The sequence below is a fragment of the Desmodus rotundus genome, chromosome 8 (genome assembly GCF_022682495.2).
Source record: "Desmodus rotundus isolate HL8 chromosome 8, HLdesRot8A.1, whole genome shotgun sequence".
In the NCBI taxonomy this organism is placed as follows: Eukaryota; Metazoa; Chordata; class Mammalia; order Chiroptera; family Phyllostomidae; genus Desmodus; species Desmodus rotundus.
In genome coordinates, this window is record NC_071394.1 from 33,728,900 (window position 1) to 34,017,257 (window position 288,358).

General features: G+C 39.2%; 4 protein-coding genes and 1 pseudogene across 10 annotated transcripts; 1 reads left to right on the top strand and 4 right to left on the bottom strand.

Annotated features, from left to right (window-relative positions):
* Positions 1–55,611: 55,611 nt before the first annotated feature.
* SLC26A7 (solute carrier family 26 member 7) lies at positions 55,612–143,021 on the bottom strand. Of its 5 annotated transcripts, none has more exons than XM_071222231.1 (19): positions 142,951–143,021; positions 124,732–125,017; positions 120,286–120,396; positions 117,434–117,606; positions 104,560–104,724; positions 101,328–101,480; positions 99,488–99,570; positions 96,920–97,067; positions 94,124–94,237; positions 91,631–91,708; positions 90,221–90,316; positions 84,106–84,212; positions 80,615–80,681; positions 76,936–77,073; positions 75,210–75,261; positions 65,933–66,030; positions 59,839–59,893; positions 59,627–59,739; positions 55,612–58,695 (listed from the first exon to the last, which is right to left on the bottom strand). In XM_071222231.1, exons 2-19 carry the CDS (start codon positions 124,922–124,924, stop codon positions 58,660–58,662), a joined length of 1,980 nt encoding a protein of 659 aa, XP_071078332.1. In that variant the 5' UTR covers positions 124,925–125,017; positions 142,951–143,021; the 3' UTR covers positions 55,612–58,659. The 5 variants fall into 5 exon arrangements, with proteins under 5 accessions (XP_071078332.1, XP_045037680.2, XP_053786323.1 ...); XM_045181745.3 differs by having other exon boundaries at positions 55,613–58,695; positions 65,933–66,033; XM_053930348.2 differs by lacking the exon at positions 142,951–143,021 and adding an exon at positions 142,816–142,916 and having other exon boundaries at positions 55,613–58,695; positions 65,933–66,033.
* Positions 143,022–147,202: 4,181 nt separating this feature from the next.
* LRRC69 (leucine rich repeat containing 69) lies at positions 147,203–175,727 on the bottom strand. Of its 2 annotated transcripts, XM_024572500.3 has the most exons (8): positions 175,545–175,727; positions 165,253–165,379; positions 162,852–162,924; positions 160,484–160,679; positions 158,153–158,224; positions 156,309–156,410; positions 150,628–150,807; positions 147,203–147,543 (listed from the first exon to the last, which is right to left on the bottom strand). In XM_024572500.3, the coding sequence occupies exons 1-8, from the start codon at positions 175,725–175,727 to the stop codon at positions 147,424–147,426; spliced, it is 1,053 nt and encodes a 350-aa protein (XP_024428268.2). In that variant the 3' UTR covers positions 147,203–147,423. The 2 variants fall into 2 exon arrangements, with proteins under 2 accessions (XP_024428268.2, XP_024428269.2); XM_024572501.3 differs by lacking the exons at positions 158,153–158,224; positions 160,484–160,679; positions 162,852–162,924; positions 165,253–165,379.
* On the bottom strand, positions 163,556–164,128 carry LOC139441107 (MOB kinase activator 2 pseudogene; annotated as a pseudogene).
* Positions 175,728–182,682: 6,955 nt separating the features above from the next.
* On the bottom strand, positions 182,683–193,111 carry OTUD6B (OTU deubiquitinase 6B). 2 transcript variants are annotated; one of them, XM_024572298.4, is made up of 7 exons: positions 192,943–193,111; positions 192,183–192,334; positions 189,665–189,745; positions 187,273–187,585; positions 186,413–186,474; positions 183,669–183,775; positions 182,683–182,901 (listed from the first exon to the last, which is right to left on the bottom strand). In XM_024572298.4, exons 1-7 carry the CDS (start codon positions 193,022–193,024, stop codon positions 182,817–182,819), a joined length of 882 nt encoding a protein of 293 aa, XP_024428066.1. In that variant the 5' UTR covers positions 193,025–193,111; the 3' UTR covers positions 182,683–182,816. The 2 variants fall into 2 exon arrangements, with proteins under 2 accessions (XP_024428066.1, XP_071078333.1); XM_071222232.1 differs by lacking the exon at positions 183,669–183,775.
* Positions 193,112–226,037: 32,926 nt separating this feature from the next.
* TRPA1 (transient receptor potential cation channel subfamily A member 1) lies at positions 226,038–273,825 on the top strand. Its single transcript, XM_024572316.4, has 28 exons — positions 226,038–226,112; positions 229,376–229,536; positions 232,993–233,152; positions 235,573–235,748; positions 239,703–239,810; positions 242,608–242,716; positions 242,914–243,059; positions 243,518–243,654; positions 246,322–246,370; positions 247,626–247,725; positions 248,421–248,521; positions 249,501–249,670; positions 249,756–249,920; positions 251,459–251,576; positions 252,660–252,826; positions 254,427–254,520; positions 258,043–258,102; positions 258,642–258,734; positions 261,265–261,335; positions 261,847–262,009; positions 262,953–263,042; positions 264,488–264,657; positions 266,618–266,747; positions 267,160–267,342; positions 270,054–270,122; positions 270,601–270,714; positions 272,311–272,408; positions 272,960–273,825. The coding sequence occupies exons 1-28, from the start codon at positions 226,103–226,105 to the stop codon at positions 273,156–273,158; spliced, it is 3,411 nt and encodes a 1,136-aa protein (XP_024428084.2). The 5' UTR covers positions 226,038–226,102; the 3' UTR covers positions 273,159–273,825.
* The last annotated feature ends 14,533 nt before the right edge of the window (positions 273,826–288,358 follow it).

The window sequence follows — 288,358 nt, forward strand, 5'->3', positions numbered from 1 at the left end:
AAAGCTAAACATCACTAATCATCAGAGAGATGCATATTAATGCCACAAAGAGATCACACTTCATTCCTGTCAGAATGGCTATCATCAGTAAAATTACAAAGAACAAAAGCTGGCACTGATGAGGAGAAAGAGGTGGACTTGTTGGTGGGAATGCTGACTTGTGCACTGTTGGTGGGAATGCTGACTGGTGCAGCAACTGTGGATAATATTACAGAGTTTCCTCAAAAAAATAAAAATGGGACTGCCTTTAGATGCAATGATCCCACTTCTGGAATATGAGATATGTCGGGAAAAATTCCAGGCATTGATAATATAATGAGAAAAATTTGTGTGACATCAATGTAACCTGGTAGCCAAGGAGAGTGAACTGGAACCATAAGGCATGAACAATGACAATTTCACTGTACTAGTCAATGGGCGTGGGAGATGCTGTTGAGTGAGCTTGTGTACTCTGTGGCCGTCACATTCAAAATGACTGAACGAGTAGAACAATGAATCAGTATCAAATTTTGAGTTAAGTTTGAACATTCCTCTACAGAAACTATTCAGTTGATTCAGAAGGCTGCAGCTATGAGCAACTGGTGATTGGCAGCTTCATCATGACAATGTGCCCACTCATGCATCATGTCTCCTGCAGAATTTTTTTGGTGAAACATCAAATTACTCAGGTTACTCAACCCCCTACAGCCTAGATTTGACACCCTGCTACTTCTGGCTTTATCCAAAACTAAAATCACCTTTGAAAGGAAAGAGATTTCAGACCATTGATGAGATTCAGGAAAATACAATGGGGCAGCTGATGACAATTGGGAGAACTATGTGAGGTCCCAAGGTGCCTACTTTGAAGGGGACTGAAGTGTCATTGTCCTATGTACAATGTTTCTTGTATCTTGTGTCTTCTTCAGTAAATGTCTTAATTTTTCATATTACATGCCTGGGTACTGTCTGAACAAGCCCCGTATATCTAAACAAACCTTAAACACTAATTCATTGCAGTTTTCATTTGCATTTCCCTAATAGCTAGTGAAGTTGAGAATCTTTTCATATGTTTGTTAGCCTTTTGATTGGCACTTCTTCTGAGAAGTGTCTGTTCATGTCTTCTGTCCATTTTATAATTGGATTGTTTGTTTGCCTGATGTTGAGTTGCTTGAGTTCTCTACATTCAGGTGGTTTCTTTTGCTGTGCAGAAGCTTTTTAATTTGATATAGTCCCATTTATTTATTTTTGCTTTTACTTCCCTTGTCTAATCAATATTACTACTACTACTAATGCTCTTAACAAACAAACAGTGAGAGGTCAGCAAAATCTTACAGGAGATTGAAATTCAAGACATTTTCTTAAATCATCTCTAAACAATTTAGTTTAAAGCATTCAATACTATATTTGCACAAACAAAATGAAAATGTACACCTTGCTTACTTACACCCTTAGGATTTCTTTCACACTGCCTGTCTCATTGTTAATGTCTTTCTTTTCCACCTCTATCACCTCGTTTGACCTTTGCTTTAAGGCCCAGCTGGAACAGTACCCTTCTAATAGAGCCTTCGTCAGTCTTTTATTTCTGGCATGATTTAAAGCAATTATAGAATGTATACTTTAGCACATGTATTTTGTTATTTATTTTTCCAGCCTTGTGCAATACATAATTTTCTTTAACCAAAGAGAGAAGGGTATCCTTTACAGCCACAACTATGCTAAAGTATTTTCCCAGTAATTCATCTTTGATTGTGTTTACATATGCTCTTGGCTCCTAAAGAAATATCTAACTACATTGCTTTTCTTGTTATTTAAATCCATTTCTTATTTTACCTATAGATAACAATAGTCTAAGCAAAAATTCTACTATTAACTCAATATATGATCATATATGTATATAGTTTATGTGCATAATTTGTCTATTATCTTAATAATTTTTATTTAATTCATTATGATCAATGCAACATAATTTTGTAGAGAATTGTTCATTTTAACTCAAAGTTTTGTTAACTCACAGTCTTGCTTTTAGAGTAGTTGCCTAAACAGATAAATAGGCTCAATAATTCTCACTACTTTAAATATCAAGAAAAATATCCCTAATTTTTCATTCACCAGAAATTTCGTAAAAAATTCTAAGGCATGATACAATTTTTCTGCTTCAAAACAATTACAGGAAAATTAAGTTTTGGTAAAAACATCATACATACAATACTTCATTAGCATTTTTCTTTTAACAAGCTGTTGGCATTGTGCATACAATGCTAATATCTTCTTGATGCTAAAATATTTACCATAACAGTAATCTGATGTATGGGGCCAATTAACTTGCTTTCTTTTATATACTTAATGCTAAACAACTGATCTGACTTATTTTTTTAAATGGAAACAGCCATATTAATGAATATTTTGGAAATTTATAATCTAGTCCCTCAAGTTTAGACTAACAAATGATGGAGAACACCACGAAGAGATTTTTTCTTATGCCAGGAGGCCCCTTGCCACTATAAAACCTACACTGAACTCTTGGCTTTAGAAAAAACAGATTTTATCACTCTCAGGGCTAGTGGCAGTCTACTGAGGAGAAAGGCGAAATGCTCTGCTTTATTGATCATGAACAGAAATTGTTTCAACAAGCTTCCAACTTTATAAATAGAAGCTCAGCCAAAAATTGTTGTGGTATTGAAAGCATGGTGAATTGATTCAGAGCAGGAAACAGACAACTTTTTGACAAGAAAAAGCCACCATTTAGCATTTTCTCTTTACCTAATGGCACAAAAAAATAGTACTAAACTAAGCAATCATTAATTATGTCCTGCCATATTCTAATTACACCATAATTTTTCCTAGAGTTTTTAAAGAACTTAGATTCTGGCAGTTTCTACTGAGGAGTAAAAATGTTAAATTATAAACTCTAAGACATATTTTCCAAAAAGGCATTACCATAGACAGCCAGTCAGAACGTGGGCAGTTGGTGGCGGAGTGAACATGAACCCAGCTGGCCCCTTAGGAAGGACAGACTGCACAAAGGCTGAGTAGGGACACATACGTGACAGGAACCAGAGGTGCCCCATAGACTCCAAACCCTCCTCTGGATGTGTGGGCATGTGCCCAGCATCAGGAGCTGGGCTGAGGGCTGTGGCATCTCCAGGCTGCTTGACAGCAGGTCCTGGAACTCCCCTCCTCATTGACTCTGATACCTTAGCCAGTCAGGGAGCACTAGGAGTCTCCCCCATTGGCCAAGATGACACAGGGGGAGTTTCTTACACTGAATGTGCCCAAAGCTAGAAAGATGAATGGACAGAACCAGAGTACGCTAAAAGCTAGCAAGATAATTGGGTAGGAAAAAAGCTCTTCCCTCCCTATACCTATAAGAACTTCTGGCTTGAGCAGAAAGGGGGGATGGCCTTTGAGAGGAAAGTTCCCCAGTTTTTCAGTTCATAGCACCTGAATAAACCTCTTTCCTTTCGCACCAGCGTCTGTCTCACAAGTTTGGCTTTTTTGGGGCAGGCATCCAAACTTGCGTTATCAGCTACAGTTTGGGGTTACTCTGCTGGGGCCGGGTGGACCACATTAAGTTCTAGAGGGCTTGGGCTGGGGTCCCAGCTGCCTGTGGCAGGCTAACTCCAGGAGTGGGATTGAGGGGACTTCCCAGCAGCTGCCAAAAGGTTATCTTGGCAAATTTCATTGCACTACTTACCAAAACATCAGCCACCTATAATATTTCATGATGAAAGAAAATGAGTTTCTGAAGAGCAGATGAACTCCAAGACTGAGTTCATTGAACCAGTATGCACACCAGGGTCCCCTATCATTGCCTCTTGGTTTTTGTGCCACATGGTTTTCAAGCCACTTGGACTTAAAGCCACTTGGGCATTGTGCCAATTGGGTTACATGCCATTTGGGCTTTGTGGCCTTTGGGTTCGGTTAGGAAAACTTGTAGTATTGGTTGGCAGGAGATAAAACACTAGGACCTGCTTATGAATACTCATTTGGAATAATGGAATTATGGATCCAAGTTTTGTTTATATGTTCCCATTTTTGCTGGGGTCTTTCTATGGCTGTGATTTGGGGTTTGTACTTTCATGTCATCAAGGGTTGTTCTGGTTTGACTCTTAAAGGAAGCCCCCTCAGCCAAATTTTAGCTGACCGATTCATGTGTAACTATGATTCAGTGACTACGAAGGAATTGGTTTTCTATGGTAACACTGGTTGGCTTATGTATACTTTAGATTACGGGGGGAAATGGTCTCTAAATGGTTCCTAAATTACTACACCATCATACAGTTGGAATTGTTTTGCCAATGGTCAGGGATATAGTATGAAATCCCTTATGTTAAGGCATTTATGTGTTTACAAAATAAGGATTTGGCAAAAGAAGGAAACAACCTACTGATGCAGAGAAGGGAGTTGGCTTCAAAACCCCTCCCTGATAGTAAGACGTGCAAATAAAAGGAAAATGGGGAGATGAATCTCTTTAACGCCTTCAACCTGGGGAACCAAGGATTAGCAGCAAGATTTTCCCTTCCACCACCACTGCTGCTGCCAGATACCCTGGAAATAGAGCCCAAAGGGGCAACAGCTGACCCCGTGTGATAAAGGAATGGTCCCCACTCAAACACCTGGAAGGTACCCAATTTGGCCAGGCAGCATCCTTCCTTATCTAGAGCAGGACAATTCCCTTATAGGTGGAATGAACCAGGAAGGCCAGCCTTCTGGCCACTACTGGGCTTATATTCCATTTTCCACTTCAGATTTACTGAATTGGAAGGATTTCAACCATCATATAAGGAAGATCCTCGGAAAAAGGAAGATCTTATCATCTCCATCCATCATCTGAACTGGGAGTATAAAACATCCTGCTAATGGCAGATGAAAGCTGACTAGTTTTAGAAAAGGCTAATAAAGGGGGTCAAGGGAATCACCACTGAAGCCAGTGTGATTCCCTCGATCGAACATAATTGGGACCCAAATGGCAGAGACCTAGCCTTCCTAGAACATTACAAATGTTGCATATTGGAAGGGCTTAGAAAAGGGGTGCCTAAACTAAACAGCCTGAATATGATATAGGCCATTCAACAGAAACCAAACGAAGACCCTTCTAAATTTTTGGAAAGGATCTATCAAGCCTATTGAAAGCACACTGATGGTGACTCACAGGCACCAGAAAATGTCTGAATGCTAAACATGACTTTCATTGGGCAAAGTGTTCCAGATATCAGAAGGAAGCTGCAACATTTAGACGGGGCATTGGAAATGAATCCCTTCATGCTGGTGGACATAGCTTTTAAAGTTTACCATGATCAGACACTGGCCAGGTGGCTCACTTGGTTAGAGCATCATCCCATACACCAAAGAGTTGAAGGTTTGATCCATGGTCAGGCCACAAACATTGGTTGTGGGTTTGATCCCCGGTCAGGGTATGTATGGGGAGTAACGGACTGATGTTTCTCTCTCACACTGATGTTTCTCTGTCTCTGTTGCACTTTCTCTCTCTCTCTCTCTCTCTCTCCCTGTCTTCTTTTCTCTCTCTCTAAAAATCAGTAAACATATCATCGAGTGAGGATTTTTAAAATTTTTACCATGCCCACGAAACAAGGAGATTAAAGCATCCCACCATTTTTTTAGAAACAGTGTGGGGAAACCAGAAGAATATGTGGGACCTGAAAGAAAAAGAGGGAGACCTACCAGGCACCAATCAAAGCACCTATTGCAAAAAGAAAAGCCACTGGAGAAAAGACTGCACAGAATTTTTTAAAAAAGAAAGAAAAGAAATGATAGAGAGCCTTGTTGAGAAATGTTAGAAAGCAATGACAAATGGAAGGCCCAGGGGATCCCTTAGACACCTCCTAACTGATTGCTATTTTCCCACAGGGCCCTGAGTACAACTGAGAGTGGGGAACAAGCTAATGGACTTTCTTATAGATACAGGGGCTACAAACTCAGCAGTAAATGCATAACTAACCAAGAAAAATTCCACTGTAGTGTCAGTTAACTAGAGTGACCCAACAATTACAAAAACAGATGTTCCTTCAACCTCTAGAATGCCAGCTTGGGGATCAAAAACTTACACATAGTTTTCTCTACATGTCAAAGTGTCCTGTTCCATTGTTGGGCCAAGAATTACTTTCTCAATTGCATGCACAAATAACTTTTTCCCCTGAGAAGCAGTAATTATATTTAGGAGTCTGGCTGGAACATGCTCTCCAGCCCCAGCAGCTCCTGCCTTCCCCAGATGTACCTGGAGGTAAACTCTTCTCATCTAAGATCTATAAGCAGGTCAATCAAGCCGTTTGGGCTGATGGAACCCCAGGTAGTGCGGTTAACATTCAACCCATACAAATTAATCTAAAAGAAAGAACACGAATTCCATGGAAGAAACAATACCCCCTTAAAAAGAAAGCTTTAGATTCTGAACTCTAAATTTTAAAGGGAATTCTTCTACAATCTATATATGACTTACTAACACCATCATAGTCCTGAATCATTTGGTAAAAAGAGTATATAAGTATCACCTCAAAAGGCCAGATTTGTAAACAGGAGGTGGCATACCTGGGATTCCAATTGAAACAGGGCACTAGGAGCTTGATGGTTGATTGAAAACAAGCCATTGCTACAGTAAAAATCCAAGAGGCAGCTTAGTGGATTCTTAGGGATTATAGGGTTTTGCCAAAGTTGGATTCCAAACTTTGGTCTTATAGCAAAACCACTGTATATATTTTGGAAAGGACTAGATGCTGAAACACTTGAACGAACGAGAGACTGTCAGGCAGCATTTGACACCTTGAAGGAAAAACTAGTTGGGGCCCCTGCACTGGGTTTGCCCAATTTGCATAAACCTTTCAAACACTCCTGACAGGAACTACAGATTCAAGGGAAATTATATGTATCTTAGAGTCCCCAGTCTACAGGGAAGACTGAGAAAATGAACCACACTATCTAGAAGATCTTTGAAATGGACCAAACCCTTCCTTCCCTATCACCTTGCTCTAGATTAGTGTAGCAACCTGAACTGGGCTTAAATTAAGCTCTTATGAACTAGTTTATGGAAGAACTTTCCAGGTTGCTGTTGCAGGAATATCCCCTTTAGATTTAGAACATGAATCAAAGATCAAACAACACGTACAACATTTAGAGCAAACACTAACAACTTTGCACAAGTTTGCTCTCTGCAGATCTATCTACCCATCTGATGAGTACTTACACCTGTTCTGTCTGGGAGATCGAATCTCACTAAACACCTGGCAGACTCAAGGTCCTGAACAGCAGTTAGCCAAGCAATGGTCCAGTCCCTATGATGTCCTGTTGACAACACGCTCTTCCCTAAAGCTCAAGGGAATGAAGCCTTGGATCCACCACACACGGACAGATAAAGTGGCCACTGTCTGAGGAGGACTCAGATCTTGCTGCTGCTGTTAAAAGTGTAATGGAAGGCTGGGCCTGCACTCCTGAAAAAGATTTAAAATTCTTTTTTTGGAAAGGAACAGCACCTTCCAAAGACCTCACTTTGGAAGCCAATCTGCAACACCACCTCTTGAAATAAGAAGCAGCCTACCAGCTTTGCTTGTTCAGCAGGGCTATCTTCTAGACACCGCAGATGCCACCTTCCAAAGACAGCAATCCTTTTGCCTCCTGTAAAAGCTTCCCTCCATTCTTGAACCCCTTCTCCCTTTAGTAGAGAGCAAGAATCTCTTGACACAGAGATAGGTAAGATTATAGCTCTTGACAGCATGAAGCAACTACAAAAGATGAGACCTCTATCCATTTACCCTTATAACATTATAAGGGTCCTGAGTTTTGAAAGAGGGAATTTTTACTATAGACAGACACTTAGAACACAAGCAGCCAGCGACAGGGTGTGTGGGCCCAGCTGGCCACTTTGGAGGGGTGAGCCACACAGGGGCTGCACAGGACATTGTGGGTATGCTGGGAATCAGGGGTGCCCCGCAGACTCCAGCTGGCTCCCCTACCATGTGTATATGCCGTTTTCAGGGTTAGGAGGTGGCCCGAGGGCTTTGGCATCTCCAGGATTCCTGATAACAAGTTCTGCAGGCCTCCATCCTCTCTACTAATCCTGATACTATTGCAGGGGTGTCCAACCTTTTGGCATCTCTGGGCCACACTGGAAGAAGAAGAGTCATCTTGACCCATACATTAAATACACAAACACCAATGAAAACTGATGAGTAAACAAAAATGTTCTAAGTAAATTTACGATTTCGTGTTGGGCTTTATTCATAGCCATTCTGGGCCCTATGAAGCCCACGAGCCATGGGTTGGACACCCTGCCAGGGAGCACTGGGGAGTCTCCCCTTGGCCATGGATGCATAGAGGGAAGTTGAGGGCAACAAAAGCTAGAAATATGAATGGACAGAACCTGAGCATGCCAAAAAGTGAAAAGATTATTGGATAGAAAAAAATGCCTCCCCTTCTTATTTTTATAAAAACTGGAGGCTTGAGCAGAAAGGGGGGACGGTCTTTGAGGCAGGAGTCCACCATTCTCCCAGGTTGCTGTGACAGAATAAATCTCTTTCCTTTTGCACCAACAGCTGTCTCACAAGCTCGGCTTTTGTCACAGCAGTCCGCTGAACTTGCACTTTTGGTTACAAAAGTACTGGGATAAAACCAGTATCTAACACTGGAGGGAAAGTAAATTTTTGAGCCCGAACACTTGGATTCAAGTCTCTGCTTCGTCATTAGCCGTCATTAACTAGTTATGCCACCTTGCGCTGGCTGCTTTAACTGCTTATAGATTCTTCCATCTATAAATATGATTATTAATACCTGCTTTACCTCTCTGTGGTAATACTAAATAAAGTAAGAGATAGACATAATATTTATGAACCATTAAAAGCCAAAAATAAAATATCGGCAGCCCAGATCACTAATTTTTTTGTTATTATCAGTAACATTATCAGGCAGCAATTGGGCCGTGGGGCTTTCAGACCCTTTGACATTCCGGGCATGGCTGCAACAACTCAATCACTGTCCCCTAAAAATATGGGTGGTTAAAGTCCTATTCTCTTGTGACATTTTAGTGTCAAGTTGGATAAAGCACCTGCATCGTTGATTTCATTATTTACTTTCTTTTGAAAGTTATGTCAGAGTAGAAGGTACACAAATGTATTTGCATTTGGTCAATAAAAATAAAACTTTAAAGACTGCACAAGATATAACAACTAAAAAATAAACTTAGTCTGGTGTACTGTAACAAAAGTGTCAAATTTATAAAAGCATAAGAGCTAGAAGAGAGTTTAGAAATCTAATCCTCCACCTCCAGCTCATGAGAGAATCCCTGCTACAATTTTTATGACCAGCCAGATCCTTTTTATTACTTCCCTGCATTCAAACACCTCCTTCTTCACTCTCTACTGTGTATGTCAGCTTGTCTCACAGTGATTCCTTAAGTGGTATGACAGTTCCTAGATTCCTTTTGACTTCTTTCTGTTACAATGGCAGTTTCTGGGAGATCAGAGAATCTTTTAGGGATGGAAGAAGGGGATGGCATGAAAATAAGCTCTTTTGTCTGCTCTTTAGATTACTTTTAAAATAAGAAACATTTTCAAAATATATTTCCCTCTAATGTACATGTACACAGTCCTAAGTAAAATACGTTTCATTTCTGTTTGTAACTATTTTATACAATTTCTTAAAGTGTATTTTTAGAAGACATTCTTATAGTTCTTATATACTAGATGTTTTCAAACCTTATTTGTTTATTAGTGTCCTGATTGGTATTTGTAAGTAGAGTTGAGTTTGTTTTACAGATAAAATTAATGCGTATATAATATTAACTCCTGTTCAGATATTAATTTATAATTTTTTTTTCAATTTTAAGTCATTATATTTCAAGTGCTCTAACATCACTGTTTTTCTTCTTGTCCTAAATCCTTTTTCTTAAATGTAATGAAGGACTTTACTAGAAAGATAAAACTGTATTTCGACTTACATGTGGAAATTTTTAGACATTTGTTTTGTCAGAAACTGGATTTAAAAAAACAAGAAAAACTGGAAAGTAAGAAAGAGAAAAATATTTAAATATGTTTTAACTCATGTTCTCTAGCCTTAGAAAACTTTGACTTCAAAATGAAGTTGTGCTTCCTTTTTTAACTGATTTATTTTGATACAAGCACTCATTCTGTTTGACTTAGGGGTGCTAGTCTTTTATTAGGTTTCCTTCTTCCATGTGCCTCTGAGAATCCTGAAGGCGTATGTTATATGCTCTCGGAATCTTTTCTGGTACTCACCAGTCTCTTGGAATAACCAGCATCTGACTCTGGACTCTATTCTGTTCCCAGTTCTGATTCAAGGTTCATTTCATGTTGTGTCTAAGGGTGTGGGATGCTTTCCCCTCTTCTTAGCTTCATCGCACATAGTGACAAGATAATGCCTCAAGTCTCTGAAGCACAACTGGACTATGTGATGTTTAACAAGACTATTCCTAAAAGAAATAAGAATGGAACTATAATGTAGGAAACTTAGAATTGGTGTGGCTTTCAGAATCACAGTCCTAAACCACAAATCAGGGTCTTTTGCCACCATTTTTTTTTTACCTTAAATCTTGGCCTGCTTCACTGTGGTCAAAATCAACCTCCTTGCCATCTCTTGTCTTTTCCATGTTATAGAGTCCAGCTTAATCCTGATAAATAGGCAAGGGGACTTCCTAAGTATCCTCTTCTCTTATAGTTTAGATGCCAATTCCCTGAGCCCAGAAAAAGAAATGAAAAGAAATAACTTTCTCTTCCTCTTGATTCCACAGGAGAATTCAATTTCTGTTCTTGATTGGCCTCTCTCCAAACAGATTCATAGAGAATATCATTCTCTTTAAAGAGAATTCTGTTCCCTACCCACAAATTCAGACTCCCCAGCTTCTCTTCAGGACAATTCTACAACACAAAATTCTTTGTGTATTTCCCAAGTTGTACAATGCTAAGCTTTGAAAAATGTCAATGGACTCAAGGAGGTTGGGATTAATCAGTAAAGCTTTAGCTTCTGTATCTAGCATTTTGTGAGCGAATGCTTGCATAGGAAAACTCATAAATACATACATCCCCTAAGAACAAATGAAGAACCAATAATGCTAATAAAGGACAATTTAAATCAGAATCATATTATCAGAGAAAATATTTGCTATCTTAGTCTAAAGTGTCTGCATATGGATTACTTTTCTGATTTCAAGATTTTCTCAGGAAGAAAGGGTAGGATTTTTGTATCTATATTCATCAGAGATATTGATCTGTAGTGTTCTTTTTTGTGTTCTCCTTACCAGGTTTTGGTATCACAGGGGTTAATTCCAAAATACATAAATAATTCATACAACAACACCAAACAAAAAATCCAATTAAAAAAGTAAGCAGAGGGACTTCGGGCTAAGATGGAGACGTATGTAGATAGACTGTGCCTCCTTGCACAGCCAAAAGGACAACGACAAATTTAAAAACAAAAACCAACCAGAACTGCCAGAAAATTGAACTGTATAGTAGTCCGACAACCAAGGGACTTCTCTAACCAAGTTAAAGAAGAAACATTCACCCAGACCGGTAGGAGGGGTGGAGATGGCCAGCCAGGGCAGAGAGGACTCATGGCAAGACAGCGGCTGGAGGACCTGGGTGGGTAAGATTTGCCTTAAATCTTGGCCTGAATGGTGGTTGGCAGAGCCTGTGTTCCAACATTTGCGTGTGGGTAAACCAGGAGAAACAACTGGGGACTGAGGCAGATAACGCAACCTGGGGTTCCGGCATGGGGAAATAAAGTCTCAAAACCACTGACTGAAAAATCCTGTGGGAGTTGAGGCAGTGGGAGGAACTCCCAGCCTCATAGGAGAGTTTGCTGGAGAGACCACAGGGTCCTAGAATGTACACAAACCCACTCACCTGGGAATCAGCACCAGAAGGGCCCAATTTGCTTATGGGTAATGGGGGAAGGCACTGAAAGCTGGCTGAGAGCCAAGCAAGAGGCATTGTGTCCCCTTGGACCCCTCCCCCATATACAGCACCACCCCAGCAATGTGGGTTGCCCCGCCCTGATGAATACCGAAGGCTCTGTTCCTTACTACATAACAGGGACATCAAGACAAAAGACATGGCCCAAACAAAAGAACAGATCAAAGCTCCAGAAACAATACAACTAAGTGATGAGGAGATAGTCAACCGATCAGATGCAGAGTTCAAAACACTGGTAATCAGGATGCTCACAGAAATGGTTGAGTATGGTCACAAAATAGAGGAAAGAGTGAAATCTATGCAAAGTGAAATAAAGGAAAATGCACAGGGAACCAACAGTGACAGGAACGAAATCAGGACTCAAAACAACAGTTTGGACAAGAAGGAAGAAGTAAACATTCAACCAGAACAGAATGAAGAAACAACTCAAAAAGTGAGGAGAGGCTTAGGAACCTCTGGGACAACTTTAAACATTCCAACATTCAAATCATAGGGGTACCAGAAGGAGAGGAAGAAGAGAAAGAAATTAAAAACTTATTTGAAAAATTAATGAAGGAGAACTTCCCTAGCCTGACAAAGGAAATAGACTTCCAGGAAGACCTGGAAGCTCAGAGTCCCAAAGAAGTTAGACCCAAGGAAGCACAAACCAAGGCACAACATAATTACATTACCCAAGATTAAAGATAAGGAGATAATCTTAAAAGCAGCAAAAGAAAAGGAGACAGTCACCTACAAAGGAGTTCCCATAAGACTATCAGCTGATTTCTCAAAAGAGACCTTACAGGCAAGAAGGGGCTGGAAAGAAGTATTCCAAGTCATGAAAGGCAAGGACCTATTTCCAAGATTACTCTATCCAGCAAAGCTATCATTTAGAATGGAAGGGCAGATAAATTGCTCCCCAGATAAGGTCAAGTTAAAGGAGTTCATCATCACCAAGCCCTTATTATACGAAATGTTAAAGGGATTTATCTAAGAAAAAGAAGATCAAAACTATGAACAGTAAAATGACAACAAACTCACAACTATCAGCAACCAAACCTAAAAAAAGAAAAACAGAAACAAACTAAGCAAACAACTAGAACAGGAACAGATTCACAGAAATACAGATCATATGGAGGGTTATCATTGAGGAGTGGGAGGGGAGAGAATGGGGGAAAAGGTACAGGGAATAAGCATAAATGGTAGATACAAAATAGACAGGGGGAGGTTAAGAATAGAATAGTAAAGGGAAAATCCAGAGAACTTACATGTATGACCCATGGACGTGAACTAAAGTGGAGGAATGATGGTGGGAGGGGAATACAGGGTGGAGGGGAATAAAGGGGAGAAAAAGTGGGCAGCAAGGAGAGAAAGAAGCTGATTAACACTGAAGACAAGTGTATGAAAAGTGGAGGAAGGCATGCGCAGAACACACTGAGCTGGCTGGACAGCAAGGTAGGCAGAGGCTTAAAGGCAGACAGAGCTGCTTGGTAATGTGTGGCCACATCAGAAAATGTCCTTAAAGCTTGAAAAGTTAGTATGGGCTTTCTACTGTAGGCAGTAAATGGATATTAAGATTTTTGATGAAAGTAGTAATATGGAATCATAAAAGTTAAATAGTAATCTATAAAGCTTCAGCGTTGAAAGGACATACAGATGATTTTATCAAACACCTTTATTCTCTATATAATTAAGTTCATATTTAGAGATGAAAATTGGGTAATTGGAAGATAAATCTGGCACCTTGTGGAAAAAATTAAAAGTGGTATGATGCAGGGTGATGTCACGGTGAGCTTGGGCTGCTAGGAAAGTGGCCCTGAAGAAGATGGCATGATTCTTAAAACATTCCATGCAGAATTTCAGAGTGAGAAAAATCACATGCACTGAGAGTTCAGGTGAGGAAATGAAGAGAGTTGATACCACTGAAACAGGAAGACTGAGCTAAACTGTCAGTTCTATGGGAATATCATAAATTTTATTTTAAATGTGTACATTTAGAATATGTTGAGTTTCTGAATGTAGTGTATCACCAGGAAATCTTTCCAATAGAACTAGTTATAGAGCCTATATTACGGGATAAGAACTATGATGCATGATTTACAGATATCATCAAATTTGATCCTCCACACACACAAAGGAAACACAGAAAACTAGACTTAGAAATGGCACATTTTAAAGTACATAGCATCTTAGAAACTGAGGAAGAAAACTTTCAAAAAGATAGATTCAATTAGTCAGGTCGAACACAACATAAAGATCAAGCCAGAATTGTGAAGAAAGAGATTTGGGCATTACAGGACCACCGTGACTTTAGAGGATGTGCTTCCATTAGTAAAATGGAGACAGTGTGTGGTGGTTAAGTAGAAAGTTATAGGTATGTAAATAAGAACAGTGGTTCTAATCCTGCTGGGTCTAACTCCTGCCCTTCTTGTGGATTTTTTTCATCTGCTTCTGTATCATATCATCAAAGCTGCATATAATCAATATTTCTACATTTGAGACTCTCATCAGTATATTAATTTCATTTAGACTTTGAGCCTTTGATGTCTGGCTCCCTCAGCTCTTTCTGGTCACCCACTTGATTCACAGGCATCTACATGCTCTAAAAAGAACAGACAATGCTGTCTATATTCTAAATCACATTGACTTAGGACGGACAGAAATCCATTACAAGGGAAAATAGTGGGAAAGAGTTGTGTAGTGATAAAGGAAAGAGGACAGACTTGATAGAGCTTTCTAAAGAATTCCTTCCTTTCCCCATTGTACCTGTCTGGCCACAAATCACTCCCAGCCAGATGGAGCTACGCTTGCATGAGCTGACTTTCTGGCAGAGGCCAGGCTTGTGTCACTCCTCAGAGGACAGGCAGCCAGCCCTGCTGCAGGAGCAGCCCTCCTAGATTTCAACATGGGATTTTTACACAGCCATGCTCGCTTCTCTTCAATGTTATAAAACCGTCAAGAAGATAAATATGACTGGTCATTTATACTAAAATCTTTCACTGAATTGTACTTGGGTGACTTATTAAATGAAGGATATTATCAATATTACATTTGTCATAAATGAAAAACTTCAGATTTGAATGGATCTAATCCATTCATTGTTTTATGAGTATACTGGCCTCCAGAGAGAGTCACAAATCCAAATGATACCCCAAGTGATGGATTTTATGTTCTCTTCACAAAAATGGCTAAAAAAAATTATAAAATTTTTATGCATAATGACAGTTCCTCTCTGGCCAAACATCAAGAGTCTTTTACAGAAAAATTCCATGAAACTATTTGGAAATGCTTCTATCCAGCTGCAAATATTATAATAGGCAAGGTGGCAAATTCCAGCTCAGTAAATATCACTTAGATAAGTAGAACTACATGAAGCCTTTTATTCCCTTGTGAGGTCTAATCGAATTGTTTGATAAAAGTGCCTGGATAGGGGAGTCTAGGCTTCCCCCACTCAGTGAATATTGGTTAACTCGTCCACTGTGCCTTGCACCAAAGCACAGGAAATTAAAAATTGCAAAAGTTTATTCATTTCCTTAACCAAATTCCCTATTATATATGATATTTTTTCTTAATTTGCCATGTTTAATTTTTCTTTAGCGAACTAGGATATCTTCCACACAAGACACAACCCATTTTTGTGTAAACCCAAGTATAAAATTGTGGTGGGGGCTCCACCCACAGGGCCCCCCCTGCCACCACGGATGAGAATAAGTCTATGAAGACTTGATCTGTGTGGGGAGGAAAGGTGGCCGATCTCTCAAAGGAGAAGGGCCAAGAGCCTTTTCCTCAATGGGCTTTTATTGGGTTCGATTTGCACAGGAATACAGGTAAAGCTCATCAATCACTGTCAGGCAGTAAGGATCAAACAATAGATAACAAACAAAGAACTCTGAGGGCTTATTCTGAGTCAGAGTCAGTTAGCTAAAGGTCTATAAAACTTTGGGAAACAAACTCATTTCAGGCTTGGACCCTTATCATTTAAATTGAGGGTGTTAGCAAAGCAGGTTTCACAGGGTTTTATGCATTCTTTCTTAGGCCTGATCGCCCCGGGGAACCTGCCCTTTCCAGCACAGGGCTGCACCACCCTCTGTCATTGTTTCAGGCTTAGGTTGAGCAGGGGAAGTAAAGCAGTCAAGAGATTAGGAGACTTCTTGCAGACAGAATGAGGACTCAGGCTATGTCAAAGCCGAGGGGAGAGGGTCCATCACCCCCTTTTTCCTATAGCCCCCCGAGTCCTTCCCTGAGGGCCTCTTCATGACCATGCCTGTCTTAGGTCGTCCCTCCCTTGAGGAATCTTACCCATCATTGGCTAACTGGTCAGGCTCAGGGCCAAGCAGGGTGAAGTAAAGTGGGCAGAGGTGGCACCCCTGCCAGGGAGATAAGCTTTGTCTCCTAAGTGTCTTATGGTCCCAAGGTCTCTGACTCAGCCTTTGCCATGGGGGGTTATAGCTTCTGAAACCAGGCAGGGTGGTTCCCAACATAAAATAAAACTAGGTGGCTGGCATTGTCCTAGAGACTTTACACATCCTCTCTTACTTAATCCCATCAGATCTATCTGAGGTAGATTTTTATCACCTCAATTTTTAGGTAAGAGAACTGAGAAACAGAGAAACATTTAAACATCACTTAATGTCAAACAGCATGCTGCCGTACTCCAGAACTCTCACTCTTAACATTAAATATACAAGAACATTTCCCAGAGCGAATGTACTTTATTCTATTGGTTCAAGTGACTCATCCAGTTCCCAGTGCAACAGATGAAAACAGGGTCTCACCAAGGCATATCTTTTTTAATTTTCATTAAAGGAGTAAGTAAAAGCTTCAGAAAGAATAAACATCACCTGTGAAGGAATATCAAGTCATTCGACATGAGTTTAACAGCAAGTTTTAATGCTGGAAGATGGTAGAGGATATTCTCAAATTCTGGAGATGTAAATTTTAGCCTAGAAACTTCATAACCAATAAGACTACTAACCAGGGAACAATAGAATGAAAACATTTACAGATGTGTGTGGTCTCATAAAATTTTCCTGTTATATATTCTTTCTCAGGAGTTCCTGAAGCATGTGCAGCAGCAGAAACACATGAGTAAACAGAGAGAGAGGAGGACTCAGGGTTCAGGAAACCATGCCTGTGAGCCAAGCCCTGAGAGAACCAAGCCGGAATTGGGACCAGGATAATGAAGAGCTTCAGGGGAACTATAGCTAAGGGAAAAAAAGTGACATTATTTTATAAGAAATGATGGCAAGCTTGCAAAAAATAAAATAAAGAAGACTATTTTAAGTCATTGAGTTGAAGAATGGGAGAGAAGGGATATTTCAGAAAGAGGAATTAATGGTTTGATGTTGAATACATTGGAGAAAGAATAAGCAGAAGCAAGGAAAAAGTTATTTTGAAACAGAATTACCACTTGACAGAAATTTATCTTGTATTTCTAGGATAACCGGGTTAGAAATTTACTTTATTGTTCTGATTAGGCCACCTCCAAAGTGTCTTTTGCTAATTACATTTTTTTTCTGGCTTGGAAGAGACTTTCTTGTAGGTGGAGGGGAGATGCTAAATAGGGTTTCCTGCTCTTTCCCCCATCTTCACCCTTGGGATTCATCTCTGGCCCCATCAGCTAGAGGAGAAAGAGTTTATATTCCTTTAAAGAATCAGCCAAAGTAGCCCAGATCTAGGAACACTTTCTGTTTCCACGTCTCCGTCTATGCTGGTATTGTGTGAGAGAATTGGAGAGGGAAGGATGAGGCAGTACCCATCACAGAGGAATTGGCATTTAAACTTGGAAGAGGAGTTAGTCAAGCTAAAGTGAGCAGTCAGAAACACCTCCAGGCTGAGAGAACAGCTTGGTAAGAAATTAGGAGACCATCACAACCCAGAAATTGCTGAAAAGTTTTGTGTTCCTGGATTTGTGACAGATCTCCATTCATGTTTGAAAACACACCAAAAAGAAGGAGAATAGTTCAAAATATTCTTACTGAAGGGATGAACCTTCCAAACCTGAGCTCTTCGATATGAACTAATTCTGAATCCATGTCCAAATATAGGGAATGTAGATGTTTCAATATAAAAAAAAATAAGAGAAGAGGACAAACACATGCAAGTGGAGAAATAAAATTTTGCATACAAATCCACAAAGAAAAATGTTGGAAAGCGAATGCAATCACACTATGAGTAAAGACAATTTCCATAGTATGCAAGCATGAGGATGAATTATCTATAAATCTGGAAGACTGAAAGCACATCAAGAGCATTAATTCATTTTCTTTTTACAAAAGTCATAGATGTTATATGTCCATATTTAAAACCACTTGTAATATTTTGGCTGCCTTTGTACTTTGCTACCATTCCATAACCATGAGCTGAGAGATTAGAGAGTATTATTCAGGAAGTCAGATATTTTTGACAGAGTACACTCAAAGTCTTTTGGAAGCTACTCCACTCTCCAAAAGGATTCACAATATCAAGGTCACAGCTGTGGGGAGTATAGCTTTTGGTAAGAGAAAACAGGTGAGGCCTAGAGAAAGGGCCAGGAAGAAGCAATGTGGGGTTTAAGGAGAACTGGAAGGTTTTGAGAAGCACAGGAGAGCAATCGATTTCACTGGATTGGATATAGACAGTATTTAAAAAATCTGCATTTAGCTTTAATGTAGTCTAATTTTACAATAGAATCCCTGAAAATCTAAGGGATTGAGGATTTTGTGACTTGAGGCCTTAGTTATTTCCCTCTCCTTGTTTTAGTAGGAACATTATTAACTATTATCACTATAATAAAAAAACTGATAAATTATTTTTAAGTACTCACTAGACATCTATAACCACAGGCTTTAAGCTAGAATGTCTTCCTTTGAAATAATAGACTTTTTAAAAAGCAGACTAAAGGTTAGTTATTTCTTTAAAATAATAAAGATATACACACAAACTTTACTATATTTTTATTACCAATATATTATACAATCCTTTTACAAATTAAGGGAGTAGAGATTAGAGGGTTTTTTTTACAAAAAAAAACAAATTGGAATCACATTGTACCTAGCTTTATAATCTGCTTTTTCATTTAAGGTGTAACATGAATATAGATGTGCTTACCATTAATTAGTCTTCTACAAAATCATTTCTAATGATATCATGCTACTCCAGTCTATGAATATTCTATAATTTATATTATCAATAATGAGTAGGTAGATATTTGGCTTCCTCTTGCTCTCTTTTCTCTTCACTGATCACTTTTAATACCAATAAAGCAGGTTCTGGTGTTTTCTATCAGTTTTGGAATTTACCAAAGTTTCAAGGAGTAGCAGTAGCAAACACTAAAATAAAAAACTATCCCTACGTTAGCCAAAGATTAAAAACTTCATACTATTACAGGAAGAAGGATAGCCATTTCTTTTGGCTAAAACGCTAATCAGTCTATACAACTGTCTGGTGGGAATAAAAACTGAGTGAGATGACCCATAGTCCCGCTCTACTTTGTATTAAGACTCAACATACCCTCTTTTCCCACTTGCAGGTTTACGTTAGGGTGAAAAACAAAGTGTAATTTGTTTTCAACTCAGTCTCACAGGGAGACGTTAAGGCTAAAAGCCTAGTGGAAATCCTTTAAAAAATATTATGTTCTCATAGCTGCTTGAATTAAACATTATTTTGAAATAAGTCTCTGAGGTGAGCAATTGTGTAATGCACACGCCTTCAACTATTTATTTATTTATTTATAAGTATATCTTGAACTGGGAGGTTTCTTCATGGTATAATGTTAGTTAACCTGCCATAAGTAAAAAGGCTGACTCAAGGGGCAACGGAAGCTTCTGGAACGTGAACTCAGACCTTCTCACTTCAGTCCGTGGGCTTACCGTGGTTACATATGAGTACATGTGCTACCACCCTCGGAGCACACACTACACCTCCGTGTGAGTCTTCCTTCCTCAGTAGACTGCGTGCTTCCTGAGGACCGGGACCTTATCTTCCACGTCTTCCTGGTTTTACTTCCTATCAAAATAATGGAAATGTAGCAAAGATGGACAAATATTCGCAAAAGGAATTCATCTATGTAATCCGTTTATTCCTGGTCATCTTTTTGGTTGGCTTAGCAGGTCCACATCTTCAAACATGTCTGGTAGAAAGAATACTGGCTTTTGAAAGAATGCAAAGTTACTCTAAATGTTCTATGTTATGCTTTATCACCACCCTGTTATCTGCTCCCAAGGACGCACGGCCATGGAATTTCAGGCAGGAAAATATAAAACGCAGCGTGAGAATGCAAAGAGTTTAAGATAAGACGGAGTCTTACACTGGTGCCATGGTGTTCGACATGGTTATTGAAACGGACGGCATGTCCCACAGAAAGATGATGCTAATAAATAAACTTTAGGATCCGGATGACAAGGTCGGGGAACTTGGTATATTTCTCAGTCTTTTTCTGTGTTCTTTAGAGCCTAATCTTCTACATGTGGGTCAATAAAGTTGAAAAATTTCAAAGAATAAAGGAGCAAGTAATAAAATGGTTGTGAGGTTTTGTAGACTACCTGAAATCCTTACTTTTAACAGGAAAATTACTTTTACCCACATTTTTTAGGTGAATAGACCACTGAACTGCACTTGAATTCCTCTCTTTTAAATATGTAGCAACACTGAATACAGCAGGCCCCTTGCTGAGACACCGGCTGTACTGTGTCAGTGTCAAGGTTAACAGGCAGGGTAGGCTGGATACCGAAAGGCATCTCTTTGTAGACGCATTTCGTTGTGGTGTTTGGCTCATCCATAAAAATTACTTACTTCATTTCTATTTAAATATCTTAGAAACGACTGAGGCAAACCATTTTCACTAAAAGGGAAATAGTGACATCTGCTGGAATAATCTGGTGTTATCCCAAACTCTAGTTATTAACATTTCTACTTTCAAAATAAGTTTTTAAGATACACATTCTCTTCCTGGAGAAAAAAAAAAATTGTGCTTTAATGATGGAAATGGCACCTGTTATATTTTATGATGTTACTTTATGGCGCTAACATCAGTAACTAATTCCCTTCTTTAAATAAAAGCCGATGGGAATTCTTTAGTGATTTCCTAGAACAAAAAAATCTAAAAGAAAAAAGACAAAACTGATTACGGGGATTTGAGTCTTCCATCATTTTAGCCATTTGAACAATGCAACCTGAGTGTAGCAAGCACTATGCTCTGTACAGAGGTATGAAAACATATTCACATGTGTACATGTATCTGTGTGTATATATTTATCTAAATAATATATTCATGTAGTATATAGTTAATATAATCATATATAATATGTAAACATAATTTGTGTGGTCATACAACATGCTTTTATAATGTTCAAGAATGTTTAACCATCATTAATTTATAAATATTCAAATGCATGTTTAACATACAGTTTTAATTAAATTATAGACAAAGAAGAATAATGAGCCACAAAATAGCTGTAACTTGCAGTACTGACTGGTAGTGGCCCGGGACCCACACAGCACCCCCAAATGGTTGACGTTTTCATGATCGCTGTTTGGACTACGTAGGGCAAACAGTGCTTTTCCATCACAGATATGGTTATTCTGTTGCTCCCTTTGTGTGCTGTACATTGCCGTGTAATATGTGTGACACAATACGTTGTTTCCCTTATTTATTGTTGTATAAAATCTTTGGAGGGTATGTTTTACACTAATAAAGAAAGGTCAGATCTACACAACACCTGAGAGCTTGGTGTCTACAGCAGATGAGAATGTATTTCAAGTCTGGGCCGGTCACCTACTGTGTAATCTCGGGCAAGTTACCTCATTTCGCTGAACTCAGTTTCATCAGTTATAAACTGGGGATGGAACTTCATTTTACTCCACACAATTTTATTATAAGGACTTACTATGAGTTTTATTATGAATAAAAGTGTTGATTCCTATAAAAGCTTTGGAGGACTGTCTGGCTCCAGGTAAGAGCTCTATGAATGTTAGCTCTGGGTATGGTATTATCTAAAACGCAGTGACATAAAAAACAAAGAGAACATTTGACCTACTCTTCCAATAATTTCAGGGGTAGGGGGCAGATTTATCTAAGTCTGAATAACCCAACAGAGATATTTCAAAGGCCACTGATCACTTTGTCTTGCTTATACAATTATACATACATATGTTCAACTGAAATATGTAACCTATTTTTCTTTCTCATACGGGTACAGTCTCAGCTTGAGCCTAAATTATGTTCACTGCTGGGATTCAGACATGGTTGGTTATCTCTGCCTGACTGAAAGTGCAGGTCCTGCTTGAGTTTATTTGTGTAAGAAATTGAAATTTCTTAGGAAATAACCTATCTTAACAGAAAAAGAAATTTGCACAGATAAACGTGCCCCATGAAAGAGCCTGAGGTCTCAGAAGGGGCAGGTAAGTCACTGGTACTTGAGTTTGCCCCAGACTTACATAACTTATGTTTGAATAATGGGAAGAAGGGTGGTGGTTACTAATATTTTAAAACTCCATAAAAATATGAGCTCAATTGGCTTCAGAACCAATATAAAAAGGTGTAACACAAAGCAAGGAGAAACATCAAAAAACAACTTTCTCACGTAGATCAGAATTCTCATGCTAACTCGTACCATCGGAAAAAAGTGTGATGAAATGCCTATAAAAATGGAGGCCCAAGAAAGACGTTGCCCCGAAAAAAAAAGCAGAGTTGAGAAGATAAAAATGAGAAATAAATTATAAGAATTGAAAGGACATAATCTTGAGTTAATTTGAGACAACTTACAGATTTCTAGAAATAATCAGTGAAGGTTTGAGAAATACTGAAGATCTGTAACAGAAAAGTAGACTTAGGGTCAGAGAAATGGTATTCATATTTGCATTTTCTAAAATTACCAAAAATAGTTTACTTAATAATTGTTGAATGAAATAGACAAAGAAAGAGGAAAACAGGTGGAAAGAGAGACTGGTCATCCCACACCTGAATATGACGATAGAAAAATCATAAACTTGTGTGGTTAAAAGAACATTTTAATGGACCCTTCTTGTATTTCCAGTTTAATGTTGCTGATTATCCATGTGTCTATGGTCAAGTCACTTGAACTTGCTCAAATTCAGTTTCCTTATTCATTCAGCATTCATGCATTCATTCAACAAAGATTTATCAAGCTATTACTATTTGCTAAACACTATGCTAGCCACAAAAGCGCACGTGACATATTTCCTATGTCCAAAGTAATTACAGACTGTTGAGAAATCACAGAAGAGAAGCAACTAAATAGACTAAGGATAGGCACTGAAGGAAAGTTTCGGTTAGGAGGACACTCTTGGGTTAAGTTTTAAAATAATTATTAGGAAATAATTTTGACAAAAGAAGGTGAAGTTCACTCTAGGTCTGAAGACATGGAGGCATGAAATAGCATGAGAAATACATTTGAGGAACTGCCAGAAATTCTGCATTACTGAATCCAAGGATATTTGGGGGGAATATTAGGAGTTGAAACTAGAATGTTAAATAGAAATCGAATCAAAAAGGGCCTAGAGTATTAAGCCTAGCTACCAAATGGGGAACTCGTACTACATAGACTCCTGTTCTCTGACAGTCATGTAGCATTTCCTCTCATGGACACCAAGCCCTCTTTCCTACATCATATGGAGCCATAGAAACTCAGGATTTGGTGAATCTAGCTCCTAGTTCCAAAACGAAGGAGAAACCCTCTCAATATTCCTCTTGATGATTGTTTGTTCTCTGCTTGTACACCTCCAGTGATTGAGAATTCATCACCTCTTGAAACAGCATACTCTGCCTTTTAGAAAGTACTTTCTGGGACTTCAAGTCAAACATGGAAGACCAAACAACCCAATTGATCTTCCCTCTTCATCTCCAAAATACAAGCAAAATAAGTAAAGAACTTCTAAATATTTCACAAAAACGAAGAAGCAGGGACATCAGTGAAAGTTTAGGAGCTTATTTAGCAGAAGAGAGAAATTTGAAACTTAAGCCTGCAATGGAGAGACAAACCATGGAAGGGCACAGGTGTATCTGAGATGTGGTATAGGGCTGGCAATGGGATAATTTATTGATAGGCTTTTTAAGAAGAGTCAGACACCTCATAATACCAAGAAACCATGCTTCCCATCAAGGCATGATGGCTTACTTTCTGGAGATCTTAAACAACAAAACTGTTGACATGAGGCACAGTGGATGGTGGAGGTAAAGCATCTTTTGAAATACGGGGATTAAGTGTAAGTCTGCCATTGAACACTGAGCCCCTCAACTGACCTTAGAGCCGACTAGCCACCACCCAACCCCTTCCCCAAATTCACCAGTGGAAATTTACTAGCCCATGAGCCACATCCCCGATACTGATATTTGAGATTCTCCCTAAATGATATCTCAAAAAGATCACCTGTAGTGAGGTCTACAATTGTTGGAAGTGTTAGTATTTTATGGATCATAGCCAAATGCCATCATTTAGAGAGCTGCTTTTTCCAAAGTTATACTCCTTCCCAGGGGACAGCACGAATCCAATGACTTGTAGATGTAAGCGACCCAATTTGGTATATATCTGAGGAAGCACCTTAACTCCAGAGCTTTCCATGGGATTGCCTGATAACTGATTGAAATCATATTCCCATCCAATTTTTCCTTCTCTCCCTCGGGTGTTAATCTCAGGAGAATTCCCAGTAAACTGCCTACCCAGAGTCCATTTTCCAGGGATCCCAATCTAACACTTTCACTCTAGAATATGAAAAGATATCCCAGCATTTATTTTTTGGAAAAGCTCTCATATGAAAGACTGCGTCTAAATCAATGCACAGGTTAGGGGGCGAAGGAGCTGGAAGAAGAGATAATGCAAAAAATATTAATACTAAATTACTCTCAAAGAGATAAAATGCTTCCTGCATAAAATAAAAAGCAGAATTCTGTAAGAACAGAGCTTTCAGGAAACAAGGAAGAGCTCTGGGGAATTCAAAGAATATTAATGAAAAATTTTAAAAATTGGACAGAAGAATTGAAAAGGAAAAGTGTGAAACTCTCCAGAATATGAAACAAAATATGAGATACAGAGAAGAAAAAAGACAACATAAGAACATTTGACAATCTGGGAGGTATAATATTTGACTGATAGGAGTTCTAGAAAGGAAACTAAAATATGGAGGTGCAAAATTAATTTTCAGAAAAGCTAATAAAGACCATTGGAAAACTTCTCAGAACTGAGTTGCCAGAGTTTCTAAGGTGTCTCACACACTGAATAAAGAAGTCCCACGTTAATGCATAGCAGTGAGAACTTTAAGACTAACAAGAATAAAGGGAATGTACGGAAAACTTCCCAGTAGGAAAACAAACAAATAAATGCAGCATATATGCAAAGGACAACCTCAGGCTTCTTAAAAACAACTCCGTAAAGTTAGAAAACAATAGCATAATCCATGCCTTCAAAATTTAGAGGGAGTATAATTTCTAACCTAGAATTCTAGGCCCAGGAATACTCTCAACCAAATTTAGGGGAGAATGTGGACATACTCAGATGGTCAAGTTTCAAAAATTGTATTTCTCGTACATCTTTTCTGAGGTAGTCACTGAGGAAGATGTGCTGTCAAAACGGGGCACCAGAACAAGAAAGAAGATGCTGTACGATTCAGGAGAGAGGTAAAGGGAATCACAAGAACCACAGCTGCAGCAAGAGAGGAGCTGGTGAGCTAAGGACTCCAGAGAGAATTTTGCTAAAAGAAAAATGGTGCTGAGTGATGGACTGACATGCTATTAACTGTGTTGACTGAAGCCTTGCAGTTCTGATGGAAAGTTTGGGGATGAATTAACAAAGAAACAAACAAAAATAGGATGATCATTCATTCTAAAGAAGATATTATATTATAGAAGACAGAAAATGTAATCTTAATAATTCATGTGACTCAATCATGAGCTATTTATTAAAGTACTTCCTGAATATTGATTTTATTAGAAATGTTTATTAATAACTACATTGGAAGAATGGAAGAATGGTAGGATTGGGTGACAGAAAACCAAATTCCCATTTTCTATAATATACGTCATTAGATTTAATTATTTTTGAAAAAGAAGGTGCATGATATTTAGAAAATGGAAGGAAGTACCAGAAGAATAAGTAAAAAGAGCCCCTAGAAGTTGCCTGTGGGGAGCAGAGATTGGAGTGGAGAAAGGGAAATAACTGGTGTTTAATTACGTGCTCTGCAGTATTAGTTGTCTTTGTAGCCTTTTTGTGTTTGTGTGTGTATAAATCTGATAAACATTTTTAAAAGAAAAAATATTTCTAGTTTGATGTAGTCCCATTTGTTTATTTTTTCCTTTATTTCCCTTTCCCTAGGAGAAATATTAGCAAAAATATTGCTATCTGGGATATCTGAAGTTTTCCCGGCTATGTTTTCCTCTAGGACTTTTATGGTGTCGCGACTTAAGTCTTTTATCCATTTTGAGTTTATTCTGGTGTATGGTGTAAGTTGGTGATCTAGTTTCTTTCTTCTCTTTTCTTTTTTTTTTTATGTACTAGTCCAGTTCTCCCAGCACTACTTATTGAAGAGGCTATCTTTACTCAATTGTATGCTCATGCCCTTTTTGCCAAATATTAATTGACCATGGAGACTTGGGACTGCATGGGAGAACATATTTTCCAGTGATATGCTGGACAAGAGTTTGATCTCCAAAATATATAAAAAATTCATTATGACTCAACACCAGGATGACAAACAATCCAATTAAAATATGGGCAAAGGATCTGAATAGATACTTTTACAAGGAGGACATACAGATGGCCCATAGACATTGGAAAAGATGCTGAACATCACTAACCATCAGAGAGATGCAAATTAAAACCACAATGAGGTATCATCTCACACCTATCAGAATGGCCATCATTAGTAGATTGTTCTTAACTTCAATGTCTCTGGTTATATTTTGTTTGCTTTTTTCTTCTGTTGATTATGTTCCAGTTAAAGGTGAGATCATATGGTATTTGTCCCTCACTGCCTGGCTTATTTCACTTAGCATAATGCTCTCCAGTTCCATCCATGCCATTGCAAAGGATATAAGCGCCTTCTTTCTCTCTGCTGGGTAGAATTCCATTGTGTAAATGTACCATAGTTTTTGGATCCAGGGATAGTGGGGAGAGGGGTCTATAGGAGCTACTATAAAGGACACATTGACCAAATCAAGGGGGAGGGTGGAGGTGGGGGAGGGAGGTGGGACTGGCTTGGGTGGGGTGGAGGGATGGGGAGAAAATGCAGACAATTGTAACTGAATAAAAATAAAAATTAAAAAACATAAAAAAAAGAATGGCCATCGTTAATAAATCAACCAGCATGTGCTGGAGAACATGGGAGAAAAGGGAACGCTAGCACAGTGTTGGTGGAAATGCAAACTGGTGCAGCCACTGTGGAAAACAGTATGGAGTTTCCTTAAAAAACTAAAAATAGAAGTGCCTTTTGACCCAGTGATTCCACTACTGGCAGTTTACCCTAAAAATCCTTAGTCACCAATTCAGATGAACTTATGCACCCCTTTGTTTGTAGTGGCATATTTACAATAGCCAAATTCTGGAAACAACCCAAGTCCCCATAAGTAAATGAGTGGATAAAAAAACTGGCACATTTACACATTAGAATACTCAGCAGCAGAAAGAAAGAAGGAACTCCTACCTTTGGGGATGGCGTGGATGGAACTGGAGAACATTATGCTAAGTGAAATAAGCCAGGCAGTAAAAGACAAATACCATATGATCTCACCTGTGAGAGGAATCTAATGAACAAAATAAACTAATGAATAAAGTAGAACCCCAGGCATGGAAACATGGAACAGGCTACAAGTGACCAGAGGGGAGCAGGGAGGGGGATAATGGTGGAAAGAAGGGGAAGGGACTAGACAAAGAACATGTGTGAAAGACCCACGGACATGGACAACAGTGTGGGAATTGACTGTGGGAGTGGGGGATGGGATGGGCACAGAAGAGGGCAAAGGGGGAAAATTGAGACAACTGTAATAGAATAACAATAAAAAAGATCTAATAAAACATAATGTTTCTAAAATGTTCTAGGGGAAAAAAAGTATTTATTTCTTATATTGACCTAAAACTTGCATCTCTGCCTTCTGATCCTAATTAAACAGTTCAACATACTAAAACTGTAATAGTTTCTCTTCACAATGACTATCCTTGAAGTACTTTAAACCACAGCTCATGTTCTTCCTTCAGTTTCCATTTATAAGGGCTAAAATCTCCCAGTTCATTCAACCATACCTCATACGAAACCACGTCTTTCTCTCACCACATTGTTTTCCTCAGCACTCGTTAGTGTCCAGAAGTGAGGATGATACTCTGGATATAGCCTGGCTAATTTACAGCAATACTATTTCCTCTCTCATTCTGTATATTACTTGCATAATCCATTAAAGGCAACAAAGATTACATTAACCATTAGAAGCCAATTAGGCTTCATATTAAAACTTTAAAGTATTTTCACACATATGATTTTTAAGTCACCCATTCTATTGGTGGGATTTATTTTTGGGGTCTTTTTTGGCACCTTGATGGAGAACCTTACATTCATCCCTATTAAGATGTAACTTATTATAGTCAACTTATTGTCAAACTGAAAAAAAGTATATGGGACTTTTACTCTTTTAACAGCTATCTCTTAGCTATCATTAGCTATCTCTTTCAAATTTTGCCAAATCACAAATTTGATAACTTTACTTTCATTCAATTTGGATTAAAGTAGTGAATGCCACCACACCCAGCAAGGCCAAGCCCTTCAGCCACCAGAACGTGTTTTTCAGGGTAACAACCAACCTGCCTGAAGTTGCAAGTCGTTCACCCATTAGACGTCCATTGAGCCTGACCAAGAGCCTGCGGCACCAAGATGCTGACAGTCCTCTATATTAGCATTAATAACCCAGTCATTTAAAAAGAGATGAATTATCTAATTAAAACTACTACTCTTTTTCAGATAACTATTATTATAAAACAAACAAAAACAGCTACTATTTTACTCCTACTTCACTAGCCATTCCGAAAAAGAGATATCATTTGTTTTATCTAGGACATCACAGTAACAGACCTGGAATTTAGGTTTTGATTTTGGCTCCTGACTTCTACCCATATTCTCCAGAAGTAGGGCCAGTGCCTTGGAATATGTTGTTTTCAACATCGTTGTTGTTACTCTTATCTCAACATGGCATTGCAAACCAAAGATTTTAGCTCTATTTTCATACTCTGAAATCCTGCCCACGTATGGACTAGCTCATTCCTGGAGATTGTGTCACAGGCATTTCAACTGTAATGGGCAAACCCTGCCCTTCCCAGGCCCAGCTATTCCACTGCTTTCTGACAGCTGACTCAAGGTGCAGCTTTAAGCCTTTAGATCTTCCTAGGCAGAGTTTCTGCTTCCACATCTGCATTTATTATGTTGGATTCGCATATTGAGATCATAAGTTTGTGGTTAATATGTTGCCAAGGATTCTCAGTTAAGCTGGTTATACAAAAAAGGCATACAAATCTCCCAGGAAATGTATAATCTTTGCCAGTCATTCACTCTAAATTCGCTTTGCTGCCCTGGTGGTGGCATAGCAGTAGCACCACGGGAGGCTTGGAGGCTTGACATACCAACCAAAGCCTTCTCTAACCTGGGACTGCCATTTGAGTTGGGAGGGAAAGTTGACTGTTTCAATACACAGTGGAGACACACAGAATATCTGAGGTCTGATTCCCTGTAGACAAATGAAACGGAAGAACTAAATCTATGACAGGCAAAGCTGCCAGGTGTCATGTCCCAAGGAATTAATAAATATTAACATGTTTACTTCCTACTCACTTTTCCTACTAGGCTTTTCATGAAATTGATGGTTTGGGGGGCTGAGGCAAAAAAAAAAAAAAATCCTACTCAATCAAAGCCACCTACAAACACTTCCAGGCCCCTGTGTGTTGTGAGGCAGTGTGTCTCCAAGTGTGTCGTCTGGACCAGCAACATCCATATTATATCATCAGGTAACTTAGAAATGCAAATTCTCAAGTCCCACCCCAGACCTATTTAATAAGAAATTTTAGGTGAAGGGCTCCGAGATGTGTGTTTTAACAAGTCATCTAAGTCATTCAATTACACTTCAGTTTGAGAACCACTGTTGAAAAGGAATAGCTCAGATTTTCCAAGATGAGAACCTCACAATGGAGAGGATTGAATGATTCCAACAAAGCAGAGGCAACTCGTGGAGAACTTCCTGCTGAACATACTTGCTGGCTCATTTTTACCTGTCATGCCAGCTTGGCTGTCATTACATTAGCATCCCCTGTGTGGCAAATGCCACAGGGAGCCTAGTGTTCATCAGATGTACTCAGGAGTTCCCTTCAGGGAGCAGCGCCTCTATCGAAGAGGCATTAGGCTTTTACCCCCATGACTCATATTTGCCAAGGTAACATCCACTTTTTCCTTCAGCCTCCTTCACTCCATCCCCTATGAACCTTAGGAAAAAATTATTTTTGTTGGCTCCAGACATTATGCCTTCATCTCTTTCCCACATCCTTCCCCCCATTCAGGGTTCCTCCAGGTATTCCCTTTATGGCCTGATTTCCTCCAGGTGCTGCAGTTTAAATGTGGACCATTCAATGACTCGTGTGCCCCTGGGTGGTAGGCTGTTTGGCTTTCCTCATGCCCTGCTGATTTCAAATAATCTTACTCTGGATTTTGTTCTCAACCACAAGATGGTGTTTCCCTGGCTCACAGTGGCTGAGACATCTCAACCTTGCTGTGCCCTAGGAATCTTTTCAATACAGAGAACGGACATTGGGCTTTAGTTCAAGAATGGTTTGATGACATTTCCCTTATTTGTCCTATACACAAAATATCCTTATGTCATGCACCCCTGCACAGATACTACTCCACCAGGAGACATTCGGGGGTATGTGCTGTAAGAAACGCACTTAAATCTTTTTGATCTATGAATTCCTAGGCTGTTTTCTTCTGCTATTCACTCAGTGTGCCTCACCTTTGTCAAACTACTGTGGAGCTAAGTCCTGGCCACTGGTTTTATTTGCTGCCTTCAGTCACTTGCAAATTCTTAGCAGAAGCAAATACAACAGTAGAAGTCAATGGAAAGCAAGCAGGTTTAGGTAAATTCCATTCCATCCATACACATTGCCAAAAATTCTAGCATGTACTTAAGGTCAGGAAGGAGTTTCTGTTCTGATTTGAAACACCATAAATAAAATAACTATGGTTCAGCGTCCCCGAAGACTGCTGGCGCGGCCCCTTCCCAGTATTTCTCACCAAAAGTAAGAACTTTCAAATGCCAGCATAAATATGAAGACTGTACCCGACAAGTTATTTCTGGTTTGTCAGAAAATCCAGTGGCTGCTTTTGCTTGATGTTAGTGCCATTCAGTTATTGTTCCATATCATTTGCATGACAATTTTTTCACCTATCAGAGATGGTGGGAATCACCTAGCAAATCTCGGATCTCATACTGCGTAATTCTTTTCTCCATCAACACCAGCTGACAAGCCTCTCTTCAAATGTGCCAACACCTAAGCATTTCAAAGGTAGAGGTGGTGAGCAAAATGTTTTCATAGTTACTAGGTATAGTTTGTTGAATTACTGTCAATGGGTGATTAAACAATGTGTCTGATAACCGTTCGTGAGCATTGGGCGAGTGCCAGCCACTGGGCTGGGGATGGTGAACACTGATCCTTCCCTCGGGAAGCCACATGCTCTCGCACCATTTAGAAATATTAAGGGGAGATTCCCCCTCCACTATTTCATTCCAGGTGTCTAAGTGGAGTTCTCTCTGCTTGTTTACAAACACACCATTGTACTCTGAGATGTCCGAGCCCTTCGTGGCTGCTCTCTTTTGCATGCACTGAGCTCTGTGGGAAGGGGTTAAGTATATGCATTCTTGCACAGCTATGCACAAGGCAGATGGAAACTCTTAAAGATAATGTCTAATAGCATTACTAAAGTTAACCAGGATATACCTTACAGGAGACAGAAGGTCTTTCTAAAAATCTTATGGTAACAATAGATTATATATTTAGAATAAAAATATGAATGTTAATGTAGAACCACATGAAGAAGCTGTTGACATTTTGATGTAATTGTAAAAATATGCCTATTGAAAATATGAAATATGAATTATAATGGATATATAGTTTTGAGTATTTCTTATCTGAGTACTGTTCAAGTCATTGAAGTTATGGCTGCATATCTCATTATTTTACACACCGTGATTTTTAACTGTTCTTCCATTGCACTGCTATTCTTCTATTTTTCTAATTGTGTAAGTTTTAGTGTCCCCATACCTGACGTTCTTACACATGACCTTTGTCTTCGTCTCTAATCTGTAACGTATATATCTAGAAGCAGATAAATACCTAGGATAAGTATTATGAATTCTTTTAAGTCCCTTGTTTGCAGAATGGCAAAATGTTTTTCCAGCAATGTTATACCAATTCCAATTTCCATCAGAAGAGTTTAAGAGCACCCAAAACCAAAATTCTTTCCAAAATCTTGTATAAAACATTAAAACATTTTTCAAGTCCAAAAGTGTATATAGTTTTTCTAAGCAATCTCCCTACCAACTCAATGTGTTAACTTCATTTTTTGTACATTTATTTGCATGATAGATGGGGTGCATTATGATAAGGCAAGTGTTGTCAATTACAGAAGTTTTGACCTCGTAATAGACTGTAAGAGTCGTGATTCCCCGTCTTTACACCCTGCTTTTTCCCTTGCAGAATGACCTCTTCCTCATGTTGTGGTCCCAGTGAACTTTCATTCAAACTACCATTCCTTCCCCTGGACACTGGAGGAAGAGAATATGACCCAAGACTGACCATTTCAATACGGTCACAGGATTCTACTAGAGAAAATTAAGTTATTTCCTAAGGCTTGTCACTTGAGCTAACAGGGACTCCAGGAGGATGCTCGGAATGCCACCCTGACTGCCACATGGAGAGAGTCTGCCTGCAGAAGAAAGTCAAGTCAAAGTCAGCAGAAGAGTGAGAAAGAATCCTAATGGTAATCTCTGATTTCCAGGAGGCAGCTATTCCTGAAGTTGGATTTATTCCTATAGTTCTAAGGTCCATGAGACAAACATTAACCTTTAGCTAAAATAGGCTGTAGATATTTTTTCTTTGCAAAAAGAACCTATTCAAATATACAGCTTGATACCCTGTTAAAAATACCCTGTTAAGACGTACAACTCCAAACTATCCCACAGAGCTAAAGGAGATGTAAAATCTTTGGCCAAGTCAGAACCACATTGAGTAGAATATGTTCAGGGGGTCAGTGGAAGAATACATTAGTTGGAACAGAACAAAACATCTAAAGGATTGAACCAATGCTCAGGTTAAAGGGAATGAAAGGACGTATAGAAATAAGTTCATTAGGTTTGACAAACTACATGCCTGATTTTCTATAAATATGAAGTAAGAAATTTCCTCCTTGTATCTCATCTTATGATAGTCACTGAAGAAGAAAGAATATGAGTAGAAAATATATGGCTCTCACTTGAAAGTCTTACTAATTTAGTCTGATAGAATTTATATATGCATATTTCTTTTTAAATAATTTGTATTGTATTTTTCATGACTATTTAGTCCTCTTATATCCCCACCCCCTGCAATCACCACACTGCTGTCCATGTCCATGAGTCCCTTTTCCTTTTTGCTCAATCCCTCCATCCCTACCCCCTCCCTTGCGTATGCATCTCTCTTGTTGCTTGACTAAAACATAAAAGAAAAGTGATCCAATTAGCCTGCACCTCTGTAGTGTGTTCAACGAGGACCTTTTTAGAATACACCTTATGTGTAGGACCACAAAGGATCAACACTTTTTCCCCTTTGTGACTCTATCCAATGCTGTAATGTATTCTTTGAAGGTATTTAATACATAAAATAGCATTGGGTAATAGAAAGAGCCCTGAACTGTGGGACCAACTGCAGTTTTCGTTAGTCCAAGTGTTAGCCCCAAGTTGCCACGTGATCTTGAGTTGTTCATTTACTTGTCTGAGTCCAGTTCGCTCATCTATACAAGATATTTAAGCGTCATGGTCTCTATCACTGTGAGTCAGAGATTCACTATTCCAAATACAGCAGCTCAGAGTAAGGAATTAGGGTTGTTCCCAGAAACTGTTTCTTCAGCCCGCAGTTTATGTAACCACCTTGGTTAACCCCCTGAGCTCGCCAGAGATGTAACACATCTAAGTATGCAAGATGGTTGAAAATAAAGAATGAAAAAGGTATAATATGAAAGCACTGACAGCTAGTGTGACTATATTGATAGCATCATCAAACACAGCAATATAACTTAACAAATTGCTATAAAGTATACACCTTATACCCACCATCCTGCATGACCAGCCTTCACCTGAAGTCACTGTCTTTCACTGATGACAATGGTTTCCTTCCCTTTTCGAGGTATGACAATGACTTTAAGTAATTTTGTTCTTGCTATACTTTACATATTTACCACCATTGTTTTTCAACTTTGTATAAAAGAGAATCATAGTGTATACATTTTTGTGATTTGCTTCTTTAAGGTAACATTACATTTGAATGGTATTGCAGCCAGCTGCCGTTTGTTTACTTTTACTACCATCTAATATTGCATGTGTGGCCATTATTTATTGCTTCTGTTACCCTCCCTTACCCCAGCTTTGTGATACTGGAGCTGGACTTACACTTATCTCTGCTTTGTCGGCTGGCAAAATAGTAAACTTTGTGAGTAGAAAGCACTGGAGGAGCACAGCAGGAAGAGGGGACTTTCTTCCTGACTCTAGTGATTTCTTCTTCTTGCTCCTGTGCCTTACAGCTGCCCACAGGTCAGTGAATGGTTTCCTGTTTACCAGCCCCAGCCCCAGCCCCAGTCACAGCCACAGAAATTTCTCCGACAAGCATTGGACCAAAGCCACACCCTCTCTCTGAGGTCTGAACTTCATCCCTGTAGGGGTCCTTCTTTCAAGTTTCTTCCTTCCTCGGGTACCTTCTCTCAGCTCCAGGCTGTCCCTATACCTGCTCTTTCTATTGTTACAGTTCTCTTCACCTCTCTCAGTACTTCATTCCCTGCTGCCAGATAATCTTTTATATTGAATTTTCAAATTAGTGATACGGTTTCTGTTCACAACTGGATACTGAATGATATATTTTATACATGCCAAGTACTTGTTGATTTCGTTCACTTTTTCAGAGTCAACTCTTGGTATTGCTGATCTTCACCATTGTATGTTCTTGTACTGTATCTCTAATTTCTGAGCTTTATTGCGTCCTTTCTTCTACTTTACTTGGGCTTCTTTTGTTGTTCCTTTCCCAACTTCTGAAATGGATAATTATTTTGTTTTGACCTTTCTTATTTTCAGCATAGGTATTTAAGGCTTTAAACTGTTCCTTTAGTATGACTATAGCTCCAGCACACATGTTTCTACGTGAAATATTTTTATCATTCAGTACAAAGTATGTTATTTTTATTCTGATTTCTTTTTAATTCATGAAAGATTTAATTTCCAGATATTTGGGATTTGTCTAGTTCTTTTTTTGATACATTACTTTTAACTTTTATTTGCCTATTGATCAGATAAAAGTCCTTACATGGTGCCAGTTCCTTGAATCGTTGAACCTTTTGTGCCTAGCAAGTGGAAAGTTTTGTTTTATCTATCCTGAGCCTACATAGGTACATACAGATTTTAAATTGGTATGTTTTCCTGGTAAGTTCTGTCCTTTCATCCACATAAAGTGATTCTTTTTATCTCACTTGATGTTTTCTTACAATCTAATTTGTCTGTCATTAATGTAGCTATAAAAACTTTCTGCTAATATTTGCTTAGTATTTTTTCCTATCCCAATTTTAAACATTCCCATATACTAGTATTTTAGATGTTTCTCCTTTAAGTAGTGTAATTTTTTAATTTATTCAAAAATCTTTATCCTCTAACTTTTATTCTAGTCGTGTTTTTAAAATACTGATATAGTTGGGTTTAAATCTATCATCTATTTTTTCTGCTTTATAAATATTCTTCTTTCTCTTCTTTAGTGTTTACTTTTGTATTGCTGAATATGTTTTTCTTTTTTTCTTCCTGATTTCATTCTGTTAGAGGTTATCCTAAAATGTGCATACTTAACAAACTAATCAAAATAGTTACTGTTTTCTCAGATAACACAAGGGCTGAGAATGTTTTACCTCCACTTTACCCTTCTTCTTGACTGATATTTTATAGTTTCCAGGTATTTTGACTCAATAATTTAAACTCTTCTAGGCATTATTCTGTTTTCTGTAATTAATTTTTATTTACATTTTTTACATCTTTACTTTTTCCCTGTTAGTCCACTTTTGCATCTCCTACCTTTCATCTGGGATCACTTTTCATTCTTTCCCGAGCATCTTTGGAATATCCTCTTTAAAGAATGTTATTAATATTTTTTTTCAGATTTATCTCTTTGAAAATATCTTTATTTAGATTAAGTATTTTCAAAAATAATATCCTTTAAAAATATTTTTGATGGATTTATAATTTTAAGTGAAGAATTTTCCCCAGGAAATTGAAAATATTATACTTACTTCCAACTATCAGTTTTATGATTGAAAAGTCAGATAGTAGTAGTTTAAATAAAATTGGGGTTTAGTTTAAACTCTTCAAATTTTCAAATATTTTTTGTTTCTTTTTGGTTTTATGTAACATTATTATAATGTGGTTGTGTGTAGATTTTTAATTTACTATAGTTGGAATCTTGTGGGTTCCTTCATTCAGTAAATGGAAGAATTTCTCATTTCTGGAAAATTTTCAGCCATTATATCATCAAATGCTACATCTGCTCCTCCTTCTGATCAAATGCTGTTAATTTTTTGGAGTTTGCCCTATAGATCTTACCTTCTATTTTCATCTTTGTCTCCCTCTGTGCACATCAGGTAAATTCTGATCAATTTGTCAGTTTGCACATTCTCTCATTCATTATATCATCTGCTGCTAAATCTTCCCATTGAGTTTTCTTTGTGTGTTTTAACCATTTATACAGAAGTAGGTACAGGAATACAACAAACAATATTCCCACAGCTTCCGTGATGACTAGCGCACTGACAGTCTTGCTTCACTTATGGTCCCTCACACTTCTTCCACGCTCACGGCATGTTGAAGTAATTCCCACATGGCATTTCACATCATCTGAAAATATTTCAATGTTTTTCTTAAAATTTTTTTCAAAAATAATCACAATAATGTTACCACATATCAAATTTTAAGTCTTTTCTGCCATCCAATGTCCAGAGTTAAATTTCTCATTGTTTATAAATACCCTTTGCTTTGGTAGTTTTTTATTGTTTTTTTCAATGCTCGAGGTTACTTATAAGAGGTCTTTCAAAATCTTTGTCTATTAATTTTATCATTTCTGTCTTTTCTAGATCTGTTTTATATTGACTGCTTTTTCTCCTAGTTATGGTTTATTTCCTACTTCTTTATATGTCTAGTATCTTTTATTAGATGCTAGACATCATAAATCTTATTTTTGAATATTGGATTTTGTGTCCTTTAGAATTATGGGCTTTGTTTTCCCAAGGAGTCAAGGTACTTATGTACCAGCTTGATTTTTTTAATACTCACCTGAGGATATGTTTTACTGATTTTTAGAAAGAGAGGAAAGGAGAGAGAGAAATATTGATGTGAGAGAAAAAACCAAACAATTGCCTCCCACACACACCCGGACCAGTGATCAAACCTGCAATCCAGGTAAGTGCCCCAACCAGGAATTGAACCCACAGTCTTTTTGGTATACAGGACAACGCTCCAACCAACTGGACCACCAGCCAGGGCATCTTGGTCAATTTTGATGAAATGAAATATATAGATCAGACTATTTAAATTTCTCTGGTTCATGCAAAGTTGGTTGATGCAGCTGAATTAATGACAAGATCAAGCTAATTCTATGTGCATCCTTATTAATCAGTTTAGGGTTTCTGGTCTATGAATATAAACACAGAAAGGTCACAATTTTACTAGAGATATGGTCCAGGGCAAAGGAATTAAGTAAAAAGTCATCCTCCATTCCTTGTTGGACTAAAAACAGCTTCAGTCCTCAATATTCAGTTTTAGATAATGTGGAATATGCTGTATGCAGAGAACACAGTTTCGGAGCAACATGAGCGATATTTATTGTAGGATTGCCAGCCAAGCCTGCAGTGGTTCTTTAATTAGCGAAAAGTGTTTTTGCATGTTACGCCGTGGGACATTTCCTCACTTCTTTTCCTCTAAGAGGATTTTGTGTGTTGGTACTAATGCTCCACATGCTGACTTTTAGTAAGAGATTTGCTATATTATGTGCCAAAGATGATAGGCAATGAAGCAGACAGCTTACTTTAATTTAGAAAGTTTGTTTTTTCTCTAAGGGAGAAAATATTACATTACTTTAGAAGCTTGCATAAAAGACAGCAGAGAAGAAGTTGCTTAAAGCAAATCTTTTCTTTACTCTTAAAGTTTTATAATGTAACCATTTTTGAAAAAATGGCAAGATAATGGGTAAGATTTTGCATCTTAAACTTCGGCTACCCCAAACCTATCTTGCTCTTTTAGGTACATCAAAACACCAGCTATTACTTCTCTGTTGGTTGTGGGGGGACACAAGACTTTATAGGATCAGCCAAAAGGATTTTGAGTGAAAACACTCCTTTAGACAACCTATTTAATTGAGTCAAATAATTAAATGTAACAACTGAGAAATAGTCTGTCTTTTGCACTTGGATGTGAGCCCCTTCTAATTTCTGTTACTTTATGGTTTTGTACAATTTTCTAATATTCTGGGTATTTAGCACATCCATGGATGGGGAACCTGCACCTAAGGTCACCTGGGGCATTTGAAAGCCACCGTACTCATTTTTTAAATTAATTTTCATTTGTTGAACCATTGCACAAATGTCAGTCTAGGCACCTTAGTAGATATTTGAAGAAGAGCTATGGATTCAGACAACAAGCCAAGTGTCATACCTATTCTCTTGATGCTTATAACTTAGCAGGTTCACTAGGGAACATATTTTTCCCCCAAAGGTCTTAGGGATGTTTTCCCCTGGGAGGTCTCTAACACAAGGGATTCCCTCAGTTTTGCCAAAAGCATGCTTCTCTGACATTCTCAACACCAGGAGCCACATCACGATATGGGCAATTGCTGTTCTCCAGTGAAAATGGGCTGTCTTTTCACTATTGATATATTGCTCAATTGATTACCCTTTCAGATCCAGAACAGCTCCCATAACTGAACCAAAGGACAGCCCATTATCTAAACATATCTGTAGAGTCCCTTTGTGTATATTGTCCCCAATTATCCCATGAAGCCAACAAACTGTCCAACAAAAGATGTATCTTCTCCCTTCCCCAGCTGCTAAAAGACATTTGCTAACCTTCCAGCTTATACCTGCAGCAATACAGCAAACAATTATTGCCCTCTTGGGATGAAACTGCCCCTGGAGGAGCTTATAGCTTAGCTCATCACTGCTGTGTTACCTACAACTTTCCCTTCATTACGCCTTCTTGCATATCTAGGTCTAGAGCTTCCTGATGCTCTCATTGGCAAGTCAGCTCAGGTCTTACAGCTCAACTGATTAGTGGAATTAGAATACTTTTTCCCAAGATTATGTCTTGGGAGCAGATTTGATCTCAGACACTGGTACTAATATTGATGGACTTCTTAGGTAGAAGCTAGGAATGGGCAGTTGGAGGGAAAATAAAGGCCAGACCATTGCCACTACAATCTAGCAAAGAACTTAAAACAGGAGGCTAGAAGCAAAAGGAAAACATGTCTCACCAATTGACTCAGCAGTCCTGAGCTTGGTTTGATAAGGTTGCCGGTGCCCGGACCATTACAAGCACAATAGAAGGGGAGAGTCCTTGAGACTGTGCTGAGAAAAGGGGCTTCTGTAATAATCTTACTAAGATTGCTGGGTGTTCTGAACATCACAAACAGGAATTGCACAGGAGGAAGAGAGGGCCTATGCTGGGAAAGGGGGACTCGGTAACAATTTCACGAAGACAAAGAGCCTTAACTAACTGAGAAAGAAAGCCTTTGTAGCTCTACATTATTCCCAAGATTTAGAAGGGGGAGAAGGAGGAGAACCTAGAAGCTGACTAAGGTACTTAAACCCTGAACCCCAATAGTCAGGTATACTTAGATTAGCTAAGTCCCCATGTGTAGCCTCAACTCAAGTGTGTAAAACAAACTTACTAATGAATTTACTAACAAACTTACTAACTACTTTATTTCCTCTACACATGGGGAATTTAGCTGAGTGCCTGCTTAGAGCTCTGTGCCGGTGCATTTCATAAATAAACTTGCTATCTCATTTCCTCTATATGTGTTTGTGTCTTGCCAGAATTTGTGTCACGAGCAAGACAAGAACTGCAGCAGAGGAGAGAGCCTCTTGACTCAGTCTCTCCCCCTCAACCGTAACAGACTTACGTGCAATTGGCCAAGGAAGATCTCTGTAGGACTGATACTAAAGGGTCTGGGCACCCAGCTCACTCGTCACAAACTCTAGAAGTGGCATGTGACCCTTAAGCCTTACTAGAGCGAGGATGGTTCATCTGTATCGCCCTTCTACTTGTAGCAAGTCTGGAATACCTACTTATTCAGTGCCTTCCAAGAGTCAGGCTCAATGCTAGGAATTCAGTATCCATTACTACTCACCTACACTAACGACATCTTCTACAGGGTAAGCACAAAGAAGTATTTGTTGCCCAAAGACATAAAGCCAAGACTTTAACCTTCTTCAGCTTTCTTGTTGTGATTCTCCGATGGATATGATGTGCTACCCTAAAATCAGCCCAATTGGCTGATATTTGCTTCATCAACCTGGTTTTGCCAGTTCCTTTTCCCAAAACTAACACTGCTTTCCCACTACTCCAAAGACATTCTCAAAAAATCATGCTTTTATTTGGACAAACCCAGGGCATCCTGTTGTTACAATTTACACCTGGCTGAAATTGTCACCATCACCTGGAAACTGCCGCTGACTCCACTCACCAGGTTTAAGTCCTTAAATAATGATGACGAGGGATATTTGTGAGTCACCAGTTTTGAAAGTTTTAGGCTCTATCCCAGCATTGTTACATTAGTAAGTACGTACCACATTCTTCACAAAAGTTCTATAAACATCATCATCTCTAATTTACAAGTGGGGCCCCAAAAAGTAGTCATTTGCCCAAGATCTACAACTAGAAACTGGATTAAAACTAAGTTTAATTTACTCCAAAATCCATTCAGGGGCATCCAACCTTTTGGCGTCTCTGGGCCACACTGGAAGAAGAATCATCTTGGGCCACACATTAAATACACTGTGACATGTAATCACAAAAAAAATCTCATGTTTTAAGTCAACTTACAATTTTGTGATGGGCCACATTCATAGCCATCCTGGGCTTCATGTGGCCTGATGGGCCACAGGTTGGACACTCCTGTAAGAAATGTTATTGTACAGAACTCCATGCTGTCTTTTCCATGCCTACTACTTGTCCATCATCCTGCACATTTAGTGGTTGGCTTTAGCATGGCTGTGACTATCTTTTGGGATCTAGCTAAAGAGAAATTAAGCTGGGAATATGCCATATTAAATAAAATTTAGAAGGATGTTTTGGAAAGTTTTAAAAAAAACAAACAAAAATTACAGATAATTGATTTGGCTTTCTATTTTGTCTGTTTTAAAAATCTGCATATTAAATAAGTTTAAAATTATAAATAAATTAAAAATAAATGGAGTGGAAAACAAAATTTAAAATATATGAAATAAAATCAAGAAAATGATTCCATAATGGGAAATGAACTGCAGCACAACAAGAAATTACATAATACCAAAATCAGTAATTCTTTATATGAGGGGATCATTTCTAAATAGAAATAATGAATGGGACCTTGGTGTGTTTGAAAATCTAATTAATAAAAAGAAGTATATCATATGAACACATTTGAAATAAGGTTTAAATTACTTGCTGATTTAACCAGTATGAACAGTGACAGATAATAAAGTACTCAGGAAACTACATTATAGCAAGAATACTAATGACCAGTGATGGAAGCAACCTAAGTGCCCATCAACAAATGAGTGAATCAAAAAAAGTGGTACAAAAAAAATGGTACATTTACACAAAGGAATACTACACAGCAGAGAGAAAGAAGGAGCTCCTACCCTTCATGACAGCTTGGATGGTACTGGAAAGCATTATGCTAAGTGAAATAAGCCAGGTGGTGAAAGACAAGTACTATATGATCTCACCTGTAAGTGGAACCTAATCAACAAAACAAACAAGCAAACAAAATACAACCAGAGACATGGAAATAAAGAACAAACTGACAGTGACCAGAGGTGAGGAGGGGGATAATGGGGGAAAGACAGAGAAGGGTCAAGTCAAGGAACATGTATAGAGGTGGGGGGGGGCGGGGAATTGAATAAGGGAGGTGAGGGTGGGTAGGGCAGGGGAGAGTAATGGGGGAAAATGGGGACAATTGTAATTGAACAACAATAAAAAGAAAGAATACCAGTGACAAAGCGGTTAATGCCAGCTGTCAATACAAAGATCATTTGAGAGTCCTCGTTGCAGAAGAAAACTTGGAATGCCCTAAAGTTGTAAAGCAAATACATGAAATAAATTTTAATAGAGGATTTCACAACATTGACAAGTATCCTCAATGTTGACATGACATTACTAATACCAACTTACAAATTTAAAATATTTTCAAAATTACCAGTACAAAAATACAAATTTAACTCAAACATGCTAAAGGAATGTTTTTTCTTTTTCTGTTTAAAAATATTACATAATTGATGTTAGATGAAGTGGTAATCAAAGAGTATGCAGGGAGAAATGTTTTTTAAAAGATTATGGAAGTGAGTCTGAAAGTTAATTAAATAATATCATTTTCTGGATTTGGAGGTGTTTGTGGTATTCATCAGGTTTGTCATATTTTAAATTTTTAATTTTTTCAATTTTTCCTCACTCTAAATAAATATTTCACACATATTTTGTAACCTTTCCTGAATTAAAGAGAGCACATCCCACAGAGTAAGCCCCAGATGCCACCCGTCCAGCCCTGCTGCAGGGCACCTGCGTGCCTGAGGACAGCAGTCAGTCACCCAGGCCACCCTACAACCCACGGCATTTCTTATGCAGAGTCAGAAACTTTCCAATTTTAAGCTTAGAAGTCAGTGATTCTATTAAGCAACGTTTTAGAAGTATCCTTATTTGTTCAGAGGAGTCTGCCACTGCTGTTTGCCACAATCCAGTTTAGAGTCTGGTTTTATTTTATAAAGTGTTGGTTTAAATACAACAGAGCCCCAATAGATGTTCAATTATGTGTTAATTATTTGCATGCAGTTAGGAGATTTGACAATAAGTAAAGTTTTATAAAGTTAATCATACTGACTTAGGGAAGCAACTGGTTTTGTGTTATTTACCAAACTATGTTAATGTAGTAGATCCAGCCAACAACACTAGAACAGCGACAAAGAAAGCCCGAAACACACAATATCAAATATGCCCACAGGACGGCTCCACCCCATCCAGTTCAGGCCGTCTGGTCCTCTGATGAGCCTGGATTTTACTCACTTATCCACGGTGTCAACGAGTTTGGCTAAACTAGATTCTGTTGTACAAATAAGTGAAGCAAATGAAATACACCATGAATTAGTTTATTTACAATAATTTCAACCTTTTGGGGCTATCTAGTTAATTACTCTGATAAACAATCATGTTTATTTGAAACATGGTACCTTATTTATTAGCAACAGCCCAGATTCCATGAGGGTCAAGAAAGGCTCAAATTGGAATTTAAAGTCCTGATTTCATTCCAAATATATGAGTTATGATTTCAGAACAACAGTGCAAGAGATTGAAAAGTGTAGAAGAGCCGCACCTGGAGGTAGAGGACTGTGCCTCTGAGAAAAAATGTTTTAGCACCTAAAATTTATACCAGGAAATAAAACTGACTATAAAATATGCAAAGCAATAATTAGTTTTAAGGCAGCTGAGTTAGGCATTGGAAGCACTGGGTACCGGGTCAGATAGGCCTGATTTCAAAAGCCATCCGACACGGGCAAGTTATCGAACTAGCTACACCAAACTTCCCTGACGTGTAAAAACAACGTAATAACACTGATCTTATGAAGATATTGAGGTGGTAAATGAGGAAAATGTACATAACAGGCTTCAGTAAATGGAAGAATTTTTTAATGCTGTTCTAACAAGGTACACAATGGTTTCCTTAAATAAGGGTAGAGTCTATATTCTCTATATAATATACTGTCCATTGTTTATTATATTTTGTTTGCCAATATACAATTTTTTAATAATTAGAGTCAAAATATTTTTGGTGGATCTTTCAAAGTATATTTCTCAGGGAAAAATCCCATTTTTATAAAGGAAGGGAAGAAAAAAACCTGCAACCTTTCCATAGCTGCTAAAAGTAGATAAGACCACTTATTATATATAGCGCAGCACACAGCCAGAGCGTCAGCTAGGATGTTTTGGAAAGATCCCGGGTCCCCAAGTCCCACAGGTCACACTATGGGCCAGATGGATGCTCTGCATGCTGTGGCTTGAGCTGCTGCTGAGGAAGCAGAACCAAGGGACCAGCAATTCCTGAGCAAGCAACAAACAAGTCAGTCCCTCTCCACTAGGGAGTGAGCTGTTACATGGAGGTCATCCTGTGGTCATCCGGATCTGCCCGGTGGTCCACGTGGCTAACTATGAAGGCTGCTCATTATCTGGAGACAGACATACCTTGCATTTTAAATGTGTGGCAAGACCATTGCAGGGATTCTCTGGGCACATGACAAACTGCTTCCCCTATCAATGCTCTTTTTAAGAAACAACCATTTTCCTTTGAAGTTAAACACTAACTGGAAGTGCTATTTTTACATAATTGAATTCTGATTCAATGACCTTAACTGTTTCCAAAGTCTAGAACATTTCATCTTTTTACAAATTAAAGTTTAAAATGATAAGAGTATACTTCTTTCATTCCACCTATCCAGAACTTACCTGGCTTCTAGCCTTTACAATTTGGTTCAATATTTTAAACTGGTATAGAAATATATCAAATGCTTTTTCAATACAAACCAACCCTTTCACTTTGGCTATTGTGTTCCCTCTCACATCTACAAATGCTTTCCTCCAGGTCAGTTTCTGCCTCCATCTTCCACCTAGCCACAGGAGGACATGATCACATCACACAAAAGTCCAAAAACCCAGTAGCAATCTACAAAGCACTAACAGTTCAAAAACAAGTAGGCTGGTTTTCGGTTCTCTCATTACCCTCCCCCATACCTTAGTATAAGACTGGCAATCAGAAAATACATTTTTCCCCCCGCAAAGTTATTGTAAGAGTCAGCACCATTTTTAGCTTCTACACAAAGCAAAAGATAAAAAGAAGTATGTAAGATTATGCTAAACATCATTTAACTCCATAGATTTTCAAACGATCAAGCACCTGATAGGATGTTAAACATAGTTGAATATGATCCCACATATCAATACCACTTTGCCAAGTTTCTGTCGGATGCAATTTGCAAGAAGCAACATATTAAACCCCCATAAATAGTCTTTAGAATGTAAACACTGAACACTTTTACTGCAGTAATAGCAGCCTGTCCAAAATACATAAACAGAAAACAAACCCTTACATTTCATCTCAGGGCAGGAGGTGGATTTGAATTTGAAGACATGCCAAATGGTAATTTGGGGCACAAGTATTTCAAACAAAGTTAATCTATTATGAATAATAGCAGCATATGTTCGTGTATACTTCAGTTTGCATATGTCACAAGAAGAACACTCAGTTATTATGTGTGGCCACTTATAACTCAGCAAAGTTATTAACAGTAAATCATAACGAAGGAGGCATGATTAAATTATATGTTCTATTTTAATATACATAAAAATCTGACACAAATGCAGCAAAATAGAGAAAAATGGATTCTTAAGTGAATTAAATCAGCAAGTCAGCTTCTTTTTCTCTTTTCTCTATGAGTAGTAGTATTCTTTTCACATAGCCAGTTTCTATGGCTCTTGATGGTTTCTTTTTAGCTAGCTAAGCTTCAGAGGATTAAAGAAGACATTTGGCCTTTACAGTTTTCTGTGCCTGAATGTGCATGTCCTGAGGAGAAGAAGAGCTGTGTAAGAAGCTATTAAGCACCAAGAAGCAAGCACGGATGTGGAATGTCTGAGTTATGTTCACTGAAACAGATGTCAGCTCCCAGAATTTCCTGAGCTACCATAGACTCTTGCTGGTGTCAACCCCGCGGTAAATGGGTTTCCGTAATGAATTTACTATTAATTCTCTCTCACACACAAACCACTAAAACTGCAATAATGCCATCAGGACTCCGAGCATGCCTGTCTTTTGTTCATTTGGTAGAAGCTCTGAAGAATCCAGAATCTCAAATCGATCATTTATGATCATTTGATGAGAGGAACAGGCCTCCGTCCCGGTGACTGGAGAAAGCAGTTCCTGAACCCTCCTCACTAGGTAGGGCAGGACTCCAATTTTTTCCCAGATATCACAGTGATGACCATTTTTTGCAATGCCAAACATGGGGTATGCTATCAAACTAACTTGACTTTTACATTTTTTTGTCATTTCTCTTTTTAAAATATTTTAGTAAATTAAAAAACCCAAAAATCTTTGACTAGAGTAAATGATGTAAATGTATTTGAGAAGCAAATATTCCAAAGGAACTAACAACTATATGTGGAATATCTAGAATGTATTCTTACTATTGATACTCCACAGGTAAGAATAAAATACCCCAGAAAGAGTCGCGGAGACTGTGGCAGGAACAAAGATAAACAAGAGCAGTATCAAAGGAGGCACTCAGAATGCAATTTGTTTCTCAGAAAATAGCAAAGCTACTTACTAGTAATGCTAAAAAGAATAAGCGTAGCAATCAATCCTGTTGGTTGAGCACCTATTATATTTAAGGCATTATACTAAAAGGTTTTTTATACGATATCTTATTTCTTTCTCATAAAAACATCAAGAACAAAAACTAAAAGCATTTGTAAATCCTTCCTTCACGCCAGGCTCTGTCCTCACCCCACACCATCATTCCCAAGCCATGTTGGTGTCCAATCAGCTTTTTAACACTTAAGCTCTTTCATGCCTGAGTTTTTCTATTTTGGAGTCCTCTCACGTCTGCTTCCCCCACGAGAATGTTGTTTTGGGGGTGTCTCCCCCCTCTTTACAACTTCTCACTTAAAAACTATCTCTTCCACAAAACCTTCCCGGAGTGCCGTTACCAGAACAGGCCCCTGAATGTCTCACCTAGTCCCTCCTCTGCCCTCCCTCTTACTGCTGTGTTACTCTCTATGATGATGGCTATTTCCTTAGTTCTTCAGGGCACTTGCTCAATTTGTAAATAGTTATTTGTGTGTTTATTTGCATTGTTTTTTTTTCTCTCCCTTAACAGAGGACAGCATCACAAGATCAGGTTCCAGCTCCTTTTTATTCACTAATCAATGTCCAGCACATTGCAAAGAACCTGGGAAATGGTAGGGATTCAATAAACATCCATTACATCAAAGAATGGGCTAAATGCCTTATATTAATTTTCTCATGTAATAAATGATCTTCCAGTGAGCTTACAGGAGACAGAGTCCTTGGCCACGCAGCTAGAACATGGCTGTGGTAAAATCCAAAACCAGTTCTGTAGAACGTCAGACCATGATTTTAACCATTACACAGTGTGTGGCAAAAGTAGGTCTACAGTTGTGGGTTTATGAAACAGAGTTTATCTTTGTATTATTATTTATTAATCATTGGATTATTTTCTAGATGAGCAACTGTAAACCTACTTTTGCCCAAGCCTGTGCACCCAACTGACAATTTCACAGCTTCATAATATCAGGTTGATATAGACTTTTAAGATTATTTTGTATTTTTTAAAGAATTTTCACGATTTTTACCACAAAGGCAAAGGAAGTAAAGGCAAAAATAAGTGAATGGGATTATATCAAATGAAAAAGTCTCTGCACAGCAAACAAAACCACCAATAAAACAAAGGCAACCAACCAAATGGGAGAAGATATTTGCAAACAACAGCTCTGATAAGAATTAATATTCAAAATATATCAGAACTCATACAACTCAACACCAAATAATCCAATGAAAAAATGGGCAGAGGACCTAAACACACACTTCTTTGAAGAAGACATACAAATGGCCAACAGATATATGAAAAGATGCTCAATTTCAGTAACTATTAGTGAAATACAAATCGAAACTACAATAAGATACCACCCCACACCTGTGAGAATGGCTATTATCAACAAGACAAGTGACAACAAGTTGGGTGGGGAGGCTGTGGAGAAATATGATCCCTCATTCACTGCTGCTAGGAATGTAAACTGGTACAGCCACTATGGGAAACAGTATGGAGCCTCCTCAAAAAATTAAGAATAGAGTTACCATAATACCCAGCAATCTCTCTTCTATCCACTTGAAAAATTTGGAAACATTTCTTTGCAAAGATGTATGCACCCCTGTGTTTATTGCAGCATTACTTATTCAATTGGCCAAAACATGGAAACAGCCAAAGTGCCCTTTGATAGATGACTGGATAAAGAAGATTGGTACACATACACAAGGGAATACTACTCAGCCATAAGAAAACAAAGGAAATGCTGCCATTTGTGACAACATGGATGGACCTTGAGAATATGCAAAGTGAAATAATTCAGAAAAAATTAAGAACCATATGATTTCACTGATACGTAGTATATAAAAGTGAAAGCAACAAATGACAAACAAGAAAAACAATGATTTACACAATGGAAGACTATGCAGCAGAGAGAGAGAAGGAGCTCCTACCCTTCGTGACAACATGGATGGAACTGGAGAACATTAGTCTAAGTGAAATAAGCCAGGTGGTGAAAGACAAATACCATATGATCTCACTTATAAGTGGAACCTAATCAACAAAACAAACAAGCAAAATATAATCAGAGGCATGAAAATAAAGAACAAACTGACAGTAATCAGAGGGGTGGGGGGAGGGGAATAATGGGGGAAAATAGGAGAAGGGCCATCAAGAGACATGTATAAAGGGCACATGGACAAAACCAAAGGGGGGTAGGGTCCAGGGTGGGAGGTGGGGCAGGGAGGCATGGTGGGGTGAAAATGGAGAGAACTATATTTGAACAACAAACAGTAAACAAATAAAGAAAGAAAAACAAATGAAAACTCATAGACACATACGAAAAAATGGTGGTTGTCAGAAGGAAGGGTGGTGTGAGGTTAGTAAAGGGTAAAGAGACCTAAATATATGGTGACAAAACCTGATTTGATTTTGGGTGGTGAGCATACAATGTAATATACAGATGGTGTATCATAGAAATGTACACTTGAAACCTATATAATCTTATTAACCAATGTCATCACAATAAATTTAAAAAGGATATAAATGAACAATTATAAAATACTGTCAGTGTAACAGAAGAAGGAGCAAGTGTACATCTAACTGGATAAGTTGTAATACAGAATCTAATTCCATTTTTTATGTTGGAGTACTATTGATAGCTTTTAACCTTACACCCCACTCATTCCCTTTTGCCCCACATCTGGGCAAGCTGATAAGAATGCCTGGGTCTTTCCTCCTTTGGTGTGAACTTGAAATCACTTCAGGGACCCTTTCACGAGCCACATTCCCTACCTAACATAGAGATCTCAAGGACTATCCTTCCCTTGATCTTTCAAGTCACTTTTGATTAGCTTAGGAGACCTGGCCTGCTCTCCCCAGAAAGCTGATTACTAAGTGATAAATCTTTTCTCAAAAATTGTGTCTTTGTGGCACTATTAGTCTCAAACCAAATTTTGAGGGTAGCCATCTCATTTTTAAAAACTGACCACAAAAACAGACAATCATAAAAGGTAGCCTGGATGACATTTTAATGGCATCTTAAACTGTATTTAGCATGTAGAATTATAAGTCTCCTTTTACTTAAATCTGTTTCTCTCAGAAGTACCTAATGTTCTTGAGGGCAAGAAATTACTCATTCTTATATTCACATAAACCAGCATGATACCTGGAATGTAAGAGATATTGAAATATTTTTTGAACACATGATTGGTTTGCAGAAGCCAAGAGAGAACATGATTTTAAGAAAGACAAAGTGGCTGAGAATCTGAAAAGCAAAGAGTTTCAGTAAGAAGACTGAAAAGTAGCCACTGAGTCTGGGAACTTGGAAGTGAGTGATCATTTTTCCGGAACCTTTTAAAACTGTAATGAGAGCAAAGCCCAACTGCAGAGACCAGAGATGAGCAACTTGAGAGAGCAAATGTTGACTACCACTTTAACAAATTGGAATGAAATTTATCCAGGTAGGACTGAACATGAGCAGAGAGAAGGGGAAAAAAAAAAAGAAGAAGAAGAAGCATGGCTATATAAGGACTTTTTTTTTTAGTTAGGTGAATAAGATAAAAAAAATTGTATAGACTATGGTTATATCTTCTCAAGTAAAAGAGGTTGAAGACACTAGGAAGAGGAATTCATTAATAAAGCAGTGCCTGGAAAAGCAAGATGGAAGTTTTTATTTTAAAAAAGATAAAATTAAAGTAACAAAGCAAAGTAGAGAGAAGAAAAACTTCACATGGCAGATTTGATCTTGTTTAGAAGAAAGGTCAACTAAACCAATGATACTCAAACAACAAAGTACTTAGAGAATTTGATGTGTATATCTTTAGGTGGCCAAAGTCGGTAGGAAATTGAGGGGCAAAAATGCGTAATGTCTTCCAGAGGGTGGAGGAAAGGTCATCTGGAGAAGACCCTTAGAATAGGGACTTAGAAGAGGGTTAGAATATTGGGAGGGGGGGCAAAAAAAAGGAATGGCAAAATCACTGAGCAGAGAAGTGAAAGCACTAAAGGCCCCCCCTCAACCTCGAGACTAGGAATTCGAGAGGACACCCAGCTGCAGAAACGTGGCCATCTTCCAGCCACCTCATTTGTTTACTGAACAATCCGGTGGTTTGAATATACCACACCATTTGGAATCCAGGATCGCAAGACCAACATACTAGATATCGCTCTATTTTAACTCAGACTGCAAGTAGCTTTTCTAACAATTACAGTCTGTTTTACTCCACTTTGCCCTGCCCTCTCTCCCTCACACCGGCATTAACCTGGATGGTCTGTGCTGGGCAAGCAAAGAGTGGGAAGACACACAGTGACGTTCCCCTCACAGGTCCTCTGGGACTTGGGGTCGCAGAACGTGGCTGCACAGATTCTGTTCAGCACAATTTCTGATTTCCTTTTTTGGGTTGTGAGATGGAGTCCAAGTACATATTTTCTTTTTTTAATTTGTATTGAATTTATTGTGCTGACCATAGTTAATAAAATTACATAGGTTTCAGGTGTACATTTCCATAATACATCATTTGTATATTGTATTGTGTGTTTACCACCCTGAGTCATGTCTCTTTCCATCACCATTTATCCCCGTTTACCCTCTTCTACCTCCCCACACCCCCTTTCCCTCTGGTAATCACCATACTGTTGTCTGTCTCTATGAGTTGGAGGGCTGGGTGAAAAGGTGAAGGGAATAGGCAGAAAACCTCAAGTTCTCTTAATTTTTGTATCTTCTGAACACTTAATGCAATTAAATTTATTACCCATAGAAAGAAAATCACTTAAAAAGTAGATAAGGAATATGCTACAGTAAGCATATTTCAGAAAAATGAAACCCGAAGACATAAATTCCCACATCTGGCAGTGGTTCATAATTGAATATTATTTTCCCTCTAGTTATGATGGTTTACATCAGCCTCAATCCTCACACTGAAAGTAGCTGAGCGATACTGCTGGCACCTTCTCTTTATTCCAACTCCATCTGTGCAGAATAAAAGGTTTAACTATAATTCACTCTGGTAGCATTACATAAGAAATTTCAATGAAGGTATTGAAAGAAAAATAATTACCCAAGGAGCCTTGGGCTGGAAGAGGAATATCTCCTCTTTATGATGTGTTTCTAATGGATATGTGTGGGAAATAACCTGGGGGATGAGACCATTTTCTTATGTGACTGCATTAGTATCTATCAGAAACAGTATAAATGTGTCAAACAAGGAGAGTGAAATTTTCCATGATGAAAGACATTAAATACAAACCTCCAGTCTTAGGAAATTCACCCAGGAATATATGAATAAGGATAGTATGTTTCAGATACTTTCTGACAAACTCATATTAAGTAAAAGCAATAGTGAATTTGACATGGTCCTTTGCCACCGTGATATAATCATACACCCAGTTCTGGTTCCTTAAGAATAGCACCACAGATCCACTATGCACCCACAATATTTGCGACTGATGCGCAAGCCCAAATAAAGCCAGTGACGCACACATACACGCCTAAGAATCAGAGTGCAGGGGATTCTTTCATATTCCTGTCTAAAAAAAAGCCCTTGTGACTGGTTTCCAAACTTTAGGGTGTAAAACCAAATTGGATGGTCATTTAAAAATCCTTATTCCCAAAACCGACCCAGTAAAATTCTGACCCACTAGCTCTTGGGTATTGTGTTTGAATCTGCGTATTTAGCAAATAACCCATAGTGATTCTGGTACCAATATTATAAGGATAACATTTTCACTAAGATTTGAGAGAAAGCTGGTATCATGTCTTAATGGATTAACCCTCTACTCTGTTAAGTGAGTCCCTCACTACTTCAGTATTTTCATTGGCAGTGTGGAGAAGAGCAAGTGAAGAAAGAAAAAAAGGTTTACACAGGACAAAAATTACACATCAATTCTGTTTTGTGGCAGTCACATCGCTACTCTCAAATTTTAATTCCAGATCCACAGCAAAAGTCATGGGCCTAAGCCTCAGAAAAAGGAAAAACTGCTATGTGGGAAGAATTGTGTTCAGCTTCACGAGCCCCACTTCCACCATGTCTGTGTCTTCAGGGCAGGGGACAAGGAGGACACCGGTCACCAAGAATGTCTGAGACTTATCTCGCAGCCTACATCCCCAACATCACCTCCCTGCCCCCTCCCACCATGCCAGTCTGCCTCCCAATACTACACCACCACTCTCATCCTCACCTGCAGCAACGCCCCGAGCTCCAGAACCACTTCTAACCTGCCTTCTTCATTAACATATATCCTGTGCTTTGTTTCCTTGAGTCCTTGATGGCAGTTTTGAAGCTGATGGGATGAACTAGTGCTTCCTAAGGCTAACACAATGCATGGTAACGACTTACACGTGTTTTTTCCTTTCCTATAATATCTACTCCAGCCTGTGTGACTAATGGTGAGCACTGCAACCCCTTGAAAGACTGGTGAAGTAAATATCTGGACTCAAGACACATCTAGATATTCCAATAATCACACCATGATAGGGTTAATCATGCCTCATGTGCTCCGTAGCCTCCATAATGCTTCCTTTATCCTCATCTTTCTTTCTTTCTTCCCCCAGACTGAGTGCCCACGCATTGTGCTCACTGGCCTCCCTTCCCCGCATTCTCTCAGGCTTTATTAGCCTCAGGAAAGTATCTTTACTTAAAAATAGCCCTGGCTGGGGTGGCTCAGTGGCTGAGTGCCTGCCTGCGAATCCAAGGGTCGCTGGTTTGATTCCCAGTCTAGGGCACATACGTGGGTTTTGGCCAGGTCCCCAGTAGGGGGCGAGCGAGAGACAACCACGCATTGATGTTTCTTTCACTCTATTTCTCTCTCCCTTCCCCTCTCTAAAAAATAAAATAAATAAAATCTAAAAAAAAATGTAGGGAACTTCCTGAAATTTTAAGGAAATAGGGAGCATGGGCACTTGGGGGCCCTGTAAGATGTAAACCAAGGTGCGAGGCAGTATAAAAACAGGTGTTAAATATGGAAGTTGGTTAGGAAAACGCATTACAGTCTAACAGAGGCTCTGACTTTCCTAATTTTTCTAAAAAGGCAGCTCTAGAAGCAAAGGAAATGAAGATGGAATGCTAGTTTATTTTTACTTATTTTATTATGGAAGTATTTTTTCAAAGTAACAATTGTTCTTGTTAAGTTTAGATTCTTACTGGAATTATTAAGTAGCCAATTTCTAAATGTGGCCATAAAAAGAGAGGCCACAAATAGGAAAAATACTAAAAAAACTTTCTACACTTAGTAGGGAGATTTTTCTTTATTATTTACGACAGAAAGGAAGTACGTTTGACCAAAATAACCTTCCTTCCTGTTGCTGAATCAATAGACAATGAGGACTTTTATATAATAAGTACTGTGGGAGAGATCATAAATTACAGAGCAGTTAGCTCATGTGGAGTAAGCTAGTATTCTTTCCTTCTTAAAAAAAACAAACAAACAAGAAAACAAAACAAATCAAAACAAAAAACACCACCACCAAACAAAGTGGGAAACGTTCACTGTGGTTAGTGTCAGGACCCTCTTCTGCACCTGAGTCTGTGACGACTTGTAGAATGAAGCACGTCTCTGTTGTTACATTTAAAAAAATAGTTTAAAAAAACTAACTCAATTCTATCTTCTTTAAGCAGATGGATGATCAGTAGGAACCACCACCAGAATGTAATATGTCTCAGCTTCTGAACAGCCATTGGTGTACTGCAAAACCATTCTGGACCGCTTCACTGTTTCGTGGCCAGACTCTCACCTGAGCAGCCAGGTGTGGCTGGGAACGTCTATGCTGAAAACCGTATCTAGCATCAGAATGGCTCAACCATAGAGTTCATGACTATCATGTTTTTCATGCAAAAGCAATCACATTATATTAACCATAAACGACATTCTGGTAATCTTGTTTTTCAGACAGAAAACAGAAACATTTTTAAATGTATAGGAAATTTATAACTCCCTGCTGTGGACTGAATTAGGCTCCCCAAAATTCATATTTTGAAGTCCTGGCCCCCTAATGTGACTGCATTTGGAGATAGGACATATAGGGAGATAAGTAATTAAGGTTAACTAAGGTCATAAGAGTGAGGTCCTCAGTGACAGGATTAGTGGCGCCCGAGAGCATTCTGTCTGTCTCCACCACACAGGGACACAGCGAGAAGCTGGCGGTCTGCAAGCCAGGAAGAGAGTTCTCACCATAAACTGAACGTTTGGCTGGCATCTTGATAGTTGACTTGCCAGCATAAAGAACTTTGAGACATACAAGTCCATTGTCTAAGCCACCCAGTCTGTGATGTTCTGTCACAGCAGCCCGAGCTGACTAAACCATTCCCATCGTCACGGCTCCCGCACCTCTACCTGGGGACGCGGCAAACTTTCCGCCATAGTTCCTATCCCTGTACCTTGGTCTCTTCTTATTCTTAGCACATACTATCATTTAACTTATATTAAATGTATTTTAAATTTCTCTCATTTATTTTCTGTCTTCCCTTGTTAGAATGTAAGCTCCGTGAGGGCAGGATTTTTTTTTTTCTATTTTATTGACTGCTGTATCGTCCAAACCCAGAAGAGTAACTTACCTGCTTGTCTTTGAAGCAGTAACCTTTAAAATGTTGAAAAATAATAAAATCAGCCTAGAAACTCAGGAAACACAAATGAAGGATCCAAACACATAATTAAAATACACACATGCATTAAAATTAGAACAAAGGGATGTAAACCCAGTGAAAAAGAATTATGGAAATGCAGTGATGCAGTCAAAAGTGCCCTCATCAGTCTTCCATAAGTGAAGGCACAATACCCCACGCTCCTAGGATGACATTCTGTAAGAACAGATTAAAAGAATAATGAATACCTCCAGCAATTTTCAACGCATAAGACTTTGTGGCCAGTCTAAGAAGAATCAATATATATTATTTGCTTTATTGTAACTACCTTGAAATGATGGACACAAATTTACTTCAGCACAATAGTTATTAAATTGCAATTTAGTTCCATGTGAATTGGTTGTTACATGCTGAGTTACTACAAAGAATTTTAAGAACAATAGTTAAATGCATTTAAAAATATAAAATAATAAGTATGGCATATTAGACTACATGACTTTTACTAAAAATCTTTGGGTTGTAAAAGCACCATTTAACTCATTATTTGAAATCTGGCAACAAACTCATTGCGAAAAAAGCATATTCCACGTTGAATTAGATCCTCATGCCACAGAACGCAGAACGTGCATCTCTAAGGCATATGTATGTTCCACAACACACTAAATATTTTAGAAACCACTAAATGTCAAATATATGAGGGCATTAACACATTAATGCTTTCATTAAAAAAGATCTCTTTCTTCATTATATTATGCATTATAGAATAGAGATCTGTCAAATGAAGTTACTAAATGTGATTCAAGCTAAGGCCTCACAACACTTGCATCATAATTGAGGGCAAATGACCTTTAAAATGAAAGACAAATGATAAAACTAAAAAGGCATTTATTTTGCATAAGTGTAAAGTTAACAGTCCTTTCCTGGTTACATATTTTATTGTTAATTTATATATGTCAGTATATTAGGTCCTTAACATTCTTATAGGTCAGTTTTAATTTTGCAATTTATTTTGCCATAATAAATATTATGAAAGTATTTAATCATGTAAAAAAAAAAGGTGATCTCATAAAAATCATTCGGTGTGAATGGAAACATTCTGGCATCTAGACTATATTGTGTTGTTAATGCCTACTCTGAAGTATAAACATTTATGGTTTAGAATTTTGTGTGTCTGAAACACATATTCAGCTATTGGGCTCTCAGAACTCATTTCCAAGGGGTTTCTCAAGGTCAACACTCATTGTTACCTTCGTTCATATGCAGAACAAGTCTTAGAACACATGCTCTATACATGGCACATGTTTTGGTCTTTCTTCGCTTTGAAGATAATATTAACATTTGGACACCAAAGCTTTTGGCTTTTAAGTTTTATCTATTAAACTTCTATAAACACGGAAATGCTTTCAAATACATCTGTTCCAGTCCGATGTTAGCATTAACAATAAAATAGAACAATCCATCTGTTGATTAAATATAATGATTTTAATGCCATTACCTGTAACAAATAAGAAAATGCCTGCAGAGCATGAATTTAATTGTAAACCAAAGTCACATAGAAAAATATCAGTTTATAGATAGAAAAATGTATTTTATTTAACTTTCCTTGACTCATGTTTACGTACCAATGACCCATGGATTAGGGATAGTGAAAGTTACCACCACCCACCACTGGAACAATTTAATTGGACAGAGCAGAATTTCTTTCTCTGAGGTAATTTCACCTTCAATTATTACCTCCACCTTTTGTTGGTACATTATTTGACGGGAGTGAAAGCTGGCCTCACTCATTCCAATGCAGATCCCTGATGAAGGGACTGGGGATTCTCCGGGACAGAGTGTTCTTCACAGTTCATGTCAACCCAAGTTGAAATGGCTGATGAACTACAAGAATTTGAAATGCTTATTATTTCCCTTTCATTTTATTACCTTGCCCTACTTAGGACTTAATGTTAAAATTAAGGGCCATATGAATGTTAACCACACACTTGCAGGCACTAGAATTTACTCTTACAGATGTCCACAAAAACAACTATGTTACTAGTCTTTCAACTTTGTTTACAACCCATTTCTCAAACTCACTTTAAACTATTTGGCTTTTTGTTATACTGGTAATTTCTAAAACAGTTAAAATGCCTTATGACTTAAGCATCATTATGTAGTTACACCTATCTTTGAAAGTGAGATTTCTTAATAGGTAGATTAAATTAATAGATAAAAATGTGAGCAAGTGTAATTGCCATGTAAATAAAAATATATGTACAAGAATGAAAATGATAACTTACATAGATCAGTCTGGTCTATGGCATTTGTCAATTACCCTGTTGGTTTGGTGGGTTTACAAATAATCACACACCTATGCTCTCCAACAAGAGACAAAGAAAAACATATATAAATGAATATATAGAGATGTATTGTATTATATTGACTATCTCTCTAAAATTGGAAAGTCTCAAACAACTGTAATCTTATATCAGAATAGCAGAAAGCCATCCTATTTAATGTTTTCTCATCTAAAACTCATATTTGTGAAAAAATATAAAATGTGCAATTTCCACATTCTTGGGTTCCAACAAAATTAAACTGAAAACAGAGACTCTTATGAGGTGGGGATGCGGATATCAGGGGTATCAGGTCTTAAGACTTCCTAAGCGTTTCCAATATTCACGGCAAAAGAGACTAATGTGCAGAACTTGGTTTCTTTGGGATACAGTCATCTTACAAATATTTCTGACGACTGCCGTGCATGGAACAGTATGGAGAACAATGGGTTCTAGTTTGTTATTTGTTTTTGTTTGACTTATTTTCTGTGAATTCCATATCATAGCACATAAAATAATATTTAACCTTATTAATATTTAATTTTTAAAGGGAAAATGGCAATTTGCTAAGTTGTTTCTATATATTAGTTATAGATGATCCCGGATTTTTATAAATGGTTTGCAAATGTTCTAAAGCTCTTGTGACAAAGTATTTCTCAGTTTTACAAATTAACTTACAACAAAAAAAAGAAATAAAACAGCACAAACTACTGTGGAAAAATAAATAAGCTCATGTTTACCTTTCAGCACACTACAACTAAATGCATACCAATTTTTATAAAATAACTATAAATAATCTGCTCAGTGAATCTTCTTACTAGCAGAAATTAAAAAAAAGTTGCTGGCCAATCTCGAACAAGGACTACGTGGTTATGAAGTCGTATCGAACCTGTAGTAGAGCTCATCTGTAGGTTCTAAACAACTACAGAACAGTGTTGTGCAAAACACAGTGTGGCCTCTTCAGAGCAACTCTTCAGAGCAGCTCAGGGCAAGAGCTGTGCTGCAGCAGAAATGGTCTCAGACTTCACTCTGGTCGTTGAGTTTGCTCAAATTCTGAAATAGAAGAGGAAGAAAAAAGCACGTGCTATTGGGCCGTTAAAGAATAGTAGTGCTCGAAGCGAGCCATCCAGCCAAGCTAAGAGAACAGTCTACGAGGCACCTGAGTAGAGCAGTTTGAAGCTCCCAGTCCAAGACTAGAGTGCTGACTTTGAAATCAGCTCTACCACTTTAAAATGGTGTCACTTCCCTGGGCCTCAGTTTCCCCATTTCTAACACTGGGTTAAATAATAGGATCTACCACATAAGGTTGCAGCAATTTAGTGAATTCATACGGGCAAAGCTCTTAGTAAATTCCTAGAACGTAACAAGCACTCAATAAATGTTAGGATATAATAATAATAGTAATAGTATCAATATTAATATTTTGTAAATACATATAGTTCTGATTGAACATAATAGGACAACACTGAGAGGCCCTACTGCTGTTCCAGGGTATGAGGAAAGGCAACATAATTTAAAGTAAAAAAAGCAGCAGGACATCAAAGCTCTAGGATCAGCTCTAAAACTAACTCATGGTAACGCCCTGTGTTTGGAAGGCAACTGACACTTCAGATCATGCTGGGCTCTGTGAATACTGTTTCCAAAGACGGCGACATAAGTCAAAGGCATTAGAGTAGGAAAAACGCTATAATGCTATAATATTCAGGGGTTTTGTATTTGACAAAGGTGGTTTCAAATTCCTAGAACAGTGGATACTGGAAGAAGCATTTATTTTATAAGTAAGCAGTTTATACTCAACAAGTAATCTCCAAATCCTCTATGCCGTGACGCTGTTGGAAGATCCAAATTATTAAACAATGTGGTAGAGGACTCTACATGGGGTTGAATATATTTTTAGATACCAGTTGGGTAATAGGCTAATGTTTTTAAAAAGCCCTCGATTTTACATCCTAATTTTTCTTATAATTGTCACATGCCAACTTACTTGTCTCACTTTATTTGAATGGATGTTACTTAATGCAGCAGATACCGATTTAAAAAGAAATGGTTTCTCTGAGTCTAGATTTCCACAGTACTTCATTGCTTTTACCAAGGAAGCTACAAGAAAGCACAAGTGATATAAGGACTACATTACAGCAGAAAAATCACGGTCAGTTGTTCAAGGATTAATGTTAGCCAAGGACATTCCTTTCTTACCTGTACAATGGGCTAAGGATACATCCACATTCTTGCTCTTACAGTCCACGTAAATCTGGAAGAATTAAAATAGTACACCCACAATCAATGCAGGATAACCAACACGACGAGATACAACCGGCTTCAGAATCAAGATTTTCTAGTAAAAAGTGTCAATGTCTATGATGTCAGACCACCAGAGGGCGGCATTGCTTCACAGTCGGGCGTATCCTGGAATACTGAGCGTCTTAGCAAAGATGAATGCAGCAGGGCATTTCATCTTTTTATACAAATAACAGTTTTCCTTTTTATTAAATTTATTGTGGATACACTGGTTAACAAATTTATACAGGTTGCACAATTCTAAAATACATCTCTGTACACTGTACTAGTATTGTGTGTTCACCACCCCAAGTCAAGCCTCCATCCATCACCGTTTATCCCCATACTCTCCTCCACCTCCCCTGCCCCACCTTCCCCCAGCAATCAGAAGTACACTGCTGTCTGTGTCCACTTTTTTTTTCGTTTATATTCAATCTCTCCCGCCCCGCCCCTCCACCGCGCACACACTGCCAGCAGCTGTCAGCTTACTCTCTATGAGTCTGTCACTATTTTGCTTGTTAGTTCATTTTGTTTATTCGGCTGCTTACACTTTCCATTTCATTTAATAAAAATAAAAGAATTACCTCTCCTTTCCTGTAAGAAATATATAAAATTGTTCTCAATTTTATCTTATTTGAAGGATTGATTTGTGAAAGTGATGAAAACAATTGACTTTAATATTTTTACAATTTGTGCATATTCATGGACTTTTAAAATCCCATCCATGAATGGTAAGTTGAGAACTTCACTATACTTGAAGTTTGATTGCCCAATTTTCATTTTTTAAAGTCCATCCAGAGATCTGAAATAATTTGCTTGCCATACTGTAAGGTCTTGCCTTATTTAAGCCCAAGAAAATCTCAAATAAGAACAACTTATCGAAGGTTCTGACCTTAAATTAACCCAGACCAAAGTCACCTCATAAAGCACAGTGCAAGTAAATGTAGAGGTTTTAGTGACTGTGAGATAGGTTTTGTTATATAACACTGATGTATTTTACCATTAAAATGCCGAAACTTGCATTTAAACACATTCTAAGATTATGCATGAAACATGTAAAATTTTCCCGTATATTCTTCTAGCAGTAAGCAATTCTATGTTAGAAGAATTGTAGAAAAGGAGATGTTTCTCTCTGAGAATGAATAAACAAGCCAACAATAAATAACACATGAACTGACACCTGGCCTTTGCAGAAACGGCTCCTGTTTGTATAAGTGAAAATGATCAGTTCAAGGTGGCCTGCCAGTGTTTGACTTTTCCTTAAGCTCAGTAAAGCACACGCAGGTTGCTACGGGCAGTTTGTGGATGCCGATAAGCACAATCTCCAGTTCACTGACCTCTCCAGTGTCCTAAGTACAAAAATAAACAGAAGTCACTCCATTTCCTTCGACCTCTCACCGCTAGGAGAGCGTTCCTTACACGAAAGTGACTCAGGAAACAATCCAGGCGGCGTTATTAAAGAGGAAGGCGAGCACGGCTGAGGAGGCTCTGTGGCTCTTTGCTCGGAACCTCTTTCAGGATGGTTGCAGCTAAGACATGATGTCAGTTGCAATGATATTATTTGCATCTTAAGAAATGACTTTTGCACAATAAGAACAAAGATTAGAAGCTAACATTATTGAGTACTTACTAACTTCTCCAAATTTATGTTCTTTTTTATGGAACACACCATTTCTAAGTTAAGCTTCACAACAGCTTAACAAAGTGGATGTCTCTACTTTCAGTTTATAGAAAAATGAATACTTAAGTCCACAGCATATAACTAGTTATATAGTTAACATCTGGACCCAGGGTTTGACTGTCTTTAAAAACCTATGTTTTTAATATCCATCATAATTTCCTATAACCATGATGAAATACATCAAACAGTAATAAGGAAATTAAAAAGGGCAAACTGATACAAAACTGCTGGTTTTGTAAATACAGACAAAAACACTAGACCAAGGGCAAATGCAGTTTTCTTCCAATTTAAAGATAAATTCATCTATTAATTTATTCCATCATTTTATCAGGTAGTATTTTAACCATTAGGGGGATTTTTTTAAAAAGCCTTCTTTCAACACACCCAATACATAGATTATTTGAATTCCTTAAAATTTTCCACCTTAGATTATAAACTCAGTGGGAATAGGTGACCATTTCCTCCTCTTTAATAATTCTGTTGTGATTTGCAATATCTAGAGAGGACAGCTAGTAAATATTAGAGCACATTCAGAAACAAATTAATATGAGAAAAAATATACATACTTGCTTTTTTCTAGTAAAAGAACACTCCTAGCCCTGGCCAGGTGGCTCAGCTGGTTGGAGCATGGTCCCAATCATCAAAAGGTTGTGGGTTCAATTTCCAGTCAGGGCACATACCTAGTTTGCAGGTTCAATCCCCAGTCGGGAGTATATGGGAGGGAACTGATTGATGTTTCTCTCTCATATTGATGTTTCTCTCTCTCTCTCTCCCTTCCTTTCTCTCTAAAATCAATAAATATGTCCTCGGGTGAGGATTAAAAAAAACAATCATAGTCTAGTATTTCTCAAAATATGATCTTTGGACCACATGCCTCAGAATTACCTATGATTGCTTAAAATGCAGATTCCTGGGCCAGAACTAGGACCCAGAAAACTGCATTTTAAATGGGCACTTCATAGGATCCTTATGCACAGAAATTTAACAACACTCATCTAACCTTGACAACAGAGAGAAAATAAAAATGCTGAGCACAAGAAGCCCTCCAATAAAGAGGGATTACCTATGTACAGTCCAAATTTAGATGCAAGAAAAATATTCCTGTGAAACCCTCTGCCAGATTGTATAAAGATTTTATAGTGGACAAAATAATGAAGGCTGATTACATGGGGAAAGGGTAGCTTACCAAAAATGGTTACTAGATTTAAGGCCTAGGACATTTAAAACTAAATCACATTACATAATTTATTTTCTGAATATCTGCTAATGCCGACCCAAAATCAGCCCTCAGTCTTACAGAATGAATAAACTGAGATGCAGGCAGGTTAGCTGATCTCCCGGCATCTCACAGTAATGAGAGACTACACTCTCAGACTGTCACGTACTGAGCAGCTTCCCCTCCCCATAGTCCACCTTGTCTTCACAGAAAAGCCACACTGAAGGTGACCTTGGTACTATCTTGAGCTGGAAAGGTTGGACATTTTAAATTTAAAGTACAAATAATAGACACATGGTTATGAAATACCACAAGAAAGTCAAAATCTACAACCTGAGAACTTTTAAAGACTGCTGATCTTCACTGTTTAAAAGCCCAGGTCCAATTTCAACCCTGGCCATGATGCGGAAATAATACACGACCACCCTATCCTCCACAAACAGAGAAACAGCAGGACAAAAACACACAAACAACTGTTTTCAAACAATGGCAACAGACAGCACAGGACTGAAGAACAAGAAAACAACTGAGGTGAGCTCGCCGATCAGCTCAGCTTTCTGTGCGAACAAGACCCTGGGCCACTGCAGCAGAATGAGGAGGACCTGCGGAAAACCGAGTGCTTCACGAAGCCGAGCGGACAGAATGGGAGTCCAGGAAGACTCGGTGAGTGTCACTTGTGAGAGCAATGGAAAGGAAGAAGATATGCAGAGAGCGCTCCAGAAATGCTCGTAGGTCTTAACTAAGTTTCTCGCTTGAGGCAAATCCACACTTAGCGCAAACTGCAAGAGGTCAGGGGAAGAGACTAAGGGTAAACGCCAGAAGACGAGGTGAGCTGAGCTTGATGCAGCAGAAGCTGGTGGGGGACTGAGAACAGCTGAGAGACAGATGTTGCCTCATCCTCAAGACCCTGCCCCCAAATTTAGGTATTAAAGTAGACAATAAATGGAAACAAGAAGGAGGGTACATTTCTTGTTGATTCGGTACTTACCCAAAAGAGAAAAATATTCCAGAAGTGTCTGGAGTTTTCCTTGAATTGGCAAAATTATGTGTTCCTTCCTCTGTCGAAATGGGGGCTTGTGAAGTTTGGCAGTTTGAGTGAAATAAAACTTATTTTTTGCATACCGGGATGTGTGGAGACTCTGCAGTGATGGGGTAGAGAAGTAAGCACCACCGTCCCAGAGAAGAGAGAAAAAACCCTGCAGTGGGCACTGTTTCAGGGACCACAAATGACATTGGCTCAAACTCTATCAGGGAATGATGTGAGCGAGAACATCCTGTCACCACCAAGGCTACTTGCTTATCATGGAGGGACTTTTCTCCTTTCTAGAAGCCTGAAGCTGACTGATAGGACCCACGCCGAGATGGGGCGAGTGATAGCAGGACTAGAGTCAAGGCTTTCAGAATCCTCACTCAGTGCTTTGAGTAACAACTGCAATTTAAAATGTAAAAGAGAAAAAAATAGATTACATCAGAAATGTTCTAGCAGAAAGCAAATTGTATTAAAGATGAAGATGGTGACTCTTAAACAGGACAATGAGAAAAATGAGGTGGTGAATCAATAACTTGCCTTAGGCATTAGAGTGAATAATTATTTCATGACTATCCTTGAACAATTTACTACTTTCACATAAAGAACAGTTTCAATAGCTTTAAATTATAACAGAAGATACTTTACTTAGACACATCAAGAGCAAATCTTGGCTGTAAAGCTGATTGTAGGCTCAACGTACAGCATCCTCATCATTCAACAAAGTCCTTGAAATAGCCACAGTTCTCAGACACTGGGTAAAATGCTGGAGGGAACGTGATAGGCAAGATGCAGTCCCTGCCATCTGAAGCTCTTGGCTAGTTTGCACAGGAGTGACGTGATCAGACATCTAGTTACAGAACAGCGAGGAGAGGCGGCTCTTCCTGCTACGAGGGTGTGCTGACTGAGAGCCGTCCTGGGTCTGCCTAGCTGTGTACCTGTCTGTGATAGAGGCTGGACCAGCTGTTCTCTGAGGTTCTTTCCAGTTCTTTTCTTTTACTGAATTGCAAAACCTGTTTTCCCAAGGCTGCTGTTTCTATCGCTATGGAGATGATGGTCATGCATATCACAAACTCAAATACAGGACTAAGAGGAGGAAAAGGGGAGCAGTAAAGGGGCTCCATTCTCCTCCAAGCCAAGTATCTTTGCTCATGAGCAAGTAGGTTAAAAAAAAAAAAGAAAAAGAAAGAAAAGCAAACGAGAAGACAATCGGCTAGGATAATGGGACGTGTGAGTGAGGTTCTTCAACAGATGTGCCTGTGGTGAGCTCAACAGATAAATCTTAGCACCTTTCACTGGAACATTTCTCAAGCCAAGTGCTGCTCCCCGGACAATCCAACAGCTGCAGTCTCCCTTTTTGATGAAGAAGGAGGCCAGTGGGTCTCTCCCCGGGTAAAGCAGGACATTTGTTGTCCTTTGCCCCTGGGCCATCTCCTCCCCAGGTGGCAGGTGACGCCCAGCTTCGGCAGCTGCTGAGGTGGCATCAGGACAAACGCTGGTGAGATGAGAAACCCCCCCTTTCTGCAGTGTTTTCAGATGGACCCTCCTTGGCCTGGGCCTGGGGGGGGGGAATTGTCTAAGCACCACTGTGACCTGCTTGTCCCGTGTGAGAGTGTTTCAGTGCCACTCCCGAAACACCCCCGAACCATCGCTGCCCTGCATTTGCAGGGAAATCCCATGTGGCTTAACTTTCTATCTGAAATAGGGTTTCAGATGGGCCCTGCGAATGAAACTCCAGGGTCAGCAGCAGCGTTCTCGCAGCGAAGCCGCAACCTCCCGTTTGGGCAGAGTTGGCTGACATGTGCAACGTCCACTACATCTTAAGTCTGTGTTCTCTTTCTCTCTATCTCATGTGACCATTCCCACCTAAGGTCGCCCCTCACACACATGCCTAGAAGCTTGATGGGATCTCCTGAAAAGAAATACACAGTGGTGGAAGGCATAAAGTCCTATGTCCCTTGGAGAGAAGGGGTGAGGTGAGTATTGGAACAAGCTGGGCCCAGATGCCGGAGCTGAGAGAGGAGATGGTGAAAACCCTGTTACTGAAGAGAAGGGAAGGCACCAGTCCAAACACAAGCTGTGTAAATACCTCGACAAGCGTGGAGACTCCAGAAGAGTCGAAAAAGGTCAGTCCACTGCAATCCAGGATCAAAGAACACTTCTCATGTGGGCAGGGCTCTGCCGCCTCTTCTGTAGGAGGAACACAGGCTTGAGTTAAGGAGGGTTCTCAGAGCGTTCTGCTGCTGATTTTGTTGAAAAGTGGAACGGTAACAGTGGCCTTATGTTTGACAAGACTAATGCCATACACTTTGGAATCTTCACATTTTCAATTAGTTACCAATTATGTCTAAAGTCTTTGATTTTTGATTATTCAAATGTTATGTCAGGTCGTTATTACCTAACTCAGAGAAGAAGATGGGCTAGGGTAAGCACCGGTGTCATTTCAAACCCGCACCAGCAGAACCCCAGCAAGGTTATGTAATTTTGAAAGAAATATCCGGCAGTCGGCGCTAAACCGACTAGAACCAAGACCTCAGGTTGCCCTGCATCTTACTCTTTCCACAGTTATATGACAAGTTTCCTTCACAGGTATGTCCAGAGGTAGGGCCCTGTCTTGTGGCACCGGGAGCTCATACAGTTTTGGAGCCATACTTTTAAGGAAGTTCATTGCTGAAGCTTGTCTCTGGGCCTCAGAAGGGGCCTGAGGGAGGGGCCCCGAAAATTGCGTCATTTGGTTCACGGCAAATCTGTCTCTGAAAGCACCTATTGGGAAAAATAAATTTCACTTAGGAGTTCAGGACCTCTTTTCCACTGATGTCCTAAGGGCCACACTTCCTTGAGTGAAATGACATGTGTCTGAGGCAATGACAGGCCATGTCTGAGGTCCTTCTAAGGAGAGATGAGGCTCTCAGGACAGCCCTAGTAGGCTCAGCTTTTCTCACTGCCAGAAGATACAGTCCATCAAATAAATTCCAATTGCTTAATTCCTATGACGTTATCTAAAAAATAAATTCTTAATAGGAATAATTTTGCCACTTAAAACATCCATGGGTTTCTCCTATGGTATTATTACAAAGTGGGAATATGGTAGTTTCTCAGTTAGCATTGAGAGACAGTATAGGGAAATTGTGTATTCTTAAAAACTTAGAGGAAAAAACAGGTGAGTAGAAAATATAGAAAAAATAGTAACATTTAAGAAAAGGAGAAATGCTACAAAGTAATTTTAATGCATTTGAAATTTGCTATCCACACACAGGTTGTGTCTAAGTTTCACCTTCAGGTCTGTATGAATAGTTATTAATTGAAAAATAAATACAGCATATACTGTGTTCAAAAATTTTTTCCAAATGTAGTGAATGGAACAAATGTCAGGAAGGTCCTATTTCTTCTAGGAGCTTATCCATGAGTGGCAAAGATAGGATTTGTAAATAAATAATATGATTTAAAATGAAAAAAAGGAATGGGAATTTACAAGAAGGAGGAGTCTCTTCAAAGTGACTAAGAAAGCTACATGCCAAAGTAGCCTTGAGGATATACATACGTTCCAAAGTAGACGTGATAGGGAGGCGTAAGGACTCCAGTCTTAGGGGCAGCTTTAACTGAACACTGATGAGAGCCAAGGATCTGAAACTCCTCCTGCTCCCTCCATTCAACCAGCATTTATTGAGGACCTACTGCACGCCAGGCTCTTAGGTGTGCTTTCTGCTTCGCTATTTCTCCCCATGGGAAGGAGGGTTAAGAAATAAGTATAGATTCAAGTTATGCTACCGCATGCTTAAAATAGCAAATTAGAACCTCAGTCCAAATGGGAAGTAACCACAATTTAGCTCATTTACTGACCACTCAGTAGTAATCATTATCATGCACTGTTTGCCTAATTAAACATAGGACCTACCTCTACTATGCAAGGGCTCTTTAAATCCTCAGATACAATGTGCCCCTGCTCATTATCAGAGATATTAGGGGATTCAGATCACAGTGAAAAAAGTACATATCCCAAGTGAAGAATAAACAGTGGATTGTTGACTGGTATTTATTCATTTTATCTCCTAGCCTCATAACACAAACACACACACACACACACACACACAAGTTGGTACTACACTAATTAGCTTATAGATACTTTATTGCACTCTGTTTAGAGTTACAGAAAAAGAATGACTAGATTAATACTAAATAAACTGCACATTATTCAATTTATGACATGCATTTTCTTACATATATTTTATTTATAAGCACATTTTTATCTAATTTGGAAATATATTTTATTAAATTTTCAGAGCATAAAAATCTCTAAAAATTAAACATTAAATAAGCTTTCTTAGAGAAGTTTGATGTTCACACAATATACACATATAAAAATATATAATGGATTAGATATTTTCATACCACATTAGATATAAAAATAGTTTCAGTAATCATATTGACAATGTCCCATGGAATTCAATATTTGAAGAGTTCCTACACACATACTAGTTGACATATCTGTTTTAGAAAATAAAATGTATATGATTCCTTGAAAGGCAGTAGTGGATTAAAGTCAATTTATACCAGCTTTTTGGACATCTTTTCATTATGTCACTTGTGTCCATATCTCTCAATTCCATGTTTAATTATAGCATGTTGGTAATTAGTCACAATGGAATATTTACACCATGGAAATTGGCAAACGCTACAAATCAGGGCTTCTCTACTACTCCACACCATATCCTCCACTCTAAGAGCTATTTGTTAAAGATTCAACAGCACATTACTGGTATAATGTGGATATGCTAGTTAAATATAAAGAAAACAATCAGTAATTTTAAACAATCAAATGGCTTTGATTAAATAAATGACTTAAACTACTACAATCTTTAGCAATAGTTCTTAAAATGAAGTGATGACATAATTTATCAAAATTAGTCAATTCCTTTTTTAATATGCTTATTTAGTTCCATCCTTAGCAAAAGATGTCTTTTATAACATAGTCCACATTATAAAATAAGCTAAAATCTAAAACCCATACTCCAAAAATTTATATAGGAAAGTTATTAACATTTAATCCTCAGAAATTAAAAATTAAAGGAATTATAAATTTTTCTGATTTTTTTAATTTTAGAAAACAGGGAAGGGAAAGAGAAAGAGAGGGAGAGAAACATTGATGTGAGAGAGAAACATCGATTGGTTGCCCTTTGTATGTGCCCTGACTGGGGGCTGAACCTGCAACATGCCCCAAACGGGAACTGAACTACAATCCTGACTTGTGCCCTGACCAGGAATCGAACTGGTGACCTTTTCAGTTTGTAGGATGATGCCCAACCAACTGACCCACGCCAGTCAGGGCAATTTTTCTAAGATCTTTAAACCTTATTCTTTATATATTAGAAAACATAACTGTTATTGGTATTAGCTAAAAGAGAGGCTTAGTAAAAAGGAACTATAATCTGAAAAAGTTTTGGCAGCTAGTTTGTTTAGAAAATGTCAATGCATTACTTTCCTGAAAGAAGCTACATAAATTGTTATCCATAACTATAACTATATGGCATGAGCTCTATCATTCCCATTTCTTAGCCAGTCATGGCTAATCAATCATGGTACTGTTACCATTGAAGTCAAAGAAGGCCTGAGAATTTTTATCAACTCAGTGCTTGAGGAAGCCGCTGCTAGTTCATTAAGAAAGTTATTTGTCAATCTGAACTTAATACTACAGTGAAAAATTAATCTATGTATACATTGCGGAGAGAGATTGATCATTGGACCTAAATGACTAGAAAATGGTGGTAAGAAAAGTATAGAAAATTCTTTGAAACACAAGTTTTCTTTTCTATCCTATCATATTTATTTCACTTGTAATTTATACTTGTCATTCTCTATATTTTCTGGTAGTCATTTCATAGCTAAAGTGGTAATAAACTGTTATTAGAATGTTTGGGGGTTTTTTCAATACTGATACAAAAATTTCCCTTCCATTTTCTTACTGTGTACTTACTTTGGCTTTCATTTTTACATCTGAATTTCTTTCCTGTTCCTTTAATTAAAATATGTGCATATTTTTAGACCACTCAATACAAAACAAATGAAGCAAAAGAACTGTGCATGTAGTTATGGGTAATAATTTAAGTAAGTTATTTTAACAAAAGCAATTCATGATGTTTTTAGTAAATAAAAAAAGACATTTGATGGGAAAGTTACTATTTTGCTCAAATGAAACTTTAAATACAATGGAGATTTCTGAAATCTTTCCAAAAATAAGTGACATTTTCTTCTATACAGTATCCTCTCAGTTCTGCCATTGTACTGATTTTATGGCTATAACCATGTGTTCTAAGCTTCTAAGTAAATCAAACAGTGCAATAAAAATCACATCGTCCTGGAAAAGAGTAAAGTGAATTCACAGCTAGTATCCAGCAGTAAGCAAAATGAGGTAAGCTCAGAGCATGCGTACAGGAGACAACGAATCTATATTCATGTAGAATGTGGTAAATGATGGGCTTTATCTACCAAAAACAACGGTTCAGAAAAAAATAAACCATCAGTTGTAGGTGGGCAACTAATTCCAGTCTGGAAGCTAGCTCTTTCCTGTTGAATATTCATTAACACCTTTAATTAAAAAGTATTCATGGTTGCATAATTTAGGACTGATTTTCATAAACTTCAATAAGTTCTTGACAGTCTGTGAGTCACTCATAATTTTTTTTAAAAAGGCATTCTCTGTTAATATCAATTAACTATTGAGAAGCAGATTTACATCTTTAATCTGCCAAGAAAACAAAAAGATAAGAAATATTTAGGACAAACCAGAACACCATCTTTTGAAAACCTATGCATGTATTATTGAGTACTTCATTCAATCATTCATTCATTCACTCAAGCACTTAATCATTATAGGTGTATTGGGTGCTTACAATAGGCACTGTCCTGAGAGATGCAAGTAGAGCAGCAAACAAGAGAGATGATGGCTCCTGCCTCAATAAACTCACAACCAAGCCAGAAACCCAGTCAGCTGAATTAGTAATTTGAAGTATAAGAAGTCTGGAAAAATCAGGCAGAAAGTGTTAAGGTGTACAGGAGTGACTTGGTGTGGTAGACAAAAGTCCATACCTTAATCCCCAGAAACTGTGAATACGTTGCCTTATATGGTAAAGAGACTTGCAATTTCATGAAAGTAAGGCCTTGATTTGGCCTTAAAATGGGGAAGTGACCCTGGATTATTTGCGAGAGCTCAGTGTAATCACAAGGTCCTCAGGGGAGGGAGGCAGGTGGGTCAGGGTCAGAGGAGGCGCTGGGGTGGAAGGACAGGTTGGAGAGATTTAAAAATACTTCACTACAGGTTTTAAGAGAAAGTGCTTTACAAATTTTCATTTACTGGCCAAATGTTTGTTGGACAATAAAAGATAATGCAATGGAAGTGAAAAAAGCATCCTTTGCCTCAAAAATCCAGTTAAAATATGCACAAATAAAACAACTCTTTAACCATATAAGACTAGGTATTTGAGTGAAGTGTATGGAAGTCTCTCTGGTTCCCTACTATTATGATCTCCATTTTACAGCTGAAGACACTGAATTCCAGGCTGCACTTGACTGCATGGGTCTTGTTAACTTATTTTTGTATTTAATGGGATTGCCAAGGATTCTGTCCTTTCAATTTATTTTACTTCTCTATTACATCTTGAAAAAAGTATGAGATTTAGATTGGCAGAGAAGGGAGATGGTTATATTGGAGAGAATCCAAATAAAGACTCAGAGCCAGGAATAATTAAATTCAAGGTCATTAACTGATTTGTCTAACTTGATGAAGGACTCGTGTACTCTGTAGTAAAAGGAAAAACAGTTTGTGAAGATAAAGAAGAGTTTTAGGTGCCATGCGCGAGTGGGCATTTGATTCTCAGAAGGGAACTTTTATCATTTTTTTAAGCATAAGAGAGATTTTAAGTAAAGATGACTTAAAATCAATCTGTCATTACATCACAAAACAGAATAAAGCTGAAATGGCAGTTACATCTCAGTGCGTGCGTCAGTGTCAGCCATTGGCAGTAGCTTGTTGCAGCCCATTGTTTGGAAGATTCTTGGGCTACTTTGCCTCATAGGAGGAAGTGCCTTGATCTATTATTTATGTCTAATGTAAGTGCAGGAAACTGGGTATTTTCTATTCATGGAATAAAGCCAAGAATGTCTCATAGCAGAAAAAACAACAGTATGAAAATCATACAGATTCATTTTGAAAATGGTTAAACACAGCATCAGAATGATGGAAGTGAAAAAGTGAAGGTAATAAAACCAAGAATTATAGGTAACTGAATTGTAATTGAATTGAATTGGAGTTAAATTGAGAAAGGAAAGCAAGAACAGGAAATGTAACCTTAGCATTTAATGCACAGGGAGATGAAAGCAGGGCCGTGTTCCTGAACAAGGATAAGTGAGAGAACCTGGAATACCTTGGAGGCAGGGGAGGAGGATGCCAGAAAAATATTCTGGCCAACCAGTTCTGACTACCATAAAAGGGCACCTGGGGGCCAAAGGTCTCACAAGAATACAACAAAAGTAACAGTGCCCATCAGCTACTCTTCTTGCGCAAAGTGGGTCCAGTCTATAATGGTCTCATTATAATTTTCATTTACTGGCCAAGTATAAAAGATAATGCAATGGAAATGAAAAGGGACGCAGAGGTAAACATGCTCTAAAAAAGTTTAACACTCAAGAACTGGTCATTAAATAAGTACTATATTACATATAGTATATATATATATATATATATATATATATATATATATATATATAATGTATAATACATATATAATAGTCTGTCCTGAAAAAGTCTAACCATTGTCAATATAATGAGAACAGTTTGTGCGATATCAGTGTAACCTGGCAGCCAAGGAGGGTGGACTGGAATGCGCATGCGTGAACAATGACAACTTTACTGTACTAGTCAGTGGGGTGGGGGTGGGGGTTAGACACCTTTGGGTGAGCATGTGTACTGTGTGGCCATTGCATTCAAAATGACTGAGCAAGTAAAGCAATGAATCTGCATCCAATTTTGAGTTAAGCTGTAATATTCCTCCAAGGAAACTATTCTGATGATTCCGAAGGCTGCAGCTATGGCCAACTGGTGATTGGCAACTTCATGGACAATATGCCCACTCATGCATCATGTCTCATGCAGAGTTTTTTTGTGGAACATCAAATCTCCTGGGTGACTCAGCCCCTCTACAGCACAGATTTGGCACCCTGTGACTTGTTGATTTTAACAAAACTAAAATCACCTTTGAAAGGGAAGAGATTTCAGACCATCAATGAGATTCAGGAAAATATGATGGGGCAGCTGATGGGGATTGGGAGAACTGTGTGAGGTCCCAAAGTGCCTACTTTGAAGGGGACTGAAGCGTCACTGTCCTATGTACAATGTTTCTTGTATCTTGTATCTTCTTCAATAAATGTCTCTATTTTTCATATTACATGGCTGGATTCCTTCTGGACAGACTCTCTCTCTATATATATACTAAATACTAATATACATACTAAACATATATAATATAATATATATACTATATATACTAAATATATATACTAAATACATTATTACATAATGCTTACAGTATCACATAAACATTCACTTACAGTGCAAGGCAAGAAACAGAAAACCTGCTGTAGGAAGTCAGGAAAGACCAGAGCAGTCACCGTCTGAGCCACACGTGTGTTGATATGGGTCATGCAAATGGCTCACGTGCTTACACAGTATTTATTTTATTGTTTTATTCCCTGTGTCATATACTTATTTAAAATGTATTACATACAGTAATAAATATTGTAGTATGTATTTTATCCTCATATAAACATTTCACATATTCTTGTACTGTTAATAGATATTTTAGTTGTTTCCCGATTTAGAGAAATTATTTTAAAAAGTTACTTTTGGAGAAATTATTTTTAAAAGTTACTATTAACAATCTTTATATGTTTCTAGGTACAAATAATAAAAGATTCCTACCTCATTGTCTTTACAAGTGCAAAAATTAATAGAGCTTAGCATTTTAACTTTTTTAATTTGTATAAATGAAATTGGACTTTTAAACTATTTTCCTTTGTCTTATTTTTTTTCCAATTATGTTAATAAGATTTATCCAATTTTCATTTTTTATAAGTCTACCATGTAATAAATATGTCAAACAAAAACTCAAGTGTATAAATATATGCAGCTTACATAGACCTGCTACTTTTTTGTGAACTGTGAGCTGTTTTCAGACTTGGAGTTACAAACAATACCGTGTGAACACTCTTACTCATGTGACTGGCTGCCCATAAGCTCTCATTTCTGTAGGATGCATAACTGGAAGCCGGCCATATGGCGTGTGCATCTTCAGCTTTACATGAAACTGCCCAATAGTTTAGATGAAACTACTCCCCAAGGTGGCTGTCACAGTTGACACTCCCACCAGCATTGTGAGAGTCTTCCTGCTCCCCACATCTTCACCATCCCTTAGTGTTGTCAGATTTTACCAGTTATATACCTAGTTATTTATTGTGAACTTAATTTACATGCCCCCAATAATTATTATGAGTAATAACAGTGAAGTTAGGCATATTCTCATATATTTATTGGAAAAGTTGGAAATGTCTCCATTTGAGAAATGCCAGCTCATGTCTTTCTCCTGCTTTTCTATTGGGCCATCTACCTTTTACCTACTGATTTGTTGGAGAGTGCCATTCTTTTTGTTACATCTATCTTATTTCACTCCGGCTCACTTTTCATGCTTTATTTGATGCTCTTGATAAATAATCTAGTGAAGTGTAATAACCACTGTCTTTATGTTTACAGCTTTACAGTTTTTGTATATATTCTCTTCTAAATTTATATTGTTTGTACCACTCTTAGGTTTTTTATTCACTTGGTATTAATTTGGGCATACAGTATGGGAGACAGGTGTAATTTCACTTATACTCAGTATAGTAAACAATGGGTACTGTATTTCCCTTCATTTACTTATAAATACCATATATTTAAGTGTTTTGAGTATTTTACTGCCTTGAAATAAAGTTTTACATCTTCAACCTGTGTAGGTTTATACATCTTTACATAAATTTACTTCTAAAAGAAAGCAGGAGGCAAATGGAGGATAAAGACCATGAATAAAAAGAGAAGGAGAGAGAGGACGAGAGGAAGAAAAAAGGGGGGAGGGGAGAAAAGAAGGACCAAGCAGGGAAGGGAGGAGAAGGACATGAGAAAGTGTGAGGAAGGAGAGGGAGGAGGTAGAGGGAGGAGAAAAGTAAGGAGGGGGAAAAAGGATAGAGGAGGGAGGCAGAGAGAGAAGAAGGGGAAGAATGTACCATTCTCTGCTGATGTTGAAATCATAACACTTCATTTTGTTTAAAAAAAACTGACTCACCATTGCAACGACTGCCATTGGATAGAGAAATGAGCAATGTGTTTCGTTCACACTGAAATAAAAATAAATATAAAGAAAATAGCATTATAAAAATTCATTTCATCTCTGAAAAGAAGTGCATTCTTTTATCCTTAAATAACAAAAATAACTAGTCTCCAATAATTATTTTCCATAGCCTATTTTTTCAGAACAGTAAATATAACAAACTGAAATAATAAAATGGTCATTAGCTCTGAGTATGAATTTACTCAGTAGATAATTTATCAAGTCAGACTATCTCCTTTGAAATATGTCATGTAAGACTGTTTGCTTTGATTTTTCATCAGGAATTGAAAATTTCAATGTGTTTCCATGTAGTATATCCAACAGAAAGTGACATCATTAACACAACATTCCTTAGAGGGAATCACTAACCATATATTTCATATCATACAGAAGTCAACTGTTCATCTGGAGATCTGTGAAAATGCCCAAGAAACATTCCTAATTTATGGAAATGCTGAAGAGTAAAAATGATTCCATATCCTATAAAGTTCTTAAAATTGAACACTGCTACCCTAAAGAGATAGCATGCTACCCATATCTCAAAATGTATTATTGTTAAATATTGCCATTGTTAATTATGACAATTGATACCATATTCTGGGGACTTTACATTAGTTGTTAATCCTCAGAACAATCCTATGAATTTACTGATCTCATTTTTGATAGAAAATTTAAAAATTTCTAAATTTTGGAAAGGTTAAGTAACTTGACCAAAGGCACAAAGCTAGTCAGACCTGGGTTAACACCTGAGCTCATGCCTTTATATTCCAAACCTCATGCTCCAAGCTGCCCAATTACACTCTCTCTCCCTTGAAATCAGTTTTCATCTCGGAGGCTGACTACAGAGCATCAATTTTCCTTTCTAGATACCCAATGGTGCAGATTATACATTTTAAGTCTGGTTCTGACAGTTACCAAACAATCCGCACTAGGTCACCTTCCATCGTGGGGCTGGTGATGATTCGGATAGCTCAAAAAGGGGACTAGCTCCTGAAAGACATTCGGCGGATGTGAGTTTCCTTTCACTGATCTTTAAAGTACCTCTCTGAAGTCTTCCATGCTCAAGAATTTTGAAGAATTTATGTAAATACTCCAACCACAAGGAGCTACAAAATGACCACACACTCCTGTAGTATTGACTAGACTTAGAGACTTGCTTCCAGAGGGTTCAGTACGGAAATCAGGACGGAAAGGGGGAAAGGAAAGCAGACTTTACAGTGGAGAAGCCTGACAATCTTCCTCATCCAGGTGACAAGGTCAATCAGCAACAGTGATGAATCCTGTTGGCATTCTGTGCCCTTGGTACACTGTGATGAAAATGACACTTTACATCCATAATTTTCCTTCTACAAGTTATATCCCCAGCCTTACAGTGAGAAGAACACCAGATAAATCCAATAGAGGGAAATTTTACAACTACCTAGCCAGACCTACTCAAAACTGTCAAAGTCATCAAAAAGGAGAGTCTGAGCAACTGTCACAGCAAAGAGGAACCTGAGAAGAGAAGACAACTCAGTGTGATGTGATATTCTAGGTGGAATCCTGGAACTGAAAAAGGACATTAGGTAAAACTACGGAAATCTGAATGAAGCATGGACTTTAATTAATGGATACGTTTTTTAGTATCATGATATAGGCTTACCTGTATCACAACACGTAATCATGAAACAGTTGGCCCTACCTTGCTGGTATCGTCAAGGGGCTGGTTGCTGGCATTTTCTTTTTGGATTATATTCATCAGATCAGTATGAAACTTCTTTGCATTCAGAAAAACAAGTGGTTGGTTTATTGAGATAATTTTCACCTGTTGCAGGGTTTCCTTTTGGAAGAGAAGAATATTGGATTCAGAGACCTGAATAAAATAATACAGGATAACTCCATCCAATAAATCTCAATCTTACAAGTCCAAACGTCACTCAGTCATGGAAGCAATCTCTTAGCTAACATTTTTAATATAAAAATATATTTGGAGAACTTAATATACTATCATGTTGCTTAGGAAAATATGTACATTCTCTTCACTAAGAAACATTGATAACCATGAAATAAATCTGAAGCTTTTCAGAAAATGGCTCTTATCCTTACTTACTGGGATTTGGGGTGGCAATGGCCTAGAATATCCACAGTACAAAGAAGGTTTATTCTTCCCAAAGTGTCTCTCCTACTCAATATAAAATTTAAAAATGTATTTACTTAATCATGAATATTTTAAAAAGCAAAAACATGTCCTAAAAGTTCATACTGGTAGTCATTAGCCTCGTAGTGACACAGCTTTCCTTTGGCTGGTGCGTTACCTCACGAGTGGCTGAGAGAAAGCCCTAATGAGAGAAAGAAACCTAGAGGCTGCATCAGGAGTTTAATCTCACTTTGGGCAGGCCCAGGCGCTGCATTGCCAGCATGTCAGTGAGGCACCCAGAAAAAGAGAAGGAAACGTTTCAGTATGAAAGGTATCTGCTTTGGCCATTTGCCCAGGTCTCCCCGGCAGCAATTGATGGTATGCACCTGAATCTGTCTTCTCCATGACCTTTGGGACAGGAGTCAGACCTAGAAACTGAGAGGGTAGTATGTTCTATGAAACGATAACTCCGTACCAACTATATAAAGCATTACTCTTTCAGGCTTTACTATTTATGTAGAAGAGACACAGAGAAAAGTGAAGCATCCAAACAGAGAAAGAAAGAGAAAAGAAACATTAAATATGTGAATCTGGACAATTGACTTAACTCTTATCAGTTTTCTCACATTTAAAATTAGGTAAATATTTAAACTAGATTTTCACAAAGAGTTCCTATAGCTATCCAATTGATTACACTCTAGAGAAAGTAAAGAGATTTGCTACAAGTAATTTAAGAACACAAAAAGGCTTGTTATCAAACCAACTTCTAATCAAGAGTAAATCTCTTACAAACCAAAAATAAACCTATTCTCAGGCCTGTCCTATTTAGTTATCACAAAATTCCCCATCTGAGATCCACCCACTAATCACACCACATGATTGTGCCAGTAGATTGTTTTCAGTTAAGATAACATTTTTTTACAATAGCCATGGGCATATAAAGTACAGTACAGGAAATGGACTAGTCAAAGAACTTGTATGCATGTCTGGCGGACATGAACAATGTGTGGGGATTGCCTGAGGGAGTGGGGGTTGCTGGATGGAGTGGGGCAAAGGGGAAAACATTGGGACAACTCTAATAGCATAATCAATAAACTATAATTTCTTTTTTGATATATTTATTGATTATGCTATTACAGTTGTCCCATTTCCCCCCCTTCACTGAACTCCATCCTGCCCACCCTCTCCCTCCCACATTCCCCACCTATAGTTCATGTCCATGGGTCATACTTATAAGTTCTTTGGCTTCTACATTTCCTACAGTATTCTTACCCTCCCCCTGTCTATTTTCCACCTATCATTTATGCTATAAATAAATAAATAAATAAATAAATAAATAAACTATAATTAAAAGATATATATAGGTATTCATTAAAGAATAAAGATTCAAATTGTACCAGAAAATAAATGCTTAATAGAGTTGAATTCATCGAGTGGGAAGAGCTGCCTCAAATTGAGAATGACTGTTTCACATGAAAAAGCTGTGTGAGAATGCATGAATGGAAGAGAGGAATGACACATCGCCACCAAGCTAACTTTGTTAGCTTAAAGTTCCACCCAACTGTTCATATTCAAATCACACTCTCTTAGGTTAGTTCCTCTGATACAAACATTAAATAGTTATTAAGGTGTCATATTCTAATCAAATTAAGATTTTATGTGACATAGTTGTTATTCAGGTATGTGACTGGATTGTAACCAATTGAAATTTAAAGACATGAAAAAATGTTCATCTTCCTACAAATCCTTCATTCACTTCCCCATGTGTTTAGCCTGAGAAGGTAAAGACTTGATAGTATTTATTAACCAGTGATCTCTAAGCTGAAAAATATTCAAACTCCAATTCTGTTTCACAGGTAAGAATGCCAGGCTAATGTATTGCTATACTACTGTATGTGTGGGGGAGATACATAGAGGACTTTAGGTTCCCCAGGGTCAGTCTGGGACTTTGTAAAAGCACTAGATTCCCACGTGAAGTGTAAAGAAAGAAAACAAAGAGACAGGAAAGAAAAGAAAGGCAGCACTGGTGGGAAACTTGACACCGGGACACTCTCTAAGGCTCTGAGCTTGAGCAGCTCTCTGCGAAGCGAATCTCCTCTTGCTTCTTAAAAACAAGCTGCTGGTGACCTAGAAGGACTCCTGGTGCTACTTGTCCACTCTGGGTCCACTCAGAAGTACCCTGACATTGGTCCTGCTCCTGGAAGGCCAGTTGTCTCTGTTCTGAGGGCAATCATGAGGTACTAGAACAGGTAAACATAAAAAATAAAGAAAAAAAAAGGCTGGCCAAACATTTACAAAATGGGCTCAAGTAAGGCCAATCGGCAAAAAAATAAGGCAATGTATATATTTTTTATTTTAAACTTGTTTTTGCCATCCATCCCTCTGAATAAAAAACTAGAACACAAACACAATTGGCCTGCTAGTAGTGAACAGGGCAAGACAAATAAGTTGTTTTCTTAAAAAGGAAAGGTGTGCAGGATGCAAGAACCTGATTCCAGTGGCGTTCCGTAACCAGTAGAACTGAATCTGCTTATAATACAGTCTCATTGTGTGTGTTAAAAAAATGATCTGACTTCCCCTCACTCCTTTTTCTCTTCCCTATCTTCCTTCATTTCTTCGTCATATAATTTGGAATGGCCTTTGGTTTAGTTTGGCTCTTTTATGAAACTTAGTAATGAAAAATAGGTTTCTAAATGCCTGCATTAATCTGGACTATGATTCTAATGTGGACTGTAGTTCTATGAACTATGCTATTGTCTTATCTGAATGCTAATACAAAGTTTGTTGTAGGTTTTCTACTGATTTGTGTGTCAACTGCCGTGTGTGTGCGCACATGTGTGTACATACATACACACAGACACACAGGGTCTGGCACAAACGCCCCTTTTTATTACAAAATCTTCTATTACAAAATCATAAGCATGCAATTCTGTGCCATAACAATATCACACTCAAGCACACCATATGACACTTTAGGAGATATGTTCAAGTTAAAACTATAAATTATTACACCTGAATTATTACTCTACCAACCACACTTAAGCAGGCCTTATTTCTGCTGGCCCCTGTGTATATGTGTGTGTGTGTGTGAGTGTATCACAAATATAAAACTTAAAGTTCAAACTAATTAAAATACATTGATACTGTTTAAAATGTCATAATTTATCTGTTTCTAATATCTCAAAACTATGAAAATCACAAAAGTTGTTAATAATGGCACCAAGGAGAAGGGAACTAAACTTACGCCATCCATTTCTGTCTTCACTTTAAATTCCATTTCTTTCATGTTTTTTATACTCAGAGTCTTTGCTCTAGAATTAAGACAAATGGAAAATAAAGTATCATTTTGTAATTGCTGCATTAACCAGGAAGAAGTAATAATGACGTATTAATAATAGGAACATATCTAAAATGGTTTAGATCCCATATCACATTTGTTAATAAAACAATGATAAGTCTGTATTTCTCTGGAATCCTCAGGAATAAAAGGTAACAACAGAGGCATCTAGGTAAATGCAATTTACCTAATCTGGGCTCCCAGCAACCATGTATCAAAGCTACAAAAGGGGAATTGACAAAAATTGTAAGAAAGAAGGCTAAATAGTATATAGAATTTGAGGAAAATCTTATTTTAAGAGGAAGAAAGTAAAGAGGGAATCAATAGCAAGATAGGACCAAACAATGATAACTCTACATAGATTCAGTCTATTAAGATAAAATTGATAGAGATAAAACCTAAAAATTTTCAAGAATATACTATTTCAGCCCTGACTGGTGTTGTTCAGTGGGTTGGACATTGTACTGTAAACCTAAAGGTCACTGGTTTTGTTCCCAGTCAGGGTACATGCCTGGGTTGCAGGCCAGTTCCCTGGTTGGGGATGTGTAAGGGGTAACCAATTGATCAGTGTTTCTCCCACACATTGATGTTTCTCTCCTTCTCTTTCTCCCCCCCTTCCCCTCTCTCTAAAAGTAAATAAAGACAATTAAAAAAAGAATATATTATTTCAGGGTTCCAAGATGAACCTAGGTTCACAGCTTGGCTTCTCCTGGGAATCTCCAAGCACAATACAAGTAGCAGCCATCTGCATATTGTTTTGTAGCTCATGCAGGGTGGCTGCAGGCAGAACACAGGCGGGGGCTGACCTTGGCCTTCACCACCTGGGAAACACCAGAACCTGTGCACCCAGTGAACAGCTACAGACCCTCTCAGAGACCACCACCCCTATCCTGACCCTGCACAGCTGATCCTCCATAGAGGAAAGAGGTTGGTTGTCAGTGGTCATAGTCAGTCCTTGCAGCTGACTGACCTCAGAAAATCTCTCCCATTGACATGCCAACAGCAATCAAGGCTCAACTATAAGAGGGGTTAGTACTGAGGGTGCACCCCAAGTATGCAGCTTGAGTGACAGGGGAAGCTGTGCCACTGGACCGTACAGGACATCTACTACATTAGGCCATGCTACTAAGACACAAAGTCATAGCAGCTCTGCCTTATACATAGAGACAAACACAGGGAGGCTGCCAAAAGAAGGAGACAAAGAAACATGGCCCAAATGAAAGAACAGATCAAAGTCCAGAAAAAGAACTAAACAAAATGAGATAAGCAATCTATCAGATGCAGAGTTCAAATCACTGGTTAAAAGGATGCTCAAGGAACCTAGTGAGGACCTCAGCATAAATAAGATCCAGTCAGAAATGAAGGATACACTAGTTGAAATAAAGAACCATTTACAGTGAAACAACAATAGAGTGGATGAATCTGAGAATCAAATCAATTATATGGAACATAAAGAAGCAAACAGCAACCAATCAGAACAAAAAGAAGAAAAAAAATGAGGATAGTATAAGGAGCCTCTGGGACAACGTCAACCGTTCCAACATTCACATCATAGGGGTGCCAGGGGGAGAAGAGAAAGAGCAAGAAACTGGAAATCTATTTGAAAAAATAATAAAAGAAAACTTCCTTAATTTGGTGAAGGAAATAGTCATGCAAGTCCAGGAAGCACAGAGAGTCAGAAACAAGATGGATGCAAAGAAGCCCACTCCCAGAGACATCATAATTAAAATGCCAAAGGTTAAAGATAAAGAGAGAATCTTAAAAGCAGCAAGAGAAAAGCAGATATTTACCTACAGGGGAGTTCCCATTAGACTGTCAGCTGGTTTCTCAAAAGAAGCTTTGCAGGCTAGAAGAGACTGGCAAGGAATATTAAAAGTCATGAAAAGCAGAAACCTACAGTCAAGACTGTTCCACCCAGCAAAGCTATCATTTAGAATCAAAGGGCAGATAAGGAGCTTTTCAGACCCCCCCAAAAAAAAATGTTAAAGGAGTTCTTCATCACCAAGCCATTATTAGATAAAGTGTTAAAGGGACTTATTTAAGAAAAAGAAGATCAAAACTATGAATGCATAACCATAAATACATAACAATTGAATATAAAAAAACAAACTAAGCAAACAAGATCAGAGATGACAGAACCATGGATATGGAGAGTTCTGATGATTGTGAGATGGCAGGATGGTTTCGGGGATGGGTGAAGAAGTGAGGAGATGGGTGAGAAGTACAAATTGGTTCTGACAGAATAGCAATGGGGATGTACAGTACAGCGTAGGAATTGAAGTAGCCAAAGAACTTATACACAGGACCAATGGACATGAACAAAGGTGTGGGGATTGCCTGCGGGAGTGTGGGGAGCTAGGTGCAGAAGGGAAAAGGGGGAAAAATTGGGACAACTGTAATAGCATAACCAATAAAATATAAGTTAAAAATCATGGAAATATAAAGTACAGCATAGGGAATATAGTTAATAATATTATTATAACTATGTATGGTGTCAGGTGGGTGCTGAAAATATTGGGAGAGAGCGCTTCATAAAGTATATAATTGTCTAACCACTCTTCTGGACACCTGAAACTAATACAATATTATTAAATATAAGATGTAATCAAAAAAGAAAATTATAAAAATAGAATATATTATTGCACAAAGAATTTCAAGGGAAGAAAAAGAAAGTGAGTAAAACCATTATCAGATTGGAAACAGAGATAGAACTGCTCACCGATGTTCAGTAAGAAGTTAAAAAGAGAGAATGTTTTCTTCAGTAAATTGGACAAAAGTATATAGATATGGCTTCCGAAAAAATAAATCTGTTGATTTCAATTTTCTAAGTGATTAAATTGTTACACGGTTTGTGTCTCATTGTATACTGCCTCTCTTTACTTAATTAAAAATACTTCTGCAGTACAGTGTATGGCAAAGGAGTTACTTTTTCCACTTTAATAGATTTTATATATTCTATTTTATAGTGCCAACAAAATATTTCTCTTAATTAAGAACAACATTATTATTATTAGCCCTGTGGATTATTAGCCCTGTGGCTCAGTGGATGGAGTGCCAGCTCGTGAACCAAAGGGTCACCAGTTCAATTCCCGGTCAGGGTACATGCCTAGGTTGTGAACCAGGTCCCCAGTTGGGGGCCTACAAGAGGCAACCACACGCTGATGTTTCTCTCCCTCTCTTTCTCCCTCCTTCCCTCTCTCCGAAATAAAATAAATAAAATCTTTTTAAAAAGAATATTATTACATATCATATGTATATAAAACCTTTATTTTCTCCAATTCTCTGATACCAAATAAAACAAGAGAGTACCATAGAATCCACAGAAATAAAAGGAACTGGTAACACCATCTACTTCGCTGCTATGTCATAGTAAACAGAATATTTAAATAAGATCTTACCTTGACAAGCGACCAATCACAATAGCTACGGTACAGACAACACCAAACAGCAGTCCCACGTTGGCGGCAAAACATACTGTAAATACATAGGTACTGACCCATATGCCCTGAAAGAGAAACAGAGAAAAAAGATATGGGTCTTTTGGTATGTTCTCTTCTTTCTCATAAGTGCTAAATTCCTCACAACTCTATTCTACAACATTCCTGTGACCAAATCCCTCAGTAAAAAAATATTATTTAAGATGTGATAAAGCAGAAGCCCAGGCAAATCCTGGCCCCAGCAGACTCTCAGAAGCAGAGGTAAGAAAAAGTCACGTTCTTTTATTACTAGACACTGCCAATACTTAGTTCAAACTCCAACAAACACTTTATTTAAGATGTGTAAATAGCTGGTTGATGTGTAGGATTTAAAAGCATGCCATAATTTCCCATTGTTTTCTCATTGAATGTTATAATCTTGTAAGTAATTGTGTGCAGATTTTTGGTCATTCCCAACAATAATCTGTTTTCTATAAAAAGAACTAACGTAGTTTATTGCTCCACAAGACTGAAATCTAACAATGTGACCAAAGCCACTTTTAGATCAACCACTCCAAAGATCATCATTACTTTATCTGCAAGGGGCCACTTTTTTTTGAAATGGTGAAAGCTAAAACATCCGGGCCAACTTAGTTCTTGAGAATATTTCAAAAGATTGCAATAAAATTCTATTTCTCTTTTAGTTTGAATTCTAAAATTATTGCAGTTTTGTCCAAATCTAAAATTAAAACTTGCAAAAAGATATTGTTCTATAGTTGGCATTTCTATGTTTACTCCTGGTAAATATTTTTTAAAAGCAAAACAATCTGTGGAATCCACAAAGTTATACTTTCTACACACAAAATCCAGGATTTATCAAATAGCAAATCAACAAAATCTCTAAAATCTCTCTTTTCCCCAAAATTAGCTGCTTCACTTTACCTATGCATACAATTCTGGGTTGATATCCTTCTATCCCAATAGTTGTATTATCTATCACTTTAAAATGTCTCCCACAACATAGTTCAATTGCATATGCAAATGAAAAGATTTTTTTTTCAGGGAGGGGGTTGGGTCCCCCCCCACCCCCCCCCCCACAAATTTGAAACAAATGTTTCTAATGGGCATTCTGTTTTTTACTTAAAATACCTTTCCTTTGTGTTATTTATCCACATTGAGCTTGGAAGTTTTCTTAATGATTGCCTATTTCAAAGGGCTAAGCCCTGAGAAGCAGAGAGATTTTTATCTGTAAAATTCCTTTTGAGATAAAAGAAACAAACATCCTGGAGTAAAAGAAAATATGTATTTTAAGTGTTCTCAGGTTAAGATCCCTCACCTGAAATACAACGCTAAATTAGCACTTATTATCACATCATCCTCAGCTGGTCACCTAGCAGGTTACATGCTGAGATGTTTTCCCTCTGTTCAGGTAAACAGACAGTCATTTGAATCTTTTGTGTGTGCACAGTACGTTTTTACAGGTTTTCTTCCCCTAATGTATTACGCTATCTCTTTGTATTCAAAGTAAGGTCGCAAGGTTTTGATCATTTCTTCAACTTGCCACAACTGTTGTTTCTCACTCATCCCCTAATGCTGAGTTAATCTCGTGGGTGTGGCAAAAGCCTTATAAATCCAATTTCTCCTGGCCAACCTGCAAAACTTAACAGAGCACAGGAACCTGAGGACCTTGGACGCTGCCATTCTAGAAACCACAGAGCCTGGAGGCCAGGATGCTCCAGAGCACCAACAATTTTGATACCATCTGGTTCCATTTTTAAAGCATATTTACTCTCCCACAACATCATCTGTTGTTAGCCAGGCTTATAATGCTTAGTTATTTCCCAGGGCTACATTTATAGCTTTGAAAAAATATCAAATGGAAATTAATAACATAGGCCAGTAATTTGGTTAGAACAAGTGCCAGCACTATTCCATAACAATTCCTATTAGAGACCCAAATGCTGGTTGTCATAGTCATAAGGGATTGGTTAGCTCCTGGGCACTTATTTTTTTAATTACGTGTTCTTACTTGATGCTTTTCCTATTTTGTACTCCCAGGACCTAAACACAAACTAGCCCCAAAGCTGACCTCAAACTGGGAACACATAAACCCTTGCTCCCTAGAGAAAATGCATCAGTGCAAAGCACGATACAGCAACTGCTCAGTCACTCCACCTCTCCCTGAGCCATCCGTTGGCCTGCTTCATATTATTGAATTTCTGAAGGTCTGGCTTCTGTCCCCGCTGTTCAGTTACTCAAATTCAGTTCTGTGCCTGGGGTCAGGCCTCTGTTTTGGGTCCTTATTTTCTCATTACCTCAAAAGAGTTTTTTATCTATAACTGAAGTAGAATCATTATTAAGCTGTAAAAAATTTAAAGATATAAATATTCTGATTTTTCATGTGATAACTGCTTACCTGATTTTTAAACATTTAACTTTCAATTTTCGCACAAACACACAAATCTTTGGTAATTTTACTTCCATACTTTAGGTTTATTCTATTTATTGAGTAATCTAGATACATTCTTACTAGTGAATAATGTCCTATATCCACAATAAAGTCTGTGAAATATTTTCACTACAAATGCTACATCCAAATCACATGCCAGTAACATATAGTTTCTCACTGTTGACTTCCTTATCAGCTAGAAGATATCTGTCCACTCTACCTATTGGAGGCTCTCGCCAAGCTAAACTCAATGTCACGTTTAATCACAATGTATCTGTGCCTCTGCTATATATTCATGTCATCTTTTCAACCTTACTTTTTGCCCAAACTGCACTGCCTACTTCAAATTTTCAACTATTGACCTCTATATAGGAGACTACCAATTCTAAGCTGTTAAACCATTTTTTTCAAACTGTCTACCAAATACCTTCAAACTTAGTATGTCCAAGTGCAAACTCATTATCTCGAGCGCCAACTCTGCCCTTTCTCCGATGTTAGCTCGTTCAGTTATAACACAAATATTCTTCAAGACACTGCAATCAGATCTAGGAATCATAGGTTACTATTTCCCCCTTTTCATCTATTTGTCTAATCATTCCCCAAGTTCTATCAATTATTAATTTAAAAAATATCTAACCATAGCCTCTCCTCAATGCACTGATAACACTCTAGTTTACACTTTGCTTTCCTAGTGGATTCTGAGAGCCTCCTACTTAACTATCTTCTGTTATTATCAGCATTGTAAACCATTTGCCAGACTGCTGCCAAAATTACCTTTGTAAAGTGAAGCAAGGTGAAGAACTGAGAGGAGACAGCAAACGTCAGATCACCGCAGAGCCTGTGATTGTGAGGCTTTGTTGTAACTAGGGACCAACTTCAGATCAACACCTAAATCAGAGCTGAGGGCTGCTCCACCTCACTTCCTGTCTAGTCCTCCCCACATTACCTTTCAGCAATTAGCTAAGTCCACTAAAAATACATTATAATCATAAAGGAATCAGCAAAGGACTTATTCATAAAAATGAGGAAAATAAAGAAAAAACAATAAAACAGAGACAGGTTTAGACATAATAGGCAATATAATTTTGAGGGGGAAAACCCTCAAAAATAGATGTGAAGAGTCAAAGAAAGAAAACTATAATTAAAAATATAGACAGGAGATAAAAAGGAGACTGGAAGAATTTTGGAAAGAAATTAAACAGAAATAAAACCATCACAGAGATAAAAGTCATATTTGAAGCCAAAAAAAAAATGAAATAGTCACAATCAGAAATACATAATCAGAGATACAATGACTAGTCCAAAGAAACTGCCCCCACACACACCCAAAATATTCATGAAAAAATGTACATATATGATGAAAGGCAAAATAAAATTGAAAAATATATAATTTCTTAAGAGGAAAGAGCACCTTAGATTTGAAAAAAATATTGGAAGATATATTAGAAAAAATGTGTATATAATCTTGATTCTGAGATCAATAGGATATGTCACTCTGATAGAAATTTAAGAATGGGTACTCAACTAAAAGAAATTTTCTGATAATATGACCAAACTTCCTGGGCAAGAAAGAACTTCATTGAGTACCCCTTTGGAAAAACAAACACAAAATACAAAAAAATCATATCGATATGTGATTTATCTGCCTTATCTTTTAAGGTCTGAAGATAGTTTTAAGTCTGAAAAGTCCTGAGGGAAAGCATTTTAGACTCAGCAAAAACCTTTCTTCTAGTAAAAAAAAAAACTGGTAGATGTTTTCACCGTGCAATAGCTCAGGGAATGAAAACCACATGAGTTTCTTGGAAAGCTACTGAGCGATGACATGCAGAAAACAAAGAGATGAATGGAAATAAGTAAATCAGGACTGACAACCCACATTTAAAAACTAAAAGACTAAAGGTAACCACTAAATGCATTAAACAATATTCTATGTTCTATAACTCAAGAAACAACACCATCTTTCTCCAGTGATGCTACTCTCTGGAAACTTGAAGTCATTCTAGAACACTGCACTTTGTATGACGAATTGGTGGTGAGAACTAACTAATGTAATATTTTAAATATTTTTCCAATCTCTTTCCTCCTCTGGAACCTCATAGTCTCAGTTTGGGTCCAAGCCATCCTCGTGTGTTTGCCTGAATCACTCCAATGCTCCAATTGCTGCCTACCTCAATGGTTTGACCCACCTTCCTCAAGTTGCCTTTCTAATACATAAATCTTATCCCTATTTCCCTTTTCAGTGATGCCTCACTGATGTCTTTAAGGTGAAGTCCAGTCTTCTTTGTAGGACACGAGCAGCCTTCCCCAGTCCAACCCATTCTTAAATTTTCCACCTCCATCTGTTTCTACTCCCACCCTCACACTATATATTCCACCCATAATTCTTAAAAGAAACCTCTTCTGACATCCGTCTCCTTCAAATATGGTAATATGCTCCCTCTTACACGATTAATGTGTTCCTTAGAAATACCTTTATAATAGGACTGTCAAATAGCTTGAAAATTAAGTTTGCATCTTCTAATTTCTCTATTTCCTTATGCCACTTCATGTAGATCACCTTTAAAAAGTCACAATCCTCCATTAACCCAGCTAATTTGGGCCTAATTGTTTGCCTACAAAATACTGTTCATTCAAGTCTCAGTTCACATTTCAGCTCTGCTGTGACTGTCTATCATCTTAACCTAGTCCGAATCAAATGCCCCAGCCTCTATTTCTCCCCCGCACTAAGCCTGTGTGTTTTTGCTTCTAGGACATGTTTAGTATGCCTTGTGTAAGTTCATGTTTCTGCATCTGCTTCCTACACAGTAACTCTTTGCATTACCAATGGCCCTCAACATTATACTTTGGTAGGAGCTCAGTAATGTTGAGCCCTAGGAGGAGATTTATGAAAGTAGACACCAGCATAGAGAATCCCCAAACTCTCTCAAAGAATCTGAAGGAGCGGAATACATAGATAATTGCATTTCAATAGGTGAATGCCATAATAGAGCTAAACAAGGGTACTCATGAAATACTCCACCCATGTTGCAGAGGAAAAGAATTCTGGATGCTCTTGCATAGGCATATTTCTCTGGAATAAGTATGTCAGACATTTCTGTTAGTAGAAGCCACACTTTACCATTGTTTAGTATAACTTAATCTGTTCCTGGCAATATCCTATTAACAATGATCCTCTCAATGTAACCCATTTAGAATACAACTCATGAGACTTTTTGTATTTAGAATGAATATGGCCACTCTTAAGATTTTCACCTTAGAATACTGTGGCATACATGTCTTAGCAATTAATGCTGATTTTTCACACGTTACAAATGGTAATACTTCTATTAGCGTGCACTTCCTTGGTGAGCTTTACTGCCAAAATTAATTCCTAGCAGAAATTAGGAACCCACTCAAGTTAGTTAGTGTTTCTTTAAATATTCTCAAACAATACATCAATCAAAATTTGACAAAATTCCATGTTTGTTTCTTATAAAGACATTTTACATTTTAATGCATTTATTAAGATTTTGAAAAAATTAATGGTAGTTTATAAAGTATACAAGTGTTAAATGACTAAAACTACTTTCTGCAAATGAAAGTGCTAAATTTATTTTGTTACATGTGGTTAAGCCAAAGAAGAAAAATTTGGGTAAAATTTCTACTTACCCAATCGATTTTATCCACATTCCAATATTTTTTTAAATCTCGGAACTGTATGAGCATTCCCTTCAGTCCTACAACAATAATACTCGCAAGAACGCACTGCAAATAAGAAACAGGTTGATGAAAAAGCAAGATAATATTTTAATCACAATTTAAAAGAACCAAGGTGTTTTTACTTCTTTGTTTGTTTTTAAAGTACTTATGAGAAAAAATCATCACCATTTAGAAGAATAATGCAATATTTCTTTTGTTTAGAACTACTCTATTATTGCACTTCAGGAATATAATATCAATTCTAGAAAATCACAAAGTAAATTTATGTCACTCTAAAAAATTAGAAAGAAGGAAAAAGAGAAGTAATGAATGATAAGTGTGGATGTTATAATGCTGATTGTCCTCTTAACTCTATAATTATTCACCACCATTTGTTTGAAATCTGTTACAAAATAAATATTTATATTTATATCATGTATTTCTTTATAACAGACTTAATCAATTATTTGGTTTTGCCTAAAAGATAAAACTTTCTTGAAATGTGAATTTGATTGTTGAAAAATCCTCCAGTAGGAATGATATAATCTTATCATATGAATGAAGAATTAGAACAAGAAAAGACTGAGACTCTCTCTGGTTCTGTGAAAACCAGAATCTGACTTATGTAACTTTGGTGCCTTGGGCTTATGAAATACAAGGTAAATCACTGGTACCAGCGTTCTGAGTCACTTTTCATAAGAATGTGTCAAAGGTGGCAAGATGCATTGTGTTCCCTACTTTTTTCCCCAAGTGGAACCTAATCAAGAAAACAAACAAGCAAGCAAAATATAACCAGAGACATTGAAATTAAGAATAAACTGACAGTAACTAGAGGGGAGGTGGGAGGGTATAATGAAGGGGAAAGGGGGAAGGATTTTCAGGAACATGTTATAAAGGACAAAATCAAAGAGCAGGTAGGATCAAGGGTGGGAAGTGGGGATGGCTGGGGTGGGGTGGGGAGTCGTGGAGGGAAATGGAGACAACTGTTCTTGAACAACAATAAAAAATGTGGGAAAAAAAGCAGAGAAAAAAATTGAAAAAAAATAAAGGCAATGAATATCCAATCTAAAAAAAATAAAATTCTTCCAAAGTCTATTTCTTGTAAAAGATGTTGTCTAGTTCCACCCTCCAAATGAACACAGAATAAATCTAATTCCCCTATGCCATTTTTATACAAGAGCCTAAGAATTAGAAAACTCCTATTCCTCCCCCACCAAACGTGGCCTTTTTCTGCCTCTCCTCCATTCAACCATTATGTTGCATCAATGACATATGTATCATTAATGATTATTGAAGTTACTCTTGTAAGAAATTTTAATATACAGTTATTCTCATCGAAAGTAAACTTAAGTAGTAGATCATGAAAAAGCACTACTATACCATTGGCAGCCAGTAAAGCAAAGGTCCTAGGGCATAAATGACTATCAGGACAAAAATGCAAGATATTAGACACGCCACCTGTAAAATACAAGACAGATAAAAAAGCAAACTTTGAACATCCTTATTATTCCAAAGTTATGGGGGGGATATAATTCATAGGTCATCTTGAGTAGAAAAAAACAATATGTTGGCATATCATTATTAAATTACATAAACCATCATTATCTGGACTTTGCAGCTGAAAAGAAATCAAATGCGACACCTGACAAGTTGGTGTGATACAATTAAGTAAGTGATGACAGAAAAACAATTTCATGCAAAAAATTTAAAAAACAGGACACTCTCAACTTTTATGACGTACCACAGCAATGGCTTTTTTGTTGTTGTTTAATAGTGAAAGTGACATTTCAATTAAAAGTCCTTTAGCCCATTGTTGTTCAGCTTGACTCCCCTCCTCAATTCCCAGGGAGTGATGTGGGTAATAATTGTATATGCTGCTTAAGGTTTTTCTGTGTTGATGATAAATTTTCACTGAAATATTTCCTCTCTGGAGTTGTTGGAAAGGTGTCTAGCATGAAGCAGTTATATAGGATTATGGGAGAAATCTCTGCAGTGAAGCAGACTAATTATTAATCCTGAAAAGTGAATAGTATCATCTTCTAACCGGCTCAACCTGCTAACAAAAGAAAATCCAAATAACCTGACTCTTGGCTATGCTGCACTTAATGGAGAACCTGATTTCACATAAACAAATGTTCATGACTTAACAGAAACATGTGGCAAAACCATCAGCCTAACAGGAGAAAAGAGGGCTTTCACTGGATCACAGGATGACTAGAATATCATTATGGAGAAATCAAAGGGAATCAGGTTCTATTGGAATGGCTAACATTAAATATAAACATAGAAATAAGCAAGTAATTAATCAATATTAAGGGCTGGCAAGGATTCAGAACAACTAATGTTCTCAGACATTCCTGAAAAAACACTTCCACAGTTTCTTATGAAGCTGTACGTACACTCACCACAGATCCCAGGGCTATTTCAGACAGATATTGCATGCTCACGACACACTATGAAGATGACGTATTACAGAAGTGTACACCTAAAACCCATAATTTAATTAATCTATGTTACCCCAATAAATTCATTAAAATTGAGTAAATAAATGCATCACATATTCAACATTCAAATTTAGATAATAAACATCTGAGAAGATAGTTTTCAAAAAAATGTTTATGCCAATACACATGCTGAACCTCTGCTTGAAATCACTAACTGCACAAAAGATCAGTCAAATTACCCTGTAAAATCAGTGTGAATAAGAATTTCACATCTTAGCTGATGAGTTGCGACAGTTATTTTTCAAATTCTTATACATTCAGATTTTTTGCTGCTTCCCCTGTGCTCCATTAATTAGTATTCATCAATAATTTTATTAGTTTTAGGCTATATTTTAATATCTATTCATCATTTTCTCCAAGCCACTTGCTCTCCAAGGTCAAGAACAATATCATTTCCAAATTTATTCTTTTAACCCTCCCCCCAAAAATAATTATAAGGCAGACTCCTAAAATTGTTTGAAGTATCACATAAAATATTTCATAAATTCTTATGCGATTCCAATTTTAAATAAATGTGAATTGTTTTAATAAAGGTTAGCAGATAACTTTAATTTCTATTTTAACATATATGTGAATTCTGTATAGAACAGTGGTTAACAGTGTGAGATTTGTAGTAAATCTAGCTGGGTTAAAATCCCAGCTCTGCCAGTCACTAACTCTGTGACCTGGGCAATTTACTGGAACCTTCTTTTCTTCAACTTCATTATTTGCAAACTGAGAATAATAATTATACTTTCTTCAGAGTTGTCTACAGGGTTAAAAGAGTTTATTTGCATAGGAAGTGTGACACGCAGTGCCTGGCCCATAAGTCAAAATATGCGTATGCTCCCACCAACGCTCCCACCGTGATCGTCATCACATATAATCTTCACTGTCATCACTGTCCTCTTTCCAGCACCCAGCCTAACACTCGGCATATGGGAGACACTCAAATGTCAAGCTGACTTGAGTTCCTAAGAATATATAATAATTGTTTCTTTAACCTCAAATATGCACAAACATCTTTTTACCTGTTTATTTACTTATACATCTATTCATACAGAAATTCCAACGTCAGTGACTAATTTTGCATATAATTGATCTCATTTTATTTAAAGGAGGTGAACAAAAGTGGAAAAATTTCAAATTGATTAGCTGAGCAAAACAACAAAGTCAGAGGCTCCACTAGAGAGAGCTCTGGTTCCAAGGCTGCCAGCAGTAAAGCTTGGTACAAGAGAGAGAAGGGAGACAGAAGCCCTTGAAACTAGTTAGAAAAAAATCAAAGAAGTAAAATATTTTCTGGACTTTAGGTAGAAGATCACTCTTACCACTGCCTCCAGGGAGAGGAATGGCCGGGTGCTCCGTTCTCCCTGCTAGACAGAAAAGTTACCTGTGTCTTTGCTCCTGTGCTGTAGAGGCCAGCGGTCCTTCCCATGGCGGCAGCACTTGGGATGCAGAAGAAAAATGAAGAAATCACATTGCTGAGGCCATGAGCCAGAAGTTCCTATAAGATTGATAACATGAGAACATATCATTTCTTAATACCAATCAACTTTTATAGACCACAGGTGCAACCTGTCAAACAATGAAATTTGTTTATACTCTATTTCTGTTCTCTCTGCTGGCTGTGACTTAACTGTTGTAAGGAAAAATATAGAAAACACTTACTGAGTGATTAGATGAGAAACCGTTCTAAGCACCTTACTCTAATCCCCATAACCACCTTATAGGAAAGAACAAGATAGTTATTGTCTCTGTGGCCAATTTCTTTCCTATCTTTTAACAAGGCTTTTGTTCCCACCACTTCATGTCCTTCACAATGCTACATCCAATGGGTAATTTCTACCTTACTTGGCCTAAAAGCAGCATTTAACACAATTGCTTACTTTCTCCTCCTTAAAAGCTCATGGTAGGTCCTTCTAGGACCTCACACCTTCCTGGTTTCCTCCTACCTCCCCGGCCACCACTTCTCATTTTCCTTTGTGGTTCCTTCTCTTCCGGCCAATCACAAATATTTGACCACTCTCTATCTATATCTTAGCTACCTGAATACACATTACTAATTCCCAAATTTGTATCTCTAGCCTGGACCACACTTCTAAACTTCAGACTCATACAGCCAGCCTACTACTCAGTCATCTCCACTTGGATGGCTAACAGGTATCCCAAACTTAATCGGGCTATTGCTCTTGTACCCCCAACCTGGTCCCCCAAGTTCTTCTCCAGCTCAAGTAGCAAATGCTTGGGCCAAAACCTTGGGTCAAAAGCTATGGTCATATGCTTCATAAAGATGTTTCGGTCAATGACAAACCACATATAAATAGTAATCCCATAAGACTGTAATAGAGATGAAAAATTCCTATCACCTAGTGACATCTGGAGCCATTACAATGTCATAGAGCAACATACTACTCACATGTTTGCGGTGATGCTGGTATAAAGAAACCTAAGGCACTGCCAGCTGTATAAAGTACACACATATAATTGTGTATGGTACCTAATACCTGGTAATAATACATGACTGTGTTCCTGGTTTATGTATTTACTATATTACACCTTTTGTTGTTATTTTAAACTATACTTTTTTCACTTTAAAAAAACAGGTTTTGCTGGAAAACAGCATGCCCTGTTAGACTGGCAGCAGCCTCATACACCTTGTGCTTACTGCGTCTCTTGATTATATCATTTTTTCTCGTGCATGATTTAATCTCATGTTGTTTTGTACAATAACGTGCTAGGGTTTGTAGCGTAGGAGCATTAGGCTCCACCATATGGTGGAGGTGTGTAGTAGGTTATACCATCTAGGTTTGTGTAATAGAACTCTGTGATGTTTAAAAATGACAAAATAGCCTAACACTGCCTTTCTCAACAGGCATCTCCACCATCAAGTGGCCCACAACACTATTTTTGACTCCTTTCCCTTTTCCCAGATGGCATCTACATCCAATGCAGAATCTCTCCACCTCCCTTCTCCTCCATTGCTACGTCCTGGTACAAGTCATCACATTTCACCCAGATTTTTGTAAAAATCTCCTAATGTTCTTCTTCTTTTCCTGTTGCCAGTGAACAGCCCAGAAAAATACCCCTGCCCTTACAGAACTGACATTCTAGGGAGGAAATGCCGACAGTAAACAAGATGAATGTGTCAAGTAAAGCAGAGGAGGGGGTGGAAAATCTGGAGTTTAGGATTTTAGCTTCCCAACGAAGGCTTCCCTGAGAAGGGAACACTTAAATAAGGGCAGCGTGTAGATACCTGGGAGAACAGCTTCTGGAAAAGGGAAGAGCGAGTGCAAATGTCCTGAGCCAGAATTGTGACTAGTGGGTTGAAGGAAAAGCAAGGAGAACGTGTGGCTAGAACAGAGTAGAAAGGGATAGGAGATCAGATAAAAAGAGGGATGGTGGCAGGTCATGAACAGCCTTGCAAACCCTGGTGAAGAGATTTTTAATCTGAGTACGAGGGTGTGGCACTGGGAGGGTCTGAGGTGAGAAAACCTGTGGTCAGTGCTGTGCGCTGGGGTATCCCTCGTTCCTACACCGGTGCCTGGCACATCAGTAGGATTCAACTCACATCTGTTGAATGAATATATCTGCTTGTATACAGATGACAAAACTGGGACCCAGAAATAATTAAGGGTGTGTAATGTCAGAGCGAGGCGGAGACACAGGTGATTTGGCATTTGTAACCAGTACTCCACAGCTGTCTCTGCAGACCCTGTAGGAATGTGGGGCCACCGGCCATAAAACAAGACAGCAGGAGAAGTAGATCCACAAATACAAAAACTTGATCAACATTATCTTCATCCTTCCGCATTCTAAAAATACACGCTCACATCTTTTAGCATTTTACTAAGAATAATAATACTAGTATTATCTATACTTTAAAATCCATAATTTTTAAAGTACTCCATGATAATATATTTAGATTCTCTCCTAAAAGCAAATTTAAAAGAAAATCAAGATGTCCCTCTTTCTAAAAATGAAATAAAATTATAAACCAACCCACAAAGGACAGATTTCCAGCTTTGTATGAATGATTTAGAGATTTTTTTTTCTTTTGTTTTGTCCTATCTGTTCTTGTTATACACTTAGGAAACTTGTATTTTTCATACACTCCACATGTTCAGGGTCTGGGAGCACACGGCACAAGGATACAATAGCTGTGGAGAGGGGCCCGGGCATACTCCACCTGGTTGTCATCAACTGAATATTTGAATTTTTTGGCAGATCCTTGAGCAAGAGCCAGTGAGGCCGCATAGCCTACAAGTGCCACCCCGAACGCCTCGGTGATCACTGCAGAGAGGACACTCATTGGGGGAGCCTGAGGTGAAGGAATTCTGTGGAAAGAAACCCGACAGTGAAGTCGTCAACTTTCTTGCAATTTCTGTAACAACTTGCAATGAATTCAATCGTGATAATGACTCTGAAGTTGACACAGAATAAGTAAAATACCCATGAGAAAACCAAGCAGCCTTGCCCTTACAAGCCCTTTGTTTTCCACATTATTTAACAGAAAAGCAAAATCACAAGAAACAGCACAGGAGCAACTCCATGCACCTCGCTGGCATCTGCACCCAGGTTCACCGCAGGAACTGACTCGACGAGAATGGTCTGTATCATGACAGAAGCACATCTGGAGCATCCTTTCATGTGAGCCTTTCCCAATATTTCTTTGGCTGGCATTAGAGACCGTATTCCTTCCCTTCCTCGAACACGTAGTGCTGTATGAGAACACTAGCTTACTGTGAGCTGCAATTCTTGAGTCAATCCTTAAATTTGCCATTGATTCATAATATTAATTATATTTTTAAGTTGATCCCTTCACAGCACACTTAACTATGCATCGCCTATGCTAGGAAAAATATGTATAAAGGCCCCATCGACCCTCTAATGCAAAATACAGGACCACAGTTAACTTTTTCACAGGTTCTTTTTCAATAGTACTTATTTGAAAACCACTTGCACCAAATGAACTATCATCAGTTATTTATCCCCAGTTGTGGGGGACGGTGAAGGCTGGCGTCATACAGCCGGAACCCGCGGGGGTTGAACGGGAGGAGATAGATAACCGCAAGCTTCAGCGGAATGCAACTGTAACTATTGCAGGAGACGTATGTATCAGTTAGATAGCCTGGGAACGGAACAATCTGTGCCCGCAGTGTCTCCCTAAGTTTGCAAAACGTCCTTGAGCTTTTTCTAACCACCCCTACAAAATAAACACAGAGACCATGTTCAGGGCTCATTGTCTCTCCATCAGAGGAAATGTCCCACCTGGTCCCTGCTTTTCCTTAAACTGTCTGTGTTGTCTCTTTTCTAATCTCCTATTGCCCCCACTCAGGTACCCCCACTCCATGCTGGTTGCAGCACCCAAGTGATTCTTTGGAAGACTTATCTGCCCTCAAAAAAAATCCTCTGGGGCAAAAGAAGAAGAAAAAGGGAAGGGAATGCATGTTGATTAATGCCTACTATGTAAGCAGTATGCTCAGCCCTCCTGTGTTAACTGTGTGGAGAAGAAACCATCTGAGAAAGATTAAGGAATGTACCTAAATCACAGTGAATGGTACAGCTGAGATTCATCTCAGCTCCATGTAATTCCAATGCCACACTCTTTCATTGATTTCTTAAGAGATGAGGTCTGGAAAGTTCACTCATAATAAGGGGCAATTGGAGTGGATGAAGAAGAGGCATAATTGTTTTACTCACTCGCTACAGTTTACCCCCCAAACCAATGGACTCGTAGCATTGCAGGCCCTAAAATATACGCTACACAAAGTCCTACCATTTCAGAGGATGGGAATTATTTCATGAAAATTGAGCCTACCTAATTATTAATAACAATAAAATGTCCTAGAAAGATACAATAAACTGACTTTTCAAGGTGGGAAAGTAGATAACTTTTTAGAAAAAACAAACTGACTCAGATACTCTCCATTAACCTGTAACTGCATAAAAGTTAAGACAGGCTTTTTAAAAGGTATCTTTTTTAATCTCTGAAATTTTGCTTTTGTCCCTCCATATTAATGTATTCAGAAACTAAAATTTGGGACTGGAAGATAAGAATATAGAGGACTCAATAACTAACTTTGCCCCCAAATGATAAATATTGGTGTGTACACAGCCCATTAAAAAGAACCCGTAAGACACAGTCCTCTTCCTGAAGATGACTTTGTTCTCTTCCGCTGTGTATTTGGAACAACTGTGTGCCCTTTGGGGGTGAACACTTCTGCTGGTTAACCTTCCCCTTAGTTCAGAGGAAAGCTTTAAGACAGAAAGAATGCCATGCCCTCTTCTCCCCTGTACCCTTTCCCTTACCATTACACACCACCCAGGTCTAGGGGTTTGTATTTCAGGGAATGCTTGTGTACCTCTGCTGGGTTTTAAGTGAAATAAAAATAAGAATGTGTAATTGGAATGGGGAAGAATAAATCCCAGAGCATGACTCTAATTTGGAAATTCAATGCCCTTCATTTTTTAAAAATATCTTTGTAAATAATTTCCAAATCTTTTACCTGAAGCAATGCTATATAAAATATTTATCAATTTTCCTAGTTATATGTAAACAGTCTAAGAATTTAGTCTTTCTCTTTATGTACATTGTTTGTTTTAATCACTTAAAAATAGAAATTAATTAGAAATTTGTCTCTTACAGGTCCTTTGAAAGAAATAAAATCCATACTACCTACCTCCAGTCCTTTCCTCCAACAAAAACAAACTAATTAACATACAAACAAAAGAGTAAGAAAATAGACTACCTTACCCTTTCGGAATATGGCCAACAACTTCTAATCCATATGTGTGTTCCATATTGGTATAATAGCAAGCACATGATGCAGCGATAATCTGTGGGGTCCATTTGAAAAACAAGAAAAAAGAAATTATTAGTAGCCTTTCAAAGACCTTTTTGAAAACTATTTTGACATTTTTTACTTGTCCCATGATCATCAAGAGACATGCAGCTCAGGTTTTTTTAAATTAGGAAATTTTGAAATTCAAAACATCCTTTGGAGACTTGAGAGGACTTAATTTGCAGTCTCAAAAATTACCCCTTGTAGGTGGGATAGAGCTGGAGTAGCAGGGCAGGCCAAGAGGCTGGCTCTCCCCGTGGTGACGTACTCTGACAGAACTCAAAGGAGCAGTAGAATTTCCTACTGTAACCTGCTTTCAAGGTAACAATAGTGCATAAAGGTTTCCTTTTACTTTTTAATAGGGATAATCCCTACTCTCCTTGTTTTGAATAAGCAACTCTTTGACTACTAGCTCAAGAGCCTTCTTACATAAGGTTAACTTCCATTTTTGGATTCATAAAACTTAATAATGCTTCCCAAATTATAATAAGTATTTCTTAATACCCACATGACTTTGGAATAAAATAAAATGTTTCACAGTTACTGCTGTGAATACTACCAATAATCATAGCACTGCCCATTTTATGGCTTATTTGCTATAGACACACACACCTGATAAGAGAACATCTGTTACATGTATCTCCACAAACTATCAAGATACAGACTCATACAAGGGCGAGCTATGGAAAGAGGCCGTCCATCTCAGTCCCACAGATAGTGTCATATCCCTCTGGGACAGTTTTTAATGTGCTAACTTTAGTATCTATGTAAACCTAGGTCATTTTACTAGCATGAAGGGATATTTCAATAAGTGAAAATTTATAGACACTACTTGTCATATACATGTATAACCACCCCAAAGACCATTAAAAAAAAACTAAAACCAAAACTATGGTTGTGTTAATATTTCTTTTTCGACTTAATGCTGTTAGTTAAGGGTTCCCAGTACAGGCTCTTAAGCTTCTGAAATGTGTTTTTTCTACTGTCATAAACCTTAGAAGCGAAGAAGAATATTTTGTTTTGCCAGGTACATCGACAACAACTAATGTGTTAGAGAACAGCCCTGGCCAACAAAAATCACAAGTAGCTTTTCATTAAAGCAAAGTTAGGTTAGTTAAAAAAAGCTTTAATAAGCCCTGGCTGGTGTGGCTCTGTGGATTGAGCACCGCACTATGAAGCAAAGGGTTGCTGGTTCAATTCCCAACTGGGGCTCATTCCTGGGTTGTGGGCCAGGTTTCCCAGTGTGGGGCACATGAGAGGCAACCACACATTGATGTTTCTCTCCCTTTCTTTCTCCTACCCTTGCCCTCTGTCTAAAAATAAAAAAATAAAGTTTTAATAAATCTACCAATCATTAACAGACATATGTCAATCAATAATATTTCTACATATAATAGATGCCACATCAATAGAATGTGGTGTCACTTTTTGCTTTAGGAAGAATTATGACAGATCTTTTGTGTCTCACCCTTAGAAATGTCTCCTTATTTAAAATCTCATGTCATATGTCATTCTATTTACGTGAAAAATGACAAGAAACGCTGTATTAACTGAAAACATGTATTCTCAAATTATTGACTCAAAATTTTACCTGTTCTCACATTAATGCATAGCCATGCAAATTAGGCATATATTAGTGAAAGATGGGAGTAGCTGTGGGTTGCTGTAGACGATATAACGAACCTACACTGGTTACCCCAACAACTGGCAGACCTGGTAGGGCAGAATGCTACATGTTGATCTCGTACTTACCAAAACTAAATCAACAGGAAGAACAACTTTAATTTTCCTTTTAAACTGTTCATTCAACTCTTTGACCAGAACAAGCACCACGATGCTCAGCAAAGATAAGAGCAGTGCTTCCAGTCGAACAGACTTGATGTGTTCAAAGGCATATATGTATATCTACAATGATAAGAAACAATACAAAGAAAACTTAGGGTCACCCACAATATCACATCTGCCCCCAAATGAACTCAGCGAGGTTTTACAAAAACATCTCAATGGGTGTAGAATGGAAAGGCAGAGTATAGATGCATGGTCAGTGTGAAGCTGTAATTCATTTACTTGTACAGAATTGCTTTGCCCTTGATGCCTCCATCAAACATACTGCTCCCTGGGTCTGATTCAGATTGCTCACTAAAAACATTCCATTGAGGCAAGAACACCTGCCACTTCAGAGCAACCAAAGCAATGGAGATTTCAGCTATTTGAACTAGAGAATTAGATTATTTTGGTAACACAGAAGCAGGCATCTCCCAGAAAGAAGACACTGGAGAAGCCACCATAGTAACAGACGATAGAGAGCCCAACCCATAGTGACCTAAGAACAGAATAAAGGTAGAAGGCTGTGTTTTCTCTTCAAGCTGATAGCAAAGACTGCGTGTGCTGGAATTAATGAATGAACATTTTGATTGGACAAACCTGCATTATTTTAAGAAAAATGAGTGTTCCAGCTGAGACAATTAGGAGTGGTAAGTGGCTCATTGTGCAAGACTCTCAAATGTTCTTGATATTAATTTATGTTCCAAGAAATTTATGTAACATATTATTTTTTTCCTCATCTGTCTGAGTAGCTTTCAAAAAAGTATAACAGTTGTGAAAACTCAGAAGCAGGAGGCACAGAGAGTGGAACCCCAATGTATTAATTCACGCTCCTGTAGGTTCTCTGACTGCAGGACCACAGCCTCCGTCTTGCCCTGTGTTCCGTACCTCTGTGCTGAGCTCAGCTCTGCTGGTTCACATTCCACGTGAGTGACCCAAGAGCAAGTTCACATTTATTTGACCACCACCAGATTCTACGTCAAAACTCACTTTCCCAGGGTGCCAGTGTGGCCTACGCGTGATACAAAATTATTTCTTAATCTAAGAGTCAGATCATCACAATTCTTGACACTGAAATATCAGCTTTTATTCTGAAACCTTGTCAAAGAACTAAAGCATCCTCCCAACCTAACATTACATGGCTCTGTGACAGAGCAACTCTTCATTTCCATCAACACACAGCATAGTGACTTCCACTGGCTGAATAATGTGAATTGAAAGTCAGCCTTCTAAAATTATTTCTAAACCTAAAAGGCAGAAAACTGTACTTGAACAACAATAAAATTAAATGTTTATTAAATAAATAAATAAAATAAAAATATTTCTAAATCTGATTCCACTTCAGAGTAAAAAATTACAAAAGACACCCAAAAGCCACACAGTATTTGACCTACAAGGCAACGATAAAGTAGCTTGTGGTTTACCTGAGAAGAAAACCAAAATTTTTAAAAATCCTACACAAGACACTTTACTATAGCATTTTACGCAGCAGAAAAACAAACTGAAAGACTTCCGGGTCCCCCGTCAGGCTACCCTGCTTCTTTTAGCACAGCTAGTGATGGGAGGGATGGTTATCTGTGTGTGATCATCACACATGTGAATCTATGTGCAGAGACCAATGTGTAACCCGCTCACGTTTCCTTACAGAGCACATGCACAGGTGAGCACACCCTACCAGCAGAAGGTCAGGGCACAGTCTGGTGCTGATTTGGTTCTATTTGGTAGGCCTGGCATCACCAGAAGTCCTACTCTGGTCTGCTTTGGTTTGATCTAGAATTAGGAGTTATGTAGCTTCCAGTTCCAGTGCTCTTATTTTATTAGATAAGTATATTATTATACTTCCGTATTTAAGTGTATTATTATACTTCCATATACTTCTACTATTCAACCAGTGAAATAAAAAATTAAAAATAGGAGTATTCTTATTATAAAACATTAATGTTATGTATATACATTGTATGTACTGGCAAATATATATGTATGGAATGTAGTGTATAACATTACATTGTAGAAGATTAGAATATGTCACCCTTAAAATATGCCTCTTTGACATAAAGGATTATTTTAAGATTATGATGGTGAAAAACAGCAGACAGTAAGTTCTGAAAACAGAGCATAAATTACCCTTTTTAATGGATATTTAGATTTATAAAAGAAATCTCCACTTGTGGGGTGTTTCCCTCTCTGTACCAGGAAGAATAGGATGCCTCAAAATCACAAGGCACTCTGATGAACAGGGAAGGCGCCGACGTAAATCTGCACAACACCCTTGCCCTGGTTCACTGCACTTTTCCTGGTCACCTTCCGGTAACGTGCCCACCCCACACCTTTCTTCCTTTGCTTTAGGTGAAGACAGTATTTAAGCCGAAGTTCTAGCCACCTCTATTGAGTTACTCATCCCTGAGTTTCTCCCAAGTATATATCAGATATACATGTTAGTACACTTATGTTTTCTCCTGTTAATCTGTTTTCTGTTAGAGTGGCCATAGCTGAGAACCTAGAATAGTAAAAGGAAAATATTTTTTTCTCCTCTACAACATAAAATTAAATAATATGAACCTTGGTAGCCTGCAAGTTTATCAACAAGACATTAATTTTCATTTAAAGCTCCAATAGAATGACTTCCTGAGAAGTCATAGATTGTAGGCCAGCTTCCACTAGACGGAGAACAATAGACTGTTACGAGCATGATATGTTGGAGCTGGCCACACGTTCCTCTGTCAGGTTCCAGGGGCTTTTAATAACTGATTGTCTGCTATTGGGACTCCAGCCACCAATTTTGGCCAGGCTTGTGATTTGATCCATAGCAGGGTTCACAAAAATGAAAGAATGTGGTTGAGTATATTGTTGTTAAACTTGGCCACAGTCCCAGTAGATGGCTTCTATTAGAAGTTGGCAACATACCTGACTCACAAAAAGTTTTGTTATTTCTTTTCTAATCAAGCTCCCAAACTATATCATATTCAATTGTTTATTATAGAGTTGTTTCCAAAATTAATAAATATCATGCATTAAACAGCTAAGTATCCTAAATCACATTTAAAATATCCTGCAAGGTTATATTTCAACCCAAGAAATAATTCAGTATTATAATTAACCAAATTCAACTTTGTGAAACACACACCCAAAATGGATGAACAAAGACATATGGAAAACTTACATAAAAGAATCCAAGTGGCCCAGATATATAGGGCATTTTCATTCCCAAGAAATACTTTACTTGTGAAGTCACAACGTGTGTGGCGGCCCCGGTGGTCATTGCACTGATCACAGGCTCTGTCAGCAGGAATGTGGCCCTGCCCAGCTGTACCACGCACATGGCCACCTACGAGGACAAAGAAAAATAGAATTCCCCAGGTTGCTAGGCAGATTAGTACCCAACACATCTTCATTTCACGTAAACATAAAGAACTAATGTTAAAATGGGTTTCTACAACTTTAAATATTCAATATTTTGAGTTTTCTTGAGAACATTATCAAGGTCCAAGATGGTAAATGTTATAAGGAACAATGAAAGTGCTTCAATTAATGTTGACATGATTTTTTTGATTATTTACTTTTCTTTTTTTTATGTTTTTTAAATCATACGTGTTACCAAAAAAATACTAAAATCAGTTATTATATGGGGCTCTGTGGAGAAAAATCAAATTTGCATTACCATATCTGTAATAAAAAAACACAGCATTATTACTGGTGCTTTAGTATGGTTGAATCTGGACAGACAAGACAGAAGAAAAGAAAGAATTTTTTCTTAAATGAAATACCAGGAAGTTCCTTGGGAGCATGTGTTTTGAGTAGCCACAGGTGATGGATGCTATGAGTATAAATGAATTAATTACTTCAATCCTTACAGTACGTTGTAACCAAGGGCAGGGACTCATGCATAGGGTAGGAATCCCAGCCAGGAGGAGTGAGTTGAGACATATACCACAAAAACTTTGTCCTTGAGGAATAGGTAGGCTTGCCAGGATCCCCTGTTCATATCAGTTGGGTTGGGAGGGATGGCCATTAGTTCCCCCCTTTCTGCCTTTCTTGCCCTGGGGTCCCATGTTTCACCCCTTTCCCTCCAGCTGTCTGTCTCACCTGCTATATTTTTGTTGGACCAGAGGGTGAGGAGAGGAATTGCCTGCTTTTCTACCGGAGGGGGCTGGCTGGAGGTGCAACCTGGGGCTTGGTCTGGAGCCCATCACTGAGCCCGCAAACCAGGAGGCCTGGGGAAGTCAGGGCTAAGCCCTCTTCAACAGGGTTTCTTTGAGTTGCGCCACCTCCACTGTATCTCAGTTTCCATGGGGGCAGTTTGCTCTAGAAGGAGAAAAGGTGGAGCAGGATCCTTTGTCCTGAGAGCCTGAGGACCAGGTCCTCTGGCGACTCAGGCGTCTTTGTAACCTGGGGTTCCCCTGGACCATTGTCCCAGTCCCACCTTCTAACGGACCTACTCCGAAAAGCCCCATTTCACTTCTGTTTTATCTACCTCTTTGGAAGACAACAGAAATAAATGAGGTGGTGGCAACTCCGCCTGCTTGGAGGACAGGGGCCAGGGGCAGGGCGGGATTTCTCTTTCCAAAGGAAAAGAAAATATTACCTTAAAAATACTTTCCAAAAAAATGTTTTAAAAAGAAATTTAAAGAGGGACACATTTTTCAGTGACTACTGTATTATTTTAATTCCCCAGACTTTTGTCGTTTTCCCCTTAAATAAGTTTCACTCTTATTTTCTCTACTCATTTAAGATAATACACTACTCTTAACAAACACAGCTTTCACGGCCCTGACTTGCCCCTGCCCCTCTACCCCATTCCTGCCCCTGAGCCTGACCTTTGCTTCTCAGCTGTTACCATCCCCCTACCCCGGCCAGGTAACTTTCATCAACCCCACCAAGAGGCAAGGCCTTGGGTGTGTTGGGGTATTTAAGTCTTGACTCACTCTTTCTTCTGTGGGGGTTGGGGGGCAACCTGTAACACTTCTGTACAAATTTTAAGTAACCTACGGCAGCAGAAAAGTGTTCAAGATGAATTTCAGCAAATAATGAGGTAGCGTCACGAATAAACTTTTTCTACCACAGTTTGAATTCTCCTGTCTCTAGCATCTTGATCCTGGTTCCAGAACCAGAATAAGCCCAAAGAGGCCCTCCCCTGAGGCAGAGCGAGTGGGTATGAAAGAGATGCCTCTTACTCGGGACAGTGAGAAATACTCCATTATGAACTTGAATCACAGTGAGGGCGGAGGGGGAGGGGACACACGTTTGTGATTGCGAAGTGCGGCCACTTTGAAAATTGTGCTTTGCTGGAAATCTGCCAGCCATCAGCACCGGTTTGGTGTACCCTTTTTCCCACTCTTTAATCTGGCCTAGACTTTGTCTGCGGGAGGTGGGGCGGTGGGCTCGGACTTCTGCAGTTTGCTCTTTTGCTGGATGAGCACTCCAGGGTCAGCCACAAACCACTTACTCTCACTGTTTCAATTTCAAAATAAAAGGAAACTTACATTGAAAAAAATCAAAAGGACATGTTGACTACTTTATACCTAGTAGGCTTAAAACCTCAACATGAAGGAGAAAAAGGCATTTCTTGAGTTTCCCCCAAGTTTTAAGAAATGGAAAAATACTGTTTTTCCTTGGAGACTCTCTGTCAGGTAGCTCTAAGGGGCCAATATTAATGAGAAGATATTGGACTTATTCGTATATGGAGAAGAGCAAAAGACAAAGATGGGCTAAAGGGACATGTCTTAAAAAACCCAAGAATTAATAGAAAAATCATTTTCCTTAAATATTTCCTTGCTACTTATAGCATCATGCTTCACTGCAACACCCTTTTGTAACCAGACGAAATCATCGACTCTGAGTAGCAGCTGTGCATCGAGTCCCGCTAGGCACAAGATGACAGGAAGGATCGCCACTCCCCCTCTCACTATCACCAGGGCAATGACAAGCACTTCTTGGCAGAAAGAGGGCTTTGAGGAGATGGCCCCTCTTTGACTGAGTGCAACTGTGCAAACTCAGTTATAGAAACTGCAAAAAATGAAATTCACTGTTTTGGGATTAACAGTAAATTATATCCATGAGTATCCACACTGGAACTAGGACATGTTGATATACCCTCTCAGTGTGTTATTTATAATCTTTTAGGCAGGTCTTGAAATTCTTGTTAGAAAATAAGATTAATCCCTAAGGAAATCAGAGGAATGAAAAGCAATGAGATCGCCTTCTATCAAGAGGTCACATTGACGAAAGTGAAAATATGAAGTGCTGTCTGGTACCACGAAAGCCTACATTACAAAAATACCATTTCTATCATGTGCATTGTGCCTTGGCCCAAAGTAGTTATGCTCTGAACTCATATGAGCATGGAGTTTTCTGGGTTCAAACCTGAAACCTTAAGTTCCGATCCTGGCTCCGCTATGTGTTAGCCTCGTGGCTATGGAAAAATCCATGAACTTTGCTGAGCCGCATCACCACCTGTGTCGTTAGAGTGATGTCTACGCTATCTTGTAGAACCGTTGTAGGTTGGATGTGAAGTAACAAGTAATATGTGAAAGAGTTTTGAAATCTGTATGTGATGCACTAGTAACATCATGTGGGGTGAGAAATAAAATATGAACAGCAAAATGACAACAAACTCACAACTATCAACAAATGAACCTAAAAAAATAAAAGAAAGAAAAACAGTGAAAACAAAACTAAGCAAACTACTAGAACAGGAACACATTTGGAGAAATGGAGATCCCATGGAGGGTTTTCAGTGGGGAGGGGGAGGGGAGGAATAGGAGGGAAAAGGTACAGGGAAGAAGAAGCATAGTTGGTAGGCATTAAATAGATGGGGAGAAGTCAAAAATGGTATAGGAAACAGAGGACTCAAAGAACTTATATGTACAACCCATGGACATGAACTAAGGTGGGTAATGCTGGAGGGTTGGGGGGTACAGGGTGGAGGGGGTTTCAGGGGGAGAAATTGGGAAAACTGTAATAGCATAATCAATAAGATATACTTTAAAAAAATAAATATTTACATAGTAAGAAAGAAAAGAACAAAAACCGCTGCCATCTTCAAATGTTTAGAAAGGGTCATACCACATATTTCAACTCTGGAAAACTTGAAAGAATTTATTAGTGCAGAGAGAACTGTATTTGAATAGTTTGCAGTATAACAGCCCCCTTTTTATTCAATAGGTAATAAAGAAAATAATATGAATTGCCAAAGTAGAAATCAGGCAATTTGTTCTACCAACATAGGAAGCCAAAGCAGCCGCTTGTATTGCTAACATTTTTTTCTGAAACCATGTTTGTTTGTCAAAGTAGAAATTTCCTGAGGGAAATAGCCAATCAATAAATGGTAGAAGTACAGAAGGAAAACACTGATTTTTCTGTCAACTCTGGATTTATAGTCTGGTGATTTTCGCCCTGAAGACAAAACCAGTTAAGAAAAACACTGCACGATTTTTTTCCTAAGCATGTGTCCGCTAGTAAGTTACTTTCAGTTTAAGACATTAACTCTCACAGGCCATGAGAATTAAATCTGAAATTACTGGAGGAAGATGAACACCAGTGAGCTGGATTTTCGTTGCAGCTAAAGGAAAATCCAGCATACACCATACAGACAAGCCAAACGTTTGGAATTGTGAAACCTGTTCGCTTATATGGAATTTTATGTACACACGGACTTTTAGAAAGTTTTATCAATATACTAAGAAATTTTATCTTCATGTATTTTGAGAAGCAAACTTTTGGGAGTCCTTGTACAGACCATCGCCATTTGATTTTCTGTCCTTATTTGTTTCCTAAATTCAATCACTTACATGACGGGCTAATGGTCTGTCAGGTCTGAGAGACAAAGGTCTCCTAACCTAAAGTCAGTCACCAACCACTCCCAGCCAATCACTAACTTCTAGGAGCAGCTTCCTTTTCATTTCCACAACTGAAATGTTATGAAAGGAAGGATTCAGGAAAAGTACAGGATACAATAAAAATTCAACCATTTCAAATGTTGAAAATATGGGTGTCTACCTTTTAACAGAAGCCAGACAAGATAAAGTGCCCTCCTTCAAAACTTATCCAAGACTGAAATATTTTTGTAATATTCCATTTCTACATATTTTTGTGCTTAAAAAATATCTTCCCAGCAAGTGATAAACCCCTGAAATGGGGAATTCTTCATTCTGAAAGGTCAAGAAGCTTCCTAAGACCTCATTCCTGATACAAACTATGGGATACATGAAGGATGACTGTGAACATTGAGACGTAACTGAAGTGAAATTTCTCTCTTCGGGAGACAGCACTCTCCATAACCCAAGATGATGCAGATATTTTAAGAAAAAGAAAGAGGAGCAGGAGGAGAAATTAAAGAACCCAAAGCTATTGTATACCAATGTTAAGGACTTTTTTAAGTGGATGACTTCATGAACAACCACATCAGTTCCTTCCACTAATAATATGGACGATAATAATAATGATCTGGCTAGCTGACTCCCCAAGTTTGCCCATGCAACATTTATGAGAAAATAAATTTCATATAAGATATTCTAACTGTTGGCAGTAATGCTGATGTTCTGAGCTAATGCTGAAAACCTGAGTCACATTATCAAATTCATTAGCTCACTATTTGGTAATGCTTCTATAAATACCATGTGTTCTGTGTAAATTGAATATACCTCAGGTTTCAGTCCACTTTTTAGAAGTGGGCTTCAAATAGTGAATAAAGGAAAGTGTGTATAGCAAACAATTATACCACCCAAGTGGTGGAATGCAGTATTCCTTTCAGGTTTTGTCAGTTTGTCTCCAATTTATTCATTTAATGAATTTTTTAAAAATATAACACCTGTTAGGGGCTAACTATGGCATTGTTGAAGTATACAGAAATAAAGGTATAGTTTATGGTTTAAAAGATTGTATAAAGGTGAAATGATGATATTGAGAAGTGGGTATAATATTTGGTTGGGGATGTTTGCATGTGTGTTCATTAGGGATATTGGCCTGTAGTCTTCTTTAATGTAATGCGTTTGCCTGATTTTGCGATCAGGATAATAGTGGTGTTAGAAAATGTGTTGGGAGCCTTTTCTCCTCTTGAATTTTTTGAAATAGTTGGAAAAGAACGGTTCATTCTTTTTTATATATTATATTATTTTATTTTTTGTTAATTTTTCTTTGAATGTTTGGTAAAATTCACCTGTGAAGCCATCCAATCTAGGACTTTTGTTTGCTGTGCATCTTTTATTAATGATTTGGTTTTGTTGATAGTGATTGCTCAGATTATCTGTTTCCTCTTCATTCAGTCTTGGAAGATTGAGTGTTTCTAAGATTTTATTCATTTCTTCCTGATGTCCATTTTGATATAGTCATTTACACTATTTCCTTATAACCACTGGCATTTCTGTCTTGTCAGCTGGCTGTTGTTGCCCTCACTGAATTCTGGGTTTGTTTATTCGGGCCTACGTCTTTTCTTGATGAGTCTGGCTAACGGTTTATAAATGTGGTTTATCTCTTCAGAGAACCAGCTCTTGGTTTCATTGATCTTTTGCGCTGTTTTTTTTATACTATATTTCACTTATTTTCACTCCAATCTTTATTATTTCCTTTCTTCTACTCACTTTGAGCTTAGTTGGTTGTACTTTTTAAAGTTCCTTTAGGTGTAGGTTAAATAGTGTATTTGATATTTTTCTTATTTTTTGAGGTGGCATTGTAGTGCTATGAATTCCCTTCATAGGACTGCTTTCACTGTGTCCCATAGAGTTCGGGTGGCTATGTTTGCGTTTTCATTTGTCTCAAGGTATCTTGTAATTTCTTCCTTGATCTCACTGTTAACACATTCCTTGTTCCATTACATGTTATTTAGACCCCATGTGTTTTTCCATTTTTCTTTTGGTTTATAATTTCATCTTATTGTGGTCAAAGAAGATGCTTGATATAATTTCAATTTTCCCAAATTTATGGAGACTTGTTTTGTTGCCTGACATGTGTGCACTTGAGAAGAATGTGTATTCTGTTGCTTTGGGGTAAAATGCTCTAAAAATATTAATCAGAGCCATCTGGTCTTATGTGGTGTTCATGGCTGCTACTTCTTTGTTGACTGTATTGCTGTCGTTCTCTCCCTTTATGTCCATCAAGTTTGCTTTATATATAAAGTGCTCGTATGTTGTGTACCTCAGGCAGTCACAGGTTGGGGTAAGTTGTGTTAACCAATTTAATACAGATTCAGATCTGGCACCAGTGCTGGGCTTGAAGATACTCAGCAGAAGTTCCGGTGGACACACAGACCAGCCACTACCAGCGTGGGAACTGGGGACTTTGTAGTGGTGCTGGGGTCTAAGGGATGTATCACAGTGGAGCTACTGCGGTTCACCAAGCCAATGCAGATTCAGATTTCGTGGTTTGTGGGGAGTGCTCAATCTAGGGACAATGGTGGCTGTCTCTCCAGGCCTCACCCTGAAGCCACACAATTCAGTTTCTCCCTGTACGTCTCTGGAAACCCCCAAGCTTCACCAGAATTCCTTGAGGGTCTTTTAATAAAGACTGAAGGCAGGCTGAGGCTGGCTGACACTGAGACACTGAGACAGCCTTGGGATGTGGACAAGTTAGGGAGGGCAGGGTCTTGGGGAGTCCTCAGGGTATAGCTAGTGGAGTTCATCAGGTTAATGCAGATTCAGACTTGGTGGTGAGGGGGATGGGCTCAACACAGGAAAGATAGCACCCATCACTGTCACGCGCCTGAGGCCTGGGGAGCTTTGTGGATGGCTCAACACAGGGACAATGGCAGCCATCTCTCCAGCCCTCTCCCTAAAGCCACACAACTCAGTTTCTCCCTGTACATCTATGACACTTTCCAAGCTGCTGTCCCTCAGCTGAAGCCAAAGGTGAGGACCTGCGAGTGTGAGTTTGTGCACTGGCCCTTTAAGAGTATGCCTAGGTTTTCAGCAGCCTTCCACCTTGCCCTGACTGGCTGAATCCCCTCTGATTTTATCACCAGATGTCATGTGGGTCCTCTCTTCCGCACTGGTGTTCCAAGCTGGGAGCCTAGCATGGAGATGAGACCCCTCACTCCTAAGGGGAAGCCTTGTCAGTTGAGATATCCCTCCAGATTCTCAACCACCACACACAGGAGCAGGGCCAGCTTGCTTCACATTTCTGCTCCTGCTACCAGTCTCCATGGCTTTTTCTGTACATCATTAGTTATAAAACTTCTGTTTAGCTAGCCTTCAGATAGTTCTCCAGGTTCACTGTTCTATAATTCAGCTGTAATTTTGATGTGGTCCTGTGAGGAGGGGCATGCAGCATCCACCTGCTCCTCCACCTTGACCAGCACCTATACACGTTATTAGTATCTTAATGGAGACTCTAATGGCATTTTGAGTAAGTTCAAGAAAAGGCAAGAATGCTCACTGTTTCCACCACGATTTAACATTACAATGGTGTTATCACCTAATGTAACTGGATAAGAGAAATCATGGGTTACATCAATTTGTAAAGAAGTAAAAATATCTCTAGAAAATACTAGCAATTCAATAAACAATAAAACTAAATAGTGAAGTCAATAAGTTATAAGGTTGTATAGTTAACATACAAAAATCAATATTTTTTTGTAAATACAAACAATAGATAGCTAGAGGACAAAATGGTAAAAAAAAATCCCCTTTTATAATAGCAGTAATGATGATTAAATACTTAGGCATAAACTTGACAAAAATGTGTAAAATCTATAAAAGAAAACTCTCTTACAAGACATAGAATTAGATTTAAACAAAAGGAAAGGCATCCCTATTCCTAGACAAGTTGATGCTAAAGTTTATAAGAAAAATAAACAGACCTGCAGAGATAGGAACACACTAAGAACTAAAAAGTACAAAGACAGACTAGTCTTACCAGATATTAAAGCGTACTACAAGGCCCATAATTAAAGCAAGGTACTACTGCCAAGACAGGTCAATAGAATAGAAAAGAAAGTCCTGAGATAGATAAAAATAAGTATAGAAATAATAAAGCTGGCATCTTAAATCACAGAAGCAAAGATAGGCTTTTTGACAAATATTGCTGACCCAACTGGGCAGCCACTTAGAAAAAAAATAAAACTAGATTCATAGTTCACATCATATATAAGGATAAACTATACACTGATCTGAAAAATAAAGAGACAAATTATATAGATAATAATTCAATAAATTTAACCAGAACAATATGATAGATTCCCCTATAGATTCAGTGTAGGGAAATGTTTTTTAATGTTGGCTCAAAATCCAGGGAAATGAAAGAAACAATTTATAAATTTGAGTTCCTAACACTTTTAAATGCGTTGTAAAATAAAGCCAAAGAAAAACTGCCAAATAAGAAGAAAAGATTATTGCAGATAAAGAGCTAATATCCACAGCATATTAAGAACTCTTAAAATTTAAGGGAAAATCAACCCTCAACCAACTGATACAGAAATGAGAAAGATACATGAACAGACAGTTCACCAAATTGATACAAAATGGTCTTACGTGAAAATATGTTGACCCTCAGAATGATTTCCAGGATATATTGTTAAGTGAAGAAAGAAAGATACAAAAGAATACTATCTTTCATGTAAGAAAGAAAGCAAATAAGAAAATATACAGGTATCTTCTCATTTTGCAAAGTAAAACACAAGAAGCATACACCAGAAATGAATGAGACATTACCTCTAGGAGGTGAGTGAGAACAGAGTAGAAGCGGAAAGGAAGCAGACCTGGGGAGAAAAGGGTGGGAAGAGCGACTCTTCTCTGAGTGCACTTTTTTAATAGTTGCCTCCTGATATCGTAATAATTAAAATCAACAAAGGTTAGACTCACTTAATTTTTTAAAATAACAAAATTATTATTTGGCACGATGTCTGTTATTTCTTGGCTTTTAGGTTCCTGAATTAACAGTTTATTTTTTAATTCAACAACTTTTCTGAGAATCTGTCATGTGCAGAGTTCTATGCTAAGTTTAATGAAGACTTTAAAATGGATTAAGATATCTTAATTAACCTGAAGAACCGTGTGCTCTAAACAATGCCTTGTGTGGAAAAAAGACCAAAATATTTTGGATGTCCAGAAAGTTGGAAGAAATGAAAAAAAAAAAAAAAACCCTAATTCTCAAAGTAAAATCAGAAATTTTATGCTATGAAGATAATTTGCTGTAAGTATACATATTAATATAATTTTAATTTCTTTATTATTTTATGCCATATTTTCTTCTAAAAATAGCATAAGACAAGTTAAAATTAAAGAGATGGACATTTTAGAATCATTAAAATTTTTAAGGAATATATGCCATGTAAAGAATTGGAGAGATAAGTATGTGGGGGGAAAATAGGGAAATAAAAGCTAAAATTTAGGTGGGGGACAAAACCTTATTTGTGAACTACCAGAAAAAAAGGCAAAAAAAAAAGCACTGGTAAGTCACAGATGTCCTATTATATAATTTTATAAAGCAGATCATTTCATCAATCGAATGGGTGGCCATCCATAAAAGATCCTTAAGAATCTGTTTCCATGACCTCTTGTTACACAAGAAACGGTGGAAGCCTCTGATAGTAGGAGTCTCTGTTCCTTACAGTGAGAGCATTTCCAACTGATGCACAACCTGTGAGCCAGACCCTATGTGATTGTTCAAACACTTTAACAATACAATTGTATTAACCTAAATAATTCCATTAGTTAGGCCTTTAAAGGGGGGGGGGAATCAACCTGAAAGTAATATACAAGCAAAACAAACCAAAAATAAATAAATAAAAAGCGGAAAGCAAACAAACACCTTCCTGTGTCTGTACAAACTGGATACCTTGGCACTGCCCTCATATGCAGTGCATTTCACAGCTGACCGGGAAAAGAAAAAGCAATTGAGCAGCTGGATCCAAAAGATCGGACGGACCTCAGGGTTCTGATTGACTAGGGAGACATGAGTTTAGAGGTCAAAGAAAGTCCAGCCACCTGTTTAAAAAGTGGCTAAAACATAGGTCACATATCCAGTATCAGCACTAAGGACAAAGGAAAACAGTTGTTTGAAGCTGTAACTCTCTGGATCAGGTTTTACTTATAACAAAAGGTACTGAAACCCAAATTATTTTTATTATCTTCAATAATATCCCATTTTAGTCTGTGAGTCTAGAGTTTTGTTCTAGGAAATGAAGCAACTTTCTTTTTAGTTCTCACACAAGGATATGCTTATTGATTTTTTCTTTTAGAGAGAGAGAGAGGAAGGGAGAAAGATAAAGAGAGAGAGGGAAGGAGGGAGGGAGAGAGAGAACCATCTAGTGAGAAACATCGATTGGTTGCCTCCCTACACACCCAACTGGGGATCAAACCTGTAACCTAGGTATGTGCCCTAACTGGGAATCAAACCCACAACCTTCTGGTGTATGGGATGATGCTCCAAGCTACTGAGCCACCTGGCCAGGGTGAGACATTAGTTTTTTTATGTTGTTAAAACCCTGGCTCTTATTTTTGTATTTTATTATTTAAATTTTAATCCAAATATGCTAGATGATAACAAAATAACTAGTGATTATTTTAAATTTATGGAAAATTGTAAAAATGAGCCTAGCAGAAGGTTGCTGGGTCTGATTGCTAATTACATATGTTCTTAGATTTTAAAATATATCTTAATAGAATAAGAGAAGGTTTAAATCTAATAAAAATAATAAATTTAAATAGAAATATGAATGGAAAATAATAGGACCAGAAGAAATAGTGATACTATCTTTGCTGTGTTAATACAAAGATTTTTATTCTGAATAAACAGAAATTAGGAAAACCTAAACCAAATCTATGGCAACATATCCGTGTCTGAATTACCAGTTCATAGGCTGATTATTTCTGAGGTGGATACAGATGACACGCCTATTAGAGGGCCTCACGCGGGGCAATCGAGGAGGAAGAGGCCACTATTTCCGCCTGTGCAAGTCTCAGAATAGGCTGGCATCATCCATGTTTAAAAATACATATCAAAGGATATAGGGTACCTATTCAACCAGTTTGTATTTCATGAAAGCACAGACGTCAGCCATAGAAAATACCTATTGGCCTTCTAGTCTAGTAATCCCCTAGGCAAAGCTGCCACTCAGGTGGCCCATTTTCTAAGGAACTGTGAAGACTCACGGTCTTACTCATTTCATATCAAGTTTTCTGTCTTTTGCACGTAGCTGGAAGGGAATGTGATTCTACAAAGTTTAAGTTCCTAACCTCTAGGTCACATCTTTTCTTCCTATCATTCAATTTGAGACAATCATCAACTATTTTTGTCTCTTCTTGGTGTTTACATCATCTTTGACCTTGTGAATAACGTTATACTGTAAAACAGAGCATCTACCAACCCAGGAAATTCATGTGCACATAGTTCAGTTTCAAATGAGAGAGTAAGCCAAAACACCTCTAAAACAGGTAATCAATGGCTAACAGTCAGTACTTGTTGACGTGTATTTTATATCCATTTCTGAGTCATCTGATTTTGACAACTGACTAGAAACAGCACACTGTATGGTCTGACGTTCTGAAAAAATATACGAGGGCCGATCTGGCGGCGAAACACACGTGCTGATGCTGAAAGGTACAGACAGGCTGACGCTCCAGCACTCACAGCAGCAAGTCCATGGCACCAACTAAACGCCCTTTACTACTGATGTAGGCAGTATTGTCATCAACTGTGAAGACTGGGAAGGATCCTAGAAACAGCCATGTCTCCTTCCCATTATAAGAATTCTCCCACAACATTACCCCACAGTGACGACTGTACCACCGTGAACACGAGGCCTTCCTCACAGCCTCATAAGGAAGTTCAATCCATTGTGTGAAACACTTTTTGAGAAAGCTTGTTCTTAAAAAGTCAAAGACTGCTTCTCTGTAACTTCTGTTTATTAATTCTAACTCACTTACTCAACCAGCACTTATAGAGTAACTATTTTATGCAGCAGACCGTATTTTCATAAAGACAAAACACATCCCCTAATCCATGTAGACAGACACACCCATGAACATGAATAAAAATAAAACTCCAATTGCCTCTCCTTTGCTGCCATCTCAATGTCTTCACCCCCACATCTCAGTGCTGCTTACCTGAATCACACCGCCCAAGAAGGAAACAGCTGCAGCAATTCCGATCCTTTGCATCTCAAAGTCAGATAAGCCCCGCATGCTTGTGTTACTCTGCATGGTGAGGTTCTGGCTCCTCAGAGGGACAAGACGTTCCACTGCGTTGGCTGATATTAAGGATGTCAAGGCAAAAGTGCCTAAAAGCGGGCATGGGGTGGGGAATCTCCCATTAGTAACAGACTCAATGAAAAATGTTGAAATCCACTATTAAAGTTGAATCTATATTGTAGACCCAAACAGATCTATTAGAAACACTCTCCTCTGCACCCCCACTCCTCTCCTCTTTGTTCCACTCCATGGAAAAAACAGAAAAGTACCTACATATAAACATGTTCCTTCAACATACAGCCACACCCACCTATTCACTATTCCCTCCCAGGCAGTACATGTCCCCACCTCTCTGCAGACCTGCATAGAGAATGTCCTCTGGGCAGGGTTAAGATAGTGGACAGGGTATAAATCCAGCTTGTCCATTTATCCCTAGTGTGACTTAAAGCACATCACCCAGAGTCAAAATTGCCTCACTTGTAAAATGAGAGTCACATATCTACATTTCAGAGTTTTGGGAAATATAAATAAGATTATAGAGTATAGTATAAAAACCTCAGTAAGCTCAGTGGCGAAATATGAGTTCTTTGCATGAATCTGAAGCTCTTTGTCTGATCCACTTACTCTTCCCTCTCCCTGGTCACACTCTTTTGTCCCTCAAGGTCTGGTTTCAATCCCGTATTCATAAGGATCCAACCCAGATTCTGCGAGCCAGGTTGATCTTTCTACTCTCTGTGCTTTCACAGCAGATCAGACCTTCATTAGAGTGGACCTTTATTAGAGTGTAACAACATGTTGTAGCCCATAAAACAATTACCATATTTTGCCATGTATAAGTTGCAGTTTTGCCCACATTTTTGAGGGAAAAATAAGCATGCAAAAAAAAACATTATACATGGTTAGTACTAATTCTGTATCTATATAAATGTTGTTAGTTCTTTTATTTATGCTTATGTGTTAAAAGTGTTACTCTAGAAAGCAATAACGATATCTGTATGCAAAATAATACCCTGGAATACGATATTCGGTTTTGTTTCTAAATATAAAAAAATAAAAAATCGAATTAAAAAATTAAAATGAAAGAGATTTTCCTGAAAGTTTGGGCCAAAAATGTGGGTGTGCATTATACACAGGAGCACATTATGCATAGCAAAATTTGGTATGCCATTTCCGTCTACTGTAATTAGATAAAGTTCAATGGTATTTCCCAGGAATTGTCCTGGCTTCACACAAATGTGGGACCATTTCCAGCGTGTTCTCTCCCCATCGAGAGTTCTGATGCCTCTCTCAAAAACAAAGTGGAAGCAGAAATTCCCACACACATACATTAACATAATAAAATATAATAAATTGATTTTTAAATAGAAATATGTTATCTATATTAAATGTCTGAAAAAAAATTTTAGTGAGATTCTCTTGGTCCCTATGTGTAACATTATAGGAAAATAAAAAATAATGACATTATCAATATTAATATTTGTTAAATACAGTCATATAAATTGGTCAATATACCACCCAAAGGCAAGAAAATAATTGTTCCTTTGCTGATGCCATAGAAATTACATGTAGTTTGAAATTTACGTGATTTACAGTTAGTAATATTTGCTAAATAGTCTTATAAAAATGGCCACTTCAGAACCATGCCACCAATAAAATGTCTATAGCAATTCCTTAAGCAATAAAGTGGTTTGTGTAAATGCACATTTACGTGTATATCAAGTTGTATGTTTATGACATTATGCAAAGTTTTTTGCCTTTTTCTTTTATCTTTTTTTTAACAGAGGAAATGCTTTGGAGTCAGCTCTCAACCTGCTTTTTCTTGCTAATGACATATTTAAAATATTTTGAAAAATAAATTTTTTTAGGAAATTACAGAGCAGAATAATTTAGAAATAACAAGCTTCAAAATCTTCTAATTCATTATTGTGCTTTTCTACTTTCGCATCAACACAAAGGAAAGTCCATTCACGAGCAACTGGCTGTAAACTAGAAAAGTTTGGGCTTTGGATCCGGCCACAGCTGGTTGTAATCCATGCACCTGTGAGTTTCGTCTGTGTTCTCACAGAAAACTTTTGGAATTTCAGGGTTTTTCTTTTTAACCTAAATACACAGATTATGTCTATTTTAAAATGTTGAGGTTCTGGTCAAGATGGCGGTGTGGCTAAACTTGGTACTCGAATCCTCCCACAACCACATCACAATTACTGCTAAACTGTAGAAAAACCATCATTCGGAACTGCCTGAAAGCTAGCTAAAAAGAAGTCCGGTGACTCCAAAACCCATGTTTTAAACCACCCCTTCTAGTGTCAGACAACTATACTTGTGACAGTTCACATTATTTTTGGTAATGCGGAGCAAAACAAGGTAAAAAGACATATTAATTAAAGAACATTATAGATTATACCTTAGAAGAAATCTAAAAGATCAATTATGTGGAAAATATTTTTCAATGTTTAAATCACTACATTTTATATATTCTTTTCTTTACCCCTCAAAGTGCTTATTTTCTCCATTTCATTGGAAATTCAGAACATTTGTCCTTATTTTATGGCTTTTTACAACTAAAAATTCAGAGTTTTTGACAAAAACCTGGTTACATAATCATATAGCAGTAAATCAGAGTATGTATTGAGCAGCCGAGGCACAGGAAGTTAAATGTCTTGGCCGTAATATTTGCTGAGTCTTCAGTAGTAAAGTTAGAAATGTAACCAACAACAACTGATCACTTCTGAGGTCCCTACAGGAGAAGCAGAAACAGGCATTATTACCGGTGGCAACATGACGTCCCATTCCGAATATGGCGTAAACGAGGGCAGGAAACAGAGACCCGTATAAACCGAACACTGGGTGCACAGAGGAGAGGACAGCAAAGGCCAACCCTGTGAAGAAGACCAGCGTGATTAAGACCATCTTATAACCCGCAATATGGTCCATTACAAAGTGGAATGAATCTAGGTTTATTTCATTGTGAAATAAACCATAATTTAATTATTCTGTTTGCTCCATGAGAGAGAGCATCATGGTCCTAAATAACAGATAATTCACTCATTGGTTTATATTTCAATGATAAAAATCGTTATTTTTGGAATACTGTGTTTTTCCTTGATTACGAAGCAAAGTTACTAAAACAAAACAAAACAAAGCAAAAAGCAAAAACAAAAACAGAAAACAGGGATGGATCCTTTCTGGTAGACACAGACGTATGCTCCCATATAAGCCACACACTTTACCTTCACACTCACTGCCTATCTATTTTGTTGCAAATTTTAATACATATTATATAAATGGCCACTTAAAGTACAAATCACCAAAGAAAATCAGAATGAAGCCTTGAACTATAGTGGAGGATGGGTCATGGGGTGAGGGGAAATGGAGAAAAAGGGAAAAGCCAGCAGAGTGTTACTAGCTCCTCGGTATATTTTTCTGGGGGCCGGGCAAGTATACTTTAGACTTACTTAGTAATACTAGGTTGCTATTGTTCCTGGAGAAAAGTACGAGCAGAAAGACAGTGATTCAGGGAGTCAGGTTAGAACTAGGTAGCTAATGCTAAGCATTCACATCCTCAAGCCTGACACCATGCAGGAGAATATTCCCAGACAAGCCTTTCATTTTTGCAATGTAGTACGCTTCAGGAGTTTCCACTCTCTGTTCCACATGTCACTAAGCTGCCCTCAAGAGTGCAATGAAGCTGAGCTTCCACACATGCTTTTTTGTGCCAATAATGCCACACATTCTGCATAATTATAAGGAACATTCATCTTTTCTCTGCGGCCCACAATGCTGTGGCAGCATAAAATTTTCATGGTTTAGGAACAAAATTCTAGGTGATCCCTGGGAATTATAAGACAAAACATTCTCATATTGCTTCTGAGTGGATTAAGTTCTTACATGACAAGTCATGCATTGTAAGTCTCCACTCTGTCTCAGTGCTTGGGTTTTCAAGTTAGGAACAAAGGAACTATTTCTCCCAAAGTCATCATCCAGACTAGAATGTAAAATACATACTCTACAAACCAGAGTCTTACACTACTTAGCTTGCCAACCACGTCAGTGACATGTTGTAAGTCAATGGCATTCTCTAGAATGTTTGCTCGTCTTTAAAACACATTCTGTAGTGCAATCCTACAAGACATCAGTTAAAGAGCATCGTGGTAGGTGCCGGCTATAATGGCCATTGTCTAATGTTAGAAATGAGAGAGTCGTGGGATGGGGAGAAAATGCAGACAATTGTAACAATAAAAAATTTTTTAAAAATTTAAAAAACTTAAAATTTTAAAAATGAAGAAAAAAAAAATGTCCCCTGAGGAATTTAAAAAAAAAAAGAAAGAAATGAGAGAGTCCACATTTTTTTGGTACTAAAAAAAATACAAATGTTTTCTAAAAATATATGAACATGGTTAAAAAAAATAATCTAAATTGTCTCTTTTTTCTTGGAAATGAGCATATCTTCATTTATATTTATCTACTTTGGGGAAGGTGCAATCACCATTCTATCAGTCTGACACAGTCTATGGACTCTTTCCCAGGAGAAAAGGGAACCCTAGTGCACTGTTAGTGGGAATGCAGACTGGTGCAGCCACTGTGGAAAACAGTATGGAGTTTCCTCAGAAAACTAAAAATGGAACTGCCGTTTGACCCAGCAACTCCACTGCTAGGATTATAACCTAAGAATCCTGAAATACCAATCCAAAAGAACCTATGCACCCCAATGTTCATAGCAGCACAATTTACAATAGCCAAGTGCTGGAAGCAACCTAAGTGCCCATCAGTAAATGAATGGATCAAAAAACTATGGTACATTTACACAATGGAATACTACACAGCAGAGAGAAAGAAGGAGCTCCTATCCTTTGTGACAGCACGGATGGAACTGGAGAGCATTACGCTAAGTGAAATAAGCCAGGTGGTAGAAGACAAATACCATATGATCTCACCTTTAACTGGAACCTAATCAACAAAACAAACAAACAAGCAAAATATAACCAAAGACATTGAAATTAAGAACAAACTGACAGTAACCAGAGGGGAGGTGGGAGGTGATAATGGCGGGGAAAGGGGGAAGGGTTTACAGGAACTACTATAAAAGACACATGGACAAAAACAAAGGGGGTTGGAAACAGGCGAGGGAGGTGGGGATGGCTGGGGTGGTGGGGGGAAAAGGCAGAAAACTGTACTTGAACAATACAATTCAAAAGTATTTAATAATTAAAAAAAACAAAGATCAGTAGAGTGACAACAGGTATTTGTTTCTAGTTTTGTGCTATGATGCAAAAGCAAAAATTATCCCTTCTTTCTTCTGATTTTTGTGAAGAAATGGAGCCTGTAATGTCTGCCAGTATTGTATTCACACAAACAGAAGGCCGTAATATCTAAATGCCTCCCTTACTCTACCTCGTACTGTAGTTATTTTCGCTGTAACTTCACCTTTGACCCTGAAACCTGCACGGGTGAAAGCTAAATGAGAAAGTAATTTGAAGAAGGGATATTTGATCCTTTCTAAAGAAATGTCTCCACTTATTAATAACATTGGTATTATGAATACGTCTAGTTATTTTGGCAGTACAGATTGTAAAGTATAAAATATTAAGAGTGTTGACTTTGGAATCAAGTCCTGACTCTATCACTTAGAGGTCCAGGGAAAATTACTTACTTTCCAAAGCCTCCATTTTCTTATGTGGAAATGGGGAAGAGAGTGCCGTCTTAGGATTTTGTTAGGGTAGGGGAATACAAGGTATATACGGAGTTCAGCACAATGCTGCCCACCACAATGTTGTGACATTTCACTTTTTATATCTCCATGGTGGGTAAGCATGAGAAAACTTGAGAAAATTGTTTTTAAGAGAATAGGTACTTTTAGGAGAATGAGTCTTTTCATACACCAACAGAAATTTTAAAGGTCTTTCTAGTGACATAGCCTTGTCCAGTCACTGGCAGACTCCCGAAAGAAACGGAAGCAAGATCCGTAACCTTGTAAGACACAAGGAACAGATGACCTTTGTGCTTCTCATCAGTTGGGATCTGCCCAGGTTTTCTTCATAACTAATGGAATACATAAATCGTGAAACAAAATTCCTCAAAATCTATACCCAGATAGAAGCCATACACTTAACTACTAATGACTTACATACCATGACATCACTAATAACATATCACAGGTAATTTTATTATATTCCGAAGCTTCTTCGTTAACCTGATATTTTACAAAGGTGAAAAAACAAATTGTTTTTAAATATATATTAGTCCTTCATTTCACATTAAGTTAAAGCAACATAAGTTTTAAAAATATACTCAGACTATCTGGGGGCAAAGCTCTTGTAAATTCATTACCTAAGTTTCAAAGCAGCAGTGTCTCATTTGAATAACATTAAATAAAAACAAGGCTGCAAACGCCCTAACCTGTTATTTATTCTGCTTTTTAATGAAAGATTACTGTGTTTTGCTGTTAACAAAATAGTCATTAAAGTGTAATCTAAGACTATTTAAAAAAATTTAAACCCACAAAATGATAGTATTATGGAGCTTAAAGTGAAGCCACTAGTGCAGATGTTTCTAACCACATTAAAGGCACAAATAAACAAACAAGTTTGTTTCAGCTACGGAATAATTTAGTTAAAAGAGTTCATATAATTTAATGGTATGAATAATAGTTCAAGACAGGGAGGTAGTGAAACTGCAAGGAAATATAAACGACAAAGTCTGTGCTAAGGAAAGTGTTTCAAATTCTCCAGGCTGAGAAGTTAGTTCTTTTCCTTGCTACCGTTAGGAAATTATTAACTGAATCAGTTAAAAAATACAATGAGTATACTTTTAAGGAAAACACACATACACACTCACACGTGTGCGCACTAGTTAACTAAAAGTTTTCACCAAGAGAAACACCTATCTAAACCCAGCATATCATTTAGAATCTACCCTAGGAAAATTAAAATGAGACTTCTCACCAGTTTAAATTTCTTATTGAGAAATAAATACAGTGCATAATGTGATTCAAAATTAAATCAGCATGCACAATAAACATAAGCTCTAGGGACATACAGGATTCTCTATATATTTATACATATATTCAGTATAAAATATTCGATGTGTTTATTTCCCCCAAATTAGTTCAGTATTCATTTCATTAGCTAAATTGTAGATCTGAGGTCCAAACTCTCCCACTAAAGCAAAGTGACATCTGTTCTGCATAAAACAGAAAAACGAGCACAGTACATTACCTTGTGTCACCTGTTGAACTGCCAACATTATCCCAGACACAGTGTCTGGGGGCAAGTTTTCTTTCAGATTGTAATGAAGTGCCCATTCCAAAATAGGCAGCCTCCTTCTGCCCCACTGTGTAAAGTCTTCACAATGGGGGGGCTTCATCCTGCTCCAGAGCGCACTCTTCTTTTTCCTCTTTGTCCCCGTCATTTTTCAGATTTCTTCTTGTAGGAAAAAAAAATGTTGCAGAACACTTCCTTTCAATATGAGGCTGCAATTCTTCTGTGGTTTATAACATCAACACTACACAAAAAATAAATCAATAAAAAAGAGAGAGAGATAAAGATTAACAGACAAACTTAAACAGATGCAGCTGGGCTGTATATATTATTGTGGCGCAGCTAATCATTCCAGATAAAAATATAGATTAAAACCTTGAATTCTTATCTGAATGATACGGGGAAATGGTTCCTGTAATTATTTTTCCAATCTTGGAGAAGGAATGGGTTCAGTGTTAAGTTGGTCTAGAGCTCTCTCACCAGTAAATTCCCTTATATTCACTGTAGTCTTAAATTTTTGGCTCCAATCCCAAAGGCTAATGTAACTCTGGGTGTGTGTTGGAAGTAGGCTGGGTTATGCTAATGCAAACAGGAAGTATTCAGCTACTGAAGACTCTTCCTATAAGCTATGCAAAAACATAAAACTGCCAGAGTGCTCTGCCCTGCAAAAAAAAAGAAAAAAAAAATCGGAGAATCTGTACTTTACCTATTTAAGAAGTATACATTTTCAGTTCTACAAAATTCAGCAACATAAGAGGGCATTGCTAAATGCCTTATCTTTTTTAGTCCCGGGTAGGTAAGATTTTCATTCACAAAAACAGTATTTATTTGTATTATATACTTCCTTTCAAAAGTTTACATATATATTTATTATATGTGTATATATACTGAGTACATATTACTTTCATAATCAAAATTCACAGTACATTTTTTTCAAAACATATCTAGGTAATAAATTCAAATCTATGCTGACAAAATAAGAATAATTGAAAACTCAAATCACAATTGCAGTCCCACTGAGAAAAAAAAAAACCCTTTGCCCCTTTCCTGGACCCTGTGTTTCAGCAGATAATTATATTCACCATCTGCTACATAGTGACTCTTCAGCATACCTCTGTACTAATTTCCTCAGTTTCCCGGTCCCTTCCTTGGATTAAACATGGATCCATGAAACATTCTCTGCTTTCCCCTCAACTCTATTCTTGCCATACACCCAATATCCAGGTAACCCTTATGCTGTTCTTGGGTGTACAGTTACAATCATTCTCATTGCCTATTGGTTTTCTTCCTTGAAATCTATTTCATGTGATTAGATCCAGTCAGGCTGATGAGATTGTAAATTCCTTGTGAGTACGGATTATTCACATAACTTGCTTTGCCACCTTCCTAGGATCTAATAAAACTTCTGCAGACATAGGACCCACTCACTAAGTATTAACACATGAATTGAATGCCTGCACTCCTGAAATTACCCAAGAATTATGTAGTCTATTTCATCCTGGCTCCAGGCTGTGCTGGTAGCCTGAAAATCAGTGGAGACAGAAAAATAGTTAGAGCTAACAATGGGGAAAATAAGGAGAGATTTTATTTTACTTGCTGGCCTTCTCCCCATTCTCTCACAATATAGGGAAAGGTCCACCTCTTTCCAAAACAATTACTTTTCTTATATTATAGGATCTGTATCATGGAAAGAGGAAAAACTAGATAGTGAATGCAAGAGAAAGGGAGGGGACACAACAGAGACAGAAAACCTCATGGTCTGGGGTTTTAGAGAGTTTCAGAGGGTTAGCATGTAAGAGCCTGTGGAACAACTATGAAGTATAAGGTGATTGAGGCAGGCTCAGATAAAGAGTCTTCTAAGAAATAATATTCAAGTTATAAATTGGATCACCTTTAATAGTTTTTCCTCACATTACTTTTTTATTAAATGTATTGAGGTACCATTGGTTAATAATATTATAGAAGTTCCAAGTGTATATTTCTATGATACACGATCTGTATGTTGCATGGTGTGCCTACCACCCAAAGTCAAAGTCAAATCATCTTCCATCACCATATATTTGACCCCCTTTACCCGGTACTACCTTCTCACATGACTTTTGACTGTGGGATTATGTTTCTTTGAACACGATCTGTGTGGGGACCAGAACACCTTAAACTGATTTATAGCCAGGTTACATTTGGAAATAGAGACTTATAAATCCCGGAGGGCATCAACTCCAGATCCGTGCTTGCTCAGTCCATGGTCAATCATCACGGCTTTGTATACTTTCTGTCAGAGATCAATGGGGCAAAATGTGGACCACTTGCACTTGCGCAAAAACTCAGAAGCCATTTATTTGTCCTAATATTTTCTAGTCATTTTTCTGGTTATTATATAATCCATTTACTATTATAAAACATAAAATTTTAGAAAGTGTAGAAAAGTGTTAGAAAAAGAAAAATATTTTCCATAACCACACTGTTGATTAAAATGTAGGTATAATTTACACTCTAGTTTTTCTTGTCTATGACATATTTTTCTTCATATAGCTGAGATATTGCTGTACACATAACTTTGGATTTTATTGAGAATTATATCATAAGCCTTTGCCATATCATGAAAAGTTCTTAGAGAACACCATTTTTTTAAAAATAACTACGTTATAGTTCTTCATAAAGATGTACCATAGTTCATATACCCATCTTCTGAGGAGTAAATACTTTGGTTCTTCCAGGGTTTTGTTCTGTTTTGTTTTGTTTCACAGATAACACTGGGATTCACATCTTTGGGCACAAACCTTAAACCAGATTTCTGAATATTTCCTTAGAAGGGGAACTGTTAGAGGAAAACTAAGCAGCAAACACTCATTACTAATGACGTCATTTTCATTGGTGCGTATTGTTCCTGTGCTCCAATGAGGCACATTGGGGTTAACATCTCAGACCAGCTCCGATGAATAATAAATTCATCCTCTAAGTAGTCTCATCAGGACATTCTTCAGCCTGTCACGTGCTGACTTTCACAACACTTGATGAGGCCTATTTTCTGGATTAATTAGAGCACTCATGCTTACAATTTTCTGGGACCTTGAAGTCATGGAACATAATTTTCTTTTGAGCTAGTTTTTACTTGTTGGTTTACATTTCATATCTGACAACCTAATTCAAATGTGGGCTACCACTAATGTCTTGTTACCATAAAGCACATAACAATATTCAAAAACTCTCAGTGCTCAAGCTTATTTCTTCCAGGAAGTCAAATAAGTATAATTCAGACAGTGGTCTCGAATAGAAAAAGAAACAGTGAATAATTACAAATTTACAATTTATTGAAGATATAGACGAATAAACAATTTTAGTTTATAGAAAATTCAAGATTTTAAGAGGCTTTTTAGGCCTTTCATAAAGCATTTCTTTTACTTTAAGAAGTAACATACAGGGAATGCAACCAGAGTTCTCTTTCTCCCCATTCATTAGTGGCATAACTAAAATTTGCCCCAGAAGTTGCAAGGTATACATTGCACATAGATTTCAATGATATTTTGCACCACATTCACTATATTATTGGCAGTAAAATATACACAAACTAGAGCAGATAAATCAAGCCCCAGGACACATCACTTTTTATTCATGTCAACAGGAGAACAGCAGCAACAACAACAACAACAAATATTTGAAGTGTTGCACTGTGGAGCCATAAACTAAGCAGCATATGGCAAGCAAAGCTGAAATTCCATGCCAACTTTTCAAGGACTTTGAGGGGTGGATTTAGATAAGTGAGGCAGCAAGGGAGAAATACGGATAAATGTTAGTTAGTGACTATAAATTTCTTTCATTAATTTCAAGATGATTTGAATAATGTGTATAGTTCAACAATTTTAAGATTTTATTTAGTTTTAGATAGAGCAGAAGGGAGGGAGAAAGAAACGGAGAGAAACATAGATGTGAGAGACAAACATCAATTGGTTGCCTCTCACACACGCCCAAACCAGGGACCAGACCCACAACCCAGGCATGTACCCTGCCCAGGAATCAAACCGGTGACCCTTCACTAGGCAGAACGATGCCTGACCAACTGAGCCACACTGGTCAGGACGACAATTTTAAATTGAGCTTTTAATACACCTAGTGCATTAAAAGCATAAAGGAAGAACATGATATATGTCTTACTTCCCATCATTATTCAATTAGAATGGCATGATTTCTTCTTCTCCTGGATAGATAATCTTATCCAGTTTAAAATTTTTTGCAAACTGGTCTACATACTCAAACTCCACATTTTATAACAGCCCAAACCTATTTCCATCTCCCTTTTTAGAACCCAAAATTCTGATTTGCACTACAGCATTATTTATCCTCAAAAAATTGGTCATATATCCCTGTTTAGTTTGGAGATCTGCATGCCAACTCCATTCTCCTTACTCAAACTCAAAGGTTTGCTGTGTCCCTAAGTGGTCCTGAAATTTATAAACTCTTGAGTTAACTTTATCTTCTGGTATTTATCATCTATGTTTTTAATTCGATCAACATAAAGTCACCCATATCCTGTGCCGATACATTGTATTAGTTCTTCAGTTGAGTTGTTGAAATGAGGAGTTGAGGAATCTGAAGAAGTGCATACATGCTCAGCAACTTTGCATAGATCTGTTAGTGATATCTGCCATGGGCATTGATAGGAGTGTACACATACCATTACTGCTCTAGAAATATTTAATCTGGGGAAATTATGAAAGGTAGCAGAAATATTTTCTCATATTTGCATCTATAAATAACATTTGGAAATTGACTGTGGGTCTCATTCCAATTTATAAAAACAGGGTTTTATTGTACCTAGAAACTTGAAACTAAAGAGAGAAATGATGAATATGCTTAGTACCACACAGTATTTATGCCTATCAACTTTTTTCATTGTCTATAGAAAAGGAATTACTTTTGATAGGCAGTCTCCTAACCTGTAACAAAAGAAAATGTTCACCTAATTAAATAAATATTCCAACAGTCTCCACTGCAATGAACATTCTTATTATTCGAAGCCTCTCCTTTAAAAATTATACAGGATGATCAGACTGATTTCTAACACATCTCCATGGGTTACCTGCCCAAGGAATTCCCAAGAATGAGGGAGCATTATATTTTAGAAGACAACATTAGGATTGTAATCAGGATTGTAAAACCAAGGACAAAAGATTTAAGAGTTCAAGGTCTCACCTGCCTGCTGAAACTGATTCCTGAGATTAAGAATAAGGCACATCGAGGACTTCCAGCCAAAATGGAGATGTAGGTGGATACGCTTTGCTTCCTCACAACAACAAATTGTTGTTGTCCCACAACGACACAACAAAAAACAACCAGAACTGCCAAAAAATCAAACTATATGGAATTCCGGCAACCAAGGAGTTAAAGAAGAAACATTCATCCAGACTGGTAGGATGGGTGGAGACAGGCAGCCAGGGTGGAGAGGACCTGCCGAAAGGCAGCAGACTGGGCGAGTGATGCAGTGGCCAGTGGAACTGGGTGGTCCCACATTCACATGCGGATAAGACAGGAGAAACAAATGGGAAGCAAGACAGACCACGCAACCCAGGGTTCCAGTGAGGGAAATTAAAGCCTCAAAACCTCTGGCTATAAAACCCTGTGAGGCTTGCAGTGCAGGAGAAACTCCCAGCCTCACAAGAGAGTTCATTGGAGAGACCCACAGGGCCTTAGAACATACACAAACCCACCTACCTGGGAATCAGCACCAGAAGGGCCCAATTTGCTTGTGGGTAGCAGGGGAAGTGACTGAAAGCAGAATGAGAGCTAAGAAAGAAGAATGGTTCCCTCCCTGGCCCCTCCCCCTCATACAGCACCACAACTTAGTGAAGTAGGTTGCCCCAGCCTGGTGAAGACCTAAGGCTTCAACCCTTACAACATAACAGGTGCACTAAGACATAGAAATAATGCCCAAATGAAAGAACAGATCAAACCTCCAGAAAAAGAACTAAGCAATGAGGAGATAGAAAACCTATCAGATGCAGAGTTCAAAACACTGGTAATCAGGATGCTCACAGAAATGGTTGAGTATGGTCACAAAATAAAGGAAGAAATGAAGTCTATACAAGTGAAATAAAAGAAAATATATAGGGAACCAACAGTGAAGGGAAGGAAACAAGGACTCAAATCAACAATTTGGACCAGAAGGAAGAAATAAACATTCGACTGGAACAGACTGGAGAAACAAGAATTCAAAAAAATGTGGAGAGGCTTAGGAACCTCTGGGACAACTTTAAATATCCCAACATCCGATTCATAGGGGTGCCAGAAGCAGAAGAGGAAGATCAAGAAATTGAAAACTTATTTGAAAAAATAATGAAGGAAAACGTCCCCATTCTGGTAAAGGAAATAGTCTTGCAAGTCCAGGCAGCTCAGAGTCCCAAAGAAATTGGACCCAAGAAGGAACACACCAAGACACATCATAATTAAATTACCCAAGATTAAAGACAAGGAGAGAGTCTTAAAAGCAGCAAGAGAAAAGGAGACAGTTACCTACAAAGGAGTTCCCATAAGACTGTCAGCTGATTTCTCAAAAGAGACCTTACAGGCAAGAAGGGCCTGGAAAGAAGTATTCAAAGCCATGAAAGGCAAGGACCTACATTCAAGATTATTACTCTATCCAGCAAAGCTGTCATTTAGAATGGAAGGGCAGTGTGTGAGTAGTTGTGGCCAAGTGGTTAGGGTGATGGACTAGAATGGAAGGGCAGATAAAATGCTTCCCAGATAAGGTCAAGTTAAAGGAGTTCATCATCATCAAGCCCTCATTATATGAAATGTTAAAGGGACCTATCTAAGAAAAAGAAGATCAAAAACTATGAAGAGTAAAATGACAACAAACTCACAACTATCAACAACTGAACCTAAAAAAAACAAAAATAAAAACAAATTAAGCAAACAACTAGAATAGGAACAGAATCACAGAAATGGAGATCACATGGAGGGTTATAAGTGGGGAGGAGAAGGGGAAGAATGGAGGAAAAGGTACAGGGAATAAGAATCATAAATGGTAGGTACAAAATAGACAGGGGGAGGGTAAGAATAGTATAGGAAATGAAGAGGCCAAAGAACTTATATGCACAACCCATGGACATGAACTGAGAAGGAAATGCTGCGGGGAGGCAGCATGTAGGGTGTAGGAGGATAAAGGGGAGAAAAAAATGGGACAACTGTAATAGCATAATCAATAAAATATACTTTAAAAAAAGAATAAGGCAAATCTTATATATGACCTTTCCCACATTCTAGTCAACATATTGGAAAGATAACACTCAAAACCGAAGGTAATTAAAGTGCCTGTATCACAGTCACAGCTGAACCTGATGACCCATCTCACATATAAGTATTCTCCTGTCTCACCTTCACTCTGAGGGAACCACAGAGACAGGCTGAAAGCAGAGAGCTTATCAACCCATCCACAAGTCCAGAAAAATCAAGAAACCCCACCACAGGAACAAGCCTTTTATTCCTGTCAGCCTCAAGATAATCATCAGCTAAGGAGTTAGGGTGGGAAGGATAGATAGAATACAATTCCTTTCCTGTTAATCTTAATCGTTTGATAAATCCTCTTTTCTTTATAATCTAATCAGATTGAAAATAAAAAGGAATGAATAGAATATGAATGCAGTGTGGGTAGAAACCACGTACAATGGCCAGAGAATGTCAAAAAGGAATATTTTCATGTGGCCGGGTATATGGTAATGCCATTATAACCATTGCGATAAAGATGGACATCTGAGAATCGATTACCAGAAGGTGATGGTCTGTCACAAGAAGGGAAACACTACAGGGAGACCGAAATAAGGGATTAGAGAAGGAACACTGTCAAACACAGCGGGGAAAAGAAAGAATGATGAGGACTAAGAAAAGTATGGAATTTAGCAAATAGAAGGTTGTTGAGTAACTTTTGGGAGATAACTAATGGGTACAGGTTGTAGTTGTTTAAAAAGTCAGTGGATGATCAAAAAACAAATAGGGGCTACTCTTTCAAGAAGTATAACCAAAGGAAACTCGAGGTTTTTTGAGGTAGAAATCTCTAACCATTTTTATAGGTAGAAAAAAACATTGTAGAGAGAAAAAGGGTGAGAATGAAACAAGCATGATGATGCCAGATGGGGTAAGTCCAGAAATGAATAGCAAGGAAACAAATAAAGGGCACCGATCACTGAGTCATCCCTTGAAAGGGCAAATCCTAGATGTTCCTTAGACGTGAACCAAGGGTTATATAGAGAGAAGGGAAACAGTCCTTGATAGAAAGAAAACTGAATTTTTCTTAAACTGACCCAAATTAACGGGAATCATAGGAAGGTAATGTTGCCAAATTTAACAAATTAAAACAGAAGCTACCTAGTTAAATTTAAATTTCAGCTAAACAAAGAATAAGTTTTATTTTAAATATAGATGTGCCCCTGCAATACACTTATATTAAAAAAAAATCAGTGTGTTTGTTGTTTATCAGAAATTCAGATTTTTCCATAAGGCATATTTGCAAGAAGTCATTTATCTGAAACACAAAATTCAATAGGCATCCTGGGTTTCATCTAGCAATCCTAAATTAAAGTTATCTGTTGTGAAAAAAATATATATTACTAGGTATATAAAATAGACACAGCTTTTTCACTAATATCCATTCTCAAGAATACCTTTTAAAAGTAATGGAAAGAAGGCCATATTATGTCCATGTTAAAGCACTCCACCGTTTTCCCCACCCTGAGCTTGCTGTGTGGTGGGACCAGCACCCACATCTGCCAATGACCAGCAGGAGTGGCAGCCAGAGAGGGTGTGAACTCCAGTCCTGCCACTTCTTAGCCCTGTCATCTTTCACACGTTTGGTTGGCAGAAGGGTTGAATGAGATAATCTACCTACAGTTGTAAGCACAAATGCCCTCACAGAGTAAGCCGCTGACAAATATTAGACATTGGTGTGGTGGCAAATGGTACTAAGAGTACAGCAGTTGTTGTTTTTTTTCTTTATTCTAAGCATTTGTAAATTTTGTATAGGAGAGAGTTTTATCAGAACTATTTGTAAAAATTAATGACAATTGGTATTAGTTTGATTTCCGGCTGGTGAAGCATTCACATTTAAACTATAAACAATATATTTATAACAAATATAAATAGTGCTCCCTAGGTAACTTACATAGTTAATGGAGCTTCCGGTACCGACGTTGTGAAGCAACAGTGTCACCTAGTGGACGTCAAGTCCATAACGAACAATTAAGAACACCTGGATACAAGTTGCTGGGGTTTGACTTTGCACAAAACATGTCAAATTTATGTCAGTGATGACTGTTGATGGTAATTACTATTTTCAATAATATATTACATCAATTCTCATTTTGTCTCACTAAAATGATGCACGCTCTGCCCACAGGAAGGTATCGGCTATCTGCTGCTTTTATCGACCTTCACCTGACCTTCACCTGACAATCTAACACATTATGTCAAGAAACAAATTCCTGTTGCACAGAATGTTTCAGTTATAAAATTACTCAAGCGGATTGTGGACTTCTCCCAGCTTCTCCCAACTCTGTCACTCCCTGAAAACCGTGGAAGAAGGGGAGGCGTAATGGGGAGAGCTGGAAATAGAAAGCTTGACGCCTAATTACCAGCTTCAATTTTTTCCTTCTGTCTAGGTTAGAGGTTTCTGCATTCTTTCTGATGCAAGCAAGAAGATCCATGTTCTTCTTTGGGAAAATAAATTTATCTTCCTGAAACTCAAATTGAAAAACAAATATTGTTACAAATGTTGTGTCTACTAATTAGGGACCAGTGTCTACTCCATGTGTATTATTTAGCTTCTGTCCTGCGGGCCTGTCAAAGAGATAAAGGATTTACGTAAGTAAAAATTTTAAAAAGTAAATGAACAGTGTAGTCCTTCTTCATTTCCAGAAATGTAATGAGAAATTAAGGGTTCCAAGTAGCCTCAGGGGGAGCCAGAGTGTTTACTCTGACCCTGTGTAATCATTTCTCATGTGAGGCTGTTTGAGAGTCCCAGTGCCTAGTGCCCACCAAATAGTTCAGTGAAGTAAACTTGGCATTGAAATTGGTATATATCAACTCAGATATGACTCAAGAGTTATTAATCAGTGACTTAGAAATATTTCCTGAGTTCGTGAGAAAATATCTGTATTTTAAACATCTGTAAGGAATCTTTCCTTTTAAAATTTATTTTTAGAGAGAAAGAAAAAAGGGAAGAGAGAGACAGAGTGAAACATTTATTTGTTGTTCCACTTATTTATGCATTCGGTGGCTGATTATTTTATGTGCATTGACTAGGGATTGAACCCTCAACCTTGGCGTATTGGATAATGCTCTAACCAGGTGAGCAACTCAGCCAAGGCAGGAATCTTTCCTTTTAAAGAACCAATCCTTTTAGGGGTATATTTTTTTTAAGTCCCAAGACAGCGATTTTCCATTACCAAAATATTTCTGTGGCTCTCAGACCTTTGATAGTTCTTTACTCCCCTAAACACTCCTTCATCCAAAATCTTCCATAAACATTTCATGGCTGACATTGTTTTACAATGTTTCTAGACTGGTGGGAATTCTGATTTTTTTTTTCTCTTTTCCTCTTGATAGGAATGAGTAAGGTTATGCACATGGAAATTTATTAGAAAGTGCATTCCAGAATCCTAAAGTCAGTCCCAAACATGAGCAAGAATATATTTCCTATAATATTTCCTTCCATTTCTTCTAGTTGCTCCTTTTCCTCTTGATGCTTATTTTTGTGACTTAGGGACCAAGCCCTCAATGACCAGAGTACACAGCTTAGACACAGTTCTACCCTTCAGAAATTCCCATGCATAGCCATGGACCCAGAACACTTAATTCTCTAAAGACCTCCAATTTCTGCACACCTGGAAACCAGCTCACCAATTCATGCCATGTCTATTTGTAGGGCATCAATGACTGTGATTAAACAAAAAGCTGAGTTTTAAGTAACAGGAGGTACAGCACAGTCCCCTTGAACTCACCTATGTGAGTCAGTTAAAGAAAAGAATAACATGCTTTTCCTTGAGCGCACTGCTTACCTGAATACGTATGAGAAAACCAAGCAGCAAATCAGTGACTGTTTGGCCATAGCACTTCCATTCACTGAATAGAAGACTTGAAACAGTACAGGGTTCTCACTCACTTTGGGCTGTCTTATTGAAGAGCATCACATACTGCAAAATGCAGTCCCTCAATTCCCTTTTTACAATAATATATTTTTTACAGGTGAAAATATATTCTCTTATTAGAAAATATATTCTCTTATTAGAAAATATATTCTCTTATTCTCTTATTAGAAGAGAAAATATATTCTCTTATTCTCTTATTAAAGGTGAAAATATATTCTCTTATCCTTTGTATTAGAAGGGAATATATTTTACACAGATGAAAAAGAAGGCAAAGATATATGCCATTCACTGCTAAGTCTCTGCAGCATTTTCATCAGTAATAGAGCAGCCACCCAATTTTAACCCATGAAAGAACAGTAACGTGTGTGTGTACATATACAGTTGACCTGTGAACGAGGCAGGGGTTAGGAACGCTGACACCCTATGCAGTTGAAAATCCAAATATAACTTTTGATTCCCCCAAAACTTAACTATTGACCAGAAACTTTATTGATACCATTAACAGTTGATTAACATATACTTTGTAGGTATTATATACTGATTCTTACAATACATTAAGCTAAAAGAAATAAAATATTAAGAAAATCATAAGAAAGAGAAAACATGTTTATAGCACTGTATGTATTTATTGAAAAAATGCACATATAAGTGGGCTCACACAGATCAGACCTGTGTTGTTCAAGGGTCAACTGTATATATATGTGTGTATATGTGTGTGTGTATGTGTGTGCATATATGTGCACACACATACATACATACACACACACACTGTTTTAGTAATGACTTAATGGTAACCAACTATTGTACTTCATAATGTACTTTTTAAGAGATTTAGAAGAGTTTCCTAATATACAAACCAAGTAACGAAGCTCCAGGGAGGGATGTATTCTGAAAAATAATGGGTTTAATACTCTGAACAAGAATTAAAAAGAATAGTTTGTGATATGACCAACAGATTTTATTAAAACTGATTAAGTTATAGAGCCAGTGACCTTCAAATTATGTTCCTGACCAACATTTCACGCCCAGAGATATGGTGGTCACACTTTGAGGAGAAAAAGAAAAAACAAGCAAACGAAACAAAAAAAAGATACTGAAACTTTCAGAGAAAAGAGTTATACTAGTTGAAAATAGATGACTTCAGTTAAATATAAAAATGAATTCCCGATTCACAGCAAGCAAGCATTGAATCCATTCTTCTTACTGTCCCAGTTTTCTACAGCTGCCATCTGATCTATTTGGAATAAGTAGATGTTTCTGAAAACTCCACCTTAGAATATCACCCTGAAGGGTCCTGGAGAAGAGACAGATAAAGAATGGAGTGAAGGAGAATGGCAGGCCTGGAAGGCAATGGCTGCATTGAAGTGTTTAAAGAATACTATTTGTGGAGCAACAAGGAAGTTGAAAAGGTATGTTGTAAGAATTCTGGTTCTCTGGGAGACTCTATGGGCAAGACACAGGCACGGTTGCAATAAAAAACACCGAGTTAAGCAGGGAGCTAAGACTTTAGGCTTTTCCATTAACACACTGTGATTTTGGACAAGTTACTTTACCTTTTCAGATTTCAGGAATGTATTTGTCAGAAAAGTAAGACATCAAGCTACAGTCCCTTCTCCCACATTTTCCAGGCGGAAAGCTATCTCTTCAGTGACCAACATCTTTCCTTTTCTTCCTCACTTCCTCTTTTCCCCATCCAGGCTCACCCTGCTTTACATTATTACAAGGGTTAACTTCACTTGGCTAAAATGAATTATCCTGTGCTTGGGGGTTGCTTCTTCAGATACCAGATACACACAATTTAACTACAAGCACGTAAAACTTTGGAAATGTCTTGCAAATCCAGGGCATTCTCTACCAATTTGGAAATATTCCCAATATTTTTCAGTTTTCCCAATGAATATTAAGCAGCATTATGGGCTAGAATTGTCAACCTTAATACCTCAAACAATTAAAAATGGATCTGCCTTTCGACCCAGTAATCCCACTTCTGGGAAATCATCTAAGTAACACAAAACACCAATTTGAAAGAACATAAGCACACCTATGTTCATTGCAGCGTTATTTACAGTCGCCAAGATAAGGAAGCAGCCCGTGTCCATCAGTAGATGAGTGGATAAAACAACCATGGGACATTTTCACAATGGAATACTACTTGGCTGTAAAAAACAAGAAAATTTTACCCTTTGCCACATTATGAATGGACGTGGAGAACATCATGCCAGGTGAAATAAGCCAGTCAACTCCCATATGATTTTGCGTGTAGGTGGAATCTAATAAACAAACTGAACTAACAAGGAGAATGGGGACAGACTCACAGACAGAGAGCTGGATGACAGCTGTGGGGCAGGGGAGGTGAGGGGGTGGAGGGATTGAGCAAAAAGGAAAAAGGACTAATGGACAACAGTGTGGTGATGGCTGGGAGGAGGAGGGTATAAGGGAACTAAATGGTAATAAAAAATACAATAAAGATTAAATTAAAAAATAAATAAAAATAAAAGTTGAACATTTTTGTTGAGACTGAAACTTTATAGAGCACATTTTAAGCCTGCGAGGTATCGGCAGCTCCTGCTTCTTCCATACAACAGAGTCCTATGGATGCTCTGTCGGCAAACACCAGCACCACAAAATAAGTCAATTTACATGGCAACATTTTTATTAATTTTCGCCCTTTTTGTCACCTACTCAAATATTCTAGCTCTCTATTTTCCCCAGCCACCCTCCCACTGTGATTTCTTTAAATGCTTCTGATTTTTTTACATTCAGCAATATATTTTCAACCAGAAGGACTGATTATAGGACATATGCCTTGGAAACTCAATCAATACTGAGCAAAAGGGAATACCTTTAGCACTGTAAGAAAAATAGTATAGTGGAAAAGCACTTTTGTAACAATAAATAATTCCTTCCATGAAAAGAGATGTTTGGAATCAGCAGTAAGATGCCTTGTGTGTATTATGTGAAAGAATTTCTTAGTTTCTCTAAATAACTCTCTAAAAACATAATGTATCATAATTCTGGTTCATAGTACAGACCTTCCTATAAATAAAAACACAAATAACATATTGTAAACAGATTCATTTGGTTAGAAATAAATAACCTCTGAGAATGCTTTGATTGAAAGAATTGAATTTCATTAATATTTCCATCAGGAAGGTAGCATTTTATTTATTGCCTATTTATTCAGATCAGTTTCTGTTTTTCTGAATGAGTAATTCTCTCCTAAAGGAACTCTTCAGCTGGAGTCATTTTTGTTACACTGCACTCTAATAAAAGTATACAGCATAATAAAGACTAGCACACACCCACTTTTCTAGAAGGTGTCACAAAGCCCAGGCACTATGACTAGAAAGCTTTTCTCAGATTAAAGGAAGATCCATAGCGGTAATTCTTCTGATATCCAGCTCCTATCTAGCAATGAAAAAAAAATCAAAACAAGAACGAAAGGCAAAGCAGACACACACACTTCCCAGCGTCGCACCGTGCTTGCCTCTTGCCTTACAACCAGGAACCTCATGGCAACTCCCGACTTCAATTTTTCCTCACAGTTTTCAGATTTAAAATAATCTACCCTGAACTGCAAATTGGAACACAGTGAGTCAAAGCACCAAAGTCTTAACCTTGCAGAAGGAAAAGAATAAAATAAAGAAAAAAGAAAGAAAGACATAGCAGCCATGGCCAGACCATAAGTCAAGCAGCGCTGCTTCTCACTTTTAACCGGGCCCCTGCTGTGTGCCTTTGGCCCTCTCCCACTGACGGAGCCTTCTCCACGTGAGCCTGCGTCTTTGTTCTCCAAAACTGTAACGTAGAAGACTCAGAGTTGTATACTCTTCAGAACTCTATGTAAGACAGTCTGAAAGAGGACTTAGAGTTGTAGATCAGCAATAAAAGTGCCACTTTTTGTTTCCTTGAAAACATAATTTTTATGATATAAGATATAAGTCATTCCTCATCAAAATCCATGCCTTCCATTGTATTTTCCTTTTGCATAGTCTATGAGACATTTCTAGCAATGTCCAGGTAGCATCCTTAATTTACCACTTCTAAAAGCAAAATTATTTTTCCCCAAATCCACCCTCTCTTCCTGAATTCCTTACCTCGGTACATGGCACCAACATTCTTAGAGACAACCTAAGAGAGAAAGCTCGGAGAAAGCTATGTCACATCTTTCCCTAAGCTCGCTGGCATTCACTCAGTTGGTTCTCTCTGCCATAAAGATCTTCTGAATCTATCTCCCATTTTCAATTCTTACTGTCATTATTAACTCAAGTCCCATTGAGTGTATTCATGTGGGCTATTACTATAAACTCTGATCTCGTCTTTTTCCCTCTTGCTTGCTTGGTCCCCCTTGAAATTCATCTTCCATTCTGCTGCAGTTGCCTTCAACACTTTCCTGTTCTTTAGTATGCCATATACATAAAACATAAGCTTCTAGAAATTCAAGGTTCTCCACATCAATTACAAACATTGACTGAATACTTACTTTGGTGCCATGTTAAGTGTTTTTCAAATGTTAATTCATTTAATTCTCTTAATAAACCCCTGAAAAAGGAACTATGATTATTCTATGCTATAGAGAGGTTAGGAACCTTGCCTAGAGTCACACTGTAGCAGGTAGAGGAACATGGGCAAAATATGCCAGGCAATAAATAAGAAGAAATAGTGTTCTGCCCTGGCTGGTGTGGCTCAGTGGATTGAGCACCAGCCTGTGAACTGAAAGGTCACTGGTTCAATTCTCAGTCAGGGCACACGATTGTGTTGTGGGCCAGGTCCCCAGTAGCGGGCATGTGAGAGGCAACAGATCCATGTATGTCTCGCACATTGATGCTTCTCTCTCTTTCTCCCTCCCTTCTGCTCTCTCTAAAAAAAGTAAATAAATAAAATCTTTAAAAAGAAGAACGCCAAAGAAGAAATAGTGTTCCAACTGTAGGGCATTGCAAATAAAAGGCTCAAATGGGAGCTGCATGCAAGCGTCAGGGTACTGAAAGGAATACGGCTGGAGAGTAGTGAGCTTAACAAGAGTGACAAGAAGGGAGGCCAGGGAAGAAGTAAGAGAAGCTACATTATACAGTGCCAGTGAGGTCTGTTAAAAGTTTGTACTCTGTGTAGACAACTGTAATGGGTAGCCAGGGCATGTTGTAAGAATGCTTGGGTTTGTAGCAACTTATTTATAACAGACAGAATGCCCAAGGTGGGGAACAGATGAGCAAACAGTATGACAGCCATATTATAAAATACTATTCCACAATAAAAAGGAAAACATGATATATATAATGGTATGGCTGAATCTCAAAAGCATTACGCTGAGTGAAGAAAGCCACACAGAAAAAGTATATACATTATGAAGTTCTAAAACAGGTAGAATTTCTGGTGGAAAAAAATCAGAACAATGGCCACCTTTGGGGAGCTGGGGCAAGAAATTCCTGAAAAGTAGAGTTGCCAGATCAAATATAAGATTCCCAGTTAAATTTGAATTTCAGATAAACAACAGTGGGTTTTTTTTTTTTTTAGTATAAGTAAGCCCTATGCAAAATTTGAAATATTATGCTAAGATGTATTCATTGTTTCACTGAAATTCAAATTTAATTGGGCTTCCTGTATTTTTAATTGTGAATTTTGGCAGCCCTGTGAGAAGGAGACATAAGAGAACTTTCTGGGTGCTGGTAAAGCTCCATATCTTGATAAAGGATTGTGAATGCCATGTAAATTTTACTTCGGAAGAGAAAAAGCGAAGCAAGCATTGAACTCTAGTTATTGACATATATGCTGAAGTATTAAAGGGAAATGCAACTTTAAAATATACCAAAAACAAGATGGATTAATCGATGAATAGAGGGATGAAGAGATATGTAATAGTGCAAATACAGTAAAATACTAATTGTAAAATCTAGGTGATGGGCACATAGGTATTCATTGTAAAATTCTTCCAATGTCTCTGTGTGTTTGAAATTTTTACAATAAAATGTTAGGGGAAAAAATTCCTGCCCTGCTCTCATGGAATTTACATTATAGCGGGGGGTGAGGGGTGAGGAGACAGAAAATTCATAAAATAAGTAAGTAAATTATAGAGTGACATGGAAGGAAATAAGGGACGGGAGCCGCAGAAGAGGAGGAGTTTAGTGTGCTGGGAGTGGAATGCACAATTTTTAATACCCTGGCCAGGGAGGCCCTTCCTGCAGGCTGTGGGGGAATGAATGAGCAGCAAGCAGATCTGAGGGAAGAGCAATCAGACCCAGGAAAGGGGTGGGGGAGAGAGAGAATGAAGCTGGTGAGAGTGTCACACCTGATCTATTTTAAAGGACTTCTTCTCTGCTTGTGGTGCTAGGAGCAGATAGAAATTCTCTGAGGTCTTGTCCATTCTTAAATTCAGAAAATGTCTTCCCTATTAGAGGTATCAAGAAATATTTGTTGAAAAAGCAATTATAAACATAAAAGGAACTCTTTCAGTGGCACATGGTGTTTTATTCTTTTAAGTACTTTTTTTCAAGCTAACATTACTTGACTGAGACATTTTAAGTGGTTGTAAAATATCTTAAATGGCCTTTGTCTTCTATTTGGAAAGATAAAATAATAAATCACATGTAAACCCTGATTTACAGTAGAAAGAAATCAAAGGCCTTCCTTATTCACTTGATCAGAGGTTTTGTCTAATTTTACTAGAAGAGTGATGGTTATTTGTGATTCTCTCCCCCCCCATTTAGCTTCCCCATCCTTCAATATTCCTGCCTTTTTCTTTCTTCTCTCCTGTTTTCTTTCTTTCTTTCTTTCTTTTTTTATCAATTTACTTAACGAAATAAAAAGAGATTTCCCATAAGATGGCCCTTGGGAAAACCCTGCCCTCCCCTGCAGTCCCTGCCCCAAGCTATAGAACCATGGTCCAAGCTTAATTAATTATGACCAGCTGCCTCACCTACAGTCTGCAGCGATGCTTACTAGCCCCATTGCAACGCAGGAACTCCAAGCCCGGGAGCTGCTAAGTGTTCGTGATAATCGGAAAAAACCACCCAGAGGACCGGCAGATGTGGACATGCCCTTTGTTACTCACATTGCAGGGGAGCGCACCGAGGGCAGCCAGTTGGTGCGAGAGAGACCGCACGGCCTCCAGTCTGGGGCTGGTTATAAGGGGCCCAGACAAAGGAGGCTGTGTCCTATGCATGACGCTGAAGTACGTACTTTGCCTCAGTGTGTACGTGCAGAAAGAAAAGGTCAAGAAGCAGTCACAGGACAAGACCTGCTCTGAAAAGGAGATAAGGAGGCAGTTACAATCCTTTTTCAAAACAATACACATTCCTTCTCACCAGCACCCCCCCACCCCCACGCGCCAGCCCTTGTCATGGGCAGTGGGAGGAGAGCCCTGTCTGTATCAACCCCACACCCATTTCCTCTGAAGATCCAAGCACTTGCCCTTGAACGTGCCAGATCTCTCAACTGTGCTTGGATAGCCTGACTCGAGGAGATTATAGACCCTTTGTTTTCCCCATCCTGCCTTTAAAACAGCCTTATTTTTGTAGCTCACTCACCCACCATTGGCCCTGCTGTCCATTTACTCATAGTGATGTTCTATTCACCATCTTCGCTCACTTCAACTTTGTACCTAGAAACGGGACACACATTCTGAACTGACTTTCACCTCAGATGACTTCTGTGACCTCTCAGGACACCCACTTTTGTAGGATGAAAATTACTAAAAGTCCCCTCATTAATCCTGGTGTGGTGTGGCTGGTGTATGAGACTCAAGGTCCCTTCCGAACCGCCTTCATGTGATTTGGAGCCCTGTGGCCTGGAGAAGGCTCCCGTGGTTCTGACAGCAGGTTTGCAGACGCAGCTACCCGGGGACTTTCTCTGCACCAAGAACCAAAACAAACTGAGCAAATGCAAGTGACTTCCAGCCATTATTTTCTCACAACTGCAGTTGGAAAATAACCTAGACAAAAAGGAACACACAAAGAGGTATTTTATGAAAAAAAGGCAATGAGAGTTTCAAGTGTTATTTTGGAGATTTTAGAAGCCTTATCAGGTGAAAAAGATTAAATCTACCTTCATTTAAAACTTTCTCATTAATAACCATTAATAAATGTTAGTGTAAAGAAAGCAATTTTTAAGATACAGGTCAAAAGAAAGCAAATACCCTCAATCACTTATTGCTTTCATTGTAGAAGATAATATCATTACTTTTAGCAAGATCTATTGATTCTTCACCCACTGGATTCAACTAACGCCATTCTGAAGGTTGTTAGAAATATTGAGTAATTAAAAGGAGAAAATCCATCTTGAATTGTGTAAAGGAAATACACAAATGTAAATAATCAGGTTATGCTAGGGACATACAGAACATCATTACTATAATTAATGACTGGGAACAAATTAGTAACTGGGACAAAGACACTCATTATATAATCCTAAAATAATATACATCTTCTGGTTGAAACTAATTCCCCAAAACACAGATGATAAGGGCTTACACCGAACAGGGAAAGAGACTTGAGTTTCTTTTTTTATTCACCAGTTCCCTGGGGCAAATGTGAGCGAACAACCACAAAACTTCCACAGAGCACTCACAGAAGAGAAAAATTGAATCCAAATAATTTACAAATAAAGTTAGTGCTCCAGTTGCTTCAACTTCACTTGAATAAATAGAAGTTGGTTGTAATCATTAGAAAATAAAAAAAAATCTTACAGTGTTACAGGTATCAACAATAGTATATCATATAAATTACAGATCAGAAGGAGACCATATGCTTACCTGCATGCACACACCACGTATAAGTGGAGGAAGATTAAATTTGTGATTTGATTAACCACTGCTTCAGAACATGGAGAGGCCCCACAGGGCAGAAGCAGAGTCATCCTTCCCCGGTCTGGTTTCCATAGTGACACGTGATGCATAATCATGCATCTAACAACACTAAGTTTCTGATGTTGGGGTCATGATATATTTTAGCACACATTCAGCTATTCGGTGCTTTCTAGTGTTACCCTGGGCTTTCCTTCCTTCAAACATTCAACTGGTTTCTGCTCATTATATGCAGAGAACTCATTCCCTCCTCACATTCTTTGGATTTCTAAGCAAATACTACCTTCTCAGACCCAGACTGCCCTATATAAAAAGTATTCCCATTTTCTCGATCTCTCCAATCCTGTTTTACTTCTCTTTGAAGTACATATCAGCATATTATTTGTCTATTTTTTATTGCTTGTCCCCCATTAGACTATTAGTTTTTGAATAGCAAGGGACCTGTCAGTTTTGCTCATTGTTATATCCCAAGAACAGAGAACAGTGCTCAGTATATAGTTGTCCCTCAAAAAATATTTGTTTAATACATGAATAAATGAGAAAACAATATTTTGTGAAGAAGAGAATCAGTTTTATCTTGAACATATGTTAAGTTGCGGAGCTTGGAAACACGAGTTAAAAATGGAGAGAGAGTTAGGAGCTAGCTAGCCACTCAGGTGCAGAAAATGAAGTGAAATGAAATTGCTGGGAGTAGATGAGTTCCTTCAGGCAAAGAAACAATGCTAATAAAGAAGAAAATGGGACTGAGAATCTCATAGGTTCTTGTTTTTGAAAAAAAGATATAGAAGAGAATTCAATTAAAGTTATGGTAAATAGGCTGTCAGAGAAATAAGAAATGAACCTAAGGCATATAGTTCAAAGAGGCAAAAGGTGCTCGGTTGAGCCCCAAACTCCAGGCAAGAACAGCCAGACGAGGAGCAGGTGGATTGGAAGGCAGTCCCTGTGACCTCTGGAAGACCAGTGGTGGAATAGTGGAGCAGAAACCAGGTCTCAGTATCTCGGGACGTGAAGACAACAGGGTGAAAAGGTATAGAGTCAAGATTCCCTTTTTGTGTCACTTGCACACCACAGATACCCGAAATGTTTGTTAAATAACAAGTGCATAGTTGAATAAACAGATACAATTCTCTTCCCTGAGTCAAGGTGGCACCTAAATTTTGTCTGAGGTCATGTGGTTGAAATGGTAAACCAACACTCTTTTCAATAGCGTCGTTTGTGTAAACATATTTCCCTAATCAAAATCAACCTCGATGTTTTTCCTCAATTAATGACAGTTTATTCCCATAACTTGTTTTTAAGGAGCTCCTATGACTTTCATTTGTACTTGGTTTTGTATTTTAGTTTTAAATGCATTCTTAGTTAAAGGAGTTTTTGTTTTAATTTTTACTTATTTTATTTTATTTTGTTGTTGTTGTTCAATTACAGTTGTCTGCATTTTTAGTTAAAGGAGTTTTTAGAAAGTCACCTTGAGGCCCCCACCTGTGGTCAGTAGGACCTGGCTCTTACATTCTTTGGACATGAGGGCCTCTCAGCTGCGCTCCGTTGACTTAGCTTCCCAGTTGTGCCAGAGGCAACTCATGCATAAAGGAGCGTGTCCTAAAGTGAACTAATACAAGGCCTCGTGAGGAAGGTAACATGCTAATATACGGAATACGAGAATCCACTCAGCTTTCCACCAGAAGGACCACCAAATAGTTATATGAATAAATATATTTCTAGTGGGGCTTAAATGTAAAATTATGTTTGCATTTCATGCTGCATGCTTTGCTGAACACACAGCAGAGTGTATCAAAGTTGCCTGGAGGATTTTTTCAAACAGATTACCAGGCCACACACTGCCCTATCTCTGATTCAGTAGTCTGGGGTGGGGCCAGATAATCTGCATTTCTAACAATTTCTCGAGTGATCTAAATGCTGCTGGACACACTTCCAAAAATCACTGGTCTATGCAATCTATACCATATATCTGTATAACTTCTTTCCCTACTTTTCTGTTGTCCTTCACAGAGAAAGAGCCAAATTCTCATTTCAGCCCTACTGCCCTGGCTTCTGTCAGTTTAATTTGTGGGGGAAATATATATATATATATATTTTGTATACATATATATATATTTTATACATATATGTATATGTGTGTGTATGTGTGTATATATATACACACACACACACATACATGACTTTAAAAGCAGGAACAAAGTGATGTTAGGAGTAACCAACCCTGGGTTTCCAGCCTTCTACTCATTTATAAGTGGAATGAAGGATTTATCTTAGTCAATAAGCTGTTAGTGCCTGTTAAAAAATAAGAGCTCAACTGAGTTATAAGAACAGTGATACAACTGTCTAACATTAAAAAGTGATTCTCTTTCAATTGTAAAGCATGCAATTTCAATTGCAAAAGGTGTCTCCATCAAAGTCTCTAAATACTAGAACAGGAGGGTGGTGGTCCTAGGATGATGGAAAATAATAACACTCACCACACAGACCTCAATTTTCCCATTTATTATTTTGTTTTTAAGTCAAAGAAGAAATAGCAAACCTAGAACCTAAACAGTCTAGGTAAGCTGTAAGACTTAAATTGGGATGTCTATGTGTAATTATTTTTCCTCCTTTGCTTTATGTATTGACAAAGAGAAGAGACAAGGCATGATATCACAATTAGGGCATAATGTGACCTGTATGTGCAGAGCTCACAGAGTAAGTCATTTGAGGCTCTACATGAGCATCTCACTTGCTCTGTACTTCAGCAATTCCAAACAGGTTACGGCCACGTTTATCAAAACAGCTGAAAGAACAAATTAATACTTGAAGGGGTACCAGCTGTAGATTTCTGCTTATCTTCCAGTCCTAAAAAGTAAAGATCAGAAGTAAAATTAAGACATTGTTCAATAAATCATTTTGAATAAAATAAATATTAGTTTCCTCAGAAATTTTGTAACGTTGATTTCTAAAGGACACACTATTCTATTTATGCTTGATTTGATATTTCCCCCCCACACAAACTTAAGTAGCTGAGAAAGGCTTATTCAACACTAAATAAATTCAAATAATAAAAGACTTTTATTTTAATTCAATGCTTGTAGCAAACACACTGTATTGTCTAGCCATAACGTGGTTGGCTTGAGAGGGAATCTGTCAGAGCAAGAAGATCTATCTGAAGAAGATGTTCATTGGGAAAAAAATGAACATGGCAACTTATCCAAGGAATTCATGTCATGGAGTGAAAAACTGTTTTAGCAACTTTTGCCAAGTAATATGGCCTGTGTTACAGTCATCAAATGTCTCTTCAATATAACAATCCATGCCAGATGGTTATGTAAGCGATCGAGATTGCAGATTTCCTCCCACACTGAGAACTGACACATATTTCTATTTTCATTTTTCCTGATGACCTCTCTTTTCTCTTACTGTTTAATGTCCAGCTGGTTTTGACTTTTAAATTTCTCCTAAACTGTTATTTCACCTTGACATTAGCCCTCACTGGCAGAGGCTCTGCCAGATTTACCTCTATGATACATATGCTGTAATATATTAAAAATGTAATGGAACAGAGCAGCTGGCATTTAAGTCCAGATCTTGTGATTCATCAGGCATTCTTAGAAATAAAACATATACAAACTCCCTTTGTAATTGGTACTAATTCTCACCAGTTCTATTTAACACAGTCCCAGAAAAGCTAGCAACAGCAGCCAGGTTAATAAAATAAAAACATGCAAATAGAAAAAAAATACGTAAAATTGTCTCTGTTTACAGATGATATGATCATATATATGTATATATACACACACGCATACATTTCATGTTCATATTCATATATGCATTCCTAAAATCTCCTCCAAAAATTGATAGAATTAATTGACAAATTCAGTAAAGTTACAGTATACAAAGTTAATACACAGAAAACAGTTGTGTTTCTCTATAAGGACAACAACGCATTTGAAAAAGAAATAAAAAGAACCCCATTCACCAGTGCATCAAAAACAATAAGGTTCTTATTGTTTTTAACAATAAATCTAATCAAGGAGATAAAAGACCTGTACGCTAAAAACTATAAGACTTTGATAAAAGATATTGGGGAAGACACAAACAAATGGGAACAAATCCTATGCTCATAGATCACAAGAATTAATATTGCCAAAATATTCACATTACCCAAAGCCATCTCTAGATTCAATGCAATATCTATTAAAATTCCAATGGCATTTTTTACAGATATTTTAAAAATCCTAAAATTTATGTGAAGCCACAAAGGATGCCAAAAAGGCAAAGCAATCCTAAGAAGGAAGAACAAAGCCCATGAATCACATTTCCTGATTTCAAACCATACTACAAAGGCTGGAGTAATCAAAACACTACGGTATGGGCATAAAAAAATAGATACATACATGAATGGGACAAAATCAAAAGGCCAGAAATAAACCTCCACAGATTTGGTCAAGTAATATTTGACAAAGGAGCCAAAAATACTCAATGGGGAAAAGACATTCTCTTCAATAAATGATGTTATAAACCAAATAAACACATGTGGAAGAATAAAATTGCACTTCTATCCTACACCTCTGACACACATACACACACAAATCAAAATAGATTAAAGACTTAAATTTAAGAACTGAGATCATTAAGCCCCTAAAAGAAAACAAGGGAAAAACCCTTTGACGTTGCTCTCAGCAATGATTTCCTGTCTAGGACAGCAAAAGCACAGCAACTAAAGTGTACAGAAATGATTGAGACCCCATCAAAGTAAACAACTTACACAGCAAAACAAACTCAACAAAGTGAAAAGGCAACCTACAGAATGGGAAAAAATAGTTACAAATTGTATTTCTGATCAGGATCAATATCCAAAAAGAACCTATACAACTTGATAGCCAAAAAAACTAACAACCTAATTAAAAATGGGCAGAGGGACTGAATAGATATTTTTTCCAAGGAGGACGTAGAAATGCACAACAAGTACATGAGAAAGTGCTCAAATCACTAATCATCAGGGAAATGTAAATCAAAACCACAATGAAACATCGCTTCTCATCGGTTAGATGGCTATCATCAAAATCATCATATCATCAGGATATCATCATATCATCGGTATAGCCACTAAGAAAAACAGATGCAATGTCCTCAAAAATTAAAAATAAAACTAAAAAATATTACCCAGCCATCCCACTTCTGAGTAAAGATCCAAAAATTTGAAATCAGGATCTTGTAGAGATTTCTGCATTCTCATGTTCATTGCAGCATTACTTACAATAGCCAAGATATGAAAACAACCCACGTGTCTGTCAACAAATGAATGACTAAAGACGGTGTGATATTTATACCAGGGAATATTATTCAGCCATGAGAAAGAAGGAAATCCTTCCATTTACAACAACTCAGATGGATCTCAGGGGCATTATGCTAGCTGAAATAAGTCAGATAAAAACAAATGTTGCATGATATCACCTCTGTTTAGAATCTAAAATAGACCGACTCAGAGAAACAGTGAAGTGTTGGTTACCAGGGGTCAGAATGGGGGAAATGTTCCGAAGGTACAAACTTCCAGTTACAAGATTAACAAGTTTGGACATCTAATGTACAGCATGATGATTATAACTAATAATGTTGTATCATATATTTGAATGTTCCTAAGATAGTAGGTCTTGAGTGTTTTCATCATAAAAGTGAAATAACTATGATGGGACAGAGGTGGTAGCTAAGACTATGATAATAGTGACTTTGCAATTTATAAGTGTATTTAATCAACATGTTTTCCACTGTAATTTAGATAATATTGTGTGTCGATTATATTTCACTAAAACTATAAAAAATTATTATGCTATCATAGAAATCAGTTCTTATGTACAAACCTAATTAGATTGGTTGATTTAGATAAGAACAAAGAATAAAAGGAGGTCTTATGTTCATATTCATGTAAAAACTACCCTTTACCTTTGATGGAGAAACAAATTCAACACATTCCATCCATGTGGTTAAAAATAACTCTCCACATATTGAGCATCTTCTTCCCTTAGAGATTGTGTTCCTGACCTCTGGGTACCCTTCTATGGCTTGCATTAGGAAAGGATCCTTTTCTGCTAGCTGGTTCATTATAAATCTTGATGTTATTTCCTAGATTTAAAAAAATTATGATTCTTCAGATAGTTTTCAAAATAACTTTTATATCACATTAATTGCCATTTCACTAACTTATATTTTTGGCTTATCCCTCACTGTATCTGTTAAATTAATTTTCATACATATATAATATTGTCAATGACTAGTATTATAAATAAGTTTAGTTTTCAACAATATAAGAAAAGCAACTTACTCTCATTTTAATAGTTCCATGTTTCTTACAGACATGAATCCAAGTTATAATAAATTTACATTATTAGATAAATTATAGTTCAAATTTTGTACCTCTCATGACAGTAAGCATGGACCGTACAAATATTCGGCCTGAACTTGAAACTTGCGTCTGCCATATTTACTAATGTCTAAATCCTTACTACGAAAATTGTGGTTCACGGACCAGTGGAGCCTGTATCACCTGGAAGCTTAACAAAGATTCAGACTCTCAGATGCACTCCAGACCTCCTGAATCAGAATCTGCAGTTAACACAGTTCCCCAGGTAACCCCTGTGCAAGTTAAAGTTCGAGAAGCATTAGTCTAAATTAGCTGCTGCTTTGAGTACCTGACTACAGCCAGATTGGTAAATAATACTGATTTCTATTAACCAAATCTCTGAATTCAATCTGTATTAAACTTACCCACACAGGTATATCCAGAAACTTCACTTAAGGTAATAATAATATCACAATATTAAATAATAAGAGGTGGTGAGGAAATATATATCAGCTGACTTTCATCATAACTGTTAACATCATCATTTTAAAGTAAAATGTTTAATAAAACTGTATAATACTTAAATCTTCACTGACCAAGCAAACAAAACAAACATCTGATTTACCCCCCACAGTTGTCTGTGACAGTAGCCTGGAAGTTCTGTATAAATGTTACACAAATATTACGTGAATTTTAGTAAGTGTGTGGAACTTTTTTTTCTGGCCAAAGCGAAGGATTTTCCAGTGGTATTGAGTAGCCCACACCAGGCTTTGAGACGAATCTTTGGGAATACCTACATATATACGCAGATAATCTTTTAGTCATTCACCCCAATAGAAATCTTTTTAAAATAACAGAATCCTATAGATTGCTGCCTCCCTGTTCTCTATCCCTCATCCCTTCCACTTCAGAAGCATCTGGGAGAGCTGCCTTTATACAGCAAACAGCCCTGAGCACGGGTTCCTTTCAATGTCTGATCCTTCAACAGCACAAACTCCTACCCACTGAAGCTCATTTTCCGGGTGGTTATCCTATTTTGCCGTGTACAATGTGCACATTTTTGCCCAAATTTTTCAGGGGAAAAATGAAGATACATATTATACATGGGTATAATGATTACATACCACAGGTATAGTGATGGATATAATAATCCCATGTATAATGAGCATAAAAACATGGGTATGCATTATACACAGCAAAATACAGTAAATAATGGAGGTCATTCTTTGTGAAAAAATTGCTCTTTCATACTAATATTGCCAGGACTACTAAATCACACAACTGTTATCATCCTTTCTTTGCCTACTTACACAGAGCATAGCCTGGGATTCTGAGTAAAACATTGATTTTAGAGGCAAGTTTTTAGCTACACAAATTAAAGTCTAGGTCTCACTACAAAGCTTCAGAAAACTAATAAAAGATTCACTCACATCAAATGGCAGAAGAATTTGCTGAAATACATGAGACCTATAAATAGGTCACAGTTTACACAATTCCCTTTCTATGATTTCTGGAACCAAACATGTCTGTTGCACTCTGTATGTCTGGAAGATAACCATTGAAATATAAAGTCATTACTCGGAAACGTGCATATATGTGTATATGTGTGTGTGTGTATATATACATGTATATGTATATGTGTATATATGTATGTGTATATGCATGTATATGTATATGTACATATATATTCGCCATGCCAATAGTATCTGTTAAGATACCTCTTAAAGATACAAGTGATACAGTTTTGGGGAATATACAACTTAATAGTAGCCTAACTCCAGTGTTATTTAAGAGTTAAGAAATCTTTTATGGACAAAAAAAATGTTCCTTTTGAATGTTCCATTTACTATTTTGTTAGAATATTTGTTAGCTAAGTATGTGTAGGTCAGAGATTATTCCTATGTTTAAACCATCATAGGTTAAAATTGGTTTCAGGTGTATTCTTTTATTTTTCCTTACATATAATGATTTCATTTGAAATATAAAGCTATCTATATATAAATTCTATTTATTTAGATATAAAATATATAAAATTTTAAAATAAATATGAATCCTTGGAAGTAAAAGGCGAAAGATTTGTATGTTCTGAAGAGAAACCAGAGTATGAATCCTTGGAAGTAATGATCTATTTCGAACTGTGGTCAAGTGATACTAATACTCCGTGTATGACAGGCACTGAAACACAGATAGCATCAAGAGCAGAGACAGAGAACAGACTGACGGCTGCCGGGGGTAGGGGATTTGGAGGGCTGAGGGAAGAAGGTGAAAGGATTAAGAACTACAAATTGGTAGTCATAAAATAGTCCCAGGGATGTCAAGTACAGCACAGGGAATATAGTCAATAATATTGGAATAACTGTGTATGGTTCCCGGTGGGTACTGGTAATATCAGGGGAATCCTTTTGTAAAGGGAATGACTGTCTAACCACTATGCTGTACACTTGAAACTAATACAAAATAATATTGAATGCAAACTGTAATTTAAAAATAAAATTTAAAAAAAGAGCAATTATTCTGCATCAGACTCAGCCAAATAGGTGCAAATTCAGGCTCTATGACTTATTAGCTGTGTAACTCTCTTCAGACAAGTCCTGACTTCTCTGTCTTGAATACCTCACCAATAAAACACAGATATTTATCCAATACCATCTTACGGAGTTCAAAGAATTAAATCAGATAACATGGGTAAAACTCTCAATCTCAGATCTACTAATACAGAATATTCTGGCTAATATTTTGTTATAATCTAGCTATCAACATTAAAACTTAGTGCATAAATCTAGGAGGTGAATAAAAATGTTTAAAAATCTTAACCAAGACAATCTTGAATCAAAACTCTATAATTCTTTGACAGTCCAAATATGCAATAGTTTAATCAGTAATGTTTACCAAATGTCCAGTAGAAATACCTTTTACTCTAAGTACAAATATGAAATGTATAATAAATGTGTTACCTTTCTAAGAAAAATTCTTAGAGATGCTTTAAAAAGTACCCAAATCATTCTTGCCTTCAAAAGTACCCTCGTAAAACCACTGCTACCTCCAGCCCCACCCGCAATCCAGAACCTCCTTCAACCAGGGACTCCCCATTTCCTTTTTCCTCACCCAAGGCAGCACCTTTTTGAGATGTTTCTGCTGCAAGGAGTCTGGAACTCCACTGCTTAGGTTGGTTGGCATCGTATTTCCAACACTTAACTAGCTCTGTTTCCCTGTACAAGTTATGCAACCTCTCTGGGGCTTAGTTTATCTATAAAAGGGCAATAATTATGATACCTACCTTTTTAGGGTTATTGGATGGTTAGATTAATTCATTTCTGTTAAGTGCTTACAACAACACCTTGCTCATAGTAAGCTTAACAGGTGTTAGTTTTTATTACTGTTATTGTTACTATTATTCTAAAGTGCTTGATTCGTGGAGAACAAATACATTATAAGGGATTAAACAAATTAATCCCTATAGTTTCCAAAATCATTAACAATTAAATTTCAAATAGGATTTTTTTCACACAAGAGTAGAAAATAACATTGTTTGTGGAAATATAGATTGACTCTCTGGAAGGGAATTTGCAAAGAGCCAGCCAAACTGTTAAAAAATGATAATTTTTGGACAAAGCAATTTCACTCATAGGGACACCATGCACAGGAGAAGTTTGCTATGGGGACGGTCATTGTAGCCTTGTCTATAAAGGCCGAAAAGCCAGAAAAATATTAGATCTAAACAGCCATCAGCAGGAAAATAGTCAAAAATACTATGTTGTAATATACCAGGATATTATATATTCATTAAAAAAGAGATCAAAGATTTATTCTTTTATCAATGGGAAAGATATTCACAATAGTTTGAGGAAAACAAACTAGTCTCAAATAGTATGTGGAGTCTAAATTCATCTTTAGTTTAAAAAATGTCTGGGTACATGGAAAGTATGGGCAGAATAAATGTCAGAGAGAATAATGGTAATATCTCTGCATATTGGATTTCTAACTAATCTTATCAACTTCCATTGCTTTTGTTCCAATTTCTCTAAATGAGTTTGTATTGCTTTTGTAATAAACTTTTCTTTTAATCAATATAACATTGAAACTTTCTTCCTTGTTCATCTGTATTTTCTAGTTCTCTGTAATCAATGCAACAAGGGAAAATGTTATTTACAGAAAAAAACTAAACCATTCAACAAAATTGGTTGTTTCCTGCATCTAGGTAACTTGAATCCTACACAATTCTTGAAAGTCTTAAGATAATCCTGAATATTCACTTATAGCCTTAAAAGGACCTGGGAAGTTCAAATTTATGATGGAGACATACTCAATTGTGGGAAGATCTGCAAAGGTTAGCTTGACTATTACCAAAAGACCCACAAAGAGAGTCCCCTAATATGCTTTCCAATTCCTTTTTTATTATTTTTATTTTTAAAATTTTTTTATTTATTGATTTTAGAAAGAGAGAGAAAGATAAAGAGAGAAAGAGCAATTTGTTGTTCCACTGATTCATTCATTCATTGGTTGACTCCTATATGTGCTCTGAGTGGGGATTGAACCCACAACCTTGATGTATCAGGATGATACTCTAACGAACTGAGCTACCCAGCCAGGGCCTCCTGTTCCTTCTTTTAATATCACCAACTTATTTAACTAAAGCGAACATGATTTCTGGATCATAATCATTCATCCAATAAGAATGGGGTCAAGTGAAAAAGGGATAGGCAAAGAAAAAGAAAATTCAAGAGACAACAGTATGGTGATTACAAGAGTGAACAGGGGGTAGGAGAAGGTGGAAGAGGGTAAAGGGGGATAAATGGTGATGGAAGGAAACTAGACTTGGGTCGGTGAACACACAATACAATATAGAGAGGATGTATTATAGAACTGTATACCTGAAACCTATATAATTTTATTAACCAATGTCATCCAAATAAATTCACTTTAAAAATCCTTAAAAAGAGGGCGGGGAGGTGGGTGGGAAGGGCAAAGACCCCAGTAAGAACAAATCAGATATATTCTCAGATGATACTAAAAAATACTTGACAAGTGATAATGAAAACAAATTCTACTCTTTCCATACAGCAAAATGTTTCTATTTCTCTGAATTCAGTCACTCTGGAAATCAGGTAGGAATACACTGGACTCTATAAGCAAGTCAAAGAGATTAAGCCTGGGATTCGCATTGCGGGTAGACTAGGGTGACATCAGTCATTTGCTGATGAGGTTGGAATGCTTTCAAAGAAAACTCTTTAAAACTCAAATCAGGGCTTTAGTGGAAAGCTGTGTGGGTGCCAGAAGGTCTCACCTGCAGACTCCAGACATCCTGCTTCATCGCAGCCACGACAGGCTGCTTCAGGAGCAGTGGGTTTTCCTCACAGTAGAATTCCCTCAGCTTCAGATTCTGAAACTTTGAAAACAAAATAAAAACTTCGTTTCACAACAAAATAACAAACTTCACTTCTGAGGCTACATATTCAATAAAGTTATATTCAAAATGCTTTATTTAGGACATATTCCACAATAGTATTTTAGCAGCAGGACATATCCCAGTCCTGGGATATGAGAATCTCCATGCTGGCATGAATGGCAATGACCTTAGAGGTCACTGGTGGCATCCCTTACACTACACAGCTGAGAAAACGTTTTCAAGATCATAGGACTTATTAGTAACAGAACAGGGGTTAATTAATCAAATGTTAGAAACATTTTGCAAATAATATATTTGTTAGAAAACCAAGTATGATGAAAAACAGCATTCTAATAGACACTAAAGTCCAGGTCTTAAAGACTGTCTTCTAATCCACTTTACCTTCAGTGAAGGTAAGAGAAACAGAGAAACATCAACATGTTCTCATTATAACATGTTGTGTACAGTGAAATTTTTTTTAAAAAGGAAAACGTACAATTCACAAGATTTTTCACTCTTCTATGAAGAAAACCTGAATTCAACTGGAGTCTATAATCTGAGTAGAAAAATAAAGAATTCTCTTATATTTATATTCTGCCTTGCTTCCCAAGAACTCATATGTAGTTTTCAAAGTAAAACTCATTTGGGGAATTACTTTTCTGAATTTTAATTTCAACTGTGAAATGGAGAAAATAAGACCTATCTTCAGGCAAAACAGTTCTCTGGAAATAAACACAGAATCTCATTTTGTGGATTTGTGGCATTTTTGACTTCATGGTATAAACACTTTTTTTTTTAATTTTATTTTTATCCTCACCTGAGGATAAAAGAAAGGAAGGAAGAGAGAGAGAAACATCAATTGGCTGCCTCCAGTACACACCCAGATCAGGATACCAGAATTGTGGAGTGATTAGGCTGAGAGTATCCTTTGAATATAAGAAAGCCAAGAAATCTGTTCTGAAAACCCCTCCCACATACCCCATATGAATGGGAGGAAAACAGAAAGTGACCTTGAGTCAGAAGTGTTCAGTATCAGCTGGTTCAAGAGAAGACCCTTAGAGGTAATGGAAGAGAGGACACCACGAGAAGCCTGGAGGGAAGGAGATAACTGAACTTTTAGGGCTACAGGCTCATACACACACACACATACACCAGGGGGAAGCAGCTGGAGGCTTTGAAGCCCAACCCCCTCCCTGACATCAATATGCTGGGCCTATTGAAGCATTCACTAGGATAGAAAAATGTGCTATGAAAAACCACCATTTCTTTCTTAAAAGTTAGAATTTGTCCAGACCACCTGCTTCTCAGCAAAGTCAAAATCCATTTCCAAATGGGAGAAAAAGTGCATTTTTCATTGTTTATGTCTTAAAAACAACTAATAGAAGTGTCACCTCTAGATTCTTTAAAATGGACAAACATGTATGCTCTGGAAAACAATATTTTCAAAAAGTCTGAGGTGACCAAAAGCAGTATATAATAACAAAAACACCAACCATAACAAATACATTAAAATGTTTATGTTAGCAGAGTTCACTTAGTTCAAACAAGTTCAGCAGACACAGAGCACAAAGGAAGGAATGGAAAAGAAAAAGGTTTGAAATTCTAGGGAAAAAAAATGTTGAGTCATTTGTATAATTCAAGATTCTAATTATTACAGGTTATGCTGACTATCCATATTTTCTTAATCCCAGTAGCATAAACAAAATTATTTTTCAATTATTATAAAAGTTGACTCTACTTACTCCTGGTGGAAATATCTGAATAATATTTCCAGCTATATTTAGAATTCTTAGGTTTATAAGATCACAAAATCCCTGTGTAAGAAAACAAAAGAGAGAGATTCTTTAAAATCTATAGTGTGTAGAATAATAAATATTCCTTCTAAATTTGAACTTGATAGTGTTGACCATCTTTCCTAATTATCTGATCAATTCTTTAGTATATGCTCCCCAAGGAGATCACTATGTCCTGGGTTGCCAGATTCTCTGAGTTTTCCATTTCCTCTGACCACACTAAGGCAACATGGTGGCCAAGAGTTGGGCTATTTGAAGGTTCAAATCTCACCTCTGACACTTACTATTATAACTTTGGTTAAATATCTCAATTCCTTTGTACTTCAATTTCTCCACATGTAACATGGAATTGCCAATGGCAGCTCCTACTTCAATGATTGTTGAATGAGTTAAATAAGTTACTAAGTGCTTACTTAAGGGCTCAGTACACAGTGAGCAGTTGGTAGACACTACTATTATTAAAATAGAAAGAGTCTTTGAGAAACAGATATAATCTTAGAAAGTTGTCTCTATTGACAACCCCACCATGACTTATTTCTTATCTCCATTTTGCTTAGCACTGCACTAACAAAACCCTTTCCTTATAAAGAAAAATCTGTTAGGTTTCTATCTATCTACAAGCCCAGTGTGAGTGGATGGGCATATACATTCACATATATGTGCAGACATACACACATTTATAATGTACCAGAAAATGACTCATAATATTGTTATTACCAGAACAAATGAATACTTTCTATAATGCTTTATTATTTATAATGTAGATAAAAAATGATAAATTGAATCATATTAAATGTACCAGGACATAAATGATCATAAGCATTCTTTACATAATAATTCAGGATAGGGCTTATTAGCATTCAAATTTTTTAAAGTCTAAACTTTTGGGGATTTATACATTGTAGAAAAAGTCCTTTTAAGTTAGAAGAGAATGTATTTGAGTACCTTCTCTGACCTTTGCAAATTGTGTTCAAGTCACATAATCCCTGTTCCTTTTTCTAAAATGGATATAATAAAAAGAGCTACATCATAAAGTTGTAATAAACACTAAAAAACAAGATGATCACATTTCTGCTGTTAAAACTTTACCTTCACATAATAGGTTTATTCTGTAATTTAAGGATATTTTTTACTTGTTTATAGAAATTAGGATTTTTAAAGACTGTAAGAATGAAATGTTTGAAACATACGTATTTATAGCCTACACCTTGGTATATTTTCACATATCGCATTATAGTACGCACAAAATTTTTAAAGGAAATATTCCCTTGTAAGAAATATGAGATGGCAGGAATTGATCTGGTTTTATAGCTCTCAGTTTACGGTGTGACTTGCATTCTCTCCTACCAAATTAATTCTAATTTGCATAAGGAACAAACATAAGCCCATTGACAGGTTTCTAGCAGGAAACACTACTCTCAGACTGGGATATTTGAGGAGAGTTTAGTAAAATCACTACTTACAAAAGTTTGACAGTGTTTAGGAAAAGCTAAACCACAACACGTAGTTCCCTAATCCCACGAAGTACCCCAAAGCTAGCAGCAGCAGAAAGGGATTTTTTAATACCGTAGGCCTGAAGGGCCATGGTAATGACCCATCTGAGGGTCACCTGACATTAGCTATGGCTTTCCAAAAAGGGGTGCAGGAGACGCATAGCACCCCATCGGGTGGGGTACCAGGGGAATGCCATCTCATACTCACTCCCCTCCCGTCCTTTTATCTCCTCCTAGTGCCTCTCATTGGCCACGTCCAAGAACAAGCCAGAGGACCCAGGAGCTCAGTGATGCCAATATAGGAGAGTCTCCCAGATGCAAGGAGGTTGAAAAAGGATAAAGAGTGGATATGAAGAAAAATGAAAGATATCTAGCACGTATTCCAAAACCAATGTGCACTTATATTTGTGCAGTATATAGGGTTGCCAGATAAAATATAAGAGGTTCACTTAAATTTAAATTTCAAGCAAAGAATATTTTCCAATATGTTATATCCTATGTAATATCTAGAACATACTTACATTAAAAAATTATCCATTACTTAACCGAAATTCAAACTGAAGTGAGTAGCCTGTATCTGTATTTACTGAACCTGGCAGCCCTAGCTAAGTGAAATAATCCAAATTACAACCCTCCTTTGTCGCGGGAACTTGGGAACTGACTACATCGAATCAGGGAAAGCAGATGGTCTGTACTCAGACATCCAAATCTATTCTATAACCCCCCAATCGTGTTGGGTTGAGAGTTCTTCCCCAACAAAACAAAATGTTGTCCCGGTTTTGCTTACCTCTGGCAAAACTTCAATGTTGTTCCTGACCAAAAGAAGCTTCTTGAGCATCTTCATGAACTTAATTTCTTCAGGGATGCCGATGAGCTGATTATAGTTAAGTTGAAGCTCAGAAAGTTTCTTAAGAAAACAAAGTCCTCTAGGAATACTGGCTAGCTGGTTATGATTTATACTCAAATGTGTAAGACTTTTTAATCTAAAAAATAAAGCATAGGAATGAAACTCACAAAAATAAGAAAAGCTACTGTACAGGCCTGGTTTGTGTAGCTCATCTGAGCCTTACTCAGTCAGGTGTTCACAGCTACAGTGGATCATCAGAACATAAAAAAGTCTTTGCTGTAATCAAAGCAATTTTGAAGATATTTTATATTCATTCATATGGCTTACATTAAAAGTATTTCATGTAATCAAAACCTAGATTTTAAAGAAAGAAAATCTTATTTTTATTATCTGTGAGTATACATTCACTATATTGAAGAGGAAGCCATAGAACAAAGTAGGATATATATGTGTGTGTGTGTATGATATGTATATATGTGTGTGTATATATATTTAGTAAGCTATATGTATATATTGAAAAAAGTAGGGTATATATATTTACTTACACATATATACTCACGCATGCACAAATTTACATATACATATAAACATACATGGGCATAGATACAAGTATAGTTACAGATTATGTATCTTGTACCAAATATTTGTGAGAACCACCTAGTCCCTGTGGAAGATGCAAAGGTGGATCAAACACAAATTATGCCTTTATTTATACACCATGGTCTGAAGCAGATATGACATAAAGGCAAAATGAGGATAAAAAATGCCATTGGACCGGGAGAAAAAGGTTAAGAAAATCTGAGTCTATAATTACAGACATGATACCTGAGGTATACCACAAATATTTTGGAAAAATTGACATTTGAACTTGGGGAAACAAAAAGAATAAAAATAACCAATAATAATAAAAGCTAACATCCTTTGAGCATTTACTATGTCCCAGGCTCAACCCTGAATGTCGTTAATGGGTTATCATATTTAACCATCAGAACAGCCCTGTGAAATAGGCACCGTTATAGTCCTCATTTTGCAGATGAAAATACCAAGGTATAGGAAGGCGAAGAAACTTTCCTAAGATCGGAACGTGGAATCACTCACGGGGGACTAACCATGCAGCTTAGATCTAAGGCACAGCGAGAATGCAGACAATCCAGAATTATCTGTAAAATGGTGTAGACCTATACATTTTCTAATTCTACTTTTTCCAGTGAAGGCTTTTATTCACTTTTCTGACATGACACCATAGATGTATACAGTTTCTTTAATATTTTATTTTGTACTCCAAACAGAGCGTAATAAATTGTGAAATTATAACATGTTGTAGCTGCAAACATTTGGAAGTTCACCTACTCAAAACTCTTCCTCTAGAGTGAGAAAGCTGTGGTATAGGACAGTTAAATTACTCACTCCAAGTCATAAGGCTGGTGGCTGGTTATACAAATATATGAACCTGGACCTAGTTCACCAGGTCTTCCAAGGTGTGCCCAGATAGGAACAATACATTTGCTAGAGGAATGGATAAGTGAATTAGAATAGATTTGATTTATTCTTACATACATTAGTCATGGCAGGAAAATAGAATAGACTTTAGATGCTGCAGAAAGCCCTTTGTTGAAGACTGTTCATAGTTTTGTGTCCTCTTTTAAATATCTGGATGCTCTTAACTCTGTAACAACATGTCTGTTTCTGTTTAGCAGGCAGTAAAGAGTCTCCAGAGTAAACCCGAGTAAGGCTTTCTCTCCATCTGCAGAAAGAAAAGGCCAAGACGGTGGCCTGCCTGCAGAAGGACAAGTCCATCAGCTGGCTCCAGAAAGGTGCTGCGGAAGGCATCCTATCTGTGCAGCTGTGCAGGAAGGGGAAACAGCATTTTTTTTTTCTGTTGCTGTTAATGATAATAAAATGTGGGGGGGGTTAAACTGAAAATGACATTTTGATCTTAAATCCTTTGCTTTTATAATACCTTTCCTACCAAGCTGAAAATGATTTCCAATACTCATATGAAATAAAATCTGTCACCAATTCTGTAGTAGAGCAAGCTCCAAGACCCAGAGACTGGGGAGGTCAATAACACAATCAACTTCAGAGCTTGATGTTTCCAACCCCCACTTTCACACGTAGACTACCACGCCACGATGTTTAAGGAAACATCTGCTTAAAATTAGCAGCTTGCCTCAGCTCTTCAGAGGCCTCTTTGCTGTGTTCAAATCCCACATGGACTTGAGGCTGGGGAGAGGTTTTCGGATGGCTCCAGTGGGCTGGAGGATTTGGGGGTGGGGCGTTCACTAAATCTCACTATGAACAAAATTACCTGCTGATTTCTTCAGGAATCCATGTGAGCTGATTTTTATTCAGATTGAGCAGGACCAAATTTTGTAAGCCATCTGTTGGAAAATAATTGTAGTCACTTTAGCTGTACGTTTGAAAATAATTTTTAGGCACTTTTCTATTAACTTTGTTTTCTTTCTGATTTTTGGCCTTAGCCAAGGATCTCTGGGTTGCTGGTAACAGATAACCTCTAAAACTAGCTTACACAAAAGAGCTGAATTGATCACAAAGTTACAGTGCTGAGTTGTGGTGCCTGGGGACAAAGGAAGGGTACAGCCAAGCTACTACAAACTGGAACCAGAAAGGAACTGCAAAGGGCACCAGAACACAGACTTAAAAAAAAAAAAAGACAGAAATATATAAACGCTGAACGGCAGTACCATAAACATGTATTGAGCAAATGAATGAAGTGCAACGGTTCTTTACTGGTGGCATCCATCCCAACTAAACCCACAGTGGGAAATCAAATGCCCCAAGCCCACCAGCGTCTGTGAAGCCCGCACTCAGCTCGGACAGGCCCAGCATGTGTGGGCGCCCAGGCAAACCAATGAAGGCACACATAGCACCATCTCCTTGCATGTGTGCACACCTGTCCATTCGTGGGGCTCACCTCTCCTGCTTGTGGTTCTGTGCCCTGTGCCCTGCTGCACACAGCACCTCTGTGAGACTGTCCACGGTGGCAGTCTCTTAAGAGCTGAGCAGGATGGACTCCCTGGTGATGAGGGTGGACTGCACATTGAGTGTGTTCGAGTGTCTGCAGCTCCAGAACCAGGTTCTCCTTGGAGTGGGATGAGTAGATTTGCTCTGGGACACGGAACGGGTACTTGCAGATCTTCACAAGAGACTGAAGGGAGCTGGGAAATTATCGTGTTTCATAGAGAACATGTCCTCATCGGTCACCAGCTTCTGCATGGAGCTCAGACTAAACCAATGTACTGGGGGACTGTGCACTTAATCTTCTGCCCCTGCTCTTCGTACCAGTAGTTCCGGGTGTTGCACACAGCCATCATCTAGCACACCTGTCCTATGCAGAGTTCTGAGATGGGGCTGTGCCTCAGGATGACAGGGTGGAGAAACGCTGTGGCTCGTTGCAGTCTCAATCTCCCAGGGCAACACCACTAGCTGCTTGAACCTGAAGTCAGTGATTTCGGACTTGGTGTATACCTGCTCCAGATATACCTTCTTCTCTGCATCAGGCTTCTCCCCTTTGGGCTTCTCCCCTTTGGGCTTCTCTAAAGACTCCTCCATGAGCCAGGACATGGGCTGCACAGGCCACTGCCCCTTCTGCTGCACATTCCAGGCCCTCAGACCACAGCAGTGGTGCTGGCCAGAAGCCATATTAATATAAATATATTTTACATATAAACAAATAATATATATGTGATGTTATGTAATTATAGGCTGATATATGTATTGGTTTTGTATACAGTCACTCTTGGTAGACACAAAAATGCTCATGCTTAGGTATCCAGGGCTTCAGATACTTCTTCTGAACCACTAAACCAGGTTGTGATGGCCAAGGAGACCCAGGCCAGGCTCCAGGCTAACTGTCTTCCCCACCCTGAGCTCCTCAAAGCCTGTAGATTACACACTCTCTGAGAATCTCTACAGCACATAGAATGCAGGACATAGTTTCATTTCTCATCACAGCTTCTCTCAGCTTCATATTCATATTCTCTCTCCCCCTCCAATTCTTTCTGTTTCATATAGATTTTCTCTAATTAACCACGTATTCATAGCCCTCCTACAACTCCTGCTTTTAAATGTTTGCAGACAGGATGAACAGTTCTCAAACCGAAATGCCTGGAAGAATCAAGAAGACGACTCAGAACACAGTAGTGGGCCTCATGGGAGTGTGCCTGGCCCCAGTGTGCTGAGCCGGAGAGCACTTGTCTGGTCTAACAGGGAGCAGCCACTCAGCCAGCTCCCAGCTAGTGCTGTCTATGGCAATGTGATTCCAGTGTTGCCTAGCCTTTCTTTTTTAAAAAACAGACAAAAACAGCCAGGAATCCAGATTTTTATATGAATTCTCTTAATCTGCAAATCTTGGTACTAAAGTCAAACTTTTAAAAAAGCAGACAAAACAGTGCTGCTTGGGTGGCTCAGTTGGTTGGAACGTCTTCCCATATACAAAATGTTAAGGATTTGATCCCCAGTCAGGGCACATACCTAGCTTGCAGGTTTGATACCCAACTGGGACATATATGGAAGGCAATTGACCAATGTTTCTCACTCCAATTGATGTCTCTCTCTCTCTCAAAATCAATGTACAATTGATTTTGAAAATCATGTACAATTCCTTTCTTACTTTAGTTCCACATTGTTAAACATAGTGAGGGGATTAAGTCTGATACTATAATGCTGCTTTCCTTTGACTAACTTACCACATGCTCCCGATGCAAATCTACTAATTCTATTTCCAAATAAATGGAGCTTCTTCAGGGATGTGAGGTACTTCATCTCTTCTGGAACTTCTTCTAAAAGGTTGTTTCCCAGATTTAGTATTGTCAGCTGCAAACATATAGAGATTCAATGGACTCATACACTATCTACCTTCAAATGATAAAAAAAGAAAAGAATTAAGCCCCTTTGCTGCGATCCATGTGACCTCATACAAATTTTTCACATGTGCCTAAAACGGTCCTAATAAATAAAGTTCATTTGAGCTCATCATGTTCAAACACCTTATGTTAATTAAAGCATCATTTAATTTTCAATTAAAATACTTCACTAAAATTGTATTACAAACTATTCCAAGAATATTCAAAAGCATAATTAATGATTCATTTATAGCTCACCTGAGCAACTCAAGAATATCTTAACATTGTGACCCATAGACTCAAAGCCATTAAAAAATCAGCAAAGGAGTTAATCTCCTGAAATCAGATATGAGGCCAAAAATCTGAGGTTCCCCTGTCGTACTACTCCCAACGGAGCTTTTTCATTTAGATGAATAAGACTTCTCTGTTCCATGCATATAGTCAGAGGCAGGGGGAGGGCTTGCACATCACCCTGTGCGATCACGAAATTCACGAGAAGCTACTGACGAGGTGTGGTAGGTAGGTAGGAAGATCTGCCCCCTACGCCCCTGTCCTACCAAGGATGCATTGGTTAGAGGTAGGAAGTGCTGCATATAAGAGGGTTAGAAAGATCCTCCTTGATCCTCTGATAAATCGATGATACAGGATTGTTCTCTAAAACATGATATTTTTTCTTGGATTTGAAATCAAAATGTACCTTCTGAGATACAAGGTCTGTTTTTTACTCCCAAACATAATTTACGATTCAGATTTCATTACCAACTCCATACTCCAGAATTTTAACATTAAAGGTAAAAGGAAACAAGGGGGTTTTGACAAATAAATAGGTTTATATAACACAAGAAAAATTATTAAGAAGAAAATTTAGGCAATTACATTTATATGTAAATACCAAGTGGTATTTGGTGTGTATGTATGTTAATGATTTAAATTAATATAAAGTAGACATAGATTCATCTACAAGGAAATTCCTTGCCCTTAGACTTCACGGGAAAGGTTTTACTTCCACACATGCTTTCCTCCGAGATTTACCACTGTCCCGGAAACAAAGGACCATATACCGTGGAGGCCTTCTTCTTCTGTAAAGGTGAAGTTAAAATATATCTTGTTTTACTGTACTTCACAGGTGGTGTGCTTGTTTCAAGTTGAAGGCAAGACCTTCCACTAGCAAAGAGATTACAATTTGCTTTATCACAATTTTTATGATGTGGCCTGAAATGAAACTTGCAACATCTTCAAGACATGTTTACATTCGCGCAGCTATCCTTATGAACACTGGATCCAGGGTCTGTGACTGTACTCGTTTCCTATCGCCGCTGTAACAAATTACCACAGGCTTCATGGCTGAAAACAACACAAGCTTATCATCTTCAGTTCTGGATATCGGACATCAGAAATGGGTCTCACTGACCTAAAACCAAGGTGTCAGCAGGGCCATGTCTCCTGAGGGGACAAGAGAATTCTGTGCCTTGTCCAGCTCACAGAGGCTTCCCCGCTGCCATGGTTCTAGCTTGCCCTTTCATCTTCAGAGCCAGCAACGACTGGGAGACTCTTTCCCAAATCACATCACCCTGATGTTCTCTTCCACATTTAAGACCCTCATAATTACAGTTGGCTCACCCAGATAATCCAGAACAATCTCGCCATCTCAAGGTCAGCTAGCTATTAACTTCAGTTCCATCTGCATGCTTGATTCCCCTGTGATGTGTAATCCAACATATTCACAGACTATGGTGATTAGGATGTAGGCATTTTGGAGGGCCATTATTTGCCTACCACAGTCAAATCTTTTCCAAAAAGGAGGTAGATTTCATTCTTTTGCCTAAATTTAGTAAAAAAAAAAAAATTGTAGTGCTCTGTCAGTGCTAGGAGCTCAACAAAATTGCTGTGCTACTGGTGAGGAATACAAAAGTGTCGGGAGCTGCTCTGAGATTTTACCAAACTTGCAAAATAACAGTTAACTTGCCACCATTTCATAGATGATGGTAGAAAGCATGAGACCCCCGGGAAAGAGACAAAGGACAATTTATTATCCACAGCATCAGCAGTGCCCAGATTATTGCTATTTTTGTACCAGCAACGCAGGGGTGTGCAGTGGGTTGTATTACAGAAAAGAAAACATGAGTTAGGGAAACTGAGTCTTCTGTAATGAGCATTCGCCATCCGTGGCTGTCCTGTGCCCCACAGGGAGACACCATCTCTAATTCCCAAGGCTCTGTGCTACATAAATACCCTGGAAGAGTGAGTCCAGAACAAAGGCGGTCAGTACTTCTGCTTACAAGATGTGCAAAAGCAGGAGAGACACATGAATTGTCTCCAACAAAAAGATGGCCATAGGTATTTTTAAGTGGTTGCCAGTTTTTTATTTTTGTCAGTTTTGTTAATGGCAATATGTATTTTTAAAGTAAAGAGGCAACAGGAAATATCGCTTGTGATTTCCCACACCATCCGTGCTTTCCAGGTACTTTTGAGGGCACAGATTGTATAATGCTCATTTTGTATGCTATGCCCTCAGTTTTCATGTATGAGCTTTATTTTTGTCATTGTGTTTTACAGAATCTAAGGACATGGTCCAGACACAAGATAATACAGTAATTTGATATCACAATATATCAAAGAAAATTGCAAGATATAAACAAGGTTGACTATAAAGTGGGGTTTTATTTAATTTTTAAGGCTTACAAATATATCCACAAATAAATGATGAAAAAAAATGCAGTCTAAACTGCCCATATAACCATCTCTAAGGAAGCAGGTGGCTCAATATTCATTTAAAAATATGCATTGTATGACTACTATGAGCCACGAGTTAGTTCTAAGCGCTGAATATAAAGAAGCGAGTAAGTCATGTAAGATATATTTACCTGAGAAGCACTTACGCAGTAACAGTGAGAGAGCAAAAACAAAATGAATGAATGAATGGCTAAACAAATTAATAAGAAAAAATAAAACTAGACCACTAAATTACACCATACAGAAAAATAAACTCAAAATGGATTAAAGGCTTAAATGTAAGCCATAAAACCATTAAAATTTTAAAAGAAAATATAGGCAGTAAAATCTTAGACATTTCTCATAGCAATATTTTTGCCAATACATCTCCTCAGGCTAGGGGAAAAAAGGAAAAATTAAACAAATGAGACCACATCAAACTAAAAAGCTTTTGCACAGCAAAAGAAACCATCAACAAAATGAAAAGACAACCCACTGAATGTGAGAACATGTTTTCCAATTATACATCTGATAAGAGGTTAATTTCCAAATATATAAAGAACTTAAGTGTGTGTGTATACATATACACACTAAGTGTTCTGTGGATAATTTTTAAAATAAGGAGACAGTGATGGGTTGATCAAGGAAGCTTGTCTGAGCAGTTGATATTTAAGCTGAGATGTGAGTGACAATAAAAAACAATAACCAAAATAAAGACCTCAAAGCAGGTACATTCTTGGTGTGGCTGAGGAGCCAAGAAATGTGTCTGCTGCATCCGAGTATGAAGCGTAAAGCGCACCCTAACAAAGAACGAGGTGGTACTGATATGCCTGGGCCCATTTGTATTGCTTTGTAAGCCAGGGTAATGAGTGGGGATTTTGCTGTAAGTGCAATGAGAAATAACCATAGGGCTTTCAGCAACTGTAACAGGAGCACTCTTCCAGGGGTATAAAGAATAGTCTCCAGAGGGAGCAGGAGGCGAAGCACAAAACTAAAACAGAGGCATGGCTGCCGTGGTCCAGGTGAGAGATGATGATGGCGTGGGCTACATCTTTGCCTAGATTCTTTCCCTGCTATATTCTATTTTCTTCAAACCCTTATGGGTTTCTCCTCATAGCTCAGACTCTATTAATTTTTTAAAAATCTATGCTGAGGCTCTCCAAGATATATAGTGTCACAGAAGCCAAGAGAAAAGAAAAGAAAGTTATTTTAAGATAGCAACTGTGGATAAAATCCCGGAGAAAAGTTAAGTAAAATAAAAGCACAGAAATAACCCCTGGGATTAGAACAGGAACATCATTACTGACCTAGACAACAGCGGTGAAGAGATGGAAAGGAAAGTCTGTCTGAAGGGTGCTGTGGAGAAAATGTGCGACAGCAAAGAAAATGACTAAAAGACAATACTTTTAAGAACTTTTGCTGTGAAGGGGAATTAGAAAATCAAGAGGGAGCCCTGGCTGGTGTGGCTCAGTGGATTAAGTACCGGCCTGCTTACCAGAGGGTCCCTGGTTTGACTCCCGGTCAGGGCACACGCCTGGGTTGTGAGCTGGGTCCCTTCCTGGGGGGGTGGGGGGGCAGCGCTGGTGAGAGGCAACCACACATTGACGTTTCTCTCCCTCCATTTCCCTCCCTCTAAAAATAAGTAAATAAAATCTTTAAAAAAAGAAAATTAGGAGGGAGATGGAGTGTTTGTTTCTTCCTAAAATAAAATATATTACATTTTATTACATGCTGATGGAAATAATCCTGTAAATAAAGAGAAACTACTCATATAAGGAGAGAGATAATTGCAGGATCAAAATCCTTTAGAAGATGAGAAGGCATAGGATCCAAAGTACAAGCAGGGACTTTTCATCTGGGTCGTAGGAAGGTAGGAAATGTGTGTGCAGATCAGAGCCCTGGATGGGTTTGGTGATGGAAGTTGAGGGAGTTCCTGACTGACAGAGTCTATTTCTCAATGAAATATGAAACAAAGCCATCTGCTGAGAGGAGGAGACGTAAGAGGTTTGATGAAATGTAATTCTGAACATCCATCTTGGAAATATAGTACGTTAGCTGACAGCCACAGTTGATTTTCTGAGTCAACTTAGCTCCCAAGATGATATAAAATGGATAGATGACCCAAGAAAAGGCATTTTTTCTGGATGACACATTAATTAAATGGCCCTTTGGTTAGAAAAGGCTACCATGTGAAATTCTGAGCCCTACAACCAAGAATATGACATGTGAAAGATGAAGAGGTTTCAACTGATAACCTCGTTTAAAAATTCAAAGGATTTCAAAGTTAAAACTAAGATGAAGTACATGAAAGTGGGATAATTCCTGATAGAATAGGATAACTAAAAAAAATTCACTGATGACCTTGAGATTTATAAAAGTACCTTAAAGACCGGGTGGTGGTACTCTGTGACCATGGCAAATACGTCAGAGCGTCAGCCTAGATTACATAAATTATACAGAAAGGTCCAGAGACACCATGGCAAGGAGTGAGTTCCCTTTGAGAAATACCTCAAGACCCAATCTAAAAGTTTCATTAATTCAATAATATTTTTATACAAGGGGATCCCCCAAAACTGGGGTTTATTTATAAAACTTATGTGTTTATCCTTACATGTCTAAACTTCTGTCACCTTTCAAAGTACTCTCCGTTTGATGCAATACACCTATCAAGATGGTTTTTTTTTCCACTGCTCAAAACAGTTTTTGAACTGGTCCATGTTGATGCCTTTTAGTGCTTCTGCCATAGAATATAGAATATATATATAGAATAAAGTTCTGCTGGTACTTTTCAGCGTGTAACTTTTGTCCCTTGTAACTGGCATATTGCCATAGATCGAAAGACAGCATAGATACTAAAGGTTTCACGTGGCCCCGTGACCCAGAGAATTGCAGGATCTTATAATCCAGGTGAACTTGTATAAGTCACCTAGCACATCATATAAAACACAAATGGGCATCACATATCTTCCTCATAACACAGTAATGGGAAGCTTTTTTATCTTGTTAGGAATTTTATTTTTTTAAGTTTAGTCTCTCTGAAACTTCTACCTAATTCTTCCCACAGCAGCCAGAAAAACAGCTTTATCCCTGCTCCTTTCTCCCACATAACAACCTCTTAAAATTTTGAAGATTGCTGTTATATTCCCCTCAAATTTTTTCTATTCTTCCTTAACCAGTTCTCTCAGGACATAACATTCAGACTCCTCACCGTCCTGGTCATTCTTTCATTTTTATAAGTGCCTCTCGCTGAAAGCGTGGCACCACACTTCCATTAATGCAGCTGGTCCTGGCATGCAGTCCAATCAGCAAGGCACATTGTTGGTGCATAATTAATTTTATCTGTGACAAAGAAAGCTGCTACATTAATAGTCAAGGAGATAAGCCACATCTGGACTTATGTAATTATTTTCTTAACTTAAATGCTGTTATCCCTATAAAAATTATATCTTTTTGGTTTGGGCTTAAAAGACATCGCAAGTGTATGTGATGTTGTCACTTTTAATCCAAAGTCTAAAACTAGACAAAGTCAACGGAGAAACCCCTTCTGTTTTTCCATCCATGCTTTGGTTAATGCACTACCATTCTCATAATACTGTGGTAGCCCACCTTTGCAATCACCCAGCTTCTTTCTCTCCGCCTAAATTCAGTCAGTCAACAAATCCTATTCTCAAAACTCCTTTTAGAGGCAATTTTTTTAGTTTTATCCCATTTGCAAGCACTAGGAATCATTATCATCTACTTATGGTATTACATAGCTGAGAAATGCAAAGAATGGGATGTGCTATCATTTAAGTTCCATTTTTTAAATCCTGCTAGATTGTATATAAACTGCTGCCCAAATTGTAAATTGATGAGGAATTTCTTCACCCAATATTCCCAAATGTTTCCATCCTTCCTGTAGCCTTTTCTGCATCATTGTATACTTGCCCTAGTGTCCCTCTATCCCAACTCTTCCTAAGTGTATTTGATTGCATTGACCCACTCACACCTCTACTACGTTGTATCCAATCTGTGGCCTGCCTTGAAGGAGATGTGTGTGTTTCTTTTTATGTCTTGGATATGAGATAAGCATCTCAATGTCCACTGATGCCTTTGGATTATGACATCTAGGTTTCATGTGTAGCAATCTTTGTATAAGTAGGAGAGAAGATGTTTGAGGGGAAGAAAAGTACTGATTGATTTGTTAATGATACTACAGTCATACCTTGGTATTTGTTAGCTTCAGAACTCATCAAACCCTGTACTCGTCGCATTTTACGAGAAAAAACAATGTCCCAGCACTTGGTGCTTGCTGGGGACTCATCGCACTTACTAGAAACGGTGTGAGCTATGATGCCACCTCACAAGAGAAAATGCCCATCATTGTTAGTTTTGGCACTCTTCACGCATTCCAGAACGAATTAAGAATGAGTACTGACATACCAGTGTACTAAAATTTACATAGCATTTTTTAAAAGATTTTATTTATTTATTTCGAGAGATAGGGGAAGGGAGGGAGAAAAAGAGGGAGAGAAACATCAGCGTGCGGGTGCCTCTTGTGCGCCCCCAACTGGGGACCCGGCCCACAACCCAGGAATGTACCCTGACTGGGAACCAAACCAGTGACCCTTTGGTTCACAGGCTGGCACTGTATCTGCTGAGCCACACCAGCCAGGGCTAAATAGCATTTAATATGTGCCAAATGCTGCACCAACCAGCCTTATACATTGCCTCGTGTGGACCTCACAATACCCCTGATTTTACAAAAAAGAGATCTGGGCTACAGATCTATGGTGGCTACAGTTGTAGCCTCTACAGAGGCTACAATTAACAGTGAAATAACAGCTTCACTCTATGGCCTATACTCCTAAATTCTGTACCACACTATCTACAGTAATGTGCTGCCTACTTTTAAAAAGAATTTACTATTACTCAGAATGATCACATATAAGCACATATATACACATAATACATTCATCTAACACATACAATAAAATTATCTTGTATGTAATACATAGAATTCTCTTTTTAAATATAGTTGTTCCATTGGTTTACACACTCATTCGTCAGTATTGTGTAGAAGGCAAGGCATATGCTTCTCAGACCATCTGCCAGGTAGTGTACTAAGTAAGCGATCACAGACAACTCAGTCTAATTAACACCCAAGGATATGTCTATTGATATTTTCGAGAGAGAGAAAGGGGGAAGGGGGAGAGAGAGAGAAAGAGAGAGAGAAATTGAGAGAGAGAAACATCCACATGGGAGAGAAACGTCAGTCAATTGCCTCCCATGTGCGCCCTGACCAGGATCGAGCCTGCAACCTGTGTGTGCGCACAAACACCAGTTGATGCTCCAACCACCTGAGAAACCCGGCCGGGGCTCCGTTTCTGTTTTTAAAATGGGGATAGCAGCATCTTCTTCTCACGGCTGATTTAAGGATCAGAGACAATATAAAAAGGCGCCTGGCAGACAGCAGATACTGTGAAACGCCAGCTACAACCTTTTACACCCAGCAGAAGGCCGCCTGACCAGACCCCGTGCACGGGGCTGCACTGCAGTAGGTGCTTCGCGCGTGTGTGTTGTCGTTTCCACCCGCTTTCTAATTTAAAGCCATTTGTTTTCTTAAGGATTTCCAGCTCAGTTTTTCAAAGATTTCTCCATTCACAGCCACGTTCGAAAGAGAGAAATGTTAACTATACAGCCTTTAATTTGTTAATTTGGCTGAAAATGTTTGTTTGTTTGTTTGTTCCTGCAGTGATGTGTTTCAGGATTCTGTGTCCACCACACTGTCACTATATCTCGGATTTCCAATTGTTGTAACAAATTTCTGTGTTGATTGCCCCCCCTTGGCATGGACCACCTTCTCCATGAGGCTATCCTTTTGTACTGGCAAGGCACTGTGTACTTCCTGTGGCTGATTGTCATCTTCTGCTTTGAATTACACTGATTCAAGTATCTATGTGTATACTTATTTTTTCTTTTTACCTCTACTATTAGGTGGAAGTTTTGTGATGACAGGATCTCCATGTGATTTATCTAGCACCCAAAGAACAGTGTCTGGAACACAATAGCTGCTCAGTAAGCATTAGCTGAATGCTGCCTGCTTAGAACAGTTCTGTAAACTAATGGTTCCACTGTGGAATACGCATTACCCTTCCATACCATTTTTTTTTCAAAATTAAGTATCTATAGAGTTCAGTCAGCTCCAAACTGCCCAGTTTGATTCTCTTTCTTCTAATGGGTTATGTGGTTTTTTTTTTTATTCTAGCCATCAACTCATTCTCAGTAACTCTATATTTAATTCAACGTAGTAGCAATCACAAGTACACCTAGAATGTGGACCAGGCTACTTCTCTAACATTTAATTATGCTGTACTTATAGCTGTTAATTACCACTAGAAAATTCTTTGCTATTTATTATATCTTTCAATTATTTACATGATTTAAAAAATAATATCCATGACTAACTTGGGTAAAAAATTTGTTCCAAGGGTCAAAAAAACAAGCTGGACATCCTCTAAACTAAATTGTGGCTTGATGATACCATTTTGGAAACAAACTATTAGATAATTTTCCTATAACATGTATAACTTTGTTTGAGCTAGTATTTGAAATATAAATCCTTAAATTGCTTAAGGACAGTGAATATTCCCATTTGCTATACCTACATAGTACATAATACAGCATCAGGTTCCACAAACTATTTAACAAAAATAGCTGAATCAAATTAATGAGAAAAATAATAAGGTTTTACATTTTTCTAACTAGCCGGAGTGTGGCCAAGGTACATGGGGAATGGCAGCTCTATGGCTCATTCTGCTAATTCTTATAAATGCATTTAAAAAAACATCTGTGGCATCTTTAAGACCACAGTTCAATACAATACCAAATGTATCTTCCGAATACTGCTGTCCTGAATTTATTTAAATAAATCACACTTTACTTTTAATAATGAATTTAACTGATTTAAAACTATTTCAAAAGAAATGAATGTCCCCTCCTTCCCATTCCCTGCCAACACTCATTTCAAACTTCAGCCTGCTGTAGGACACTGAGAAGGATCCCCTTTCCTGTACCAGAAACGTCTCTTTTTTTTCTATGTGCAAAAGCTTCAGAACAGTCCTCAGGGTGAAGAGAACCTGGGGGATCCTCAAACCCAGACTCCCAAGCCTTTCCCGAAGACAGCCTCCAGAAAGACAAGCGTGGCAGAGACCCAATGCTCTGATTCCACTTGTGGGCCAAAGAGAACTGGAGGAAATTGAAACATGTTCGTCCCCTAACACACGGAATCCCCTAAGGGGGAAAGCCTCCTGATGTCTTCGTAACAAAGCTCCTCCGTGAGTCTTCAAGAGGCTAAATCTCCACAGATCAAAGCCTTATTGTTCTCTCATCTCTTTTCTCTCCTGTTTTCCCTTCTCATTCCAAAAACATATGCTATTCCTCACCTGGGTCAAGGTGCGTATCTCTGAGCACACTTTGGGGATTAGGTTATTCTGAAGGTTTAGAGTCCTCAGTCCCGGCAGTTTTTCTAATGTTGAGGGCATCTTAGTCATCTTTTTCCCATTCAAGGTAACAATCTTAGTGTTTTCACCACCCTTCAATGCTCTTATTAACAACCGTCCGGCCATGGGCTGGAAAGAGAAATAGGAAAAGGAGAAGGTAACCACTAGGGAATAAGGTCCTTATTATGCGTCTTTAGAATCTCTAACTGCATAGTTGTTGTGTCATAGAAACATAAACATTCTGAGATCTACCATGTTGAAGGTGGGAGGCACCCGATAGTTTCCTGACTAAAAGGTAAGGAGGGGAAATAGCTGATTCCAGGTGTGGGGCAAAAAATATACAAGATGAGCCTAGGATATCTTACAACAGAGACATGGAAGTTATCGAAAACTAATGAGATCACATCAAAAGGACATAGGAGCCAACTTATAAGGACTCCCACTGGTCTAAGAGGGAAATTTGAGGATCAGGGAGAATAATCAAGAATAGACATTAAACACATTAAAATGTATGAACACCTAAGAGTTCATAATGGTATTTTTTAAATGAAAGAAACTAATTGATTACATTGGGACTTGCAAGGGAACCAATTCGTGAGTCTGAAAATTGATAAAGAAAAAAATGAAGCACTTATTCTGCTTTTTCAGCGTACAGTGCATTTTAGTATAACCTAATAGTTTAAAAAGTTCTTATTCAAAGAATACCTGAAGCTAATAAATAAGGAAAAACAGATTTAGAAAAGTCACCATTGTAGCAAATCCTAATGAAATAAGGGAACATACACAATGATCATAACTGGATGCTAAAAATAGTAGGTGAGAGGTTGATGAGGAACATCATAAATAATCAGACTAATAACCCACCAAACAATTTTAGGATCATTAATCACATTGTAAGGCTCATGATGTGATGCAAAGAGTGCACAGCACCACCTACAAAATAGTCTCGTCAAAAATACGAAATCTGAATCTCATCATGTTTCTGGACCTAACGACAGAAAATGTAAGGACTAGAGAACAGGCTACATTCATCTCAGGAAAGCAGTCAGCCAAATCTAGAACATGGCATATTCTAAAGCAAATGACACAAGGTTTAATGAATGAATCAGTGGCATTAATAAAAACGAGGGGGAACTAGTACGAAATTAATGAGACTTAAGAGGAATAATAGCCAAATGCAGTGTGCATGCTTGTTTGGATCCTGGTTTGAAAAAATATATATCATGGAGTCAACTGGGAAAATTTGATCGCAGACTGGGTATTAGATGATAGGAACTGCTAATTCTATCATGTGTGGTGATAGAATGGTGGTAGTGGTTTTTTTTTTTTTAAATGTACTTAAAATTTTCAGGTAAAATTTCATGTCTTTAATTTTCTTTAAAATAATTGGAGGGGAGAAGAGTGGAGGGCGTGGGAAGGGGTGGTGGGAGAAATAAATCAAACAGGATTGACCAAACAATGAAAAGTAGTGACTCTCAGTTATGGGTCATAAGGGTTATTTATACTATTCTCATTATTTTTTGTATATATTTGAAAATTTCCAAATAAAAGATCGACAAAGACAGAAAGAAGAGAAAGAGGGCGGAGCTTAAGCCAGTGACATTTGATTACTGTTAGAACCCCATTTTGCCAGTTACAAGGTTTGGAGGCATTTGAGATTTTATATATTTATATAAAATATATATATATGTATTTCGATTGATTTGCAAAAATTCGAATACTGTAAATACATTCTGATTCGAAAATATTCAGAACATAATTCAATCCTCCCTCTGTAATTCAAAAATCACTTTATTCATTTATTCAGCAAATGTTTAGGGCACCTGCTGTATGCTTGACACTGTTCCAGGCACTAGTGATACAGCAGAGAATTAAAAAGACAAAAATCCCTCTCAGTGAAATTGCATTCTAATGGGGGAGGAAAAACGATCAAGATATAGAAGTAAATCTAGTACATTAGTATTAAGTGCTAAGGAATAAAAAAATTAATAAAGCAGGTAAAGAAAATAGGGAGGGTGCAAGTAAGGAGTTTGCGATTTTACACAGGCTGACCAGAGAAAGCCTAGCTGACCAGTTGGTATTTGAAACAAGGGCTTTTCCAGTATAGGGTAAAGCAACTGTCAAAGTCATAAAGAAGAATCATTAAGTTTATGGAGTATTATAATGAACATCAGTATCATAACAGTAAAACAAGAGGTAATGATTAATAATGACTTCCAGTTGCTGGCATGATCCATGTAATCACTGTTGTCTTATCTCTTCCGATCTTATTTTCTAACTTCTTTGATAATATTTTAGTTTCCTAAGAACCACCATCCTGTTACTATCTAAGCAAAGTGATCACAGGACTTTGCTTTAAAAAGCGTCTCATGGACACTCACCTTGTAAGTAACTGTGCGGCCAGTGCGTCAGCCGAAACTGTGCAAACACTAGTAATTTGTTTTAAATGGGGGAGGCCACTACAATCTGATACTGCATTCTATTAATTTGATTAACGTAGATAATCTGGTAAACATTTTCGATTCCTCCTTCTCTTACTTCCAACATGCATTCAATCCTATTAATATCACCTGTTCCAGTTACCTATTACTGGGTAACCACTGCAAAACTTAGTGGCTTAAAATATTTTATTCACAAATCTACAATTTGAGCAATGCTCAGTGGGGACACCTTGTCAAAGTGTCTCTTGGCAACATCTGGAATGGCTCAGGGCTGGGACAGACATCATTTAAAGGCTCATTTACCCATATCTAGGGGTAGGTGCTGATTGTTGGCTGGGACCTTGGGGCCACGACACCTACCTGTAGCTTCTCCAGTGCAGCTTGAGCTTCCTCCCAACATGGTGTCTTGGTTCAAAGTGTCGGCATCTCAACAGAGAAGCAGATGAAGCTACTATCGCTTTTATGACCTAGCTCTCTAAGTCACGCAACATCACTTGTGCCACGTTCTACTTGTTATTAGCAAGTCACTGAGTCTAGCCCATAATCAAAGAAAAAGGAATTAGACCACTTCTTGATGCTACGTGGACATGTCTTAAAAGCCACCACAGTTCACCCTCTGGCCATGAGTCATTTACATTCCTCTGACACACATAATAGTGACACTTTCTCCCAAGAGCTCCCTCTCCCGAAAAGTTTCATCTATGTAGAGCATCAGATCCTCAGACCTTGTCGTCTAAATCGGGTACAAAGGTAGACGGGCCTCCTTGGGGCAGTTCCTTGAGTTCAACTCAAGTACAGTTTAACTTGATCTGAAGTTCTGTGAACTCAGAAAACAAGTCATCTGTCCCCATAAGCCCAGAATTTATCAATGGGTGAAACATAGAACAGGCAATAGGCAGTTCCATTCCGAAGAGTGAAAAAGAGGCACAAAACAGTCACTGGTTCACAGCAGTTCTGGAGCCCAGGTAAGTCCATGTTGTCAGTCCCTTGATTGGTGTTCAGACCTACTGCCTAAGACTGGCTGTTGGTTCCCCTTTCTGGATTCTTGATTTATTTTCTTTTCCTTAATACACAGACCATGTTTATTGAGTACTTTTGACTGCTTCCTGTTCATAGCAGCTCAAGAATTTGGGGGGGGGGGCGGGTAACAACTTTGCATTATAACATAGCATACAATTCACCCACTTAAAGTGTACAATTCAACAGTGTAAGTGTATTCACCAGGCTGTGCAACTACCCCCAGAAACAGTGTCCTTTAGCAATCACTCCCCCATTCTTCCCATCCACACCTGTCCGAGGCAGCCACTCACCTACAGATGTGCTTATTCTAGAGATTTTATATAGATGGCCTCGGACAATATGCGGCCTTTTGTGACTTTCAGCTGCATAATGCTTTCAGGGTTCATCCATGTGACAGCATATACCAGTACGTCCTTCCTCTTGATGGTCTAAAAATACCTATCCACTATCAGTTAATGGACATCTAAATTGTTCTACTTTTTGGCTATTACAAATAATGCTATGCACATCTGTGCACAATTTTCTTGATTATATATCTAGGGAGAAAGTACTGCGTCGTAAGGTAACTGTGGGACTGCCAGGCTGTTTCCCCAAGGGGCTGCATCAGTTCACATTCCCACCAGCAGGCTCAGGGACCATCTTTTCATTTCATCCTGTCACTTTTGATCCTAAACGGACACAATCCCTTTAAAAACTTCCTAAATTTATCTTAAAACAGTGTATTTCATTCTAACAGACGAAAGCCACACCCGTAATCTCCTTTCGGTCCCTTCTCTATTTTGGGTTCTCATGTGAAACCTCTGTAGGATAGTAATATTAGAAGCTCTCTCATCTGTTGATTAGAAAACATCTTTAATCTTCCTGAGGTCTTACAGGGTTTTAGAGTCATGCCCTTGACTTCACCTTTAATTTTCCTGACAGTTCCCTGATCTGCTTTGTCTGTAACTCACCTAATTTTAGCATAATTTGCAGTCTGGAGAGGCTAGGAATGAGAAAGTTTTATTTCTGAAACTCAAAATGTGTGGCTCATTTATATTTAATTAGTCCTTACTTCTGCTTGCCTTTTTCCTCTTTTACTATTAGGCAACTAGAAGAATCCACATAGGACTTTCAATACTGTCTCAAAATCTCCTTGGCTAGATCATCTGGTTGATGATGTACCTTTTATTTTCCATGTTAATGCTGAGTCATCGCTGAACTTTCGGCTACTACCAACAGGAGTCACCCTTCTTCCAGGTTCCAGAATCATTTTCCTCACAATCTTTTAAACCCTCATCTAGGGCCTCCTGGAGTGGTATCAGGATAATTCTGTTTGGGGCATAATATATTTATTCCAAATCTTTTAAATGCAAGGATATGTTTTTGTATTATTTTCAATGATATGTGAAGACAATAAAAAGGCTGGATAAAATTCTACAACAAAATGAGTTTTCTCTATTTCAATATTCTAAGATTATTAATGAATAACAATTTGAACAAATGTTTATTTAATTCACCTTTTATTCTTCTTTTGGCAAACAGATAATATGAACAAAACAATATTGTTCACTATAGTTATACACACTCCTTTTTTTTTTTTTTTTGCTTAATACAAGTTGTAAACATATTTAACTGGATAAAATTCTTGGCTTAACACATATTCCAGAACTCCAACATTCTTTTTGAGTTATGACAAAAAAGAAAGCTTATGAAAAGAAAGCTTATGAAATCATCATACAGCAAAATGAACTAGTATATCTGCTTTTAAATTAACATCTGCCATTTTTTAAAGACTGCAATTTTAGGTTTCAACTAAAATCACTTTTATCTAAAGTTCTATGAAAGAACAGAAGATACCCATATAAATATTGCTCATAACATTATCGACCATTTAAAAATTAAAAATAATAAAAATAAAAAATAAACCTATGATCAAGAAAATGCCACTTGTTAGGAAAAAATAGCTGCTAACAAGGTATTTTCCAACACTTTAAATATAGATGAAATTTATAATTAATAGGTTTCAAAATACCTTGTTTTAATACTTCATAATGCTTATCTTTTTTATTGTTATTGTTATTCAATTACAGTTGTCTGCACTATGCTTACCTTTTAAAGTAACAGATTACTTCAAAATAAAGCCAAGGTGTTTAGTATTTTATAATTTCATTATTTTATAAATTTCAGACCCCCAAGAAAACTCAGATCGTGGATTACAGAACAGGCAAGTGGTCACCTGCAGGGGACTGTCCATAAGACTGTCAGGCAAGGACCCACGACCAAGGTTACTCTGCTCAGAAAAGCTGTCATTTAGAATCAAAGGACAGATGAAGAGCTTCCCAGACAAGAAAGAACTAAAGGAGTTCATCACCACCAAACCAGTGTTACAAGAAATGTTAAAGCATCTTCTTTAAGATCAAAATTTTGAAAAAAATGGCAATTAATACATATCTATCAACAACTGAATGTAAAAAGCAAAATAAACGAACAAGCAGAACAGAAACAGAATCGTAGATAGAGAATATTTTGATGGTTGCCGGATGGGAGGGGCTTTGGGGGATGGGCAAAAAAGATGAAGGGATGAAGAAGTACAAATTGTTTGTTACAGAACAGTCATGGGGATGTGAAGCACAGCACAGGGAACACAGTCAGCAATACCCTACTAACTATGAATGGTGTCAGATGGGTGAGAGATTTACTAGATTATCACTTATTTAGTTATGCAATGTCTAATCACCGGGGTGTACACCTGTATCTAATAATAATGTATGTCAACTGTAATTGAAAATAAAAAATGATTTTTAAGAAAATTTAAAAAAAAGAAATGATGGTATTAATTGCACTCTGAAGTTTAAGAAACAGCAAGTAGTAACAAATGAATCAGACGTCAATCTGTTCAGTCTTTTTAAATTACACACAAATAAAAGGCTAGTATGTAATTCTTAGGTGGTTTAAATCTGATAGGAAACACCTATTTACCTTTGAATTTGTCTCATTTCATAAAGGTTAACAACTGATTCTCAGCTGGAAAAAAACATTTTAAAATTCTTAATCATCAAAACGAGCCCCTTAGCTTCATTCTGGTGGGGTTATAACAAAGCTTCACAGCATTAATCCCATCATTACCAAGGTAACTGCAACAAGTTTATCATTTACTTATTCTTATTTATTGATTTTATAGAGAGGAACATCAATTTATTGTTCCACTTACTTATGCATTCACAGGTTGCTTCTTGTCTGTGACCTAACCAGGGCTCAAACCTGCGACCATGGCGTTTGGGATGATGTTCTAACCAACCAAGCCACCTTGGCTGGCCACCCAGCCAAGGTCAATCGGGTTCATTTATAGGCATGATTAAATTTGCTATCACCATCCCCACATTACTGTGATGACAGAGAAACTGATTTATCTCATTCCTTCAAGAAAAATTACATTGACATGGTTACTGAAAGATTTCAGTTAAGCATTTAAGGTTTATTTCAACAGAATGTTCAGGATCCTATATTAATAAAAATATAAGCAAATAGGGCTGCATCGTGGTCTATGAAAGATGTTCTCCACAATGCACTTAGAAGTGTTTTTAAAATACCACTAAGGTGACACTGGTTAAAGTTTATCTCTGACATTTTTTAAAAAAAACTTGTTAGCAGCTTTGCCATAAAAGTGATTTAAGGTAGTTGTGTTTTTCAGTAATGTTTAGAACAATCCAGCACTTGGTATGAATACTCCTATCAGCACACTGTACTAAAACATAATTGTGCAACATTCTGTAGACTAGCTGCAATTTTCAGTCGCTCTGTTCACCAAGCATGTAACAGAATTGTAATGTTCTCCTAAGCCATACGCATGTCTCATATATCTGAAAAAAAAGAGATGAGTGGTTTTAATGAAAGTAATTCCTTATATACAAGTATTTATTATACATATAAAGCCAAGCACTGTGAATGAATCACTCTACAAAGGCTACCATCCAAACTACATAGGCATATCACTGAAAAGTTCAACACCACGTGAAAAGCATAAGCAGCCAGTAAGACCTTCAGCCCTGAGCTGAGAATAAGTCAGGTAAAGCCCAATCAAAAGTAGGAGGAAAACAAGGATTGAAATGCTGAGTGCTCAGTAAGCTTAAAATTTTCCCCTAACCCCAGGCCATTAATGACCACCTTAGGAGGTTTAGCTAATAAACACTAACAGCCAATAGCAAACTCTCCATGCTGTTTCAGAGCAGATTTCTCAATCACGTAAAATACTTTTACAATATGAAGAAAGAATCTCTAAGGAATAAACCACCAGACAACATAAATATATTTCAGCTTTTGACTTGTTAAAACTTTTAGCATTTTCAATGGCAAACCAGGACAACAAGCAAACTAATCCTAAAACTTTCTAACCTTTAGAAATGACTTTATTCTTAATTCATACACAAAAATAAATCACTATAGATTCAAACAACTATCCAAATCACATATTTTCACAGTGCTTTTTAATTCTGTAATTGCCTTTAACATAAAATAAGCATAATTAATTCTGCTGAAGATAATTTTTTAAATTAACCAACCTAAAATCTTTTAATAATCCTGTGTGTCTTAATGAAAAATATAACAGTAGACATTTCTAGGTACTTACACAAGTATTAATGGTTTTTTGGGATATTCTTCACCAACTACAATAGGAGGAGAATCTGCCTGTATTATCTCTATTGGTGTTTGTAAAATATGAGACAGGGCTCTTAGCTATAGGAAAGAAAACGTATTAGTGAAAAACAATAGAAATATAAAACTTAATTGAAATCATAAGCTACTGATCCTCCCTGTCCCACACCACACATTGAGAACCTGGCACACAGTAGGCACTTAATATAAACTTGTCAAATTAAGAAATAAATATGGTATTCATTAAACCGAATGCAGAAGTTTCAAGCCCTGGCTACACAAGAGCTTCTTAGAAACATCAATGTCCTGGCAAATAAAGTGAGGGGGCGGGTGGATTGGGTTCATGATGCCCGGCTCTCTACTTCCCAATATAATTGAAAATTTCCATAATAAAAGGTTTTTGAAAAACCATTGTTAAAGCACCAGGCCAAACCTGTTACAGTTTCGGAGGGAGAGGGGAGAAAGAAGGAACAGAGCAGAAGGGGAGGTTTGCTTTCCTTAAAGCTTTTCAGATGACCCGAAGGCCCCACTGGTGCCCACAGCCACTGCTCCCGCACTCCTCAAGGCCCGAACAGGATGAGATACGTGTATGAATTGTGCTACCCCTTCCTCGAATTTCCATCTAATTCGTGCATAAGTTTAAGTAATTTTATACCATAAAATATAAAATTAGAACTTAGAGCTGGATGAGTAATAGTTATTAATGCATACGATCCTCACATAACCCCATGGGATAGGTAATACTGTTATACTTATTTTAAAAACCCAGAATCTGAGGAAGAGAAAGGGTCAGAGGCCTGTCTGAGGTCAAGCACAAGGGAATAAAGTGTGACCTGCAAACTGAGCAAGTTCATAAATCAATCATTTAAGTCTCTAATGCAGGGCCCTGATCTATGTATTTGCCCCATTAAAAGATCATTCCATACAAACATGGTCCTTTTAGGAGGTTTTAAGTGAAAGAAAGAAATTACTTTAGGAATATAAAAGAGACTATGTTTTCACAGTAGCAAATTTAATCTCATACTCGTATGTCACAAACTGTTTCTTTGAGGCACTTTTTTCTCATACCTAGAATAACATTTTTTAAAAAAAGCTAGCTTGAAATGAAGGGTACAAAGCAAGCTCCAGAAATCTTCTCAGGCTTCAGAAATCATATGAAGATTTTATTAATCATAATTTAAGTTTACCTCATTGAGAAAACAGCAAATCTTATTTCAAATGGATTCAGAGATGAACAATTTAGGAGAAACGTTCTTCAAAGGATTTTTAAAAGGTTCTTCTGAATTTAGAAAGAGGTTTCTATTTCTCATATTAACTTGGGATCCTTAAAGTTCAAGTATCTTTAATTACTCCTAATGTGATCACAAAGCTACTATGCAAACTTCCTGAGTTTGAGAGACCCAGGAGAGGCCCACAAAATGAATGGACACAGCTCCCTCTGGTGGCTTAGAAGAGGTACTCCGAACGAGATTTTGAAGCAGCATTTATGTCAAACCTTTAAACAATACAGTTCTTAAAGTGAAGTACTCAGAGCCACAAACTATTCAAGATGACTAATATATTCACTGCACAACATATTTTTTTAAATCTGCACCTGCGGACATGGTATTGTTTTTTGGTTTGTTTGGTTAATAGAGAGGGAGAAGGGTATGAGAGAGAGAGGGAGGGAAAGAAACATCAGCCCTCACCAAGGACAAAACCCACAACCTAAGCATGTGCCCTGACCAGGAACTGAACCCGCGCCCTTTTGGTGAAGGAGACAATGCTCCAACAAACTGAGCCACACCAGCCAGCGCACCGCTGCACAGTACTAATAATACTGCTAGATTCATTTGCCTGGCATTTGAGGTTACGAACTTCTATACATAACTCACTGCTTTATTTAGTGCCCACAAATGACCGACACCCAGGGTTTTTATTAACCCCATGCAACAAGCTCAGAAGTTTGACAAACTCCCACAAGGTCACAAAACTAAGAAGTGGGAGGAAAAGCCAGGACCCAAACCCCAAACACTCCCTCTTATCTCCTGACTTTCTAATAACTCAGGCTGCCTCATCAACACTTAGGTGTTTTATTGTAATAAAGTTACCAAATAAGATAAATCGTTGGAGTTAAAAAAATAACCTGACTAATCCCTACAAGGGACAAAATGCACTGTTTTGAATGCGTGCACTTTAATGCGCCAGGACTGCATTCAAGTCATTCAGTCACTATCAACGGGGCATTCGCCACGCATTTGTAACAGACGTGAGTGGCAGGACCTGTGCAATTTCACATAACAATATTGTTTTCTGTGTCTGATGTAATGGATATGTTACTTTTCCAATAGAGACTTTCATCAGTTGAGCTCTTAGGGTAAATATGACTGTACTGAAGTAAAACCTTAACTTGCATTAAGTCCAAGAAATCAAATATATATCCAGTAGCAGCGTAACAAATGTGAACACTTATGCGGATGCGACACTGGCCTCACCAACCTGTATCAAAAATTGGGCTATTTAAAATGAAATACGGCTTCACTTCCTCAAGGTACATACCGAAATGCCTAAGAATGTTAACTCCTTACTTCAACACTTTGTCAGTAGAGAAATAGCAACTATGTAAAGAAAAGGAAACTTCAAAGAAAATTGGGATCATCTGAAAGTATCTGAATACTACCGATGGCATTTAGAAATAATTTAACAATCCACAATCACTACAAATAATTATAAACTTACCTCAAGCTGACCTCCCCATGCAGCTGTGTTTACAATATCATCACAGTACTTTCCAAACTCTTCTGTAGAGAATTAACAGAACATGGCACTTAATAATTTTCTGAACTCCTATTACAAAATCCCTTTTAGAGCTCCCACAATTCCTGATAAAACTACTCACGCTAGAAACTTCCTTCTTCTCCGCCTGTACTCTCCAGAATTTAATCCACTTCCCAGACCCAAACTTAACCCACTACAGTTCTCCACCACCTCATCATCCCAGAGCAAGGCCTTCCTGCTTCCCTGCCTCAGTCTGAGACCCAACGACCTTCACTACTCGACAAGCCCGCCTCCCTCTCTTCAGCTCCAGCAGTGAGTCCCTGAAGTTGTCACCTTACTCACTATCTTGACATGTATTTTAAAGCCTAAACCTGCATCTGGAAGAATTACACTGCAGTATAAGAAATAAAAATGTAGCCTCTATACAACCTGCTCCACTGTGAGACCGTAAGAACTGCGAGAAGAGAATCAGGGTAAAAGTATAAATGAGTTGAAACCCCGTTCTCAGAGACAGCAGCAGAAAGTGCCTCCCCCTGCTATCATGGAAGCACGTTCCTTATGTGCATCTGTATCTTACCTAAACGATCAATGTATTTTAACTATGAAATAATTAAGTACTTAAAATAATTAGGTACTTAATAAAGCAAAATGACTATCTATTAAAATTACAGAAGATAATTCTACCTAAATTTTGAGGTATTTTTGCCCAAAGGACTATACCCATTTGTCTTATTTTCCATCCCAGGAAGAACTTTATTTAACGACGGCAATCACCACCACTGAAACAACAAGACATATTCAGGTACAGAAAACTGAATTACCTCGAGTGTACATATCTCCTGTGTTAGGGTTTGTTAAAAAGGGCAGGAAGTCGTCCACATGGCTTTGCATGTATTCAGCGGTTTGACTCCTTAAGGCGGCGACAGTCAGAGGGCTTCCCCGCTCCTGCAGCTGGTCTTCCACGGCTCTGTACATGCAGTGGCCGTCCGATGGGACCTGTCTCATCTCCAGCCGCCTGGCTGCCAGTATCTGAGCGAGCTTTTCGCCTTCTACGTGTCTAGCTCCATGTAAGTTCTCAAGTTCGGCTTCAGCTATCCTTTCTTTCTGCTCCTTTTCCAGTGCAGCTTTTTTGTCCTAAGAAGAGGACAAAGTAGTAAAGTGAATTCATAATAATTAGGACTGATGTACATTTACTAAGGGGATAGAAATATAGGATTCTCAAACCATCTTTGCCATTTTCCTCCCTTTTCCCACAAGCACTATCATGTTGATGATATCATCACTTGCAGAATCTTCTATCCTGTGAACTCCTTTAAAGGCAAACTACCTTTCTTTCTCTTTTTTTAAACAGGGCGCACGGGGGAAATGGAGGCATCCAGCCCTCCCGCGGTGGCCGGAGAGCGGCGCCTGCACCCTGTGCCCCACCAATGTCTCCCATCTGTGTATACTCTGCACCTAGCTTTGCATCTTATTTAATATCGACGGACTTGGGTGTTACACAAGACGGGGTTTTAATCCCACTTACAGTGTGACTTTGGTTAAGATTCTTAAGCCTTGGGTTCACATGTACAATGGAGGGATACTGTGAACAGTAGTATCAAGTGTTAGTTAAACAATATTTGGGACTAAAACGATTGGATTTACCTATCTAATCTCATTCCCATAATTTTGATATCATGAACTCATTAATTCCCATAAATCAGTTTCTTTATAGCTCTTTGATAATGCAAAATTTTATTCCCACATTTTTGTCTATGCTATTTCTCCTACTTCAAATGTTTTATCGAATAACTAAATTTCTTTTAAATTCCAACTCATTATTTAGCACAATGAAGTTTTCCTTCGACAAACCAAAAGGGGCTACCCCAGCAAGCCTGACACGCGCAATAACTGAAAATAACCACATGGGATGTCGTGATCACAAAAAATAAAAAAATAGAATTTTCTAACTGAGCAAGTTATGGTGGGAAGTCAGGCCCTAGGGCTTATACGACAGATTAATCTCCACCTTGAAAGAGCCCTGTCCACTGTTTTCGCGCATCTAGAGTAACATACCGTAATGTCGGACCGATTTCTTCTCCAGACCTTTACAGGTAAACACCCTGGCATGGGGCCAGGTGCCCCAACGTTCCTCATCCTTACCTTTGATCTACAAACCTCTGTAAACTATGTTTGTGAAATGTCAACTATCCACCAATAAGAAAGAAACATGTATCTCTCCATTGTTTTTAAAGATTTTATGTATTTATTTAGAGAGGGGAAGGGAGGGAGAGAGAGACGGACAGAAACATCAGTGTGTGGTTGCCTCTCCCGTATACCCCACTGGGCACCTGGCCCGCAATCCAGGCACGTGCCCCGACTGGGAATGGAACCGGCATCCCTTTGGTTCACAGCCCACACTCAATCCACTGAGCTACACCAGCCAGGGCATATCTCTCCATTTTGCTTTTTATCCAATCCTAGAGATTTCCTACTTTACTTTCTTTTGCCTCCTGAATCTGCCACCAATGGAGTTTACATAACCTTTCTTATGTCTTCTCCTTTGCTCCCAATGTAGAAAATAAACAGCAAAACTGCTACTTCCTGGAGCATTATCTCAATCCTTTGACATTTTGCTTCTAGAATTAACCCCAAAGCCTTGGCTCAAAATAAACTTTCTTTAGGTTTGGAATTTCTTTCATCAACACTGTTCTGAATTTTCACTGTAATTAACCATTACATGGAACCATAATTCTCTTTAGAATTTTGTACACCCCTGTATCTTGCTTAACTTGTAGGTTCAAATCCTAGTTTCAGCACTTACTACTATAGTTTTTAAGCAAAGGTGTGCACCAGAATCACCTAGGCCCACGCTGTGAAGATTCTGCATTATTAGGACTGGGGTAATATGTTTGTAAAAAATTCCTTTGCACATCCCCCTTCTTAGCCCACTCTTCTCTAAGAACGGCAAACTGAGTGTGCTATTGTCTATTGCCTTGGGCCTATTTTCTCTCTACCAAATGGGGATAAGAAATCCTACTTTGTAGGATTATTGCCAGGACTCATATTTCATATAATCTATAAGCTTAGCCTACCATCTGACACAGTGCCAGTGCTTCATAAATGGTAGTTCGGGCCCTTCGACAAGGCACCCCACCGTTTTTCCCTACTCTCTGCGTGTGTAGCACCTGGGAAAGCACCGAGCACAAAGCACCAGGAACATGACTCTCTTACCCGTCTCTTCTGTGCTCGTGATATCCGAGGCGGCTGATTCTCAAGAACCAAGTTTGAAATGTTAACAGCATCAAAATCTCTCTGAGAAAACAGAAAGCAGTAACTCGTTAATAAAAAACACTCGAAAGTGTCAGATCACATTATTATTGAAAATGACAAATATGTGTAATCCCACAACTCAAAGTTGAGTAGCAGCACTAGGTAAATATTAGACAGCATAGTTGTCTCCTTTCTCTATTTGTAAGGGAGAATTTGTCAGATTCCCAAGAAGTTTCCTGACAGCTCTTTAGAGATAACCCTCATCCCTGCACACTTTCCTTCCTTCTTAGCGTGCCTACTCCACTCCTCTAAATCCTTCTTTTAGCGGTCAGCTCGTTCAGCACTCCACCCTGCCCTTCTCTAAATGCTGATACTGCTCACAGGATACACAAGGCCCTGTGCTGGCTCAGTGCAAAGCTGTTTTCGCATCCTCAGCTCGGGCAGCAGAGGTCTTTCTCCATCATAACCAACCGGAACCTGACGAGCGCTGCTTCTTGACCCTGGCAGCAAGGCGAACTTCTTCTATCCCTTCCCATCTAAGTGACAACCACAGATAGGATTTAACTTATACGTACCATTAACATATTACAACCAGTCTAAATCACTAAATGGGGACTATGTATTTGCTGGAGTAAGAAAAAAGATGCTGGATTAATAACTATCAGGATTAGTACCTAGTATTTTATTACTGCAAATAATGCCTCTAATAACAACAAAGTCAGCACATTCCAAGGCGATGCAAGTGATCGAAATATCAAAATGAGATTAAGATTTCAAAGAGTGGTTATCAACTTTAGTGAAATTAGTATCACTACATTTTTTGGAGGAATCTGTTAAAATGTATAAATTGCCATGCTGACAATAGGCAAGATGCACAGAAGCATCTGGAAAAAAAGAGAAAGTGATGACATAAGAATTCAGTCAGCTTGTGGAAAGAAAACAAGCTCAAGTTAATGAAAGTGATAATAGTTCAAAGTAGAAAAGCAGTCTGCATTTTTACAGTTGGAGAATATGTAGCTTAAAAATCAAACATTTTCGTCCTTGGAAACCTAGGAAAGGAATCTTAAAACTGAAAGGCCTGAGAGAGCAAAGAAAACCACCTCCCTAACAGGAAAGATCAGGAGACAATTAGGTATACCGTGACTGGGACAGCACAATAAACCCCTGGAGCAGCAAGCCGTGTGACTTGGAAATAAAATGTGTTAAGGGCATGGAAGGCCAGGATCTTCCTGACTGGCTAATAAAAATGAAGTTAAAGGAAATAAAACTATGTTTAATATAACAACCATCACGAATCAGTACAAATAAGCCATTTTCCCTGGCAACAGCAGACCAAAAATAAATAAAGTAAAATTTAATTATGGTAGAAAAATTTTGCATAAAGAACTTGCTAACTACCAATACGGAGTGAGGTTATGGAGTCTGATCCTTGATATCCAAAACCCAAGCAATAAACTACCACCACTATACAAAATTAGAATTCAATATTCTGCCCTGGCTGGTGTGGTTCAGTGGATTGAGTGCGGCCTGCTTAATCAAATGGTCACTGGTTCGATTCCCAGTCTAGAGCACATGCCTGGGTTGCAGATCAGGTCCCCAGTAGGGGGCATGCAAGAGGCAACCACATATTGATGTTTCTCTCCCTCTCTTTCTCCTTCTCATCCCCTCTCTAAAAATAAATAAATAAAGTTTTTTAAAAAATTAAATAAATTAAAAAAAAAAAGAATTCACTATTTATACCCTAAGCTCTGGCTTTGGCACTTAATGGATGCTATGAATTCAGGACAATGTTCTAATTCTCTCTGAGTCTGCTCCCACTGAAAATGGGATTATTTACACTTACTTTATAGGTAATACCTCACAGTGTGTAATTATGAGAATTTATGAGATATTGCATGTAATGCATTAAGCTTAGCACACAACACATATTAGCTGCAATAATAAAGTAAATGTAAGTTACAATGCTGACGGTATACTCCAATTTACCCAACAAACACCAGTAAATCTTCATTCATTACAACTTGTGTATAAAGCACTTTCACACCTTAAAATGATTTCACATTCATTGTCCCATTTGATTCATACAAAATCTTTACACAAACAGTAGACGTATCTGTATCATTATATGTGGAGACAGTCATGCTCAGGAAGTTTAAGTAACTTTACCGGGGGACACAACCACATTTAATGGCAATTTTGGCACTACACGTCTGTACTTCCAAATTTCACTTGGTGAAGCTTTCTCTAGTCCACTTTATCAATCTGTTCATCTTCTGGGCAAGTAAATGGGTAAAGTGCACTTCCTCGGCTGACTTCCCTTACGAAACACACATGTGAACCTGGTCACGACAATAATGAAGGTAATGCATGAGCACGACTGAGTGCCTTCACTTCCCTCCCAGTGTATGATTTTATACAGTAAACAGTTTAACAGAAGTGGGCAGCTTATTTCAAATGCTGTAGGCAAAAAGAGGCATACTTTACTCTCCTTAGAAGTCGGCTTCAGTTGCTCCAGTTCCTCTTTATGTTTCTTTTCCATTTCTGCTTCCAACTTAGCAACATCTTCAGTGAGTTGCTTCCTCCTCTTTTTGTCATTCTTGGGAACAGCGTTCTTCATACCTTGAATTTTGGCTGAAAAGCCACCAAAAACTTCAAGTGAAATACCCAGCCATTAAGAGGAAATGAGAAATAGGAACAATAAAGGGACGATAAAGGGAGAGAATATAGAAAAGGTAATTATGTAAATAAGAATAATAATTTCATAACAATCAGACAATTACAGAGAACAGCCCAGAAGAAGCTGAGTTGTCCTCCCCTCTCCCCGCAAAGTATAATTAACATAATCGCGAGATTGTTGGGGTAGGAGAAAAAAAGGGAAAAAAGATTTTAGTTTCTAAATCTTTTCAGTACTTCTTCTAAGAACTTAAAATTGAGGTAAGATATTAAAAGCACTCATTTAGGGCCAAGTGTCAGTGACTGGGGCTGGAATGAGAAAGGGAGACGGGGGCGGGAGATGTTCTCACACCAGCACTGGAGGTGCGGCGGGCTGGGGACCGCGACGGGGCTGGGGAAAGAGGAAGCCACTGGAGGTTAGAGCATGAAGGGTCCGCCGGGGCAGGGGAGGCGGAGGGGAAGAGGCCACTGGCTACTTTGGCAGTCTGGGACGATGCAGAATCCAAGCCCCAGACTCCCCAGAACGGGCCTGTCCGGTGACGTCTCGGTTCCCACTCCGCCCTCACCTTGCAACTCCTTCTTCTCCTTGCGATGCCTTTTCACCAGCTGCTCCTCTTCGTCCAGCTCTTCGGTCAAAACCACCTCCATGACCACCTGGAAGCCCAGCACTCACGAGGGAACAATCCTGCACCATCCGCCGGCAGGCACCTCCCACCCCTCAACCCTCACCCTGGGCGCCATTGGCCAGGCTGGGAACCAGCCCCGCCTTCAGGGCGGTACCAGATTTAGGAAGAGTCTTAGCTTGGAGCAGAGGCGAGCAAGAAGCTTTGTGCATGCGCACTCCGGTGACACACGTCCCAGTCCGCGCAAGGCGGGTAGACAGGAGCCGGAAGGCGCGCGGGGGCGGGGCTTGGCTGGTTGGAGTTTGCAGCCCGAAGATTAACTAACTGGGTGGCTGGAGCCCCTTGAGTAATAAAGCTGCGCGCTGGGCAGTCGGTCTTGATGCGAGGCGCTCAGAGATGACATAGCGAGAACCATCTTGGGAGTTCGTGTTTTGTTCCATTGCTCTTTGAATCCCCACTTTTGGTTCCATTGCTAAGACGAGCTATTGAAAAAGTGAAAAAGAAAATTCAAACGTCAGTAGAACTGTTGACAGCTGTAGTAGGAATCTTTGGGTTGAATCAAACAGTAGATAGTAAGTTGTTCATTGTTTTAAAGGTGTGAAAAAATAATATAAACAGAGGCACTCTAAAGTGGAGTTTGAGCCCTGGCCAGGTGTGGCAGTAGGTTAGACCACTGTCAGGATATGCCAAGATTGTGGGTTTGATCCCTGATCAGGACCGTTCAAGAATCAACTAACCAACCTGGCTGGTGTGGCTCAGTGGTTGAGTGCTGGCCTACAAATCAAAGGGCCGCTGGTTCAATTCCCAATCTAGAGTTCATGCCTGGGTTGCTGGCCAGGCCCCCAGTAGGGGGCACATGAGAGGCAACCATGCATTAATTTCTCTCACCCTCTCTTTTTCCCTCCCTCCCCTCGCTAAAAAATAAATGTTAAAAAAAATCAACTAATCAATGCATAAATAAGTGTAACAATAAAATTGATATTTCTCTCCCTCTCTTGAAAATCAATAAATTTAAAAAAATGTATTAATGGAGTTTGAGCTGCTACCCCAGGGAAACTGCCTTGCAGGACCTACTCCTCAAACCTTTGGAATGTCCAAACTGAGCAGAATAACCTTTGGACCGGGCATAAAGCAGCTTTGTATCCAAACAATTGTTTGCAAAGATGGCAAGAAGCCAAGCTAAAAATTAAACACACTATTTAGAATTAGCATCACTATATTAGCTAATACGCAGCTATAACAACTCCTTCCTTCTATTCATGTAATTGTTTCCCTCACTTTTCTCATAAATACCCCATGCCTTTACTCCCTGTGGACCCCCCAACAATAGAGATACCTACTAAGAAGAGCACCTGGTGGCCAACTGGCATCAAATTTCACATCTAGTGTAGCATCTACATAAGTCATAAAAATGTCAACAGTTGTCTTATACATGTTTGGTAATTGTAACAGTTGGACCATATGGAATAACCCAAAGAATATATATAACTATTATTATGACTAGTATGTTGATATAAGGAATGTTCAAACATATAGAGAATTTTTATGAGTTTATTTGAGCCAAATTGACAATAGTTGGGAAGCAACATTTCAACAGATTGAGAAAAAGCACCTGACAATGGTAGTTTTGCAGCTTGTTTTGGCACTAGAAAACAAGGAGAGTTACATGAAATCCATGGTGGTCGATTAAAGGCGCAGGAGAAAGCAAAGCAGGGAAATCTCTGGGATGGAATAAAAAACAAAACGGAGAGACGCAGACTTCTTGTGCATTGGTAGACACTGGATGATAAGCATTCACAGCACATAGAGAATGGTATGTGGGCAACAAAGTAACAGTGAGGGGTTCAGTGGTCTCCTGCCCCCGCCCTGGCAGTGGTGCGTTGAGGGGTCTGGAAAAGAAGATTACTCGGACATTTCAAAGGTATGTCATCTTAGATGCAAAAACACAATAGGCTGTCTCACTTAAGGTAAAGACTGACCTTTGCCAAGGAAACTACAGGGCTAGGACGTGACTATCCACCACAACCTGCTTTGGGTAATGAATATTTATGTTAAAGCCATCCCATGTGGTTACTTTCAGCATCTGAGTTTGTAAGGTCTGTCATTCAGGCCTCCTCTGAGCTTGTTAGGCTTAGTATCGTCCACAAATATCACTAACAAACAGACAAAGACAGTAAAGAATGGATTCTGAGTTCAATATCAATCCGTAAGAATACAGGCCTTATCAATGTCTTGGGGTACCTGTCTGCCTCTGATGTTAGCATCTTCTCATCCTACAGTAGACTTTGATGTCTGTTGCACGTGGAGGTGAGTTTCAGGGACAAGGGTAGATGTTCCTTTGTGGTCAGGTACCTGATAAGGTCACTTCCAAGGAGGTTGGAGAATGTCTTAGTGATGTCCTTTCCCCAAGAAAAACTCAATCTTGTGGCAGTCAATGAACTCTAGAGTCTTAATCCCCTGGGAGCTTGCTGTGAAAGGAAGTGGCTACCTATTTGGCATTTTTCTGAAGTGACTTTATCAAACCTTGGCAATATGTAAGATGTTTCCTATCAATAATGTCAGCTCATAAGCTCCTTTATCTAACTTAAGTTCAGTTTAAATGCACTGTGATGCATAAAGAATGTAAAAACTGAAAAAGGGGGGAACTAAGAACCAAGTGCATATCTTGGGTTCCCCATACCCCTGGCTAGTTTGTCTAATTTACAGCCATAGTTTACCATATAAAACTATCACTTATTTTACAATGCTTCTAAGATATATCTTAGATCATGTAAACTTGAAAAGCATTTGAGTTAGTTTCTATATTTCTGAGAATTTTAGAACATTCAATTTTTAAAAGTACTTGCCTTTAAATTAATTTTAACGGTACCATTTGGAGTTAGAAACTTATTTCACATTTACAACATATATATATATATAAATACACAGATAGACACTGAGACCTTCAGCCATGAAAAAAATCTCACTAGGGTATAAAAATACAGAGGATCCACATTTTGTGTTGGAAGCACTCGTAATTTATTTCTTGTCCTTAACTAGTCAAGTTCCAAATGACTTTCTCCCTTTTAAAATAAGGACAACTGTTTTTAAATTTTTGTTTTTCAATTACAGTTTGCTTTCCACATTATTTTGTATTGGTTCCAGGTGTACAGCCTAGTGGGCTAGACAGTCACATACTTTACAAAGTGTCCCCCTCGATATTTCCAGTCCCACTTGGCACCAAACATATAGTTATTAAATATTGCTGATTATATTCCCTATGCTTTACTTCATATCCATATGACTATTCTATAACTGCCAATTTGTACCTAATCCCTCCATCCATTTCACCCTGCCCCCTTCTCCCCCTTCCCTCTGGCATCCATCAGTCTGTTTCGGGTATTTGTAAGTCTGTTTCTCTTTCTTTGTGTGTTTATTTTGTTCCTTAGATTCCACATATAAGTGAAATCATAGGATGTCTTGCTTTGTCTGGCTTATTTCACTTTGCATAATACCCTGTAGGTTCATCCGTGTTGTCACAAATGGTAAGATTTTATTCTTTTTTTTTTAAAAAAAAAGGTTTTATGTATGTATTTTTAGAGAGAGAAAAACATCAATATGTGGTTGCCTCTCATGCATCCCCTACTGGGGACCTGGCTTAAAACCCAGGCATGTGCTTTGATTGGGAATCGAACCGGTGACCCTTTGCTTTGCAGTCTGGCGCTCAGTCCACTGAGCCACACCAGCCAGGATAGATTTTATTCTTTTTTATGTCCAAGTAATACTACTTTGTATATATGTACAACACATTCTTTATCCACTTGTCTATTGATGGGCACTTGTCTGGGTCTTGTAAATAATGCTGCAATGAACATAGATAGGGGTGCATATATTTTTCAAATTAGTGTTCTGGGGTCCTTAAATATATATTGCTGGAAGTGGATCACTGAATCATAAGGCAATTACATTTCTATTTTTTATTGTTGACGCTATTACAGACGTCCCCATTTCCCTCCCTTTGCCTGCCTCCACCCAGCCGCACCCCTCCCTGCCCATGGCCATCACTACATTATCATCTGTGTCTATAAGTTATGCATGCGTACTTGTGTATGTTTTTGGCTAATCCCTCCCTTCACCATCTTTCATTCAGTCCCCTCTCTTCAGACTGACAGCTGTCAGTCTGTTTCATGTGTCCATGCCTCTGTTTCTATTTTGTTTGTCAGTTTATTTTGTTCGTTAGATTCCACATATAAGTGAGATCACACGGTATTTGTCTTTCTCTGACTGGTTTATTTCACTTAGGATAATAATCTCCAGGTCCATCCATGCTATGGCAAAAGGTTATATTTTCCTTCGTTTTAAAAAAGATTTTATTTGTTTATTTTTAGAGAGAGAGGAAGGAAGGGAGAGAGAGAAGGAGAGAAACATTAATGTGTGGTTGCCTCTCACGTACCCCCTGCTGAGGACCTGGCCTGCAATCCAGGCATGAGCCCTGATTGAGAAGTGAACTAGCCACCCTTTGGTTCACAGGTCAGCACTCAATCCACTGAGCCACACCAGCCAGGGCAAATTTCCTTCTTTTTTACAGACACAGTGTGTAACTCATTCAGATTCATAGTGTTTTCGATACCAGTAATGACTATTCACAGTATGCCAAGCACTGTACTGACAGATAAAGTGTGATTTGATTTAGTAGCAGTTGGCCTGGGAGAAGTTCCACATCCAAAGAAAATCCCAAGACATGTGGTGACATACCATGTCACATCCCGGGAGAAACCACTCACGTGGACCGGCTCTGGAATTCGAGTCAGTAGTTCTGATCTGGAAGCTGTCTGGAGGTGACTGCAGGTGAAGGTCACTCTCAGAGACAAAGAAAGTGTTGCGGCCAGAGGCGGGTGGCGGCAGGCACGATGAAAGCAGGTCACTCATGTACAAGTGTTTTAAATGAATAGTATGGAGCTATAAAACATGTATTTTGTAGAAATCGGAAGGGGCGAAATTATTTCTTATATGAAGTAAAAAAACAGAGCATGGCGTAGGTTGATCACATTTAAAATTTTTTTTCTATAAATTTAGATGGCATTATAAAAATATGCTGAATTGTAGATGTCCAATTTTTTAAAAATCTTATCGTTGACATGATCGGGATGAGTTTATAAATATGCTTTGGTTGTTACACTAACATTTATTCTAAGCAAGCACACACAGCTGTGAGGGAGACAAGCCATTCCCAACCCTTTCCCTCTCTATTCACTGTGCTGGGCCCCAGAACCTGGCTCAGGTGTGCAGTAATACTCTCTGAAATACTGCATTTGAGAACTGGCCTATGTTTTTTGCAATCAGAGATGGCAAGAAAATTACTTGTACTGGGATGCACACCACAAACATGAATCTTACAGACTATAACTTAATTTAAATGGAAGCCTGGAGAGACGGCTCAGTTTCCTGTGGATTTTTATTGCTAACAGAACCATGAGCCCTGCAGCACTTGTGCCATTTCTCACCGTGCCACCAGGGGGCAGTGTGTGTCTGTCTGGAACAATGACCAGGCTCTTCAAGCTTTCTAGTTGGCCTTCTTCAAAATGTGTTTTCTAAGCTTTGAGAATGCCTTGAAGAAATATTTACTTGCTTTTCCTCTTCGTTTTCATTTTGGAGGTAATGAGTATCCATAACAAGCACCAAATATAAAGTGAGCCACTGAGAGGAAGATGTATTTGTGATGAAGACATAAAATTCTGTGTCCCAACCTTTGCCTGTGTTCACCTCTGCCATTTACCCCATCCCTCTAGTCATGTGAAAACCTGTTTGAAAAATAAAAACTGGGCCCCTGCCTAAAGTATTAGAGGTAATCGCCCATCATGTGGCTCCCGTGTGCTATGAACCTTTAGACAGCAAGTATTCTACTCACAAGACGGTGGAGGTAACTCTCTGAATCTCCACACGACATGATGACCGTGTTGGGTGGGAGACTTCACCAGAGGTCTCTCCAGGTGGGAGCTCTCCTGTTCAGCACAGCCAAGGTCGGGTCTGTGCTGTCTACTACCAACCAAGCACTGAGCCTTCTTTTCCCTTAAAAGTGGCTGAAGTCCTTGATATCCTAAAAGACCATCAGGGTCAGAATAGTGAAACGTAGTTATAATTATTGTAGAAGAAAGACAAAGAAGGAAGACAGAGAAGGAAGAGGGATTTGAGCACTACCAGAAGCTTAAAGTAGTAGAACATGGTGATTGATTATTTGGGGAGGGTGAAGGAAAAATGTTGAAATGGTGAAGCTGAGGATGTAGCACGGTGACTGAGTAGCTATAATGGAACGTAGATTTTAGGAGGAGCAGGCTTAGAGAAGCTTTAGTTTAGTTTGGGTATTTTATGTTGGAGCTCCCTAGGTGGTGATATCCATTAAGCAACTGGATACACGCTGGGGGACATAGCCAAGGTCAGGTCTGCTGCTACTTATTAGGAAATCAGGAAAACCATGAAGTGAAAGGGGGATCTCAGGAAGCAGAATGCAGAGGTCAGTGGTCAGAAGCAGCAAATTAAAAGAAGCTCATGCAGAACAAAAAGAGAGCCCTGGCTGGTGTGGCTCAGTGGATTGAGTGCTGGCCTGTGAACCAAAGGGTCACCAGTTTGGTTCTCAGTCAGGGCAGATGCCTGGGTTGCAGGCCAGGTCCCCAGTGGGGGGCACACAAGAGGCAACCACACATTGATGTTTCCCTCCCTTGCCCTCCCTAAAAATAAATAAAATCTTAAAGAATCATCAGTAAAAAGGAGGAGTAAGAACCCATGACTGGGGGGTGGAGTTTGGCTGGGGGTGGGGAGCTTTCGAAAGAACGAGAGTGATTAGAGGGAATCTGACAAAGAGTTTGATCTGGAAGGAGACCATGACCTCTTATTAAAAGTTTAATTCTGAGACTTCTCTGAATAAATGTACTTAAAGTAGCTGAACGAGCTTTAACCCGCAAGGCCACATTAGTCAGTTTGATGTGAGGGGAAATATTCCGATCTGTTGGCCGAGTCATTTGTACCACCCAGAACTGCGTGCTCTGGTACAGCCACTACTCCCGCACACGGCTCTGTACATTTAAAGTATTTAAAGTTAATGAAGGTCAGAAGTCAGTTCCTCAGTAGCACTAGGTTTTCTAGTAGCTCTTCATACAACATCTCTAGCAGCACCAGCACGATGCATGTGGCTAGTGGCTACTATAGGAGAGCACAGATATAATATTACCACTACGGCCGAAAGTTCTATTCGGCAGCACTGATCTTGGTACCCATCTTTAAATCATTTGGGAACTCGTGATGCGTGCCAAAACCGACGAGTACCAAACAATAAAACACTTTCTCTTGCCGAGTGGCGTGACTCATACAAGTTCTAGCACGTGCGATCAGTGCTGAGCAAGTGCATAGTGCTGAAACCTTTTTTTCTCATCAAAATGCGCTGAGTACAGGGTTTGACAAGTTCCGAAGCTCCGAGTACTGAGGTTTGACTGGAACTGATTGTTCTGTCATTGCCCAAGAAAGGAGCCAGGTGCTAACCAAAATGCATTTCACCAGTAGGAAAATTGTAAATATGATCACAGTAATTATGCAGTCCTATGTTCAAAATATGGACGTTACACTGTTAGTATTAGAAGCCTTTGAAGATGGATGTGACCTGGCGGTAATTGTAGGAAAATAGTATTTAGCCATGCTGAATGAGTAGAGGTGAGTTATTTTTCCTTATGTGTTCAGATTCAATAAAATGTGGACATGCTGTTATCATCTGGGTGATTAGGAACATTCAGTGAAGTCTAAGCATTTGAAGTTGCATTTACTCTACCCAAATGTGCCAAATGACATAAAGTAGCAGATCCCTTTTGTATATCCAAGGATACTTTGCTTTTAGGCAAAAACAAAAACAAAAACAAACTTTCACTATCTCCAATCCAAACCAATGATCTAAACTATTTAAATTATTCAATGTTATAAAGTGAGAGGTCAGAGGGCCCTATAATAGTGCTTCACTGGGAAAAATGTAGCTTAAAAAGTTATCATATCTCCTTAAGTGTGTGTTTCCTTATAGATTATTCTTCCTATTGGAGAATGGTAATGCTAGCCTCTACTGATAAACAAACATTGGTAATAACTATGAAACATGAAAATGAAATTAATATCTATTGGGGAAATGACTTAGACGACAAAGGCAGGAATTCACAAAATAAGTCACTTGCTATGGTATTGATACTATGGTATTTTAATAATCAAACATGGTTACCCAGGAGATGCTGGCCAAGTGGAGGATGCTGACAGCCTGCTTTACAGACAGCAAAGTACAATTGGCTGAGAGAGAGAGGGAGGGGAGGAGGGGGAGAGGAGGAGAGAGAGACAGAGAGAAGGAGAGGGAGAGGAAGAGGGAGAGGGAGAGGCAGAGGGAGAGGCAGAGGGAAAGCGCGCGAAAATGTTTAGTCTTACTGCCTAAGAAATACAGGAAAATAAGGCGGTGCTAAAAGGCTGATTCTGAGAATGTCCAGCAGGTGGCAGCCGTGCTGCATCTAACTTCGACATGCTCTTTACAAATCCAGCTAAGTCATTTATGATCAATCTTCACTAACCATTTCTCTCCGTGACAGCAAGCCAGAAGCACAATCTAAATATCTATGTCCTCAGGAGAAATCTGCTTTCATCCTGGGAATTACTGATTTTAAACATAATTTACAGAACGCGTCCATGTAGCATCAGCTTCAAAGGTGCTGACAGCGGTGTGGGGCGGGGACCAGATAAGAGCAGTCTAAACATGAGATAAGTGGATGGCGCCTTCCACTCAGCAGAGGCCATCTGGGAGGAGCAGCTCCCTCTTCAAAAAACAGCACGTGGCTTTTTAGAATAAAAATTGTACTTTTGCATTTTTTTTTAAAAACTTTATCCCACGTAAATCAAATTATTGCAGAATTTTAAAATTCACTTAATAAATTGTATAAAAAGAATGGGAAACCTAAATATGCACATTTCTAATGTACCCCCCCCCCAAAAAAAAGAACAGCTCCCTGCTTTCTGTGGCTTCACAGAAACCCTATACACTGTGATTTGGAAGCGATATTTAGACAATAGGAGTGGACCCGGTGAACCTGTTGCTATAGGAGAATGTCACTGAGGCACACCTAGGCAGCTTGCCTTAGACCTGCTCCTGGACCACAATGGTGGGTGCTGGAGGATCGTGGAGATGAAGAGCAGGTGGCTACTGGGATGCAGGTGCTGAAACAGGCTTCTCGGGTCTGGAGCAATGTCGCTCAGGCAATGTGAGGAAAGCATTACTCTCAACTCTGGCTGCACAGTGGGATCCCCTGGGCTGTTTTAAAGTCCCAGACTCATCAAATCCAAAGCCCAGAAGTGGGACCAACGCATCCATGTTTTTAAATCACCAGGTGATACCAAAGTGTAAACAAGGTTACGAACCAGAGGCTTGGGGTTGAAATCTAAGAAATAGTAGGGAGAGGGGCCTTGGGCCAGGCAGGAAGCAGATAGAAACATTCAGGCTGGTCAGGTGGTAGTTGGAGGGTGTATCATTATTAAAAAATAGTGTTTATTACTCATTCCATTACTGATTGGTTCGACTGCATTATGCCCAGCTTTGTTTTGAGCATGGAGTATGTACGAGTAAATACGACTCAGGCCTCACCCTCAAGGAGTCCAGGCCTTGTATTTGTGAGAAGCTCGCTGCTTGGCGAGGAGGTTTAATGGGTACCAAGGCAAGTTCTGATCATTGCAGACATGCTAATGTTGCTTTTATCTTGGAGTTTAAATGATCTGAAAGCCATTTATTGGTGTAGGGTTGTTTAGGATTTCCTGAGCAGCCCCTGTCCAGGGCAGTCTCAGCTGGTCCCCAGGGACGGGGCTCCCAGGCCACATTCTGGAGAAGGACCCACTCATTACCAGAGTAACAAAAACCTGTTTAAGAGACAGAAGGAGCTGAAGGCTACAGTGAAAGTGTGGAGTCCCAGGGTAAAGAAAGTTTATGATGCTTCCGCTGGAGACGTGAGGGATGTTGAGCAAAATTAATGTATACAAATGCCCTTGGCTGATAGGAACCACATACTTCATTAAGGAAACCGAGGCCGGTGAGCCTCCTCCATTTTCTCTCGGCCCTATCTGCACCGTTCACCCTCGTCCCAGTCTTTCACTCACTCACGCATCAACCAACAAGAGAGGCCGAGTTCACCATCTGCAAAGATCAGTGTCTCCACCCTCAGAGAGCTGACAGTTCATTGAGGGGGATTCTGGCACCGACCCCAATGAGGGGCCTCTCTTCCTATCCAAGGCCCACCCTTCTGTCTGTGCCTTTGACTCCACCTATGACCTGCACTCCAAACCTTCAACCTCTTCCAGGATCTTGTTCAAACTCATTCCCTCTCTTTTTTTTTTCTTCAAGCTCCCCTTTCTGTCAGCAGGTAAGGAGAGAAATACATTTCCATCCTAACAAGCAAAACCCTCCAAACCTCTGTCCTCCTTTGCTCCTGCAATTTGACACCTCTGCTTATAATCCAAACTTCTTGAAATCACTATCCCTACTTTCTTGTTTCTACTTCCTCATCTCTCAGTCACTTTTCAACCCAGCCTACTCTATTTCCCATTCTTGTGTCTCTCAGCTAGATCCCTCAGGCAGCCAAAAGGGAGATTTGCCCAACCTCAAATCTTACCAGTTCTTTTTTGGTTAAACGTCTATCACTTAGGACAGAGTTCAATTCCTGATGGGGCAGAGGAGACACAGGGCCCTCCCTGACTGGCTCTCCGAGCAAATGCCTCAGACTGGACACTCCAGCAACTCCCAGCACGCTCCACGCCTTTTCTCATTTCCGCTTTTGTTCCTCCCGGCTTCTCTCTCTGGTATCACAGTGTGCAAACACCAATATTCACGAATGTAAAACAATCCTATGCTTACTTTACATAGAAATCTAATAGGACCTGGTTTCCACAGTAGATTAAAAGCTGTAAAAGGGTTATAAAAATAGATATGAAACAAGAGCGTTAATCGAGCTATGTACAAAGACCCAACATCCAAAGCAAGGACAGAAAGAAAACCAGAAGCAAATATATGATTTCAAAGAGCAATTTTGGGTGATGTAGTGTAGAAACAAAGAGTCGTCCATTTTTTCTATGGAATTGGGGGCAATGGCTGTGATAAAATTCAGAACAGTAATTTATTTCCGTACTGATGAACATATTTCCAACAGAATTTAAAGGTAAATAGCTTTTAAGGTGAGAGGCAAAACATAGATCTTAGTAAGGAAAAATCCTATCCAGGGGTTATCTATTTACTGATTTATTTAAGTTTTACAGCTGAAAGCAACAAGGTCCAGCCATCCATAAATTCAGCTCCCTAGATTGATTTAGCCCCCACAGGTTCAAGATAACTGAGATTCTGCTGTTTACTGATTAACTGACTCAATGTGAGCTTAATAAATGCTATTGATTATTATCTAAATGACTAATGTAAAATAAACTGCCATTACCTCTAGCTAGCCTGTTAGGGAAGAATGGGAAATAGGGTACAATTTACTTTTAACTGGGACAAGGCCATAAGTTGCAAAACTAAAGAGAACCCAGAACCTGGTTTTGGTAAAATCTCCCACTATGTGTAAGGTCTCTGACACCTGACAAAGCAGTGACGTCCTGGGGCATGGTGGTGGCTGGGAAGCATAGAACACAGGCACTTTTCTCAAGCATCCCTGACATTATGGGTTGAATTGTACACCTCCTTCCAAAGCAACCCCCCGCAAAAAAACTTCATCACATGTTTCAGTCCTAACCTCCAGACCTCAGAATGTGGTCTTATTTGGAAATAGGGTCACTGCAGGTATAATTAGAGTGAGGTCATACTGGCGTAGGGTGGCCCCTCATTCAGTGACTAGCGTCCCTATAAATTGGACTCAGAGGCGGACACCCACAAATAGAATACCAAGTGACGAGGAAGGCAGAGATGAAGGTGATGTCATCTACAAGCTAGGGAACGCCAAATATTGCATGCACACCAGCAGAATGGGGTTGGGAGAGACGTGAAATAGATTCTCCCTTACAACCTACAGAGGGAGTCAGCCCTGCCCACAGCGTGATCTTGGGACTTCTAGCTTCCAGAACTCTGAGGAAATAGATTTCTATTGTCTAAGCCACCCAGTTTGTGGCACTTTGTTATGGGAAGAATAAAAATCTGACTCTAAGCAAGCCACTCTCTGTGTAGCATTTGTAATTTGTATGCAGATAACAGACGGATAGATAGATGGGGACAAGGAAAAAGGGATATTTAGGTTTTAGTTAACTCTCATTGCTTTATTTGTACACACACGTGTCTATCTAACTCCTTAATCTCCCGCTATAATTCAGTTAAGTACATAGAAAACTGCCCACCGATCTCACTCCATGCCGAGGGGCCCGTCGTTCTCGGCTCCTTGCTGCTGTTGGCGTGCTACGTTCTGAGCACTGTTGGAGAGACTGGCGCTCCAGGCTCTGTGGACCGGGGCTCAGACCAATCAGAGGGTGCCCCTCCTGAGGTGGCACTGCAGCCGCTCTCCTGCTGGGGTGCCACCGCCACATTCAGGAAATTAAACAACTCTCTCTTGAGCAACTACTATGTACAGGGCTCAGGGTGAGACATCTGAGGATGACACTTACATTAATAATTAACTAATAACAGGAATAATAACATTAATAATTAACGAATTAACAGGAATACATATATCAGTATATCATGTTTATAGCTTTTCATTCATTATACCCTGGGTGAAAAAGAGACGCTGGATTGTAGAGCCAAATCACAGGACTCCCTCCAAGGTCTGTCAAAGCCAAAGGACAGCTTCCCTCCTTCTTACAAAGAACCCCTACTTCTGGACATTCACAGAGTGAAGCCTTGTCACCCAGAAACACAGTGGTCAATAAAGTCAAAGGTAGTTTGTTATCGTCTGATTACAATAAAGCATCTACACATACCTTTTCCATTTAAAAAGGGCAATTTTCTCATAATCTCTCAAATGTATACAGTAGTCTCCCCTTATCCACGGTTTCCCTTTTTTGCAGTTTCAGTTACTTGCAGCCAACTGAGGTCTGAAAATAGTAAATGGAAAATTCCAGACATAAACAATTCATAAGTTTGAATTACTTGCTGTTCTGGATGGTGTGATGCAATCTCAAGCCAACCTGCTCTGTCCCATCAGGGACGTGAGGTGAGTCATCCCTTTGTCCAGCGTCTCCACCTTGTGAACGCTCCCCTTCCGTTAGTCACCAGGTAGCCGCTCGGTTATCAGGTCACCTCTCCCAGCATCTCAGGGCTTATGTTCAAGTCCCCCTTGTTTTACTTCCTAAGGGCCCCAAAGAGCAAGAATGCTGACGCTGGCAATGCATAGATGCCAAAGAGAAGCCGGAAAGTGTACGTATGTGTATATATTATGGGTTCAGTGCTATCTTTGGTTTCAAGCATTTCGCGAAGGTCCTGGTGTGTATCCCCTGTGGATAAAGGGGCGATACTGTACTGCTTACCACCATAGGTGTTGTGGGAAAAAATTAGGTATTTAGAGATCATTTTATTCTGAAATAGTCAATATTTTTCCTCCTTACCTTTTATTTTTTTTCTGTGGCTTTCTGAAAGATGTTTTCTGAAACACCTTGAATGCCATATCCACTCCCCTGTGTTCAGGAAGCCTGTGGATAATAAAAGTGTCCCCCTGTGCTGCTCAGACCTGGCTGGATAAAAGGGATTTCCTGTCTGCTCTGGGATGGCCCTTGAAGACGGTGGCTCTTTGAACAGCTCCATCTCCCTGCAATTCAGAGGGGCTTCCTGACCCATGTGCCGATGGAACGACTTCAGGAAATAATCTGCTTTACGGGTAGGATGGGGTGAGATGTGAAACAGCAGCCATAGAGGCAGTGAACTAATACAATTAAGAGTCTGATGAGAAACTATTATTAAATCTGATGAGAGTCCCTGGTTTGGATGTATCTGGAATTTGCTTCGTATGAACTGAAAACATAACCTTGGCACCTGTAAGTTACAGTCATGATTCCGTCAACAGGATAATCTAGTTAGTACACATTCAAGGAACAGGTTTGATATGGGTATGGAGTGACTCATGTGGGCACAGTGACTATCTTGGCCTTGGAAAACAGTGGAGAGCCATTTGCAGACATAAAATCATGCAAATAATTGTGGTACAATATCTTGAATTTTAAAAGTTCACCTTATCCCACCCTGTTACCATTAAAGGCACAAATTCTCTCCTCTCTTAAAAAGCCCTCTTTTGCAGTCACTTATTCTAATTTATAAATGTCTTTATTCATTTCAAAAACATTTCTTGCTCATTTCAAATGGATTCAGGTCAAATGCCCATAGTAGCCAGGAAATCTTCTACCCAGAAGTATAGGTTCTATGTATTGATTCCTTATTTAACCTCGTTTAGATGTTTAAATCTCCTCTCCTATGTTCAAACACGTTAGAGATACTATCAATATCATCTTCTTGACTACGTCTCTCTCAGAGCTCTCTGACATGCTTCAGTCTGGATGGGTTTTTCTTGGTCCCACAGCAAGGTGTTTCAAAATCCCCTTTCACTACGATCTTATGGGTGATCCTCACCTCCTCTCGTTGTGAATCTCTTGTTTCCCGGATTCCACGTCTTCTTCGTTTCTTGAACCCCTTGTTATGATGTGACGAATCCTCTTTTAGCTTCTTTAGATAGAACACACTGGGGACAACCTTTCTGAGAACTCCCTATTGCGTTGGAACACTTCGTGGATAGTTGTTCTGGGTATAAAATTTTAGTTTGGCAATAAACTTCTTTCAGAATTTTGAAGATGTTAATCCATTATCTTCTGTCTTCCAGTGTTGCTGTTGAGAGGTCTCTTTTAATTTTTAAAAATCATTTCTCTTTTTCTATAAAAGTCATTTTGCTATTTTCTCTTTTTGAAGCTAGTGTTTTCTGCAGTTTTTCTCTACTTCTTACATATTATGCTAGGCCCTCGGTGGGTCCTTTTTATCTGCCAACTCATATCGTCTGTTCTCGGAAATTTTCTTGAATTATTTTCTCCCTTTCATTTTTCCTTTACCCATTTTCCTAGAAGTCCAAATATCTGGATGTCCTCTAGTTATCTTATTTTCTTGCTATTTTCCATCTATTTTTCTGTTTACCCTAATTTCTGTGAGATTTTTTCAATCTTATTTTCTAAATTTTTATTGAATTTTTAAAATTATCTTTTCTATATTATTCTATGATTTTTTCCCTCTGAATATTCTATTTTCAAGGATGTGATATCTTCCCTTCTCTCTTTATGATATTAGTTAGGCTTTTTCCTTTTTTAAACTATTTTCTTTCCTCTATCTTATTACTATGCCATACATTTTTCCCTACTTACTCATTTTACTTCTATCTTTCCATTTACAATATTTTCTTAAATGCTTGGAGGTTCCTGGCTGTCCACTGACATTGAAAAGTAAAACACTTGACAGCTGATTGAAGCTGAGTGCCTGCTGGAGGGCTTGTTGAATAAGACAATTACCCACTGGAGAGACTTAAAGAACAAATCCCATAACTGAGCCAAGGGAGCATTTAATGTTTCCCAGGGGCCTCAAAGAGTGCTAACAACTGAAATAAAAAACCTGTTTGTATAATCCCCCAGGACACTTCCGAACAGAAGTGTCAAGTCTTCTGGTTCTTGCCTTGCTATATGGTATTACATATGGTACCTAGGAGGGGTAACCCTCAGTTGCCTTTGGCACCAGGAAGGGTATCCTCCAGGTTGGGAGTAAGCTTTATCCACAAGGTTTGTGAGGATTCTCACACTAACGGGCACTTGGGGGAGGGGGCCGCCACCCATAAGATGGAGTGCAAAATGGGTAACCCACGCTTTAAATTTTCATGTGCTAAAGGGGGAACAGCCACTGTGTGGGACTTTGGCTGATTGATTGTAGCAAAATTATGGTCCCAGGCGAGGGACCCTCCCAGCCCAAGGGAATTCCAATCTGCCAGAGTCAGCCCCTCCCCTCAGAAGGGAGAAAGTTGCAGAGAGCTGCTGGTCACAGGAAGCCCTAGAGGCCACCTAAACTGAAATCGAAACCAAAATCGTAGGACAGCCTTCTTACACCCTGGAGCCAAACTATAAACAAAGGCCACGTGGTTGAGAGAACCTGCCGGCAGCTGAGCCAGCTGAGCCGCTCAGTGAGGAAGCTGTGCCCCACCCCCCCAACAATGCCCCTCACTGGGCAAACAGACGCTGGGAAATCTCTGCCCCTTTCAGCAAAAAGGCAACCAGAATGATGCAGAAGAAGGTCAAAGACAGTGGGGAGCTGACAAAAATGGTGGGCACTGATGCACCTTGGTAAAGCCTGACGCCCCCTCATACATGGGATTGTGGGAGAGGACTTTCAAACAGAAGACAGGCTGAAACTCGTATACTTGGCTCAGGGTCTCTTGCTCTTTTGGCTTCTTGGTTTCTTGGGCTCTTGCTTCTGGGAGGACTTGTGGGACTGGAAGATGTTGGCACCCGGCACAGCTGGAAGACAACTCCTCTGAGGCAGGGTCCCGCCTTGGGATGGGTGCCTCGCTGGGCTCCAGCCTTTGGAACTCTGTGACCAAGTGTAGCATGGCGGGTAGGTCCTGGACTGCTTCTTTATAGCAGCTGGCTTCATCTTCACTCCTGAAGAAGATTTGAATTCTAGGTAGTTAGCACTATCCATTGAACTTAAAAAATTTAGATTTCCTGACTCTGTGAGAAATGACCAGTAAAGATGCAATCCTTTGAAGAGTGCTTTCATGAATTTCAGATAGGCAAATCAAGGTATAACTTATTAAGCCACTAACAATCTAGCGTGAAATCCTAAAAAAGAATTCCTTGATTTTCCTGCGTGATTCTGGTGGATTGTGAATGTGTGCGTGGAGTTGGATGATTGGGAGGCAGGGTGAAAAGAAGAGAGAAATTTGGAAAAATGAAAGAGTTAGTCCTAGCAGAGGACCAACATTGGAGCTCATGGTGCCTGAGAAGGGCTGTTCTAGGGGTCCTAATGGTGGGCTATTTTACAGAGTATCACACTCAGATGGAAAGTACATCCTTAAAATCCCTATTTGTAATCCTGGAATGTCAGAACCAGCAGGGACCTTATAAAACAGGTCTCGGGAGGTTTCTAAACAAGACCCCTGCTGGTCTGTGACAAACTTTTCATCCGTCCTCAGCAGAACAAGAAAAGGATGCTATAATCAGGGTTTTAAAAAAATTATAAAACAAAATCTATTCCATTTTATTATCTACAACTATGTTCTCTGTTCAATTTTGATGCAAAAAAAATTGTTTTATGAAGAGATGGTGATAGAAGATAGTTTTTTTTAATTACTACTCTTACTTGGGCATTAAAATGAAAAGTTGGAAATATTTTTTAAAATCTTAGAATTCTTTACATATGACAGAGTCATCATAACATGAGTTGGGTGTAGTTCATTTTTCAAGAGCAATAGACACCTTCCTGGTCTGTTTCATATGTACCAGTCCCTCATTTATTTAGCGTGACGATATAACCTCTCTACACACAGCAGTGGCATAACATAGAAATAGGAAAGACATTTGGAAGTCCCAACAAAATATTTAATTCAGATTTTACAAAGATTTTAATTATACTCTTCAAAAGTAACCTATTTCCTTCATTATATTTCTAAACTGTCTTAAGAACATAGCTTTAAATTCTGTAAAAAGAGGGGAAAATCCCTTTATTCTCAATCTCTTCTAATATAATCTAATGTGTGTGACTGAATGTCTAAATGAGATGTCTTTCTAGCTAAAATTTGATAGAAATTGTATTGGAGAAAAGCTTAAATTGAGATTTCAGTAGAGAGTTGGACCTGAGATCAAGGTGGACGTAGAGAACACTCTTTCTAATGGGCCTAATTGTTACTGGGGCCATTCCCAGAAGAACACAGTGTGAAAACGATCTGGATCCAAGGACAGGCGGTGGGTGGGGTGCTCTCAGAAAGCTAATGGGCTTTAAAAGCCACATGGTCTCCATCCCGTGAGTGCCGTGATGGGCAGCATTAAGCAACTGGGAGAGGAAAAGTGCTCTCTGACAGTACAATGTTAATATTATTAAGCTTCCCACAGTGAATTGAAATTTCTTGTTCAGAAAAGTGCTGAAGAAACCTCAACCCTGTTGAGTTGTAATAATGTCAAAACCAGGGGTGGGGGCAGCAACAGTAATTGGAAACCAGTGCAGCAGAGACAAAGGAAAGGGTTTACCTTACAGAGTTCAACACCAATAATCTAGGAAGGAGAAGAGATTTCTCAAGGTCGGTTGAGACGAGAACAGGATTCTCCAAGTTCTTTGACTAATCCTAATGACAGTGGTATTAATGCCACTGTGAGCCACTGTTGGTACACTCTCTCATTTGAAGCAAATTGGGTCTTCTAAGCCATTAGAAGCTAAAGTACCTTCTTGATATGTTACATTATCTTCCAACGTTTTAAAAGAAAGTATGTTTACTTTCATGAAGAAGCACTCTGGTAGGTATGCAGTGGTGTAAGATAAAGACTTTCCTTACCCAGGTGCAGTACAGTGAGTCTTGTCATTGGACCCGGCTGGAGCTCTGGAGAGAGTCCCTGGGTGGAAAGCAGCAGTCACACTGCAGACCTGGCCTCCCAGCCTCTGTCTTTCTGTACCCATCCCAAGAGATTGTCTCATGATTCCCACGTTGCCTTCTAGGCCTGGCTCCTCAAAATTCCCTGTCCCTCTTTAAAGTACCAGCCCCAGAACACTAAATCCTTTTTCTTGTTTCCTCAAAGCCCATTAAAGAAGTTTAACCTTTTCACACAGGCACAAATAGTAATACTTAAAGGAGGCTGGGGGAAAAGGCGTATTTAAGAATATATATCTTTATGTGAGGTATGTCTACAAGGCCAAGGCAAACATAACCTACATAGAATGTTCACTTTGGATTCCTGAGTCCTGGACCTGTTCTTATTTGTGTCATTATTTTGCCACCAAATGGGATTTTATATGTCTTTCCATCTTGTCCTTTTCTTGGAAAATTTTAAAAATCCTCATTTAGAACTTAAATCCAATAAAATAAAACAATCAAACTATCCTGGTTTAAACTTTTAAGACACTCTCAGGTCCCTGCCACCCAGTTCCAGATTCCTAGCTGTTTCCTGTTGCAGAAGGTCAAGGTTGACGTCCTGGAGCTTCAGGGAATGACCCAGCCCATCACCAACTCAACGCATGTCTTGGGAACTCTGTGACAGTTTACTGGGGTTAATCTTCTCTCCACACACTGTGGTATCCCCCAAATACAAGATCAATGTGATGCTAGTATATTATAATGTTACATATGTATCCCTAAGTGCACGGGGAACTGATTTGTGACATTAACCCAGTGAAGGCACGTACGTGGGCTGAATGGAGATCTTTAGCAGAGTGCTGCAGAATACTGTCCTTGACCTTTGTATATGGAAGTATTCTCAGTGGCAGGCAACTGAGTTTATTTAACTTAATTTAAGCAGGAAGGGATTCTTTTTAAAGGATACTAGGTGTGATATTACCTCTCAAAATGTCGTAGATCCACACCTGGATGCTACACAGGCTTAGTGGAAGGAGGTGCAGGGGGATCCCCAATAAATATTGAATAACTTTAGTGTTATTTGGTTACTACCTTTACATCTGTTGAGCAACAAATGCATACAGACCCATTCACTACATTAAGACTAGAACAGATTATTTTCTTTGTTCTCAGAATAAGGGCGGGAGCAGCATCCCTTCTCTCTGCACTGACAAGATACCTTATCACAGATAACCTAGGTCACATCAAAAACTCCATACTACACAAGTGGCTTCTGTAAGCACTTCAGTTCCCTGTACCTTGAACAGCATTTGAGTCTTTATTGGGTAGTTTAAGGAATGCCAGAAATAGATTTTACCGGTGAAATTTGTGGTTTGTATGAGGTCTGTCCACAAAGTATCCAGCCATGTATTATGACAAATAGAGATGTTTATTGAAGATAATACAAGATACAAGAAACAGTGTCCATAGGATAATGATGCCTCCGTCCCCTTCAAAGGAGGCACCTTTGGGACCTCACACAGTTCTCTGAATCACTGTCAACTACCCCATTGTGTTTTCCTGAATCTCAGTGATAGGTCTGAAATCTCTTTCCTTTCAAAGGTGATTTTAGTTCTGGGAAAAGTCAGAAGTCTCAGGGTGCCTTTAACAATCTGGTTTGCATATTTTATCTTACTTTTTCTCGTTATCTCAGTAGGAGGGTCAGTGGACTCTTAAAATACACTAATCACATGCTTAGTCCATGTGCCTTTTGGTGTGTACAATTTCCCATGATAAAGTGTAAAAAGAAAAAAGTGTCTACCGAAGAGCTGGGCTGATTCTATCTAGGTGAGGAGTCTTCTCATAAAGAAGGTTTAAATAATGTGGTTGAGGGGTGATAGCTAGTGTTTTAATCTATTGTCATTGGGAATGACCTTCTCTCTCTCTCCCAAGAAGCATTAATGAGGAATCAGTCAGCTTCATAAGGTATATATACTTGTAAATGTGTAATCAGTATGTTGTACATCTGAAATTAATATAATATTATATGTTAACTGTAATTAAACAAAACAGTCAGTAGAGCTGAAGTTGAATTTAAGAATCTTTGTTTAAGAATATTCCCTTCCTAGGGCGAGAAGCCAGAAAATAAAACAAAGGTATCCAGAAGAATGTACAAGAAAAGGAAAGCAAAAAGTGACCTCTTTTCTCCAGGAAGGAGTGATGTGAAGTCTGCAATGGCAAGTGAGCAAGCCTGGCCACTGAGGGCAAAAAAAAAATGGTGAAACGCTGATAATAATGAATCAAAGTGTGGAGACTCAAAACCAGCACAAGGTTGGCATTTCCCCATATAATTAATAATTGGTCCCAGCAAATGACAGAACAACATTAACATTTGGCCTTGTCTGCAAAAAGCAAAGCCAAGTACTAGAGAGGGCAAAGAATGTTTGATAAAGTGAGTCATTGGAGGGTTTTGGTTGCAGTTTGCAGAAATTCTCTTGAGCAAAAGGCAATATACTAGCTCCCAGCAAAGGGGAAGCTGTTTCAGATATGGAAGAAGAATAGTGGAAAATGGATCCTCAGATAAAAATTGTGACTATTCCTGAGAAAGGGGAGGATGGATGGTCAGAAAGTCAATCACAAATGTCCACCTCAAGGGAACTTCTGACCAAGATGGAGGCACAGATAGATATGCTTTGCTTCCTCACACAACCAAAAGGGGGACAACAACCAATTTAAAAACAAAAAACAATCAGAACTGCCAGAAAATTGAACTGTGTGGAAGTCTCAAAACCAAGGAGTTAAAGAAGAAACATTCACCCAGACTGGTAGAAGAGGCAGAGACGGGCAGCTGGGGCACAGAGGACCCACAGCAAGGTGGTGGCTGGTGGACCAGGTGGTCTCACATTTGTGTGTGGGTAAACCAGGAGGAACAACTGGGAAGCAAGACAGATCACAAAACCAAGGGTTTCAGTGTGGGAATAAAGCCTCAAAACCTCTGGCTATAAAAACCCTGAGAGGGTTGCTGTGACAGAAGAAACTCCCAGCTTCACAGGAGAGTCTGTTGAACAGGCCCATGGGGTCCTAGAATGTACACAACCCACCCACATGGAAATCAGCACCAGAAGGGTCCAATTGTGGGTAATGGAGTACTAAAAGTGGGGGGAGAGCCGAGCAAGTGGCATTGTCTCCTCTCTGGCCCCTCCCCCACATACAGCACCACAGCACAGCAAAGTGGGTTGCCCCATCCTGGAGAATACCTAAGGCTCCTCCCCTTACAATGTAACAGGTGCACCGAGACAAAGAAATATGGCCCAAATGAAAGAATAGATCAAAACTCCAGAAAAAGAACTAAGCAATGAGGAGATAGACAGCTTATCAGATGCCGAGTTCAAAACACTGGTAATCAGGATGCTCTCTGAAATAATTGAGTACAGTTGCAAAATAAAGGAAGAAGCAAAGACTATACAAAGTGAACTAAAGAAAAATATACAGGGAACCAACAGTGAATGGAAGGAAACTGGGACTCAAATCGACAATTTGGAACAGATGGAAGACATAAACATTCAACCAGAACAGAATGAAGAAGAATTTTAAAAAATGTGGAGAGGCTTAGGAACAAAAGTTGTCCTCTGGGACAACTATAAACATTCCAACATATGAATCATGGGAGTGCCAGAAGAAGAGGAACAGCAAGAAATGGAAAACTTATTTGAAAAAATAATGAAGGAAAACTTCCCCAGTCTGGGAAAGAAATAGACCTGCAAGCCCAGGAAGTTCAGAGAGTCCCAAAGAAGTTGAACCCAAGGAAGAACACACCAAGACACATAATAATTAACTTACCCAAGATTAAAGACAAGGAGAGAATCTTAAAAGCAGCAAAAGGAAAAGAGAGAGTTACCTACAAAGGAGTTCCCATAAGACTATCTGCTGATTTCTCAAAAGAAACCTTACAGGCAAGAAGGGAGTGGAAACAAGTATTCAAAGTCATGAAAGGCAAGGGCCTACATCCAAGATTACTCTATCCAGCAAAGCTATCATTTAGAATGGAAACACAGATAAAGTACTTACCAGATAAGGTCAAGTTAAAGGAGTTCATCATCACCCAGCCCTTATTATATGAAATGTTAAAGGGACTTATCTAAGGAAAAGAAGACCAAAAATATGAACAGTAAAATGACAACAAACTCACAACTATCAACAACTGAACCTAAAAAACAAAAACTAAGCAAACAATTAGAACAGCAACAGAATCACAGAAATGGAGATCACATGGAAGGTTATCAGTGGGGAGGGGAGGAGAATGGGAGAAAAGGTACAGGGAATAAGAAGCATAAATGGTAGGTACAAAATAGACAGGGGAGGTTAAGAATAGTATGGGAAATGGAGAAGTCAAAAGTTTATATGCCTATGGACATGAACTAAGGGGGGAGGGGCGGGATGCTGCAGGGTGGGCAGGTGGAAAGCAGCGGGGGATAAATGGGAGGAAAAAAAAGGGGCAACTGTAATAGCATAATCAATAAAATATACTTAAAAAACAAATGTCCATATCAAAATATATCAAAGAAATTTAAGTGAACAATGGCTAAAGTGGTTGTTTTGAATTTCACTTGATCATGGACTCCCCTGAGAGTCTGACAAAAACTACCCACTATTTCCCTATGGAAAAAAAATTACACATAAATACATGAATAAAATAATACCATTTTTGGTGATTCACAGACTCTCCGAAATCCATTTTGGTTCCATGCATCCATTGAGCAGTAACTCCTCAAACTGTATAATAACAGAAGCAAAAAGGATGAAATGAAATTTCAGCGAGACAACACCCTGCCAAAGTACACTGATGACATCGTGTTTTCCCTTTGGGATAAAGATAGACTTCATAACACATAGAGGGATCTTACAGGAGAAAGGAGAGACCAGCCAGCTTTTAGTGGTTATACGCGCAGGAGTAATAAATTAGAGACCTAAGGGGTTTCAATGCATGCTCGTGTTCCCCACAGGTCTGCAGAGGCGGCTGAGGAAAAATGGGAAACACTTCTAGAAAGCAGAGTGGGATGCTGGGCAATTTCACTGCCTAACAACATAGCCAGTATTCCTCAAGATTCTTGACAGAATATAAAGTTATGTATGTGGTGGGGCGAGGATTTAAAAGTATCACCTGAGGACCTCCAAAGGTAAAAATCTCCTACGATGTTTCAAGACTAAGGAGGAACGCACCAAAATCATCTCCATTCAAATTCCCAAAAGGACATGCCTTAAAAATACATATGAATCACACCTAGAATGAGTCTTATTAAAACTGTAACCCAGTCCTGACTTAGCACAATCCTTGACTGAACTGAGGTGTTCATTTTTTCCCCCTCTCTTCCCAAGGGGGAAAAATATATATGTGTATATATTTAAAAACCTCTCTAGTGGAAAATTACATCAACCATAGCCTTTATAGTTCTTTTAACTAGAGCACATATGGTTCTTTACAGTATTTTTGTCTCACATATAGTGAACAATTATTAGACAAAGAACTGACATGTGAATGGCTTAGATATTGGTGCTAACAGACAAGGACATTAAATATCTACCAACAGCACTAAGAGTGTTTCACCAGCACAACGATAGGCAAACTGAACATAAGGACTGAACAGACACTTCAGAAACAAACCTGCTGCTATTTAGACACCTGCTTTATGACAGAGCTGACCTAGAAAGTGCACTAGACAAAAACAGCTTTTTAATAATAGTGCTGGCAACGAGCAAGGAAAGTAGAACCAGAGACATGGAAATAAAGAACAAACTGACAGTGACCAGAGGGGAGGAGGGGGGAGGGATAACGGGGCAAAGAAGGGGAAGGGGAAGTCAAGAAACATGTATAAAGGACCCAAGGACAAAGAGGGGGAGAGGATTGAATGTGGGAGGTGGGGGTGGATAGAGCAGGAGAGAGTAATGGGGGATAATGGGGACAACTGTAATTGAAAATCAATTAAAAAAATAAAACCTTTGTTTTAACCTGCCACCTAAAAAAGATAAAATATAAAATGATTAATCATTGCAAAAAAATAAAAATAAAAATAAATAACAGTGCTGGGTTAATTAAATGTTCACATGAGGGACAAGCATATTTTGACTCCCCACTTCAAAACATATGTAAAAATTAATCCCATACAGACTGTCAATCTGTATGGGACTGATACAATACCAAAGCTTTTGGCAAGAAATGGAAGAATTCACCTTCGTGACTTGAGGTAGGCAAAGGCTGTTTAAAGTACTTAACAGAGCATGAGTTAAAGACAGGGGGAAAGTTGACAAAGAAGGGCATGTTAAATTAAGACTGTCTGTATATCAGAAGATGCCACTGAGAATAAAAGCAACTTAGAGTGAAAAACATTCCCTTACATATACTGAAAAAAGTCTTCTCTAGGAAATACAGAGAACTTTTACCAATTGAAAAACATACATATCCAAAATATCTTGATAAAATATTTTAACAGGCACATCACCAAAGAAGATAACCAAATGGCCAGTAAACCTATAATAAGGTGCTCAACTTCACTGTTATCAAGGAATTGTACATTTAAACCACAATGTGATACCCCAGTACTCCTGCCAGAAATAAAAAATGAAAAAGATGGACTATACCAGCTGTTGGCAAAGCTATGAATAAACTAGAGCAGCACAGGTGTGAATATGAATTGGTATAACCCTCTTGGGAAATGGTTTAGTAGCATGTATTATAACTGCACATGTACATACCCTATGATCCAATAATTCTAGATAATTCTCAAAAACGATAACAGTCAAAAACCCACGAATATACATTTGCGGCAGAACATAAAGCAGAATTTTAACAGTGGCACTGTTTGTAAAGCAAAAACCACGAGAATTCCAGAGGTCAGTCAGTACTGGAGTGCACAGGTGAATGGTGGTAGATTCACACATTAGGGAACATGCACCAGCAAGAATGAATGATTTACATCTACATAAAACACTTTTGAAATAGCCCATCCTAATGTTGAACAAAACCCCGAGCTATGAAGGAGTGTTCGGCAACACTCCTTCTGAAGACCCGGGCATTAAATCTTCACTTGGCAATGTCCAAAGATGAAACAAGGAGGTAGGCACGTAGAAAAGGGCTTTTCATCAGATGGTTTTCTCCCTCAGTCAAGGAGAAAAATACTCTCAGAAGCCACTGCTCACCAGCCAAACTCCCCACTTCTCAAGCTCTAGGTGTTCACGTAGAACCCAATCACTGCCGAAGAGGAATGGGATTTCCATGATTAGTTTAGATCCACTATGGCTTAGTTTCTGGGGCTCATCACACAAAACTCAGTTGTTATCAAAGAAAGCGATGGAATGAGTATCAGGTAGGCGACCCAGGAATGACGTCTGTCCTGGGTTGCACTGTGCTTGTCTGCCACACATTATTTTCAACAAAAGTCCTCACACAAGTTTTCCAAGGCTGCGTTCTCTCACAATGTTATGTGAAAGCTGACCAGACGTGGGCCAATGGATAGCAACATGAAAAACAAGAAAAACAAACAGAAAACAACGTATGTGTCCTATATACATATATATGCATACACTATATATGCACTTTTAACAGGAAGCTCATAAGTCGGGTCACTTTTGTACACATCCTCTAGTTAAATTAATCAATTGAAATGAAGATGATAGTTGAGCAGATATTTTCAATCCTACAATAACTCAGTAAAGAATCAGCAGAAAGGAGTGTGAATAGCTGAATGAAAGTTCATCACCACCACACAAAAGTCACTAAAAGCAGATGCACTTCTGATGATATTTCGTCTTTATATACCAGATCACGAAGTTATTTTCCTTAAATCAAAATAACACTATGATATGTATCAAAGCTTCCCAAAAGATTGCACAAAATTCCACAAAAAACCCCAAAACAAAACAAAACAAAACAAATCAACAGATGAAGATGGAGATCATATGGTGGTTGCTAGTCTGGAATAAACACATGTGCGTTTATCTACTCCCCAAATATTTATTGCATTTGCTAAGACACTTTTCCCGATGTTTTAAATTTTTCATACAGCCACACGCCCTTGTGACTAGGAAACAACACTGACACAGCAATGAGGCAACTTTGTAGAAAATCAGGCAACATTTGGCGATATAAACACCGAATCTGCTGATCATAATGGATTATTCCTGAAGCTGGGAGCTTGCCCCTTGAAAAATCAGAAGACTCGACAATACCAGGCCCATATTCCCATATCAAAACAATGACCTAGAGCAGGAAAACAAATCTTTTAGACCAAAGTGTCCCAAACTTTGCTGTTGAAATGAGTATTTGGATACAGCAGCTGTGAGTCTGGGCCTGAAATTCTGCGTTTCTAACAAACTTTCAGGGAATGTCAGCGTTGACGGTTCATGGACCGCAGTATGAGTGAGGAGAAGGCTTCCGACTTCCGACGGGACGGCTTCCCCGTTTTGCCACTCTTGTTTGTGTTACTCACTTGCACAGTATTTTTTCTTTCTCCACCAATCCCTAGTCTTTTACAACTCTAGTCTGCCTTGCCATCTTTGCTTTACTTACTCATTTTGGTTGACTTCATTTACTCCAATTCTTTCCTAAGTTTCAGACTTCTCTCTTGAACCTCGGATGAATGATACCCCCCACCATGCAGACATAGCTATCTCAGACAGACTTCCCATTCATATACCCACATGGATCTCTTACAATTACTGCTGTTTCCAACTCCTTTCACTGGGCCTTTCCATTCACCAGGCCTTCTTATTTGCATAAGGGCTGGCCTCCACTCAGACCCATGTCATCGCCTGCCTGTTAGGATTTTCTAACCATCTCCCTGTTTTTAGGTTTTGTGCCTTTGTAGAGTAAACAAAGTCAGTCTGGCTCCTTCTCCCAGATGTCTGGGGGACTAAGATAAGATGTGTTCTCATAGCCTTGAGACTGGGTCCAATAAACTATTCCTATACCATTGAGTGGGCTCATGGGTGCAGAATCACACTTCGTTATACAATATTTCAGCTCCCTGCCTGCCAGCTTTGTGTGCACTTAGTATATAAGACAGTTAGGGACTTCCTGCTGGGCGACACGAAGTTCTTGTAGCGTACACGGCTCACCCATCCATGAATAAAGGCCTGTCAGGCATTCCCATGGCTCCGCAACCTTTCTTCCATCTGCTTGAATCCAGAGTGAGTCTGCCCAGCCTTGACAGGCTGCAAGACAGCCTTCAACCCATTCCTAACACCAGCACCAGACTAATTTTTCTAAGCAGCAAACTGAGTGTTGCTCCACCTTTCGATGTCTCACACACTTTATAAGACGAGAGATAAAGCCTTTAACAATCTCACTACTTCCTACCCATGCAGCCACTCACCTACTCAGTTTCAGGCTCTTCAGAGCATTAAACAAGTTACATCAGACTTCCAGGCCCTCAAGCGCTTTCTGCTGTTTCTACTCCCTGAGGTGCCTTCTCCACATCTCTGGACTCCTGCAATCACACCTAAGTGTTTTTCTCTCTAAAAGAAGGTCTTCAGGCCAGCAACCATGTCTTTCTTTCTGTGTATCTCCAGCACTTAGATGGTTTTCAGCACATGTTAATTGAATGAATGTTGGCATTTAAAATAGGAGATTAATGTTTGGCCATGTATTCATTGTACTATTTTATTTCAATATGTAAACTGAGATTTATTATAAATGTTGTTAAATATTTAAAAATCTGGTATCTCCCTTGATATTTTCATAGTAGTAACACAAATTTTAAAGAGGGTGATTATGTGTACCTGGTTCTCAATTTGGCCTTTAGGGAAGATTAACTGGTTGTCTCTCTCGGCTCTGTGGTTCGGTTGTCTCTCAACATTAACCTTAATTTGGATTAATTTTGTACCCTACTGAGCAATTGAGTAATTATAATTTGTTTTTATTTTCTTTAACTACAACACAGGAAATTTATATCTAGAAGGATTCCTCTCAGGCAGCAACTTTGTCTAAACTGTCTATTAAACATAGAATGAATTAGACTATCAAGTAGGTCTCAGTGACGACAGCTAGAAATAACAAGTATATGTGCAGAGCCAAGCAATGAAGGGAGTAGGAGAGCACCTTGTTGATGCTCAGAGGTTTAAATGTAAGCATCGACAACCAAGACTTTATGGAATCTATCCTTAGCAGCCTTTAAAAGCCACACAGGACAGTCACCCCTCATCCTTGGGGGATATATTCCAAGATCTCCAGTGGATGCCCAAAGTCACAGATAGTGCTGGACCCGATATACAATATGTTTTTTTCCTGCACACACAAGCCCACAGTAAAGAGTTTTTTATAAGTTGGGCACAGAAAGATTAACAATAACTAATAAAGCAATATAACAATATACTGTGGCAAAACTTAAGAGCACGCCATCTCTCTCAAAACATCTTATTGTCCTATGCTCACACTTTTTGTGACCGTGCGAGATGATGAAATGCTGTTGTGATGAGGGGAGGTGGGGAGGATGACGTAGGCATAGTGACGTAGCGTCAGGGTCCTCTCGGGGTGACAGAAGACCCTCATACCAAGATGGCAGGGAGCGTCTGCAGATTTCATCATACTATTGAAGCAACTCGATGAGTGTGCAATTTAAAACTTATGTCTTGCTTATTTCTGAAATTTTCCATGTCATATTTTAGACCACAGTTGACTACAAGTAACTGAAACCACAGAGAGCAAAACCACGGATAAAGCAGGACTATTGTACACTGACTGGGAACTAACACGGAATAAATGCCTTAATTTCTTCACTTTACAAATGAAGAAAGTAAAGGACCTACTTCCTAAGTTGCCACACAAATTCAATGAGGTAATAAATGTAAAGCACTTCAATGAGATAGTAAGTACGAACCCTGGCTCTTTGTGATTGTTAGGAGATGTTAGCCATCGGTAGAGTGGACAGTGTCCAGTAATTACTGTAAGTGTCACGGTGGCTCTGATATGAAGAGGAACCACAAAGCATTATTTCCCTTTTATTACAGTGACTCAGTGAAAAAATTACTTCATAGTTATTTCCCCAAATGTTTATCTTACTCCCAAGAACCACAATAAAGTACCTTTGACTTGAGAAAAGTCTAAGACTTAATATTTCTCCACCTGAAAGGTTCATAAATGTTCTGTCTGGTACTGTGCGCCTAATGCTTTCTTGAAGTACGGAGATGGTCGTCAGCATAATAAGTAAGCATTTTGTAATGCTGCTTGTAAAACCCAGCACTTTGTAGTTCAGTGATGTTTCCTCTCTCATTGTCTAATTTGTTTCCAATACCACCCTAATGACGCTGGCTTTATTATTCCTACTTTGTGTCTAAGATATCAGAAATTTGGAGTAATTAAATGACCAACCTAAGGTTACAAAATTGCCAGATGGCAGGTAGGGACTCAAACCATGGTCCTCATGATTCCAATTCTATGTCATTGTCTGACCTTTCGGTCTCTTAGTTTGGAAGAATCTGGTTCAGCAGAGCATTTGTGAAAGCTTCTGTGGATAGATGGTAATTTGGAGTGGGTTTGCTGATTTCATAATGGAAAAACAGCTTTTGGAGTGTTCTCTATAATTGGCCTAATTGTTTTACTCTGTAATACAGATGATTGTGTTTACTTCATCCCTGGTGAGCACCCCCTCCCCGACACAGGCACACACACAAAACAAATGAGCAAAAACAATCAAATGTAAAAGAGAGATTACTTCTTTTCTTTTTCTTGTAATAACCCACCATATTATACATTTAAAATAAAGGCAGGTCATTCCCCACTTAAGCTTTTGAGCTTCTCAAAGAATATTTAGTGAATAAAGAACTCCATTTGACTTTATCAATGACTGAATAACCAAATATATTTAATAGTTGAATTTCTGCATCACTTTTAGTTCTTGAGATTTTGTTCTTGCAGATAATGTAGTATTGCATTTTGATTTTTGAGGGGTTGTTTTCTTAGTAAAACCATAATTTTGCATTCTACCACTTCCAGTTTTATTAATTTTCTATAAGCTGTTCTTTTTCCTTGAGATTTTATACTGCAGATGAAACTTTATTAAAATGTTTATTTTGACAACTAAATAATAGCATAGGCAAATTATTATTCAGTAAGAAGTTTTGAAAACTCCTTTCGTATTCAGCATACCTTGAAATTCTGTTGTTATAAATTCCACAAGGCATCACTCTGGTTTAGCACATCGTTTTCTATGATTTTGATGTTGAATCATTGAAAACATTATGGCAAACTGCCACGCTCACCAGGATGTTTTATTAATAACAATGACGTGCATTATCATCACCAAACTTCTGAACAAATTTAGGCAGAGCTGCAAGTCTTCACCTGGAGAAATATCAGGGTGGGAGCTTCAGTAGTGATGAACTAGAGATGATTTTTTACTGTTCAGAATGTATTCAGATTCATCTTAAATTTTACCCAATATTATTGCAATGACTATCAAAGCCCCTTCCACTTGCAACTGAAGCACTTAAACACTCAAGGAAACTGTACTATCATTTATATCAAACATGATGTGCTATTATTTCCAATGTTATGGAATATTTATTATCAATCTATAGATTTAAATTCTCACACTGCTCTTAGCAAGGTCACCAGTGAGATTCTAGTCTCCATATTGAAAGGACAGTTTTTGGTCCTCATTCTCTTCACCTTTATGCAGATTTTGGAGGAAAGTTGAATTTTTCTACCATTTTGAAACTCTCTCATTTCATGGCTTTCTGAGTGATGGAATCATTTCCTCCTCCTTTCTCTCTGAATACACCCCACTTTTCTTTCCTCTTCTCTCCTCCCCAGGAAATCACAAACCTCCAAGTCAGTCTAGATGCTCCACCTTTCACTCATCTCACTCTCAAACTGTCCTCCAACTTCAGTAGTGCCCAGGTCCCAGAGGTCCAGAAAATCCTTCCTCCCTCTTTATTTCCACTACCACGGTCCAGGGCTCCAACCTCTCAGACTGTATGATTGCTATGCCATTCTTACTGATTTTACTGACCCCACTCTTCTCCTGCAATGTTATTGGAGGGAGCTCAAAAATACATTTTAAACTCTACAACATGGACAACCCAATTACAAAAGCATCCACAGTCCTTTTCTTCTGCTTACTCAGGAGAGCCCATGTTGCTACAGTTCCTTCCTTTCACCATCCTCTCTCACTTCCCTGATATGCCCATGCTCTTCCTCTAGTCTACAGCAGTCTTGTTCACATGCATCTTCCTTGGGCACCCCAATTTTCCCCTGGTTAGCTACTACTCATCGAATAAGATGAGCTTTGCTTCTTTCAGGGAGCCTTCCCTGACCAACCTCCCACCCATAGCTGTGGTCCCACAGTACCTGCAGAGGGGACATTCCCATCCCCACTCACTGGCCCAAAACAGCACCTCTCCAGCTGCTCCAGGCCTTTTCCTCTTCTGTGGCTTGATAAAAATGAATATGGCCACATGGGAAGCTGTGAGATGAAGAAGACAGGGTAACTATATAGGAGGGACCTTGGTTTCTGAGCTACCACTTGAAAAAAATTTTCTGGATGATTAAAAATATCTGTTTTGGACTTTTCATGATTGAAGTACCAATTGTTTTTTTTTTTAAGATTTTATTTATTTATTTATTTATAGACAGAGGGGAAGGAAGGGAAAAAGAGGGGTAGAGAAACATCAATGTGTGGTTGCCTCTCATGTGACCCCCACTAGGGACCTAGCCTGCAACCCGGCATGTGCCCTGGCTGGGACTCGAACCAGTGACCCTTTGGCTCCCAAGCTGGTGCTCAACCCACTGAGCCACACCAGCCAGGGCTGAGGTACCAATTCTTATTACAATAATGTAGACTACCTACTGTATAGTTACTTCTCAATGCATGTTTCTGAATTAATAACTGAATGAGTGAATAAGAATGCTTTAGGTCAGAAAACAGAGGATATGTCAGATGAGGTATCTTTAACCAAGCTGTCATATTTGATGTCCAGAGTTAGCTTACTTTTTAAAACATTCGTTTTCACAGGGTAATTTGTTAACTACTTTTTTTAGAAATTTATTTTTCTTTGAATCTTCTCTGTGTTAGATACAGACACATGGTTATTGTATGAGACATTTGTACTGATAATTTTCTGTTGGGTAAATTTTGTCCCCAGTTTACTGCTACGTAACAGATTTAAACAAATAAATGACAATGTTGTGATCCTTCGTTTACTTTTCTTGGCAATTGTTCTTTTATTCAGTGGAAGGATGGCCATTATTTTTCTGCAACAGCTAGATAATTCTCCTATGGCTAGCTATTAACATTCTGATTTGTGGTAAGCATTATAAAATAGGCAATGTAGGCAAGATAAACTTACAAGCAATAATTAAATTAGGTGATTCCTTTTCAGTAGCTGGTAATGAAATTTCAAAGCTCAAGTTATGAAAATTTAATGTTCACTCATCATTTATATTAGGTAGTCCAATAAAAAAGCATAATATTGACTCTTAGAATGAACCACCTCTTGTACAATTACACGGGTCTATATAAGTGGGTGCCACCTCCTGACTGTGAGAAAGGAACGGCTCTCTTCTTGGCCTGCGTAACATCAGAAGCTGCGTGTCAATCTCCATGCATGAAGGTAGGCATGATTTTTATTCAATGTCTTGTAACTTCCATAGTTTTAAAGAATAATACATATATTTCAGATGTCAGATGAGTCAAGGTTTCTGACATAAGAAATTAGGTTAATTCTAATACAAATTATACATCTGAAAGGCCAGGTTAGGTCACAACTGTAAGGCATGTAGATTCTCATTTTATATCTGATGTTATTTAGTTTCAGTCTGTCCTAGTTCCTTCCCATCATGAATTAGATGAAATGAAACTTTATCTCACATCAAATTCTGTTTGGATTGTTTGAGCTATGGTTGTTCAGAATTCACTGAGAGGCTTGGCAGATACCACGGAAACACATTTTTAATTTTGGCTATTGGTTCTAGTTAAATAATTAGAAATAAAAAAAATCTCACAGTGTAAGATTAATTCCATCTTATGATTGTGGCTGTTGCTTCAGTTAAAATAATTAGAAACAGAAATTTACAACATAAAGGTTAATTCCATCATTGGATTAAGCTAAGGAATAAAATATGTGCCAGTATATAAGAATGTAATACAAATAAAATAAATTTTATACCTTACTTCATTCTAAAATTTGATATACTGTTTGCCATGACACAATTATTTAGCTCTTAGCAAGGTTTCCCTTATCTAGGCGGCCAACTTAATTAGCTTTTTAAATATATGACATTTTAAATAATCTAATCAGATTTGCATTTCCATTAATTGTTCCAAAAATCTTTCTAAACCATGGTTGCCAAGGGTGCTGTGTCGGTTGGTCTTGTGGGAAATACACAGGACAGAATCTGCTTCAGGACTCTCTGTAACAAAGTACATGGAGTTTCTCTGTTTCCCTGGTAGAAGAAAAGCATTTCACAGTGATATGTGTGTGTGACATATCTCACGATTTATGCATATTAACCAGAATTTTCCCTCTGAATCTCAGTTGTCACCAAACTAAACGCATGGCCTGGGAAGTAGTGGAGTTTCATGAACATCAGTTTTCTCCCTGCTTTCTGACTCAATCCTTTTCTAATATAACATCAATATTTCAGGATGTGCTGTATACAAAAATTTTCCTTTCCATACAATTTGGCAGAAACAGGGTGGAATTTTTAAAAATGACGTAAGAAACAGCGATCTGATTAAGATAGTTGTTTGAGTACACACACCTACCTTCCTTCCCATCTGAGATCCTATGAAATGGCAAAAAAAATGTTTTTGTAAGAAAGAGTAAACCGAGGTGGGGAAATAAAAAACAATGCTACCAACCGTCTAGAAATGTTGGACTTCTGGAAAAATGGGAAGCAGACGGGACCAGATCTACAGAGCTACAAACATAAAGGAAAACTCAAGTTACATGTAGAAAAGGAACACCGTGATGGGAAGGGTGTCACGGGAACTGGTGACAACGGGGTACAGAGATGGTGTGCAGGTATTAATTGAGGAGCAGCATCAGAAAGGGGTTAGTAAGCGCCTCCCTTCTCTGTATATTTTTTTATTCAGAAGCAAGAGTGCAGAAGGTATTCCTCTGCAGGGAATCTGTGCTGGCAGCTGAAGCCAGCGAGTTACAGAGGAGGAAGGCGGGTGTCAACCTCCTGGGACCCCCTCCCAGCACCCCTCTAAGGCTGAGCTTCCTGGCCCCCACACCCCTCTCTCGAGGGCAGCTGACGCTTGCCCCCATGACCTGCCCTCTGCCCGGCTTCCAGAATGACCCCTTTCGGACTCCTCTCTATTATGTTTGCCTTAATGACCCTTTGCAGCTACGGGCCGGGACAAAAGCAATCGATCAAAGTAAGCTGACAATAACAAATAGAAGGGCTTAATATTCCCCTGAGGCACTTCTTGTTAAAATGAGGACGTAATAGCTGTAAAATCCCAGAAGACAATAGTAACTCAACGTTATTCTTTCCCTAACCCCCTGAACCTTTTTTTTTAAATTGCTCTTTTCAAATACATTTCCCACTTCAACCTAACAGCAGCCAGGGGTGCACCTGGCCCCTGGCCTGTACTCGGTGAACACAGTGCTGAAGGGAAAACTGCAGGTGGTGAAGTTGAATACTGGCGGTTCCCCTCACTCGTCCTTCAGAAGGCCACAGGGGTTGATGACTGGTGATGGCTTCAATATTAACCTACAGAATTCCAGTTCAGGGGTGGAATTGATGGCAACCTGTCATATCTATTGGAAGATTTGCGGGGACCTTCCCATCGTGCCTCGATATCACCATAACCACTCTAGTACCCTTGAGCTCAGCCAGGGGCTGCCACTGAGTCAGGCAGTCCACATACTTTTACTGGGCGCGGGCCCCATGCTGGAGCCTGGACCCATTCGGACTTGGGCCAGGGTCTCAAAGGAGCACCCACAGAGCCCGAAAAGACTGGCAACGTTTTCTCCTGCGCAAAGTGTAACCGGCTTCGGAAGGCAGTCTTTTGCTTTCTAACCTTGTGACCTAAACACAGTGGCAACTTGTTTCAGAGGTTCCACTGTCTGTACCTAAGTGAAAAACGAGCCTCTCCAGCTGAGAGGGTGCACCTTCCACTCCACAACTGACACCTCGCTGTTGATTAATAAGAGCAGCGCGGGCCGACGGAGATAAACCTTCCAAACAACGCTGAAGGAAAACAACTGTCAGCTTGACTTACCTTAACCTACCAGTCATCTTATTAGCCATTCTGAAAAACCAACCCCTGAGTGGGTTAGTCTTGTTGTCCAGAGGAAATGAGACCTATTAGAAAATGGAAGTTTTTCTAAAAACTGTATCTCCAAATCAAAGAGGCTTCTAAAATAAGATGGACAAGGAAAAACCCAGCCCAATGGCTTTTAGAAAAAAAAATTCTAAAAAGTAGAAATCTTCCCAATGTACCCAGTTATTTTCTCCCCCACTGTGGTTGTGGGGCAGGGTGGGGTATGGGGGTGGGGATTTTTAATGTATTTTTTTTTTTTTTAGCTGGATCCACCCTGACCTGACACCCAACCTAGGGTGGTGGTGGTGGTGGTTGGGGTGGGGGTGGGGGGTTGGGGCGGGAAATTAGCGCTTTCAGCCTAAACCAGTGAGCCCAGGGGACACTCGCACGACCGCCCCCTCCGTGCGTCCGGCCACGAGGTCCGCGTCCCCGCCTCCACCCTGTACCCCTTCGTCTCCCCGTGCTACAAGCAGTGGAGTGCCAGGAACTCCTCGCAGAAGTGTCCTGGCCTCGCGCAGAGCATGGGTTCCGCAGTCCCCCGACTGCTGGTTCTGACTCAGGCTTCCGCTCCTGGCCGCTCACAGCGATCTGTCGCCCCAGGTGCCGGCGGCGAGCAGCTGCAGCAGCAGGTGGCATCCGGGGTGGGATCCATGAGGCGCAGCCTGAGGAGCCTGCTGCGCACGGAGAGGAAGAAGGAGCCCCAGGGCGTGGTCTATCAGGGCGTGGAGGATGATTTGCATGACTCCGAGGACTCATTTAAGGTATCCAGGGCGAGGCGGTCGGGGCGGCGAGGTCAGGGCGGTGTTGGTTCTCTTTGCCCTCTTGGATTCGAGGTTTCCTAGCGGGCAGCCCCGGGATGGGAGCGCGGGGAACGCGGCAGGTGAGGGCTGTGGGCTTGGGGTGTGTGCGGTGCTCGCGGGGACCTTCTGGGAACCGGGCGGCGGCGGTGGGTGGTGGAGGGCGGAGGGCCGCTTTGCGAAGGCGCCCACACTGTGCCTGCTCTGTCCCGGCTGCTTGCTCGTTGGTTCGACCGTTTCTTGCTCGTCGGCGGCCAGTGGCAGCCTGGGGAGCCGCCCCTGAAAATGTTTCCTTTACTTTTGGCAAAATCAGGCAACTGCCTAAAATCAGGACAATTTTGGAGCGTTTGCTCTTTCGCTAGACCTTTTTGTAGATTTTATTTCAAACAAAGGCTGTCCCTGATAGTCAGATTTCCAGAAGTGCAATAGAGGTGAGAAGCACACTTTTCGCGTAGAGTAAACCAGACAAACCAGCACCTGGAAGGGAGGCGTTGCAGGAATGGCCGGACTGGAGAATCCCCCACAGAGTGGAGGGTCGGGATAGACTCTGAGGATGGGGAGACCCTTTGAAGATGTATAGGTGGTCCTCGCGGGGTCCCAAAGACTAGGATGGGGCTTCTGTTTCTTAAGCAGTTCCTTGGACCTCTGATCTGAAGCCAGCGTTCGCTACTGCTACCCTCTGATGGCGCAGTTCGAGGGCAGAGGCTGCAGGCACTCAGAAATGCACTGGGTTTCCGGAGATTGTCGGCAGGAAGAAGGGGCTCTGTTTAGACATTAATATATGTCTGCAAATGTCTCTCCAAACCTCCACCGCACATCCATTCCCATAATGGAATCGTAGTGACAATGCCTATTATTTTCCCAGGGGTGGGGGAGGAGGATGCTGAATTACACACGTTAATAGCTTATAGCTTTTTATTCACAGAAGTGGGATGTCACAGAGGTTTGTACTTTGATTTCCTCACAAAATATGTTTCAGAATGCTTTTCAAATCAGCACCTGGAGATGCACCTCATTCTCTTTAGCAGTGGTATAGTATCCCTTCACCTGAGTGCATCATGATGCATTTAACCAGTTCTGCATCCATGGGCACTTAGGCTGTGTCCGGTTTGGTTTTCTTCCACTATTTCATGTGGTCGAATGTATCTGCGAGGAGAGACGTGGCTTCGTCTCTCCGTCCACTGGTTCTTAGTGGGTATGTCTGTGTGGTAAAGTCCTAACAGGATCAAGAGGTACGTAGAACTTTAATTTTGGAAGAAATTGCCCAGTTGCCCTCTGAACAGGTTGCACGAATTGACACTTGCCAGTCGTCTGTGTGAGTCAGGCATGTGCAGTACATACACAACCCTAAACCAGGCTTCCCAAGCTGAGCCTATTTGCACGTCCAGACTGAACACTGACTACTTTTCTCCTCCTCAATATTAACAAGTTGATCACGGTCTTTTGGCTGAATCCCCAGTACTGAGGTCATGAGCAGATTTCAAGCATTGGGATAGAGTCTCTGGAATTAATATTATGGGACAGGAAGAAATTATAAAACTTTGAAAATCATACCAGAAATACTTTCTTTGCTTACCTAAGTAGAGCCATTTACGTTGTCTTAGAAGCCACTGTACAGCTAGATGGATTTATATATTTTCTTTTATTACCTGCAATAATTCCAGATCATTCTGTAGAAATCTCAATGGTGAGATGAATTAGAAATCAATACATATAACTCTCCCAATAGTTCTGAACTTTAAGGATTTCCCGATTCAAAAGACATTGCGTATAATATTTTCTCCACACACATAGTGTATCAGGCATACTAACAAAATTGAAGGCTGGTAGAAACCTTACAAGATGAGAAATGTGGATAAAACCATCTTGTCAATTGAAATATACTTAAATATGATCATAAATAATGATTTTGAAAATTCTTCATTTTCTATGTAAAACACATATGAAGATTTTTCAAGTAGTTGAGTAGGGAACTAGATTGTCAGTTAACATAGATATTAAGAAAGGATGAGTTAATTTTAGGAAGAACGTAATATGCTTTTTGATCCAAAATATTTAATAAAAATTTAAATTGTAATGCAAGGCAGAATCATAGAAACAAGCTTATGACTGAAGGCTTATGTAAAATTGGGTTTGCTATAGTAACAATAATATTGAATAAGATGATTTTTAAAAGTTTATTTAATTTTAGTAAGTTAATTTTACATGTCATGAGCTTTTCAAAAGAAAGATTTATCTGGGAATTTTTCTTCATATCTTGTGAGAATGAATCAAACTCAGAATGTCAACACTGTCACCTTAAAATTTCATAAGGAAGAAGCATAATGTCATCTGTGATAAATTTTTCAGTCCAGTCGTAATAATACAAAAAGCGCAAAGAAAATAATCTGTTAGAGAAAAATGAGATACTTAGAAAAGCTCTTGCTCCTCCCTTGACATCCCTGGTCGTGAGCATCCGTTTGGAATGAAACATTTGCAGGTTAGTGAGAGTGGCCGACGGTGCCAAAACTTGCTGAGCCTACTCTACAGAGTCCGTCCCTGGGTTTTATGATATTTTATTATATGAGTGAACGGTGGTTCATTGTATGATGGTGGTTTTAACTTCAGGTTCTAGTGTATGTCCAGTTTTAGCCTTCATTATTCAGCTGAAATATTTATTCCATGCATCTCCTGTTCAGATTTCTGACTTTGCCACTTAGTGTACCTTTGGGCAAATGACACAAGTTCTCCATGCCCTGATATATGGCCCTAAGTAAATGCAAATAATACTAGCTCTTCCTGCACACTGAGAACGATGAGGAAGTGAGCCTGACTTGCCTCGGCTACTGCAGGACTCCCGTGAGAGGAACACTCGTTCCCAGGACTGAGTGGGAAGCCGTCCTATGTAACTGACCAAGCGAATGACCTGCCAATTCTCATGATTCTGGCTCTGGGATATAAGAAAGGAAATGTTGGATGGGAAACGACTGTAGGCAGGAAGGCCAAAGGGAGGACAGCAATTTGGATTCCTGGACTTAATTCTTGTACTCATGAAAAGCTTTTTATTTTATCCAAATCCTTCATGCTGTAGTTTACATTTTCATCTGGCAAAGAGAATTCTTCTGTGGTTTCACTACACTACTTATTTTTCAGATAACATTCCTTACTTTTGCTTCAAAACTTTTCTCAAGACCTTTATTTCTATAGTACATACACAGTTATGATGTGAAAATACAATCATTGATTTAATGTATTTATCAATGTTTAGGCATTTGCTTACCCTTCCTTTCTTTATGTCTGTGAGCATTTTGTGTTCCTCAGAAAAATATTACCCTAACGTAAGCATGATAAGCAATTTTGGATGATAACTCTTAATGATGAATGTATACTAAGTTTTACATATGTTTGTTTGAGATAACATTTTAAAATATATACTGCTAGGTGCTTTTTGAAGGAAATGCAAATGAATTCCAAAGCTGTTTGAAGAAACGAAAGAAGTTAAACAAATTTGATGATGTGAAAACCTCCCCTTTGCATTGTGCTGCAGAAGAAGGTCAAGTTGAGCTGATGGAGATGATCCTCAATGACTCCTCTTGCGAAGGTAACAAAATGTTACAATGATTGTTCCCTGTCCATGACCCCATTAGATTCATTGAAAAAGTGGCATGAAGTTACTCTGAAGGGAAATTCGTTCCAGATCATGAAGGGCCTGAATAGCTCACTTGGAGTGCGATTTTCCCTGTAGGCCATTCTTCCTTAATTTTTCCCACTGAAACACTGCCAAGGATAGTGCAGAGATCTGGGGCTGCATAGCAAGCACAGGTTTTCTTTAAATTTTTCTGAAAGGTCGTACAAATTCATACACGTTTTATGTATCCTTCTGTACTATTTCCACTGCGATTAGTCTACATTTAAATTGCTTATCACTGAATAAAACTGACAGTCTAAGAAGATGTAGCATACTCCCACAACCCTGGCCTTGCACACCCAGCCTCGTTTGAGTAACTCAGCTGCAGTCAAGTAAGGCAGGTGGGTGCACAGAGATGTAAGTATTGAGGTGGTGTGCTACGGCCTTTATAATTTAAGAAAACGTTGTCAATATTGGGGAAGATGCATTGGAAGTGGAATCCCAACTAGAAAGCTATTTTAGTGAGGAAAGAAGATGAGAGGCCACCACGGTGCTGAGGTTGGAACAAGGAGAAAGGGAGAGATATGAGAGCTATTCTGCATGTAGAGTCCACAATGCTTCATAAAAGACTAAACGTAAGGAGGAAATGGCAAGAGGTGACTGTGAGAGTCTTAAAGAGATGAGGCTAATAGTAAAACCACCCAGAAGAGTAGGCATTGAAGAAAACAGAAGAGAAGTGAGTGTGACATGTGAGGGGATAATGAATTTGTTTGGGTCATAGTGTTTGAAGGGCCCAGGATATATTCACTTGGAAACAACCAGTAGACAACTAGAAATACAGAAGGAAAACAGCCAGCCCTACAAAGCCACTGTTGCGCAGGAAGGAGCCGAGACTGTGGAAATGCAGGGAAGTCATTCAGGAGACCATGAAATTGCCCCTAAAGTAGCTTAGGAGAGAACACTGACATTAAGGGTCAGGTGGCAGAGAAAAGCCAGAAGCAGGATGGTGAAGAGAGTGGTAGGTGACAGACTGGTGATACACACAACAGGGGAAAAGTTATTGGGACAGACGAGTTAGACCAGTTGCCACAAGGACATCAAGTAGGAAGAAGATCACAATACATACACCGTTACATTAGAAAGCCTCAGGACCTTCGTAAAGATGATTTCTGAAACGCGTGGAGATAAAAGCCAGATTCAAGTTATTTAATTAGGGCATGGAAGTGTGTAGATTTAGGCCCCTGTTTAACCAGGTTTGGTGCTGACTGAAGTACTCAGTAACGTGTTCGGCCTTGATCAGACACAATGGATGAGAGGGGTGTGTGTGTGTGTGTGTGTCTAGGAGCGAGACTTAGGTTGTGGGAGTCTGTGAGTGCATGTGTGTGTTTTTGAGAATGAAGCATTTGGAGGAATAAAAGGAAATAGTGCAGGGATAAATTTTGAAAAGAGCAGACATGGCCGTAGCATGGCTCCAGGTATTGTAGATGGTCCCCAGATCACTGTCAGGAGTGAGTACTTCCCTCCCTCCTCAGACATAAAAATACCCCGCCACTGATTAAAAGGGCTGATAAGACAGACAGGCATGCCTATGTGAGAATAGATACAAGATGCTGCCCACTCCTATGCTGAGGCCACAGAGAAAGCAGTACAATATATCATCATAGTGTAGAAATACATGGAAGCCATGTGTGGCATCAGAGGCTCAACCTATAATTCCAGTCTTGTGGTTTATTAGTGGTGTCTTGTGTTTTTTCTCATTAGCATTTGTGAAGCATTACTATGGGCCAAGCACTCTGCATGAAGACATATTTATATCCTTTTCCCCCAAACATACATGTATATATTCTTTTTGGTAACCAAATTTGAGTGAGAAAACTGAGGTTCAAAGAAGTAAGGCAACTGACCGAACTCCTTACCAGTGGTATAATGTTGGTATAAAGATTTTGAACCTCCCTAGGCCTCAACATCATCTCTGTGAAAGACAGTCATGGTTCCTAGCTGGGTGTTGGAGGACTCGGTGACATAATGGTTGTATGGGACCTAGTGGAGCACTTGGCATATAACTTTTGCTTTCATTAAGCACTGTACAATATAGCAATCCCCAAATTCTTACCACAGATAAAATCATGAGGCCATAGGAGAATCTGTTTGTTATCGATGCCCTAGGTGAACCCCTCACTCATTTGACAAAGTCAGCATCATAATTCCACGCATCCCCTCCAGGAGTCCATTGTTTGTTTCTCGAGGTCTAAAGCTGTGTTTTTACGTTTCATAGCAAAAGTGAAGCCTGTCACAGTAGCGCCTGGCACTGAACTTAGAAGTGAATAGGGATGTGGTAGGTGTTCAGTCCAGTCCAATCAAAACCTTACCCATATTTTGACATCTTTTTCTAGTGTTGAATGTGATGGGCAATTATGGAAATACTCCTCTGCATTGGGCTGCACAAAAAAACCAGGTGGAAAGTGTTAAGTTTCTTCTTAGCAAAGGAGCCAACCCAAACCTCCGAAACATCAGCATGATGGCGCCCCTCCACCTTGCTGTGCAGGGCATGCACAACGAGGTGGTGAAGGTAAGCGCAACTGTGGCCGGCCCTCCCTGCCTGGGCCGAGCGGCCAACCTAAGCTGCCAGTGCTTGTTAGTGGTGACAGTGATGATGAGGATACGGTCTTATCTCTATCAAATAGTTTTTATTTAACAAGCATTTTTCTAGGGGCTTTATATGTTTTAGTTTTTAAAATCCTCATTAAAGAAAATGTTGAAGTAAGGCTGTTGTTATTCTCATTTCATAGCTGAGGAAAAACTGAGGCAAAAAAAATTAAATCACTTGTCTACTGTCATATAACTGGTGAAAATAACAATTAAATAACAATTAGGAATTCTGTTCTTATCCTGATGTGGGCAAGCTAATACCTTACCGCTTTTTCCTGACTGATTTGATGATTAAAAGGAAGAAGGTGATAAGCATATCAGTGAAGACAGAAAACATAACTATAATGTACTATTTTGGTTCAAGTGGATGACATGTGATAATCTTAGCAGAAGACATTACAATATTATTGGGAAATTTCTTAGTTTTTTTCAAGGTTTTCTTTTTCTTTTTTTTAAATTTTCTTCCTTCCTCCCTCCCTCTCTTTCTTTTTTTCCTTCTTTCCTTCCCTTCCTTCCCCTTCCTTCCCCTTCCTTCCTTCCTTCCTTGGTAAGTTAGGTCAAATAGAGGAAACCATGGTAAATGCCTAACAGGTAAGGGTTGGGCCCTAGCTTTCAAACTGCATCTCAGATCTTAGACACCCTCAGACACACACACTATCTTAAAGAGGACTGTAATTTACGAATGGATCATGTCCCAGAAATTCATTTCTAAGGTAGGCAATTGGAACGTATAGTAAATTTTCCTGCAGAAACAATATTACAAGTCATTTGGCTATTGTGCCAGGCCACATGTCTTTGTCCATTTGAACTGCTACAACAGAATACCATAGGCCACGTGGCTTGAGCAGCAAACATTTATCTCTCACAGTTCTGGAGGCTGAGAATTCCAAGAGCGAGGCAGAGGCAGACCCCACACCTGGCGAGAGCCCGCCTCCTGGTTCATAGATGGCTGTTGTCTAGCTGTGTCCTCTCCTTGTCAGGGGTGGCAAGACAGTTCGCTGGGTCTCTTAATTCCCTTCATGAGCCTTCTGCACTCAAGACTTTATCAAAGACTACCAAAGGCCCCACCTCTTAATACCGTCATGTTGGGGGTTAGGATTTCAGTTGAGGGACAAAAACATTTGGTCCATTACACCACACCGAAACCTACTTTGTCTATAAATCACCAAAGAGATTTCAAGGTGTCCACGAGCTTCACACTCCCTTTAGCCCAAACACCATCCTCTCAGCCCCCTGAATTTTTGGTCCCTTTATTCCAGGCAGAGAAGGTGTGAGGGGAGCCCCCTTTTCACTTTCCCATGGTACCTTGTCTATAGGTCTGTCCTGATTCTTGGCTCAGGGCATTGTAATCACCTGTTCATGTGCTTCTCTCTACCGCTCTGGCTGGTTATCTTTGAAGCAGGGGCTGGTGTGACTCATCTCAATATCTCGAGTCCTCAGCACTGCTCATAAATGATGACTTTTGAATGAATGAGTAAAAGAATGAATGAGTACATCGGGGTTCTGGCTGAAGGAGAAGGGGAGAGCTTAGGTATCAGCACCTAAGAAGAGTCAGGGTGGCCCTTTGAGCAGGTGATTGGAAAGGCCTCTGCCAGTGGCCTGTTTGTTCTTTAAATGTCTGCGTCATTCATGGACTGGAGGCTGCTTCTGTATCACCCAAATGAGGCCATTAGTGACTGCAGGGACCCCACCCCAACCCCCAAACATGTCATGTAGTATTTTTCCAAGGTACCCTTGGGCTTCATCTGAAGGCTCTTTTCAGAAACAAATGCCCATTGACTTAATTAATCTTGGCTCTGAAAGTGTGAGTTGGGAATTCAAAGGCAGGTAACAGTTGAAAGGCTATTGCTAATTAGAAATCAGAACTCTTCAGGCCAATAAGTACGGAAAAGTAGGTATCACACAGAAATGGAAAAGGAAGTTGAGAAGTAAGCCCGTAAGTGATTTATAAGTTAGAATGGAGGATATAACAAATGTTCCTTGGGTGACACTGGAACAAGAAGAGAAATGGCTTACAAGAGAATGACATTGTTGCTCCCATACTTGGTCTTACCAACCATAACTTCCTCTAAAAAATATGTTCAGACCCTTCTGCTTCATTTGAGATGAAGAGAATAGAAGAAGGAGGAGGAATTTTGGAGTGTCTCATAGGCTTGCCAAGGGTCTTCCCCCACCTCTCCCTGTTACCTCCAGGGGTCAGGCCTGTGCCCCACCAGTTCTGGCCGATTTTAGAATGCTTTCGCATGGTCTGCTGTGCCAGCCTTTCCCCAAATCTTCTACCATGATCCACATAGTTGCAAACTGAAAAGTTACTATCCATCATCACCTGCAGTTCTTGCAGACTCTGTTGACATTCTTAGTGTTCGCTGGGGCGCACGGGCCTGGTAGCTAGGAGGGAGCCTGCTTTCTCAATTGCCTGCAGGCCTCAGTCCTTGGGGCTTAACCTCAACTTACCCATTGGCTTGACCATCCCATGAGGCTTCTCGGATTCTTGTCAAAGGGGCATCTGGAAAGCTCACCTGAGAACCTCCAACTTTCTTGGTCATGAGTGAATCTGAAGTGGGTGCACAGTGTAATTGCTCTCCTGGGACCCCTGCCACACATAATGAAACACAGCTTTATGAAAGAGGGTGCTTATGGTAACACAACAAGAATACCTTAACACCTGCTGCGGATCTATGATCTGTGGTTCTAAGAGGGTAAAGAGGGGAAAATCTCTTCTTACAGACTTGGGAAGGTTACTTTGCGTGTGGATCTGCCATTTATTAAGAACAGAATGTGAACGTGCCTGAAGTCCATTGAGTGAACCATGTGTCCTCATTTTCCCTCACCCATCAGTAATTTCCTGTACGTTCTCATGAATGAAAATCTCTCTTTAATGTTCTTTTAGGAGCAACTTAGTGAGCTTAATTCACTTGCTGACACATGAGCACACATTCTATGAACAGGGAACTCTCGTAGGAGGTTGTGTACTTTTTTAAAAAGTCAAGCTTTTAGGAAACAGCTTGTTTTAATAAATTCCTTTTAAACAATTTAATTATAAGCACATTATAACATGCTTGCTGCAAGAGAAAAGACCTCTAGTAGGTCAATCCCAAGATTTGTCTCTTGGGAAATACATTTATATGAGATAACTGTTGTTAGAGTTAATATAAAATAAAGACTGGTTAAAGATCTATGGATTCTTGGACAGTGGTCAGCTGGAAGCAAATGAGGTGGGGGGCGTAACAAGTCTTTAGTTAAATTTCATCAGAAAAATTGAGTATCCATTTTGTCAGGAATGCTAATTTCTTACATCACAGAAAAACTTTCTGTTCCAGACTAAGTTTGAATTAATCGAGTGAAGCTATACCATTGGTACATGAAACTCTTTTCTCCACTGAAGAAAATGGAGTTTTAATTGACATTTCCCAGAATGTTTGCAATCTAGGTAAAAGAAAAATGACTAGAGGGGAAAAAGACCTCTTCCTATTCCTCCACCTCCTTTTCCCCTTCCTCTTTCCATCCTTTCCTACTCCCTAACCTACATATTCAACAGATTTATTTTTTTGAAGACTTTAGTTAACATAGGTCACTTAATACAAGTGAGAAAGAGTAAATGAACTAATTTAACTAATATCTACAATTCTTACTCTATGTCCAGTTCCACATCAGCATATGCATTAATTGAGGTGATGTAGAAATGGCCACTATTCATCTGTTTGAGAAATTTATGTAGCACCAAGTACATGTAAGGTTTCACGCCAGCTTCTATGGGAGAGAGATGAAAACAACGAGTAAGGACATGGCACCTGGCATCGAGAGTTTATAACCTGACTACCGGGTTTGGAAAGCTGCAGGGTAACTTCTGACCATCGTTCCCTCTTTCGTGCAGGTCTTGATAGAACACGGCGGAACGAATGTTAATTTGGGAGGAGAAAATGGAAACACAGCTGTGATAATCGCATGCTCCAAAGATAACAGTGACGCACTGCAGATTCTGGTTTGTGTTTTAATCTTTTTTTCTTGTTTTCTTTCCTTTTTTATTAGTACAGCATGAATTATTATTATTTACAACAACTCTTAGTTCCTCTTTTTAGCAACATATGAAATACAGAAAATGTGTCATTAAGATTGTTCTGTGTGTTTTTAATATATGCATACACACCTACCTTAAATCTTAAATGGATCTGAGATTGCTTATAGAAGACTAACCGGATAACAGTAAAGAAAATGTGAGACGATCAAAATGAAAAGAAAGTAGAGACAGGGAAATTAAGATGAAGCTGGTGATCAGGCTGGAATACAAAATACAAAGTACAATAGCTTGTATGTTGATTAAAGTGGGCCATACTTTTGACTTTGAACTTCTAAATAAAGGAAATATAAGTATAATCAATTGCAGACTTATTGTCAGTCAGGCCCATGAAATAAAAGCCAAGACAAACATAGCCATTGATGTTCCCAAGATGAGAAGAAGTTGCTGCCGTGGGTTCTCAGAAAGGGAGCTCTTTGTGACAGTAACGGCTAAGGTCCTTGGCCACAGCACTGGAGGGGAGCCACTGCTCTCTGGGGTGGTCCCCTGAACCTGGGCCCACCCGTCTAAGTGACAGACTCCGGCTCCACCTAGTGCCCCGCCGAGGGTGGTGCTGGAATTCCAGTACGTAGCTTTTTTCCCAATATTCCTTAGTCACTTGTATGTTATTCTAGCCACGTTCTATGTTTTCACCACTAGATTTTCCTCCTCTGCCTTCCCAGAGAGTAGGAAAATGAACTAAAATAATTTTGAAATATCTTCCTAACATTTAAATCTACAAATATGTGCTAATGTGTTTTTTACTGGATGTTGGAGAAAAATATATATTCTTATAAGCTGTCATGATTAGACCAAAAAGAGAATAAAAATAAATTAAATAACACTCAAATGAAGAATTTAGAAAAGAGCCTCAAACAAACCAAAAATAAAATAGACTAAGTAGTGAAGTTTAAAACAAATAGTAGTAATTTTGAAATTATTTGATAAATTGAGTTATTTCTTTCAAAAGATAATAGAATAGAAAAAGATTGGCAAGTCTAACTAAAACAAAAGAAGATAAAGCACAAACAATTGCATAAAATTAGAAATAACAAGAGGTTTTGCCTGAATATGATGGTAATTTTTAAATGACAAAATAGCAGTATGCACAAATCTAAAAAAATTTGTAAATCTACTTTTAATGGATTAACAGCTGACAATAATTAAAATTTCAAAATTAACTAAAAAATTAAAGACCTGTAGGGGACCATAAAACATTTTTAAAAAGTGCATTATCAAAGTTCTAGAGCCAGTAATATTCATGCTGTTTATGTTGATGCATTTCACAATATATATAAATAAGTATGGATGTAAAATCTTAAAAGTACTAGCAATTAACTCCTCAGAATAACTGAAAGAGTAACACGAGGCACATGTTGGCCTTATGCAGAGACTGTATGCATAGCTCAGTACTGCATTATGACACATCAGCTGGCCTGAGCAGACAAAGCGTATAGGATTATATCCACGTATTTACCTTTAAATGGGTACAAAGTGATCTATAAGGTATTCTTACAGATCCACAAGGAAAAGACAACACTCCATGGAAAATTGGCAAGGAGGTGGCACATAAAGTTTAATTAATTTCTCTAATAATCAAAGAGAAACATGTTACGATGAGATTTTCTTTTCATCTCTTAATTTGGAAAGATGAAAAAGACCTTGTCGATGTATAGCGTTAGAGAAATTTTCATGAGTTGGGAATTTCATTCACTGTGGGTGTGAATACTTTATTGACTAAGCAATTCCAATCCCGGGAATCCATCCTGGAGATAATTAAAGCTATCATTGATGTTAACATCTGTATCATGTATATCAGAGGGAGGAAAAAACTGGAAAAAAATTGAAGCTCATTTAAAAGGATTCATTGCATAACATTTTGTTTACCCAAAAATTAAATGTGGACTTGATAAAATTACATTGTAAAAGAATATTGGTAAGTAAAAACTTTTCTGAACAGTATGATCACAAAGTATACACATAAAAATTACCTTTGCAAATAAAACAAAAAAGTGCATTGTCTTCTAAAATGTAAACCAATGCTGTCCCTAAAAGATGAAATTACAGGTAATATTTGCTTTGTCACACTTTCCTGCTTTTACAAAATCTTTTCTCTTGTGATAATAAAAGGTACTTAAAACAAAACCCAAGTTCATTGATCTGTAGAAAATGAGAATGGAAAATGATTGACTCGGGGTCAAAGTAACATATAGTTCAGTTCTCCTAATACCTTTTTTAGTGGAGAATTTCCATCAGTGAGAATACCTGATTTTGATAGTTAACAAGAATGCTGATCTAATCACTTCTTAATTTTACATAAATAAAAGGAAAAGAATCTGGGAAATATTATCATATTTTATTTGTATAGGGATTGAGAATGGGTGTTGGAGGAGTCATGTTAATGTTTAAAAATATCTTGCTGACCCCACTGAAACACATGTGCACTTTAGTTTTCTGGGCTATCAAGATGACGTTTTGTGTCTACGTTGTTACCTCATCTTTGGAAAATATAGAGTAAATGTCTCTATTTCAGAATCTTAGTGGTTCCAAAGTTACCTTCTTACCTAGGTTTTATGTCATTTGAAGCTTTTCTGTATAGTTTTACGTAATTACAGAATAATACAACGGTCTCAGAGAAGCATGTGAACCCTTGTCCATCTTTGCAACGCGGGGTTTAAGTTGTGTCCATTGACTTTCGTTGTTGTTGCTCTTTCTTTTCTTCCAGTTAAAAAATGGAGCTAAGCCGTGCACATCAAATAAATGGGGATGTTTTCCTATTCACCAGGCTGCCTTTTCAGGTGCCAAAAAATGCATGGAAATATTACTAAAGTATGGTGAGTAGAGGTTTTCCTACATTATATACTATAAAGAAGTCTGTATTGGTGGGTGCTAATAATTTGAAAAATATTTAATGGAATTTAATAGAATTTGTATGTGAGCTTTTCAGTAAGGCTAAGCATCCTTTGTTTTTAAAAGATTCCTTTTATTTATTTATACTATTTGTTATCTTGAATTGCATTTTCTCCTCAAGGTGAAGAACATGGATTCAACAGAGAGTCTCACATTAATTTTGTGACGAACAGGAACGTCAGCCCCCTGCACATGGCGGTTCAGAGTGGAGACCTGGAGATGATTCAGATGTGTCTGGAGAACGGGGCGCAGCTGGAACTGATGGAGGTGACCGCCCCTGTTCTTCACAAGCCTTTCCTTTTCCAACCATCATAAATTATTTTCTGAAATGCTTTATAGCTCTTTTACAGTTATTTAGATTGAAACAGATATTTTCTGCTGTTCGTGCAGAAGCAGAACAAGAAAATCTATCAACGTTCAATCTATGTACAGAATTTCAAGAGCCACCAAAGACAACTGCAAACGCGAATGCAGACCCGGTAAAGGGAATGACACTGACAATGACAGAAGTGTTGTCAGAGCTGTCAAGTTGCCAGGAAGCAAAATTGCCAGCTATGATTTTTATACTGATACCTTTGGTAGATAGCACTGATTACTATTCATCACCTTAAATTCTATATTCCTTGACTTGGTTGACCTGGGAAGAAAAACACTCACAGCTGAATTGAGGTTATATCCTTGACCTGGGACTTAGGCATTGATTCTGGTATCACAACTCGTTACAGAATGGGAAGTGCACAGCCCTTCATTTCGCTGCCACCCAGGGAGCCACCGAGATTGTAAAACTGATGATAACTTCCTACTCTGGTACTGGTGATATTGTTAACTCAGTGGACGGAAATCAGGAGACAATGCTGCACAGGCAAGTGTCCTACTTACCATTCTGTGTACAGATTTTTAGTCTTCCGGTGTTAAATTATATCCTGCTAGAAGTTAGCATTTACGTATCAGCAATTCTACGGTTCAAAATAAAAGAATAGAGATAACAAAGACCCTGGGGTTCAGCTGGAAACTACATGCTCCTCTGGAATCAAAGTAGAATCTTAAAAAGATTTTGAAAGAATAAAATCACCAGTGGCATGATCTGAGTCCCTTTTTAGTCCAGTGGATATGAGCCTATGTGCTCAGAAGGTCAACATGCACGGCTTTGCACACCCTCTCTAATCCGTTCCAATTCCTCCTGTGTCTTATCCTCACTTTCAGTAAAGCTAATGGAGCAGATACATATGGATGGTCCACTCATTCCGCCCTATTCCCCCTTCTGCCAACCACCAAAATACAGATATAGATATATAGATAAAGATTTTCAAAACATCATTTTAGGAAATAATAGCCAGGCTGTAAACAAGATAAATATTCCTGCAGAGTTTAACAGAATATGTATGAGAGAAAAGAACATCGGAAACTGTAGGCATACTAGATGCTAGGACAATTCCTTTGGGGAGACAAGGACTTAATATCTCCTATGTGAGTGAAAGAGGAGGCTAAGATGAGCCACATCTGTCTCTCTGTCTCTCTGTCTGCCTGTCTCTCAGATACACACACGCACAACTGTGATCCTGCTGGAAGCCTCTCAGGGAAATCTGCTATGTCCCTCAGGGAAAAAGAAACTTTGTCTACTGTTAGAAGATCCGATTCTAAACTGGGGAGGTGGGGGATGAATGTACAGCAGCAAAACCACCAGGCACAGTGGCATCTGCCTGGGTAGAAAGGAACTCCCACTTGGGATAAGTTTGCTAACTAAACTTTCCTAGCATAAAGGAAACCTTGTGAGAGACAATAAAATCGATAAAAAAGAACAACAATACATTTTTTAAGATTAAAAAAATAAAATAAAATCAACAAAAGACTACTTCTAAGGAAATAGAAATAATATGGTATTCTGAAAATAATTTTAAAATAGTGTTATTTGAAGACTTTGAGAAATTTAAAGGAAGTGTGAAGGAAATCAGTTATATAAAAATAAGCAGATTCAGATGACATTACGAGAAGCAAGTTGGCATGGTATCTCAATAGGTAGACTTCCCTCTAGCCTGAAGATGCTCCAACTGCTGCACATTAGAATTGCGGGCAGCTGATAAAATCCCAATGTCAATTCATGTCCCAGATTACATTAGAATTTTTGGGTTGGGTGTCAGGAATTTTTAAAACTCCTGAAATGATTCCAATGTTTAGCCAATTTAGAAACACAATGTACACTTAGAATACAGCTTTATAATTATTACATATAATTATAATATATATAATTATTATATACATAAATATGCACAAGAAGAAATTATTTTAGAAAAATAGATCCATCTCCCTGACCCATACGTGTGCTTAACCGAGCTGGACATATTCAACTTGGATTGGCTAAAGATTTCTTGGGCCAGTTCAGTCCAATTCTGATTAACCAAATACTGATTTAGGATCTTGGAATGACTTTCTAATAGCCAGTGCTGTTTAGAGTTTATATTGAGCTATAAAGGAAAGTTTGCTCTTTGCGCTCGAATTCCTTGTGTTACTTTTGTCTGCAAAGACCTCAGTTCATTGTTCTGTCTGAAACGGAGAGCTCTGGAGTCAGAGGACTGGGGTTCCAGCCCTATCTGGCTGTGTAACCTTTGGCAAGTTGTTTGACCTCTCCGATTCTTAACATCCAAATCTACTGCGACTTTTCATTTCTGATGGACTCCCAGGTGGTGCCGGTTCTGCTGGTCCTCAGTTCCCATGTTGAATAGAGATGTCCAAGAATGAGAGAGAAAAGAACAAATCAAGTGGGGCCTTAATGCCATTATATCTTAAAATTACTAAATGCACTTAATATAATTTAAATACAATACAACTTCTCGCAAATGTTGAGTCAAAATTAACAAGCTGATTATTCTGAGATTTACAAACAAAGAGCTAAGAATAGCTAAGATAATCTTGAACAAGAGCAAGGAAATAAGATTTGCCATAGGAAACAAAAAGTTTTAAAGCATTCACATTTGTTGTGCGCTTTGATATGAATTGAAAACTTTTATGTGCCTATTAACATTATCCTTATGACTAGCTGCAAGGTAATATGAAAATCACTTCAATTCTTGCCATAATTTTTTTTTAGCTTCACAAAACCTCAGGAAAGCTAACTGTGCCTTGGTAGTTCTTGCCAAAAAGGGGGCATTTCGAACCCTGCTGATGAATTTTAGCTGCATGGACCGTTGTTATATCCCAGGGTCAACATTGGCAACAATCAGGTGTTATCTTTCACTTTAAGCCTTTGGGACAGATGTCACTGCTCATTTCAGAACATCCTCATGATGATTTCACATGGAGAAGACAGGTTTACTAAAAGATGAGGAAGGAAATCTTGTGATGTATTTGATGTTTCTCTATTATTATTACTTGGAAAATATTACCCTAATCAGAACCAGTTATAGATTTTTAAATGTTCTTAATTGTCTAGCATCTTATCGTGTTATTAAATGATCATTTAAATGGACTTTTTGGATATAGTATCTGTATTTTATATCAATAGTAGCTTCAAATGTTATAACTCTCTTTGCAGGGCCTCATTATTTGATCACCATGAACTAGCAGACTACTTAATTTCAGTGGTAACTATTCCATTGACCGGTTTTTATTACTATTTATGGTTAAAAATCATATAATTACATACTATTAATTCAAAACCAAACCAAACTCTAACTTTTTGCTCATCAGCGAATGTTTACTAAAGGATGATTGGCACATTTGCAAGTATACATTGTGCATGAGTACATAACCACCGAACTCCATTAATTACCACGAAGTTGGAAGCAGCAAAGGGTGTTCTGGTGCCTGTTTCAGCGTGTTTCACATGGGAGTGGGTGGGTGCATGGCGAGAACAGCTCTGGAATGCGAGGCTTGGTGACTCTGCTGACCCTTCTTCAGTACTCGAGGCTTTCCGGTGGGGGCGGGACAGGCGGCACCAGCCCATTCGCCACCCACTCTGTAAGCTTCTCCCCCAGCTGCCCCGGTGCTGTCTTTGAATAATGAAAAGCTGAGGAATTAACTTTGAGTTAAATTTTAACAAGTCATTTATTTATACAGATGAATACATGATGAATTTATTTAAGTCCTAACAGATCAGCAACGAATGTATTTTCATCTGAAGTATTTAACGTGTTTGTTGTCAATAGCAATTTTTGATATGGTGATAGTTACATCTATTTCAGATGATTTTTAAAAAATGAACAATGTTTTGTGAATGTTTTTGAGATCACATATGCAATAAATTTAGAAGATTTTTGTATGAATATTTAAAAATATTTTATTAAAGTTGGAACTCAACTATTGCTAAAGGTCAAATGATTTCATTTTTATTTTTTTAAAGATCTTATTTATTTATTTTTAGAGGGAGGGGAAAGGAGGGAGACAGAGAGGGAAGGAAACATGAATGTGTGGTTGCCTCTCGTAGGCCCCGAACTGGGGACCTGGACTGCAACCCAGGCATGTACCCTGACTGGGAATCAAACCAAATACCCTTTGGTTCACAGGCCCACGCTCAATCCACTGAACCACACCAGCCAGGGCAAAGAATTTTATTTTATAGTTTGGATAGTAACAGAGGTCTATTACTTTCAGATGTCAGTCAAAAGATTAACATGTAAGGATAATTTTTGTTATTAAAATTATAAAAGAGTGCCTTGATTTGATGTTACGCCTACAAATTATAGGGAAATTTCAAGCTGTCCTATAGTTACTCATCTATTTGGGTGCTAGCCATATTGTGGGCACTATATCCCAAAGAATTAATATTATTTACAGACTGTAACATAAATTGATGGGTCTCTTTGTAAGCATTTTGTTGAATGACTTGTTTTATTTTAGGGAGCTGATATTAATAGCACCGATTCTGAAGGACGGTCTCCACTTTTACTAGCAACTGCTTCTGCATCGTGGAATACTGTAAATTTGCTACTCTCTAAAGGTACCATGAGGGACCAAACCTAACCTTTAGAACTACTACTTAATTCATTAAACTTTTATTAACCATTTATTGTGGGCCAGGCATTGGGCCAGGTACTTGAATACAAAGATAAGTAGAATATTTCCCATGTTTAGAAAAATACTCAGTCTAGTAAGGGATCAATACTTAAAAATTATCATTTTCAATAGTTGAAAATGATAATTTCAGAACAATAATAGGTAGTAGTTATAAAGCAATTATCATGTCCCAGGCCTTTTGCTGAACATCTTATCTGCATTCTCTCAATGTTTGGTTCTATGTGATGTAAGTACTATCACTGTCCCATTTGAGATACAAAATTGATGTGATAATAACAAAGAACAGATGTATCGACCCTTCTTCTTTCTTGATCTCTAATCCCTCTGTCTTTATAGTTTATACTTCCAAAGGTAAGACCTCATATATTAATTGATGTAATAAATCACATATTATCTCTCCACCTTTACACACATACAGAGCAACACATGGTAAGGTAAATCCATTTTTAACTATGGATTTTTAGTTTTTTATCACAATAAAGTTTCCTTTATTTAGAAAGTTAAAGGTTGGGAGAGATTTAAATAAAGAATAAGTTTTGTTTTCTTAAATTAAAACTCCACCATAGGCCATGCTTTAAATATGTGAGTAGAAGTTACATTTATATTGTGCTTTCTTAGGTGCCCAAGTAGACGTAAAAGATCACCTTGGACGCAATTTTTTGCATTTGACTGTACAGCAACCTTGTGGATTAAAAAATTTGCAACCTGAGTTTATGCAGGTAACACATATGTGTGTGTGTGGATTCCCAGATACTGGGTTGGGCTCAACAGAGAGTAAAGTGATTTTGCCTGTTATGATTTTTATTATGAAGGCTGATTCTGGAATTTAAACATTATTTTAAAATAAAGATGCAACATTTAAATGTTTACTTACAACATAGTGGCGATGGTGATAATAAATTACATTGGGATTGAATTTTCCAAGTTAGTGTTCCCATATGTCCCCGTCTGTGGATATTGAGCCAGCTCTCCTTCACTCTCTGACCATTAGGAATTGGGTTCAGCGAAAAGGCCAGGGACGTGCGTGGGTTAGCAGTACAACATCATCAGTTAAAGAAAAGTGTTCATCATACTTGACACGTTGAAAGCATTATCTCCATAGTTATATTCATTGAATAATAGTTATTAAGTGACTATTAGGTGTATCTGAAATGCATCATATTTTTATAATAGATTTCAATATTGCCAATATCTTTAATAAAGAATTAAAATGTGTATATTTGAATATTTTCATAAAAATATTTGTTTATTGATTGGATTAAGCTGCTCATTTGGCATTCATTTTTAATTTAATTTTCATATAAAATATAAAGTAAACCTAATTTTAATCTTTCATCACTTTCTCCTAATAGAACACATTAGCATTGCTGTGGGGAGGAAAAGGGAAGGGAGATCTATGGAGGGTGGTACAAGGTCAAGTATGTTTGGAAACTGCTGGGTTAAAAATGTTAAGTACATTTCCTACTCCTAGCGTTGCCCAGCGCCTTTGTGTGTTACAGTAATGTACATTGTAGGGGGACAGCATGCACCGTCATCTGTGTTCCTTTACTCTGTTACCCTTCAGGTTATTTACATTTTTGTCCTCAAGGGATTCATACTGACCCTTGTTGGAAAATACTATCCTATAGAATAGTTTGAAAACACTATAATTAGCATGATAGCAGAGTTATGTTTAGAATATTGATTTTTCCCCCATAGATGCAACATATTAAAAAGCTGGTAATGGATGAAGACAACGATGGGTGTACTCCTCTCCATTATGCATGTAGACAGGGCGTCCCTGTCTCTGTAAATAACCTGCTTGGCTTTAATGTGTCCATTTATTCCAAAAGCAAAGATAAGCAATCACCCCTACATTTTGCAGCCAGGTAAGGGTCAGCTTATGTGACATATGAGCATGTCATCTGTTTGTTTGATATTTGCTTTGAACATATGAAACCTATTTTTTTCAAGTTATGGGCGTATCAATACCTGTCAGAGGCTCCTGCAAGACATGAGTGACACAAGGCTTTTGAATGAAGGTGACCTTTATGGAATGACTCCTCTGCACCTGGCTGCAAAAAATGGGCATGATAAAGTAGTTCAGCTTCTTCTGAAAAAAGGTGCCTTATTTCTCAGGTGAGGATATATGATTAGATATATTTCTATATACTTTTTAACTAATTAGCCATTTCCAAGCTGTTTTTCTATTTCATTTTTAATTATGGTACCTAACTTTCTATCTCCCTAAGTACTTTTATCTAATTTACTCCTGGAAACATATGTGACTTATGAAATATTAAATGAAAAGTCAGTATTATTGCCAACCGATGAATGAAGACATTGAGATTTACAGAGTTGAAGACCTTGTTCAGGGTCACAGGCTTTGTGCAGAGTAGTTCCCGGGAGCTTTGAAATACAGTTTGCTCATATTTTATTGATTGTACTTTATTATGCTACCACGTCTTAACAGAGATACAAAACCATGTGTGTGCATGTGCAGACACCCTGTACAAATGCAGACTATACTTTTCATTCCATCTGATGAACGGCAGACATTAAAAAGCACCCCTTAACTGCAACATGAAATATAAAACATCCCTGAATTTCATGATATTTAACTCTAACACAAGAGGCAAAACCAAATTAAAATATTTATGCATCATAAAAAGGTAGCCTAAATAAATGACATCTTGATAAATGGAAAATAAAAACCCAGAAGTTTTATAGCCTTAGGATGAGCTATCTTCTAATGTGAACCAGGTGAATGAGCAAAGAGCTCATTAGGCTAATGTTCAAAACCACATTTCTTTATCACACTGCTCATCCCAGCAACGTTGTGAGGCCACTGGGAGCTGCACGCTCTGTTCGGTTCCTTCCTGCTTCCGTGGGAACACAGGCAGCGACCTGCAGAGGGGCCCCGGGTGGACCCAGGCCGGAGAGTTGTTACTTAATTACATCACGACTGAAATAGCAAGGTGCCTCTTGCACCCTAATGCAGTTGCTCATCAGCCTTGAAATTAAATTGTATCAGGATCTCACACAATTGTTCTATATATAACTTGGAAAAATTTCCAGACTTCATTGTATTTAATACTAAATTTCTGTGAAGGGATTAAGTAAGCATCTTGGAGAGCACAGAGGGAAGATCTCTTCAGGTCGGAACTCTTAGAAGATTAAGGGGCACTGAGTTAAGTATCTTACAGTGATGTATTGTAAGATGATGATAGTATTTTTATCATTTTTGATTAGTAATAGCTAGTGGCCATGAAGACTAATATTATACCATCATGGAAATTTTTGATACAGTGCTCTATGAAAGAGTCAAACAAGATGTAAAATAGTGCATATAATACATTACAGCTTGGGAAAAATATGTATGACATAGACGTGCTAACTCTAGTTTCACCTGCCCCAAGGTTTTGATGTTGTGTTTATATACTTTTACATTTTAATCTGCTAAATTAAAAAATATGTGTGAATCCCATTACAGGTAGATCATTTAAGACCATTTCATTTGAAATTAGCTCATTTGTTATGAATATGGAATACACGTTTAGTTGCTAGAACTTAGATTGCATTTTCTTTGTCGTAAGACCTACCTGTCAATGGTGGTATGCCATCCCACGTTTCATCTGTAAGGGGAATGCACACGTCTTTTCTTAATTCTTTAACAGTGACCACAATGGCTGGACTGCTTTGCATCATGCTTCCTTGGGCGGGTACACGCAGACCATGAAGGTCATTCTTGACACTAATTTGAGGTGCACAACTGATCAGCCAGATGAAGAAGGGGTACGTACAGCATTCTTCATACCTACCCCAAGTCTTGGCATACAAGGAACTTCAAAAATTGCAAGAAAGCCTTCTTCTTAGCCCAACCTCTTCCGTCCCTTGCCCTGTTCATAGCCCCTTCCTGGGTGCTTACTCTGCAGACCCTTAGGGAGAGGAAGGGGTGAAAGGGGAAAAGAACATGGAGAATGCTATGGGGTGGGGGCGTGTTGAGGACACGTCCTCAGTCTCGCAGAGACTGGTTTGCAGGCCTGTGTGGATTGATGGCACAATTTCCACCACTCTGGTGAGCTGAGAAAAGTGAAGAGGGCGGGTACGTCTTCATAAAACTCGGCGTATTTGATTTGAAGGACTGTCCTTTATTCTGATAAAATGTTCCTCCTTTTTTGTAGGGCAAGTATTGAAGTGTAAATTCTTTTGCTAAATGATGGAGATAGAAGATCATCATTGCTTTTTAAAAATGTCTTTATGGAACAAAACAAAAGATTGCCAATCGTATAGAAGCTCTGATTTAAATTGCTTCTATTTATTGATTTTTAGAGAGAGAGAGAGAGAGAGAAACATCAATTTGTTGTTTCACTAATTTATGCATTCATTGGTTGTTTCTCGTGACCAGGGATCAAACCCACAGCCTTGGTGTAGCAGGATGACATTCTAACCACTGGGATACCTGGCTGGGGCTGAAGCTCTGATTTTTTTTTTAATTTACAAGCCTATGAAAACCCCAACTCTGGGAACTACTATTCTATAGCATGAGAAATTCCCCGGAAGTATTCCTTCCTGTGATAATTTCAGCATCCTGGCCCTGACAGCTTGTCCTTTGTCCTCATGGAATCATCCTGCCACAAAAACAAAGCAAAATAGCCACTTGGAATTCATGCACACACCGTGTTCGAACTATAAACTCAGCACTTTGAAGGTTTATTCTGAAGGCCAGTTTTACATTTTAGGTATTTTGGTATTAAATGGTTACTTTGGTTAATAATTTCTTCGAAGCAGTTCAGTGCTGGTTCAACATGGTAGTAAAATAGCCGGGGCATGATTAGCCATTGTCACTGGATTTCCATGTTCTGTTTCCTCTGAAAGAACACAGCACTTCACTTCGCTGCAAGGGAAGGCCACGCCAAGGCCGTCGCTCTCCTTCTGAGCTATGGCGCTGACATCATCCTGAACAAGCAGCAGGCCTCCTTTCTGCACCTTGCCATTCACAACTGGAGGAAGGAGGTGGTGCTTACAACCATCAGGAACAAAAGGTATGCTGTCTTCCTGTCCACTGTCGTTGAGCATCTCCTGGCATGAGGGAGATTCACAACCTGAGAGGAAACAGGAAGAAAGAGTAAGTTTCAGCTGTTAATCAACATTCAGATTTATTTTTTATTGAGTTTCTCTTTAGAGAGAGAGAGGAAGGGGGGAGAGGGAGAGGGAGAGAGAGATGGAGAGAGGAAAAACATTGATTTTGTCATTCCACCCATTCATGTATTTATTGCTTGCTTCTTATAAGTGCCCTGACTGGGGATTGAACTCGTGTATTGGGACAAAGCTCTAACCAACTGAGCTATTCAGCCAGGGCTTAATCAACATTTTAAAAACATATTTTAAATGTCAGCTGTTTACAGAAAGTTTTAATGAACTCTTTGGGTAACAGCGGACGTTTTGCTTGACCTCACCGATCTTCAGTTTCCATTTCTAAGTCATGGGGGCTTGGGTCACCTTGTGGCTGTCTCGGGAGCCTCGGGGGGTTCAGACGTGTGCAGTGTCTGGCACCCCAGTCGTTGTCAAGCACACTCTGCCCAGCCCTATCTGAACTTCCCCAACACTCTGTTGCCTACAGAAATCCCCAAACTGGAGTTGGTGAACATATTCTCTGAGGGCGCTGTTACTAGTGCCATCTATGGAATTCCCATTAATACAGTATCTTTTGTAGTTGAGGGTTTTTCAACTAGACTCCCAGGAGATTTAATGATGAAGTTGGAGAGCAGTTTGCCCCACTTCTCGTGCATACATTTTTCTATAGAATCACAGACAGATGCGTGCAAGGGCCCAGCATCACCCAGTAGCGGACACAGAGGTGAGCAATCTCCTGTTCAGGGCAGATGAGGCCTGTGGTTTTCAGCGGGACAGTCTCAAGATCTCCTGCTGATCATTCTTTTGAAGCACTTGTCAGTTCAAGTGCGCAAGCGGAAGTTTTCTACTGATTACGCACATGTTCTAGATGGATTTTACTGATAGGGTTAACAGAAAATTTGTCTGAGTAGATTCTAGAACTAGTTGACGACATAGATGGGCCATCGGAGGTAAAAGGACTCTCTACTTCCTGTTGTAGATCTACTTCCTTCTGGGTATCACACGTATCTTTTTATCCCGTTCAACTGGATGGAAGTGAAGAAAGGGGCAGATTTTGCAACGTTCTGGCAGAACCTGTGCTTGTTAAGACACTCGACACACATTCATTTGTAGTTTAATTCAATACATGATGTATACGTGGGTCAAATACTAAATAATAGCCTGTGCCCAGTTCTGTCTTGCTATCCTATGAATGTGGAGGTGAATGTCTCTACCCGACATGACCAGCTCTCAGGAGGAACAGAAGGCAAAAGCCTACATTCTTTAAAGGCATTTAGAGAAAGAGAGCAGTGATTATAACGGCCGTCCCGGAATTTGCCCACATTTCTCATTTCCATTAGTGGACAAGGACCCTATTAATGGACGCATCTAGGTTCAAATATTGGTTCCACTGGGATCAATTCAGGTTTCTTGTAAAGACGTAATCTTAACTATCAACTGGTAGCTTTGCTGTTATACCGAACAGAAGAATTAAGACTTGTGCTTTTTATTCTTTTTTTTTTTTTACAGATGGGAAGAATGTCTTAGGGTTTTTAGTCATCATTCTCCAAGCAATAGATGTCCAGTCATGGAATTGGTAGAATACCTCCCTGAATGCATGAAAGTAAGCTCTCCAAACAAAACTCCTTATGGGTATATTTTATCATATAATATAATGCGAGAATTTATTATTGCAATCATAACCTAAATAATAGTGATTTCCATCTTTAAATAAAGTTCCTAGTTTTACACAGTCTACAAGGGAACTTCGCCAACAAGTAGTTAAGAAGGACCTACTTGGATTAAAGAAGGCTATCCTATCAGCTGGTATGTGGAATATAGAAAATATGGGCAACAGGTTTTTTTATTCGAATAATCCAAGTCTAGAGCAGAGACTACTAATTGTGGTTGCTGGCTGAACAAATTCTCTAAATCTGTTTTGAATGGAATGTATGTTATTGTTTCAAATTTACATTTGTCGCATACATTTAAAATGAGGAGGCTCCCATAAGGATCCAGATATCTGGCTTCCTGTAAAAATCACAGCTGGTGACTGGGTCTAGTGCCCACAAAGCAGGAACCGCTGGGTGAGTGAGTAGCGCTGCTTCCTTTCAACAGGGCCAGCACCTCCCATCTCTCACCCCCCACTCCCTCCTTTTGTGTATTCAGCTCTAATGCCAGTGCTAGTTACCAGGTGTTGTCATTCTTGTGCAGTTGATTTCCTCGTAGTAGAGTGATGCTTCTCTGTGTATGCCTCTATCCAAACCGTGAAGAGTAGAAAAAAAAAAGAAGGGAATCTCACTTTTTGCAGCAGCATGGATAGACCTAGAGGGTATTATGCTAAGTGAAATAAGCCAGTCAGAGAAAGACAAATACCATATGATTTCATTCATATGTGGAATCTAATGAACAAAATAAACACACAGAATAGAAACAGACTCATAGATACAGAGAACAAACTGACAGCTGTGAGAGGGGAAGGCATTGGGGGCCTGGGTGACAAAGGTAAAGGGATGAAGCAAAAAAAACAATAGACACAGAGAACAGTATGGTGATTACCAGAGGAAAAGGGGGGTGGGGAGCAAGAAGAAAAGGGTAAAGGCGGGGAATAAATTGTAGTGGAAAGAGACTTGACTTCGGGTGGTGAACAGACAATACAATGTACTATAGAGTCATACATTTGAAACCCATATAATTTGATAACAAATTTAACCCTAATAAATGCAATTAAAATTAATTTAAAAAGTAAAATAAAAAAAAAAAACTCCACAGACTGTGAGGATAACAGCGGGCCTAAGGAGAGCCAACATTTGGAAGACAATGGAAAGGCTCCGAAGGCTGGCATGGTTTGCCCAGTCACACTGCTTGTCTGGCCTCTGTGGGCCTCGGAAAGTGTGACTGTGCTGGACGGAGCCCAGCACCTGACTGGGCGCCTACCATGCGAGAAACATCTACAGACTCTGTGCACGTGAGTGTTAAAGGGTGCAGATACAAGACCTCTAGGCAAAGTTGAGATTTAAAGACTGGGTCAGACAGAGAATGATTCAGAAAAGAGGAATGACGTTGAATGTCATTCACAGGGAAAAATATATTCAAATAATGGAAGAGGCAGCCAGACAGATTTGGAGCCTGGCGGCCCTGGGATTTAGTCCTGGCCCTGCCTCTTGATTTAGGCAAGTCATTTCACCTGTCCGAGCTCCAGTTTCTGTTTTTGTTAAAGCGGCAGTGCTGACACTGGCCTGGCAAAGTACTACGAAAGGTAGCGGTAAACTATGTAATATACGTAGGATAGTGCTTATCCAATATTCACGTCCTATTATTCTTATACTGCCTATGTGGTTATTGGCACCATCACTATTAACACTGTTTTTATTTATTCAATAAGCACTTAGCGTGTGCTAAGTACTTCATGTGCTGTTTTCCTTTATAACATCTAATGGACATTGGAGCAGGTCCAGTTCGTAGATGAGCATTTTAGGTGCATAAATTTCATCAAAGGTCATAGAAATATTCAGGATTGAAAAGGGGGATAAATGGTAATGAAAAACATATAATACAAAAGTAAAAAAAACACTTGGTTTATAGTTGTTCACATGGGAAATAATACAATAATTAATAATAATAATTCAAGAATAAAAAAAGATAATGATGTCAGACTTTCTTACTCAGCAATTCCAGTTGTTGGAATCTGTCCTGATGAATTACCAGAGGGACAGACATATTTATATACAAAGAGGTTTCCTGCAGCATTACTAATAATAGTAAAAAAAGTGTTAGAAATATTTACATATACAAAATGTAGAAGAGATTTGAAAAAATACACCAAAATATCAATAAGAATTATCACAGGTATAGGATTACCATTGGTTTTTCTTCTCTTCTTCATGCTACTATATATTTTCTAGTTTTCTATAATGACTTTGTATTGTTTAAGTATCGTGAAATCTTTTTAATAGGGTAACTTAAAGGCGTCTTAGTTACACCACACAATTGAGTAACTGGCACAACCCCTCCCCCTGTGCCCTGCCCCTCCCCAGCCCATCCTTCACTGTGCCAACGCTGATTATTCCAGAGCTCTCAAACTTAACAGCCAGACCTGCCTCTCTGGTTCTGGCTTGCATAGCACTACCAACTAGTTTTGGCTTTATTTTCATGATGCCTATTACGACCCCTAGTACCACTACCTCGTCACCAACAGAGACTTCCTTGCAATTTCTTAAGGCCCTCTGTGATGGAGACCAGCCAGTGGAGCCTGGCTCCCTGATTCTCCCCTTCAGGATGTTGTCCAACTCTTCAACCTTGAGTCTTTCAGGAAGGGTTGGCCAGGTGCCTCGGGAGGTCTGGACAACATACTGATGACGTCATCTGGGGCTTTGTGTCTAAATCTGAGTCCAGGAGGACACCTGACTGGGCGTATTTCTTTCTTGGGTTATGAATTTGGGCCACCAGGAAAGCACCAACACACAGATTGCGGTGCCTCAGATTGTCTGTGCAGACAGGAGCCCCACAAAAATATTTGTCCCCACACAACCCAGGGGAGGCTCTGATGACCCCTTAAGTATTCTCCCCTTTGTGAAGCATCTGGAGGCCTGCAGTGTTTCTCCTCATACCAGCTGTCCCCCACTGTCCTGTCTACGCTCCTCTGGAAGGAGACTTGTCACTACTGCTCAGCAAGCGAGGTGCAGAAGCAACACAGAACTTCAGGCTCAAGCAGTGCAGGTGGGACCTCCACCAAAGAAAGACCCCAGGGCTCAGCTGAGAGCTGATTTGGGACAATAAATTATCACTACAAGATGCTAAGTGAGGGAATCCTTAATAACCTATATATTCTCTAGAACCCCAGAAGGCATCAAATCTTAGGCAGAACTGGTGGAGTATTTCTTACTCAAATGCCAGTGAGCGCACCCTGTTTCTCAAGCATGTGATGTTTTTCTGAATCCCTTGCATCTCCAAGGTGTGCAGTGAGAGATGTCACGTTTTATTTTTAAACTACGTTTCTGGATGACATGGGTTACAGCTTATCTTGGAGGCACAAGAAGCAAAGGAAGGGAAGGGAATGTCTCGGGGGTGTTCTTTTAGAAATGGGCTCAAATCGGTCCCTTACTTACTCTCCTGCCCAGTGTCTCAGCCGTTTTTCCTCTCAAAGGTACTTTTAGACTGCTGCATGACACCCTCCATGGACGACAAGTCCTGCCGAGACTACCACGTAAGCCTATTTGACCGTCATCCTTTGAAGTTTGTTTGATTATAACTCTTTAAAGAATATTAAAAGTGTCAGTAGAGTTTCACAATCTCAAAAGGTGGTAATTATTGTTTTCATTTGTCATTTTGCTACATTACCTACTTATAAGACAATTTCCCCTTTAGATCTTCAGTTTTCCCCCAATATTTTAACTGTTTCTAATAACGTTATTTAGGGGTTGCTTCTAGACTTATATTTTCTTGGTAGTATTGACTCTAAAAGGTCTAAGTGATTTTTTGACAATTCATGTTTTTCCATGACTATGAGTTAAAAATCAATCAGATAGCTGCTTTCTAGAATATCTATTTTTTGTTTTTTAGAATATTTATTTTTGAAACTAATATACAATAATAACTTAATTTACTTTTGCTCAGATGAAATGACTCAAAGTTATCTGAATCACTTAATCTTCACCAGAATTGTAGGCTTGTGTACGTGATTTGTCAAGAACGGTGTTGGGGTCTATACTAGACTATAATTTTTAAAAATTGTATCTTCTACAGATCGAGTATAATTTCAGATATCTTCAATGTCCATTAGAATTCACGAAAAAAAACTCACAGGATGTTACATACGAGCCCCTCACAACCATCAATGTAAGTCTAGTGTGTTCATTGTCCGGGTAGTTTCTACACTAGCTCTGTAATGTTTGGGCACCATAGTTCAGGAAGGGGACTCGAGAGAATTCTAGACTTAGAGTTTTACGTCTGTCTGCCATGTGGCCCAACCCTTTATTGTTTTAGTAAAGAAAGTAATCATTTTCTACAATGGCTACAATTTGGCCTTTTTAAAGTTCCATACACTTGATCACTTTAGTTGTAATGGTCATGCTACACCTGTCCCACCCAGAATCCTGTATTCCCTGGATACACAGGCTGTTCATCTAAATACAGACGGACTCCGTATTTAAGAATTTGCTCCAGTGTAAACCAGAGGAAAATGCAGGGCTTGACATTTACAATCATAGCTTCCAAGTTCAGCTGACCACTGGGCTCCACACTAAACTGAACTTTCAGAAGCTTTTGGAAGAATAAATGCAGTCTGAGAGCAGGCCCTTAAATGCTCAGTGCGGACTGAGTACAGACTCAGTACGGACAAATTTCGGAAAGACTTGCTCCAAACCAATTCTTATTCCAAAGAGTGCTTTTACATTTCTAGCAGATGAGGCAATAGAAGCCATGCAGCTGACCCACTTCAGTCTCAACCAGGGGTCTCAAATAGCTGCAGGGGAAACAGGTAACATGTGTGATGAGCTCCTGCTGCAAAAGGACAATGGCTATCGTATCAACAAAGTGTTGCTATGTGGGAAGGGCAACCCAAGCTTGTGTAAATATTGGCAACGAATAAAATTGTGTGCAAGCAAAATAAAAGATATGTGAGGGCTGGATTTGTACATTGTGGTCCAGGACTGAGATCTGTGCTAATGTGGTAAACATGAGCCACATGTGACTAAATTAAAATTAAATAAAGTTACAAACTCACTTCTTCATTTGCCGTAGCCACTGTTCTAGCCCTCAGGAACCAATGCTGTCTGTGGCTTTCCTATCCAGCATCAGAGAGATTGGACATTTCCGTTACTGCAGCAAGTTCCACTGCATAGCACTGGTCTGGACCAATTGAGAATTTCATTCACCTTAAATGAATTCATTTCTCTACACAAAAGCCTTTGGTACAGACCGTGGTGTCAGCCATCACCTAAAGTGAAATTCTGGAAGGCTTACTGAGCACTGGGAATGTGAAGGAAGCGGTCATATGGACGTTATGCCCACAGGGCTGGTGATGACAATGACTCTCACGTTTGCTCTACGCAAAGCATTTCAGTTCTGCCGGGGTAGATTATGTTTTGCAGCTCTCATAGTTCACACTCAGTAGCAGTGCCTAAAGGTAACTAACTACAGTTATAGAGTTTTGGTCTATGTCTGGGGTTTTCCCCCACTGTAATTGAAAGAACAGGCAATACTTTATCATCAGAAAGAGTTAATGTCTCCATCACTAGAATAGGAGGAAATTAAATGTTTACAGCTTTTAAAAGAAACAGACTCTGAATAATATAGACTCAGTATAATTTACGTGAAACAGGCTCGCCTGAATTAAATCACCACACTCAGCGGGCAGCAGGTAATAAGCACATGAGTGGATAGCGCCTTAATAACACAGCAACCCTTGCTGTAACTCCAGGAGAGCTGAGGGTCTCCTGGAGAGATAGCTGGTCTGGTACGGGACATTACTGTGCACGGAAGTCCGGAAGTCCAGATGGAGCTGCGGGCATCCAGACTCCGGCAAGACAGGAAACAGACCCTCGGCAGCCCCCGAACAGTTAGAACATTGAACGCGTGTTCCGCTCCTCTCTCCCCCACCTCGGGGAGAAGCCAAGGAGCTGGGAGTTTTCTCTCAAGCTCACTGTTCTGTGCTGGGGGAGGGGCTATAGCAAGTAAATGCCGCGAATTTTCCTACTGCCTTCAGCTGAGGGCTCACCTGTGGTGCAGGAGCCTCTCACCTAGTTCTCTGGATTTCTCACAAAGGCGGTTTATCTGTGTATTGTTGTTAAGCTCATCTGTCCAATCCTAGTGGGTGAAGGAGAGTCTGGGGCTTCCTAGCCAATATCACTGCCCCTATGTATTTATTGAATAAAAAACCTAATTTTGAGTAATGGAAAAATGCAATAAAATTTTTAAAATTAATTTTGAAATAGATAGTAGTAGTTCCCAATAACTCATGAAAACATAAAATACAGGCTAATTTAATTACTATTATAAATCCTTCTAGAAAGATAAGCTTTGAGTTTCTTCAAGCAAAGACCAAGTAGCTCTCACTTATTTCTCTTCAATGTCCTTTCCAGTTGTAACCCGTGTAAGATTGAAAAGCTTATGCTAGCTCAACAAGTGAGAAATTGAAAGAGACAAAGTGAATCAAATACTTGCATCTGTATAAAATGTTTCTCCCTAGCTTGTGAATTTTTTTAAAAAAATACATTCTTGGTATAAGTTTTGGTTTTTCAAATTTTCTGAAATAAACAGCTATTACTTTTATAACATCAAATAAAATGATAAAATCAGCAAACAAGAAGCTTGGTTTATACTTGCTAGCTTACTATGATTGCATTTTTACTGACCATTTGTTTCTCAGACGATGGTACAACATAATCGCATAGAGCTTCTCAACCATCCTGTGTGTAAGGAGTATTTACTTATGAAATGGTAAGTGTTAGGTAATATTTCTTTTTAATGATATTTCCATTAAATGTTTGAAAGTCTTCTAAATGACCTTGTTTTAATGTCTTACACTTTGAAAAATGAAATGTGTTGAAGGCATATTTTGGTATTAAAATGATGAGATTGGTTATTTTTGATATTAAATAGCATTTTGGAGTGGGGGGAAATCACTACAAGGAGAGGCATTCCGGGGCTGTGCAGTTTAGTGGACGTGAATGAAGAGGGAGTGTGTTCCTCCCCTGAGGTCAGAGGATATGAACTAATGTCTCTGTTCTTCCATTAATTGGTGAGAGATTTTTAAGTCATGGTGTACTGAAGAATTGAGATTAATTTTTTGAAAATGAAAAAGGTGAATTCCAAGATCTTCCTGGTTCTAAAGTTCAGTGCATTTGCCAAATAGATTTCTGAGAGAGATCCTAACTACTTCTCCACAGGTATCTTAAGGAAATATTTTTTGTTGAAACTCCTCGATTATGGCTTACTTATTTGTTTGTAGGTTGGCTTATGGGTTTAGAGCCCATATTTTGAACCTGGGATCTTACTGCCTTGGTCTCCTGCCTATGACCTTTCTTGTTGTCAATATAAAGCCAGGTCTGGCTTTCAACTCAACTGGAATCATCAATGAAACCAGCGATCATTCAGAAATATTAGACACCAAGGTATTTATTTTCATATTTCAACTTTTTAAAGTAAAAGATTATTAAAAGTGTTCTTTTTACCTTAGGAATACCGACCCCATGATGAGGCTGAAATATCAGGACTTTGATTATTATAAATAAATACATAATTTATAATGAATAATTATTTTTAAATTATTATAATAAATTATTAATTTAAGTTATTAAATCATTAATTTAAATTATTGTAATAAATTATTATTATTTTAAATAAATGAATTATATGCATTTATTTATTATAAGTAAATATTATTATTATAAATATTGTTGATAGAATTCACATGTGGTAGCAGTTTCTCCTAAAATCCTTTGTGGAATGAGAGGGAATATAAGCAATAGATTCGTAAATAAGCTTGTAGACTAAGTTGAAGGAACTGACGTGAATGAGATGCTAGCTTGCCTGCTGAACTATGGAACTAGAACACTGCTGTGCAAAAGGGCAGATCTGTGGCTGCCAGGAGCTGTGGAGGGAGGGCAGCGGCACTCAGTGGGCTCAGGGCTTATACTCTGGGTGAAAAGACGCTATGGAACCAGATGTGCTGATGACGTCGGACACTGTGAGCGTTCCTAATGCCACAGAATTGCGCACTTTCAAATGTAAATGTACATAAAAATGGAAAACCCTTACAATGATAAATTTTGTATTATGTGTATTTTACCAGAGTAAAATAATTTTTACGTGGGTCTTCAGATTCACATTCCTTCAGAATTCCTCGGCAAGTTCTGAACCTCTTTCGATTATGAAATGAGTATGCGTCATCTTTATATTGGCATTACACCAATTTTCTGTTTAGAGAAAACATAGATAATACATAAAAATGAAGCAAAAGAAAAGCAAAATAAATATTTCATAGTAGAAATTATTAAGAAATATTGTTTTAATGTATCTCCTTATATGTGCTTTCTTACATTATTTTTCTTTCAGAATTCATATTCTATAAAAGTTTGTATGATTTTAGTTTTTTTATCAAGTTTATTTGGATATTGCAAAGAAGTGGTCCAAATTTTCCAACAGGTAAATAATGCATTTCATATCTCTAAAGTTGTAAATATTTTAATATGCAGGACATATATTAATTGCTAAATTATTTTTGAAACGACGTGTGTCAGAATAAAATCACATGCCTTGACAAAAGTGTAGGTTGGAAACGCCGAGCACGAACTTTTCCAAATGCAGAAGTCACATGATTTCAGACACACTGCTTGCACTGATGGTGCCCGGGTGCCACACCTAGGGCAGCGATGTTCACAAGTCCGTGTGGGTCAGTCCAGCCACCAGTGAACTTACAAAAGACTTTTCTGTGTTTTCTCTGATATTAGTTTAATATTTTGCTAACATATTTTGAATTTGATGATTTTGAATGTAACTGTTTATAAAGACTTACGTGGGCCAAGACTACATTTCAAATGTGTTTTTCTTTGAATTCTTTTCCTAAAAGGAATCCTTTTCTTTATCGTATAAAATTTCAAGTTATAAGAAAAATTAGGAACATTTTAGCATAATGTTTACTTTCTACGCTACTTTTAAAGATGGGTGAACCAAGTTCAGATCAGATGCAAGAGGTATGGAAATTACCTGCAGGTCCTTGTTTTGGTTGATAAGTGGCATCAGTCTTTATTTCTAAGACTTTTATATTCATTTTGGGGGTATACTTGTTATGAATGTTATTTTTTTAAAGTTATATTCTTTTTACACAATACCTTATTTTCTGTGAAAATTAACCTCTTTATATGATATAAGCACATGGGTATTTGCCTGACGATACTAGTATGTTGTGTTTGTTTTATAATATACATTGCAAGCACTTTTATATGTATGTAGTTTCAGTAAATTGTACAATTCTGAGAGTTAGACTGTATTGTTCCATTGTACATTAAATGATTTAGGGCATATTATTTAGGATCTCATCAATTTCATTTTTTAACCATGAGAATTACAGATTTGGTCTCCACATTTCCTTATTGCTATTTAAATGATCTACTCTGCATGACATTTTTAAGAGTAGAAAACATACCCAATCATTATGGTAATTGATTCTCAGCGCCGGTCTCAAACCTGCTTAGAAGCAGCCTCAGCTGCTTTATATCCTGCATGTCCACATACAGGCAGAAATGAACTACTAAGCCCATCTGCAGCCTCCTCCTACCCCTTGAGTTTTCCCCAAAATGGAGTGGACTCTATGGGGAAAGCCCAGAACTTTATAGAATTTCCTTCGGCATCAGACTCCCTAGGTGCCAGGTCAACACAAGAGGCTGGGCCACCTTCAACAATAACATGGACCCGGCACTCAGAGTTCAGTCCAGGATGGCAGGAGCTGGCTCCTTGGTCCTAAACTCCCCAGCTGCAATGCTTGAAAAATGTAAAACTATTGTAACTGGTTATATACGATACATAATCATCCATAAGATGCTAGGTCTTGAGCTCTACCTGTGGTAATTCTTCATTCTTTTCAACACCAGAAAAGGAATTACTTCTTGGATCCTAACAATGGAGTTGAATGGATTATCTACACAACAAGCATCATTTTTGTGTTGCCCTTGTTTGTTGGTATACCAGCTCATTTGCAGTGGCAATGTGGAGCAATTGCTATTTACTGCTATTGGATGAACTTCTTATTGTATCTTCAGAGGTAAAGCCAGCTTGAATGATTTCTATATCTTTTAGGCATGTTTAATATCAAAAAAAGGCCCTGGTTGGTGTGACTCAGTGGATTGAGTGCTGGCCTGGATCCAAAGAGCTGCCAGTTTAATTCCCAGTCAGGGCACATGCCTGGGTTGCGGGCCAGGTCCCCAGTAGGAGGCGCTTGAGAGGGAACCACACATTGATGTTTCTACCCTTTTCTTTCTCCCTCCCTTCCCCTCTCTAAAAATAAATAAATAAAATCTTTTTAAAAATAGATATCTTCACAGTCTATAAAAACTGGATAAGGAATAAGCTACTTATGCATTTATGGGACTTATAATAGTTCTCCTTTTGATATTATTTTAAAAAACATTTTATTTATTTATTTTTAGAGAGAGGGGAAGGGAAGGAGAAAGAGAGGGAGAGAAACATCAATGTGTGGTTGCCTATTGTGTGCCCCCTACTGGGGACTGGCACTTAACCCAGGCATGTGCCCTGACTGGGAATCCAACCAGCAACCCTTTGCTTCGCAGTCTGGCACTCAATCCACTGAGCCATGCCAGCCAGGGCTGAAGATATCTTCTATATACTATTAAGGAAAAGGGGAGGGAGGTTTGGAGTTCAGAGTGTAGACCAGGTTTCTCTCAAACATGGTACTATTGAAATTTGGAGCCAGATAATTCTTTGTTGTGGGGCTCTGTGCCGTGCACTGTAGAATGTTTAGCAGCATCCCTGGCCTCTACCCTCTGCATATGGGTAGCTATCATCCCCCACCCATGTAACAACAACAAAAAACTGTTTCCAGATATTGTCAACTATCCTCTAGGTGGCAAAATCACCTTGAATCAAGAACCACTGGTCTAGACAAATCTGTGGGAGTCAATGGGTATAAAAGTATTGGCTATTCTTGTTTTGCCTGGTATTATCTGGTAATTATTTACTTTAGATTAACACAATCAAAATGAAGTGGTAGGTATGGGGAGTAATACTGATAGAAAGGAAGAAGTAAACCCAAAGGAACTAATTCTAGAGGGGAAAGAAGTGCTAGTCTCCCCTGCCTCCCACAATTGCTAATGTTGAGTTAAATATGTCATTTCACGTAATCTTAATAAAACAAGAGGTAATGTCATCACTTACAGTCTATAAAAGAAGAAGCTGGGGCACTGAGTTAGTAACTTGCCCAAGATCTCAGCTTGTAAGTCACACGTCAGCATTTTACCAAAGTGTTTCCAACCCTGGGGTTGAACTCTGTCCCCTCCCACCCCCCAGAAAAGACGTGATCTGGTGGGAAGAACAATGGCCTGGAAGGCAAGAGGCTTTAAAACAGGTCCAGGTGGTGCCACTCTCTTGGTTTTGTCATTATCAGTGACCTTAGCCAGTTCCTGGATGTCTCTGGAAACTTGGTTTCTAAGGCCTCTGGAGTCTCTTTCAGCTTTGAAATCTTGTGACTCCCCTTGTAACAGGGCACCTTTGCCAAAGGGAAAGCACAAGGCAGTGGCCAGAGGACTCCCATTGTGTGCCCAAACATTTTACAACGTAGGTGTCTAGGGGTAACACTGGAAAGCTCAGGGAGCTGTAAGGAGGGCGAGTGTGAAGCATGAGTATGAGCCCTGTGACGGTCGCCTTCGGGGGCAGAGACCCATCTCATCACCCCCCACCGATGCACCACAAGACGCATCTCTCTCATCCCTCACCAGCTGGTAGCACTGTCTCTGGTGCTGGGAAGCTATGATTTGGTCAAGTGGTCAGGCGGGGAGAACAAGAAGAAACAAAGCAGGTTGCATGAGCAGCTTGAAAGTAGGACAGCTTGACCCCTCATGAATTCTCGTGTCTTCATTTCGGAAGTGACTGGCCTCAGTGACTCACTTGTGAACACTAGCGCCCAGTGCGTGATAAATGCTGACGCCAAAGGAAACACACTGGACCAGAAAAGTGAATAAATACTGTGATTTTTCAATTTTTGCTAGATTTGAAAATTGTGGGATTTTCATTGTTATGTTGGAGGTGATCATGAAGACTTTGCTGAGGTCCACAGTCGTGTTTGTCTTCCTTTTTCTGGCCTTCGGACTCAGCTTTTATGTCCTCCTGAACATACAGGTGAGGCGCCGTGGTCCCTTGTGTCGCTATAAACATTGGGAGTATATATTTCTATTTAAATCTTAATGACGTATAAAAGCAATAATGACACAACATTTGGATACTTTCAGTGTATCTGATATATTTAATATTCAAGTGATTTTCATTGCAAGAAAAAGTAGTCTTGTTAAATGACTTTTTCCATTGTCAAAAAGTTTATGTGTAATGCATGATGAGTTATTATATGTGCAGAAAAGATCATTTTGATGACTTTACCACCAGTTTATTAGTAGTTTTTATCATTGTATTTTAGTAGCTATTGTCCTATAACTTTAAAAATATTTTAAATATGATTTCATCATTTTACCCTCCAGGAGACATTTTTTTCATTAATGAATTTTGCATTTCCTTTTCCCTTACTATCTTTCCTCAGGATGCTTTCAGCTCCCCAGTGCTTTCTATAGTGCAGACCTTCAGCATGATGCTAGGAGACACTAATTATCGCGGTGCCTTTCTAGAACCATTTTTGAGAAATGAATTGGCATACCCACTTCTCTCCTTTGCACAACTTATTATCTTCACAATATTTGTCCCAATTGTCCTCATGAATTTACTTGTAAGTAATTTATCTTAGTATTTCCTCTTTGTTGATCATTTGGGGCTTACTACTAATTATTATTAGCTTCCTTAATCTCCCTCCATGAGGGGAAAATGGGGCACCTGTGAAATTTATTCTTTCAATGTGCCTGGAGTGTGCCAGGCACAGAATGGGGCCCAGGAGATGCAAAGATGCATTCACTTGGCAAATAATTCCCAAGAATCTGCTAAATGCCCATCACTGACCCAACCACATGCTAGCAAACAGTAGTGAACAAGGCAGATCAGTACTCAGTCCCTATGTAATTATAAACTTGTCATGAATTTAAATAGTGAACAAAGAAATATATAGCATGATGCCTTGGGGTGATAAATGCTATGAAGAACTACAAGGCAGAATAAGGAATAAACATGAATGATGTGCATTGGAGTTATTGGAGGGCAGGAGGGGAAGCCAAAGTTTAGGCAGAGACCTTCATGGTGTGCAGGAGGAGGAACTCATCTCTCTTGAACCAGAGATTTAAGTGGGGAGGGTACCTGCAGCATTCAGCTGTCCCCTCTAAAGCACTCCAAGGCTGACCACCCCCAGCAGACACGACCATGCCCTTCCACAGACAACCTGTCCAGCCACCAGCATCCTGGCCGACACAGGCAGGAATATAGCCCAGGTCCATTGGGAATCCTAGCTGGCATTACAGAGCATGTTTTCTCCTTATTCATTGATTCAAATATGCACATATTCCACACACTTTTTATGAGTATGACTATGCACCAGGGACCGTGCTAGGCAGTGTTTCCAGGAAGAAAAAATAATAATACAGACTACTTAATTTTTTGGTTCACTTACTTGACACGACTCCAGAGTTTCATTCTGGTGACCTAGAAAAATAAAAGATGGCACTAAGAATAACAGAGAATGACACAAAACCCACCTTCTTCTCTTAGAATCAGTTATTAGTGATTCTAAGATCATTATCAGGAGGAGAATTTGGCTGAGCGATAGCATAGGTCGGTGCCATACTCAAGATCCACATGTCCAACACCCACTGAGCTTCTCTGCCTGCATGTCCCAGAGCAAAATCAAACCCAACAGAGCCGAGACTGACAATGTTCTCCTTCCCTCAAACTGTCTCAGATCACTGGGAAATAGTCTCCATCCACCCACCCCGCTTTTCCTCAGCTTTTTCCCCACGTTTCCCTCTTATAGCCACTCCCTACTAGCTTGCAGCCTCGCAGTTCCTCATCCATATTGCTGCAGGGCACTGAAGAATTTCTCCATCTCATCTCCTTTCTCTGTCTAATCCTTCCTGCAAATTATCACCACAGTGATGTTCTGATAATGAAAAGCTGAGCCTGTCCGTGGCTCTTTTAATTTTTTTTCTATGACTCTTCTAAAGCTTCAGTCCAGTCTAAACCCGTGAGCATAGCACGCAAGGGTCCTCGTGCTCTGGATCCTACCCAGATCTTGCACAAATCAGAGAAAGATGATATTAAAAGGATGCAATGAGCTAACACAAAGCACTTAAAACATGATATGCATTTAATAAATGTTAGCTACAATTAAATTAAATATTAATAATATTTGATTAGCATTTCATTATTAATTTGTTACTTAAATTAGTAAATCTTAATGAGATTCACAAGTTTATAACTTATATGAATAAATTGTAATGACACTCCCAAGCTCAGATGACTCACAAGCTATAAGCCTATGTCTCATAAGCTCAGATGTCTTCGGAGCCCAGGCAAGTACACTTGATGTATGAAGCCACGGTTATAAGACAGTTGGCTTTGAGGAGGGCTGATCTAAAACAAAGAGAATGCCCACCTCAGGACTTGCAAATTAAAAAACAAAAATATTATCCTGCCAAGTGAAACCTACTTGCCGACTCTATTTGGTTCCCAATGCTCATTTGCACGCCTTTCGCTGCTCATTCACTCAGCAGCTATTTTGTGTGCCTACTATGTGCCCTGCACTATTCTAAGCACTGGGCACACAGCGGTGACCTGGACAGATGGAGCCCCTCTCTCCCAGAGTTTACTTGACCTTGAGCTCCACGAGAACAGGGACTGGCTTTTCCTCTCAGGCCGCAGCAAGCGGGGGCTGGTTCAGCGTAGACAGGTACTGAGTGTCTAACAGTGAGAGGGTGAATGCAAGCAGTTTAATTTGGACTGAGGAGGACTGAGCTGACCCCTATCTAATTCTGTCTAACTGTGGATTTCTAAATGGGTCTTTGTTTTACTGGAGCCTCACCCACCCCTAAAATGTACCTTTTCCTGCCAAACATATGTAAGATAGAAATTCCTTCGTTGCCTCAATTTAATGTTTTAACTTTGCCATGTTGTCTGGTCACACTCGTCTACTTTAGATGCTAAACTGCCTCAGTTTCCAGCCATGTTGCATGGCTGTTACCCACTGCATCTGGTATCACATCACCCCTGTCCTCTCCAAAGGGAACATACTTTTACTTTAAGTTACAATGAATTTCAGATTAGTTTGTATGTCCTCACTTTTCATGATAACACTTAAGATTACCAGGCCCGCCAACATGGCCGTCAGTGTGGCCAAGTCACACCGGCTGTGCAGTTTTGTGTGAGGTGTGTAAGCCGTGTTTCAGGGGCGCTGCCAGTAAACTTCACGCCCACTCCCTCTGTGCCCAGGGAGAACTGGAGGGCACGGTGACATAAGCCATTAAACTGGTAGTGACTCAGTGCTGTGTTGTGCTTCAGATCGGCCTGGCCGTTGGCGACATTGCCGAGGTCCAGAAGCATGCGCTGCTGAAGAGGATTGCTATGCAGGCGAGTATCTCATATGTATTTGAAATCAGCACCATCCTGACTATTCACACGTGAGAATAGCTGAGTTCTGAGAACAAGCTGTTGACTATGGGCATTTTCTTAGTACAGAGAATAGCCCTGCTGTGCCTGGTGTGCACGTTCTCTGGTGTACCTCTGGTAGTCAGAAAATCAAAAATGAAAAAAAATGTCCCACAGTAATCTCAGCAGAGAAACTGAGAAATTGCCTGAGTCTCCTTCAGTGTTAACATGCGGCCAACCAGGTAGCTCCCCCCCATCTTGTCAGTGGGGGAGGTGAAAGGTAGGGGCAGGGGACCGGCTGCTAGGGGCGAAGGAGACCTGGCCAGCCCAGCTGCTTGTGCGTGAATCGGGACACAGGAGTCGGTTTCAGTTGGCTCTACTAACAGTTGTGTCTGTTCAGTGTATGAATTCCAGAGGCTAATTAAGCATTCGTACCCATTAAACCCAAAATGCGCTTTAGGTGGAACTTCATACCAACTTAGAGAAGAAGCTGCCGCTCTGGTTCCTACGCAAGGTGGATCAGAAATCCCTCATCGTGTATCCCAACAGACCCAGATACGGGAGAGGGTTATTAGTAAGTACCTGTAACAAACATCCATGTACACAGAGGGACACTGCTTGACTTTCATTCACTGTGGATCCCTAAGGGTGCCCTTTTACTCACTTTGAGTCACTCTGCCTGTGGGAAGCAAATAATTGTGCTTTCAAAAAAAGTGCAGGATGGAGCTAGGATGATAAAATGATGAGCAGTGCAGAGGGAGACATTTGTCTCTGTTTCCAATGGGCTCAGCTACAGTTTCAGTGTTAAATATGTGCCTCATCCCTGTGAGAGCATTGGATGGGTGGACCAGCCGGACCCCTTAATTATCCTTTTCACAGTGCAGATATGCTTTGTTTTTCTTAATCAGATGTCATATACATGTGCAGATATGTATGTGTCTATATGCATATACAGAACACACATGTACATATTCACAGGCACACATGGAATACACATATAGAAAATACATAAAGATTAGGCAAGGCATGGCATTATAATGGCAAAGGGGCTATACTAAGAGTACTGATATATCAGTACTGGATACTAATCCTAACCGTCTCTGGGCTTCCTCTTATCTCTACAAATATTCTGAATTCCTGGCAGGTTAATTTTTCTTTGTAGAGTCATAAAATGATAAAGTCAACCTAAGTATCAGCTTAGGCTTTATTCTGACTCTACACTATTTCCCTGACTTCACTCATATCCATAGTTGCAATTACTTCCTAACACAGAAGCTCAGCAATTGATTTCTTTGGCCTAGAGCCCTCCTTTGCATTTTGGGCCCCTGTATCCCTTGACCTCTTCCTTGGTGTGTCTCAAAGGTCCTTCAAATGCAGCATGTTCAAAACAAACTCAGGTAAAAGCTCATGACTTTCACTCCTCCCATGCGTCACTCCCTCCCGACATTCCCTACAGGGAAAGGGTGAAAAACCCACCTTCCTCCCAAATTCCTTATGTCAATTACTGTCCATGCCATTCATTTGCCTGTTCAGGACATCAGCCTTGACATCTCCCCTCCCTTTTCCCGACCCCTCACGCCCAGTCAATCCCAGGTGTAGGCCATCTGACTTCCTGGGTGGCCGGTGCAATCTGCCCTCTCCTCTTGCCTGGACCCTTAGAATTACCTCATTGCTGGTCATTCACATCTGCCCTCGGCCTTCTCCAGCCCACTAATGGTTTAAAAACTATACATTTGTAATGTATATTAAAATAGCATTTCAGAAATTTCCCCATGTGAAATTCAGTTGTGTTGAATAATAGGGCAGAACAGTTTGAGAGAAGTAACTAATCCTGCATGAAATACCACCACTTATGATGAGCATTGTTCATGAAAATTTTCTCATAAAAATGATCCATTTAAACCTTTTCCTAAATAATCCTTCACTCCGGTTCACTCCTCTTTCTGCATTACTTATACATCTTGTACTTTCCTCTGTTATAACATATAGAATTCCATTATAACTCTTTGCATGCCCATTGCTCTCCAACAGAAGGTGAGCCCCCAGAGGGCCGTGGCTCCCAGGTAGTTTGCCAGCCTGCCCTGATTCAGCAGCTGAGTTATGGCACATAGTAGGTATTCAGTAGTTCCTGAATTGAGTTTAACTTGAGTATTAATCTTTTATCCCATAGTGTATATTTCATCATATGTTTTGCACTCATGAAGCAAGACAAGAAATACCAAATGTCGATACACCTTTAGAAGTAGAAATATTGAAGCAGAAATACCGGTATGTATTTTTCCTCTGATCTGCATTTGAGAAACTTAAAACTCTTAAAAAATGATGCATAGCATAAGGTTATGCTGTATATTTGTGTTTATCTAATGTATTAAGGCATGCTTGAACTCACCGATGTTGCTAGTAGATTGAGAATTATGAGTTTTTAGACCCAACAACTTATTGCTGCTATTCACCGACCAGTATCTTAAGCTGTAATCCTCCTGAGCCGTCTCAACTGATACAGCAAAACTCTGAAAGATGTTGAGCATCCCTGGAGAAGCTGGTACAGTGCTCCAGTGTAAGGGTTTTAGGCTTCATTTACCTGAGTTCAAGCCACTTAACCTTTCTGTGCAACAGGGTTTTGATCTTAAAATGGAAATAGAAATAAACCAATCCTGAACCAACAGTGTCACTGTAGGAAAATCACGTAAATCTAGAAGGATGCTGATGCCATGAGGCTGTATAGCACAGGTAATCCGATGCAGAAAGCTTCTAGTACCAAGGCCTTTGCGCACTCAGAAGGGCTGAAATAAATTCATGGAACCTGTCTGTCCTTTTAGGCTGAAGGATGTGACATCTCTTCTGGAAAAACAGCACGAGCTTATTAAACTCATCATTCAGAAGATGGAAATCATCTCGGAGACAGAGGATGAAGATAACCATAGTTCTTTTCAAGACAGGTATAAAAAAGAGCAGTTAGAACAAAGGAACAGCAAATGGAATTCTGTGCTGAGAGCAGTAAGGACCAAAATGCAGTGACCTTAGCAGTAGCTACCTAATGCAGCAGGGCTTCCTGTGTACACGTTTCTTGTATCTGAAACACAAATATACAAATGTACACACTGGGTCTCATTTCCAGTTTGGAAATTAGTAAGGAGAAAGCACTAAGCTGATTCCATTTTCCTCCATGTGAAACCATAGTTCCTGTATCCTATGTATAAGTAAACTATCTCTTCCTTAGTCATATTCTCTGTCAGTCACTCTGTGTTGGGGGTGTCCTTGCTCATATGTCCAGGTTGGACTTTACCTCCTATTATTTGAATAGGTAGAAAGTAATTGGCTGGAACACACATTTTTGATGATAAGGAGTAATAAATGTAACTGTTGAGCTGGAATACAAATGTCAATACTAGATTCCTGCTCGATAATTATATAGCATGCAATGCATTAAGCAGTGAAGGATTACACTGGGCTCTCCTATTTGGCGTGCTCTCTGTGTGGGAAGATCCCGTGGGTGGAACCCTGTGTGCTCTGTTCTGACCGTAACGAGTGGCCTCACCCCTCTGCTCCCAGCACGCCTGATGTCACTTTGAGTTGAGGCTCAAATCAACAGACCTTATGACACGCATGAATTTCACTACAGGTAGCCTGTGTTGTTTCTGCAGTTTTTTGTTTGCCAGTGACCATAATAAATAGAAAACCTATATAGTCACCCCAGTGGTTATTGTGTGAGCCATTCATTGCACTGAGTTCTTTGAGATTTGCAAAAGTTTCTCCACCACAAATGCCCTTTTTCTTTTGATGCCCAGTGCCAGTCATTTACCTCTTTGTTGATCTTTTCATGGTCTCTCTCTCTCTCTCTTTAAAATAAACCACAGAAATTTATTTTTGACAGTTCTGGAGGCTACTAGAAGTCCTAGACAAGGTGTCAGCTCGGTGGGATGAGGGCCTCACCAGGGTCACAGACTTCTTCTATTCTTAAATGGCAAACAAAGGGTCTCTCTGGAACCTCTTTTATAAGAGCGTTAATCCCACTCATGAGGGCTCTGCCTTCCCAAGGACCCCACCTCTTAGTACAATCACCTTTGGGGGTTAGGGTTTCAACATATGAATTTTGGGTGGGGGGCACAAACATTCAGGCCCTAGAAAATGACAAACAAACTACAAATTAGTTGAAAAGGGTATGTACCATTCTCTATGACCTTGACCCTTGTCTGCCATGTATAAGCCAAGTGTAAAAATGATGAACTAAAATACTGCAAAAGAAACACAAAAAGAAAACAAAAATTCAAACTTACTAAAATAATTTTTAAAAGACAAAGCACATTTCTTTCTCCAGCTATGGTAAATAACGGACTTTGGACTAACTTAACCTCCCCATCATACAACTACAAAATCGGGCAAACTATATAAAACAGCTGATTTCTGATTTTAGACAAAAGGCAGGTAGAACTGTGATCCATGAATAAGGGTGGGGGGAGTGGTGTGTTCTATATTCACCTCACTCAAGGTGCTCCTCTTGATTGGTTTCCCTTTCCCCTTTGCCCCAATTGTCATGGTTATTCCCTCATGGCCCCTAGGAGACACCCGCTCTCAGGAATCTCTGGCCATGTATATATGCCTGTGTTATACTGAACGGCGCTGTTGGGGCTATGTTTTTGTTTACATGCTAGCATGCTGTGGTTCTTCTCTCTCTTACCTCTTTACAATGGACATTTTGTCTATAGGATCCAGCTGCGGCACCACCTGTCCATCCAGTACAGAGCTTCCAACAGCTGCTTACTCTCATTGTGCACACCCCACATTGCACTCATGACAGACATCTCCCAGAGACAGACATCTTGGTGGCTCCCACCCTCCACCATCACACACAGTTTCAAACACACTCGCACCCATTCAGACAGAATGCTGAGTGACAATATGCACTATAAGAAAACCAGACATTTTTTCCCTCATAGTCTGACAGAGCATGTGGCCTAGAGTCAATGCCGTATGCACGTGCTTTCATCTTGGCTACCTGGAAAATCCTTTTTCCTCTGTTTTCCTTAAAACAGAAAGCCTGGAACTTTACAATCCAGGAGCAAAAACAGGGATGCCAGGATCATGACAGCAAATGGCCTTTACACCGTCTTCACACCCCTTGAACTTTGGGTGGCATTGCACAAGACAGGTCTTCATTTAACCACCAGGAAGGTGTGAAGCACGGCACCCCGCCTGTCGTGGGGAATACTGATACCAAATGTAAATAAGCTAAGCGATCTTACCTTTTCTCAAGCAGCTTACTGTTCAGTGACTCATCGTTTAGCTCTGAAATCCTCCCTTCCTTTCACCCCCCAGACTGCATTCTCCTGCTGCTCCCACTGGTTTGGGGGCTGCTGCCCCTCCTCTGCTGTTACATCTTGCCTTGAAATGGATTCGGCCCAGGCTGGTAAATGACACAGAAAGAAAAGGACCAACCACATCAAGGATTTTGAAAGTTCCCGTAAAGAGTGATTGGTGGTCCATAGAACTTTGAAATGTGGAATATGTTAAATTCATAACAGGAACCGTATTACCTATGAGATGGTTCAATTTTTTTTTAATTTTAAATTTTTAAGTAGTTTCAATATATTTATTATAAGTATGAAGAACAGCCATTAAGAGAAAAAGCTAAATTCTATGAAAATATTTTGAGGTATGCATGATATGGCCATTTTAAGTCCTAGCATGTATAATAAGGATCATCAAAATGTGGCGATTTTTCTTGTTATTAGTATAATACCATGAGGGCTTTAATGATGGGCTTCGCATGTGGAGATTCAGCTGAGAAAAGAATCTGTGAAAAGCTGAATTGCTGCTTTTAGTTTTCCCCAGGATAGGAATACAATTAATATAACCCACTTTGAAAACAGAATAAAATAGGAGAAAGTTGCTGAATTGCTTAGTCATTCACCTCTTCTATGTTCAGTGTTTAAGGTTGTTTAAGTTGGAAAGCATGCTATAGAGCTAATGGGCCTTGCGTGCTGGGCATAGTTTTACTGCTTGGGTAAAATGTTTCTGAGATTCAAGTACTTTTCTGCTTAGTAAGGACAAGTGGGGAAAAGTCCGAATGGGTATTTTGATTAAAACATTTAGTATGACAATTGGAAAAATAAGTACAAATTCAAATGTTTTCATTTACCTTTAATATTTGCTTCCAAATAAATAGTTTGGGAGGCCCTTCACAGGTAACTCAGTTGATTACAGCATCATCCCAATATGCCAACGTTGTGGGTTTGATTCCCATCAGGGCACATACAAAAGCAACCAGTGAATGTTTCAATAAGTGGAACAATAAATAGATTTCTCTCTCTGCCTCCCCTTCCACCCCCTCCCTCCCTTCTTCTCTGTCTAAAAAAGAAAATCAATCAATAAAATAATAAATAAATGTTTTGAGAAACGATTATAGAAAATATTACTACATGCATGTATGCACCAAGTGTGAGAAAACATTGATGAGCTGTAGAATTTAAGTTCTCAAGGCTATGTGCCTACTATTTCAAATGACTAATGGTAGTTATATGAATGAGAGGGGTAAACCATAAACTAGGACTACAAACTTTGGCTGTTATGTTAGTATACAGAGTTTTATGTGTGTAATTATGATTTTTGATTAAGAGAAGTATCAGATGCTTTGGAATTGGAGAAGAAATGTATCACAGAAAAAGAAGACAGCCACTTAGTCACTGAGCAGCTATCATAACCTTAAAAGGGGAAGACTTAAGGCCACACAACAAAAATACACTTCCAACTTAGCCTTACCATGTAACTATTCTGAAAAGTCAGCTCTAGACAAGGGTCTCAACTGTGCACTGCTAATGACATGTGTGACCCCCAGAATTCCCAGCTGGATTTAGCCTGTCTGCACTGTACTTTTCCAAAAAGTCAGAAAAAGGCGAACTCTCTGGCCTCCTGGTCCTCTGTGTGTATATTTTGGCTATTTCAGGACATAGGTTATGGGGAAAAGCACCTGTTGTTTCATTTTTCACCATAATGAGGAGCACCATTTGACACATGTGACAATTCCACTAGATAAGACAAGAGCATAAAGCACAGGACTGAAACATGGAAAGAATGTTTTCTAATATCTTGTTGGGCACTGGATAGTTGTTTTATGATAATTTTAAAACTTATTTTTAACTGATCATGCCTGAGCCTAAACTTTGAAAGAAGAGACACCTATGAATTTTCACTAATCAACAGAAGTTCCAAGAGACCAGGAACACTAGCATGGATGTGCATGACACAGGACACACATGTTTATGGGGAGATGACTCACCCATTCATAAATTTCCACTGTGTGCATCTCGAAGACCAAGCCAGCACTAGGGTGCTGCAGATTATACCCTCAGTATTGCTCCACCACAGCTCTGACAACTTCGAAAAGTGCAAGTGTTGGCATTTTATAGCAGTGAGTGGTGAACAGGATGATAAACATACTAAATCACCCATTTTTCTCAGCAAGGAATCAATTCTATTCAAATCAAAGTTAAAGATGCTGTTTCATACCTGACATTTGAAACTTAGAAATATAGATTAGATAACTCCTTTTAAAAATTGTAACCATAAATATAATTTAAACAGAATAATTACCTATCAGTACATTAAAAATGAAACAATGTACAAAAGGCTTAAAAAAAAACATCAAAACCCACAAAAATCCAAAAACATAATCAGGACTACATGAATAAAGCATATAAATCGTGACAACAAACATAATGATCATTAAAGGCAAAAATGCTCTCCATTTGGCTTAAAATTTTTAATAACTAGAGAATAATTAAACTGGTATTACAGAAAGATTAGCAAAGATACATAGAAAAATGTAAGCCACAGGAGAAAATTAGGCAAAAATATTGCTTTATACTGATTAAGGGTTTGATCTATTAGGAAGCCATGAGTTAGTAACCCTTTTGTTTCAAATAAGTTATCAAAATATGCCAAACTGTAAGTGGTAGAAATGAATCATTGGTAGAAATGCTGTGGGAAAACCTTAACACACCTCCATTAGGCTAATCCCAGCTCTACATTTATGAATTCTCTGACCCACAAAGTTTACTAAAGCACAGTTGCCAAGGAACCGGGAGAGAAGAGGCTCCTAGGCCGACGCAGCCAGCAGGGAACGGCGGCTGCTCCCGGAACCGAGCGCTGCAGTCAGTTTCCTGGATGAGAGCAGGCCTGGTCAGGAAATGGGAGAGAGGAGGGTTCGCGATTACGTTTTGTAGTGTTACCTCCTTACCCAACCCAGCTTCACCTCTTTTTTTATGCCAGCCCACTTTTCCCCTTCCAATTTCAGACATTAATATCCCCTCCTGAATAATAAATTAAGGAGTTAGAACAATTCATAACCATGCAACTTGAGTTTCTGGGTAAACTAAATCTGAACCTATACTAGGCCCAGTTTTTATTCCCCTTATCTGGGTTTTAATAACAAAAAATGAAGCTACCTTAGTCCATATGCTATTTGAGGGACTATTTAACATTCCTTAGCCCTTCCCCAACAAATTCACCACCTGAACTTCAGCTGAATGAGACCCGCCCTACATAAGCTCTTCCTTCCCATTTCTTCTGGCTCTCTGCTCCCTCCGAAGTTTGCTCTTCGTGTGGGTTTGTCCCACAGTCTCTCATCTCCTGTAAATAGCATTCTTGTTTGAAAATTTTTAATATGTTTGTTGAGTTCAGAAAGTGAGAATGAGAAACATCAATGTGAGATTGAGAAAAATTGATCAGTTGCTTCCCATATGCACCCCAACTGGGGATCAAATGCACAACCCAGGCATGTGTCCTGACCGGGAATCGAACCCCCAACCTTGTGGTGCATGGGACTACATTGACAACCAAGCCACACAGCCAGGGCTAAATAGCATCCTCGTTTAAACAGTGGTCCTCATGAGGAGTAGGGTATGCTTCAGTGGTGTCATTTGCTCTCTCCCTGGGATGCCAAATAGTTCTTCTTGACTCTAGTAGGTTCTAATGCCTTGCTATTCAAAATGGATCAGCAGCATGAGCATCCTGAGAACTCGTTAGAAATGCAGGATCTCTGACCCCACCCAGACCCACTGAAGCAGAACCTGCGTGTTTACCGCGGTGGCCCGGGGATTCACCCGTGCATCACAGTCCGAGCAGCACTGCTGCTGTGATGGCTTCATACTCTTACCGCCGGATGCATCAATTAAAAAACACAAAACCAACAAGCTATGGTCAAATATGGGAAATGCTGCGTACTCTAACACCCTCACTCCAGGTTCCCACGCACATTGGTTTCATAAAGGTTCTGATGAGATCTGTCATAAACAGCGCTTTAAGGTGCCACCCCCTAACTTTAAGGTAGCTAAACCAAGTTTTCATAAAAGATTCAATGGCTGGTTCATCTCCAGTGGTAGCTACTGAGGGTTGGTCTTAGCTAAAAGGCAGAAAGGAGTTTGCTCAGTCTGGTCTTTGAAATGGCATAAATACCCACAAGAGTTGTAGGAAGTTCGGAGTTCATAAGAAGAGAGAGGGGGAGGGGTCAGGCCCAGGGCCTGGTGTGCAGACAACTGCGTTAGTGATCTGTGGCTGTGGGACAACATTACCCCAAACTCAGTGGCTTAATCAACAAACACAACATCTCCCCCTTTCTGGGGACAAGGAATCCAGCCTACCTCAGCTGGATGCTTCTGAGAGGACAGTGTCCCTTAGGTCAGGGGGCCTGTGGTCTCCACAGCGGGGCTGCGGTCTCAACAGAGGCAGCACCCTTGTCAGTCAGGATCTGAGCTCACTCAGGGAGAGGGCAGGACTCATTTGGATTGAGGGCCTGGCTTCCACTCTGTCTACTGGTCTCCCTCAGTGCTCAGCCATATGAGATTGCAACCCGTCGCAGAGAGGCATGTGCCCCAGAGAGAGGGACCTGAGAGAGAGAGACAGAGGCATGGAGAGACAGACAGAGAGAACACAGGTCAGAGTGAGCACATGGCTAGTTGCTGACTTTTTACATCCAAATCTTGGAAGTGACACTGGATCACTCTGCCATCTCTGTGGGGTCACTAATGCAGTCCACCCTTAAGGAGAGGGGATCACAGGCGATGTGTCTACCAGGAGGTGGGGGTTGGGGGGAAACACTGAGGGGAGAAGGGGGAGGGCAGGGTCCCGAGAAGTTCATGCTTTGTTGAGAATCACGGACTGGTCAGAGGCACAGATGAATTTGTCTCCTCAAAGCTGGGAGCCTGGCTGCACGCAGACCCGCCAGGGGGCTGTCGGTGTTGCTGTGTACAGATACGGAACTGCGTGGAGAGGGCGGCGAGCAGTTAGCAGCCCCGAGGACTATCTCGATATATGTTATTCGAGGAGGGGGCTTGGATAAGGGACCACAGGAAGTGAAGTCACTTCCTTGACAATAGACCCCAATAGAACTTGCAGCCCTATAACCAGGTTCCCGCATTACCACAGCCCCATCGCTCTCTCATTTGGCAGGGGATACTTGGTAGTGAGAGGCATTTCCTTGTTATGTCCAAACTAAGTGGGGATGTTGCTTCAGGAAGCTCCCCAGTGAGAGCCTTGAGGGTTGAACCCTCATCTCCAATGCCTGGGGCCATTCTCCAGAGGCCCCCTAAGTTTACACAAAGCCGCCTAGGTCAAGCCAGTCCAGGTAAGGCCACCTCTGTGAGCCCTCTCTGGGCAGCCCCCACACCTTCCTCTTCATGTCAGGGGGGAGGGAGAGGGACATTAAGGGCACCCCCTGCCCTGGTTAGGAGCATGTCAGAGGGTGGTGGGTAACCTGGTGGTCCCGTCACAATCACACCCCAGGAAAAGGCCGACTGGGTGCAAAGGGGCTTCCCGAGGGACATCTCATCTGTGCCACTGGGAATCCAGGGCCCTAGGGCTACGGAGTCTTTTCTCTCCTTGGTGGAGGTCTGAGCAGACTGGTGCGTGTGTGTCTGGAGTGGAGACCCACAGTCACATAGGTCTGAGATCCAGCAAAGACAGGGCCCTGAGGCTTTCTACTTGGTGGCCGGGCCTTATCCAAGCTCCAGACAGGAGACGGGAGAGAAACTGATGATGGAGTCTGCACCCCATCTCCCCGCAGGAGGGGAAGGTGCCCACATCACCGACAGAGTCCCTCTCGGGCTCAGGGTGGGTGCAGGTGCTGAGTTGACCCAACACCCAGGACCCCATCCAGCCTTAGGGGAACCTGGGTACCTGAAGCCACACTGCTGCTCCCCAGGCTGCCCCCTTAGAGTCCTGCCTGTAAAAGAATCTGAGTCCGCATTTCCTCCCCCACCCTCCCTCACCATGCAGCTCCTGCCTTGGCCAGATTCACAGTCCCTGTCCACAAATAGGTAGGAATATCAGAAAAGCATCTCTTCTACCATCTCACCTCCTGTTCAGTCAAGAGTATTTTTGTATTTTCCTGCAGACTTTCCTGTTTAACTGTGGTCCCCAGGTGACCATGTTGGCTTGACAGTCCTTGCACCCCTTCTCCCAGTCTCCCACATCTTCACACTCAGCGGGGGTGCTTTCACCCAAAAGGACATGGGGCTTATGGGACCATGTCTGTAGCTCTGTCATTTGCTGTCCTGAGGAACACATCCCCAGGACCCTCCAGCTCAGGACCTGGGCCTCTCTGGGCTACACAGCAACCCTGAGGGGGACCGGTTACCATGGTGATCCAGCCCTTTACTGCTGTGGGACTTTGACCTTGACATGATTCCCTTCTGCTTCCAGTTCAATGATGCTTCCCTGAACATTCCACATGGCCTAATAGCTTGACCCCCCACCCCCAACCCCAGGAAAAGCCTCTGTGTTTTTATCTTAGAATAGGATGTTTTGTCAGAAATCACAGGGTGACACTATTAGTAGGAGAGCTTCTATCAATCCTCAGCTAACAAAATACGACCTAAGATACAAATGTGTTTCACCATTTCCCTCCTCCAGTTCTGCTTCTAATGGCAAGGACGTTCCTCCTGGGAGCCCTCGTGTCTCACCTCTGCCGCCAGATGCTAGGTCTGAGCTCCAGCCCCTAGCTTTCCTGGTGGTCCATGGTGCTGCCTCTGACTGCATGGCCCTCCTCTGTCCTGCCGCAGGGAGGGGTGGGGTGCATCACCTGTGAGCAGAGTGAGACCCGCAGGGTGTGGGTATTGTCCCGGCATGCCAGCTACCTGTGCTGGTGGAACACCTGGTGCTGCCTTCCTGCACAGTGACCCCACCTTCATCTCCATTCTTCTGGGCATTTACAGAGCCTTTGCCACCACCCAACAGGTGCTGGACTATTTACAAGGTGAGTTCCCTGGCCCTCCACAGCATAGTGGTTATTTGGCCACCTGCTACCTGTGAGTGTTCAGTCTGCTCCTCCAACAGTGGGCCAACCTCATAGAGTTATTGTAGGGACTTGATGGAGTCCCCCCTGAAAGTGCTCTCTGGGTACCTGGCCCTGGGGGCAGGTCTGCTGGAGGAGCTGTGGGCGTGTTAATGGGTGTTTCCCTATTCCGCATATCGAAACCTCTGCTTCAACCCTCATTGTCCCCATGGCCTTGGGCTGGCCCCTTTTCTCATTTGTAAAGGATATTTGAGATTCCATTACAAGTCCCTATCTGACATGAAGCCAGAACAGAAATCTTAGGGTGAGCAGTGGGGCCCCAGGCTCACTCAGATATCTTCACTGGGGATGGATGCAGCTTGTTCATTCAGCAAATATGTGGGAAGCCCCTCCGGGTTCAGGCACTTTTCTAGGCACTGGCCCTGACTCGGTGCACAGAGCAGACAACACTCCCCTCCGGAGCGTCGGTCTAGTCGGAGACAGTCACACTGGACTTCCCAGTTGGCACTGTCCACAGGAGAGTCCATGGGATGCCCTGTGCCCTCCTCTAGGTAGGAATGTGTCTTCCCATATTCTGATGAAGACAGTGGACCTCTGGGCCAGCTGAAAAAGTGGGTGGGCTTTGGATCAGAACTGTGAGTGGAGTGTGGGGACTATACATTGGAAGTACTGGCAGAACCTGCATCCCACACATCATGGGATTTCTGCAAGAGAGCAGAGGTGTTAGGGCTTCTCCAAGAAAAGAGGAAAAGAGTCCAGGGAACTGTGGATGTGGCTTTGGGTGCTATGGAAGAGCACTGCGGAGGTCACAGGACAGAGTCTGCCCCTAAGAGAATCCTTACCCAACCCCTCCCTGCCCAGTCCTGCCTCCACCCCACATCTCTGCCTCCACCGCCACACCCAGAATAGGAGATGTGAGAAACATTCTGCTCACTAATCTGGTAGAACCTCAATAGTGGGTCCTCAGCTGGCACTCAGGGGACTCGGTGAGGGCTCAGAGGCCAGCTAGCCCCCCTTGAAAGACAAGTGTCAGTGGGAGGAGGAGGCTGACACAGGGCACCTAGTGAATTGGGCAGCACAGGCACAGGCACTAAAATTTCAGGTGTGAGGAGGGCCCTTGGAAGTCTGGGCAGGAGACAGGGTCTCTCATTGTTTCTCATTGGTCAGATATCCATGGAGTGCCTACTGTGTGCCAATGAGTGCAATGAACAGAGCAGACTCCATCCCTCCCTCCCCTCATGGACTTGGCATTGCAGTAGAGGGAGACAGGAAGACCAAAAGAGAAGTGTGCCAGGCTTCTCTGAAGAAGGGGTCAGGTCATCACCCCATTGATCAGCAGCTCTCGTTACAAAGGCTTTTTGCCAGCCCGTCTTAGGTGACCAGGCTTGTAACTTCCTCGCTGAGGATAGATAAGGGTAGCACTGGCTTCTGGGTGAGCAGAGGCAGGATGCACAGGTCCCTGGGCCCCACAGAGGTGCTCTGTGAGAGCCGTGTAAAGGGAAATGCCAGGCCTCAGACTCTGCCGCCCATCAGTCTATCCCCAGGGCCATTTCCTCCATCCTGGGCACCTGGCTGGACCAGTGCCCTGAGGATTTTTTCCAGCCTCCAGAATTTCCCTGTCTGAAGATGTTGTTGGCCTACAGAGAACTTTCCAGGCTTGGGCTTGGAGCACCAGGCCCAGCTTCTCCTTTCAGAGTGGAAGTACCTTGAACCCACTGAGTACCTCGTCCACAGAGAGGATGAGGAGGACTCAGGGTGGGTGATATGGGCATGTATGGAGGGGATGGGGCTGGGCCACTCGGAGATGAGCTTCCAGAAGCAGGGGTTAGGCCAGGAGCAATGAGTAGGCTCAGATTACTTCCTTGGGGTGGGTTATTGAATGGAGACTTCATTGATAGGTATGAGAAGTAGGTATGAGAGGCACAGCAATAGCTCTTGTTCAAGCTGACAAGGTAAACAAATTATCCACACCATCTCCAATTTTGGAGCAAAAATAGGCTCAAGCCACAGCTCTTGCTCAAGATCAAAATCTTGAATAAGCACTCATGCTAGCTCCACATAAAGCCAAAGCAAGCTCAGGTAACAGCTCTCATTCAAACTCAAAAATTAGAATAAGCAACTATACCAGCTCAAAGTGCAAAACCAGAGCAGACTCAAGCAACACCAGCTTCACCTTCAGAGCCAGTGTAAGTTTAAGCCACAGCTCTCCTTATAGGCCAAGAGCAAGACAGAGGCACCTGATCCATTTGCAGCTTCAAAAGCAGGCTCAAGCCAGAACTATCTCAAGAGCCAGAACAAGCTCACATGCCAGCTTTGATTCCAGAGCCAGGGCAGGCTCCATCCACAGCTCTCATTCAAGCTCAAGAGCTAGAACAACCACCTGCACTATCTCTAGCTACAGAGCAAGAGCAGGCTCAAGCCAGAATGCTCTTTCATGCTCAAGAGCCAGGACAGGCAACAAGCAACGATCCCAGCCTCAACTTTAGACTCAGAGGATGCTTCAGTCATATCTCTGTTCAAGATTAAGCTCTGAAACAACTCTCTGCACCACTTCAAGCTTCAGAGCAAAAGCAGGCTCAATTCAGAGCTCTCAGTTGAGCTTAACAGGTAAAACAAACACATACGCCAGACAAAATTCCGGGACCAGAGTCGGCTCAATTCACAGCTCTCGTTCATGCTCAAGAGCTAGAATAGGCAATTACACTAGCCTCAGTTTTCGAGTCAGAGAAGGTTCTCATTAAAGGGCAAGCTCTGGAACAACCACCTGCACCATCTCTACCTACAGAGCAAGAGCAGGATCAAGCTGAGTTCTCATTCAAGTTCAAGAGATAGAACAAGCACATATGCCAACTCCAAGTTTGGAGCCAGAGCAAGCTCAAGACACAGCTTCCAGTCAAGCTCCAGAGCACCCACATCACACCAGCAAGGAGCCTCAGCTCCCTCGATGCCTTTAGAACTGGGCCCTAAACTGCAGGGTGAGTTCACTGCCTCACTAGAGAGCGCTTATCTTTATATGTATATAAAGGTTTCCTACAGTTTTCTTATAATATTTACTAAAATGAATTTTATTTTTAAGTAAAACTTAATTTAAATACCATTTAATTCCGTAATCCCACAGAGTGTCCACTGAAGCAGCCTTGAGAGCACTCACGATTTTTACAGCTGTCACATCACAACCACGGTCTAGTTCTGGAACATTTTCATCAGACACCCAGCACCTAGTCGTCAGTCACTCCTCATTCCCCTCACCTTCAGTCCCTGGAGGTCACCGGTCTCTTTCTGCCCTTGGATCTGCCTATTCTGGACTTTTCATGTAAGTGAAATTCTGCCTAATATGTGGCCTTTTGTGTCTGACTGCATAATATAAAAGGAGACTGATTGTTTTGGGTTTTAATAAAATTAACATTTTTATTAAAAGGGAAAACTACTAATGAAGCTACCAATCACCAGTTGCCCATAAATGTGGCTTTCTGATTCATCCAAACAGTTTTCTTGGAGGAATGTACAAGCTTAATGTAAAATCGGATGCAGATTCATTGCTCTACTTACTCAGTCATGTTCAATGTGATGGCCACACAGTACACATGCTCACTCAGTGGCATCTACTGCCTCCACTGACTAGTACAGTGAAGTTGTCATTGTTCACCATGCCCATTCCAGTCCACTCTCCTTGGCTGCCCGGTTACATCAATGTCCCACAAACCATTCTCGTTATATTAACAATGGCTGGAACTTTTCCAGATAGATCTTGTATGTGGGCCGGGTCCAGGCTAGAAGACTTGTTCTGCCTAGGGCCATGTCCCCTGGGCTGGTTTCTGCGGCTTTGAAGCCAAGAGAGATGGGACAGGAGTGCTGCTCAGGGCCGCACACTGCAGTTAGGGGCAGGATAATCAGACAGGTGAGATCAGAACAGGCTTTCTAAAGCCACTGAAGCAACCACCTCCAAAGGGTGCGTGTGGGTCCCTGAAGGTCACTGCCCTCTAGAGGAAAGGGTGTCACCAATCCCTAAATTGAAGGGAGAGGGTAACACAGGGCTCTTTGTGAGGCTCTGCATACCTCAGGCTGTCACTACCAACATCTGTGGTGATTAGTGGCCCCTTAGGTGAATGCTCAGCTGACCCAGGAGATGGCATTTGGTGGGGGCTTGGCGGGGACCAACAACCTGTGCCCCTGCTGCTTGCCACCCGCAGCACCTGAGCAGTGCACCACCTCCCTGGTCCCTAAGCCGTGACTTCACATTTTTCTCTGGAGCTTGATGCCTCCTCGCCTGGCCTGGCCCAGTCCCCCCACTCAGGGGTGGCATAGGCAGGAATTCTCCCCAGCTGTCAATGGGGCAAGGCTGCCAGTTCAGGCTCCCAACTCTGGGGACAACTTGTAAGAGTGAAGAGGTTGCAGGACACTAAGCAGGAGGGTGGCCTACGTGCAGGTTGCCTTCACTGGCGAGTGGGGCAGGCTGGGGGGTGAGGGGACAGGAGCACTTGAATTAGGGACTGGATTGGCCAGCGCTGCTCTAGTTCCTTTCAGGTCTGCTCACCGCAGGCTCAGAGAAACAGACACGTGCTCTTTGAAACTGTGGAGCCACGCAGATCTGCTGTTGAGAAAAAAAAGAAATACAAGAATAGAAAAACCTCAGCCTTTCCTAAACAAGAAATCTTTGATTTGCAGGACTGGGGCCTTTGAGGGAACTCTTTTTAACCTCAGATCCTCCACCAATATGTATTAGCCAAAAACTATTTGTGGGGCATCTGCTAGGTGTCAGGACCCCAGTGTTACCATGTGAACAAGACAGATGTGGTTTCTTCTCTCCCGGAGTTTAAAGTTTAGAAGGAAATGCAAACAAGGGCGAGGCTGGTCACGTGATCAAACACTTACAGGGGAGCTAACTTAGGGTGGCCCGGCTGGAGCCTGCAGGCTGCTGGCTCCCCGGAGGCAATTGCTAAATTCTTGGGAATTTTGTCAGCCCCTTTTAAAGCAGCCATTTCAAAATCAGCTAACGTGGGAGTATTAGACCATTGAAATCAGCAGATGTTACAAACCAGTCCTTCCCCCAGATCCTGCTATTAACCTGTGCATCAATGAGATAAGCCCAGGTCTCCTGTGGAGGGGCTCCACCTTTCTGCAGAACAGGACACAACTGCCCGCTGGGTTGAGGGAGCCCGCGGGGGAGGGAGCCAAAGCCCTTGACACTGAGGTAGTGTAGTCACCAGCGGCTGTCATTCCCTTCTCCCCATCAGTAATCCCATGCAGGAGGGATTACTCGCCAGGCCACCTGTGCCAATCAGGTGGCCAGCTAGTGGTGGGATGGGACATGTGGCATAGCATTTTTCTTGAGCAGAAACATTTGGATTATTGAGGTTTGATAAGCTCAAGTACAAGCCCCACAGCACTATCCCAAGCTTCAGACATAAGTTATCATCAGGATTCTGCCTGATCTCATCTCCCACCTGTCCTGTCAACAACTTCACATTTCTTTAAACTGACTCACTGTATATGCATAAATAATATTATTCTGGAGCAGTGATTTTCAATCCTTTTCATCTCATGGCACACATAAACTGCTAAAATTCTGCAGCACACCCAAAAATATTTTTTGTCAATCTGACAAAAATAAATAGGTATAATTTTGATTCATTCACACCAGACGGCTACTGTGTTGGCTGTTGCCATTTTTGACAGTCTAAGGGAAAAGAGGCGAGTGCCCCTGACTGAATGAATAGTCAGGTATTGCACGTTTAAAAAATTCTCACAGCACACCAGTCAAAAGTCACAGTTTTAAAGAATACTTTAAACACTACCATTAATAAAATCAATATTGTTTATAATACATAGAAGGTTATCATATAATAAGAGCAACGAAAACAAGCTATGCTACCAAATTCCAGCTCTGAGCTTGAGATCTGCTCAAGGGTTAAATGTCCATGAATACACT

Excerpts from the sequence above, each read along its gene's own strand:
- LRRC69 (XM_024572500.3), bottom strand. The coding sequence starts at position 175,727 with ATGGCCGGACGGTTGTTAATAAGAGCATTGAAGGGTGGTGAAAACACT. Across the intron at positions 162,925-165,252 it reads ATTTGCATCGGGAGCATGTG|ATGGCTTACAAAATTTGGTC; the intron begins GTAAGTTAGTCA and ends ATTTTCCAACAG. Across the intron at positions 150,808-156,308 it reads AGGATGTCTGGAGTCTGCAG|GAAATAACATCAAGATTTAT; the intron begins GTGAGACCTTCT and ends TTTTAAATCTAG.
- TRPA1 (XM_024572316.4), top strand. Across the intron at positions 248,522-249,500 it reads TGCAACCTGAGTTTATGCAG|ATGCAACATATTAAAAAGCT; the intron begins GTAACACATATG and ends TTTCCCCCATAG. Across the intron at positions 252,827-254,426 it reads ACAACCATCAGGAACAAAAG|ATGGGAAGAATGTCTTAGGG; the intron begins GTATGCTGTCTT and ends TTTTTTTTACAG.
- SLC26A7 (XM_045181745.3), bottom strand. The coding sequence starts at position 124,924 with ATGACGGGGACAAAGAGGAAAAAGAAGAGTGCGCTCTGGAGCAGGATG. Across the intron at positions 77,074-80,614 it reads TGAAGACAGAAATGGATGGC|GAAACCCTGCAACAGGTGAA; the intron begins GTAAGTTTAGTT and ends CTCTTCCAAAAG. Across the intron at positions 75,262-76,935 it reads CCCTTGACGATACCAGCAAG|TGTGAACGAAACACATTGCT; the intron begins GTAGGGCCAACT and ends TTTTTATTTCAG.
- OTUD6B (XM_024572298.4), bottom strand. The coding sequence starts at position 193,024 with ATGGAGGTGGTTTTGACCGAAGAGCTGGACGAAGAGGAGCAGCTGGTG. Across the intron at positions 189,746-192,182 it reads CGACTTCTAAGGAGAGTAAA|AGAGATTTTGATGCTGTTAA; the intron begins GTATGCCTCTTT and ends CTGTTTTCTCAG. Across the intron at positions 183,776-186,412 it reads CATGGGGAGGTCAGCTTGAG|CTAAGAGCCCTGTCTCATAT; the intron begins GTAAGTTTATAA and ends TCTTTCCTATAG.